The sequence below is a fragment of the Lissotriton helveticus genome, chromosome 1_1 (assembly GCF_964261635.1).
Source record: "Lissotriton helveticus chromosome 1_1, aLisHel1.1, whole genome shotgun sequence".
In the NCBI taxonomy this organism is placed as follows: domain Eukaryota; kingdom Metazoa; phylum Chordata; class Amphibia; order Caudata; family Salamandridae; genus Lissotriton; species Lissotriton helveticus.
The window spans coordinates 791736885-792025242 of NC_136057.1; positions in this window are offsets into that span (position 1 = coordinate 791736885).

The following is a 288358-nucleotide window of genomic DNA, read 5'->3' on the forward strand; positions in this document are numbered from 1 at the left end:
TACAACTGAGATTTTCGAAATGTTCTTTTATTGTAACTGAATTCATTACATTTCTTTGTTGTAGATTCGCAATCTGACTGGCTCTGAGGAATTTAACTATATAACAATGTGGATATTTGAAATATGATTTCCCCTGATGAACGGTTCTGAATGAACCCGAAATGCATTGGGTTGTGGATGAATGCTTTATTTACTAAAAAGTGAAATGTACTTTTCAAAACAGAGTTATTGATTAGTTTTCTGACATGTATTAACATTTGAATTTAATTTCAGTAATCACATTGTGTTGAATTGGATGTTTTTTGAGAACATTTGAGTAAATGAATTTGCTTATCAACTGTGGAAATAATTTTGTTTACAAAAATTAGGCCGTATTGCCTTTTAAGCTGTGCATTGCTTTAGTCTCGGGTTTTCTCTAGACTCATACACAAACATTTTCCCGGGGGATAGGTACCTTCTCCCACAGCACTGCACGCGGACATTTGAGTATAATTGTGTGAATTTACTTTATAAGTTTGACAAAGAGATGTGCAGACCCACCCTAATTAACACATTCTTAACTTTTGGTACCACTTTGTGGTTCGAGCACCCAAAAATGTGGCAAGACATATCGAATTTGACAACCAATCAGGCAGAAACAAAAGCTTACTCTAGTGAAGAAGCGAACACCATATATGCCTTGGGTAAAGAAGATCGAGAGTTCAGTTCAGCGACCGGATCTACTACAAATCAACTGAGACAGTTAGAATACCTCATGAAAAAGGAAATTAATCAGCGGCTACACACTACTACACTTATAGAGTATCATAAGGTCAGGAGAATACCCCGAGGACTGCGGATTGCCCTACGTCCTATGTTATTCAAATTTGACAAGACCTTTATGTCACGATGATACGCCATTTTAAATAAGTGTTCATTGGATTTGATTTTACTATTGGTGGAGGAGATTTCTAATGCGGCGAAGGAACTAGCACAGGACATCAACAAACTTAAGGATGATCTTTCAAGCAAAATGGAAGGGGAGGATTGGACCAAAACCTTGGAGGATATCAACAGGAATTTAGACATTCATGCCCGTGAAGTACATGAAAGCAAGACCCGAAAATTCAGATGGGATACTATTGATTATAAACTTGACGAAGTTTATACATGGGCTGACAACTATGCCCAGAGGAGAGTCTTCAAAAAACCTGGGACGGCCTCATCAGAAGAGAGTGTTGTCACAGACCAAGACTTAACGATGCAAAGACCCAGTGCGGTGTCAGTATCTCAAACCCTAAGAAAAACCAGAGATGACACACCAACCACCTCAACAACCGGGCAGCCTTTTTTAGAGGCAGGCCAAGTGGAAAAAATACCTCCGGACAAAACAACCTCTGGAGACAAAACAAAAAAAGCCACACCAGTGAAAACGGGCAGACCCAGACGAGAACTGAAGTAATAACTACTGATGAATCTTTGGTGATTAATATTTCACGGAAAAAGTTTAGTCAAAAGGAATTGAAAATATTAAACAAAGGATTATCATTTGTACCTTTGTACACTTCAAATGCTCTGGGGACCGAAGTGTCCTTATTTAAATTCATGAGGAAATTGAGACTGAGGTGGTTCTTCTCAAGTGGGATGACTTTGGATACACAAACTACGGAAACTCAGTTCAAACCTAAAAGCAAATTCGTCTAACCTACATCCCATAAAACCTTGGATAATTTTGCAATCTTGGTGAGAAAAGACTTGGAACAAGTCAAATATTCAACATCGTCCTATTCTAACATCACTCCTGAAGACCGGAGGATTTTAAACAACATGCGACAAGATCGCTCAACAACTTTCCTACCAGCGGATAAGGGAGGGGCTCTGGTGGTCCTTGACACTGAATTTTACAAAAGAAATGTAAACACGCATATTTCAAATGAAGACACTTACCTTGAACTAGAACTAGACCCTATCAAGGAATTACAACAGGTTTTGAGTACCATTCTGAACAAAGGAGTGGAGACGGGAGTAATCACAGAGAAAGAAAAACAGTTTCTGTATAATCAATACCCCAGAACTGCGTCAATCTATATGTTACCTAAGGTACATAAGGACAGAAATAATCCCCCCTTCCGCCCCATTGTGGCGGGGTGTGGGTCTATACACGAAGCATTAGGATTCTCTCTGGATTTTTATTTACAACCAATTGTCCAGACTTGGACAACTTATGTGAAAGACACTACAGATTGTTTGTTAAAACTTGATTCCATCAAAGAAATTTTTACTCAGGACATATTGCTTTGTACCATCGATGTAGTGGCACTATATACGTCCATAGCCCACGAAGAAGGACTAGAAGCTACTGAATGGAGACTCCTTAATTCAGATGTGCCTCATGAAAAAAGTGTGTTCCTATTGGAACTATTACACTTCGCTCTGTTCCATAGTTATTTCTGTTGGCAGGATCGATTTTATGCACAAAGGACAGGGACCTCCATGGGTTTTCCGGGGGCACCTGCGTATGCTAAAACGTTCATGGCATACTTCGAAGAGAAATACATACTCCACTATCCTGACTGGCAACAAAATGCTATTATGTTCATCCGATACATCGATGATATTTTAGTTATCTGGAAAGGCCCACACACGACACTGGATAAATGTCTTGAAGAATTGAATTATTTTAACAATCGGATACAGTTCACGCATGATATCAGCGAAAATAAGATACATTTTCTGGACATTGAAATTTTGAAAACCCATACAGGATTGGTGACTAGAGTCTACAAAAAACCCACTGATGTGAACAGTACACTTCATTTTTCAAGTGCCCATCCCTTGTCTCTAAAAAAACACCTACATGTCTCGCAGTTAATTAGAATCAAAAAAATAACATCACAAAAGGAGGAGTGTGAACAATTGATGGACGACCAAGTGAAGAGATACAGGTCTAGAGGTTATCCAGATTCCACTTTGACTGAAGCAAGAAGGACAGTGTCCAACAAAACAAGAGAAGATCTTCTACAGAAACAAAATAAACCTAGCACAAAAAAGGAGGTGTTTGTTTTGAAATATTCCACCCAAGCTTCTAAAATCAAAGCGATCATCTTTAAGAGATGGGAATTGATTGCAAATGAACCTGATTTTTACAGAGTGATTACGGGGACACCCTTATTTGCCCAAACTCTGGCACAGAATCTTCGAGAACTGTTGAAAACTCAGAGGATAAATATATTGAGAGAATTCAAGGGCATGAGGAAGTGCCACAATTGTGGCCAATGTGGGAATGTGATCATTGGGAAGGAATTCCGACATCCCCAAACTGGCAAAACAATTTCCTTAAACATACCTCTGATTGCACGACTGAGAATGTCATATATGCATCAAGTGCCCCTGCGGACTGATTTACGTGGGCAGGACAAGTAGAAAAATAAAAACACGGATAGTGGAGCACAAGAGTCGTATATGCAATAAAAATATTAATTCTGCACTAGCGGCACACTGGATTAATGCAGGACATACCATTCCACAATTGAGATTCACTATTTTGGAGTGTATCACACCACACACAGGCATTGACATTAACACTACACTTGCACAAAAAGAGACACAGTGGATCCTGAAATTAGGGACCGTAATCCCAGGGGGTCTCAATGACCACTACGAACTTTTGTGCTATCGATAAGTGTCATCATCAGTGATCTGAGAATGTGAGGGGTATTTTACATACTTCACAACGATATTGCACCTTGTTCTTTTACTTCTACATTTCACCATTTAACTTTCACATCACTTTTACTTTTATTCTTAATTTATCCATTTTTCCAATCTTTCATTTTACGCTTTTACTTTCCGATTAGTTTATTTGCTTTTAGCATGTTTACTGGCTCATAATACCAAGATTAGACGGGGAGCGCCATCTTAGATAAGGTTAGGTTTTAGTCCTCTGTTGATGTTGTTGGCATGAGGAGGGCGGTGCACCGTCTTTCTAGCTAGATCACGCACTGCAATTGGCGACTCTCATTGTACACACACGAGGAGCAGCTAGACCCTTTCGTACAGCGCATTTGAAACCTGAAGGTAGGGGGATGTGCATTTTTTACTCTAGAATCGCTCTCATATGAACAACAGATACTTGAGCTTACCGACGGGTATCATGTTTGTTTCAGGAAAACGCAGGGGGAGATCACGAGCTTTCCACCAGTTTGGTCAGAGTGACTCACTACACTATCTACGTTTCTGATTACCATTCTGAATTTGAAACTGAGGCATTTTTGTGAGTATTGAGGTCGTTTATACAGTTGGTTAACAGTGAATTTGAACCTAATTAGAAGGGTTCAACAGCAGTACTTTGTTAACTTTAACAGGAAGAAGTGCTGTACGTAGTATTTCATGCAACAGATCATTCTGGTCCTTTCAGGATATTGAAGGTATTTCGAATGCACCAGTCATTGTGGTGCATTACTGGGCAACATGTGGTTTAGATCACTAATTTTACACCGATGTGTGGTATTGATCACGTTTAAATACATGTGGTTACACTTTTTCTTCTTTCTTCTTCATTTTACTGCTTGAGTAGTTCTTCGGTTCTTTTGGTGGAGGCACGTTCGATTTTGACACTCTTTATTCGCACACTTTTCGGCACTTTATCGTTTTGAGGCATGAAAAACCCACAGTAATATTACAGCTGTAGTTCACTGCATTCTATGTTCATTACAACTGAGATTTTCGAAATTTTCTTTTATTGTAACTGAATTTATTACATTTCTTTGTTGTAGATTCGCAATCTGACTGGCTCTGAGGAATTTAACTATATAACAATGTGGATATTTGAAATATGATTTCCCCTGATGAAGGGTTCTGAATGAACCCGAAATGCATTGGGTTGTGGATGAATGCTTTATTTACTAAAAAGTGAAATGTACTTTTCAAAACAGAGTTATTGATTAGTTTTCTGACATGTATTAACATTTGAATTTAATTTCAGTCATCACATTGTGTTGAATTGGATGTTTTTTGAGAACATTTGAGTAAATGAATTTGCTTATCAACTGTGGAAATAATTTTGTTTACAAAAATTAGGCTGTAGTGCCTTTTAAGCTGTGCATTGCTTTAGTCTCGGGTTTTCTCTAGACTCATACACAAACAAAGCTGCCACTATGTCATGTGGTACAGTTTGTTGTCGCTCGGAACTTGTTTGTACAAAGCTCTAAAAATTCTAGAGCAGTGCATAGCTTTCCAATGAACTGCTCGCAATCAAGTTCTCTGATAGACATGATGTATATGTGCTCGTTATAATTCATGATGAGAGCACATCCCTCTCACAATTTGGGATCAGATGGCTGAAGTTCACAATCCTACCTTTATACTTGATTTCAAAAAGTACATGCTTGGAGTGAATATAAATGACCAGGTTTTCCAGCCATACAATAAGAGTCGTAAAACTCACACTTGGTATAAGAATCTGTTCACCCACCTAATCCAGATGGAAATATACAATGCACATATTTTTTATTCCCACACCACCATGGGAAGACTCATGTATTTCCTTAACTTTTAGTTGACCATCAATGAAAGTCTTACTGCTACAAAAGCAGAGAGCGCAATCTATGTTTATTCAGTCGACAGCACAGCAAGCCACTCATGTAAATTTGAGTCTTCCCACATCTATTCAACAGAAGTATTCCAAATTGGAGAAGCTAATCCGGAAGGAAGTTTCTAAATGGTGGGAAGCCATTACACTTTAAAAGTATCAAGAAGAAAAAAGAGTGCCAAGGGGCTTGAGAATCCTAATAGCTCCCTCATATGAGGAACCAGACGTAGAACTGGCTGAGGAATGGGCAGAGAACCTGATGGACTGCTCCAACAGAATGCTGTCAATTCTGATTAAACATGCCTGGAAGGATAGAGTGGCATTACTCAAAGAAATTGCCGAATTAAAAGAGGAAATAGCTAAAGAAGATACACCGGAGAATGTAATTAACAAACTGGAAGAAATAACCAAAAGGATCGCCAAACATTACGATGAGATTGTGGCTAAAAAGGAGAGAAAATTTCTCAGACACAAAATTGATTATCAATCAGGTCGCATTTTCACATTTAGTCGTAAATACGACAATGCTGAAAGAAAAGGAATAGAAGCGACTTTAGACAAGATTCAAACCGAAGGGGCATCCAAAGAAGAAATTGTTGAAAGTGATGTTTCAGAGGATGGCAGCAAGCCTGTAGGAACAAACCGACAAATTGTTGGGAGGAGTTTCGCTTAATGAACCAGTCATTACAACAACAAAACTGGCAAATAGATTGTGGCAGGGAAAAAGGAAGGGGATTTCGAGGACGAGGCAGAGGCAGAGGAAGAGGCAGAGCTGGAGAAGAAACCACTGCATCCAATGCCAAACAAGGAGGGGCGGCAGATGGAAAAGTGAACGCAACCCCAATGGGAGTGGAAACAAGGGGTCAAAAAAAGAGTGGATAATCAACCAGAAAAATGTGGTAAATCTGTCTTCTTGTTTACTTTCGAAAACTGAACATGAGGTTTTACAGTATGGCCTTTCTTTCTGCCCAACTTTGAATTTCACTTACTCCCAAGAGCGCATTGACTTATTTAAATTTACCCGTAAATTACGTCTACACAAGTGGAACAAATTGAAGGTAAAAAATGTTGGCAAGATTACCGACGCTATTCTTCCTGCCTCTGAGTCTATTGGTGAGTTTGAGGCCCTAATTGCTGCTAAAGAACTGGAACAGAATACACCATTGGAGAGACCGATTGATGCTGAATCATTGGGTTTCAGTACTAATTTAAATTGTCCGAACACTTTCATACCCAAATCAAATTTTAACCCCATGTTACCAACTTATGGAATTGACATTTTTGAGACTCTGGTTATCAGTGATTTGAAAAAGTTGGCCAGAAAGAAGGGTTGGTCCAACGACAATTTGAGTAGAAATGACCGTATTGCTATCAAGGCATTAGAAAGTGATCCCTCTATGGTTATCCGTCAGTCGGATAAAGGAGGGAATATCGTTGTAATGGATGTGAGCAATTATATTGATGAGGGGAGGGGATGCGACAGTTGAACTGTGTAGATTGTTATGAGATTTCTTCTAATCATGCTGTTGAAAAAACTAATACTACTTACTATGGGATGTTGAAGGAGTGGCAGCTGAAAGGTTTATTAGAGTGGAATGAGTATTCCTTCTTACTAAATCGCAACCCCAAAATGGCAGTATTATATCTTCTGCCCAAGCTCCACAAAAACACAGACAAACCACCTGGTAGGCCTATTGTCTCCTCCATGGGTTCTCTTTTAGAGAACACGTCCAATACATCGACTTTTTTCTACGTCCTTATGTGGAAGCAATACCCTCCTTTTCAAAGGACAGTAGCGATTTCATTAACAAGATCAAGAACTTTGTGTGGCAGGATAGCTATCTACTTATTTCCCTTGACGTGTGCAGTCTTTACACTTCTATTCGGCACACAGACAGAACAGATGCCTGTCGTCAGTTCCTCAAGAAACGGTCCATCTCATTTCGCGACCATACTGAAATGATTCTAAACATGATGTTGTTTTGTCTTGAAAACAATTTCTTCATCTTCAATGAGGTCTATTATTGACAGCGACAAGAGACTGCGATGGGAACTTGTTTTGCTCCCAGTTTTGCCAACCTGTTCATGGCAGGCTGGGAGCAACAGGTGGCAGAGACTCATGCACTCTACCGCAGCCATGTGAAAACTTGGCTGCGGTATATTGATGACCTATTTATCATCTGGGATGGTCCCCAAGCATTGGCAGAAGGTTTCATCCATGACCTCAACTGCAACGATCTCAATTTATGTCTAGAAGGTAAGATCAGTAATCAATCAATGGAATTTCTGGACTTAAAAGTTGAGGTTGCTGGCAAAAGATTAGAGATTAAATTATTTCGCAAAGCCACTGCAGGTAACACTCTGCTTCACGCAGAAAGTAGCCACCCTGAATCCCTGATACGCAGTATTCCCTTTGGTGAGTTCCTCCGGGCTCGGAGGAACTGTAGTAAAGATGAGGACTTCTTGCTGGAAGGGGAATGTATGAAAGAGCGCTTCAAGGAACGTAGATATCATCCACAAATAGTTGAAGAATCTTTTATGAAGGCAAGTAAAATCAGCCACGAAACCTTATTGGTCCCTGAAGAAAGTAAGAAGAGTGAGGTGCAGGAGATGGTCAGGTTTGTTTCAACATACCATGCGGAATCCTGGTAGGTACAGAGTAGCCTAAAGAAACATTGGAATGTATTGAAAACTGAATCCACATTAATTGATGTGGTGGGCTGCAATCCTAGCATTACATATCGGAAAGCAGACTCTCTACAGGACAGACTGAGCAAGAATGAAATTAATACCAAGCAGAGAAAGACAACTGATGTACAGGGCTTTTTTACATGCATGACATGCAAAGCATGTAAATTTAGCAATAACGTTAAAACAGTCTATTACCCAATAGAAGAGAGAGAAAAAATCATCAAACGACATTTGACCTGTCTTTCCGATTATGTGGTGTATATTCTGGTCTGCCCTTGCTCCAAGAAATATGTAGGGAGTACCATGTTTCCTGCAAAAAAACGTATTCTGGAGCACATGCGGGCAATTGAGAATAAAGACCAACATTCACCAGTAGCCCGACACTTTGAAGAACTACATCGTAGTAACCGCAATCTCTTAAAGTTTTTTGTGATTGACAAGATACCCCCCATGAAAAGAAGGGGAGACAAAATACGAAGGTTGCGGCAATTAGAGAGCAAGTACATTCTTGACTTAGACACCCATATTCCGGGGGGGCTGAATTCTGAGGAGGAATTAAAATGGCATCTGGGAGAGTAAACTACCACTTGGTGTAAATAAGATTTTAAACGTTTCAGGAATGTATAGCTATTTTCTAAGTCTCCTGTTTGTGTTTCTCTTGTTTTTAACATCACATTAGTTATGTAACATCACATTAGTGTTTATCACTTTACAATTTGGGTATTGTCCATGTCATGCACTTTACAGTTCAAATCATTGAGGCCATTTCAGCTGTAGCAAGTACCAAGACTTATTTATTTTTCTATCTTTTCACACAGGCAATATCTGTTAAAGAAGAATCAATGTGCAAGAAAAGTTGTATTCCCACTGGGGACTAAAGAAATGATAACTTACAAGGACATTGTTACTAGTGATTGTGATACATTGCGAAGATTATTCCACTGGGACTTTGCACTATATAATAATTTTGGTTTTGATTGGCTTGGTTACTTATGCCATAATGCACAATGATATAGAATATTCTCAATGTGCTTTTTGCCATTAGTTCATTTTCTATAGCATATTCAACAATGATGTATGACATTTCAAAGACCTTGGTTTGCTATCGGGATATCGTTTCAATATGGCCACTATGTATACGATTTGAACTCTAGTCCTTTGTTTATGTTCACACGAGGAAGTGGTATTCGAAACTTTATTTATTTGTCTGATTTGAGAACACAATTCACCCGTGACCAAGACGAGTAATCGTTGAAACACGTTGGGTTGGTTCCATGCACTGTTTGTCATGCTGGAAATAAATTGAAATATAATGAACTACTATCGAATGGTTTGATGGAGTGGTGATTATTGCTGGATCAGAGTGCATTTACGCTACGTTTGTAGCGTTTGGTGAAATGGACTGCTACAAAAGCAGCAGCCTCCCCTTCATGTGCTCGGGAAGACGTGGCAAGGCTACAGGATCAAAACTTTGCCAACCGTATTCCTGAAACAGCGAAAAAGACTCAACCATGTCATCGTTGTAGAGTATGCTCTAGGCAAGGATAGGGGCAGGAGTGTCGTGTTTACTGTCCCCAGTGCTCATCTCAGGCAGTCCTGTGTTTTCCTACTGACTTTCTGTTGTACCATACAAAACTAAAGTATTTGAAAATTGCCTGAGGTTGAACCGCCGTAAGTTAAACCTTTTAATGGTTGTGTTTGAAAACCTACCTTCCATGGGACACTACTTTACTGGGCAAGCAGCCGTATAATTTGTTTCCTCAACTTGAGGAAATCATGTACTTGCTTTTGGCCTGCTTGACACCTTTATCCGCCAATTGATAAGTGCATTATTGTACCCACACTGCACATAATGGTAGACTGATCATAAATTGTGCTGTCAAGGAGTAACCTGTGTGGCAAAAACATAAACTCTTGGCTACTTTTTTTAGTGCTTTTAAGGGAACTTATATATACGGAACAAGGACTACCCTGATTGCCCACGAGAACCAGAGTAGGTGTCATAAGTCAAACAAATGCCCTGTGAGACTCATTCACCAACACGACTTTTAAACTCAGTAACTTGTATCATAATCAAAGTTATTGAAAAAGGAAACAGCACACATTAGCTTGCATGATGATGATTTTCAAATTTTTAGTATCAGTAAAATATACATTTCAGTTTGTATCAAAACTATTGCAGGATATGCAGTGTTCAGAAAGTGAAATAATATGTATACAGCATAGAACAACACACCGAACAGATTCCAAGGTTGCATATGATTTTATATTAAACAAGCATAAGCAAAGCTTGTGCCTAGGCTCAGCCACACAAGTGAGGCACCGTTTTCATCAGCACAAGTGGAGTAGTGCTGGGTCGTAGGAATTTTGTAGATTCTTGAGAATGCCAGGAGTTTCAATGTTGGAATTTTAATGAAAATGCATAATTTCAGGTAACATTTGGGGTTTTCAGAGCATTGTGGGTAAGAAACCCCATGGGATCAGTAGACACTACCCTGAATTCCCCTGGTTGTCTAGTGTTTAAAAATGTCTACGGGTCATAGGTTCACATGGGTTGCACCTCAACATGACTCCAAATACAGCATATACCCCTGTTGCTTATCTCTCAATGTAGCACTTGAGGGTCTTTTGTGTCATGGTTTCTCAGCCCACCCACACGAGTGGGGTACCGTTCTTATAGGGACACGTGTGGGAAATCAGGGTGGTGGGATATGTGTGGTTCACATAAGATTTAGGAAATTAGTGGAAAATATGTGCTTTTTTCCTAAAGTTTAATGATTGTAAAGTCTTCGGTATGAAATTTCCTTGTGAGATCCCAGTAAGTCACGAACCCCTAGTCTCCTGTGGTTGTCTAGTTTTCAAATATATGCACTTTTGCTATGTTTGCCTAGGTGCTGGCTGAGCTAGGGCCAAAATCCACAGCTACCCACTTTTCAAAAAAGAGGTTGTTTTTAGTGTCCAAATGTGATATGTCTATGATATGTTTTAGACCCTTCCCCGTCACGGACACTAGGCCTACCAAGACAAGTGAGGTAGCCGAGTGGTAGGAAACGTGTGTCTCCCTGCAAATTACAGACGTTTTTCTGGAACTGGAAAATGTTTGTTTTTAGCATAAATTTTAGGTATGCAAAGGATTCTGGGTAAAACAACATGGTAAGAGACATGCAGGGCACACACCTCTGGACTTTCCTGATAACCAATTTATTAAAAAATGTGCAGGTTTGTTAGGTTTTTCGAATTGTCGGCTGAGCTAGGGCCCAAAATAAATCCATTAGATACCTGCATTGTAAAAGGGAAGGGTCCTATCCACAGCTACCCACTTTGCAAAGAAGAAGTCAGTTTTAGGTGGAAAAATGTGTCCCCATGCCATAGGATTCCCTGGAACTTACATGACAACTCATCGGTCCACCACCAGGTATCACCAAGTCTGATTGTCATTCTAACATAGTCGCATGGAGTGGATAGTTGAAGGAAAAGTGTTTTGAAGGAGGAACATTTGAAAGGAGATGTGAAAGGAAAAAGGAAGACCTTTATCCTTGTCTTATTCCCAAACCCTCGAATTAATCAACTCCCACTTAGTTATTTATGTTGTACCTATACCTGTCAACTCTGATGAACCAGTCCTTGCATTAGAACCCAGAAGTCCAAGGAAAATGAACTAATATGCACAAGCGACAAAAAGGGCATCTGGTTAGGCTGTAACCCCTGTAAAACAATTAATAAACAGCTAAACTTGATCAGGGCCGAGGCTGTTCTGAAACCAGGTCGCAACCTTAGACCCCCATAAGTAGTCTGTTCCTTTCTTTGAGGGCCAGATGATGTGGAGATTCCTCACTCCATATAGAATGTGTTAATTCTGCAAGAATCCCTAGTTCTTGTTCAGAGATTACTTCTGGACAGGCCTCCAAAGATAAGCCATAGCTTTCTGTACTTTTTCTCATAAAATAGTCAACAATCACAAAGGTCCGATGATTGGTTTGTTCACATCATAGCTCTAGCAATGTAAATATGCTTAACACAATATTGAAAAGTGGGATGTTTCCCCTATGTAGCAATATCCACAGACTTGGACTCAGTAATTAGGGGCAACTGTGCTCTTACCATGAGAAATCTTTCTGATCCCTCGAGGGCTCAAGAGGCTGCTCTCGTTTTTGCAGATAAAAATCAGCAGCGGAAGAGAAGATCAGTGAATGAGCAGGATGATCCACTCTCCTTGGTAGTTCCTCAGAATAACAGGCATTTGTGAAACCTAGGCACCTTGGGACATGCAGATGACCTAGCTCATCTGGAACCTAGGCAAACATAGCAAACCTATGCCTTTTGGAAAACTAGACAATCGGCAGTCCAGGAATGATTGACTTGCATTGCTCTCACCAGGTAATTTTACCCAGTAGCCTGTGCAAACATCAAACCTTGGTAAAAAACATGTATGTGATAGAAAGTTTGAGAATCTGTGGGGAGCCACAAATTTCCAAACACCCTGAGTTCCCACATTTCCCCCAATAAGAACTGTACCCCACTTATGTGGGTGGGCCATGAGTCCACAACACAAAATGCACTACAGCGCTGCATTGACAGATAAGAAATAGGGGGTAGCTGTGGAATTTGGGTCATGCTGTGGCAACACCCTTACAAACCTACAAACTACAGACATTGGTGAAAACTATACAAATAGGTGATTCCAGGGTGGTGTGTCTTGTGTGGATCCGATGAGGATGTCTTACCCACAATGCTCTGCAAACCTCAAGCGTTGCCCCAAATCACACATTTTCCTAACATTTTTGTGATTGAAACTCTTGGAATCCGCAGGAATCAACAAATGACCTACCACCCAGCATTGCCTCACTTGTGCCCATACAAATGATGTGCCACTTGTGTGGCTGGGCCTAGTGCCAGCGACAAGAAAAGCTCAAACCAACGTCAATGCGAGCCCTTGCGAGGGGACTTGCATATACCCGTCTCCCATCTGAGCAGCCTGATGTAGAAAAATAATAAAGAAATGCCTTTGGGGACTTTAAGTGCCTCCCTAGTGTCAGCCAAAGGCCAACACTCATACTTACGAGGTTGTGCAGCCACCAGTCATTGGTTGATGGACGCACTTAAAAGGGTAATGACCAATGACACCAACGGAGATGCCACCACTTCCCTTTAGAAGGTGATGACCAAAGTATCTTGCCACAGTTCCATCCTCTTAGTGAGCAAAGGCTTTTGCCAGAGGTCTGGAGAGAACATAGAGAGGGGGCCCTAGAGACAAAGGAGGTCACCAGATTGAGAGTCGTGACAAAAAAATGATATATCGATGTTGTATTTTGAGCCATTTTCTTGCAATGAGCACTAGGCATACCCACACAATTGAGGTACCATTTTATTGAGAGACTTATGGGAAAGCTGGGTGAAGGACATTTTGTGACTCTGGGCATGAAATGCTTGTGAGAGTCACACACATCACCGCACCGTGGATTCCCTTATGTCTTTCATTTTCAAAAATGTACAGATTTGCTAGGTTTCCCTAGGTGAGCTGGAGTCCAAAATCCACAGCTACCCACATTGAAAATAAGGGTCAGTTTTCAAGGGAAAAATGTGATGTGTCCATGTTGTGTTCTTCCCTATTTCCTGTTGTGGGCACTAGATATACCCACACAAGTGAAGTACCATTTTCATGGGATGACATGTGTGAGCATAGAGTAATAGAACATTTCTTATTACAATTGAACTTTGCTGAATGTGTGCCTTCTGAGACAGTAAGAAATAAGAATTGATAAAAAATCTCTAAATCATATGTGTTATAAATTGGGTCTCCAATTAGCATAGGTTTGTACCCTGTCCAAGTATGGACCATAATCTTAGTCAGGGTAAGTTAGATACACAACCTAAAATTAACGTGTGCTCACTCTCTGCTAGCTTGGCATTGAGCAGTCAGGCTTAACTATCAAGGATCAGCGTATCTGCGTGGCATCTCATCCATAATGTGTGCAGTGTGGTACGCAAAGTGGATGAGATGCCATACAGATACGCTGATCCTTGACAGTGATACACAGAGTAATTTAAGATGTGTGATGCATTGCGCGGCAGAGAAAATTTACGCAACTCACTGATTGTAGTTACGGCGTTCTATCGGTGACAGCGCACAGAGATACTTAGCACAAGAATCTCTTTACAAGAAAACCAACACGTATTTTGATTTATCTACAAGTCAAAGGGTCTTTATTCTTCATGTGAATTCTATATCCTGAAGATGGTCTTATAGATGGACAACATAAAAGGCCAAAACATTGACACATAAACCCATTTTCCATTTTGCAGTAGAAATATTGTGTGAAAGGAATCTATGTCCTACATATAGGCTATTTCCTTTAGGATTGTTATTTGAAATAGGTTATGGTACATCAGTGCCAAGGTTCATTTGTTTCATGTGATTGTGATTTTCTGTCACCTTTGTATTTGAAATAAGTTTGTACCCTTAAGTTTGTTCTGTTCTTAAATGTATATAAAAGGAATACATCTGTCTCTTTTTTTAGATTTATTCAGTTCAGAATTTTGATTTTTATGTTGAAAATGTATACTTTTGATGTTAGTATTAGGGCATTCACTAGCAATGTTGAAATGAATTAAATTGCTTGTTGAACAAATTCCCCTGTAGGCATTCTTACTCAACAATTTCTATGACCCAAGCCCACATGGGTATACTGGGTTGTGCAATAATTGTTAAAACTTCATAAAAGTAGCATTTTCAGACTTACAATTTAAAATCTGACTTCACTATATGTTGTGATTTTAAATTGTGAGTCCATAGACACTAAACTGCAAAGCTCTGTCTTTTGCTAACTGGAAATTACAGTTAAAAGATGTTTTAAGTTAATCTATGGGAGAGATAGGCCTTGCAATAGTGAAAAACAAATGTAATAGTTTCTCCCTGCCAGGACATGTAAAACTCAAAAGTACATATCCTATGTCTTAAATACACTGCACCCTGTCCATTGGGCTGCCTAGGGACTACTATAGGGGTGATTTATATGTTACAAAAGGGAATGTTTTGGCCTGGTAAATAGGTTAACCTGCCAGGTTGAAATGGCAGTTTAAAACTGCACACACGGGCTCTACAGTGGCAGGCATGAGACTTGTGTAAAGGGCTACTAAAGTGGATGGCACAATCAGTGTTACAGGCCCACTAGAAGCATTTAATGTACAGGTCCTGGGCACATATGGTGCACTTTATTAAGGACTTATAAGTAAATTAAATAGGCCAATCGTGGATAAGCCAATGTTACCATGCTTTGAATGCAAAGCATATACTCTATAAAACTCGTTAGCAGTGCCAAACTGTTCTTGTGCCTATTTCAGAAACATGTAGGCGTTCTAGATACCCATTTTTCACTGTACATATTTTACCATGGGAATTGGTCTATACATACACAACGAGAAACCATTATACAGTGCAGCTCAGTTGTTAGCTCTGGGTACCTTGAGTGCTTGGTGAAGCTACAAAACCCTATATGAACCCACAGCCAGAAGTTTGCAGAGGATGTAATAATATATTACTTTTGAAAATTGGCCATCGTGACAAAAAGATATAGATGGAAAAATTGTCACAAATAGCCATTTTTTCCTACTCATTTCCAATAGTTTATTCATTTCAACAGTTAGTTTCTTTGGGAAAACCTTCTATGACACCTTGCTGATTTGGAATTTTTCAAGACTCTACAGCTTCCCTTGATCACCCATGGGTTTGACACTGGTTATCACCACAAACTGGAAAAAGGTTGAGAGCACAAAACATAGAAAAAATGGGCTACCTCTTAAGAAAATGCAACAATTGTGGTGTAAAAAATCGTTTTTTTATTTAGCTCTGCATGTTTCTGAATTCTGGGAATATAGTAAATTTATCACAGTAAACTGTTTGTTGAATCCATTTTTAGGAGAAAGAGACCAGACACTTTCATCTGGAGTATGTTTTTCAATTTTCCTCCATAAACCCAAAATCTAGCTATATTTCGCCTATTTTCTCAATCCCCTCTGAGGGAATCGACAAACCCTTGATACATTTAGATTCCCCAGGGTTTTGGACAAAAAGGATGTAAATATGCCCTCTATACCTTATGTGGAAAAATGGTATGGAGTCCTAAATATGAACTACCCAAAATAGCCAAAAAAGGGCTTAATGGAGGAGTGGGCGAAGGAGGCTCAGCAGTTAAGGAGTTAATTTATAAATATGCATATCAGGCAGATAGCAAATACCTATGGAGACATTCAGCAATCACATTTGACTACTGATGGGCCATGGCATCAAAAAAACAGATCGCCCGCTTATACAAGACAAAATACCATAATTTAATGGATATCACTTTAAATGCACATGCATATTGGCTTTATCAAGAAGTCACTACAACAACATATTCGGCAAGCCTGTTGGCTTTGTTAAAGGGTCATAACAGCAAACGTATAAGGCAAGCCAACTAGCTTTATCAAGGGCCCCTTGATAAAACCAGTTGGCTTGCCTTATACGTATGAAAAAGACCGATAACTATTTGCTAAAAATCCATTATTATATCACAATAATCAATAACCAGGTTATCCAAATGTCATCATTTATTACTAATAAAACATTACAATGTTTACCAAAAACTACTGTCAGCCATATATTTTTCATAAAGAACTTAAAATCAATGTAACACATTAGGTCACATAAATGTAACTATCAAACCAATACCTAGAGGGCTCTGCACTCCCAGGATAAAGAACAAAAATGCCAGCCCTGGGAATGCGTTGGATATAATGGTGAAAATCCAGGCGGGTCTAACTTCTCCTGAGCCCACAATTTATAGTAATTTTTAGAATTCACTGGGAGGGGTCTGCTGTGCCTCCTCAACCCTCCACAGTATCATTGGTGGAGCCCATGCTTTCCTGGGGCACCACAATGCCAAGAAGAAGCAATAATAATTGTCTGAGGAGCCCCAGCCAGGGAGTGTGAATAACTTATTAGTGGCTCAGAAGCTTTCTGTTACTGGCACATGGCATCGCACCACATGCCTTTTTTTTCTCTTGAAAGAGGGGATGACCTGTCGCACCAGGACGCCACCACTCTTCAAGTCATTGCGGCCATGTGGGGATCCCACTCTCGCATGGCCTGGCTAGCTCCCCAGTTCTTGTCAGCAAATGAGCCGTCAGTTTTCTTCTGCCTACCTGATTTATGAGAGCAGGGTGTGCTTCAATGTTCTCCCATGCACCCCCCCGTCACAGGATGCAGAGATTATTCCATCAACATTGAGGGGAGGTGACAGCACCTCCCTTTCCTGTTAATGTGTGTCAAGGCCTGGAGTAGGGGCCCTGGACCCATTTTCTTATGTAGGTCCCCAGAGAGAAGGAGACCCTCCAGGGCATGTGGACCCTGGGGGAGTGGGCCCCATGAATGCTTGATCCTCCCAAATACATTTTTAATTTATTTATTTTCAAATCTTCATTCAGGAAAAAGGCATGTTACAAAAACAACACATTTGCAGTCAGGGTGGTTCACACAATGGACGGGCTCTACCCCCTCCTTGAGCACCAAGTACAATAACTAGATGGTAACCTTGTCATGCAACAACAAGACCCTCAGTGACGTTTTCTCTGGTCCGTGGCGGTGCACAAATCTCCCCTCTGTAAGTGTTCCACTGACCTCAGACATGTGTCCATTTGTACGGTTATCCCCTGGACCCGTAGTTGGATGTCTTGGTCACCATGCACCAATCCATATCGTTAGACCAGTCCACTAGTTTCGGCGGGTTTGGATCCCTCCAAAGCCGTGGAATATTTCATTTTGCGATCATAAACCCATGCGTCACCCACAGTTGCTCTTTAGAGTTCAGGTCGGTAGGGTCCCAAATATTTAACAGTGCTAACTTTATGTTACAATGAATCTGTTGCCCCAGTGCCTCGTCCATCCGGCCCACCATCCGTTCCCAATACCCCTGGATTACCACAAACTCCCAGATAATATGAATAAACGTGCCTTCCTGCCCACACTGCCTCACACAGCCACCCTCTGGAATGTAACCCATACAAACTAGGAACGGTCCAGACAAATAGAATCTATGAAGCAGCTTAAGCTGAACCAGTCTGAGCCGGCAGGAAATGGCCACTTCACGAGGAGAAGCCACCACCGCCCGCCATTCCTCATCATCCAAACCTGCGACATCGTGATCCCACCTAGCCCGCAAGCTGGTCAGAGGGTCTGCCATAGTATTAATGGGTTTTTTATAAACCAGGGACATGGCCTTTTCCGGTAGAATACCATCAAGTATTCTATCCTCAAGCGGGGAGGAGTTGGGGAGATTGCTACCTCTGGGGAGAACCATGAGCAGGGCATGCCTAATCTGAAGACACCGAAAGTATTCAGATTTAGCTAGATCGTAGTCATGTTGCAGTCGGGTAAAGGGCACCACAATCTCCAGGCTTCCAGAGGTCGCCAACCCTGGAAATGCCAATTAGGTCACACTTGTCAAAGCATTGGACCGAATCAACCTACCAAGTTGTTCACTGTGCCATAGCGACGTGGCTTGCGTGAGTTTGCCCTCCCATCCCAGACTCCTGTTGGCTGCGTTCCATATAGCCACTGCGTGCCCTGTTGGGCCGGTGGGGAATGACCGCAAGGGTCGCGCTTATATCGCACCTCACCTCTAAAGCCACCCCCAAGGAAGTGTAGTGGGGCTGAGCCTTACATTTATATACTGTTAAATTAGCATGAGCTTTTTAGAAGTTTAAACGCCATTTTACCTTTTGCTTTCATTTGCACACGGCACACACGGCACATACGTTAGTTATTGTTTCGCGTTAGGCTGAGAGTTTTGCTTCACGTGAGAGTAACTTGTTTTTCTACATTGCTAGACTTGCTCTGTAAGCTTAGTCTGAACAGTGAGTGCCGAGGCCTTCAAGGTTATATCAACACTGTTGCTTTTGTTCGAACTGATCAGCTCCCGTTCTAGAAATAACATATATGCAGCTGTGGACAGCTCAGATACTGGCGCCTTTAATAAAACACTGTGTAGGCATGATTGAACACACTTGGAGAACATTCGTATACTGAGAGCTTGTTCAGAACTCAATGTGATTCACTCCTGCTAATCTCTTAGGTATAGGGTCGCCTATGCAAGCCTAAGAGACCTTCTTTAGTTATAAACTAACCTACTAGCAAGGGAGGGTGAAATATAGGTATATATTTAACCTGTTTGCATTTAGCATTATAACATACTTTCTCCCTTTGAATTTTATGGAATAGTAACTATGCTGACAATCTTTTTTCTTATTATATGTCTGCTTGTATTAGCTAAGATGCTGCACCTGAGATCATGGCGTTAAAATAAACATTTTAAACGTGCTCGTGTCTCCCTTTACTCACTGTACTGGACTGGTATGAGAGTTTAACAAAAGAGTGTCCATGTTTCCCACCTTACCTGAGGTATCCTAAGTCGCATGTTCTGGGTTGTCTAATCATTGATGACTTTGCTATAGGATGAAGAGCTAATGAGACACTGAGGCTAGTCTGGTAGGGGATTTTGGGTACTAAGGTGAGTTTTTGGTACACCCTAATTCACTGAGGTCCTGAGTCTCTGTGCACAGTTCTGTGACTGAGCAGAATCCCTGCAACAGAGGAGCCATCTATCAATGTGAAACGCTGGGTCGTTATGCGACCGATATATGCACTGGTTAATCGCCGCTAAATGCGCTGCCCAGTAATACCTCTTAATATCCAGGAGCCCTATACCCCCATAGAAATATCCAAGCGTAAGTTTATGAGTGGCGATACGTGGTGGTCTATCTTCCCACAGGACATCTCGAACAGCACCGTCATGGTCTCTAAAGTATGATGCTGGGACTGGAAGTGGAGTGTTTTGTAACGACTATAAGAATCTTGGAAGGGACATCATCTTGAACATGGCAGCGCACCCCAGGAGTGTCAGTGGAAGCGACTTCCAATGGAAAATGACGGCTTTGAAACGCTCCAGTGCGGTCGAAGATTCTTGTCATAGGATCCGGGGAGGTCTTTCAAGACCCAGATTCCCAAATATTTGAAGCTGTCAGCAACTTCCGCTAGCTGGCAGCCCCGGGGGAGCAAGGGCCGTTCACCACAGAGGACGTAGAGCACCGACTTGGACCAGTTGATGGTATACCCTGAAAATCTGCCAAACACTCCAAATGTGTCCAAGACGATGTTAAGGGAGGCCACCAGGGAGGCCAAATAGAGCATGTTGTTGTCCGCTTATAGGGAAATGTGGTCCTCTCACCCCCGTGTCTATCTAAGGCTCCAGATAGCGGGGTCCCGATGGACCCAAGATGCCAAGGGCTCCAGACCCAATGCGAAGAGAAGCAGTGATAGGGGATAACCCTCTTGGGTGCCTCTCCTGAGAGCAAAAACTGGGGATTTCCTGTTATTGACAACCACTTGCGCAATCGGTTGACAATAGAGAAGTCGCACCAGTCAGTGAACTCCGACCCAAACGCCAATTTGTGGAGGACAGCAAACAGATAGGGCCATTTGATAGTGTCAAAAGCGGATGCAGCGTCCAGGGACATCACAACCGCATATTCCCTAATCATGGGTACCCAACCCAAAACCCTGTGAAGCCTGCGCAGATTAAAAGAGGTGTTCCTCGCTGGCATAAATCCTGATTGATCCGGATGGACAAGGCGTGGAAGGACCCTGAGGAAACGAGTGGCAAGGATCTTCACCAGGATTTTCGCTTCACAATTGACCAATGAGATGGGTCTATAAGATGAACATTTGTTAGCAGGTTTACCTGCTTTGAGGATGACAACTATGTTGGCCAGCCACTGATCCTCAGGCAGGATACCCCTCTCCTTACTGTCACGAAACATGGCATCAAGGTTTGGCGCTTTCTTGCTCGCCATGATCTTGAACATTTCTATGGGTATGCCGTTAGGACCCAATGCCTTCCCTCCCCACAGATGTGTGGATGGCCTTTTCTACCTCCTCCACCACGATCTCAAGATCCAAGTCGGAGAGTTCCTCCTCAGTGAGGAGCGGCAGAGAGATATCACGGAGAAGAGAGGTGGCATCTTTCTCAGAGTGCGTTGTGCGGGACATGTAAAGTGCCTGGTAATAGAGACCGAACGTGCCAGCTATGTCTTGGGGCATAGTGAGAAGCGAAGGAGAGTCAGTCTCCAACTCCACCACAACCTGCTGTGCGCTGTCCCTGTGGTCCAACCAGGCCAGACTTTCCCCACCTTGTCTCCCATATCATAGATCTTACTGAGTGTGGCTCAATGGTATGCCTTAGCGGCCTCTGAGACCAAGTCAGAAAACTCCTTGACTTTTATGTGAAGTTTCTGGTGTACTTCTGCCTAGTTGTTGGTTCGAACCGTGCTTTCCAAGTCAAGGATCTCCTCCTCCAAGCACGCCATAGTGGCCCCTCATTCCTTACGTTGTCCTGCAATATTGGACAGGACCACTCCCCGAATTACCACTTTATAGGCCTCCCACAGCATTGTCAGAGAGTCAACCGAACCAAGTTCTCTTGGAAGTAGAGATCCGTCTCGGTCAGAACCTTATCTCTGGCAGAGATATCTGTGAGATACCAGGAGTTGATCGGGGCCACACGACCTACCATTGGCTCCCCTACTTCCAAATGACATAGAATGGGTGAATGATCTGAGATCCCCCTGGCTAGGTGCTGAATGTCTCTAACCATATGGATTTGGTGAGCAAGTGTGAGCACATAGTCTATTCGGAACATGCTACAGTAAGGCCCTGACAAGTGCGTATATTGGAGATCAGTCGGATGCAAGCCCCTCCGTACGTCGATAAGGCCCATGGCGTCAAGAAAGCTATGGATCCGCTTGTGAGAGGGTGGCAGACGTACTATACTCGCCTGCCAAATGGTACCCTTGTGTGGGTATTTTTCATGCCCCATGAGGGACAGAGGAATGTTTGGCCCTGTAGTCAGACCACAATCAAGGGCCTCTAACCATCCATACACCTGCTTGGTTCCGCTCACGCCCGACTTCTGGTGCCCCCCATGGGGCATGAAAAATACTCACACAAGGGTACCATGGACAGGGGAGTCTGGACAGGTAAGTACAAAATTCCCTTTGCATGCCATAATATATGTGCATGTCCCAGTGATAAGCCACTCATCGGACGTCACTAAGGTAGTAATAGCAAAACAAACCCACCCTGACAAATGCCCTGGTCCATTTTTTGGGTGTAAGAGTGGGGCAGAAGCATGTTGGATCTGCAAGGGTCATAGGACCATCATATCCTGCATTACTACTCATATATTAATTCTTTTAGACTGTGTCCTACCTAATAACAAAAGGCTACTTTGGGTGTGGATGAGGCATTTTCATCTACATGTAGTTTCCCCCGGGGCAAAATATTATTCAAAGAGCTCCATGGAATAATGTTGAGCCTATACTGGCTTTTAGGGGCCAGGATGAATCTGATAATGAAGCATGCCACTACTAGAGTGGTTAGGGTAATACATACAAAATTATAATTTTTTCTTTTCCCACCTCGCCCTGAGGTGGTGCCTATCAGTGAAGTGCACCCCAGTTATTTGAGGCAAAAGGATACCACCTTTTGATTGGGTAACTTTAGTTTCAGGATAACATATCCTTTTTTACCTTTGTGTACCATAAACACCTCCCTTCCTTTCTGGTAGTTTGGCCAGCGGACCTCCCTTACCACTGCTTTGAAAGATGAGCTTGCTATCCCAACGCCTATTGTTTTCAGGCGTTGATACTTGGAGGATGTACAGTGAGATTATTCTCCTCCTTCACTAGTTGTGGTAAGGTATGATGCCTGAATCAGTCTACAAGGAAAACATTTTTTAGACAAGTTTGAAAGTTTTCTTCAAAACTGGGCAGGAACTGATTACCTCACATGATTACTTCGAATATCAGGAGGTATGTCTTCTTCGCTTGCTACAGTGAGTGTCTTTGTGGATACACTAACTCTCCTTTTCTCAAATTCTGTTACTAGCTGTTAACATCCACACTTTGGGCCTTATGTACTATGAAGTGGCGGAGCGTGTCGTTAGCCTCCTGGGCTTAACAACATGCTCCGCCACTTCGGAAATACAAGGCTGCACCATATTTACCAGGATGTGGTGCAGCCTTGCGTTTCCCCCTGCGATAATGCTAAGTTTCACAACTTAGCATTGTTTCAGGCACCCTCGCTCCAGAGTGCAAGGGTGTCTGTGTGTAGGAGAGGATTGGTTATGTGTAGGAAGGTGTTCCTTCCTGCATATAACCAATCCTAAAATGCCATTGTGTGACTTTCATGTGTGCTGCTTCATGCAGCACCCATGAAAATTACAAAATGGTATTTTTAAAAAGGTTTTTTTTATATATAGGAAGGGACACCTTCCTGTACATAAACAAACCATGGCATTTTGCTATTTCCATGTGTGCTGCACAAGGCAGCACACATGGAAAAAGCAAAAACGAGGAGAAATAATGCATTTCTCCTCATTTCCCCACCTTAAGACCAGGGTTTTTGGCTCCTATATACGCCACCATTGTACATAGGGAGCAGTGTCAAATACAATGGGTGTTGGGGTGGAACGCCCACCACAACACCCACAGCACCCCCAGCCGTGGTCGGTAGTGGGAGTACCTGCCGGGCGGTGACGTGGAGAGGGGGAGGAGCAGGGTGGGGGGTAGGAATCTATCGAATACGTAGGTTTACAGGTAAATAAACATATAGATAAATAAAATGAATTTTGTGGCGTGCACTGCATCCCCAAATGCGATGCAGTGCGCCCAACAAAATTCATTTTATTTATTTATACTTTACTCACCTGTAAACCTCCATAATCCATAGTTTCCTACCCCCCACCCTGCCCCTTCCCACGTCACCGTCCGGCAGGTACTCCCACTACCGACCGCAGATGAACACGCTACTTTCATGCTACACATAGCGTGAAAGGGTGCCTTAAGTACAAGACAGCGTTAAGCCAGTTTAAGTGGCGTAACGCTGCCTTGTACATAAGGCAAGGCCCCATTGCCACAGGAACGTCACAATATGTGACGTTCCCATGACGATAGGGGCATGTACATATGTCCCTTTGTGTCATTAAAAGCTCGGTCTCTCTTACCTCTAAGACAGACTTCAGCTTCCCCCTGTTTCATAAGGATTTTTATTTGAACTAATCCTGTACAAATTTAAGTCTTCAGATTATTAAGGACTACCTAGCAATGGACTCCAATAATTCCAATGACTGAGCAATGTGAAATCTCTATGCATCAAGCTAGGCTGACCGTAACATTTTGCAAAGTTTGAGAAGTCTCAAAAGAGAAAATCACGAGTTATGCAAATCTGCATATCTACAAATAAATATTTTATTATGTTGAAAACTATATAATTAATGGAACTATGGGGCATATTAGCAAGAACCTCATTACAATTATCGCCATTTTAGCGGCAGGAAACTGCTGCTAAAATGGCCATAATGGGCTTGCCAATATGCATTATAGAATTCCAATGGAAGCCCAGGTTAAATGTCCTAATTGGAATTCTATAACGCATATTAGCATGCCCATTATCGCCGTTTTAGCAGTAGTTTCCTGCCGCTAAAACGGTGATAATTTTAACGAGGTTCTTGCTAATATGCCCTTATGTCTTTTTAATGTTTTTAACACACAAGATCACTATTTATAAACATTGTTTAGGACTGGCATGGCTCGCATTCTCTTGCATTTCCAAAGACGTGGGTAGCTTCATAGACGTTTACTTTTGGTCCTTGCGACAACACTTCCATTCACACTACATTGCACTTATTATTGTACTATTTAATATTATGCCTAGGAGGGGGTTTCTTGCAGCAGTGCTTAAAGTTTCTAATGTTAATCAGAGTAGGCCTACTTTTCGTTTCTGGAAATGTTGACTAGCACTTTAGTGTGTAAACGTCTGTTACCGTTTTCTGTCTACCGCTATTAAGTTAAACAAAATGAATCTGAAATATTCCATTGGATTTTTCTTATATTTTGCTCACTTATATTTTATTACAGGATTTTTATTTTTTTAACTGCACAAGGTAAGATCTTGATTTCATACTAGCAAGCAATCAAAGACCAGATAGGCCTGGTGTTGGGCACCAGACTTTCAGCTTTATCAATTCTTGTTTTGGTTTGTCATATTCTTTGCAAAACGTTATTGATGGAGAAGCTGCTGGACCCTCATCAATCTAAAAACAATTCCTTAAAAGCAAATATATTAGTTTGGACTCACAAAGTGTCATTCTCAAAGTAGTAGTCCTTGAAACTTTAGGAAACTTAATTTGTGTGTAGATGTTTTCCTTGTGAAAGCATAGAAGGCCACCACTCGTTGTATATTAAGTGGGCTGATCCACTGCCCCATTCTGTATGCTGTAGCGGTCAGAAAAAATGTGACTGATTCTGTAACAAACTAACTAATATAAAGTCTAAAAGCTCCTATATTTAGCTATATTATGCATATAATATTAGTAAACTCAAAATGTCTTGACTAACACCAGATTTTAAATGGTATAAGGTTACAATCAAAACAACGTCTGGAACAAGGAAGAAAATCACCTTCTCTGTAAAAGAACCCTGCATTAATACATTTTTACTGGATTGTTTTATTTTGAATGATGCCATCAGTTAAAGAACATCATAGTGTAGCTGTCCAAAAAAAGAAATATTTATGGGATCGTGTGTCAGGAAAAGGCGTTTAAAATACATTCATGTAGATTACTGAAACGTACGAGTTTGAAATACACATTTGCTCGCCATACGTTTCCTATAAACCATTTTCTAAAGCAATAGTGGGCGCTATTAAAAGTGTTAATATTTTAAAAAACTAAGATGTAAGGGTTTCTCATGTGATTATATTTGTCAGATTGGAAAAAAAACATGTTGGAGTCATTATGATTTGAAATGAATACCTACAGAAATATAAAGCACCCTTGTCACAAAATGCAAACATAAATTGAAGAAAAGCCACGGAAAACCCATACGGGTAACAGTTAATCAATTCAAGCTGTATCTTTCAGGTGAGCTAATTATTCAAGATATATATTAGCAACAGAAATATACCCTCATTTCACAAGACCCTTTGCATTTTGCATTTGAAACAAGTGCACCCTGTTTGATTAAGGATCACTGATTGTCACCAATTTACTGTACATTTCTATAATTATGCTCCAAAGATTTGTAATAAAATGGGAAAGGTATCCTCAACAAAGAAGATAACAAGCTCATTCTGCTCAGACCCCGGGGTCATTCTAAAAGCAATTAGAATGTTTCTCCTGGGTGCATTAACAGTAAAGAGGTTTGATGCGTTGGATAGCCAGTCCGTATTCCCCTTGTTTCAGGCCTTCTGAACACTTCGAGTTAAAGAAAGGGATAAAGTAAAGAGTAAGGACAGAACTAAGACAACTTTCACGAAAGCTCGTAATTGGGTAGAATTTATCGCACCCCAAAAATTCTGACTCAGTGGAGTTGGATTGTATCACTCGTAATGAGGACCTAGTCCACCTGTGCGCAGAGCGTTGCAATTGCAAGGTATACAATGTTTATCTCACGCTAATTGCCAGGTGCAAACCTACTGAATTTAAGATGGAAAAAGGCCTTGGGACCTGTGGACATTGGTTCATAAATAACAAAACTCGGAATATGAGATATTTATTGCATCCCATATAGTCCGAACACCTCATTGTCGTGTTTTCGTATTTAATTATCACATACAACAGGCTTACTCGTAATCAGGCCTAAAGGAGTGAATGCATTGCATCAACAGCGACTGTCATGCCTGCCATTCCGCAACAAAACCACTGAAGAGTCCCCAAACGTAATTACTAGTTAAGAAAATGTTGAAATCAACAACTTTGCGTGGCATTCTTAAGCCACGCGTTTATAAGAGAAATGTCTAATGTGTAAAATGAAAACACAAAGAGATGAGGGACAGAGTAATTAAACTTTTCAAACACTCACCTCCAGTCACAGATCTGGGTTGAATCCATCATCTTCTTTAGCTCACTTCACCACCCCAGTTCAGACACAACTATATGCAATCAGTCTTCACCCTGTGCCTCATGGGCTCATAGGAACAGTCCAGGCGGAACTGCCAACCCATGTCTTACCTGGACCGGCAACAAGCATCCTGTGATCGGTTTCAGGGTAACACCCCTCAGCAGCCAGGCTAGCTTGAATCTAGTGGCAAAGTGAGCAAGGGACCCACGTCTAGGCATACCCTGCCAACTTAGGGCGAACAAAGCAAACACAAGGAGATGATGGACGGAGCGCTGAAACTTTTCAAACACTCACCCCCAGTTACAGATCTGGGTTGAATCCATCATCAATCTTTAGCTCAATTCACCACCCTAGCTCAGACACAGCTACATGCAAATCAGAGACAGACGCACACCACACCGGAAAACAAAACGGAGACTGAGCTCCATAGGGAGAGTAAGACATTGTGGCAGTCCTGGAGAGGTGAGCCTCAACAAATCCAGTGGGGCCTTGGGGTGCCTTGGGGGGAGAGGGGGAAGGTGATGGAGCTCCTTAGGGAGAGTGAGACATTGTGAGCCTCAACAAACCAGGGGTGCCTTTGGGGGGATGGGGCTTGTGAATGCCTCTGCTGACTTAAAAATGGACACAGAGACTGAACAACTACGGCAGCTGGCCTTGCCAACACCACCTCCCCTAGCGACTTTAATTTATTTCCCATGTGCGGAGGCCAGCGCTTTAGACGGCTGAGAGCATCCAGACCCCAAGGAGGGGGGGGTTCGGGGAGGGGTGAATGAAGAGGGGGAAAGCGCCCAGGATACAGTAAGAGAGGAAGCTGAAAGGAGGCACACATTCCGTACTCAATAAATGCCCCAGGCTATTAGACTGAACAAGAGAACCCCCTCCTGATGGTGCATCTTGGCGAACCTAGGTCTGCCTGAATTGCCTCCTTGGTTCAACTCCGCCACTTGTTTCAAGCCCCCTACCCCTCCCCGCTCTACTCTTCTCCACTTTTCTGCTACCAACCTTTGCCCTCATCTGTCCTGGCTCTTAGTCCCCACCGTGTTTATCTGTGAATTTTCACACGTCAATTGAGATCTAGCTATTTTGTCTGATGCCCGATGGAGCTACCTGGTTTACCTATAGAGGAGATGGGCCGTGGATTCCCTCCTTGGTCGTCACCTACCCATTCGGTCTTAAGACAGACTTCCTTTCGTCTCTCCTTGTTGTCTCTTCCCTTATCCACCCTTTCTCACCTCCCCTGCCCCATCACTACTTTTCTCTCTCCTTTCTCTCCTCCCCCAATATATTGCCTATTTTTTGATGTATTGTGTAACTGTTGACCTTTTTCTGTAACATTGTTGATTCTCTAGGTAAGCGCTCTGATACCTTCGGGTCTAGCCAGCGCTATATAAAACTCTTTAAATAAATAAATAAATAAATAAATAAAATACCGTGCCTCATGGAAATAGTCCAGCCCGAACTGACAAGCCATGTCAAACCTGCAGCTACTCTTCACCATTGACAACTCCGAAAAATCCATTAGTCACTTCCAGTCAACCATGAGGTTTATTAAATCCTGGATGGATCAAAATCAGTTGAAATTAAATCCAGGTAAAACCGAACTGGTCTTGACTAGGGACAGTGCTAAGCACTGGGGTCTCCATTATTGGCCATCAGATCTGGGTCAAGTTCCGCAACCATCATCATCGGCTAAAACGCTTGGAGTTATTGTGGATAGTGACCTTTCATCAAAAGCACAAGTGGGCCAGGTGATTTCCAAATGCTTCTACCAGCTAAAAAAAATCAGGAAGGTCCGGCGACTACTAACGCCAGAAGCTATCACCCAGGTTGTGATCGCCACTGTTCTGTCCCATCTGGATTACGCGAATGCCATCTACTTGGGTCTTCCAAGCTATCTACTCAAGCATCTCCAGATGGTGCAGAACTATGCTGCTAGGTTGATCCTGAAGCAACCAAGGTGGCAGGCAGCGACTCCCCTTCTCATCAAACTACACTGGCTTCCGGTCACACAACGCTGTACCTTCAAAGCAGGCTGTATGATTTTTAAGTCGCTGCACGGTAAAAGCCCTAAATTCATTAATCAATTAATTACCAGATATGTTCCCTCCCGCAACCTCCGTTCACTCCACCTAGGCCTTCTCCAGACCCCCCCCCCCTTCAAACTTAAACGCTCTGGTGGACGTAGGTTTGCAAAACTTGCCCCTTGCTTATGGAACACCTTTCCCTTGGAAATCCGGTTCTGTCAAGATCTCCTACCTTTCCGGAAAGCGCTGAAGACCTGGCTTTTTAGACAAGCTTTTTAACCTACCTTCTCCTCACCTCCGATTGTGTTATTGTTAATTTTTAGCGCCAAGAAACTAATCAGTGTTAGTGCGCTCAATAAATGATTTAATAACATAACATAACATGTCTTGTTATTAGGCAGTCGGAATTGAAAGTGGTTGAAAAGCCTTCTACCACTTTCCGACCAACATCATAATCAGTCCCTTAGTGATGTGCCCAGAATCACAGTATATTGAGCCAATGCCATGACTCAAACCTGGTTCCCCAGCTTCGAAGTTGGCAGCCCTGTCCATTACACCATATCCTCTTCCTGCTTTCATGGTTAGTAGTTGGTTCTGTTTCATGTGATGCTAACAGGAGAAATATGCTGGTGCAAGCTGCCTCTTGGTGAGAGCCCCAGCACTTATCTATTTACAAATTAAGCACTGCATTAAATGATCCACACATGACATATAGTTGGATTTCAACACAACCACAACAGCTATGTCAACCTAAAAGCAAAACACACAAAACATGTAGTTCAAAATGCATTAGACTTGCTTGCATTAGCCCAAAGTAGCTTTAAAGGCCAGCTGATGGTCATCATGGTTCTCCATTAACTTCACAAACCCAGTTAACACACTCAAATAACAGCATTAAGGCAAAATAAACAAACAAGAGAGCAGCACAATATTATTGGTAACACCTTCGGTACACCCATAGCTCCGTAACCCGTTAATCTATTAACAATACACACCTACTGCAAATAAAAAACAAAAGAAACACAATATAAGGTTCTGACTTTGCTGTTCTTAAAACCAACCTGGCTCTTGCCTGAGTCAGAATCTTCAAAGCCAATGCAAAACAGTACTGGACCCAATAGCACTGCAACCTTGTAGATATGGATAAAGCACAATATAAACATATATCTAATATCAAATCATAGTAAATATGTGTGTCCTTTTTCTTAAAATGAGTCCATTTTAGGTAGAACTAATGAGAAAAGTTATGACCACTTACTGTGGCCATGACTGAGACCCTGGTACTCCACCCCAAGGGTGTAACTGAGCCTAAGGGACTGCCCCATCTATGCCTCAAACAACTTTGAAGAACTGCAAAGTCTGTGTGCTGGGTTTTTCTGGTGAAGATACAAAAATACCACTGCCATGTGAACAGTGGATGCCTTTAATAGGACCAAAGAGGATCCCAATTAGCAAGGAGCCTGTCATGCCCTTGGGATTGCTGGATGGTCTATAATCTTTACTCTCCATGAGATTAAAAGGAGACCTGGTCATTATTTGTTAGAAGGCATGAAAAGGGTCAACCAGTGGTTCTCAGGAATTTGCACTCCTCTGATTTGCAAGTGGACCACACAATGGTAATGAAGAAGTGGCTCTATGCTAGCAGAAAAACCAATGCAGAAAAACTGCATTGGTTTATTAAATGAGTAAAACAATTTCGCAAAACACTCATACATGCAGCAAAATACATGCATATTATATAATAAAAGAATATAGTATAGCCTTATTGCCCGCTGCCGAGGGCTATTCTGGTTGTTTATGGCCCTAAACCAGAGTTAAAGGCCCAAGCCACAAGCGAGGGCCGATAACAGAGGTGAGGGTCATTAACAACAGCTAGAGCCTGAGGCAAAATGGCTATAAGGCTCTTAGATCAGAGTAGAATGTTCTAAATTAAAAAGATATAAACAGAAAGGCACACATTGGAATGCAGGAGCATAAGGCTTATACCGGCCATTATAAGCCAGAAGAGACTCCACTGTCTTCAAAGGTACTGTCAACATCTCCCTAATGTAGCCCTAGAGCCTGCCGTAGCAGGCTCTACTGTCCATTACGGGCCCACTCCAGTGTTAAAGGCCGAAGGCAAGAGCCTTTACCAAGGGAGCAGGCCTTTAGTGGCTGGTAGAGCCTGCTACAGAGGCAATAGGGTTATTAGAACATTCCACCATGAGGGGACAGAATGTTCTAATTTGTAAAGCAAAGTTGAAATCTCCTTGGGCTCTGTGAGGCCTTTGTTCACAGCTGTTGTTGTGAACAAACGTTGGAATGTTGATGCTTCAGGCTTATAGCACCCATTAGAAGCTGGAGCACTCCATTGTCTTCAATGGAGCGCTCAACATTCTAATGTTCTAATAATGAACTAAACTATTTTGCAAAAGGTTTATCAGAACGTCACATAAATCATCTGCAAGCAGATAATCTAAACAATGGCCAACAATATGCTTATAGTTATATAATCCATGAAAATAAAATGTCACAAAAACAAGTTGTAAATATGATTCCATCAATGTTACAATAACAGACACTTTTTTTAACAGCTACAAATAAACACCTTCCTACAGCATAGCAAATTAGTGGGGTTGATAGAAAAATAATACATAGAAGAACTCCGTGAATGTCCCTAATTTGACCCTTTCTTTAAAAGTGATACAATATATTGCCTAGGAGTGTCTTCACATTAACAAAAAAAGCCTAGCTGGTTGTCAAGATATATTATTACATGGACATAGTTTGTGCTTGAATCCTTGGCAAACTGGATCTTACAGGACAACAATAAATGATCTAAATCAATTCATATATTCATATATTTTGTCATCCTGCCTCAAATAATTCTCCATCCCTCTAAGAGTGTTAAATGCCCTGATTGAAACTTTTAATAGTTTAATGTTGTCTGGACTATATGAACTTCAAATTGAGAAAGAATTTATGACCTATTTTTATCGGATTTCACAATCTTTTCAAATTCTTTAAATGGGTGATTTTAGCCCAAATCCAAGCCTATGTTTTTAATGTATTTTAACCGTGGAATTTTACTCAAGTGGTCAAGTGAAGGGCAGTAATATATGATCTCACTGTTTAAGCTGGATGTCTGCTCACGGGCCCATGTTAAGACAGAGTAATTTTTATACTATCCTACACACAATGCAAGCCCACCTCCATGTGTATAATAAATAATGGAACTGATTGAGATAGCAATAGAGATGCCCCAAAAATGTGTTTTCTTATGCCCAGATGCACATGTACATTTGTACATCTCCAAATTTTAGCCCAAAACTGAGGAAATACGTTGGGCTTTGTAAATTGTAATTGTCTGAGCCAGAGGTCTAAGATCAGTTCTTGATTGTAAGCTACAGAACTCGCCCTTGAGTTTGTTGGAAATGGGTCCTTCTACTGCAGAGAAGGTCTGACAAATTCAACTTTGCATCAAATGTAATGCCAAAAATGCCCTTATCAGAAGGCCCTTGCAGGACCTTTTATCATGTTTCCTGTAGATATGATCTTTAAATTTTTGTGTCTAAGACTAAGATTCATACTTTGATATTTTACTCAATTAGATATACATCCTCCGACAGGGGAAAAAAGATGGTGGATTGAAGACGCCACTGTGGTGCAGCGGAGCCTGAAGCTCCCTTACCTCCTCAAAAACACTATTGGTTAACGGGCAGAGCGACTTGGATTTGCCCAGAACAAAGCTGGCGATGTAATATCCCAAAACATGTGAGGTTAAGAAGAAGTTTGCTGCGCACTCGCCACTCACCGGACCTGCCGATGCTACAGCTACTCCTTCTACGTGGCTTGACGGGGCGGGCCGCTCGGTTTCTTGAAACGCCGTACTGGGCTCAGCGGCTATACTTCTCTTGGCTCGGCTACTCTGGTCTTGGAACTAGCTTCGCACTACAGGTCATTGCAGCCAGAACGCCGCCGCGAAATTCAGTTTTTACAGTAACTCTCTTCAGCAATGGCATGGCCCCTAAAACCGTTCCGAGGGCATCTCGTGCCACGAGGGTAACACCAGTACCAGAGGATGGTCCTGATCAGGGGACTACCAGAACTGTGGCACATTCTGAGAACGTGACCGCTCGGGCCATTACTGGGACTGCGATACACCTACCGGCTCTGCAGTAAGACACGTGTAAGAACGACAAGGCGACCCCACTGATCGGTAAGCCGCAAATTATACGACCCTCTTTGTTCCCTGCTTCTGATAAAACATCGGTTGTTAAAACCAAAACTGTTACTGTCACCACCGCTACAGAGGGAAACAGTGTTTCTGGTACTCCGAAAAAAGACACTTTGAAAAAAGACACTTTGGCCAATGGCTCTCTCAGTGGGTCCAAAGGAGGGCCCAAAGGAGGGAAAAGGAGCGGTGTGTTAACAGTCACCGAATCTGCTGCTGCAGATCAGGAGTGGGGGGACATTGGTCCTGAGCCAAACAATTTGGATAGTGGCGATGGATTGGGCCAGAGTAGCCCTGAGGCACTGGTAAATATTCAGTGTGAGCAGACTGGTGAAATACAGGAGGACAGCACGGATGGGGCAACAGGGGCTCTTGGGCATGTTTCTGGGAGCACTGATAAGGCGGATGAGCTTTCTAACGATGAGTATGAAGAAATCTTGGAAGAGGAAGACGAGCTGATAACGGGGTCCCCTGTGGATCCGGCAAAACAGCTATCAAGGAAAAAAGGAAGAGCTAAGGCCAAAGGCAGACAAAGAATAAAAAAACACTAACCCTTCTACTCTTTCAAACTAGATATTGTTTTCAAGCACGTGAGGGAAACCCATCAGGGATGAGAGTCCACTATGCAAGTGGATCCAGGCTAAAGCAGGGGTTAAAAGTATGGTGCTGAGACTATCAGGAAACAGCCTTATGGAGATAGTTCACCCTCTCGTCGAAACAAGTGGCAACACTTCCCTTCCTGATGCCCCTCTTGAGGCTGTAATTCCAGTACAAAATCGATAGAAAGGGGACTCTCACAAGCTGAATTAAATGTTGAGTCAAATGCGGTAACATGTGTGGCAGTAGAGGCGAGCAGTACCGACAGCACTCAAATTATCACCTCAACCCCATCCACTATTGCTACAAGGATTGAAGCAATAGGAGTACGCACAAGGGGAGAACATACTTCTTCAAATGTACTCTTCGATATTCCATCTGGCATCACTAATATGGCAGAGCCCGGACAAACAGAGTTCTTCTTTGGCATTAATACTCCGTACACTGACAGAGCAGCGGCAGGAAGCCCAACAATATTTTTTGCAATTAAAGAAAGACAATAATAAAATCCAAAGCTGCCTATCGGAAGTGACCAGTAAGATGGGAAGCATCACGCAGGAAGTGGAAGAACTGCAACAGAGGGTTGTGGGGGTGGAAGAACTATCAGCACGCACAGAGCCACGACTATCCCACCACAATGCAGAGATCAGAGTGCTACAAAACAAACTCGAGGATATGGAAAATAGACAGAGGAGGCAGAACCTCAGACTTTTCGGTATTCCCGAGGGATCAGAGGGCTCGGACCCTCGGGCTTATATAATCAAACTATTCCAGCGCGCTTTCCCTGATCTGGCCGACTGGGATTGGGACTCACAATTGCAAAGAGTTCACAGACTGCCTTTAGTCAATAGAAACAAAGGAAGTAAATTCCCTCGTCCTTTCCTGATTTTTTTCAGGAATTTTTTACTCAGACAGGCAGGCTCTATGAAAGCAAGATCAAATTGATTACAGAAGATGTAAACATTTTTGTTAGGTCAGATCTTAGTAAATCCACTATGGATAAGCGCTGGAAGCTGAGACAATTAATTGGTCCCTTTAAGGCAGCAGGGGCTCCGGTATTTCTTCAGGAGCCGGCTTGTCTTAAAGTCATCAATGCCGGACACACATATTACCTTACTAAGGTTAAAGAAGCTGAGCTGGTACTTTCGAAAATTAGTAATAAATAATAGCACTCATAGCAGAAACTGTATAAAATGAATTTATGGTGGGGGATATTATAATGGCTTGAATATTGATACTGGTCGGTCCAAGTTTTATTTACAGGAAGAAGGTGGACCTTCAGACAGCTGCACCCTTAGTTGGCTGCCCTTCCAGCGGCAGCGGGTTAGAGGGGGGTTTTCTTTTCCCATTAGGAACCTAGGGGTGGGGATAGGTCTGGGGAAGGTAGGGGGTTTTTGTGTTAGGGTGGGGAGGGAAAAAACAGAAAAACACAAAACAAGCTTCAGGATGATTAATGGTGTAGATTGTGTGGATTGCAGACTGGTTATAAATGTTATAAAAGGTGGAATTACAGAATAGGGCACAATGTCCAGATTTATTAAATATTTGCAATGTTTCAAATTAGGTGTTTAGCCTGGAACGTCGCCGGTCTCAATAATGAAAATAAAAGGCGCTTGGTTTATGAGGAGTTGAAAATGTACAATCCACATCTGGCCTTGTTAACCGAAACACATATTTGCTATAAAGATAAGAAACTATTAGGACAACTTGGCTATGAAGTGGTGGTATGTACTACGCTAAATGCCCCTATACGGGGTGTGGTAATCTTGAAGAGCAGGCAACTATGGGGGGGAAGTAATCAAAACTTTATCAGATAATGGTGGTAGATGGGCTATTGCCCAAATTGAGGTTGAGAAATGTAAATACGTTTTCTGTGCTATCTATGCGCCCAACACTGATGAGCCACGTATTTTTGACTGGCTGAATATCGAACTACTTGCTTGGGAGGGAGAACTGATACTGATGGGCGATTTTAACTGTGTAATGATCTATGATCAGGAAGTAACCAAGAAAGGCTTATTCCGACGTATGCGGAAAACCAGGGCTGCGATTTTGGATTGAGCACGTTTTCATAATATTAAAGATGTATGGAGGAATCTACACCCAGGTATAGCTGGCTCTACGTATTACTCCTCACCTCACAAAGTGTGCTCACGCATTGATCTGGCTTGGGCCTCCAACAAAACTATTGAATCAGGGTACATGGAGATCTGTCCACGAGTAACGTCAGATCACAATCCCATACTTTTTTCGTTTAATATAATTTAAAGGGCACTGGTATATAGACCCTTTTCGTTCCTCAGATATTTATTAACTGATTTAGACTTTTTAGCACGACTTAAAGAGCACATTAAAGAATTTATCGAAATAAATACCAATACAGCCTCACTCCTATCGGTATGGGATGCCTGTAAGGCCTCTGTCAGATGACTTGCCCAACAGTTTATATTCAAACAAAATGCAGATTGCAAGAGAGAGATAAAGGTAGCTACTTTGAACATTATGATACTTGAAAAACAACTTGCTGACGTACTTAGCTCAGTTGGGCAAACCCCGCAATGCATCGCCCAATTAGAAACTAAATTAGTCACACTGCGCACGGCATTAAAAAACTCGTTTAGGGAGAGAAATAGCTTCAAAATACACAAATTTAAATTGTCTCAATATGAGTGCGGAGATAAGGTAGGGAAGGTCCTTGCTTACAAAGTTGCAGATGATCGTGCAGCAACATTAATTAAAGCTATCAAGGGCCCCCAAGACATCTTGTATAGCCAACCAGCACAAATTTTGGATCAGTTTGTTGCATACTACGGAAAACTGTACACCCCCGAGAGCTGCCCCAGTGAAGGCCATAATATAAAATATCTCAATGAGAATTTGCCTATAGGAGATTATTTAGAACAAGAATGTATTGATAGATTGGAGGAAGAGGTTACACTAGAGGAGTTGCGCCTGGCCATCAACTCCCTCCCTTCTAATAAGGCTGCAGGGGAAGATGCACTCCCCATTGAACTGTACAAAATATGTGCGGACGAACTATTACCACTCCTCTGTTTAGTTATCAATCAAATCGGAGACACAGGGGAAGTTCCTGGTTCTTGGAAGACAGCTAAAATTATTTTTTTCTTATAAAAAAGCAAACCACCAATGGACTGTGGGTCTTATAAACCCATTTCCCTGATAAATGCGGACGCAAAAGCATTTTCTAAACTCCTTGCGACTAGGCTGGCTCCATTTATGCCGAGGCTTGTCAACGACCAACAACATGGCTTCGTTGTAGGGAGGGATACAACCACCCATGTTAACATGGCTATAACGGCTTTTGATGTGGCTGCAGCTAATCTCACCCCACTCAGTATGATACTTTTAGACGCGGAAAAGATGTTTGACCGAGTGGGGTGGGATTATTTGGGGGGGGTCCTGAAGCAATTCGGCCTGAAGGGTCGATACTTGAAAAGTATACAGGCTCTGTACAGGGACCCTAATGCTAAAATAAGCTACGCGGGGTTAATGTCCTTAAACTTTCCAATCTTAAGGGGTACACGGCAGGGGTGCCCTTTATCACCCCTGCTTTTTGCTCTCTCAATAGAGCCATTTATTAATGCCCTTCAGCCTCATTCTAAGATCATATCTTTTCAGTATGAAGACCAAATTCTTAAAATCACAGCTTATGCGGACGATTTAGCGGTCTTCACGACTAATGAGGTGGATGCCATTGTAGGGATTACTGAAGAAGATAATAATTTTGGTGTCATATCCGGCTATTAACTAAACCTAAACAAAACTCAAGTTGTAATGAACTACCAATCTCCCTTTCCAGTGCAGGGAATGTATCAAGCCGTAGTATACTTAGGGGTGAAGATATCCTCTAAGATAGGAGATATAAATACACTTAATTATGATACTTGATTAAAATAAGTGGGCATCCTCCTGAAAAAGTGGCATAAGATTCCGCTCAACCTCTTAGGGCAAATTAATTTAATTAAGATGAACATTCTGCTGAAATTCTTATATCTTTTTAGATCTATTCCTCTTTGTGTACATATCTCATTTTTTTAAAAATTAGATGGCATTCTCAGCAGCTTTATATGGGGCTATAAAAAGTCTCGAAGATCGATCTCGGTATTAAAGCTCCCATCTGAAAAGGGTGGCCTTAACTTTCCAGACTTCAGAACCTATTTTTTTGCGACTTTTTTGGGACGACTCCGTAGTCTGTATGCTGTTAATAACCAATTATTTTTTCATTCGTTTATGCTTGGCAGAGTTGTGAAACAATTCTTGGCAAGAGTACAAGACCCGAATTATTTTAAACTCGTAAAATTTAAGACGGCGAAGGATGCAGTATGTATCTGGAATCTGATACTGACGATTTGTAGAACTTCTTTTTTTAATATTTATCTGCTACTGTGGGATAATCCAGGGCTTCCTGGTATCTTTAGGGATAAAGCTGGGCGGGACTGGGCTAATTATGGTATTAAGTCCTTAGGAGACTTGTATGGTACAGCGGGCTTCTTACATTTTGAAACATTGAAACCTTTGTATAAACTGCCCGATACCACGCATTTTAAATATATCCAAATAAGGGACTTTTTTTACGTAAAATGAGTCTAAAGGAATTGAACGACTCGGATATTTGGACCTGCTTATACTCGGAGAACAGGAAATCCTTCATTAGTGTGGGATACAAGTGCCTTAGTCAACATAGAATAGACGATTGCCCGAAAATGGCTTTAAAATGGACTACTAGATTAGGAATTAATGTAACTGCCCAGAAAATCTCTGCTGCATTAGTTAATATCAACAGAGTGGTACAATCTTCTATCTTAAGGCTGCAATCCTATAAAACCACTTGTCATCTTTATCACACTCCACAAAGAATTTCCAAATGGTGGCTAAACAGTATATTTAGCGATCGTACTAAATGCCCGAAATGCGGTCTGGTGGCAGCAGACCTTGTACATATGCTTTACTCATGTCTATCACTAACTAAATACTGGACAGCAATAGAAAATATCTTACTCCAAAAACAACTGATTAACTCTGCATTAACACCTGCTTCAGTTTTATTGGCTTTACATCCTATAAATAGTGTTAATAAAGATCTGCTAAATATACTTTTGTCTTGCGCGAGATTGGTTATAGCTAGAGCCTGGATTTCTGTGAATTCACCTCACACGATGGAGTGGTGGGCTCTTGTCAATGAAATACATATTATGGAAGGCTCACTTGCCAAGATTGGAGGAAAGGGGAAATTTGTAAAGATTTGGGGTAATTTCTTGTAAGTTATGTACTACTACAGACTATGGTGCTAAAGAGACATGCAGACTTTTCTCACACGCAAAAGGTTTATTATTTGTCTTGTGAGGCCGAACTTTGGCTAAATGAAGATTACAGGAAATCTGTAGAGATTTTTTTCTTTTCATATATTATTTATTTATTTATTTATGTATTTATTTTTTATATTCTGTCTGCATTGTGTTTTTTTTTTAAAACTGAGATTGTAAATTGTCCTGGCTTGTTTGTCAATAATTTTTTTTTAAATGATATTTTACTCAATTAGTATAAAAATTCAAATTGTTCATTCAGCCCACACAACAATTGCAATGTGCTACGTATACCTGTAGCATGGACGGCATGATCCCTATAAAGAAGATAAGGAATTACTTTTCTGCCTATTCTAGATATGTCCTGTTTACTCTTTCATAAGACATCTTCTAGATGATTTATGAAGTAAAAATTAAACAACATTCTGAATTAAAGCAAATGGTATTTGAGTATACTTGAATTTTCACCTCTTGAAAGGGAAAATCTTAAAAGGAGCAACTAACAGCATTTCCCCTTCCCCGATCAAGCTCTGAAATCCATCCTTGGAGGTAGGCAATCTGAAAAATGCAATGGTTTAACCCTTTTAAAAAAAAAACTTTGGCTGATATTGAAGTCTCAGTAGCTATTATCCCATTTGCAAACTCCCTTTGTGAATTTAAATTCTCAGAAAAGATGTTAGGGCTCAGATTTCATTTCTCTTGAAAGCAGTGTTTTTGTGACCCCACACAATCAGGCTTTCACTCACATCACAGTATAAGTCTACATTGACATTCATCTTAGATGATATATGTCTTCAAGTAGATCAAGAGCACTCTGTGCCCTTAGTATTGCTTGGCCTTTCAATGGTCTTTGATACAGTCTCTCAGAAAATTATTTGTATTTGCCTCTCCCAGATAAGGACATTAAGCCACCATTTGGCTTTCTTTCTATCTCTCTCAACTTCAACTTATTAACAAATATGGAAGTTCATCTCATCTTTAATCACCCTGTGATTCTCCAATTTTTCCCAACATGGTCACCTTCCACTGGCTTCCTATTTCTAAGAATGTTATCAGCAACTCTCTTTGCATGGGTCATCAAGCCTTCTATAACACTGGTCCTCTATTCCCATGCAGGAATCTGGTACTATATAAGCCCACTATAGCCCGTTGATCAACCTCTCACCATCAAGGTAAGGTTGTGGAATCCAGCTTCAAAGTCTCGATACATGTTTTTTTCAGACATGGCACCAAACATTGGAACACTCCCCCACCTATCTCTGACTGATGTATGTGCATCTAGTCTTTAGTAATGCCCTGAAAACCTCTTTCATGCCTTTGAATGTTAAGCTTCTTGTCTAATCACCATCCTCAGAAATCACCAAAGGCCAAAATACCCTTCGGGGTGACAGCTGCAATAAAAAGAATAGAAAACCAAAATATTTCAATTTTAGTACCCATATGATAATAAAATATTGTGGAAAGTATATACATCTATATGACTTCAATGTAAATTTAAAGATATTCTTTTCAGTATCCATGTTTACCCTCTTGCCTCACTGAGCTTAACTTTGGTCTATCATGCAGAATATTCTAACTCTAATGGCAATCAACATTAGCCAACAGATTTGTTCAGAACCACACATCTAGACAAGGTACAATTCCCTTCAGGACTTAAGTATCTGATCAGTGCTGAGAACTCTTAGTTGCAATCATTTTACATCCACTTAGTTTAGTGCCTCATATAAAATATGTATAAATCCAGGTTTGACACTTAATTTTCCTAAAGTATAAAATGCCTTACCCAACTTTCCAATATCAATTTACAGTTGTCAATGTTATTTTCTGTAAGAGTTAGACTTCAGCAACTTCTTTATCTTGAACCCTTTCTAATAAATATAACCTCACCAGTCTTGTCCTAACATTCCAGTTTTGTCACATGAACATTTGGGTCATAACATAAGAACCAATATACAAATGGCCTAGTTGATGACATGGACAAAATTGGACTCACACTTGTTAAAGTAACACCAACAAAACTAGCAACATCTTCTATTCACAGATTATGAACGCCTGTGTATACATTTTAAATCACCTCCAAAATATGAAATATACCCTTATCAACTTGCCTATTTTGTATGAACTGTTTACATATACTCAGATATATTTTAAAGAATGTAACCAGGGCAGTCATTTTTGGCACATCAGTCACTGTCTAGCGATTTGGCTAAAACTGGACACATCATTTCTGGTTCTTCTCCAGAGGAATTGCTCATTCAAAAGAGTCAACCTCATTGCACTCTTGATTAACTAACCATTTTCCTTGGCATACCACCGACCGCAGAGAGGAAAGTCTTATAAATGGCATCATGTTAGTACTTCTTACATGGGTCAGGCTTCGGGCCTGGACATAGCTCTGAAAAGACATTGGAGTGTTTCTGGGACCACACCATACGGTATGTGGGAATGGGCAACACTGAATTTCTGCTCATGGTGAGCGCAATATACAAGTGACTAGAGAAGCAGTAGTAGTAACCCAGGTAAACCAGATGGCTAAGAACATATTCTCACAGCATACAGTAAACAGATTCCTAATGGAAGTCTGCTAAACTTGACTTTTATTCAACAACCCCCAAGATTCAGACATATTAAAGGCATGGTCATGTGTGTCATCACTTCATAAATTTATTTCCCACCATTTATGTCAGAACCGTACACTGGGAACATTTAAAAGAGCCTTGAAACACACCTAATCCAAAAAGGCTGAAGTTTAGTTGATGTAACCAGATACATTGACAGTGTAATACATTCTGAGAATAAGCATACTTTTACTTTTACTTCTACTTTTCTCTTGCATGTAATTATATATTAGTGTGCATGCTTTACAATGGCAACAGATAAAACACAGGTGCATGAAATGAAAACCTGGCTTTCAAAGTTCGGCAAAGCCCGCAATCTTTGCCCTTAATGAACATGGATGAAATTTCACTATTTCACTAGAACCTTATTCTACTCAACCTAATTCTCCAGCTATGTATGTATGTATGTATGTATGTATGTATTTATTTACTTATTAAGCGCGTCTGCCACCCAAAGGGTATCATGGCGCTGAGACTGCATCCGTGCTACAAACAGGTCTTCCAATTACATTTTCCTTGGGAACAGGAACGTTTTCAGGTCCTTTTTAAAAGAGGGGAGATCCTGTCTGCTCCTCAGTGTCAACGGGAGCGAGTTCCAAAGTGTGGCGGCCGTAAAGCCAAACGCCCGGTTGCCCATCCTCACTCTATTTATCCTTGGAACCGTCACTAAGAACGCAGAGGAGGATCTTAAGGATCTAGTGGCGCAGTACCAGGAGAAAAGGTTTCGGATCGGCGTCGGCCCCAGTCCATGCAGGGCCTTAGAAACAAGACAGGCTGCCTTGAACAATATTCTCTGCTGGACAGGTAGCCAGTGAAGGTCAGCCAATGCTCCAGTGGAGGAAACAGATCGAGGACGCGCTAGGGCCAGCTTAGCTGCCATATTTTGTATCCTCTGCAGTTTTAGGATTAGAGTTTTTGGGGCCCCCAGAAGTAATGCATTGCAGTAATCTAACCTGCTAAGAATAGAGCTGTGCACTACTTCTGTTCTAGCCTCTTCAGGGAGAAGTGGTAAAATCTTGCGTAGGGCCCGGAGTAGGCCCATACAGGTCGCTATGGTTCTGTTCACCGACGCGTCAAGCTGCAGGTTGAATTCAAACAGAACTCCCAGATTACGGACCGACTTTGCGGCCTCTACCGTGCCAGAGATAGATACAGGCCAGAAATCATCCGGAAGCGGGCGCGGTGTGCGGTCTAAAGAGCAGTGGACCACTTCCGTTTTTAGGCTGTTAAATTGTAGCGAGTTCGCACACAGCCACTCGGCTGTAGCCGACATACAGCGGTGAAATGTGTCCATTGACACTGCCTTGGCGCCCTCGAATGAGAAGATCAACTGGGTGTCATCGGCATAATTGATGACCGATATGCCGAATGACTTTATCAAGGCGACCAGAGGTTGAAGATACAAATTGAATAAAATAGGACTGATCGCCGATCCCTGAGGGACGCCTTGTTCCACACGGTGAGTGGCAGATTGATAAGGTGGTAAAGCCACTGCCTGCTGTCTGTCACTAAGATAAGATGTAATCCAGCTCAGAGCCAGGCCAGTAACACCTGCCATCTGTAGACGGCTCAGCAATGGTGAGTGGGTCTTCCAGCTGCAGACAATTTTGTTTCCCTTCTGCTGGTCAGCCCTACCATTAATCTTAAGTGGCAGCAGTACATCACAACAGCTGCCACACTCTCTGATTCCCTGCCACACGAAGTCCAGCCCTTGAATTCTTGCAACAATGCATGATTCAATTTTGTGATTGACACATGTTTATGGAACATAGACACACACATACACCCACAACTCCCCCACACACACATTTAAAAATCTATTTGCATACAGGCAGACCCAGGACGATCCAGGACGATACCATCCGCCCAGATTACAAGTTTTGCCAGGTGTAATAATTTACCCTGTAAAACCTAACGAACAATGTACATGAAAATGGGTTTGTAGAACACATATGAAATTGAACCTTTAATTCCGAATCTCACATATGTTCTCTGTTTTCTATTCCCCACGTATTGTAATCGAGATAATTACAGTCCTAGAATATCCACCTCAAAATGACAAGCGACTCAGAATGGAAGGTTAAGTGTCTACATGTGATGGCAATTCACAAGTGACCATTTTGAAATGTGCAGTTTCATCCAAATATAAACATGTACAGTGAGCCATTCTAAATGTGGTAAACTTCACCCAAAAACTTCCACTCAGGTGCATGCGGACAGAGAAGGGGCCCAAGACCATTGAGGCCTTGACACCCTTATTGGTGAGTAGCAGCACCATATATAAATCCCTGATTGATTGATGGATTGATTGAAATGTAAAATGGCTCCTTCAAAGCCAAGAGGAATGGAAAATGTTAAGAGTTAAGAACAATGAGGGCCTTCAAAATCCCCTTATACACCTACATAAGTGTATGTGAAGCTCAATTCACAAAAATGTAATTGAAAACTGCTCAAGTAGTACTAGAGGTCAACCATGCTCAAACATATACCCACAAAGCACTGACGTAAGTTCCTCATCACAACAGACTGGTCAAAAACTCTCCAATGAATTTACACAAAAACAAGTTAAAAATAAGGTGGCCTCTGGTGCCTCAGTTAACTCACCTTTAATTTGAATCATATCAGTCATACACACATGAGAATTGGAAAAATACAGGTCAAAATGAAATCCCACAATTCGATGACAGTGTCACTGGGAAGATGGGTATCATAATCCTGACATTAACAAACATAGTTAGCTAAAAAAAACAAACAGGCCCGTTGAAACTTCCATGGAACTGCATTCCTTGGTGGTGGTGTGGCGGTCTGGGTCAGCAATATGTGGTGGCAACTGAACCACCATCCAAGCATATTCCAAGTTTCTCCACCACCAGTCTTTTCATGGCTGTGAGCCCACCATGCTAGGCTGCCAGTGGAGAAACAAAGGGGCCCTATACAGTCAACTTTTGCCCCTGTACACTGGGATGCATGCAGGGGGGCACATGGTACGACTCCCTGTGTGCATGCACGCCCAGTTCCTTCATGGCATGGACTAACAGTCCATTCCATGCAGGAACTTTCTTTGCCATTTCCATTGTGGAGCCTTTTTCAAAGGCACAGCTGTAGGAATGCCAAAGACTACCCACCAACCAGGAGAACACTCCTAATCTGGAAGGTGGCCGTCGGTCGGCTTTGGCGGTGCGGGAGCGGGAAACGTTTGTTTATACACACGCCATCGGGCTACTATGGATAAGATTGCACATATATCACATGTTTTATGTGTTGTGTGTGAAATATATGTACATACCCTGAGGGGTCTTGCTACCCCTTAACCACAATGCTGGGTTCTTTCTTACAGGTACCTCGTGATTATTTTCTTACGTAGGTACTGGATGCATGCTTTATTCCCTTGCAGCATTGAATTGATTTATTTTCTATTTTTTCATTATTAGCTAATTTGAGCATTATTAGGAGTGGCGAACACAGGGCTGGTCCCTGTGTAGTCCTGAGGGAGAGCTTGGGGGACGCGCGAAACATGTTGACAGATAGGAACTAATAGGTACACCTAAACTCATTGTTCTTTAGGCACCCTATTTATTCTACCCCGTTTTTTAATTCTACCACCTAGGAGCAAATCACTTATCACACTCCATCACATCACAGTTCTCGCACCACACATAGTCTAATTTCAGTGCTCCTACGTAGTTCGCAAGTCGTAGCACGCCCCAGCCCGTAGAGGACTGGGATGGCCCCCATGATGAAGCGTGTCACCGTGGGTAATCCTGGTGAGTGAGGGGACACTAAGAAAAAGAACAATTTTTCCTTTTCTTCTACTATACACATTATTCCAACACCAATGAGTGTTGTGAATATGATTATAGTAACATAGCTAGGCTCTTGATCTCTGGTTCAGAGGTTTTCATGGCTTGTACAACGCATGCTATAACATTGTGTACTATTACAACGCGGTTGTTACAACAACTGCGTTGTTAGTATGCAATGCATTACATCACAATTCATTACAACGACTTGCACTAGGGTGCGCGCTGGACTTAGGAATAGTATTAATTACTATTTCTAGTCCAGTTTGCACAACAGTATGGAAGGTGTTGGAATTTATTTCCAATACCTGAGCGTCCCCCTAGTGCAAGTCGTTGTAATGACTTACAATGTAATTGCATAGCGTACTAACAACACGGTTGTTGTAACGACCGCGTTGGAATGGTATTGTGATACAATGAAAGCTTTGCAAACACTGTTTCCCCTCTTGGAGTAAAGTGAGTCCTGAGTAGCTTGGATGTGTACCTTCGGCCTTAGTCCTTGCATCAGGTAATCTGAAATCCAAAAGTAAGCTAAAAAAAGGGAGACTAGTAACCTGTAGTGTAGTTGTTGTAGGAAGGTCATGCGGCATAGAGTCAATAATGACCTCATACTTTGTGACGTTGTGTACTACCTTGATACTGCCCAGCACGGGTTTCTCTTCTGGAACTGCATATCAGTCTCTGTTTATGAATGGAGTGCCATTATCTAGCAGTTTTTCTCATGCGCTAAGAATGAGAGAGCTATGTAATAGTCCATGGACTTGTGCCAAAGTTGTGATGTGAAAAAGGCCATACTGCTATTAATGATACAGTGTCACTTGGGTAGTGCACTGGTGACTGTGTCAATGGACAATTTCCAACTAAGGGGCTGATGATGATGTCGGTCCTAAAGCAAACCAACCAACTCCTTCTCCAAATGACCAATAACGATGCTTCTGAACACTGTTCGGAAAGTCTCCTATTGACTTCAACGGGACCCTGTGTTCCGACCGACAACACAGGGTCCCTTTGAAAAAAGGGGTGGTAGTGGAAAATCTTGCACCCTGTGGCAGGCACCCCCTGTCACACTATGTATGGTTCTACAGGGGGGTCCCTTGGGTACCTCCACGGCTCCCGACAGTAGGCCTCAGGATGAAGGGGGCCTTCTAGAGGCCCCAAAGTCTGTTTCTGACAATTTTTTGTGTTAGATTGACCGAGTAGGAAAGGCTGACCGAATCCTTCATCATAATGTCATTCAGAAACACAATCCGTAGAGCTGTACCATTCGGCTTTGACCAACTAAGAGTTTCCGAATGCCGGTCGGAATGATTCGAAGTTTCCAAATGGTCTGGTTTATGAGCGAGAACATCATAATCGGTCAGTCGGAAAAGTTTCCGACCAAGGGCCTAATTATGATGTGGGCTGGAACGTGTGTAACTATTGGTCGGATTCCTTTCTGACTGAGCCATTTCGATGGGCTTGTTCAGAAGGGAATCCGAATAGGTTTTCTGAATGGCTTCTGATGGGTTTGGAGAGCCAGTCAGAAGCCATTACGAAAACCTGCAGCAATCCCTTGGCCGACTCTTTCTGGCCGAGGGATTCAGATGGTAGCTTCCCACTGCCTTTTTGACACAGAACGGTATTGGGAATCTGTCTTTTGGAGCTCCCAGCAGAGCCCCAATGGGTGCAAGGCCGCCAAATGGCAGCCTAGTGGCCACCTATGGGGCCCCCCTGTTGATCCCTGCACCCGTGACAGGCATGTCTGCTCTGTACAATGAGAGCATGCATTCCATTTGCAATGCATGCTCCCATAGTAAAGGATAGGATTGCAACCAAACAGGATTCAGTCACATCCTCTTAATTAATTCCTGGCCTGGAACCAACATCAGGAAGTCGTTCGGTTCCAGTTGCAGACTGATGCCAGACAGACGCCGGTCCATCCGACATCAGAATCTGGGCACAAGTCGGAAACATAGGTTCCAATGCGGTCTAGGGGAATCTGACTGCCGTTCGGAGCCTTTCCGACCGACACCATAATCAGCCCTTAACATGAGATTACAGGCTATGGCTGGTGGCAATTTGCCAAGTAGCTTTAGAGAGCTCTATGTCTTACCTGTCAGTGCCACAACTGTGGTGCATAAAGACAGCGTGTTAATTCAGCTTCAATTCAATGGTGCAGGCAGATTGTTGAGCAGATGTGTACATGGGAGGAAGAGCTATTTCATAAGCAAGGAGAAAGAGATGAGTGAGAAAGCACAGAACAAGAGTTCACATCGACATATTTCCGAAATTGCTGTGAAGACATGGTCCTGACACATGGAGAAAGACATTCCCCAATGCCTGCATAACATCTTCAATCTACATAAATATAATGAATGTTGACATGTCACATCATAATCAGTGAGTCAACACAGTGCTATTAAAGATTCAGGTCATTAAATATAAATGTGATTGACAGATGACAGAAGACTCATGTCCTACTTGGTATTGTCTCCCTGATACCATGTAGATGGTGGTGGGTCATAGTGCCGCGACCAGACAGATATTGAGTATCTACCTCTTCGAATAAACACACATTGGGGCATGTGGTTATTACAGGGAACATCTTGAGGACGGAGTAGCAATATGTTCATGAAGGTAATGCCATGCACCTTTAATATGTAATGTTTTATCTGACTGCTATTGCTCCAGCAGGTATATTTACTTGTTCTATTGAATGTGGCATTTCACAGTGATGAATAACGTTTCATGATACTGCAAAGTGCAGCAGCACCAACCTTAACAAAGCAAGCCATGACAGGTACACAGTTATTGATTATGTTTACTCATCAGATATTCACACTCTGTGATGTGACATTAAGATATTGCTGTCTTTTGAGATATTAGGGTCCAAAGGCACTGCATTTTTTCTAATTCTAAATATCAATGCAACAAATTAGACATTGTAAAATTATTTGACACATGTTTTTATTGATTGCATACATAGAATAAGAGTAGCTGTCATGACAAGAGTGTAAATGGGAACAATGTAGACATAAACTTGTTAGAACACCATATCATAGCTATAGGAGACATGCACTGAATAATGTTACTGAGGAAAATTGAAGTGTATGTATAGGTAACTGTGTACTTCACATTATATGCAGCACAATTTTGATGTATGTGATTCGAAAGCACATCAGAAACACCATGCCTACTTCATCTCTTATATCCAAACCATTCACTCAGGATCTCATAATGTTCAGCTTTTAAATTAAAGCCCTAGCTCTTACAGATCTCAACATCGTTTTTATTACCGTTTATGAAAAATTGGGTGTATTAGATATACCATCAATTCTTTCAATTGAAACTGTAATTTAAAATTACATATTTCTTTTTTAAGGCAAAAATATTTTAAAATGTGTTGAAATTAACATTAATTGATAATCATTTAAATATGTATTTGTATTTGTAGCATATATTTGTTGGTTTAATAAATTTGATATAAAATGTGTTTAATGTTATAAATATGTATATATAAAAATATTTAAAGATTTTAAAAGTATTTTATTTTTACAACAAAGTAAATTTATGAATTTAATTAATTTTTTACAAACTCTCTTATTTTGAGTTTTTCTATTATATTTTGGAAGAAATGTTATATTTATGGCTTAATGTTAAATTGTCATTACTTTAATTATGTGGTAATTTATAGTGCTTAAAATGTTTGTCATTTACAATGTTGTATAAAAATATATGTATTAAAATGTTATTTACAATTATTACGTGTAGATTAATTATACTTTTTTTATTTATTTAATGTAATTTATAAATATTGTAACTGTTTTTAAGTATTCATTAGATTAGTTTTTTATGTTTATATGATTTATAATGTTGTAGGAGAGGGATGTTAGCTTTATAGGGGAAAAGGGTAAGAGATTTTGAAAATATGTATGTGTCAATGTTTATAAAAAATTTGATATATCAGTTATACTATGAATTCTTTAAATTTAAACTGTAAAATTAAATATTTTAACATATTTTGTAAAAAGTATTTTTTTCTATTTTCATAACTATTTCAAAATATATTTTATTGGAGTTATACATTTAATATATAATTTAGCAAATTGTATTTATATATGAAAATATAAAAGCAATTTTAGGTATTTAATTTTTGACAAAATATCTAATTTTTATTTTTATTTATTTTAAAAAACAATTTTTATTAGTTTGACAACAAAGTAATATGCCGTACTGGTAAGTATCATAACAGCTATAGTCATCTGCATTCCACATGGTATGCACTAGTTAAGCAATATTTTTCAGCAGGAAAGTCCATTGTCTCGTCTGCATTCAGTTCGTTCCACCAGTTTCAGTGCAATTCATGTGTGGATGCCGTATAAATGTCCAGTAACAGCTGCCCTCCCCCGACCCCAACCAACCTCGGTCACCCCCAACAATTCCCCCCCCCCTCATCTCCCACCATCCCCCCCAGGCGTGTCATAGTGGGACCTCACTGGAACATTAATGGGCCCAAACCCCTGAACGTGTCAAGCAACGGGATCAATGGAAGCATCGTGGTAGGGAGCGTCTCACATGCGGGTAGGGGCAGCATTTTGTCGACAGCTCACGGTGGAACCCCAGTAAGTGCTGTGACATACTATGGTGGGCGTGCCTCGGGACTATTCAGTGGGGCATCAACATCCTCATCCTCAGGGGGTGTAAGTTTCATGACCAGCCTTACCCAGGCTCTCGCCCTCTACAATGCCTTTTCATTACCCGTTCTGTGTGCAATTTGTAGCCGGACAGCGCCCTCGCAGTCGGCCCACTTTCGAAGTTCAACCCTCCATTTATCCAAACTAGGACCCTTTTTCGCTTTCCACTGGGAGGTTATAGTTCTCTTGGCTAGCAGGAAACCCAGGTCTATGAATTTGCTAGTGATTTTGTTATTTGAGGTGTGGGGAACCAATGGAGGATACAGTGTGCCATGGAGGGTTGTAGGTCTCTTTCCGTTACATCCGTCAACAGGGCCGTCATCCCCCTCCAAAAACAGTCAAGAGACGGACAGTCCCACAACATGTGTTTGAAATTAGCGTCAACCATTGCGCACCTTGGGCAGGACGCTGACTGGGTTGGGAAATATTTATACAATCGGACTGGTGTAAAGTATGCCCTATGTAGTATGTAGGATGTGAAAATGCACTAACTGGAAACACACGTTTCGCGTGCTTTTCCAGGCCCTCTCCACTATCCCATTCCATGCCGTGTCTGGGATGTCCTTCCCTATGTAAGTTTCCCACTTCGTCTTTAGGGCTGTTAATGGGGGTAGGGCTTCTTGTGCCATGCGCCTGTATAAGCATGTTACTGCCTTGATGGTCTATTCAACAAGGGGGAGCAGGGGTGAGGGGCGAATTCCACTCCACTGGTCAACAGTGTTCCAGATTCCAGTCTAATCCTTGAGATCTTTTCTTTGGTCATACTTTTGGTTTAATCGCTTCGGATATCGGAAGAAGTGAGGTGTTACGCAACCGTTTCCCTTAATTTTATATATTGTTTCTACTTCCTGGGCTTCTTTTTGTTCTACTTCACGAGGACTAGAGGATTGGTTGGAAGTTTCAGTTTGAGTACTGATGTTACTTTTGGCAAATTTTTGTTTACAACAGAGGACAGCTGGCTTAGAAAAGATATTATAATATTTGTCATCTCCTTCACTGTTTGTTTCCACTTTTGTATGGTTCATCCCATTGATGTAGCCATCTGTTGTTTTTTTCTTTATATTCTTTCTTTCTATTTCATTTGTGACGGGCAATGAGTCTAGTTTGGTGTCTGTTGTTCTTCCTCTTTCTTTATAAGGTGTAGCTATTTCAATATTAGTGTGCGCAATGCTTTCCTTTTTTGCCTTGTTTCTTGCTTTCCTCAGCTATTTTTCTGTCTTTTTGTTATTTCAAAGGCTACCAAGTCCTCATCTTTTTTTCCTTCTTTGTTCTGTTCATTTGGCGAGTCTGCTGTTGTTTTATTAGCTTTAGTATTATGTGTTTCTTGACTTGTGTTTGCTTGTTTAATCACGTCTGATATATTACCATCATCGATATCCATTTTTGCTGATTGCTCCTGTTTTTTTACCGAAGAAGATTCCCTTGAATTAGGTTGATATCCCTCCTCCTTACAGATATCCATTTTTCTTTTCTTAACAGTTTCTTTGACATCCTCCAAGATTGTTTTCACAACCTCCGGTATAGTTACCAGTTTGTTAATTATTGGAGCACATGTGCACTCTATGTAAGTTGGTGCTGATTCCTTTTGTGCTTTTATTATTAGGTTATTTAGATCGGCTAATTTGTTCTCGGATCCAGCAACTGCATTGGCCATAAGTCCCAGCATATTTATTTGAATGTACATTTTGTTTGACTGGCCTGCTAATGCAACCAGAGTTAGTACTGATGTTTGATCCCTTGTGGGATTCCTCAAGGGTCCTCCTTTATCCCTACCCTATTTAATTCATATGTTGCCCCTCTGGTGAAGCTGGTGCATTCTTTTGGTTTCCATGAATCGTCCTATGCAGATTCACCCAGATCATTGTTTCTATCTCTGATGACTGAAAAGAGGTGACTGATAGCTTTACGGCGTGCATGACAGAGATCAGAGGTGGAAGAGGGAGAACTGGCTCAAAATGAACGGGGAGAAATGTGGGATTTTGGTTTCTGAAACAGATAGCTCAATTAGTGGCCGGAAACCGGTGGTACTTTACCTATTCTGCAGCCACGGCCCGTGGAGTGAGTTCCGGTGGGGCAGAAAGGCGGGGCGGGGGAGGGTCAGGGTGGGGGGGGTGCTAAAAACCGGAAAATGGATAATTGGAGGTAAGTAAATAATTTAATAAATAAAACGAATTTCGTAGCGCTCCCTGTGTCGTAAAATACGATGCAGCGTGTGCTACGAAATTTGTTTTAATAATTAAATTGTTTACTTACCTCCAATTATCCGTATACCGGTGTTTAGCACCCATCACCCTGCCCCTCCCCCGCCCCACCTTTCTGCCCCACCAGAACTACCTGCACGGGCCGAGGCTGCTATTCTGGCAGCTGTAGCCAAAAACTCGGGAGTGATTTTCTAAAGCACCTTGACTTTCAACACCTATTTTGGATAATTAAGATCTTGGAGAAAGAAAATGCTTCTGTTTCTCCTGAAAATGTTTATGGTGTCAGTGTCCATCTCACTTGGACAACTGCAATGCCCTTTCTCTAAATGTCAGCCAGTACTCACTAAATGAGCTCCAAATCAGCAGTATGTTTGGTCCTGGGATTGCCTGAACACTCCTCAGTCATGGAGGAATTGAGATCCCTTCATTGGCTGCCAGTGCAGAAGCGGGTGTTTATTAAAGCCCTTTGCTTGGCTCATAAGGCTCTCCAATTACAGGGGTCAACTTATCTTAGGACGGTTTTCGATAGGTATGTTCCTATGAGTCCTCTGAGATCAGTTGGACAAAGTAAAGTAGTGGTGGCTCCCAGGTGTAGGAAAGCCAGGTGGGTGCAACAGGCTTTCACAGTCGAGGCTGCCAGGTTGTGAAACTCCCTCTCAAAACGCATGAGAAGTTTAAGCTTGCACGTGATCTTTGTAGGCTGATAAAAACGTGGATATTTTTTAATTAGTCAGTTGAGTTGTTTTGTTGTTGCGGTTTTCTCTGCTACAGGTCCTCGCCTTTCACTCAGTTTCCTCCGGTTTAGCGCTTTGATGCCTCCTGGTTTAACCTGCTCCATTACAGATGCTCTAATACCACAACACAGTACAGAAAAGCCTTGCCTATATTCATGAACAAACACCTGGAATTACTTTTGCCGAAGCCCTCGTCCTCCGAGCTACTCCCAATTTAAAGGTGAATTTACAATAATACAATTATTTACCACTTTACAGTGTTAATTGGCATTCACTAACATTCTATAAATGAGGGCACATACGATTCTGCTACTGAAATTCTCCTAAACATAAAACTGTCATGAGCACGTGTTTCTCCTTTGAGGTGACATTGAATTCCCATCCCTCCCACGGGGACATTTCCTTTCTGACAACCTCCTTTGAATTATCAGACACTTCAAAAGCATGAATACCTAATGAACACTTGAAAATTTACGTCAGTGGAGATCGTTTTTAAATGCATGCGTTGTGCCAATAAGAGGTTCGAGTTTGCAAAAAATGCACACAATTTGGCAGATAAAAATGAATCTAGAAATAAAAAATAGTGAATTGGATTAAAGAAGGAATGGCGACAGTAAAACAAATGTGAACGGAGTAAGGGTAAAGGACCCTTCGAACCAATATTTCTGCTTTTAATTGCAACGCTGAGGTGTTTTTTTCCTAGTGTAGTGCTGTCTTATTTTGAATTCATGTCGAGTACCAATTGATGTTTAAGCTTTAGTTTGAAAGAGCCTGCTTGCAGTAACTTCCGGAGGGTATGTTGCTGTGAAACTACAAACACGGCATTCAACCCTAGAGCGCAGCATACATCCGCAAGATGCAGCTTTAGTCACAGACAATGACATTATTCCATTAAAAACTGGCAACCTATTACTTTCAGCCCTCTTTAAAACTGTGACAATTTGCATCAAAGATTGTGTTTAAGAATGTATCAATTATTTTTAACATTGTGAAGCAATAAATAAAAGAGCTTCTTAAGTAGGTCATCATGGTAGGGTCACATGCCAAATGTCATTTTTCTCAATTAAAATGAAAAAATCTTGACTCCCTGTACAATGCAAGTGCCTTATTATTACATATAAAAGCTGCAATTAAGAACGTGCTTTGTTCAAATGCACCTAAAAACGAATTTTCAAATGCATTGAAAATGACTATTAATGTAATCCGTGATTAACACTTAGGGCAATAAAATGTGTTCACTCATTGTGTCTCGGGAAATGAAGGTGAATTATGTGTGAATTCTTTCTGCTATTGTTATTTTCTCCCCGATGGAGTTATTATTGCCTGATGAACAAGTTCGAGAACGAGCCACGTAGGTTTAAAGCGAACAGGAGTTGGACCGCAAGCCAGATAAACATATTTTAGGAGTTTTCCTCACTAAACCAAATTCCTAGGCAGAAAGGCGCAGTGCAGGTTTGTGCGATGCATCAGGGCGTAAAACAGCAGACCCCTGTAGCTACCCTGGGTCAGGGGGTCCCCCCCTCCAACCCTCCTCCCCTTCCTATTCAAAGGACTGCTCCATTATTTTACATAAGGACTCGCTCTGTTTCATGGGTGTATGATTTGTTGTAAGAGGCATACAGGTTTCAGGCCTCTCTCTTCCCACACCTCGCAGAGAAACTAGCAACACTTTTTCTATCTCTGACTATACCCGAGTTTGTTTTTCTCACACGTACTATAAAATTCAGGCCACTCTCATTTATTTCAATTGGCATTGTAGCCGTCAGGAAGGCTTTTCTCTTAAGACTCCCAAGGGCGTCTTCTGGTTTAGGTTCAGGTGGCCCTTGCACATTAGCACAGCTCAACTGGAAAATAAACAGTCTCCAGGAATTGTCCATTTCGGCACCCGATACGACCAAAGCGCTCAGCCTCCCCATAAAGATGATGAAGAGCCTGGCATAAACACGTTTTTTATGTTTCTTCACCACTCAGAAGACAGGCATTCACTTAGATGGAATTGTTTCAGTGCCATGCCTTTTATTTCCAGACTGTTTAAGACAATGCAATGCTTTTATCATTGGTTAAGTGAGAGGAAACACCGACAGCTGTGGGAGTTCAAAGAGCGCGAGTGTTCACCTTTTTAAAAGAAACAAATGGCGGCACCAGCTTTGAAACTGCAGAAATCAATGGCCACATTTAGGGTGGATTCTGTGACACAAAGGTTTTTCCTCTTTTTTATACCTTTTGATTTAGTAAGAGCAAACTTATAGACTTAACATTCTTCAAAAACCTCAACCTAACTATTCTTTCCATAGACAACCATAATGTAATGGGAAGAGTTAAGAATCGTTTGCGGTACCCAGAAGTTCATTTTAATGCAAACGTGGAAACTGCCACTTCTCGATCATTGTAACGTGTAAGATCTGTGTGCCAGTGAGTTTTACCTGTGATAGAAGTGGACACTGTTTGCGTAACTGATGCACACTCACAATTTTTTAAGTCGGATAGGACCTGTGGGTGTAAAAAGAGGAGGGTCAGAGAAGCAGTCAAAGAAAAGAAATGCATGTAAAGCATAAAATAGTATTGTTTCTCATATCATAGATATATATTTATATATATATATATATATATATATATACATATATATGTATGTATGTATGTATGTATGTGTGTTTGTGTGCATGTGTGTGTGTGTATGTATATTTGACACTGTGGTGGGTGCTGCTCTGCAGTTATAGTTAGATCAGACTTTCCATGTGAAGAGCTGTTTTTGTTCCGCTAATAAAGTTGGTGTTTTTCAGAAAATCTCACAAAACTTTCCAAATAAAGTGCATCCCCCTCAGCTAATTTCCTGGAAGGTTTCAGGCTGATCTGTCAAGTGGCAAAGTCAGGAAACAAAGGGTCCTAAACCATAATTTCCCCATGCAATTTCCTTAGGGATTTCAAACAGTGCTACAGCCAAAACAGCTGAGTGAAATTACAGCAAGTTTGAAAGCTAGATCATTACCCAGAAAGTGTGCTTTTTGTGATTTGGTGTGAATCCCATTCAGTAGGTTTTGAGAAAATAAGCTTCACGGTTAATTGATATTTTGACAATTAGGTTTTGAATTGACATTTTCATGCATTCTGATTGGCTTAAGGGCCTTTGTGTAGCAAGCACTCTGATTGGCTGGACACAGCACAAACAGAAAGTTATAGCCTCCATTTCATGTCTTATGGACTTGATCCCTGTGTCCTGAAAATGACTTAAAAAAAGAATATAAGGTTAAAGTGTAGGGGAAACCCTGAACCCCTAGCCACTGTAGCCCCAACATGGAAAAATAAATAAAGTGGGGGTTACGCAATCCAGCTGGACTCCTACAGTAATTGTGGGAACACAAGTTCTAGTTAACGCAGTAAACTACAACTGGTGTTTGCACTTGTCTTTTTTTGATTAAAATCTTACGTAGTCACTACCATTTTCACCTAGCTCGAACATCACTTCATTCTTTGTTTTTTCAGCATATTTTAGAAGTTTTTGGGATGTCAGATATTTAACCATAATGTCACTTTGCTATTTTCAGTATATATATGTGTGTGTGTGTGTGTGTGCTCGTTTGTGTGTGTGTTTGTGTGGGTGTGGAGACACTACTACATACATGTGTCATTTGGAAATGTGCATGTTCAGGAAAAAACCTGTAAACCGCATACACGTACTCATAACTTCTGTTTTAAGTGGATTGTGCAACTATTCACATATCTGTATGAATAGGCCTGTGCATGGTTTCATGCTGTGTCTCTACAAGACAAGGATGCCATGGTAAACATTTAGAGGAAGAATAACAGGCGAATCGTATGGACAACCCTATCTACTCACGAGAAAGTAAACAAAACTGATACTTTACAGTACTTATTTTCACACAACAAAAAAATAATGTAATATAGTCTTCCCTTGTGGATTCCAATGGGGCTATTTCAACAAGGAAAGAAATCATCATTCTGAAATTTAAAAAAAAACAACATTATTGGTTTGTTTTCCATTTCAAGGATGTTTTCCCTATTTTGGCACACGATTAGTGGTAAAAATATTTTTCGACAGTGATTTGCAATATTAAATCTAAAAGAAGCAAACATAGTTAGTGTACAATAACAACAGAGTCACTCCTTACGGATATGTCTGACTCTGCTCTGCATGTATAACAAAATGACAGATTCCTGCCGTCTGAAACCTACTAGGTTGGGTCACCAGGATTGATGCCAACTTTTGTACATGCTTATCAATATGAACATGACAATAGCATTATTGCTATTTACATATTGGTACACACTGGCACACATTTGCATAATGCATTGCTATTCTAGGCTCGAGGGAGAAGCAATGTAACATATTGGTGCTTAATGAACTCTGAAAAAATTGATTTTCCACAGAGTAAATTAAGGCATGCATTATAGCTGTTAAAGCAATCTTGGGGGAAATCTGAGGCTTCCACTGCAGTAGCATGCTTAGTAAGTAATAAATTACATGTTATACTTATTTGCCTTAATTCATGCTAATTTTGTCCAATTAATGTATCACAGTACTTCAGAAGGCTGTCACAGGAGAGCTAATTATTTATTGGATTTTTGTGTTCAGCTCCTTGGGAGTCTACTTGCAAACAAACTTGTGACTATCTTTCCATTATGTCTGTCGTGACATTCAGATGTCTAATTGTGGGTAAGAAAATAATTTAGGTTGTTTCTTGTAAATACTCCAAATTAACTTGTTTTGGTAGCTTTTGTTTACACACAGGAGGCAATTTTGACAGAATGCCAGGCTTCCACACTGATTCTGTCTCCAAACATTTCAATGCAATTCTCAAGCATACCTTAGTTTTCCATGTTTTTTTTTTAGCAGAGGTCACACAATATGTTGTATTCTCGGTAGCTTCTTTTTATTTATCAACTTCCAATATCCAATATTCTTAGCAAAATGTGTTAGTCCGCAGTAAGTGAGTTCAGCATGCCTTAATTATTTATGTTTATTTAAGGAAAACATAATATATAAAAAGCACTGGACTATGAAACCTGGACGATTTTTGGAAGTACATCACGTTCCATGGTTTTTGTAAAAATCGACAATAACCATGCAATTAAATGATTCAAAATATGTGTTCAATCCTAGGAAAGTAGCTAATCTTTTATAGCATGCATGCCTATTTGTTTAGCTGGGGAGTGTTCTGTAGAAAAGGGTTATATATTTGTTCCCAGTATTCTTTTCCACTGGTCATATTTATTTTCTTTGGAATACCCATAAGTGAATTTGTTTAACAACTTCTGATTTGTGACCACCAGATGGTTCCCTTTTTTGCTGCATATTATCCCTTAAATTATATTACTTTGGCCCCGTTAAATAGCCATGCTTGGCCAATGTATCTGTAGCCCCTGCTGCATTTCTTTCCCCTGTGTGCTCATACACCTGGCCCTACTGCCACCTATGACTATATTTTTTTAAGTCATAAACAGCTACAGGGGCAGCCCACCAACCTGAACCAGGGGCAGTATATGTATAATCCTAACAACAGTTCAGGAGACAATTAACAAATAACAATTGTAATCCATTCGCAAATGAGTTACTGAAAACAAATTTCACTTACACAAGAAGTGTAAGTGAAATTTGTTTTCAGTAACTCATTTGCGAATGGATTACAATTGTTATTTATTAATTGTCTCCTGAACTATATTTTTTTAAGTGTCACCTTTGAAAAGCGGAAGGACCACACTGGCAGTCACACATTTACTGTCATTGACAGCAGTGGATGAAGGTTGTGGCAGAGGGGGACGAGTCCACTGATCGTGTACTTCTTCATCCAGATGCTAGGTGTTTGAGGCCTAAGGTTGTACAAATGGATGAGGTCAGTCTTTTATGGGGTAGACCCATGCAAGGCTCAGCTTCCAATCTCTGGTTCAGCTTCTCTGTCTCCTCATTTTATTGTGATGTGTGGTGTTCCATTTTCACTGGCACTTCTCTCTAATGCCGGCATCTGCAAGCCTAATTTTCATGCTGGTCTATGGATAATATGACACGGGAACCTCACCTGCTGGTGTTAATATTGTCAGCTAATTCATTAGAACTCATGTAATCATACTGGAGGGATAAAAGACCGGCACTGTCTCCATTATTTAAGCTTGTGACCCGCAGATTCCATATGCATCCAAAGGCATCATCCCATGGGAACTACTTAAATAATTTTGATGCCAAGGTCATGTCTTCTAAAACACATTTTTCTCTTGGTGGGTTAACGTTGACTGAGGCATGGGTGGTGATGGATAACCTGTATTTTGTTAACAAAGTCCATCGGGATTTGAATATATGTTATGACTTGACTTGATGTGAGGGTTGAAACTCTAACATCAGTGTGGTCCATTCTTGAATACTGAGATCAGAAGAGGCAGTGAGCAGGGGAGGTTGAAGGTTATGGTAACTACTGCTGTATTTCAATACATTCAAGAAAACCTACCTGGAGTACAGAAAGTTTTTCACAGCAAACTCAACACGTGTTGAAGAGTGATCTGCGCTGGATGCAGGCAGACTCACCACAACCCCATAGGACTTGCACACATTGTTACTTAATAATGAAAGAAGCCAGTTAAGTGGAGAACCATTCATTTTCATTGCACACCACGTTGATACGTCATGTGGTAAGCAATTACTTTGTTTTTATGTGGCTAGCTATAGCACTGCAATGGCCTCTGAGTTCATGCTCATGCAGTTGATCTTTGAAATCAGACTGCAAATGGTGTGAACTGTGTCACTGACCCTGATCTACCCAGGAGTCCTTACTAGACATGCATCAATGACAAACCACATGTGATCTCACAACCTTATGCACGTTGCTGAACTATGCAATGCCATTTTCTCCGCATGCTCAATATATGGGCAGTAGCACATTCCCAACCAAAACTGAAATCAAAGCCATATTGACAATTTTATCTTCCGGGAATGTTGAATTAGAATCACCAACTAACAGCAGAAGGTTTTGGCCCTTAATCAGTAAGGCTGATCCCAATACTCATGAACACCACTAGAAAGCCAATACTGATATCTCTCTAATCCATTATTTATGGAGGTGGCACATGGACCAACTCAATGTGACACAAAGATTCGTTTAATTTTCTCATTTCTATTTTCTTTTTAAGTGATTGTTTTTTTCAATTGATGTATCATAAAGGTTTCAACAATTTACAAATATCAAACTATATATAATCCACACCCACCATTTTTCACATGGTAAATGCAAAATTCAATTTCAAACATCAAAATATACATGACCAAAAAACAACATATAACATAAACAATTAGTGACAAACTTTTTAAACAAAGACAAAAGACATAAACACATTTAGATGTGACAAAAAACGTTAGCACTTTTTGAGAGGTGCCTTTCTAAGCCTTATATTCAGGGCAAACAGTGCACTATTCTTAATGGACCCACTGTGCTCCAAGCATAACAATATACTCTCTTAGATTCTTGAAAAATTCTATGCTTGAACATAACCAGAGGTAACTCACTTTTTGTAGCACTTGTTCTGAAAATGTGTGGTCGACACTTTTCGAACCCAACCAACAGCTCATGGGGTTCTCATCAGGACCAATAGCTTTTTGATGAGATAAGCCGATCTCATGTGTTCCACTCATGCGCTCTATTAGAATTTTTTGTTTCAGGCGGTGACCACTTCAGCAGCCATTCCCATAGTGGTTTTGATGTATCTTTTCATTCAGCTAGCATGAGAAAAACACCGTCCCCTCTAAAGGTCTTGCAGCATGAGACACACCCAAGTGACAGGAGGTGGCAGGGAAGGGCCACCCCTTTGATTCTTTTATAAAAAAAAGTGTTCTTTCTGCAGTTCAAACCGTGAGTATTTGCTCTCTTCCTCTAACATAGACAGTCTTTGGCATGGGTAAGAAGAAGAAGCTAGAGAATGCTGCTGGTGGTATTGTAACAAAAAGGGAACCCTCTAGGTAGTTAAGGACCTGGGGTAGCAATTTTTTAAGAAAACATTGGTCCTTAACGTATCAAGTAAAGAACATCAAATGAATTATAGTCAACAAAGTGCACTATAGGCAAAAAAGGTGTCCAGCCGGACACTATATTTAATCAATGTAAGGGCTAAACGATATTGTGAGCACAAATATACAGTGGGATACAATCCTGTATCCAATACAGAAAGACAAGGGAAGAAAGGAAGGAAGGATGGGGGAATATTTTCAGGCAAAGAAGAAAAAGGGCGCACGTATTTCAGGAAAAATTAAACAGAGCTATCCTTATATAGTAAACACACGATTGGCAACACAATGGAAAACATGTGTGTAACTATTTCACATGTCGACGGCGTTTCGATCCTTAACAAACAAATACAAGGATCATCATCAGGACTAGAAAATGAATGCCTAAATATTGATTACAAGCCGCAAGGGCTTATTTTAGAATGGTGTCTGTTGGGAGGGCAATCCCTCTTATGGGGCGGCATGCTTGAATTAAGGGCGGACGGACCTTATGGATCGCAAAAGTACTTTTCAATTGGAGGGAAAATCCGCGTCCCGATGAGCTCAAGGGGTCAAGAGCGTTCGGCGGGTGAATTATAATCGCTCGGCAAATAATGGTGAATGGTGATGCAGGGAACCACTAAAAGGTGGCAAGGGGCGGTAAGCGGGATCGATATCCCGGTTGGTCCACTCAGTGAGGGTTGATGCCTCAATATCCAGTAGGCGAATGCCAGAGAGCTGCCGGGCGTGGTGGCTTTGGCAGGAGCGAAAATGAGAATGCTGCTGGGCACATACTAGCAGGGGTGATTGTCAAAAGGAGGTGGAGGGTATTCTGGGTGAAAAACCAACCTGGCCAGAAGGATGCAGTGCTAAGCAGAAAATCACCTTGTGATGTATTCCTATAGGTTCTGTATAGATCCCCCTATTCCTGACCCTATTCTGGTTAACAAATTAACTAGCAGCCATCCCATGATGCAGAAACCGTTATCTGATTAAGCCAGACCATGGCACAGGAGCGCGTTATCTGATTAGGTCATAACGCTTGCCATCTAATTAGGCAAGCAATATTCCTCCAGCCCCTGATAAGGCATACGAGTTCTCAAAACAAATCAAACCTATGACAACCTGGGAAAATCCCTGCGGCCATTGTTTTGATTTCTCAAAGAACTTCAGTAAAAGAATGTGCTAACGACCAGCTCGTATGACATCCTTATTGACGTATCTATGTCCATCCTTACGTCAATCTCGGCACCTTACAGGTATAAATATTACCGACATTGCCTTAAGCAAACACACGCGGTGGTGACGAGATCGGAGCAGCGAGACTTGCCGAAGCCCAGCAGAGAGCGAAGCCCACTGGCGCTGCCCCGCCTTCCTGACGCGCTGAGAACAAGACGCTGCCTTTCTCCTGCCGAGAAATCCAGCTCCGGCGCTTCCGAGCAGCCCTTGCAGGCAGCTTGGAATATCGAGACCACAGACGAGAGATACCATCCCTCAACCATCCTAGATCTCAGGTACAGCACTGAATAACCCCTTGCAGAGAATTCTTGAGTCAGTCACTTGGCAAAACAAACTTAACTCAAAACTGCTACTTTCTACTCCAGCCCACGTATTAGGTTTAGGTCAGGTACACCGGGGTAGGCGTGGTTAGAAGCACCAGTTGAGTACGATTAGTCGAATGTATATGTGTATGTATATATTTTATCCATTTTAAATAGAATATGGCTTAGAAACCATATCAATGCTTTTACAGTATTATTTCATAATTCTGCTTTTATGGTATGCACTTTACTTAACCATAAGTATTGCGATAATATCGATTCATTTCTCTTGTACGAGAAAAGAGACTGATCAATAAATAACATCTTTTATTGAACACGCCCGTCTCTTCCTTTTCTCTACAAACTGGTGAAACTAAGAATGCACGTACTGACTGAGTAAAATAAGTTGTCTTTTGTTTTCACACGACTCTAGAGATACACTCTTGATTAGGGGAGAGCAAAGTTGTCATGTTCTATGGTTGTCAGAAACTAAATCCCTTCTTGTCTATCCAGGGAGGTTCAACTCCTCCTTGCCTATTCGAGAAAGTTTCTAGTGAACTCTGAGCTAGCTGGCAAACCCAAAACTTTAAGTCTAATATCGACAGTAGACGACCTAGTTAACGTCTGGTCTAGGTCTATACTATTGGAGGTATTATTCCAATGCGCAGAGCCTATTGGGATAATAGGAACTACACTACATGGCGCCCAACGTTTGGAAAGGCGATAAAACTAACGCAAGACTTTAGAGTAACTCAGTCGTGCTCTTTCACTCAGACCCTTTTTTCCCATAATACTCCAAAGACGTCTGGAGTGGGTGAGAGGTAAAATCCGCCAAACCTCGCAGGAGGGAACTCCTATGTATGGTTCTTGGTTCAATCAACGTTGAAGGATACACTGTTCCAAAATATTGTGCATCTAATCTTTGTTTCCATAGAAACCTGATCTGCAAACAAACAGAATAACCTTCCTGACAGTAAAATGTCAGAAAGTGATGATGAAAGAGAGAGAGTTAGATTAGCAGCTGAACTAATAGAAGCTGATAATACTATGCAAGAAGCAGACCCGGATATAATACTCATCCCGGTCAACATAAGAAGATCTATAACGTTAAAACTTATAGAAAATGGACTGACACCAAGAGGTGGTACAGTCATATTCGTAATTGAGGCACACGAATATCGGCAGACAGAGGTATTCTATTCATGGATAAACTTTCCAGCAGCTAATGCTGTAACAAAGGACTTCCACTATTATAAAATAGAGGAACCTCCTAATGAGTACACTCCTTTTGAGGAAGTGGAAGTACCACTCAAATTCCAAGAGCACCTGCTCTTGTTTAATGGCGCCCTAAAACATAATAATCACATCACCAGGCTCGGTCCACTAGGTAGACTAGGAGCAACGTGGACGGTCCTAGCCGGATACACACCACATCCAGACATCGGAAGAATGTCTGCAGCAGATCTTTTAGTACAACTAAAACAATTAATTAAAATATATAGACAATTAGTCCAATATGTAATGCGGACTTCAACTGTCCAACCAGTAATTAAAATTCCACAGCTGACCCCTCATCAGGGGAACACAAATAAAATTACACCACAGAACATACAGTCCTGCCTAGGTAAAGTACCAGCTAAACGGGAACAAATACCATTCTGGTTAGCACAAAAAATCACCCAAATAGAGGCGGTATTTCCAGATACCACCCCGGTAGAAAAACACAGGATTCTGACTATCTGTCTTCCAATGGGAATCGCACCACACGTGGAGGACTGTGACACTTGGGGTACAGTCTTTGCTTCCATTTACACAAAAACACATGGAGTTCCATCCATGTCAGTAATACCAGATGTGCTAAAACAAATTCAAGACGAATACGGTCCAGAACCCGCTTTAACTCTCGGTATGAAATTACTAAAAGACTTCAAGCAGGTCTCGGCAATATTACTAGCCAACATAAAAGGAGAAGCAGCGAATGTGGCGATCCGCCAGAGGTTAAAAGAGACAAATATAGCAGACCAACCAGCTGAAATTGCCAGAATTATAGAAAAATCCTATGAAGAACTAGGTAGAGATAGTTTGGGTGGAATACCAGTGAAGCCCCAACTAATTGAAAGTCCTGAAAAAGTATTTATTAAAAATAATCTAAACAGTCAAAAGAAGAACTGGGATGGAAACAAACAATCCAATCCAAAAGAAAAAAGATTCCAGTCCAGAGGAAGGTCTCCTCGGCGGAGAGAAAGATCTCCGGACCAAGGACCCAAGTCTCCCCAAAGGGAGCCCTCTGTGAAAAGATACAACCTTAGAAATAGGGATAACATAAAGAAACCTGATAGATATCAAGATTTTGATACACGTCCCTCTCAATCTTTTCAGACTTCCTCGCAGAAATCGGAAAGAAGAGGACGATCGGAACCCAGGGAAGGGCACGTCAAGTCCAAAGACAAGGAACCTGCTCATCCAAATAAAAAATTACAGTTTCCAAAGAAGAAGGTAGCCAGTATTAAAGTATTCAACAATGCCGAGAATACTGAGGACACAGCTGAAAAACGGAGAGTGGGCTCAGACAATGCTAGACAGCGCAGCAGAAGTGAGCATAGCGCGCAAAGTCCTTATGAATCATCTGGAGACAGTGGACACGAATGAATACATTCAAGTGGAAACTGCAGACACCAGAGTTAGCAAACCTCACAAAATATATGAAATAACTTTACGTATAGAAGGGGATAAGACTAGAAAAATAAGGGGCCTTTTTTGGGATAATCTCTCCAAGGGCTATGACATCCTTCTAGCTGAAAAAGATTGGCCACCAGAGTTTGTCAGGGAGTGCCCACATGGCGAAGAAATAATTATGCCTGCCTTCTCAAATCATATTCCAATTCATAAAAAATATACACTTGCAAGAAAGTGGGCAGTAGCTCAAGCTCCTGCTTTATATAAAAATCATGTGGGATGGGATGAGGAATCTCCTCCACACAAAATCCAGTTAAAATCACAACCTACTGCACAAAGGCAGTATCCGATCAAGCAAGAAGCTAAAAAACAGGTAAAAGAAATTCTAGATCAACTAGAATACCAGGGGGTGATTGAAACTTGTACCTCACAAATGAACAACCCTTTGTTTCCTGTCTCCAAACCAGACAATTCATATCGTCTAGTTTTGGATTACAGACACCTTAACTCATGTTGCAAAACTTTTGCAGTGCAAAACTCGCATAGTGCTGCACTAATGAATAACATAGTGCGCAAAAAATATAAAACAACATTAGACATCTCTAATGGATTCTTTTGTCAAAATATAGCACCAGAGAGCAGATACTTGTCAGCGTTCTCAATAAATGGCGCTCAAAAAGAATTCTGTCGGTTACCCCAGGGGTACAAGAACAGCCCAGGATTATTCTCAGCGAGAGTAACAGAGTTACTACAAACATATGATGACGAAGCATTATCTTATGTCGATGACATATACCTAACAGATGATGACTTGGATACTCACTTGAAGAGAGTGAACACCATAATACTTGGGTTCGCAGCAGAGGGTTACAAATTCAACTTTAAAAAATCTAGAATTGCCCATCTAACAGTCCTATTCTTAGGATATGAATTATCAAGTGAAGGCAAAAGCCTGGCTGACAATTTCCTAGAGAAATGTGCCGTACTCCAAGCACCTAGAACACTAAAAAACCTACAGTCAATTCTAGGCTTCCTAAATTTCGGAAGAACATACATTGCAAATTACGCAGAAAGGGTCAAACCCCTTTATGATCTAATAAAACCAGATTTTAAAAAAACCAATTGGACTCAAATACACACAGAAATTCTGAGATCCTTACAAACAGATATGTTAATTAAAACAAAATTAGAAACACGTGATAACACACGCAACCTTGTGATTCGAGTCATCCCAGGAAGATGCGGATTCACATACCTGACCTCTAACGAGGGAGAAAAGGTACCAATTGCATTCAAATCACACTTGTACACAGAAGCTGAAAAGAAATTCAGCATTAAAGAAAACATTATTCATGCAGTTCAAACCGCAATAGCTAGAGAAAAAGATAAAACTGACGGTAGACACATCACAGTCAGAACAGCAGAATCAGCCTTTGAGGCATTAACAACCCCATATAATTTACCAACAACAGCATTGAATCCGGAATGGATACAATGGGTGAATTCCATTACAATGGACAAAGTAAAATACTACTTTGATCCAGAACTAAAGGAACTAAAATATCTAGAATATGAAAGAACTTTCCCTCTGCCAATCGACATTCTGCCATTACGACAGTACGCTTGTGTAATCTATACAGACGGACATGCTCAACCCTCTGTTTGGGGAGAACAAGCATACAACCCCACATGTGAGATTACAAAAGAAGTGTGGCGCGGAGGTATACTAAGACCTCTATTAACAAAGACACACTCAGTAGAAACTAATTCAGAACAACAGACTGAAATAATAGCATTGAAAATGGCGCTAGATAATGCAGATCGCGAATTCCCGACACTTATAGTGTCCGATTCATATTACTGCGTTAAATCATATAACAACGATTTGCAGAAATTGATTCAAAAGGGTTACAAAGATGACACAGGTGCAACAATAAAGCAAAAACTGCTTTGGGAACAAATAGTTCTGTTAAAAAGAGAACTACCAAAGACTCACGTGATTCACTCACTGAGTCATCAGCGTGATGGCGTTCACATTGCAGGGAATTCATTGGCTGAGAAAGCCACAACGGTAGCAACTGAATCGGCTTCCGTAGCTAGAAAAAAGCGTGCAGTAAAATACATTGACGGTGAAACAATGCTGGCGGTAAAAACGTCATCAAAAGGCGACTGCTCAGCGTTACCGATCAGTTACCCACTCAAATATACATACATAATCTATGCAAACTCCGTTCCTTTTGCTCGAATCCCTGGAGTGGGGGATAGAGTGATTCCAAACATGGATAGGAGAGGCTTGTTAATAGCAGACGCACATATGGGCGAGGGTCTCAGACACCTCAAACTAAAGGATTCTCTGGAAGAATTACAATCAGTGTACTGGTGGCCAGGCATGGGCCTGCATCATACCATTTTTGTAAAAAGCTGCCCAAACTGTAACAGAGATCGCAGTGGTGAAAGAAACGGTATATTACCTTGGCGTTTCACACCAGAAAGGATCAACAATAAAAAATAATCCCAATATGAAAAATGCGTCGTATTAACATACAGAGACTAGTTTTCACTTATAATGTAGACCCCAACTTTCGGCTGACGCCAGAACTGTTATATCAAGATTTGCAAGTCTATAATGGCATATACGCTAGAAGCATGCTACGTACTGACCAATATCTTTCCATCACCTCTCGGGTTTGTGGGGAGTGCTTGGCCAGAATGAGCATTGCATTTGCGGGAATCTTCTCACTTCCTTCCTGAGGGATACGGGATGGTGTAAAGAAAAAACCAAAGGCAGAGAGCGATCTATAACAGCAAAGGTATTAGGTTCGGGAGCTGGGTGGGTCAAACATCTAATAAGTGTCCAACGTAGTCTAAACAACCTGCCAAGAAATTCTCTGAAGGGATTCAGTCCGTACGAATTATTGTTTGGGACTAGGATGTTAGTCTTAGATCTTGACAGTCAGACTTCAGTGGTGAAAGAAAAAAGCTTTGATATCAAAGATCGTTTGGCTATTTTGCAGGACTTAAACGAAACAAGAAAAGACCTGAGCAACATAAAGTTGAAACAACAGCCAACAACCACTGAAGAAACACCGCCTGTCCCAGCAAGACCTGTCTGGATTCCAAAAATTGGGGATCTAGTCAGAGAAAAGATCGCGGTAAAGAAGGAATTTGGGCCTTCTTACAGAAAAGCAGTTCCTGTCTTGTCCATCAACGGGACAAGATCAGTTGTACTACCGCCGCTTGCTGGTAAAAAGGAGAACCGAGTTGTATCCATCGACCTGGTAAAACCACAATCATGTGGCCGATAACAAACAGTAGGCCAAGTGGACTCCCGATAAGTAGTAGAACACCGAGGTTTGCTACAAGTACAGAGGTGCTAACTAAAAGGCTAATCACATTCGAAACGCCTACAGAACAACAACAAGGACTATGCAACAATGCAATGGAACTCACACCTCTGAAAACCCAAATAAAAACGTTTAGTAGAGACACACCAACCTACAATGAAGTAACAAATGAATATGCAAGAAACAGTAATCCTGAAACAATTGGAACAATTGATAGAACAGCATCCGGCTACTTCATAAACTTCAATGATTCCTCTGAAGACCTCAGTGAATCAAAGACACAGGCATCAACAAAAACCCTTAAAGACAAAGCTAAGGAACTTTTGAAACAGCTGAAAGAAACCTATCTGATTTCTCCATGGATTGAATTTTGGGTGTCCTTTGGTGTATTTATCCTCATACTTTGGCTCATCATGGTACTATGCTTGGGACGCTTCATTGAGGGAAAATATGCAAAAATGGACACAGCAAGCCAGAAAATCAACTTGATCCTCAAGCCACACACGTCTTCACACGTCGAGAAAAGAGAACTTTCTTCAGTCAACTTCACAGCCAATCCAATACCGGGTGGGGTAGCATGGGACAATACTGACTATGAAATTTATGGTCCGGTTGAAATCCTCAAATATCCACACCAAATCAAGATCTCGTTGAGTGACTTTGTAAAACCAAACTCATTTGCTGATGATTGGGACTTTGAAAGTATTAATGACATGATGTCTGACCTAGTGATGTCTGCTAAATTTACCAAACATGATTATTTGCAGGGTTCGTCTAATTATGATAGTATGTACTGCTACAACCACTATGGTAACCATTTTCTACATAAATCTGCACAACCTAGAAATGTTTTAAATTATAATCAATGGGAACATTGTGCAACCCCTCCAAAAGGAAACTCAAGAACCTTTTATGACAAATATTCATATTTTTCAGGGTTCAATACAAGTAAAGCTGAAACATTTTATTTTAAATTGTCAAATAAGACAGGAACAAAAACCATGCTTACAAACACGAAATTGATATATTCAGACTCATTTTTTGAACAAATGAATACATTTGGTTTTGATTATTGGGACAAAAATGTGGAAGTAAAAAGTGTTTGGGGTACAAGAGAATGGCAAGTTCAGGGTGTAGAATCATTGTTTAGAGCCTGCATGATCCCAGAACAAATTATATTCTTGAATGACACTATTCAACAAACTACCTGTCTTGGATTAGCCAAAATCAAAGACTTAAATAAACCGTCTATTCCAAAACCAACAATGAACAGCAATAATTCTGCAGATGAAGAGATAGACGTAAACTATGTATTAAACCAAAACAGAACAAATCCTGAATGGAAACAATGGTTAATCTGGCCCACAGATACTAATAACTGTCAAGACAGATTCCTGAACAAAACACAGGGGTTCACATTGACCAGGCCAGACCCTAGATATTCCCAAAGACAACACCCAGGGATAATCACCACCTACAGTGTGGGCAAACTCTGCCTTCAATGGCTACAAACTTCCACACTGACAGAAATTAAGCAACACCTAACTTTACTTACTGATGGTGCTGACTTGCGTGATTTCATTATGGGACCGCGCAAACAGCGTCAAAAACGCTTCATAGCAGCCTCTATATATGCAGCTTACAACGAGGCCTGGAAGATCACTCAAATTGAGACAGCAGAAAGTATACGGGAAATTGACCGTATTAATTTGGAAAAATCGCTTTCTGTAGTGGACAATGGGTTAATGACTCTGTCCTCCAGAATTTTTTCATTGGACAGCATTGTGTCTTCAGCAATCGACATAATATCGCAAGACTTACTGTTGTTACAACACGGCCAGTCGCAATTGCGTTCTATTATACAGCTTGGATGGACGTTACAAAATCTGCGTTCAGGCTATGTGCCTTGGCGTTTAATCAACACAACGTCACTATTCAATATCTTTAACCTTACTGATAAACAAATCAGTATGGCACAAAAGGGTGCTGATTATACAATCCTGAGCATTGAGAAACTCGAGAGATTACCATTGACAATGTCAGAACGACCTGTCATTGAATGGATAATACATGGGATAATTAATATTCCGATATCTACTTTCAGGTTTCAATACTGCCAAAAATATATACAGGCTGGCATGTACGAAAAATTGGGAAAAGGGTACATTAAGTCAACATGGAACTTGCCCTATTCACATGCATGTGTCAGTAATAAAGGACAGAAAGTGTTCCTTAGTGGCAATACTTGTGCAATGTCACTAAGCGGTACACTTCTGTGTAATGGAATTAGTTTGCATGGAGCCTGTGAAGGGAACTCAAATAACCTTTCATGTCACCAGCTAGGCACACCTGCAACAGAGATAGAACCGTTCTTTAAAAGACTCTATAACGGGAGTTACATCCTAATTGTGGATCGCAGATGTTGTAGTCTACAGCCCGGGGTTCCTTATCTCATAAGTACGACTGCGAAGGTCATGTGCTGTGGACGCTTATTGTTCCCCAGCTCCTTTCCAGACAGGGAGGCAAGGACATGGCCTAACTTAAAAATTACTTTTATTCGAATTGATACTTTAAGCAGAATGAAAACAGTGCTTCTTCAGACGCCGACCAGGCTCACGCCATCAAAAGAAACATATGATCTCCTAGTCGCAAGGACGACTGCAGAGATTCACTCATTGTTATCAACTAATTCCCCCATACATTTCGCAGAAATCCTGAATGAAATCTTAAATATTTCTGATACCAGTGGAGTCTCAAATGTATTTAAGACATTGTTTTCAGGGGCATTAACACCATTCAAAGCCATACTGGGTATTTTTCCAGACCTCGTCCATTCGATTTTTGGAGGAGTTCCCCTCATATTGGGACTAATTGCAGGAATCCTATTCTTGATCCTTATATTTCGTTATGGCAAACCATGTCACAGACAAAACACCTGCGACAAGGGAAGAAACAATCCGAGCCATTGGATACCGGGACCGGATATCAAAAATCCTGGGACTAACCCGGCTTAGAGACCTGAACATGACTTGGTTTCTTTCATTTCGGCCGATATGGCAAAGATGTGTTTTACCTGTATTAAGGTGCATGCTGTGCGGAGAAGAATGCGTGTTGGACACCTGTCTGACGCTACAATCGGATGCGCCAATGGATGCAGAAACATTGTTGGGTCCGGTAACGGCTCATGCATTGTGCTGCCCTCAACGGCTGCCAATCCTAATGACTGCATTCGTGGAAACTTCACCACTACGATTGAGGGGTAGTGAAGATCAAGATGAAAGCAGCATCGATCAGGTACGACCTTCTGTCAGCAATACTACTCAAAACGTCAATGGAGACAATCATGCACATGAATGCATGGTTACATCTTATTCCGAGTTGGTGGAACTCTCACAGGAAGCTGTTGACAGCTTTTTCAGCAGTCTCAATGATATGATGTTCTCACCAGAGCAGAAATAACGACTCTTGAGCAAGCTAGCACACGGCGTTCCCGACACCTTGAATTTGGCCTTCAACTTTAATAATAAAGTAGCAAGAACAATTCTTTCCTCCAGTTCACGGACAGCAATTTTTTTAGCAGCCCCAAAATATTTTTATAATTTTTTCGGGACACTTATCTTCTGCTTAAAGTAAGAACTATTCTTAGAGAACTAATTTCTATTTTTAGAAACTTCATAGACATTAGCTGCCCGCTGCTATGTTCATAAATATTTTTGAACTGTGATGAAGTGGTCTCGAACTTTTCTTCTGTAATAAGAGCCATTTCATGTGTAATTCTCATATTCGATTACTAATAATGTATACATATGCGTGATTAATTTAGCATTATTCTACTGCTTGAGTGTATATAGTACATGTGACTATTTTTTTCCCGTATATTACATAATTTCAAAATGCATTATGTGTATTTTGGGGTGGTAAGGTATACACGATACTCTACAGTATGTTTTACTATGCCTAGATTCGTAAATATGGCCATAGTTAGCGTGGAGTGGGTGTGATGTATTCCTATAGGTTCTGTATAGATCCCCCTATTCCTGACCCTATTCTGGTTAACAAATTAACTAGCAGCCATCCCATGATGCAGAAACCGTTATCTGATTAAGCCAGACCACGGCACAGGAGCGCGTTATCTGATTAGGTCATAACGCTTGCCATCTAATTAGGCAAGCAATATTCCTCCAGCCCCTGATAAGGCATACGGAGTTCTCAAAACAAATCAAACCTATGACAACCTGGGAAAATCCCTGCGGCCATTGTTTTGATTTCTCAAAGAACTTCAGTAAAAGAATGTGCTAACGACCAGCTCGTATGACATCCTTATTGACGTATCTATGTCCATCCTTACGTCAATCTTGGCACCTTACAGGTATAAATATTACCGACATTGCCTTAAGCAAACACACGCGGTGGTGACGAGATCGGAGCAGCGAGACTTGCCGAAGCCCAGCAGAGAGCGAAGCCCACTGGCGCTGCCCCGCCTTCCTGACGCGCTGAGAAGGAGACGCTGCCTTTCTCCTGCCGAGAAATCCAGCTCCGGCGCTTCCGAGCAGCCCTTGCAGGCAGCTTGGAATATCGAGACCACAGACGAGAGATACCATCCCTCAACCATCCTAGATCTCAGGTACAGCACTGAATAACCCCTTGCAGAGAATTCTTGAGTCAGTCACTTGGCAAAACAAACTTAACTCAAAACTGCTACTTTCTACTCCAGCCCACGTATTAGGCTTAGGTCAGGTACACCGGGGTAGGCGTGGTTAGAAGCACCAGTTGAGTACGATTAGTCGAATGTATATGTGTATGTATATATTTTATCCATTTTAAATAGCATATGGCTTAGAAACCATATCAATGCTTTTACAGTATTATTTCATAATTCTGCTTTTATTGTATGCACTTTACTTAACCATAAGTATTGCGATAATATCGATTCATTTCTCTTGTACGAGAAAAGAGACTGATCAATAAATAACATCGTTTATTGAACACGCCCGTCTCTTCCTTTTCTCTACAAACTGGTGAAACTAAGAATGCACGTACTGACTGAGTAAAATAAGTTGTCTTTTGTTTTCACACGACTCTAGAGATACACTCTTGATTAGGCGAGAGCAAAGTTGTCATGTTCTATGGTTGTCAGAAACTAAATCCCTTCTTGTCTATCCAGGGAGGTTCAACTCCTCCTTGCCTATTCGAGAAAGTTTCTAGTGAACTCTGAGCTAGCTGGCAAACCCAAAACTTTAAGTCTAATATCGACAGTAGACGACCTAGTTAACGTCTGGTCTAGGTCTATACTATTGGAGGTATTATTCCAATGCGCAGAGCCTATTGGGATAATAGGAACTACACTACAACCTATTATTTTAAAGGAAATAGATAGAAGGCCACTTTTGGGAAGGAAAGATTGTGCATGGTTGTTGTGCCTGAACCTGACCCGCCCTCTAATTTCACAGATCCTTGCCCTCCTCTTGCCACCCCCTTGCCACTCCCACAGCAATCTTCCATTCTCCAGTTTCCCTGAGTCAAGTGCGAGCAGAAATGCAGCCCCTATCCAATATTACTTCCTCCAACTTGTTTATGCCACCTCATTTATTTGGAGAAGTATATTACTGAATTGAAAGTTCTGAAGGCAGCCAAGAGGAAAGGTATGGAGCATGATTACGCCTTAAAAGGGGTTGAAAATCTTAGAAAAGAACATGGAACTCTGAAAGAGACTGTGCAATTTCTATGTTCTATGGTAATAGAGCTTCAGAAATCCAATTTGGAATTATCAGAGAAGCCAAAGTCTCTCTCAGGTGTACAATGTAGGAGTCAACCAAGCCTAATAAGCTGTCAGCTATGTGAGTGTCCCAGTAAAGGTGAACGATTGGGGGTGGAGGTATCCTCAAGTCCTCCCACCCACCAAAATACTCCATATTCCGCCAAACTTCATACAAACAAGGGCAATCGAAAATCCAGGAGTTCTTATGAAGGATTGGCTGATCGATACTGGCCAATCAGTGGATTCAGTATACCCACGTAACATCCAGTATTTACCCAGAAGCCCCCAATCCCCAGTGTCTGGCATATAGCAGGAATCTCCAGCATCCATCACCTTCATTGACAAGCATTCTATCAAGTGTTAAGCTACATAACCACCAGCAGCATCAATTGCAAAAGGGGAATCCTGATTCTAACGTGAATGCCTTACATTCAACGAGGGACCTCCCAGTACCACCCAAACCCCTTCAAGGTGGATCCATCTAATTATCCTTAGTCAACAAGGTGACACACTGTATACCCTATAAGCACAAATGTCTCTCCCTTATTCATTCAGACATAATCTTTGCCGAACGCTTGTCAGTTAGCTCTTGCTCTTCTGACAATATCAAGCTGGTTATAAAATGTCAAGACATAGAGGACAGACTCCTTGCTCTAGAAGCCCAGCTACTCTCTCCCCAGGATAAACTTGTGCAATTTTAAATGGCCCAGTGTTAATGAGTTGTGATGGTAATCCATGTGGCACTAAAGAACACCCCCCCACTCAAGGTTGTAAAGAATTAGGCTTATCTGCAGATTCTAGGAGTGGTACCCTGAAGGCCATTCGAAGTAGTGCAACATTTATGCACCAAGACCATAGCAGCAGGGCACAGCGTCCATTCTCAGGGCCCATCAGAGAAACAAGATATATTTCCATTACCTCAACCAACAAAACCACCGTAGGTGGTCCCCTTCCATCTCCTCTCAAGGAAATAGACTGACTACTGGACAACTATCAGAGTCCTGGGGTCGCCAACAGTGCAAACGAGGTGGCAGCAGTGCAAAGGCTGTGGAAACTCGGGAAACGTCCTTTACGACGCAACTTTTACCACGCAGTGCCTTTACAACACAGGATTTACAACGCAAGTCATTACAACGAATTGCGCTGGGGGCGCTCTAGGATAGGTAATAATTTAATTTACTATCCAACACCTTCCCTACTATCCACGGGGACTGGAGTTGGAATAGTAAATTAAACTATTCACTATCCAGCACCACCCAACGCAAGTCGTAACGACTTGCATTGTAAATCCTGCGTTGTAAAGGCATGCGTAGTAAAAGCATGCGTTGTAACAACGTACATCCTGGAAACCCATCTCCAAGGACCCCTATTAAAGTTACATGGAGAGTCCCTTCATGAAATTTGGCAGGACTAAAAACTAAACTCATTGACCCCCAGTGTGGATCATTCATTGATAATTATGAAGTGTGTGCCTTTCAGTAAAGTTAGTGTAATGAGCCTTTAGATGTGGATGTTTGCTCTTTTTTTGCTCAAATTTGGGCAAACCAAGAGATCGTCCTGTCGAGGGTCAAATTATCTTGGTAAACAACTTGTTAAAATGTAAAATTAGGAGATTGCCGGATCTTCTCCTGACCTTTGGGGGCAGTCACTGTGTTAAGACAATAGATGTGCCTACCTCTACACCGTTTAAAAGAGGCTCCAGGGTGTGTACAGGGAATCACTTACTCTTGCGCTACTAGATGACCAGTTGAGTGCTCTTCCCTCTGAAGCATTAACTGTAGTAGTTGGTGATTTCAATGTGACGCTCTAACCGTTGGTTAATGGTGATTCAACTTTAACTGATGAGGAATATGTACAATAGCTCATCCCAAAAATTGGCATCTCCAAGGCAACTAGAAGATAAACTTTGTACTCCAATTATTGGACATCACACTAAGGGCAGGTTTAGGAGCCCGAATGGTAGATCTATGTCGGATCAAGATGGTGTCCCCACTTTTACACATTTTAACTGCACCAGCAAAATATATTACATATTTCTATCCCTGTAGTTTGGTCATCTATGAAAGACACAAGGGTCATACAAGGAGGGGGTGCTGACCACGATGCTTTGGACTTAGAAATGATTGGACTTATTTCCCCTTGCCTAGAATTAACAAAACCTAGCCTCCGAGGCAATGTCGTTCTATCAAACAACAAAAAGGCCCTAACGTGGAAGTAAATGAAGGCACACCAGGATCTTTTAAGAAAAGTATAGTCAAATGTGAGTGTTGCCCTGGAAACAATGAGCCATCTATTGGATGTAGGTCAACAATACTTTACTCTTGGATTTTCTCAAATCCAGAGACCAGAGTGGTATCTCTGTGTCTCACAGAAACTATAAAGAAGAGGGTTTGGAATGATCTGATGCAAGCAGCTAACTCCGGAGACGCTAAGGCATTTTGGAGCAATCTAGCACATAGTAGCCATTTTTAAGCAAGCCCTGACGCTTTGCACACACAGCTGCCTATATGGTAACCCACTTTCAGAAACTGTACTCTCTACTCAATGTTGAGGAAGGAAACAGAGGGCTCACTGGCCCTGTTTGCATTCATTCTGCAAACCAAGCAGATTGTCTTGAAATATGTACCTCAGGTTCACTTAGAGCACTCAACTCAACAGTGGCCAAAAAGGCTCCAGATACCGACTGCAACCTAGCTGATTGTTATGCTTCAGAGTATGATATTTGGGCAGTTTATTTAAACATTCTATCAAGGATAATTTTAAGAGGAGGTCCGATACCTGAGTCTTGGTGCGGAGCTGAGATCATCTGAATTTACAGGAAAGGGCAATGGAAAGAGTCAGGGAATTATAGAATAATACATTTAATTGATGGTCTACAGAAGATCTTTTGCAGTAAAGTCCTAAGTAAATTTAGGAATTGGGTCCAAACTAACAATATGCTCTTGGATTTGCATGCTGGATTTAGATGGAAAACCAACACCTGTGACCAGATCCTGAGGTTTAGCATCATATAATGGAAAACAGTGGTACTTAGTAAAGGCCACCTCTACACTGCTGTCATAGATTTAAAATCTGCCTTTGATATGGTTGCTTAAGGCAAGCTGTGGAAAGTCTTGGGAAATATGGAAGTACCAGTAAACACCTTATTAGGCTCCATGAAAACAACCATGCAAGTATCAGATTTGGGAAAAATGGGGAGCAGTGTGACTCATTCAGGATAGAGAGGGGAGTGTGGCAGGGATGCGTTTTAGTCCCAACGCTCTTCTCTCTATATTTTTTCATAATCTGGCTGAAGTCTTAAACTTCTGAATCAATGATGCCCCGAAAATTGGTTTATGAAAATACTGACATTTCTATTTGTGAATGATACTCTTCTCATCTTAAAAACAACTTGTGGCCTCCAAGCAATTTTAGATCATGTTATATTGTTCTGTGTAGACCATGGGTTAGAGCTGAATGTCAACAAAACAATATGCATGGTGCTCAATCCCTATAGGTCTATCCCAACGAGTCTACAGGCCTGCAATACCTCACTTGAATTAGTAAGAAATGTTGTCTCCTGGGTGTGACATTGTCTCACAACTTTAACTGGAAGACTGAGATGAACATAAGGGCGCTCAAGTTGGAACAAGTGAGAGGGGCTATTCTTAAGGTGGCCAATAAACTTGAATCTTATCAGTTAACGCCAGTCCTTGAATCTATAAACTAAAGGCAAATTGTGCCACTCTTTAAGGTGCCGAACTCTGGGTTCACTCAGGTAGTATCGAGTTGAGTTTGGTAGAGAATAGATTTCTCAGGCATCTTACTAACTTCCCACAGAGCACTCGTATCCTCTTCTTGCTTTAATACATGAGCTTGAATATGATCTCTTTTACAAATCAGTTGAGATCTTTAATTTTTTTAGCACAGACCTTGGTCAACCCCGGAACTAGAATCTTACAGGGAGCCAATGAGGGTGCTTTTAAAAATGACAAGACATATAAAAATTTAATGGTTGTCCTACTTAAAGAAAATGTTCCATGTTTTAGCCTTTGAAACTCTCTGGGATAACCCAGAAGAGGCCTCCAGGTTCCCACGACAACTAATTAAAGACCAATGTAAGGATGACTTTTGGAGTGAAACAAAAATGCAAGTCTTGTAGTTTGGCAAACCAGTTTACAATCATAAATTATGAAGACATGCTCGATGCCCTACAAGGTTCTCTCCCAGGGCAGCTTTACCTGAAGTTCAGCTGTGCAACGCTCCCTTTACCACAGTTTACTTTTGAATGGGAAAACATAAATAGATCTGTCAAATCTTGACCAGCATGTAACAATGCTTCCAAATCTATTTCCAATTTTTTTTTCTGTGCTGCTTATCGAGCATTGTACAAGAAATTGATTGTCCCACCGTGCCGAGCATTTTGTGTGTGAGGCTTCCTCTTCCATAAGGATGACCTTCCCTCCCTTTAGCACTCACAGAGGGCTTCTGTGACTGTCCAAATGGGACTTTCTGGTTGTTTTTCTTTAGTCAAGTATATTAATAGTCTATTTTACCTGCTGCTGCCTTACTTTCTGTGGAAATGCACACTCATAAGCATACAAGAGACAGCGAAACACAGTCTGTACACAATGAAGCCATCCAGGCCAGCAAAGACATACACCAGTGTTCATCCAGTTCTTGAAGCAAGGGTGTGCCAAAGAAAAGAATCATGCATTCACAGCACAGCAGGACTTGAGGCAGTGCCAGCCCCAGTTGATATTGAACTAGGACATCCATTGCAGGGCAAAAATAATAAAAGCAGTATCTCTGCAATTAGGATCAAGACCAGCGGAAGACCTTCTAAGATGCTTCAGAGGACAGAGTGAATGAATGATGGAATCATTCCAAACACCTCCTGGAAGGTGCTGATCAACCCAGAGCCAATGATCCTGAAAAGATCTGCAATTCCAGTTGTACTAGACATGTTAAAAATACAATGGACCATCTCCCCAACATATCCTGGGAACTTAGTTCAGAGAAGCGCCTGTATCTCTGAAGAGGAACGCGCCACCTGAAGATCAAACATCTCCTTAGCCGAAACTAAGACCACGTCTTTTTTTGAAATACCCAGGCTTTCAGATTTGCTCAGGACTTCAAAGCACATGTTGGTGAGATTATTTGAAGGCAATAGCCTTCTGGGGAGAGCATGTACCCTTACGGCTAGAGCAGTCGCCCGCAAAGCTGGGGAACCGGGTTCGAGTTACGGCAACGACCCTCAAAATCCTGTGATTCTGGGCAAATCACTTAATCTCCCTGGGCCCAACATAAACGAATGTGTCCCCTTCTGTAACAAAACTGGTGCTATTTAAGCACTCTGATACCCGATGTCTCGGGTCTAGTTCGCGCTACGAAAAAAAACTATGAAAAGAGAAAAAAACAGTGTATCCTCCCTAACTACACGGGCAGGCAACAACAGGACTTGTGTGCAACATGTTACAATGGAAGATGCAGTCTCAAAATAGGCGGCCCCTGGCTTCATCCCACAACAACCTTGACTGCTCATTTGAGCGTAATCTGAAAATTAGAAGTATCATGGTCGCCGGAGACCCTTTCATGTAGCAAGACAGGTTTGCCACAGAAACATTACATGCCCCGTGCAACTAAACATTCTGGCATACTAGGGACCCACTTAAAGAATGTGTGCAGTCTAAGCCTCTGAGAAAGACTTCAGTATCCTTATTACACCACAGGAATGTGAAAAAAGCTCCCATCTTACATGTATGAACCCTTCACCTAACGCTTCATATATGGCGACTTGATGGTGTTGACAGTACTGAAAGTGGAAAGCCAAGATTAGTAGTATTATGTACCCCTATATTCTCCAAACCAAGGATTCTATCTCAGCAAAAATAAAGGTAATTTCTCAAGCCTTTCAACATTATGTATTTCGCATCTTTCCATGCCATAGCTATCTGCTATTCCGAAAGGTGGAATGGCACATGGCCAGAACTTGATGTCTGTAGTTTCCAGCTTAACAATAGAATTGACCTAACATGGGTCAGCCCATGTTGTAATGCATTCAAGTCTTGCTGAAGCACATCTATTGGAGATGAGACAATGTTACCCAAAGAAAACTTTCTAGATGATAATGCATTAATACCATTGTCCAATACTTCAAGAGCCTGTTCTAAGTTGGCCTTGTCAAACTCATGAAGCCTTTTAGCAGCTTCTTGTTGACATATTTTCCATATCTCATTATAGACAGAGTAAAGGAAGTGCTTTTGGTGTGGTTTCCGAAGACCCACTAAAAAATCTTGCAAGTCCATATCAACAGATGGAAAGGACAAGTGTTACCTGAGACAGTGTTGAGGTTTTTAGCTAATCAAGGCACAACTTCCCATCACTGTAAGTAGCTACCACCACTGAATGTTCACTTTGTACATAACGTATGTTAGACCTGTTTGCTGTAAATCCCTTGATGTTACCCTGGAATCTATCCTGACACTTGTTAGCGTCTAGTGGCCACACTAATCAGTCCTTGCAATTAGGTTCTGATGAGTTATTTCTACTCTTATGTAGCATAGTATCACTAGTTCTTCATCATATGCTGTTGTTGGACTTTGGCCTTTTTGGCAGGTTAGCTCCTAGACTTTTTGTCTTTAGCCTCTGACATAGTGGTAGTGAATTTAAGCCTCTGCACACTTTAGCACAGTGGCCCAGTGTATAGTGCGTGCACACTCTGACTGTGTGTGGTGAGAGTGGCCTGCCCTCCATAGGAATTAATGGGGGATATGTGTGTCCATGGTAGTTACTGATATGTGGAGAGTGCAGGGTCCAGTTTAGTATGTGAGAACTTGTGAGAATAAATGCTGCGCAATGGTGTGCACAGATTTATTGTGTCTAGTGGAGAAGTATCACTTTTAGAAGTTTGCATTTCTGTGTCCTGTGAGATGTGAACTGCCTGTCTGGCTTGTGAGTGACCAGTGATCACCGCGCGACTTTGCCCGCTTATTTAATTATTTTTATGCACGAATGCCTTCCCCACGACTTTGCCCACCTATTTAATTCTTTTTATGCACGGATGCCCACCCCACGATTTTGTCAGCATTTTGAATTCGAGGGAGCCTACCTCTCAGCTCCCCCCCCCCCGGGGCTCTACCCAGGCAGAGGGTAGAGCCCCGCGGTGGCGGTCGAGGAGAAGAGGGCCCGGGTCCCAGGAGGGGGCTTGGGTGAAGCGAGGCAGGCGGGCGAGGCTGCCAACGGCAGTGCGGGGCTCCCCGGAGTCTAGGAAAGCCCCGCAAGAGACATCCTGCCCCCGCCCGAAGTAGTGGGCAGCTGCACCGTTTAGGTTTTTCCTTCTTTAGAGGACATGTGTTGAATCCAGGAGTGAGATGCACTTCTTTGCCCCATCTCTGCCTGCACAGCTGCGCAGCACTTAGTGCCAGCTGCTACGTTTAGGCCCTGCATTTAAGATTCTCAGCTGCCCAGCAAGTAGTGGGCAACTGCAACATTTGGGTTTGCGCCAAGTGCGCACCCTTGACATTCGCTGCATTGGCAGCGTGCCCTGACTTTGGACAGAGGGCATTTGAGCCCCTTAGAGTAGGCCAGTTGGCCCAGGGAACTATTAGGTTTATAGGGCGTAAGTACCTAGTGTGATTTTTATAGGTGCTAGGAAATGTTAAGTTTATAGTATGTTTTATGCACCTTGATTTATGCTTACAGATGTGATTTTATCCTTATTAGGTTTTACCTACTGTCTTATGTTTTATTTTGATTCCTTACTGTGGTCTAGGTTTGATTTATTCCCTACAGCAGTTTATGTTAATCAGTTTGTTTCCTAATGCGATCTATGTTTAGGAGGTTATGTTCTACTATAGTTCGGCTTATGAGGTTGGCGCAGAATAGAGTTCTCGCCTTATGTGATACTGTACATGATATGATTTATGTTACAGGTTGACGCTGAGTTGTAGTGTAGTTCCTATTATCCCAATAGGCTCTTCGCATTGGAATAATATCTTCAATAGTATAGACCTAGGGCAGAGGTTAACTAGGTCTTCTACCGACGATATTAGACTTAAAGTTTTGTGTTTGCCAGTTAGCTCAGAGTTCACTAGAAACTTTCTCGAATAGGCAAGGAGGATTTTAACCTCCCTGGATAGACAAGAAGGGATTTAGTTTCTGACAACCATAGAACATGACAACTTTGCTCTCCCCTAATCAAGAGTGTATCTCTAGAGTCGTGTGAAAACAATAGACAACTTATTTTACTCAGTCAGTACGTGCATTCTTAGTTTCACCAGTTTGTAGAGAAATAAGAGATGGGCGTGGTTCAATAAAAGATGTTATTTATTGATCAGTCTCTGATACAAGAGAAATGAATCGCTATTATTGCAATACTTGTAGTTAAGTAAAGTGCATACAGTAGAGACAGAATTATAAAATAATACTGTAAAAGCATTGATATGGTTTCTGAGCCATATGATACTTTAAAATGGATAAAATAGATACATACATATATACATTTGACTAATCGTACTCAACTGGTGCTTCTAACCACGCCTACCCCAGTGTACCTGACCTAAGCCTAATACGTGGGCGGGAGTAGATAAGTAGCAGTTTAAGTTAAGTTAGTTTTGCCAAGGGACTGATTCGAGAATTCTCTGCAAGGGGTTATTCAGTTCTGTACCTGAGATCTAGAATGATGGAGGGCTGGTATCTCTTATCCCAGGTCTTGATATTCCAGCTGCCTGCGAGGGCTGCTTGGAAGCGCCGGAGCTGGATTTCTCGGCAGGAGAAAGGCAGCGTCTCGTTCTCAGCGCGTCAGGAAGGCGGGGCAGCGTCTGTGGGCTTCGCTCTCTGCTGGGCTCCTCAGCACGTCTCGCTACTCCGATCTCGTCACCACCGCATGTGTTTGCTTAAGGCAATGTCGGTAATATTTATACCTGAAAGGTGCCAAGATTGACGTCAGGATGGACATATATACGTCAATAAGGATGTCATATGAACGGGCTAGTTCGCACATTCTTTTGCTGAAGTTCTCGGTGAAATCAAAACAATGGCTATGGGAATTTCCCAGGTCGCTGTAGGTTTGATTTGTTTTGAGAACTCCGTATGCCTTATCAGGGGCTGGAGGAATATCGCTTGTCTAATTAGATGGCATGCGTTATGACCTAATCAGATAACGCGCTTCTGTGCCGTGGTGTGGCTTAATCAGATAACGGTTTTTGCACCGTTAGATGGCTGCTAGTTAATTATTAACCAGACCAGGGTCAGGAATAGGGGAATCGATACAGTACCTATAGGAATACATCACACCCACTCCACGTAGACTATGTCCATATTTACAAATCTAGGCATAGTGAATATCAGTAGCGTTTGTGTATACCGTACCACCCCAAAATACATTTATATGTATCCTGAAAATTTTGAAACCTAATCACATGTACTATCACGTGTACTATATGCACAAGCAGTCTAATAATGCTAAACATATAACGCATATTTCTAAATTCAGCATGAATAAATGCGAAAACCACACATGAAATGGCTCTTAATACAGAAAAAAAAGTGCGAGACCATTTCATCACAATCATAAAGTTATGTATAATAGTGCTAGAGGATAGCTAATGTCTCGTGACTACCTAAAATAGAAATTCAGTTCTCTAAGAATAATGTCTACTTTAAGCAGAAGATAAGTGTCCCAAAAAATCGTAAATATTTTGGAATTTGGGGAAAAGGGTTCTTGCAGTCTGAAAAAAAATTATGAGAACATTTTTTTCATATCGCTTTTCTTCAAAAAGTTGAAGGCCAAATTCAGCATGTAGGGTACTCCAAGTGCTAGTTTGCTCAAAGTTATTCCTGCTGCTCTGGTGAAAACATCATATCATTTAGACTGTTGAAAAAACTGTCAACAGCTTCTTGCGTAAGTTCCACTAATTCGGAAAAGGTTGTTACCATGCATTCATGAGCCTGAGCATGATTGCCTCCATTGATGTTTGGATCAGCGTAGCTGACTGAAGGTCGTACCTGATCGATGCTGCTTTCATCTTGTACTTCACTACCCCTCAATCGTAGTGGTGAAGACTCCACGAATGCCGTCATCAGGATTGGTAGCCGCTGGGGACAGCACAATGCATGAGCCGTTACCGGACCCAACAAGGTATCTGCGTCCATTGGCACATCCAATTGTAGTGCCAGACAGGTGTCCAACACGCATTCTTCGCCGCATAGCAAGCACCTTAATACAGGCATAACACAACTTTGCCACATTGGTCTAAATGAAAGAAACCAAGTCATGTTCAGGTCTCTGAGCCGGGATAGTCCAAGGATTTTAGTTACCCGGTCCCGGTAGCCAATGGCTAGGATCATTTCTTCCCTTGTCGCAGGTGTTTTGTCTGTGACATGGTTTGCCATAGCGAAATAACAGGATCAAAAATAGAATACCCGCTACTAGTCCTAAAAGGAGAGGAAGTCCGCCAAAAATGGAATGGACAAAGTCTGGAAAAATACCCAGGATGGCTTTGAATGGAGTTAAAGCACCCGAAAACACTGCTTTAAATACACTGGAGACACCAGTGGTATCAGAAATATTTAAGATTTCGTTCAGTATTTCTGCGAAATGTATGGGGGAATTAGTTGATAATAATGAATGAATCTCTTCTGTTGTCCTTGCAACTTGGAGATCATACGTTTCTTTTGATGACGTGAGCCTGGTCGGCGTCTGTAGGAGCACAGTCTTCATTCTGCTTAAAGTATCTATTCGAATAGAAGCAATTTTCAAATCGGGCCATAACCTTGCCTCCCTGTCTGCAGACTCGCTGGGGAACAATACATGTTCACAGCACATGACCTTCCTAGTCACAGTTATGAGATAAGGTTTTCCGGGCAGCAAACTACAACATCTGCGATCTACTATTAGAATGTAACTCCCGTTCGAGAGTCTCCTAAAGAATGGTTCTATTCGTTTTGCAGGTGTGCCTAGCTGGTAACATGAAAGGTTATTTGAAGTCCCTTCACAGGCTCCGTGCAAACTAATACCCTGACACAGAAGTGTACCGCTCAGTGATCTTGCACAATTATCGCCACTGAGAAACACTTTCTGGCCTTTATTGCTGACACATTCGTGTGTATAGGGCAAGTTCCATATTGACTTAATGTATCCTTTACCCAACCTTTCATACTGGCCTGCCTGTATATATTTTTGGCAGAATTGAAACTGGAAAGTAGTTATCGGAATATTTATTATTCCATGTATTATCCATTCAATGACAGGTCGTTCTGACATTGTCAATGGTAATCTCTCAAGTTTTTCAATGCTCAGAATTGTATAGTCAGCACCCTTCTGTGCCAAACTGATTTGTTTATCAGTGAGGTTAAAGATATTAAATAATGACGTTGTGTTGATTAAACGCCAAGGCACATAGCCAGAACGCAAATTTTGTAACGTCCAGCCAAGCTGTACAATAGAACGCAATTGGGACCGACCGTGTTGTAACATCAGTAAGTCTTGCGATATTATATCGATTGCTGAAGACACAATGCTGTCCAGAGAATATATTCTGGAGGACAGAGTCATTAACCCATTGTCCACCACAGAAAGTGATTTCCCGTATTTTTTCTGCTGTCTCAATTTGAGTTACTTTCCAGACTTCGTTATAAGCTGCATATATAGAGGCCGCTATGAAACGTTTTTGACGCTGTTTGCGTGGTCCCAATATGAAATCACGCAAGTCAGCACCTTCTGTAAGTAAAGTTAGGTGTTGCTTAATTTCAGCCGGTGTGGACGTTTGTAGCCATTGAAGGCAGAGCTTGCCCACGCTGTAGGTGGTTACTATCCCTGGATGTTGTCTTTGGGAATATCTAGGGTCTGGCCTAGTCAATGTGAACCCCTGTTCTTTGTTCATGAATCTGTCTTGACAGTTATTTGTATCTGTGGGCCAGATCAACCATTTTTTCCATTCAGGATGTGTTCTGTTTTGGTTTAATATATGGTTTACGTCTATCTCAACATCTATAGAGCTATTACTGTTCACTGTTGGCTTTGGAATAGATGGTTTGTTCAAATCTTTGATTTTGGCTAAGCCAAGACAGGTAGTTTGTTGAATAGTGTCGTTCAAAAATATAATTTGTTCTGGGATCATGCAGGCTCTAAACAATGATTCTATACCTTGCACTTGCCAATCTCTTGTACCCCAAACAGTTTTTGTTTCAATATTATTGTTCCAGAAATCAAACCCAAATGTATTCATTTGTTCAAAGAATGAATCGGAATATATCAATTTTGTGTTTGTAAGCATGGTCTTCATACCTGTCTTATTTGACAATTTGAAATAAAATGTTTCTGCATTACTTGTGTTAAACCCTGAAAAGTATGAATATTTATTATAAAATGTTTTCGAGCTATCTTTTGGAGGAGTAGTACAATGTTCCCATTGGTTATAATTTAAAACATTTCTAGGTTGAGCAGATTTATGTAGATAATGGTTACCATAATGGTTGTAGCAGAACATCTGATCATAATTAGACGAACCCTGCAAATAATCATGTTCTGTAAATTTAGCAGACATCACAAGATCAGACATCATATCATTAATACTTTCAAAGTCCCAATCATCTGCAAATGAGCTTGGTTTTACAAAGTCACTCAATGAGATCTTGAATTGGTGTGGATACTTCAGGATTTCAACCGGACCATAGATTTCATAATCAGTTTTGTCCCATGCTACACCGCCTGGTATAGGATTGGCTGTGAAGTTTACTGAAGAAAGTTCTCTTTTCTCGATGTGTGAAGATGTGTGTGGTTTAAGGACCAAGTTGATTTTCTGGCTTGCTGTGTCCATTTTAGCATATTTCCCTTCAATGAAATGTCCCAAACATAGTACTAAGATGAGCCAAAGAATGAGGATAAATGCACCGAAGGCCACCCAAAATTCAATCCATGGAGAGATCAGATAGGTTTCTTTCAGCTGTTGAAAAAGTTCCTTAGCTTTGTCTTTAAAAGTTTTTGTTGATGGCTGTTTCTTTGCTTCACTCAGGTCTTCAGATGAATCATCGAAGTTGATGAAGTAGCCGGATGCTGTTCAGTCAATTGTTCCAATTGTTTTTGGATTTTGCTTTGTTTCATTAGCAAAGTCTGCAGTTACATCATCATAGGTTGTTGTTTCTTGATGAAAAGTTTTAATTTGGGTTTTAAGAGGTTCAAGTTCCATTGCTTTGTTGCATAGTCCTTGTTGATTCACTGTAGATTTTCCAAATGTGATCAGTCTTCCAGTTTGAGCCTCTGTATTCGTAGCAAACATTGGTGTTCTGCTACTTCTTGGGAGTCCACTTGGCCTACTGTTTGTTATCGGCCACATGATTGTGGTTTAACCAGGTCGATGGATACAACTCGGTTCTCCTTTTTACCAGCAAGGGGCGGTAGTACTACTGATCTTGTCCCGTTGACAGACAAGACAGGAACTGCTTTTCTGTAAGAAGGCCCAAATTCCTTCTTTACCGCGATCTTCTCTCTGACTAGATCCCCGACTTTTGGAATCCAGACAGGCCTTGCTGGGACAGGTGGTTTCTCTTCAGTGGTTGTTGGCTGTTGTTTCAGTTTTATGTTGCTCAGGTCTTTTCTTGTTTCATTTAAGTCCTGTAAAATAGCCAAACGATCTTTGATATCAAAGCTTTTGTCTTTAACCACTGAAGTCTGACTATCAAGATCTCGGATCATCATTCTAGTCCCGAACAATAGTTCGTACGGACTGAACCCTTTCAGAGAATTCCTTGGCAGGTTATTTAGACTACGTTGGACACTTATTAGATGTTTGACCGACCCAGCACCCGAACCTAATACCTTTTCCGTTATAGATTGCTTTATGTCTTGGTTTTTTCTTTACACCATCCCGTATCCCTCAGGAAGGAAGTGAGAAGAGTCCCGCTATGCTATGCTCATTTGGCCATGCTTCCCCATAAGCTTGAAGGCTAAAAGGAATACATTAGTCAAAACGTAGCATGCTCCTAGCGTATATGCCATTATAGACTCGCAAATCCTTTTATAACAGTTCGGGCGTCAGCCGATCGCTGGGGCCACATCCATATGAATCTCGTGCATGAATCCACTGCGACCAAGATATATTTATAGTTACCATCCCTTTGTAAGGGACCACAGTGGTCCAGGTAAACACAGGCTAATGGTTTACCTGAGATTAGAAGGGGCGTCTGTGCTGGTCGTTTCACTGTTGATACTTTTATTTTTTGACATGTTTCACATTCTAGAACATAGTTCCTTGTTTGTCTTCTCATTTGTGGCCACCAGTATCTCTGTTTTAATAATGATACTGTGGCTGAAACGCCAGCATGTACAGAAGCAAGCCCTTCGTGTGCCGCTATGATGAGTCCTAACCTATGTTCCATGTTTGGAATTGCCCTATCCCCCACTCCAGGGATTCGAGCAAACGGAACATTATTTGCATCAGTTATGTATGAGTAGTTTACTGGAAAGCCTTTCGGGAGTGTTTCTATCGCATCTTTTACTGTAGCGCTGACAGCCTGTAATATTTCGCTGTCTATTTTTGTAGCTACGGAAGCCGGTTTAGTTGCTACCGCTGTGGCTGTCTCAGCCAATGAATTCCCTGCAACGTGAACGCCATCACGCTGATGACTCAGTGAATGTATCACGTGAGTTTTTGGTAGTTCTTTCTGTAAAAGAACTACTTGTTCCCAAAGTGCTTTCTGCTTTATTGTGGCACCTGTGTCATCTTTGTAACCGTTTTGAATCCATTTCTGTAAATCGTTATTGTATGATTTGACGCAGTAATACGAATCGCACACAATAAGTGTCGGGAATTCGCGATCGGCATTATCTAGCGCCATTTTTAACGCTATTATTTCAGTTTGTTGTTCTGAATTATTTTCCACTGAGTGTGTTTTTTGTAAGTAGAGGTCTTAATTTACCTCCGCGCCACACTTCTTTTACAATTTCGCATGTGGCCTTGTAAGCCAGCTCTCCCCAAACTGAGGGTTGAGCATGCCCGTCTGTATGTATTAAACAGGCGTACTGTCGTAAAGGCAGAATGTCGATTGGCAGAGGGTATTCTTTCTCATATTCTAGATATTTTAATTCTTTCATTTCCGGGTCAAAATAGTATTTTACTTTGTCTGTAGCAACAGAATTTACCCATTGTATCCATTCTGGATTTAGTGCAGTTGTCGGTAAATTACATGGTGTTGTTAATGCCTCAAAAGCTGATTCTGCTGTTCTGACTGTAACCTGTCTACCGTCTGCTTGGTATTTTTCTTTTTCTACAGCTGTTTGAACCGCATGAACAATGTTTTCCTTAATGCTGAACCTTTTTTCAGCTTCTATGTACAAATGTGATTTGTATGCTATTGGTATCTTCTCTCCCTCATTAGAGGTCAGGTTTGTGAATCCGCATTTTCCTGGGATGACTCGAATCACAAGGTTGCGTGTGTTGTCACGTGTTTGTAATTTTGTTTTAATTAACATGTCTGTTTGTAAAGTTCTCAAAATTTCTGTGTGTTTTTGAGTCCAATTGATTCTTTTAAAATCTGGTTTTATTAGATCATAAAGGGGTTTGACCCTTTCTGCATAATTTATAATATAAGTTCTTCCGAAATTCAGGAAGCCTAGAATTGATTGTAGGTTTTTTAGTGTTCTGGGTGCTTGGATTACAGCACATTTCTCTAGGAAATTGTCAGCCAGGCTTTTGCCTTCACTCGATAGTTCATATCCTAAAAACAGGACTGTTAGATGGGCAATTCTTGACTTTTTAAAGTTGAATTTGTAACCCTCTGCTGCGAACCCAAGTATTATGGTGTTCACTCTCTTCAAGTGAGTATCCAAGTCATCGTCTGTTAGATAGATGTCGTCGACATAAGATAATGCCTCGTCATCATAGGTTTGTAGTAACTCTGTTACCCTCGCTGAGAATAACCCTAGGCTGTTCTTGAACCCCTGGGGCAAACGACAGAAATTCTTTTGCGTGCCATTTATTGAGAACGCCGTCAAATATCTGCTCTCTGGTGCTATATTTTGAGAAACCATTAGAAATGTCTAAGGTTGTTTTGTATTTTTTGCGCACTATGTTATTCATTAGTGCAGCACTGTGCGAGTTTTTGTACTGCAAATGTTTTGCAACATGAGTTAAGGTGTCTGTAGTCCAAAACAAGACAATATGAATTGTCTGGCTTGGAGACAGGAAACAAAGGGTTGTTCATTTGTGAGGTGCATGTTTCAATTACCCCCTGGTATTCAAGTTGATCTAGGATTTCTTTTACCTGTTTTTTAGCTTCTTGCTTAATCGGGTACTGCCTCTGTGCAGTAGGTTGTGATTTTAACTGGATTTTGTGAGGAGAGTCCTCATCCCATCCCACATGATTTTTATATAAGGCAGGGGCTTGAGCTACTGCCCACTTTCTTGCAAGTGTATATTTTTTATGAATTGGAATATGGTTTGAGAAGGCAGGCATAATTATTTCTTCTTGTTTTGTTTAGATATATGTCTATCATATGACAAGCCAGACACAAGACACATTGGTTGGACTTCCTATTTCTAGGTTAGAGGCTTCATTTGAATGTATATATTATTTTGCACTGTTATTGTAAAGAGTGATAATTATGTTCTCTGTACATTTAAATTATTAAGACTGTGGTCGTAATAACCTCTTATGTTTTATATGTGATTACAGAATGTAACTTGCGGCTCCTGAAGAAGGCGTTTTCGCCGAAACGCGCGTCGAGTAATTTTGCTGTATTTTTTTACTGTAGACACTGTTTAGCTATGTTGGTGTCTTTTTATCTTATAAAGAGTGTACATTGTGTCATTTTATGTAATTGTTTGTCATATAATTTGAACACCCTGTTCTTTATATGATTTTTAATATGTTAATTAAAATCATGATTAATTTTTAATGTTCTCTTTTGATTGTTTGCCTACTCCTAGTCTTACTTGGTCCAATTATCTGTGGTCTGCCACTCAGATTGCCTAGGAAGTTTTTGTACGCACACCACATAATTATTTCTTCGCCATGTGGGCACTCCCTGACAAACTCTGGAGGCCAGTCTTGTTCAGCTAGAAGGATGTCATAGCCCTTGGACAGATTATCCCAAAATAGTCCCCTTATTTTTCTAGTCTTATCCCCCTCTATACGCAATGTTATTTCATATATTTTATGAGGTTTGCTAACTCTGGTATCTGCAGTTTCCACCTGAATGTATTCATTCGTGTCCACTGTCTCCAGATGATTCATAAGGACTTTGCGAGCTATGCTCACTTCTGCTGCGCTGTCTAGCATTGTCTGAGCCCATTCTCCGTTTTTCAGCTGTGTCCTCAGTATTCTCGGCATTGTTAATTACTTTAATACTGGCTACCTTCTTTTTTGGAAATTGTAATGTTTTATTCAGATGAGCAGGTTCTTTGTCTTTGGACTTGACGTGCTCTTCCCTTTGTTCTGATCGTCCTCTTCTTTCCGATTTCTGCGAGGAAGTCTGAAAAGATTGAGAGGGACGTGTATCAATATCTTGATATCTATCAGGTTTCTTTATATTATCCCTATTTCTAAGGTTGTATTTTTTCACAGAGGGCTCCCGTTGGGGAGACTTGCGTCCTTGGTCGGGAGATCTTTCTCTCCGCCAAGGAGACCTTCCTCTGGACTGGAATCTTTTTTCTTTAGGATTGGATTGCTTATTTCCATCCCAGCTCTTTTTTTGAGTGTTTAAATTATTTTTTATAAATACTTTTTCAGGACTTTCAACTAGTTGGGGTTTCACTGGTATTCCACCCAAACTATCTCTTCCTAGTTCTTCCTAGGATTTTTCTATGATTCTGGCAATTTCCGATGGTTGGTCTGCTATATTTGTCTCTTTTAACCTCTGGCGAATCGCCACATTTGCTGCTTCTCCCTTTATGTTGGCTAATAATATTGCAGAGACCTGCTTGAAGTCTTTCAGTAGTTTCATACCGAGAGTTAAAGCGGGTTCTGGACCGTATTCATCTTGAATCTGTTTTAGCACATCTGGTATTACTGACATGGATGGTACACCATGTGTTTTTGTGTAAATGGAAGCAAAGACTGTTCCCCAAGTGTCACAATCCTCCACATGTGGTGCGATTCCCATTGGAAGACAGATAGTCAGAATCCTATGTTTCTCAACAGGGGTGGTATCTGGAAACACCGCCTCTATTTGAGTTATTTTTTGTGCTAGCCAGAATGGAATTTGTTCCCGTTTTGCGGGTACCTTACCTAGACAGGACTGTATGTTCTGTGGTGTAATTTTATTTGTGTTCCCCTGATGACTGGTCAGCTGTGGAATTTTAATTGCTGGTTGGATTGTTGAAGTCCGCATTACATATAGCTGTGCTAAAAGTTCTGGTGCAGGCATTTCTTCAATGTCCGGATGTGGTGTGTATCCGGCTAGGACCGGCCACGTTGCTCCTGGTCTACCTAGTGGACCGAGCCTGGTGATGTGATTATTATGTTTTAGGACGCCATTAAACAAGAGCAGATGCTCTTGGAATTTGAGTGGTATTTCCACCTCCTCGAAAGGAGTGTACTCACTAGGAGGTTCCTCTATTTTGTAATAGTGGAAGTCCTTTGTTACAGCGTTTGCTGCTGGAAAGTTTATCCATGAATAGAATACCTCTGTCTGCCGATATTCGTGTGCCTCAATTACGAATATGACTGTACCACCTCTTGGTGTCAGTCCATTTTCTATAAGTTTTAAAGTTATAGATTTCCTTATGTTGACCGGGATGAGTATTGCATTTGGGTCATTTTCCAGCAGAGTATTATCTGCTTCTAGGAGTTCAGCTGCTAGTCTAACTGTCTCCCTTTCTTCTTCAGCTTCTGACATACTATTGTCAAGAAGGTTATTCTGTTTGTTTGCAGATCAGGTTTCTATGGAATATAAAGATTAGATGCACAATATTTTGGAACAGTGTATCCTTCAACGTTGAATAAACCAAGAACCATACATAGGAGTCTCCTCCTGCGAGGTTTGGCGGATATGACCTTTCACCCACTCCAGACGTCTTTGGAGTATTATGGGAAGAAAGGGGTCTGTGTGAAAAAGCACGACTGAGTTACTCTAATGTCTTGCGTTAGTTTTATTGCCTATCCAAACGTTGGGCGCCATGTAGTGTAGTTCCTATTATCCCAATAGGCTCTGCGCATTGGAATAATATCTTCAATAGTCTAGACCTAGGGCAGAGGTTAACTAGGTCTTCTACCGACGATATTAGACTTAAAGTTTTGTGTTTGCCAGCTAGCTCAGAGTTCACTAGAAACTTTCTCGAATAGGCAAGGAGGATTTTAACCTCCCTGGATAGACAAGAAGGGATTTAGTTTCTGACAACCATAGAACATGACAACTTTGCTCTCCCCTAATCAAGAGTGTATCTCTAGAGTCGTGTGAAAACAATAGACAACTTATTTTACTCAGTCAGTACGTGCATTCTTAGTTTCACCAGTTTGTAGAGAAATAAGAGATGGGCGTGGTTCAATTAAAGATGTTATTTATTGATCAGTCTCTTTTCTCATACAAGAGAAATGAATCGCTATTATTGCAATACTTGTAGTTAAGTAAAGTGCATACAGTAGAGACAGAATTTTAAAATAATACTGTAAAAGCATTGATATGGTTTCTGAGCCATATGAAAATGGATAAAATAGATACATACATATATACATTTGACTAATCGTACTCAACTGGTGCTTCTAACCACGCCTACCCCAGTGTACCTGACCTAAGCCTAATACGTGGGCGGGAGTAGATAAGTAGCAGTTTAAGTTAAGTTAGTTTTGCCAAGGGACTGATTCGAGAATTCTCTGCAAGGGGTTATTCAGTTCTGTACCTGAGATCTAGAATGATGGAGGGCTGGTATCTCTTATCCCAGGTCTTGATATTCCAGCTGCCTGCGAGGGCTGCTTGGAAGCGCCGGAGCTGGATTTCTCGGCAGGAGAAAGGCAGCGTCTCGTTCTCAGCGCGTCAGGAAGGCGGGGCAGCGTCTGTGGGCTTCGCTCTCTGCTGGGCTCCTCAGCACGTCTCGCTGCTCCGATCTCGTCACCACCGCATGTGTTTGCTTAAGGCAATGTCGGTAATATTTATACCTGAAAGGTGCCGAGATTGACGTAAGGATGGACATATATACGTCAATAAGGATGTCATATGAACGGGCTCGTTCGCACATTCTTTTGCTGAAGTTCTCGGTGAAATCAAAACAATGGCTATGGGAATTTCCCAGGTCGCTGTAGGTTTGATTTGTTTTGAGAACTCCGTATGCCTTATCAGGGGCTGGAGGAATATCGCTTGTCTAATTAGATGGCATGCGTTATGACCTAATCAGATAACGCGCTTCTGTGCCGTGGTGTTGCTTAATCAGATAACGGTTTTTGCACCGTTAGATGGCTGCTAGTTAATTATTAACCAGACCAGGGTCAGGAATAGGGGAATCGATACAGTACCTATAGGAATACATCACAGAGTATAGTGTCTGCTAGGGATTACTGGCTGTGTTCTAAATTCCTGATATATTCTTACTTTTACTATATTTACCAAGTGATGATTCTGACAGTGGCCCATGTGGCCCTGTCATGTGTAAATAATCCCCTATAAATATTGCCTGTGCCAGTTGGCACAGTGTATATTGTGTGATTACCATCTAATGTGTTTTATGATAATACAAAGGCTATTTCGATATATAACCTTGTGTGGAGTACCTTTTGTGGTGTGTCTAGTATGTTGTTACTGTGTGCGTTGTGCAAATGCTTTACACATCGCCATCGGGATAAGCCTAACTGCTCGTGCCAAGCTACCGAGGGGGTGAGCAGGGGTTATCTTTGGCCTTTAACTCCCTTTACCTGACTAAAGTGGTGGTCTCTGCCTGGCTTTGGCGCAAGCCTCAGCCAACCAGAAGTCCCCATTTCTAACAGCTGTTAACCAGTGGCAGTTGTTAAATCATGTAGAGGTGGGAACCCTCGGTGTGTTTCAAATTTTTTATCTTGGCTAAACCAAGACATGTTGTCTGTTGCACTGATTTGTTCGGGAAAATCATCTGTTGGGGTAGTAAAAAGGCTCTGAATAAAACCACAGGTGCTGAACATGTCAATTTTTAGTCCACCAGAAAAAGCCTGGCGTGCTACGCAGAACTCCACAAGCAGAAAAAAAACTCTGCAAGGGCTCGCTCTACCCGTTCATGACTCATCGCGAGACGTTTCTGATGTTCAGCAATACAGATTGCATGGTTCGGGGAAATATCATGGGAACCTCACCACGTGCTCGCTAATGGGCATGGTCATCTAATTTTTCTACACTTTGTTATGGATCTGGGGCCTGTTTTGAATCCTCCCTATATCTTTTCAATGCTTTGTAGCTAAAATCTTTTTTCTGATCTTTTTTATTTATCATCAATCTCTCTCTCTTCCTAAGTGTATATTTTGCTTTTTTTCTACTTTTACTGCAATTTTGCACTTTCTTTTTATTTGTTTTACTTCCCTACTTCTTCTCCTGACTTTATATTTTACTTCTACATTTTCTTTTCTGTCCCCCGCCCCCCAGAAACATGGTTAAGAGTAAGAAGACGATGCAGAGTGTGACCAGGAGCCGCCTTCCTTGTGGAAGGCAATGCCTAGTACGGGGTGGAGCCACAGGCTTTATTTTCTCAGGTGAAGGTGGCTGCACTGGTTTGTTTTGTGCAGCACCACCTCCCCTTAATCCTGGCAGCAGGCGGCAGGCCTGGGTCAAGGTACGGGATCCTGGAGAGTCACTGGTGGTGGGCGAGGGTGCGCCAGGCAGTGTTTCACTGCTCTGAGTTCCGGCGCACCCATAATCAACTTACCCACAAGTGGTATAAACATCCTGGACTGAGAGCAGAACCTGCCGGACCTGCTAGGTGTTGAGGTCGTGGGGCTTGGTGAGTAGCCAGTTATTTATTACTGTTGTGTGTTCTTTGTTATTGCGAATATTATTTTTTACCCAAATAGCAAATGTTGCTGCTTACATGCAGGTAAGTTACGTTTAACAATCTTATATTATGTGATTGTTATTCCTCTATACAGGTGCTTGATGCTACTAACCTTACTTGTTTGCAACTTTGTGCTCGCTTGCGCTTATTATGTAAGAAAGGTTAGAGAACTAAAGTTAGGTAATGCAGACTAGTAGAGAGACTCCTTTTGTTTGTCCTGACACTAAGATAGTGGTAGTTAGTTACTTAGTATTAGTTAGTAACTTAGCGGCCAGTGTGACACATCCTCCTCTCTCACGTGCTGGCTCCCTAGTCCTTAGTAGACCTTGAATATAGCAAGCAACCAACGAATTTGGTGTATGGAATATGCATGCATGCATCTACGCATTTAAGAAGACTAAATGCAGACTTAGAGAATTGCCCCGTCAAAGGGGGATGAGATTATTGCGAATGAGATCGCAAATTAGAGAAGCAAATATATTTTTTTTGCAATTCATTCCAAAGTCTTTAGAACAGGCGGGCAAGGTAGGTGTAGGTCCAGGATTCAGGAATCGGAATGGAACTGTGGAATAATAAAGATAGGACGGTCAGCGACCTCAATACTAGTCTACTACTAGTCGATCTTATTAGATAGTTCAGTGTTATTGCAAGTACTGTTTTCTGTCCAAAAATATTTTTGGAGCAATTTTTTTATATTTATTTAACACCAATCAATTTTTGTCAATTTAATGATGTCTTACATGATCAGCATCCAGAGGCAAGAAGAAGACGGAGTCTGCCGAGGTAGTTGCGGGACCTGGAGGTGCCTCCTAGCAGAACGCTCGTCTGTAGATGGCTCTGCTGGCCCCAGTTAGTCCTCCTGTTGTTAATTATAATATATATTTCCCTACCTTTTACCGCACCTTATTTAGAAATAATATTTCCGTTACCTAATTTTATTTCTTACCAAATCCTCTTCAATCTATCTGTTTCTAAATTCTTGTTATCCCTGCATTTCCTTTGAACTTAGTTATTTATATTTCTAGTGTTTTTTTTTACATAAAAACAAACTGCCTCTGACTCTGTATAAGTCTGTTGGTAGCTTGCTTTCTTCTGGATTTTCAGTCAGCTTTCCCTCTCCCCTTATATATTTTGTGGACTGCATAGGGGTGGTACTGTCAGACTCAGAAAACCCATTGGTCCTTCCTACTACTAGTACTACTACTCTGCAGATTGCATGCCCAAGTAATGTATTCTACGCATGTTTATTGAGATGAGAGAAGGCTTGCTTTTACTTGCTCATGCTCAATCAGTAGATAAAATGATGGTCATCTTGGACACCCCAAAGTGGTGTATTTTTCTTTTTCTAGTCTAGGTTGAGTACTATTTTTATTAACAGCAGTTGATGGTGAACAACTAATTACCGTGCATCATGACTGGCAGGAAGTATGAGGAGGAGGAGGAGGAGCATGGCACCATTATATTTTCCAACCAAGAGAGACCTCATGTCCAATTGTCCAACCAGTTGGCCACTCTTTTTCTTTTCAAAAATTCAGATTCACCAATAGCTTTAGCCACTGAGTCCAGTCCTTTGGGTTGTCCTCTTCATGAGAGGCTTTTCAAAAGTTGCCACCAATAAAATGCCCATCCTGATCTTTTATTATTTTTTATGGGACATACTGTCTACTCTACTACTTTAGTAGTACCTGAATTGTAGTAAGGTGTGTGGTGTATGTATTGTATTTTCAATCTTGCTAGTGAAAAAAAATAAATAGGGTTAGGCGTATATGCCATCTAAACAATTTGAAATGTTTTTTCTAGGTGTACTGACCACCAGGTCTGGGGCCAGTGGCAAAGGCAATGCCAGTCAGGAGGGAGTTAATTCGGCAGCTGCAGGTTGTGAGCCAGCAGCAGAGGCGGGCAGTGGTAAGTCATTTACCTTATTTATTGACAATACACTCACTGCAAGGATGTACACGCTGTACTGTAAATACTATGTTGTTGTGATCAACTGAACAAGACACCCTTTACTTAGCATTAGCATTAGCTGGAGTTGAGTAATGGCCTCTTCTATCTTCAACTCAGCAGCGGAGAAAGTTTTATGAAGAAGACTAAGAGTCAGACGACCTTGATGGGTTGATGGAAAAGGGAAATAAGGATGAAAGGAGGAAGGATGGGTGATATGTAATATATTACTGGCAGAGAAGTATGCGTGGGCGAAGGAAAGGGGCCCAGGATGCATATAGGTGACTGATAGTGTGCATAGGTGGTTGAAGGATGGGTGAAAGGTGAAAGAAAGGATGCCTGCCAGTGCCAGGGTGGGTGAAACTGTATGGGTGAAAGGAATCATCCGGGGGTTTGATGGGTCAAACTCAAAGGCAAGTAAGGAAACATGGGTGGTGGTTAAAATGACAAATGCATGGTGTTAGTGAAAGAGTTGTTGAGATTGAGAATGACAGCCTTGTTTGAATGGACACATGCCTGGATGATATTCAATCATAGCATAGGTGGAGACCGGATGAAGAGAATGTAAAAGAAAATTAACCTGTGCCAGAGTAGCAAAGCCAAGGGTGAAGAGTAAAAAAAAAAATCATAGAAGAGCAATGCAATGATAAAAGTAAAAATCACTGGGAAGAAGATTGAACAAGGACTGTTTTTTTCAAGTTTTTGATTCAAGGCTGTATTTCAGAATACTCCCTTGACTCACAGTAGTTTGCAAGCATAACATATATATTGTGTATGTACCCCTCCCTCCGAGGCCCACTCCTTCTCTCTATCAATGTCATTTCAAACGCATCACCCATGGGTGGTCTATTGGCTGCATGGTTACAATCAAACAATAGTAGTAACTCACGTTGTGCCGTATATCATAATTAATATTAATTACCACCATATCATCTGCCTTGTTGTAGTAGTCAGGGTGAAAGTGAAATTGAGCATTTGCCATTGATTTAACAGAGTATGGCCATAATAGAAAGACAGATACTTGTGTAGTACACCTACCCCACCTGCAGACAGTAGTAAAGTGACATGAGTCTGCAACACAAGTATGTCTGTCTAGGGTGCAAGCTGACGGAGCTGGCATGCCTACAGGGTTAATTTAGTAAAAAAAGAGAGAAAGAAGAATAAGAATACTTGTGTACTCCATAATGCCTGATGCCTGAAACTCTAATCACATCCAAATCTTAGGGGCAGAGGAAGTGGGAGGATACCACAAATGTTATGTACTGTCCTTGAGAGTGCTACTGTGCCACTCTAGTTGTATGTGTATAATTTTGTGTTACTATTTTGGTAAGAGTATTGGTTACAATTGTCTTTTTTCTTTCTTGATGTAGCTACTCCTTCTCAACCCAACAGGCAGAAGTTAGCAACCAGGGCCTGGCAACTGAAGTTGTAGGTCATCAGGGATGAATATCAGTGGCTGGCGGTTCTGGCAGAGGAGGAGGCAGCAGCAGCTGCAGCCTCCACTGCCCAAGCCCCAGCCAGGCACCCTACAGTGCCTCTGGTGGTACAGTGCCATGGTCTGGCAGTCGTCTGCCGCAATTCAAGCACTGCTGCCCATCCCTGTTGTTCCTGCAAAACATTTCAGTGCTGCATGCTCCTCTGGATGGCGTGTCTAGAGGGCAGGATTGAGGAGAGGTTCCACGCCCTAGACCGCAACATTCGGCAAGCCTGCCAATAGAGTTCATTTTGATCCTTGCCCCTTTTTTAATCTTTTTGTTGGTGGGTGAGACTTGTTAGGGAGAGGGTGGGAATGTGGGAGTTGGGGAAAACTTGTGTGTTCTTTTTTATGGACATTTATGGACAATTGGACTTTTTACTGGACATTGGTTGGTGTTAGGGAGAGGGGTGGTTCAGTTGTTGGGGGTTTCTATCTTTCATTCTAGTTTATTTGTTAGGGGAATACATTATTTATGGTATTTTAGATATGATGTAAATAGTAATTGGGGGTTACTCTTTTACTTCGCACTGTTTCCTTTGCTGCAGGGCTGCAGCAAGTGTTTGAAATCTGACGATAGTGTAACACTGCAACAGATAGATCCGGTCCCCTCACTTGTCCCACTACTGTCAGTCTCTCCTCCTAGTCAATGCAGTCTGCAACTAAAACCCCTATGGACTCAGAAGGGTATGTGAATTAATTAATTTCCATAGTATATTGTTATAATCTATTCCACTTGGTACGTTCCGTCGCCCCCTCCCCTGTACCTCCTCCACAGTGCCCTGCAGCTGCCTGGAACCTGTGGTAGTGAGAAGACAAATAAAGAAGAGTTCTTCTCTTATCTCATCTTTTGTCTTCATTATAACACTGGCGACAAGGGGATCCCCACCTCGTCGCCAGTGTTATAATGAAGTCTTCAATCAAATCCAATAATATATTATGCAGCACACACAAAGAGTGATACTTTCAGTTCCAAAACCAAATGAAAGTGACCAGGAGATGGGAACTTGAAAGCACTGTGAGAAGCCTGCTGAACAGCAATAGGAAGTTGGAGACTCTGGGCCACTTTCTTCCTCTTAAAAAAAAGCACAAAAAAGAAAAAGGACTCCTTGCACAAAAAAGTACAGCCAAATGTCAATTTGAGGAGTTTTTTTAAATCCGAGTAGTCATTTTGAGAAGATTTCAATGCTGCTCAGTGAGAGACCTTCTCCAGATTGCAGTCGCTGTAGATTCAGTGTGTTCGGGATCGTGTTCTTCCCAAAAAGTCCTCAGGAAGTCCGATGGCTCGCCCGAATGATGTGTTCACAATCACAAACTCTCGCTGGACCAAGTGGCTACCCAGCAAATCTCAAGGTGCTCTCGAACGGCTCAGGAAATCTAATCACTGCTTGCAGGCACCCATGAAGTCACTCCCGCGCACGCAAAAACATATTTTGGGCGCACTAACAAAAATGAATTCCGCCCTTTTGAGGAGTCCGGCAACTCCGCATTCTATGCAGAACGTGGAGTTACCATAACTCTGCAAACTCCATGAACAAAGCTGAGTTTTACGCCCAAGTCTGCTCCAGATAGATTTTACATCTTCTGTAGTCTTCCAAACATCGAAACCTTGTACAGATTGTTAGGAAAGAAAAGAAGCATAGTAAATCAGATTAGTGTTGGGTACCTTATTGTACTTTGCAGGGGATGGTGCAAGCCTATAATAAGATGAGGCTGGGTCTGATTTGTCACAGCCAAAAAAATAGTCAAACATCTGTGGAAATACTTTTGAACTACACCTTTGTGGTGTAGACAATGTCCCCATTGTGTAAAGTTGAATCCTTCAAGAGGTGTACTAGCCTTGTGTTGGAAATGATGACCATGATGTTGAAAACAGAACTAAATTGATAGTGTGTACTGCAGAACGTTCTATTACAAAATGTCCTTCCAGGAGAAGGACGAACAAAGACACAAAACCAATCTAAAGGACAAGGAAAAGTAATGTAATTGCAATCCAAAGGTGTATCCATGGAGAAACAAAGTATGTTCTTTTCAGCCAACGATAGAAGACATGCACCTTTAGTTCAAAAGGCATGAGTGGTGGGGGTGGTGGAAGCTTTGATGCATTGGAGGAGAAGTCTTCAGTATCCAGACATCGCTGGTCTATCTTGGGCAGTTCAGCAGGCTGGTTTGAATTAAATGAAGACTCAATCTGTGGTACATTGATGTAGACCATGTTCTCCTCAGGATTCCGAATTGAAATCTGTGTTTCTGTACTTGTAGATTGCACAGCTGTTGTTTATAAAGTAGGTAGAAGGCATACTTCGTTGTTGCTTGTCATTGTCTCTTGTTGAAGAGAGCACACTTCATTTGTAATTGAAGATCCTATTTGAACTACCTGTATGGCAGCGAGAGGAGATTGGTAGCTACCCACGAATCCACGCGGCATACTGTTGTAAATCTGCCACATAATGTGGTTTGATCAAATCAATAGAGACACATCTTTTGTCTCGGCATCCGGCAAGGGTCCGGAGAAGTACAGTTTATGTAGCTTCAACAGCCAGGACAGACACAAGGGCTCTGTAAGATGACCCAAGCACTTTCTTGTCCACAATCTTTTCTTTGATCAGATCTCCGATTTTTGGCATCCAGCCTCGGATCCAGCCTGTTCTTGCCAAAACAATCTTCACCTCTCCAGTGGTGGTGCAGTTTACTTGGACATTGCTTTGTTTATTCCAGAAATTGTTAAATTCCTGTAAAACAACAAAACATTCATTGGTTTTCAAAGAGTGTTTCTGCCGCCACTGTGCTGGCATTATCAAGATCAGAGACCCACATCTTAACCCCAAATAGGATGTCATAAGGAGTCCCAACAGCCAGGGATTTTCTTGGCATATTTTTGAAAGCGCTCTGGAGCCCATGTTGATGATGGATCCAACTGCAACAAAGCGTAATACCCTTGCTGTTAAAGACTGTTTTAAGTCCTGGTTTTTCCCTTCTACAACCGCAAATCCCTGGGGATGGTATGGAGATGAGAAATGCGGGGTCACAGCCAAATTTCCCATGGTCTCTTTGTAAGCCTGAGATTTAAACACCGGACCCTAATCAGAATGTAGTGAGCAAATGTGTATGTCCCGATAAAGACCTGCAGACCCTCTATAACAGTTCAGGCATCAGCTGATCGCTGTGGCCATACCCACATGAATTGAGAGCAGTAATCCAGTGCCACCAAGGGGTACTTGTAAGCTCCGTCAAATGATGAGGGGGCTGCAGTGGCCATAATAAACACAGGCCAGAGGATTGTTTGAAATCAAAAGAAGTGTCTGGTCTGATTGTAAAGACCCAGCCACCAATAGTTTTACTGCAAAAGAGAAATCTTAGCAGCCACCGATGCGTGCGGACAACCCAGACTCTTATGTGCAGCCATAATTAATCTCAGTCTGTGATCACTGTTTGGTCTTTCTCTGTCTCCCACTCCTGGAATCTGAGCATACATTGAGTGTTGTGTATCTAGCTTGAAGGAGTACTTGAGTGGAAAGACTTTTGGCAGGTGTGTATCATTGCGTACAGCATTGACGGCCACCATGATGTCTCTGGCTATTCTCATACTTGAATGAGTTAATGCATCAACTGCGGCAGTGTGATCTGTCACCTTTGCGGCTTCATCAGCCAGTGAATACCCTGCAATGTGAACATCAACACATTGATGACTCAATGTATGAATGAAATGAGCCCCTGGCAAGCATTCTTTTAGCTTTAACACCTGTTCTCAAAACAAATTATGCTTCACTGTGGAGTCTTTCAAGTCCATGAAACCATTCTGGCTCCAAAAATGAAGATACTTGTGATATGACTGTACAGAATTATGCGAATTGCACAATACAAGTGTGGGAAATCCATCATCCATATTCCGTAGTGCCAGTACTAGATCCTTAAGTTGTGCCAGCCAGCTGTGGTATGCAGTCACCTAGTGACTGCCTGTAAGTTTTTCTCAGGTTGGAAGGGTCCATCGTGCATACAGCCTTTTACAACTGCACATGTGGCTGAATGTTGGTGTTTGGGCCCCTACAGCATTCTGAACAGAACCATCAGTGTAAATTATATAGTCTTAGTGATCTAGAGGCATAATTTCATTACGCAGAGAATATTCTTGCTCATAGTGTAGAAATGCCTATGTTTGTAATGTTGAATCAAATCGAGTTTGACCATTGTATCCATCATAGATGTAGAGCTTTAGCGTTTGGAACACTTGCTATGGTAACCGCCACTAAGGTTGGCACGGAGGTAACAACAAAGATTTATTTTTCTTGAGTCAGGGCACGTTGGCTCACAATGACAGTCTGTACTGCAGTCAGCATTTTTTCAGGAGTTGCAAAATGCATTTCTGCATTGGACATTGGACTAGAGATGCAATTTATATGCAATCTGTTCTGTGTCACCTTCATTGAACAGGACATATATGTACCCTGATGTACCCGTGATTACATGGATCATCAGGTTTGTAGTGCTGCCTCATGTGTGTCAGTGTTTGAAAGAGATCATGTCAGCTTGAATAGAACATAACATTTCTGTGTGTTCTTGTGTCCAATGTGCGTTGAAAAGTCTGGACGAAAAAGGTCTTAGAATGATTTTACCCGTTCTGCGTAATCAGGAATGCATGTTCTGCCAAAATGTAGACACCCTAATATGTAATCTTTTCAGAGCCATCAGAGGTTGTAGCACCACACATTTTTCTCAAAATTCCATTGCCAGAAACAGAACGATAAGGTGGGCAATTTTTTGTTTTTTTAACTTGAATCTATAGCCATATCGACAGGCCCCAAGATTATGTCTATTGTTTGGCCCACTTCTCTAGTTTGTGGGCTCATTATTGAGACCATTATACTGAGAAAACACACCATGAAACTCATGGACCCCTGTTGGGTCCCAATACATAGTCTACAGTTTCAGTAATTAGACAACAGACTATGAAATGTGAAGACCCACAATGAACCCCTATCTACAGTCCATAGTATGTGTACAATGATTAAGGACTAAGGAATATGGGAGCCATTTAGGGATGTTTAGTCGCAGTCACCAAAAATAGTATGCTGACTATCAACAGCTTTGGGTTGCATCTCAAATTAAAAACTAATATTACATGTGTACACTTTAGTGTGTACTGGTATCAAATTCAATTTTAGGTAGGGAATTCATTATTATGTAAACTTTTAAAAATAAATATGCTAAGCTGTGATCTCTAACAAACACAAGGCTGTGGACCTAGCATGCAGAGCAAAGATGGAAGGACTTCCTAAAGAGCACACGCAGAAAATGGTTGAATTTCTAAAATATATTTGATATTTCAGCAATAATATGTGTGCTGTTGCTGAGAATTATTACTAATACAATGTTAGTGCCACGAGCATTGCAACTATTGCTCTTATGTGTTAACTACATAGAAAATGGCAAATTAACAATGCTTTTGTTCACAATACTCTGGTAACCATGCATGGAAATTGAAATGATCAATACTGGTAACGTTACATAACTACTCACTAATACAATCCTGTCTGATTTGGCGATATGCCAACTGTTACAACTCTAACAATGATAGTACTTTGGGATGATTTTCATTGAACGTAAGTAACGTTTATTACAGAAATGTTTGGAGACTCTAATTTCCAAGGACTTCAAGTGGGGATGTATTTATCAAGTAATAGAAGTTTCATTGGTTTTTATTGGATACAAGTTCAGAGAACCTTTGACCAAATCAAAGTGGCATTTTCCATTGCAAAAAGAGGCATGTTTATCATTTAATGACAAGCAAGGTATGTGGAAACTGGTGTGACTGTTGTTTATCAACTTTGCATTATGATGGAGTAAGCACTGCAAGAGATTATAGGCTCATCTGCATTTTGCTGAGGAAGATGTGATCCACACAGGAAGATATTGGTTATGGTGAACTATTATGACTTCTGCTGCATTGTCCAGCATCATTAATGCCCATTCACTGTTCAGAAGCAGAGTCCTCAAAATCTGTGGCATGTTTTGACCTTTAGTTTGGCTATCTTCTTTTTAAATTGAGGTTTTGATATTTTAGGTTTTCCTGTTTTAATATGTATTCTGATGAGGGTTGTGAACCGGGCATTTGCTGATGACAAAAACCTAGGACCCCCACAGGATATGTTGTCCTTTAAACAAGGTATCTCACAGTGCCACCATTAGCCCCCCTAAACTTAAGCAGGGAGCGAACAGTTGTGGCAACTTCTGAACATGACAACCCTGTTCGCTCACGATCCTTGGTGACAAATCTAGAACTTTCCACTCAGTCACTTGTGCTTTCTTCAGCTTAGAGAAATATACAAAGAATACACAAAGGGAAGTTTTTCAATATTTATTGAACCTTAGTGATTCTGGTATAAAAAATATGTGCTGCAATGATTCATAGGCCGAAGCAGAAAAAGGTTATAATGAGTGTCAAAACAGTGAATAAAATGAAGAGTTCCACTGTCTTGTTGAGACTACTTCTGAGTTATAAAAATCTAGTGTACTCCTACCATGCAAAGCAAACCAACATGTCTAGGGTGTGAATGTATGATCTGCCAAGAAACCCCCTTTGGGATGATCTAACCCCTTTACATGGTGGAGTGTAGGAGCCCATCATGGTCACAAACTGGACACTCCTCATGGATTTTTCAGACAACTTCTAGGTGAAAGTTTCAGCATGAAGGGACCCCTTAAAGTCAGCAGAAGCATCTCCTCTCATTGTATTTGGAAACCAAAAGATATATATAGAAAAGGGCATCCTTGCCTTGGGCTAGCATAGTGATCAAGCTGTCATTGTTTGTTTTTCACAGACAGCTGTACCAAATGATTGTATTTTTTATTAAATTCGATTTGACATTGTCTCACTTTTGCAATTATAGAGTGATATCACATTGGGTTTCATGGTCTTGTGAGTGAAACCAAAGAAAATCCCCCATCGAAAGGCTCACTGTCCTATAGGAGGCTGGATCAATATTTCAGCTAGATGAAATATTCCCTTCCGCCTACGAAATTGGCAACGTTTTGACGAGTAACACAGAGTTCCAGGAAACCTCTGACAATCACCACATTGTGGGCTTTTTTTCTCACACGTAGCTTCAGAACACTAAGTTGGCAAGAGCGAGTGAGATGTGTTGTGCCCTAGCATGATTTCCAGTCGCGAGGAGGACATCCGGCACAATTTTTCCAGCGCAGTCTTTCGCGGTCAGTCAGAAGGCTGCCGTTCGAGTAGAAAATCTACTTGTTCAGCAAAAAATAAACTTGAGCATCTGTGTCCTATGGCATGTTGTGTGGTGCCGTTTGGGCTGATTTTTCAGCAGGGAACACGTTCCAGGTGTTAAATCACTTTGGAAGCAGCGCAACGTGCCTATTTCTGCCCATTGGTAGGGCTTAGTGGATTTCCACAGAGGCAAAATCTGCAAGCTCTCCCCACCCCTAATCAAAATAAAATACACCCCTGCTTGGTGTTGAAGAGGGATGTTGACCCCTGATTGTGATGAAAAAAAAGTGTACTGCCTTTACATAATCAATATTAAAAACACGCTCTTGGTATGCGAGACATGCTGTTGAGCAGGCCCTCTTACATAAAATATATTTGGGAAAGACAATGTGAGGCAAAACATGTATGAGATGACAATGTGAGGCAAAACATGTATGAGATGGCAGGGTGGGATTAGTGTCACAGAGACCCATTAGTTAGGGGAAGAGATGCAGTGCAAAGATAGGTTTTTGGATGAACACCAAGAATGTCAAGCCTAGCCTGTATGTAGGCTGAAGAAGCTGTTCAAAAAATGGAGCTATTTGTCTTGATAAAGCAGAAGCTATTTAGTGTGGTTTCAATTTATCATGTGCAATGAAGTAAACACAATGGTGAACCAGGGAGAGAGCATTGAGCTGACCTGTAACCGTAACCAAGACTAAGAAAATAATGATGCTCCTCCTACTTAAGTTCAATAAAAGTGTAAATGTTCCATTGAAACATACATTGCAACATGAACTTCACTGATCCTCTACAGTCAAAACCATAGGCTTTAAGTCATCTGCATTAAACTATTACTTTAAATATTTTACGTGGTCACAGTGGGTGATTTGCAAATGTGATGCAGTTAAAATATATAAAATGTTAATTTGATGTTTCTTTCATCCTCCATGTGATTCCATCCTCTACCTTACAAGACATTTTAAAGATCACCCTCGTAAGCTGGGAGGGTTTTCTGAGCTAGATTTAGCAAATATTAAACATGTATATTATATTAAACTCTTCCATTCATGGTTCTTATAATTCAGGGTACTAATTTTCATCTTCAGAATAACATTTGTTTAAATGTATTGCTTGCACAGTCACTCATTTCCTTTATATTTTACATCTATCTATCCACGGACAATAGAAACATGATTTCTCTATTTATATCATCAATTCCTCTCAAGATTTCCTTCCCTTCCCAAAGTTAATGCTACTCTGTTTGGACCTCAAAATGTGGTAGACCATCTCTGCATTTTCACTCAATGAATTGCAGAAGATATGGAGATCATGGTATGTATGCTGATTCCTGACAGAACATGTACATCATCAAATTGGACACCAAAGATGAAAATGGCCTCTTCACTATGCCTATTTAAAATTGAATCATCTTCAAAGTTTCCCAAGACCAATCAGTCAACTGCATGCACCCCTGGCAAGATCATTGCAACTATTAAGGTGGTAACCACCTCAAACACTTATGAGCTCTGCTGTCTGCAATGACACATTATTTACGGAGATTCTGGAAGATGTGGCAATCTAACAAGGACTGTTGGGCATACTTAAGCCATAATTGCAAATAGAGACACACCAGAAGATCAAACAATTATTTTTCCAATCATGTCTTGCTGATGAAAAACTAGACTGGGATTTAACCCCTTTGCTGCTAGGCCTTTTCCCCCTTGTACTAAGCCTTTTTTGGCTATTTGGGGTAGTCCGTGCTTAGGCCCATGTACATTTTGACCACATAAGGTATCCACGCCAAATTTGTGTCCTTTTCTTCCAACATCATCAGGATTTTAAAGCTACCCAGGGTTTATTGATTTCCCCAGAGAGGATCCAGAAATTAGCAAAATACAACTCAAATTTCGATTTTTTGGGGAAAAACAATGGGGTTCTAGTGCTGAAATCACCATCTTGCATGGTTTCAGGGCCAGGCAGACGTTTGTCAGAAAACTAAAATCTTTTACACATTTTTGGCATTTTACTGGGACATAGCCTATTTTTACTTTTTTTTGTGCTTTCAACCTCCTTCCAGTTAATTGTAGAAATGGGTATAAAAGCAATAATGGAACCTGGAAAGCTATACATTTCAGAAAAGTAGATGAAATTCTGAATTCTGCAAGGGGTCATTTGTGTCGGTCCTTCAAAAATTTGTATTGAAACTAATAATTGAAATTCGGAAAAATTTAAAATTAAAAACAAAAAAAACAGCTATTTGTGCCAACGTTTTTACATGTAACTTCTTCTAAGTGTGACAGACTTTGTAAAGTGATATACCTTTACATTTGCTGGACCCTTCTGGTTGTGTGAATACATAGGACTTGTAGGTTCACCAAGAACCCAAAGAACTCAGAGCCAATAATTGAGCACGTCTTGTAATGGTTTTCCATTGTGTACCTGGTATATAACAATTCATTTCGTAAAATATGAAGTGTGAAAAATAGATATCAAAGTCACCAATAAATTTCCAAAATGAGAACAAAATATTTAGTCTAGAAACAGTAGCTATTTGCACATCTACAAAATTGTGGATACCCAAACTAGCATGTGACTTATAGGACATTTTTCAAAGTGACTTCTTTTTTCACACATTGTCTTACATTTGGAAGGCAGGAATGCATCGAAAGTCAATATGTAATAACAGTTGCTCTACAATTTTGTGGTCCCCTAATTCTCCCAATAAAATGGTACCTCACTTGTGTGAATAGGCCTAGTGCCCACGACAGGTAACAGCCCAAAGCACAACATGAACACTACACATTTGTACCGTGAAAACAGACAATTTTTTTGCAAAAATCCTAGCTGTGGATTTTGAACCCTAGCTCTGCCGGCACCTAGGGAACTCTAGCATACCTAAAAAAAAAAATTCATTTAGACACCCAGGGGAATCCAGGAATGAGTGGACTTGTGTGGCTCTCACCAGGTTCTGTTACCCAGAATCCCTTGCAAACCTCAAACTTTGTAAAACAAAAACAATTTCATCACAGTTCTGTGATGGAAAGTTTTGGTACCTGCAAGGATCCACAAATTACCACCCACTCTGCATTTCTCAAAGTCTTCCGATAAAAATGGGACCTCACTTGCGTGGGTAGATCTAGTGCCCGCGACAGGAAGCACCCAAATTGCAACGTGGACACACCACATTTTTACAGTGAAAACTGACCTTTTTTTTGCAAAATTACTGTGAGACCTGGCATCATTGGCGTGAGTCTCCTTTCCATTTTGACGGATTGCCTCCTCTGTTTTGATATGTTTTTGCTGGTTATATGCTTTGGGCACTGTGCCACTGCTAATCAGTGCTACAGTGCAAGTGCTCCCTATGTTAAATTGATGAACTAATCGGTGATTCCATGATTGGGTTATTTGATTTACCTGTTAGCCCCTAGTACAGTGCACCATGTGTGCCCAGGGCTTGTAAAAGAAATGCTGTGGGTGGGCTTGCAGAACTGGTTGTGCCACCCACAGAAGCAACTTGTAAAGTGTGTCTCAGGCTTGCCATTGCAACCTTCCCTATGCTTCATATTAGACACCCCGATGGTAGGCGGAATGGTGCATTGTAAGTATAAGGTAGGACATGCTCTGGTGTGTAGTATGTCCTAATAGTGAACTACAGCCCTTTTAGTTTTTCACTATTGATAGCTAACTGTTCTCCATAGGCTAGAATGGGCAGTTAGATTATTACATTCTTATAATCCTAACTGACCCAGGGAACATGGTCGAAATTTGAATTTAATATGCATAAACTCAGAATAATAAAATACATATTTTAGTAAAGTTGGTTTTAATATTCTGTGTTTGAAAATACCACTTTTAGAAAGTAGGTATTTTCTTGCATAACTGTACAGGCCTGCCTGCCTCTACTAGGTTGGGTATTCCTTGTCTGGATTTGTGAGTGATAGGGCTCGGGGATTCCAGGAGACAGGCTGGGGCAGCCCGGTGGTGAATAGAGAGATCTGCATCTAGATGGGAGGGAGGAGTTGTACCTGGGACCTGAATAGGGCTGGGCCTTTCCTCTACAATGCTGGCTCCCCCTCCTGTGGCTTGTCTGATGTCTCTGCCCTGCACTGTGAAAGGAGAGGAGGAATCATGTCAACAAAGTGCTCCAGAGCTGTGCTTCCCTCCTCTGTACTGGCTCCACCTTCTGTGGGGCGGCTGATATCTCTGCCCTGCACATTGAAAGGAAGAAGAGAGTCATGTAAACAAAGTGCTCAGGAACTGGTTTGGACTAGGCAGAGACCTCTGTGCCTTCAGAGAACAAAGGATTTTGGGGTGTACATATTGGGACCCTGATGCCAAGAAATTAGATCACTTCTGGAACAATAAGCCTTTTGCCAAGGAGAAGAGCCAAGGAAGCTGCAGGAGTTTGACTGTCCCTCTGCCAGTGTGCTGTTTGCTGGGTTGGCCTGCAGTGGTTGCTTCATTGCCAAGGAAAGGAGAAGGAACTTTTTAAGGACTTTCATCATCTTCAGAATATTCTCCAAGGGCTTGAACTGTGCTTGCCTCCTGCTGAAGTCTCAGGCACAAAAGACCTCATCTCCAGCTCCCACTGTGAATTTCCTTGCTGGGAATTCTATCTACAGACATTTGCGTGTCGCTGGGAGCTGGAAGCGCGATGCATCGAGAGGAAGCGTGTCACCACCGCAGCTGAAATCGTCGCATCACCGGAGAAGCGAGCCTTTGCCGCATCTCCCTGGAAGCGTATGTTCATCGAAGCTGCCTGCTGTCGCATCACCGGAGAAGTGTGACGCCATCGAGAGAGTCGTTGTCGCATCGCCGGATAAAAGTGTTACAGGGCCTGTCATGGCTCCAAAGTACAGAGTCGTCGCAAGGCTGCCAAGGCGTCTATGCACCGTCTTCGCATCGCGGCATCAAGGGCGTCATCTTCTAGCATCGCAACCGGATCATCGCATTGCGTCAAGGCGCCATCTTGCGCACCACAACAGGCCCGCAGACTGAGAATCTACGCATCACCTCCGCACCGGTAAGGATTACGACGCATCTCCTACTCTGCGTAAACATTGAGTCACAACGTATCATCTCCCCCGGATCACAGAACCGACTTATCTCCCCTTTTGCGAGCCTTTTGTTTACTTTGTGTTACGCATCCAGGTACTTTGTTGAGAACTTTGTCGCATTTATCATCAACTTGAACCAAGTAACTTTGATCACCTTTTAAGTAATCTTAAGTGTAGCATTGTGGATTTTTGTCATTTGTAGTCTGCTGTTTAAGTCAATATAAAAAATATTGATTTTTATAAAACCTGTGTTGTGTCCATCTGTAGTTCTTTCACTGTATTGCTGTGTATATTCACAACTGCATAACACACTGCCTCTGAGATAAGCCTGTCTGCTCATGCCAAGCTACCAAGGGGGTGAGCAGGGGTTATTAAGGAGTGTAATCCCCTTATCCTGACTTAGAAGTAAGGGTCCCTATTTGGACAAAGGTGAATACCATTGCCAACCAAAGACCCCCAGATCTAACAATGACTAGCTGTAGATTTTGAACCCTAGCTCTGCCGGCACCTAGGGAAACCTAGCAAACCTATATATTTTTAAAAACTAGACTACAAGGGGAATCTAGAAGAGGGTGACTTTTGTGGCTTTCACCAGATTCCCTTGCAAACCTCAAACTTTGTCAAATGAAACTCATTTTCCATACATTTCTGTGATGGAAAGTACTGGAATCTGTGTGGATCCACAAAATTCAACTCACCCCGCATTCCCCAAAGTCTTTAAATAAAAATGGTACCTCACTTGTGTGGGTAGGCTTAGTGCCTGCGACAGGAAGCAGCTCGAAATGCAACATGGACACACCTCATTTTTACAGTGAAAACTGATCCTTTTTTGCTAAGTGCCTAGCTGTGGATTTTGAACCCTAGCTCTGCTCGCACCTGGTAAACCTAGCAAACCTATGCATTTTAGGAAACTAGACAAACAGAGGAATCCAGGATTGGGTGACTTGTCTGGCTCTCATCAGGTTCTGTTACACAGGATCCCTTGCAAGCCTCAAACTTTATGAAAAAACACATTTTGCTCACATTTCTGTGATGTAAAATTCTGGAATCTGACTGGATCCACAAAACTTCACCCTCTCTGCATTTCAAAAAGTCTTCTGATAAAAATGGTACCTTACTTGTGTAGATAGGCCTAGTGCTGCGGCAGGAAATGGCCCACAACGCATCCTGGACACACCAAATCTTTATTGAAAACTGACTCTTTTTTTTGCAAAGTGCCTAGCTCTGGAATTTGTACCCTTGCTCTGCCTGCACCTAGGGAAACCTAACAAACCTATAAATGTTTGAAAACTAGACACCCAGGGGAATCCAGGAGGGGGTGACTTGTCTGGGTCGCACCAGGTTCTGTTACCCAGAATCCCTTGCCAACCTCAAACTTTTTCACAAAAGCACATTTTCCCCACATTTCTGTGATGGAAAGTTCTGGATTCAAACTTCCACGCACCCCGCATTCTCCAAAGTCTCCTGATAAAAATGGTACCTTACATGTGGGTAGGCCAAGTACCCACGACAGTCAAGTGCCCAGAACATGTTGTGGAGACATCAAATTAACCTATCACAAATTGACCTGTTTTTGCACGGCGGGGTCACCTGGGGTTTTGGCCTCAACTCGGGCCCACCTATGGAAACCTAAAAACCCCACACATTTCTGAAAACAAGAGACGCTGGGAAGTCCAGGGAGGTATGGCTTGCCTGGAACCCCCAGGGCTAAACTACCCAGAATCCCACTGCAAACCACAAATTTTGCTGAAAAGAATCATATTTTTCTCAAATTTCTGTGTAGGAAAATGTTGGGATCACCAGGCTGACACAAATTTCCTACCACCCAGCAATCCCCCAGGGCTCCCGATAAAAATGGTACCTCATTTGTGTGGGTAGGCATAGTGGCCGCAACAGGAAATTGTCCAAATAGTATTGTGGAGACATCAAAATGACCTATCACAAAACAACCTGACTCATGATGAGCTGAGCTCGTCATGAGCATGGAAGGAGTTAAAAAGACGGTCACAATCAGGGTGATCTTGTGGCAACGCTAAACCATTTTCGTCAAAATGCAGCATCCGAAGCAGAAGCAAATACCGATCATGACTCATGATTGCTGGAAATATAGCCGCTGCCATCAAGGGACTAGTAGACCACTATGAAGACATCAGAGGCTTCCTTCGAAAGTCCATCAAAAAAGTTAAACCCAAGATCTTCTTCATCTCTTCCAGATTTGTGGGAGTCCATCGGATAGCTCTAGAGTGGGGCCCAAGGCTGGCACTGTTGTCCCTCAAATTCTGTTCAGCATACAAATTAGTCTGCTCAACAATCTCTACCAAAATATATCATCCATAAACAACTGAAAAAAATAATTTGCAAAAAGTGTTCAGAATCCACTCTACTCCCTGGAACACCAGTAAAGTTTTGAAATGCCGGCTGCACCAAGCCTGGGGCATCCCAGAGGTCAACCCTTCCAACGGAGAGCCTTGCAGGCCCATCAATGTCCTCTTCTATGACAGGTACTTCATCTGCACTAAGAGTGGCTTCATCATCTGATGATTCCTCCTGAGCCAAATACTCACTGCCAGAATCTTCCACTGACTCCTCTACAACAGATGCAGAGTCAGTCTCTGAACCATGTTAAGAGGAAGACTCAAAATGCATACCAACAACCTGCTGAGCACTAATCCTGTGGCTAGCCATAATGCTTACAAATAAAGGAGACTTCACAAACAAATCAACAACAACCAACACTGTGCAAAATAAGTAACAAACAAAGTGTGTCTTTATCAAAAAGATCTATGTACTCAAAAACAATATGACTCACTTGCCAAATATAGCTACACTCACCAGCACCTGTCTCTGCAGAGATATAGCAACAAGCAACAATATCCTACTAGAAAGAAAAAAACAAAACCAATTACTCACAAGACAACAAAATACACATCTAGCACAAATGTAAAAAGATTTTGACACTCAAAAAACAGAAGCAAATATACTGCTATTAATACACCATTTTCAAAAAACACATTCAGGCAGGAAAATTAAACACATTTAGAGTTAATAGTACACAAGAATTTACCTTACCAAACACTTGCAACTACACAAACTACAGAAGCACCAGTAATGAAACGACAACCTGGAACCGTCTAAAGAGCAAAAGCTTTGAACTAGAATAAAAAGGAGAAATAAAAGATTACAATTGCAATTCACAAGAAATAAAAACAATTAACATTATAACACAATAAGTCACTATCGAAATCGTCAATCTGCCAGATGGGCCTTCAAATAGGGCAGAGAAAAATGGGGGTGATCTTGCTCAAGGAATCTGGTGGGCTTTTCTGCCAGGACGATCTATCCCCAGGTGGGGCAGAAAACAGCAGACAGAAATGTTCTGCCTTGAAAAAGAAATAGATCCCTGGTGCCTAGTAGGGTTTTCTGCCTCCCCCCCCCCCCTTCGGGGGCAGAAAGGCCAAAAACAAGCCAATCTACCTCCGGGGGGCAGAAAAAACAGAAACTTAATTTGACTCTCTTGTAAGCGACCCTGCCCAAGGGGTTGCTTCCATCTTTATTTAAAAAAATCCTTTGTGTCTTGTGGGGTTTTCTGCCTCCCCTAGGGGCAAAGAATCCAAACAATTGGGCCGATCTGCTGGGGCAAAAAAAACATCCAGTGTACTTCACCCCCTTGGAAGCAACCCTTGCCCAAGGGGTTGCTTCCATAAAACAAAAAACATATTCCCTGGTGCCTAGTGGAGTTGGGGGCAGAAAGGCCCTAAAAATGGGCTGATCTGCCCCCAGGGAGGGCAGAAAAAACATCCAGTTAATTTGCCTCCTTGGAAGCCACCCTTATACAAGGGGTCGCTTCCATACAACAAAAAACAAAATCCCTGGTGCCTATTGGGGTTTTGTGCCCCCTGGAAGCAGAAAGGCCAAAGAAATAGGCCGAGCTGCACATGGGGGTGGGGTGGCACAAAAAAATCCAGGCAATTTTCTCCCTTGGAAGCGACATGAAAAAAACACAATCCCTGGTTCCTAGTGGGGTTTTGGCCCAAAAATTAGCTGAAAAAACATCCTTTCACTTTGTGCCCCTATGGAAGCGACCCTTTCCCAAGTGGTCGCTTCCATTTAAAAAAGACATCCTTGGTGCCTAGCGGGAGCATTTCTGCTATACAATCGCGAAGCTGTGGGTGATCATGCAGCAGAAATGTCCTGCAAAGAGACATCAGGGGAGAGGAGAAAGACTTTACTCTGCCCCGATGCCTCAAAGCACACAAACCCCCACCCCCGGAAGCAGGAACACCTACCTCCTCCTGTGGACTCCTGGAAGCAAATGTCTTCCAGTCTGTCAGGGTCTTCCTGATGACATTGGCATGCGCTCTGCACACTGACGTCATGGGCTTGCCAGGGGGGCTTAGGGTGGCAGCGGAAACTCTTCCACTGCCATCCCTGTTGGAGGGAAGTTGATGGGCTGACCATGAGAGGAGCTCCAGTGCTACGCCCATGGGTGGGTGCCATGACAAAGCTGTTCCATCATGAGCACACACCCACCGTGACTCATGACGGAACCGTTCCGTCATTAATTTACTTAAGTGTAGAGGCTTTTTGTACTAGTTCTTGATCAATTAGGCCAAATTCCAATTGGATCTGAGATGGAAATGTATTTTAAGGGAGGTGAAATAGAAGACAGACTACCTTCCCTTGTGTGGAGTTCAGAAAGGACCCAAAATTGTCCTGAAATGCTTCTGTTCCAAAACTGACTGTTGGAATGAACTTGGAGTTTATGACTGTAAGAAGAGTAGACAAAGTTGGACTATGCAGTTTGCATGACAAGGATTAATGCTGAATTCAAAGAAGCAAATCTTGGATTTGTTAAATTGTGATGTAGCTGGTGAGACAGACGGTCTTGAAGCAAGGTATTTATAGTTGGTACTTCTGGAAATGGGATTTCTACCTAGAGTCCAGCTCAGTTTCTTTTTGATTTTTCTTCCAAACACCAGAACCTGAGTTTTTCCTTGACTGACAGTCATTTTGTTTTCAACGCTACAATTCGTTCAACAGCCTCTGCAGGTCCTATTCCATTTAGATTCATGAGAACTACATCATCTGCATATTACAATGAAGACACCTGACATTGGCCCAGGCTTGGAGGTGGGATTTGGTTGCATCTATTTGTGTGCCTAGATAAGAAGTCAGAAGATTGAAAAGCATTGGAGTGAGAATAAGCCCTTGCTCAGGACCCTTTTGATTAATATTTTGCCCAACAGACCTTGGCTCAGGACAAGTTTGACCTGTGCCCAAATATTAGAGTATAATAGTTAAATGGTGCATAGCAGCTTTGCGGGGGTATTCCAGCCTGTCAACTTTCTCCAGAGATGGTTTCTGTTTACGTGGTCTAAAGCCCTTGTAAAATCTATGAAACAGGTGTACAACAGTTGTTTTTTAAGAGAGCATTTCTCATCGATGATGGACAACACAACTAAGTTATCTGAGGTGCTGGACATGGTTCTAAATCCTGTTTGCTTAAATAGGATTTGATTTTCTCTTGCAGCCCAGTCCTCCAATTTAGTGAGTAGCAGACTGGAGAAAGATTCTCCAGGCGGGCAATAATATGATAACTATCTGGGGATGCATAAGGGCCTTTCTTGTACATCGGTTGCACAATGCCCCCACTGCATGATTCTGGTATGACCTCCACAGATAGGCAAAAATTAAACAGTATATGGATTCGAGCACTCCAAAAATCACAGTATTGGTTGTATATGGCTGCTAGGAGCAGGTTCGGGCCTTTGGTTCCAACACCTCTACATTTCTTGTTCATATCTGTGATTTATCTCCAAGAAAGAGATAAGGGAGTGACACTTTGACCTGCATATACAAGGGAGGGATTTTGAACCTGGCTGTGATATAGCAAGCCTATGTGGTCCAGCCACACTGCTTGAGTGACATTATTGACTATCATTCCCGTAGGGTCTCTATCTAGCCAATTTATTAGGGTCCAGTGAGATGTTTTATTATTGTTGTTACAGGCTTGCACAATATCTGTCCAATCCTGATCGTTCTGAGCCCTTTTTGCCTCCCACACAGTTTTTTTAGGTCGAGCTAGACAATGCATGCACTGTCTCTTTGAGACCTGCTGTAATCAGTATATGTGCATCAAGTTCCCCCCCTTTTTTGCCAGTGCTTTTCATTAGTATATGTCAGTGTCCTTTAAAACTCCTTGCTTGCTAGTGGTCCGTCTTGTCCCTTTGTCCCTCCTTTCTCAGAGCAGATGCTTAGTACTGTCTCATTCCACAATGGGTCTTTATCTGTTCTCGGGGGTCTCTTTTCTTGGCTTCCTTCTCTGTTACAGTTTGTCTGTGTTCATCTTCAGTGCTCTAGATGCTTACATTAAGGTATAGCATTCTTCCTCCCATCGCCTCTTAATGCCACAGTTGTGTTACTGCTGCCTCCGTTCCATTGCTTGTTTCCTCTGCTCCTGCAGCATGTCATGGGAAAGTTCTCTTAATGCGCATCTGCTCCCCTGCCTTTTCCTTTCCAGCACAAGTGAAAACAGGCCTGTCAATCTAGTCACTGTGCGTTCATGTTTTACAATAGTGCCTTTTATTTGATCAGCAGGCTGCCTTACAGCTGTTCCAAATCGTAGGATTCAGTGCTCGTTTCACTTTCTTTACGCTGTATTGCACGGCTCCTCTGTCCCACCTTTTCTGCTGTCCCTCCAGACAAAGAAGGCGGGTTATGCTGTAGCCTGCCTCAAAGCAGGGGGCGCCGCTTTGTGCCTGCTCCTCACAGCTGCCCGACCGTGGACTGCCTCTTGTCTCCAGGTAGAAATGCAGTTCTGAGCTCTTTCTTTCAGCTGGGCACTGTTGATCAATGTGGCATCTTTTCGTGAGCACTGCGCTGGTTTTGCTTTCACTGTCCTGTCTTTTACCCTCGCTCCTCCACCCCACTATCTCTGCTCTCCTTCCCTCTACCCCTCCCTTCCAATCACTCATAGGGCTCCAGCCTGCTCCTGTCTGACTCCTACTCCTTGCTCATTGCAGCTTGAATTTAGGAGTGTCCATTTATTTTCCTCAATAAAAGTCACTGACCCACCTTTAAAACACCATATGAAAAACAATGTTTGTTGCAAGACTGGTGTTCTGCTTTTATTTTTGGGTGTTAAACATACTTAGAAGAATAGTGTGTGCACACCTTCCCTTTTTTTAATATATTTTTCAATTCAACTTATTTCCACTTGAATGGTTGCGTGCAAAACAGAACTGTGTTTGTCCCAACACAGTGGTCTAAAGATAGAGAAGGAGGGGGTTCGCAGTTTACGTCCCCGTCTGCTGCACTGCTTGGTTCAGAAGACATTTCTCGTGCGTGAAGTCATTTAATCTCAAGTTCAACATTATGCTCAATAGTACTCCGTTATCTTTTCACTGTTCTCATGCTTCTCTTGTACTACAAAAGTGAATCACTCCGGAGACAGCCAGATGGAACGTGAATGTTTTAATTTGCATATTGAAATGTCTAATGTTGCCGAAGCTTTTACACAGACATGTGCTTCCAACATTCTTACGAACAAACCAGTATTATAACCCAATGCATTTCGAACTCATAGTTAGTTCTTCTTCAGGGGTATTGGAAAAAATAGATAAAGGGCCACATCAACAAATATAAAAAACAAATTCATTACCATACCAAATACAATAAGTTAATCACCGTTACATCCTCTCTAGTCTTTAATATACCCAAGTGTGTGAACATTCTTTCTTGTCTCACGGTAGCCGTTACCCGGTCTGTATATAAATCACACGGTGTCCAATAACAGCCCCTTACACCTTAAGCTCACCCTCGCATGTACTCATTGCTAAATTCAAAGACTTGATCCGAATAATATACTCTCCCCACACCCCTAACTGGTCTTAAATTAATGCCACTGGACAAAGATGTAAAATGTACCTGGTTGTATACAAAAAGCCAGCGGCTTGTAACGAGTCTTTTCGCTTATGTGCCATGAGCCTAGCCAAAGATATCATCAGCCTAAGTTTCCCCTCCTAGCTCCTCCTTAAATAGTCAACACACATATTTTCCGAATCAAATTCCTGATTACCAACACGTGATTTTTTAGCAGTCTTCGTGTGTTCTTTAAGCAGAAAAACTACCTTTCCCACCATGCACCAGTAATTCCCAACAAAGCCACATACTCAAAAATATCGTGAACATATAATGAAAAATGTGAACGAACATAATTAACATTTGTGGGATCCTGAATATAAATGATAGCTAAATACTAAGCAGTGTGTTTTAGAGCAGACAAGTGTGTAATAATGAAATGCGACATAAACTTAAAACGTGAAATGAATGAAATACAACATCAATTCAACATAAGGTAAACGTGGTCCACATTAGTTGTTATCATCTGTGTTATATTCGAACGTGTAGCTGCCTCCATAGTGTAAGTCCTTTCAAAGATCGATTTTTCAAAATGAGTTCAGAGTGTGGGGTGCACATCGCTTGTGGGACAAGATTGTTTGTTAAACATACTTAGAAGAATAGCGTGTGCACACCTTCCCTTTTTTTAATATATTTTTCAATTCAACTTATTTCCGATTGAATGGTTGCGTGCAAAACAGAACTGTGTTTGTCCCAACACAGTGGTCTAAAGATAGAGAAGGAGGGGAGAGTATATTATTCGGATCAAGTCTTTGAATTTAGCAATGAGTACATGCGAGGGTGAGCTTAAGGTGTAAGGGGCTGTTATTGGACACTGTGTGATTTATATACAGACCGGGGAACGGCTACCGTGAGACAAGAAAGAATGTTCACTCACTTGGGTATATTAAAGACTAGAGAGGATGTAATGGTGATTAACTTATTGTATTTGGTATGGTAATGAATTTGTTTTTTATATTTGTTGATGTGGCCCTTTATCTATTTTATCCAGTACCCCTGAAGAAGAACTAACTATGAGTTCGAAATGCATTGGGTTATAATACTGGTTTGTTCGTAAGAATGTTGGAAGCACATGTCTGTGTAAAAGCTTCGGCAACATTAGACATTTGAATATGCAAATTAAAACATTCACTTTCCATCTGGCTGTCTCCGGAGTGATTCACTTTTGAAGTACAAGAGAAGCATGAGAACAGTGAAAAGATAACGGAGTACTATTGAGCATAGTGTTGAACTTGAGATTAAATGACTTCACGCACGAGAAATGTCTTCTGAACCAAGCAGTGCAGCAGACGGGGACGTAAACTGCAAACCCCCTCCTTCTCTATCTTTAGACCACTGTGTTGGGACAAACACGGTTCTGTTTTGCACGCAACCATTCAAGCGGAAATAAGTTGAATTGAAAAATATATTAAAAAAAGGGAAGGTGTGCACACGCTATTCTTCTAAGTATGTTTAACAAACAGTCTTGTCCCACAAGCGATGTGCACCCCACACTCTGAACTCATTTTGAAAAATCGATCTTTGAAAGGACTTACACTATGGAGGCAGCTACACGTTCGAATATAACACAGATGATAACAACTAATGTGGACCACGTTTATCTTATGTTGAATTGATGTTGTATTTCATTCATTTCACGTTTTAAGTTTATGTTGCATTTCATTATTACACACTTGTCTGCTCTAAAACACACTGCTTAGTATTTAGCGATCATTTATATTCAGGATCCCACAAATGTTAATTATGTTCATTCACATTTTTCATTATATGTTCACGATATTTTTGAGTATGTGGCTTTGTTGGGAATTACTGGTGCATGGTGGGAAAGGTAGTTTTTCTGCTTAAAGAACACACGAAGACTGCTAAAAAATCACGTGTTGGTAATCAGGAATTTGATTCGGAAAATATGTGTGTTGACGATTTAAGGAGGAGCTAGGAGGGAAAACTTAGGCTGATGATATCTTTGGCTAGGCTCATGGCACATAAGCGAAAAGACTTGTTACAAGCCGCTGGCTTTTTGTATACAACCAGGTACATTTTACATCTTTGTCCAGTGGCATTAATTTAAGACCAGTTAGGGGTGTGGGGAGAGTATATTATTCGGATCAAGTCTTTGAATTTAGCAATGAGTACATGCGAGGGTGAGCTTAAGGTGTAAGGGGCTGTTATTGGACACCGTGTGATTTATATACAGACCGGGTAACGGCTACCGTGAGACAAGAAAGAATGTTCACACACTTGGGTATATTAAAGACTAGAGAGGATGTAACGGTGATTAACTTATTGTATTTGGTATGGTAATGAATTTGTTTTTTAATTTTTGTTGATGTGGCCCTTTATCTATTTTTTCCAGTACCCCTGAAGAAGAACTAACTATGAGTTCGAAATGCATTGGGTTATAGTACTGGTTTGTTCGTAAGAATGTTGGAAGCACATGTCTGTGTAAAATCTTCGGCAACATTAGACATTTGAATATGCAAATTAAAACATTCACGTTCCATCTGGCTGTCTCCGGAGTGATTCACTTTTGAAGTACAAGAGAAGCATTAGAACAGTGAAAAGATAACAGAGTACTATTGAGTATAGTGTTGAACTTGAGATTAAATGACTTCACGCACGAGAAATGTCTTCTGAACCAAGCAGTGCAGCAGACGGGGACGTAAACAGCGAACCCCCTCCATTCTCTATCTTTATTTTTGGGTGTGGCATGCAAATCAGATTTGACACGAGGTCCAATAGATGTCCCAGCTGTGTTTCTGCACCTCACCCCCTGACGGCCCATGGCCTCCCTACCTCTGAAAGCGTATGGGAGGGTTACAGTCAGCTAAGGAAACTGGTTATGTGCTCGTTGTTGCTTTCAACGAAAGTGGTAACCTTGATCTAACGCCTTAATACATACAATGGAACACCCCTTCAAATTTGTTACAACATGTATGCGCACTATTAAAACCTTATTTTATTTGGACGAAGAAAACCTTCTTTAAGGGCCGATGAGGCACAGCGGACCGTGTTTTGCCCACTCTGGATGCTGTCAGTCACTCATATTTGGTTGGGGGGAGAAATTTAATGCCAGTTTTTTCCTGAGACTCAGCTATGCCCAGCTCAGCCTACAGGGACAACTTTACTCCTAAACGAAGGAGCACTTGGGACTTCTCCAGTCCATATTATTAGAGATATGGGTCTCAGTGCATGTCTGGTTTTTTGCCTTCATTCAGTGGAGTATGAGGGGTTTCACCAGTCAAAGTTCTTTATACCTATTAGCTAGCTATGACTCAAGACCCATGTAAATAAGTACCAATTAGCTTGTGCTTTCCCTCTAACCTCACGTCCCTCTCTACCCTGAGCTGCCACCTTCAAACCCCCCCCAACCAAGCGAGAGCCCAAGGAACGGGAGTGAGGCCAACTGCAGAAAAGGAAGGGTCGTGAAAGGTCCAGACACAATGCAGGACCTGGCAGTTTCGCCCAGAACTGCTCCCATCCTTGCAAAACTGCAGATTTGTAGGGTGTGAGTATGTGGAAGTAGGGTGTTGTGGGATACTAGGAATCTCCAATGCTGGGGGCGCCCAGCCAGGTGATGCGAGGTGGGTGCAGGCATGGTGTATGCAATGGGGAATGACAGGAGGTAGTCCTTGTGCTTGCCTGCAGGGATCAGTGCAGAGAAGGGTTCTCACCCAACCTGGAAGACACAGCCGATCCTACCCAGGATCAACTTTGGTGCAGCGGAACCTTAACCTGCTGCTCTCCTAACTCACCATAATCTCCCTGCGGTGGTGAGGAGGGTTCAGCGCTGAGGGGTATTTGCTTTACTGGGCCAGACTGACTGCACCTTACTTCACTGCACAGCACATCCCCCTCACCAGCCAGGCGCTGATCCGGGCTCTCATGGGCTCTGTCTAGGCTGGACCAGAGTTTTGAAGTGTGAGGAGTGTAGCAGCTTGCAGTGTTCCTGGCATGGCCCCACCCTACTGTGCTCCAGAGTAGTCAGGAATTTACAGGTACTTCAAACAAACTTGTCAGAAGCTTTGCCAAGCTTCCAGAAGAATGGCATCAGGGTATAAAAATATAACCTTCAGACCCATTCTTCAGTTCTCTACTGGACCTGTGGAAGAACACTCAGAGGCCTTCCAGCTGCTATGACCTACTGTACATGCTGCCAGACCGTTGCTGTATCTGGAAGGACTGCTTTGCTGACTGGAGCCTGACATGAATCCTCAGAGGTCTGCCCTGCTGTTGAGCCCTGCCCCTAGGACTACCAAAAGTGAGCCCAAGGGCTAGTTTGCTGGCCTCTTGTTCAGAGCCAGAGGGGCAAAAAAGGCTCTCCCCATCTTGAACTCACACCTGAAAACAGCTGGGATGAGGCCTGAACACCAAAAGGTGTTTCCCGCCAGTCCTGGACCCTCGGTTGTAGTTCTAAAGGTGCCTAGAGAGCCAAACTCCAAACATGAGGACAGACACAATTTGGCCCGAAAGTGTTCTGAGAACCAGGAGGAGACTGGGGGCAACCTGATTGCCTATCCGTCCAAGGTGCATCTCCAGTTGGATAGACTTCTAGGCTTCTCCCATTATGTTATTCTCCACAGCAGCAAATCTATTTCAACTGTCCATCCCCAAAGGGGTATACAACCTTGTGGAACTTTGTTCGGCTACAGCCCTCTACTTTATACAGCTGGAGTTTTTTTACTTCCAGTTCGCTGACTACTTCAGATCATAGAAATCTTCACTGAGGCTTTGACCCAAGGCCCTCCGATGACAACGCTCCCTCCTCTTACCCCTTCTGAAGCCATGCCTCGCTGAACTGTACCTTCCTAGACATTTCTCTTCAAGAATTTTCCCAAATCTGAAGGTAAACACTGTCCGGGCCCAATCCACTATTGGTTGGCCTTTGCTTTTGGCTTTGCCTCGGTCTTGCATAACTAGATGTCAGCTGTTGGTGCTGGGAACTGTTAGGTGCTAGATTCACTTAAAACTTTAAAAAATCATAACTCTGGTTCTACTGATTGCAGTTTTGTTGTTTTGGTGGCAAAGTATTTATTGAAATGTTCTCTATGTTTCTAAATTGCTTAGTTATTTTTCTTTTGTTGTGTTGTCAATTTGTTACTGTGTGTGTGCTGTATAAATCATGCAGTTCAGGCTGGACTGTTCCCATTGGGCACAGGCTCAAGGCTGATTTGCATATGACTGGGTTCAAACTGGAATGGCATGGGGGCAAAACAGCACTGGATTTAGGCTCAGATCTCTGTACTGGGGTGAATGTATGACATTGTTCTACATTCTGTCCATCAATTGTTCTTTTTGCATTTGTCACCTACCAGTGTGATGGGTATGCCTAGACGTGGGTCCCGTGCTCTCCATGCCACTGGATTCAAGCTAACCTGGCTGATGAGGGGTGAAACCGCGAAACCGGTCCTAGGATGCATGTTTCCAGTTCAGGGAGGACCTAGACTGGAAGTTCGGGGTGAACTGTTCCATTGGGCACAGGGTCAAGACTGATTTGCATATGGCTGGGTTCAAACTGGAATGGCAAGGGGAGCAAAAATGGATTTAGGCTCAGATCTCTGTACTGGGGTGAATGTATGACATTGTTCTGCATTCTGTCCATCAATTGTTCTTTTTGCATTTGTCACCCACCAGTGTGATGGGTATGCCCAGACATGGGTCCAATGCTCTCCATGCCTCTGGAGTCAAGCTATCCTGGCTAATGAGGGGTGAAACCCCCCAAAACTAGTCCTAGGATGCTTGCTTCCAGTTCAGGGAGGACCTGGCCTGGCAGTTCGGGTTGGACTGTTCCCAGTGGGCACAGGGTCAAGACTGATTTGTATATGGCTGGGTTCAAACTAGAATGGCACGGGGAGCAAAAAAATTATGGATTTAGGCCCAGATCTCTGACTGGGATGAATGTGTGACATTGTGCTGCCTTCGGTCTATCAAGTGTTCTTTTTGTATAAATACTTTACACATTGCTTCTAAGTTAAACCTGACTACTTTTTGTGCCAAGCTACCCAGGTTTGAGCAAGAGTTAATTTAGCCTTTTTTTGTTGTTCACCCTGCAAGGCATTGTGGCTGTTGCTTGGCCAGGGCTCATACCCCAGGCAACTAACAACCCAATTCTTCACAAATTCACAATATAGCAGACGTGAATTCAATATTGCATACTCATGGGTACCCAAGCTGTTACTCACTTGCAGAGTCTGAGAATATACATGCGGTGACAAATGAAAATAGAATGATGAACAATGAGTATAAATTCTAGGTGACAAAAGGAAAGAAAGCTTCCAGGTGCACCACGCATGCTGTGTATGGGGTTTAAAGCTACAAAAGTGGAAGCACCTATATTGGACCTCTCTGCAAGGTCACCCCAAATGTTTTGCCTTCACCCCTTCTGTTTTCATGAATTTGATTTGTTGGCAGTTTCCTCTGTGGAATTTACCACGGCTAACCAGTGCTAGAGTGCTGGTGGTCTCTCCCTAATACATGGTAAAATTTGCCTACACCTGATTGGCACATTTAATTTATTTAGAAGCCCCTAGTATATTTTGCGTTTGCTTAGGGCTTGTAAATTAAATTCTTCTAGTGGCCTGCATTGTGCCTCTCACTGAAGTAGCACTCCCATTGCAGTCTGTTGTGGGATTTTAAACTGCCATGCCATTCTGGGAAAATAAACCTTTTGCAGGCCTAAACCTTCCTTTGTAACACCTATAAGTTAACACCTATAAGTCATCATATTGTAGGCCTGAAAGGCACATAGGACAGGATATATTTTATTGAAAAAGTATGACATGTAGGTTTAAGTTTTAAATGTACTGGTAGAGAAAAACTCTAAATTCGTTTTTCACCACTGTGAGGCCTTTCATTTCCCACTGGATAACATTGAATTACCTTATTACACCTAATACATGCTAACCTTTGATTGGGAGTAGTAAGTAATGACTTGTTTACACTCAAATGAACTGTCTTTTTAAATCATCTTTAGTAGTAAAGGTGGGGTTTAAGTCACAATACTGAAAATTATACTTTTAGAAACTTGGCATTTTCTTGTCCTAATCAGTTGTGACTTCTGCTTCTGCCAGTGTCCTGGTTTAGATGGCGGTGAATAGCTCTGCTAATGGGCTTTGTGTATTGCTTTAAGACAGTGACACAAAAGGATTACGTGTGAACAGGATGGGCATCCTGCCAGGATGGCGGGGTGAAGATGTTCCCTGCTCCACTTGCACTTCAAAGGGGCTTGCCTCCAGCACACACTAGTCTTTTGTTACACACAATGTCTTGGAGCCTTGACAGGGAAAGGGGCTTACTTTCCAGAACCACACGTAGGGGTTGCATAGGAAATCCTCCCACTTCAAAGCCTGCACCAGGTATAAAATGTGGACTCTCATAGCAAGTACACTGATGGACCTTTGGAATTTACAGAAAAAGTACTGACTTGCTCCGCAGAGAATAGGCCTCCTATTATAGGCCTGCTTTCCTCCCAGGAGGACTGCCTTGCTGCTGAAAGACTGCTGACCCCCAGAGGGTAACTACCTGCTTGAGGACTGCCCTATTCTCTGAGAAACAGACTGAACCACCTTCCTTTATCCCAGGCTAACCTCAATGACTCCAAGGGTTAGCTAGCTGACCTGCTGTCTTGGCTACAGTGAAACAATACACTCTTGAGAACTCCCTGCAACTGCCCAGCTAGTGGGGTGGCTACTCCTCACTGTGTATGGACAATCGCTTTTTTTGATATTGTGACATTGTGTAAAAGTGTCAAAATTGAGGACAGAAGACACCGATGTGCGCTGATCATTGTAGATGGGCTCAGACTTCTTCTCAGTAGGGCATAATGAATGGGGATGCCTTTAGGCTACAGTATAAGTTGCAATTATATACCATACATTTCCAACCCCGTTCCTAATCTACACATTTTTCAGGCTTCAGTTGCTGGTCAGGGAACAGTACCAGTCACTTAAAGTACATGTACAATAATTTTAACTTGGCTTCTCGAAGCATCTTATCATGATCATGTGTCAGAGTTGCTTAGTCATTCAAAATGTATTCCTGTCCTAGAAACGCTTGCCATGAAAGTCTTGCCACGTAAAAGCTGAGACCCAAATGGAGGGACTTAAATATAGCCCCATGCAGGCCAGAGACCACTATGCTAAAAAGACTTCATAGCTGCAAATATTTATCCCTGGCGAAACAAGCATTTCAATCGGCTGGTCCCTAAGGCACAGTGTAAACCATGTACAAGTTGGCAACATTTTTACTGGTCGGTGGCATATAGAGCTAATTCTGTTTGTAAAGTGTGGAAAGGCGTAACCCTTCCCTCCACGAACATTTGATTGATGTGGGATAAGACGCCACTGTACCAAGATGGTTAATAAATCAGTTTACCTGCAATCCGAAATGCAGTATTATGTCATTGCAGAATGCATGTTTGTAAAGAAAAGCAGAAACTCCCAATACTTTGTGTGCTAAATTCCCTGCAAAGCCAATCGCATGCAGGATTGAATTCAGACCACTGCATGGTTGACCGTACCCAAGTAAACCAGTAGCAACAGATTCTCACATTCCAGTAAATGGCGTTCCAGGGCAACCCACACTGGGGCCCCTTGCTGGTCATGCAGGTAATACAATGGTTATGATAGATGAAAGGCTAGGTGATTTGGAAGGCATGTGAAAGGCAACGTCCCCTTGCTGTAGATTCAGCCCACAATTTAACTGCTCTCAACCACGACCACTTCAGATAAAGGAACAAATGTTCGCCATTGTTAAAATTGATACCAAGGTATAGAAGCCATTCAGGGACCCATCTCATATCATATCTGTGAATACTATCATAGGTTAATGGTTGAGGAGGGCCTCACAATTGCTCCTGTTAATCTTATAGCTGGACAAAAGTAAAAAATGGTCAATGATTCACATGGATGTGGGTATGGGTGTTCTAGAGTTAAGTAGTGGTAGGAGTATGTCATTTGTATGTAGGAGTGACTTATTGGGTCTCACCCCAGAAGAAATTACCTGCACATGAACAGAGTGATAAATAGCTGAGAGGGGCTTCACAGCCATTAAAAAGAGGAGTGAAGATAATGTGCATCCTTGTCAGATGCCACGACGCAGTCTGAACGTGCTTGACGAAAACCCTTCTCAACTGACATCCACTATACAGGAATTGTGTAGGTAAACATTGCCTATAAAATCCTCTGCCAGTGCCATTTTGGTCAGAGTGTGAAAGGATACTGCCAATATACCCAGTCAAATAGTTTTCCTTCATCTAGCCAGCCGCGGCCTGTGGAGGGAGTTGTGGTGGGGCAGAAAGGCGGGACGCGGGAGGGGCGAGTATGGGGGGTGCTAAAAACTGGAATATGGATAATTGGAGGTAAGTAAACAACTTAGTTAATAACACAAATTTAGTAGCACCCTGAGCCCTGCTCGCCTCCTGGAGTGAGTTCCTGATCCCCAAGTGGTGCCTCCCCAGGTCCTGGTCCCTTGACTGGCATCAGCGAGAGCTCCTTCTGGCCTAACTGAAAGTTTCACCAAATTCAGCGTGAAGCAATGCAAAGCCTTGCAAAGCTTCACTACACAGTTGCAAGCTTCATCAGAACCGACGCTAAGCCTTACCAAGCTGTGCCAAACAGCTACCAGCCTCATCAGAATTGAGACAGAGTCCCGCAAAGCACCGCAATGCCTCACCCCAAAGTTGCCAGCTTCATTGGCATTGACACTGAGCAAAACGAAGCCCCACAAAACTCGCTGAACAGCTCTTTGGAAGCGATGCAGAGCGACCCAAAGCCTCCCTGTGAAGACCTCAAACCAAGGACATAAAGTACAATCCGCAATGAACCATACTTGGTCCTTTGCCCTGCCTGCACTCCCGCGTGGTTGGCCTGAACTTGTGACTTTTTCCCGGGATAGCAGAACCAGATAACCATAATTGGCGATTTGTGCTTTTGAGCACAATTTTAACCTTACATTTTAAAACTGCATATCTCCGGTTCTACCAATTAGATTTTTGTTGTTTTGGTGTCAAATTATTTATTGACAGTTACTCTATTGTTCTAAATTAGTGTGGGATTTTTCTTGTGTTGTGTACTCACTTTATTACCGTTTGAGTGCAGCATAAATACTTTACGCATTGCTTCTAAATGAAGCCTGACTATGTTTGTGCCAAGCTACCAATCGACTAAGCACTATGTTTTTCTAGTTTACCCTGACAAGGATTGTGGCTCTTACTTGAGTAGGGTATCACCCCCCTCCAGGGCCGGACTGGCTACCGGGTGTTTTTGTGTGCTGCCAAGCGGGGGATGATTTCATTGATGGGAACCTGTGTGTGCTTAATACCATTCATTTTGCTTTGTTTATTTAGAAGCACACGCAGGTCCCCATCAATGAAATCAGCCCCCACAGCAGTGACATCAGCCCCCAGCTTGGCAGCACTCAAAAACACCCGGTAGCAGTCCGGCCCGCTCCCCTCAACCAACAACTCAATTTCTAACAGTTTTCTAGACCCAGACAGCACAACATGTCTGCTGCCGACCAGAGACAAAACTCTGCCCTCCTGCTGCTGAGCCAAGCCCGAGCAGGGGAAGGCAAAACAATAGGGAGTTGTGACCACCTCTCAGACAGGGTTTAATGTATGCCTGGTGGGAGTGCTTGTCAGTGCCACATAGTCTGCATGCTGGACACATTTGGTACCATCCATGCATAGTTCAGTTCAAACAAGTTCAGGCAGCCATTGGCTCCCTCTCTGATGTGAAACTGGACGAATGACAGGGGAGTATCCTCCCCTTTGGCCAGCCCCTCCATAGGGAGGGACCCCTGAATCATCCCAACCCTTTCCTTAGGGTACTTAAGGGCTTACCTCAGGGTGGGTCCCTAGATTCTTTGTGGGACATGATTCAATACAGACACCACTGCAACTTTGACAATCTGGGAACTCTGGAGTTCGATGGACTTCAATCTGGGCATCAAGGATGCAACCAGGAAGACTCCTGCTGCTCCTGATCTCTTCGCTCGTCTGCTGCAACGTCCATGCCTGTGCTCCATATAGTAACCCTTCCAAGGCCTGTGGGCATCCACACATCTGAAGGATTGTCCCTTGAAGTGAACGAGTTAATTCCCTTCATCTGCAGGCACCGCAACTAAGTTGACCGGTCTGCTGATCCTGGGCTCCCATGACCTCCGAAAGGCTCAGCAACACAGGTGGTGGTTCTTCACATCCCTCAAGGCTTGTCCTGTCCTCTACCAAGTTTGAGGTCAGCATCCCTCTTTGGAGCCACAGGAACCAAATCCCTGTGCAAAGCATCGACTTGCAGTTGCTAAGGCTTGATGGCTTCCGTCCACCAAGATCTTCATGCTCCAAGTATTCCCAACCTCACACATCTCCTGTGACCAAGATCTTCATCCTCACCACATCACTTGCACCATGGGCCTGCAGCTTTTGGTGAGCTGCTCAAGGTCTTCTGCAAATCCAGTGCCTCCGGGCCTGTGGGTCCACCTGAGGGTCACCTTTGAATTCTTTACAGCTCCCCTGCTTGTGGTGAGTCTCCTGGACATTGCACCTTCTTCAACTTCCTCATTGGTTGCCTTGGCTTGTTCGTGCTCCTGCCAGACTCCGACCCCTCAAGTCTCGACATCTGACATGAGACAGCTCGTGTACAGCTCCTGGTCTTCCACAGCATCACCTGGGCCACACATCTGCAGTTTCAAGGTAATCGTCAGCTCTCCTGCAATACCCGAGATAGGTAGGCAGTCGTCTCCAGTGCCTCCTGTTCACTCCTGAGTGGCTTAGACTTGTCCCCTCTGCTTGTAGGTTCTTCACAGCTTGAATCCACCTTTGGGTTCCACCGGACACTCTCACCTTCCCCAGCAGCGGCATCTTCCTGATGTCCTCCATTGGATTCGACTGTGGTTTCCGACACCACTTCACACCTATGCACCCAGCTTCCCTGGTGCAGGTAACCTGGTTCCTAGGGTATGTCCAGGTGGGGCAGCTCACCAACCTCTTGCCCTCCACAGAGTTTTTTCAGGGTCCACTGGGAAGGGTCCTCTTTCTTTAAAATTGCAACTGTGACTTACATGTTGATTTGTACGGAGAACGCAGTTGTGTTCCTACACGGCACACAACCTCTGTGGGACTCCTAGATACTCACCTTGGGTGGTTCCTTGGGTCCCATGCACTTCTATGTCCTATGAGTATAGTCTTGACTTGAGTCATGGTTCTCATACCACTATTTTAGTATATGGATTGGTTCCCCTCCTGGTGGCCACTGTGTATTCTGTGCTAATTACCTTTTTCTATTGCAAAGTATTGTGCGTATTGTGTATATCTCCGGGCTAGGAGATATTGGAATGTGTTAGTTAGTGTCTTATAATAAATACATATTTTCAAAAATACACTGTGTGGTTCTTTTTCACTTAATTAATACCTATAAGATTATGCTCTTGTAAACAAGCTGCTTTACACTCCTTCTGGACTAAGCCTGAGTGCTGCTCTCCACAGCTATCACTTAGAGAGCTTTCTAAGGTTGTCTAAGACCCCTAAAATCACCATATGTGACTGGTGCAGGGTGCCCACTTACATAAGTGTGCATCATATACCAGGCCAGCCTCTCACACTTGGCAATTTAGAAAGTAAGTTTTATAGGTACCATAGTTAAGTGCATCTTCTGGGGGATATTTACTAGGGCATTCTGAAATGTCAGACATAACTGTCTGAGAGTGACACCATAAAGAGATAGAAGGAGCAGGATGGAACCATGCTACAAACGGTCATTGACACAACACTTTGTTCCCAATGGAAGGTCAGATTGGAGCACTTGCAGTAACTCTAAAAACTGAAAGTATTGTTTTTATGAATGGTTAGTAGTATATCCAATACTAAAAACAGGACAGTAAAAAGAATAGCGTGAGATTACTGAACGCTGCCCAATCTTACATTTCCTCAATGCCGGAACTGGACATGGTGTTGTCGGCGATGCTGATTACAGCTTTTAAACTTCAACTCGTGTGCGAAGAACCTGAGTCGCACAGCTTTTCATTGCAGCCTTCCATCGTTCGCATTTTTTGGCACTTTCTGGTACAAGGGGAAATCTAGCGGCATAGCTTCCAAGTCTTTAAAAAGATATCACACTGGGAATAACCATGAGACCGAAGAGCTTGTCTTCTTGGATGCCCTGAAGAAGCCCACATATGGGTGAAACCCGTTGGCTGTAGTCCTTATTTTCCAAAGACTAAGGTATAGATGCATCAAGCTAAACACGGGTCGCAAAGGGGCAGATTCTGAGAATCTGCCCCTTTGCGACCGGTAATTTTGCATTTGGGATGCATCATCCCAAATGCAAAAATAGCAATTTAATTAATTGCGATTACTTAAATTGCAATTGCATTTAAGGAATCTCAAATTGAGATTTCTTAAATGCAATGCATTAAAGTTAAAAAATTAGCGATTTTGCTAATAGGGGGAGCCAATTACCATGAAGTTGAACTTCATGGTAATTTGCAAAAACTTTGAAAAATGAACTAAAGTGCATTTTTCAAAGTTCCATTTTACACACAAACATGCCCTTAGGGCATGTGTGTGTGCAAGATGTACCCATATGCAGATTACAGGGGTGCAAAAGGGTGTCCTTTTGACACCCTGGAAATCTTGAAATTGCTATCTCAATTTGCGATTCTCTAATTGAGAATCGCAAATTGAGATTGTCTTCCCATTCATTCCTATGGGCCTCTAGGCCTCTAGGCCCATAGGAATGAATGGGGAGGTATTCGATAACTGCGACTCGCAATTTGCAAGTCGCAATTAAGGAATTTTAAGAAATCGCTATTTTTGAAGCGAGTTCTTCATGCATAGCATTTTGCTACTCCTTATTAGCGAATCCTTATTTTTCGCTAATAAGGAATCGCAAAATGGATGCTTGATGAATCTATGGGTAAGAAATAAAGGATCAAATTTATAAAGACATTCTTTTGTCTCATCTATTTATGCTTGCCAATTTTGACGATAGTACGTCATATGTTGTTGTGGTTGCCTCCCAGATCCTTGTGTTTTTGTTGAATTATTTGAGGTTCTAATTGGTGGGGAACCATTTCTTGAGGTGGGTAACTTTATATCTAAATACTTCCTCTAATATCATTAGCTACCCGTGATTGTGCAATAAACGGGTTCCCTGGCCACCATTGTTTGCTTGATCTACTGAATAAAGGCACCAGATATTATTTGAAGATTCCACACCTGAAAAGACAAACTATCAATTAAACTCGGATTTATAGAGCACTGCTAATCAGGCGCAAGGTTATCCAGGCACTAGGTTCTTGCTGGGATCTGTTGAAAAGCCAAGTCTTGAGGCCATTTCTGAATTCCAGTAAAGAGAGGATGATATTCAAAAGTGAAGGGGAAGGGTGTTCTTAGACTTGGCAGGGAGGTAGGAGAAGGATCATCCCCCACTGTGCTTCTGCAGATGTGGGGAGTGTGTGTGAGGGTGACGGAGGCAGAAAGCTTGTTTTCTTGAGAGTTGACACTAGTTCGGGCGGCTTTTGATGTATCAGATACAGCAGTATAGATTTATGTGACGTTTATTGGCTTAAAACCAAATGGTAATACCCAAGGCTTGGCACCAGCTGCTCAGGTGAAGGATAAGGCAAACTAACCCTCACCTAGGAACTATAAGGACATTTTCAAAGAAGCAGAACCTACAATGACACATGCACATTCTAATGATTCCTTAAGGAAACACAGAGACATAAAACATACCTGGATACTACAGGGAGCCAGTGGAGGTTCCTGAGGTGGGGGTGATGTGGGTTCATTTAAGGCGGTCAAGAATGAGTCTGGCAGCTGAGTTCTGTATCAGCTGGAGCCTCTTCAGGAGCTGGGTGGTGATTCCTGTGTGGAATGCATTGCCGTAGTCCAGCCAGCTGGTGACTAGGGCTTGAGTGACGGTTTAGCTGGTACTGATGGAGAGTTATCTGAAGATCTTTCGGAGCATGCGGAGGGTGTGGAAGCAGGCAGAGGAGACTGCATTGATCTGGCATTTCAGGTTGAGTTTGCTGTCCTGGATGAGGCCAAGGTTGCAGGCGAGTTCTGTCTGTGTGAGTGTGGGTCAGGCCTGGGCAGAGCAAGAACTGGAGTGCACTTGGTGTAAATACACCATCCGCACTGCAGTTCTTGATGTCTGAGTTAGGGATAGGTTAGCCTAGGTGCTGCAACAAGGTGGCTGAGGCTCCTGCCTTAATTGAATTTCATCCGAGCTGGAGCAGCGGAGGCTCAGGCTTCTTCTAACTTCTAAGTGGAGTCACTAATGCAGCTAGCCCAGCAGCAAGAGCAGGAAGGCAGTGGCGGATAGAAGACTGTCAGCCAGCCACCATTTGGTAGGTAAGTCGTCTAGACTCACTCCTCCCTGGCACCAGTAAACTCTGCTCCACTTCGAGTGTTGAGTTTTTGAAAACTTCTCACTTCAAATGGAGTGCAGAGTTCTAAAACTCCACAATGTTCGATGGCAGAGTGGAATTAATCACCCACCTTTAGTGTGGGTCAGAGTTCGGAGGGCCGCCAGGTGTCATTCTGCAGGGTGGTGTTGTTCACAAAAATCAGAACTTCCATATTGTCTGTGTTGAGCTTCAGGCAGTTGGTGGCACTTGTCATTCAATTGTGGAAGTTGGTCAGGGTAGTGCTGACGGCTGAACCTTGAAGGACGCTGCATATGGTGCTCATGGGTTCTGAAGTGAAGGGTGGTAGGGGAATTCTCTGGGTTCAGCCTGTGAGGCAGGATGCAATCCATTTGAGGGCATCCCTCTGTATCCTGTTGAGCTGGAGTCTCTTAATGAGTGTCTGGTGGAATACGTTATTAAGTGCTGTTGAGAGGTCGAGGAGTATCAGGGCAGCTTCCTTCCTAGGTCGAGGAGGGTTCTGATGTCATCAGTGGCAGCAATCAGGGAGGTCGCAGTTCTGTGGTTGGTACAAAACTGGATATGGAGGTGTCCATTAGGTTGTTTCTCTCCATGTATTTGGTGAGTTAGTGGTCGATGGCCTTCTCAAGGACTTATTCAGGGAAGGGGAGCAGGGCAATGGGGCGGTAGTTCTTGTGTTCACTAGTGTCAGCAGAAGGTTTGTTGAGGAGGGGAATGACCTCTGTGTGTCAGTCGGTGAAGGCGATGGATGCGTTGAGAATGGAGGTGAGTTTGCTGCTGATTTCCATGCTCTTGAGGTTAAAGAAGTGGGTGTGAGCAGTAATCAATGAGTGATACATGTGGTGCTCTGTGTGCTGAGCTGTTCCCATGCAGTGAGCGGGTGGTTGTGGGTGGTGTCAGTTGGTGTGAGGAGGTTCTAGAGGTCGGAGGGTTGGGTTCAAAGTTACTGTAGAGTACATATGTTGTGGAAACAGTCTGCCAAGGTGTCATAGAGTTACTCAGAAGGGGATATCATGCTCTCGGTAGCTGAAGGGCAGGAGAACTCTCTGACAATGCTGAAGAGTTCCTTGCTGTAGTTGGAGCTTGCTTCAATGAGGTCTGCCAGGGTGCCTATTTTCGTGTCGTTTAGGGCTGACTTTAAGATGGCTTGATCTATGGGATCTTTGCTGGTGTGCAATCTTCTTTCTAGTCAATTGCAGTTACGTTTCACTGTCCTTACTTCTGGTGTGCACCACCTGGCTTTTGGTAGGCTTGATAGGGGCAACTCAGTAGGCACAGTTGGTGATCAAGGCAGACAAATTCGGAATGGCCTGTTCAAGGTTGGTTGAGCAGTTGGACTGGGTGGTGTTGAGGGCATCGGTCCTTTGTGTCTCTATTATTCTGTTCCAGCTGCGGTGGGAGAAGCTGAGGGCTTGGTGGTGGTGCATGGGGATCCTCTGATGGTGGATGATAGCGTGGTTGGTCCAAACAAGTTTGGTGACATGACTGTACTTTACTCTGCTTGCTGGCAGTGAAGATGGGGTTAAGCATTTGTCTTGCGCAGTGTGAGGGGCTGGTGATCAGTTGGGTGAGGTTGATGTTGTTTATTCTTTCCAGGAGGTTCACAGTGTTTGCGTGTTTGCGTGTTTGGCGTCATTGAGGTGGAAGTTGAGGTCACCGAGAAAGATGTAGTGCTTGGAGTCGATGGCTATTGGGGCGATTAATTTGGAGATGGCGTTGCAGAAGCCAGGGCATGGTACTAGGGGTCTGTAGGCTATGGGTGCCTCCGATTACAGTTTTACCATCGGTTTGTAGTTGGAAGTTGAGATGTTTCATGATTGGTGTGGTGTCATCTTCAGTGGTGGTGCAGCAATTGTTTTTTTGAGGATGATGGCAATGCCACCTCTGTGTTTATTGGTGCAGTCTCAATGTATCTGTAGCTGTTGGGCTTCACAGTTGCAATTTTGGGGTTGGAGGAGGTGTTGATCCAGGTCTCTTTGATGAAGGTAACATTGAGGGTGAGGGTGGTGATGATGTCCCAGATTTCGGCAGATTTTTTCGGGCGTTGAGCAGGAGTTTCACCCAAGAGTGAAACATAGATCCCAGCATACAAAAAGATGCCATCTTTTTGGATCTCCATACATGACTGATTGTTATATGCATGGAAAAAGTGATATCCATTAGAAATGTGTTGCATCATCTGCTAGAATAGAATTAACAGATCGTGAAGGAGACATTGTGTTTACATGAGCCTGATTCAACAATGAAGGAAGTCTCTGACAATTGAGAATTTAAGAAAGCCAATAAGCAGCAAGGAGGAAAAAATAGAGATTGAACTTCTCAATGAGAAACTATTTGAGTACAGTTTTAAACAGTAACAGCATGTACTATGCCAGAGAGACTGTTTTACATCGATGTAGAGATCAACAGTTTCAAAAAGAGCAAGAACAGTATAAACAATGCAAAGTAAACAAGCATTTGCAATGCAATAGGTCTCACATTTACGAGAGTTTAAGCTCAAACTTTCCTGAATGAGAGACTTATTTCATTGCAAAGAATCGGCCGCCATTGTTCCGGCTGCTTAGAAAGTGAAAGGGCGCATGGTGCTGATTGTGAGGAAAGCACGTCGTTCCTGCAGTAGGGCAAAACCCATTAAAGAAAATAGTGCTTACAGACTAAATAAAACATACTGTGTCACAAAAGAAGTAAATGGGCCAGTCGCCATGGGAAGTTTCAAATGAAGACACAGCAGTACTAAGGAGGGACTAACAAGGCCATTAGGGAATCAGAAGCCAGCATTTACGAAGGGCAATGACACAAACGAATGAAAAATATGGGTGGAGAGTGGGAGTAGCTTCAACTCACTAACTCAATACAACATGCCTCGCATAGCAGTACATGTCCAACGCCTCTAGGCTTGACCTAATGATATTGTAAAGCAGGAAAACCGATTCCTGTACAGACGAGAGCCTAGGAAAGTGTATCAAAGATAAAAAACTGGAACTTTGCAACACTTCAGAGGGCACAAAAAATATTTTCACAGTCCCACAGAAGTACTCTACTTACTCAAAGCTCTGCCCTGTGAAACTTCCTTCTGCCTATTCATTGTCTCTAGCCTGATCAGCTGAAGATCAAAAGGCTGAACATTCCTCTTAAACTGCTCCACCTAAAGACGCCAATCACATGACCAGGGTCTCCAGTGCTGGAAATGGAAAAAATACTCTGGGAGTCTATAAACTGGAGCTCAAGGTGTAACTGCAGAAAGAAGCGGAGTTAGGGGGGCAGAGTCACGAGTTGCAGAGTCAGCTTGTACATTATTTATCTTAATAGTTTGGCCCAAAGAGTAGACAACCAGAACAAATGTGATATATAATGTATTCTCATTTACATAATTGGCCATAAACAGACTGCATTTTAATATTGTGGGTCAATGAACCTGCTGCAGAGATATCTGACTACTTTGCAAATTCCTGGATATAATAACAGAGCGGTAGCTCTGGTGGTAAGTGCACTTGGTAGAGACACATGGTTGCACTCTAGTCACAGATCTGACTTATAAAATAGCAAGGGTTAATGTGCTTGCAGCAAATATGAGGTTCATAAATGTGTAGTTTATGCAAACAGCTCAGTGGAGTACCGCTTATGCAAAAGAGATCATAGTGTTACCTGCAGATCAAAGTTATAAACCTTAATAAAACTAAATGAGTTCTGAACTGGCATCAAGGAGCTGCCTGCATACGTGTGGAACCTTGTTTTTTCTTCTCGACATTTGGTTATTCTAAGGTTGCCAGTAAGTATTTCTTTGAGTAGTAATAAAGATGTATCAGTGACCGCCGTCTAAATACTTATTACTCTAATTACTACTATAGAAAGCGATATCTGATCTTCTTACAGATTATGTATGGATCGTACACGTTGAGAATGAAATACTCGAACAACTGCATCCAAAGTGCAAAGCAAAGTTTTGCTCAAGTGACAAGCTTCATGTCTTTGTTTCTCAATGGTATTGCCGTTCAGGTGTTAAGATTCAGCTAATGCCTAGCCAGTGGAGATGACAAAATAGGAGTTCGGATGGCCCTCTAAGGGAGGCATTTGTGTTAGGCCCAGCTCAAAGTAAAAAGAAGAAACCTCTTGCGGCTTGTGACGGGAACACAAAGCAACAAAGGTATTCGAAAAGTATTTGATAGAAACTTCAGATGAAGTTATGACCACTTCTGCACATCTCCTTTTTGGCTTATTTAGTTTGTCCAGATACAATCTGCCTGACCTTTTCCCTATAATTTAAACTTCTGGTTCCATGAGCCTTCTTTTTTTTCTTTTCAGTTTTTTTGGGTTGATAGTTATCCATATGCTTTTTATTGTTCTCTTGTAAAGCGTTCCGATGCCATTGCCATACATTTGCGCTACATAAAAGAACACAGATAAACTAAGTAATTACAGATATTTGCATTTTCAATGGTAAACAAACTACCAGATCGCTCTATAAGTTAACACTCGTGGCAGCCACCCGAAGTGATCTGTTAAGTTAAAGTTTTGATGCGAACAAGGTGAACTCAGTACTCCATCCTTCCGAGGTTAGTAAATTGAGCACTTTTAAATATGGGTTTAGTGCCAACTATAGCATTTATAAACATCTGAAGAGCCCTCTAATAGGAACTGTGCAGAATTTGCAGCTAAGAGTGTGCAGTGCCGCAGGACTGACTCAGGGTCTAATCCTTTGAAGGTCGATGAAAACCAACGCGCAGAGTTGAGTTGGGTAATAATCTGCACTGTCAGTAAGGACCAAAAGTACGTACATTGTGTTGTGTTAACAATTTGAATTTATTCACCCATAACCATACGGACCTTTATGACCCGGTCTGCCTCAGTGCCCCTCCCCACTCTAAACACTGAGACCTGATGTCCAAGGCTCTGCTCCATGGAGACTGGGACGGGCTATGCTGGGGTACCCAAGCTGCAAACTTTGATTCCATGACCGAGCTCTTGTTTTAAGCATTTCCTCAGAGCTTGTGCCTGACACGAATCTTCCAAGGACTCCACCCATCACCTTGCCCACCCTAAGGTCTGTCACTGGAGGGAGCACCATGGAAACTTGTGGATAGTGGCAGCAGACGGAATACGGTCATCACACCCACCTAAAAGTTTTACACTTCATAATAAAAAAGCATTTGCAATGCAATAGGTCTCTCTTATTGCATTGCAGATGTTTTTTTTGTTTACTAGCGCCCATGCAGCGCTTTCACATTTATGGATAGACAAACCGCAACTAAAAAAGGGACGCAGCCACTACTAAAGTGAAACCATTGCATGCGGCGCTTTGATTAAAAAAAGCGTCTGTTTGTCAATTTGACATACAGATGTTTTTTTTGGTAAAAGGCAGGGCATCCATAGATGTTAAAGCGCCGCATGGGCACTAGTGAACAAAAAATTAAACAAGCATTTACAATGCAATGGTCTCGGCATTATTAAAGGTAGAGCTATTGGCATTGCTCATGACATTTTCTTTTTTTTTTTTTTTAAATCATAAATAAATGGCATTGTCATTTACATTGCCAAAAGCTTAATTGTTAAATAAATGGCATTGTCATTTACAATGCCAATAGCTTAATCGCTTGCAAATGCATGACCTATTGCATTTACGCCCACACAGAGCCACACACACAAAGCCACCCACACACTCATACAGAGCCACCCACACAGAGCCACACACACAGTCATTCACATAGAGCCACCTGCACAGAGCCACCCTCACACTCATACAGAGCCACCCACACAGAGCCACACACACAGTCATTCACATAGAGCCACCTGCACAGAGCCACCCTCACACAGACAGAGCCACCCACACATAGAGCCACCTACAAAAAAAGCTATCCACACATAGAGCCAGCTACAAAAAAAGCTATCCATACTAAGGGACACATGCATCATTGTAGGATATTGCACTTCCTAAATTGCGAAAATTAAGGAATCGCAATTTAGGAATTGCAAAATCCTATGCATCAAGAAATCCTAAAAGTTTTTAGGATTTCTCAATTTTCGGAAATTGCGATTCCTTAATTGCGAATCGCAATTAAGGAATGGCATTACATTGATTCCTATGGGCCTAGAGGTCCATAGGAATCAAAGCCGTTTTGCATTTTTTTTTTACTCGCAATTTGTTGATGCATTGCAAGGGTGCAGTGGGGGGTCCAAAGGACCCCCCCCTGCACCCCTGAAATGCATTTTAAAGTGCATGTTTCACACACACATGTCCTAAGGACATGTGTGTCTGTAACATGAAAGTTTAAAAAATTCATTTTTTTGCTTTTTTAAAGATTTTCGCAAATTAACACGAGGGTCAACCTCGTGTTAATTTGCACTTCCTATTTCAAAATTTGCATTTTTAAAAAAATTGATGCATTGCATTTAAGGAATCGCACAAATGCGATTCCTTAAATGCATTCGCATTTTTAGGAAATGCAAAAATAGCGAATTTTGAAACATTGTTTCATGCATCCCAAAAACGTATTTAGGAAGCGCAAACGGCCGAATTTACCGATTCGCACCATTTGCACTTCCTAAATAGGTTGATGCATGTGCCCAATAGAGCAACCTATAAAAAAAGCTATCCACACAGAGCAGCACACACACACACACACAGACACTCACACTGTATACTGCCATGCTGTCAGGGATTCTGCAGCTTTACCTGCTGTGTACTGTCACATGCTATCAGGGGTTCTGCAAATGTACCTACAGGGTGCTACCACATGCTGTCAGGGATTCTGCAGCTTTACATTTTGTGTACTGTCACATGCAATCAGCGATTCTGCAGTTTTATCTACAGTGTGCTGTCACATGCTATCAGGGACTCTGCGGATTTACCTGCAATGTATTGCCACATGCGGTCTGAAATTCTGCTGCTTCACCTGCCGTATAATGCCGCATGCATGCTGCCTGGGCCTCTGCAGCTTTACCTGTTGTGTACTGTCATATGCTGTCAGTGATTATGCGACTTTGACTGCTATGCACAGTAAAACACTGTCAGAAATTCTGCAGCTTTCTTTACATGTTAAGCATTACCCAACACAGTCTTCACATGCCAGTCTGCCGTTCTAGCTGATTGTTTTTACGGCTTTATGCGGCCACACGCTTACAGATACATGGACCTATATATATGGCATAAAGTACCTCAACATAACACAGACTTATGCTGCCATACAACAAGCTCACCCGCTGAGTTTAAAAGGTCTTTCACATACCGCCTGCAGGTGAGCCTCATCTCATGATTCATAAAGAGCCCCCCGACATAAACAGGAGAAGTCTCATATGGGTTCTCTTAAGCAGAACCATATGTCCCACCCTCCCCCTGAATAAACGGATCAAGCTGTGCTGAGACGCACCTGCAATAACCGACAGGGTGTACCCACCTCCCCCCACACTACACCGGTTCTCTGCCAGAGGCACCTCACTGCAGTGCTCGTCGAGCTCCGTGACGTCATGAATATGCGACGCCAGCCAGGGACAGATATTTCCAGGTCTGGGTGGCCCAAGGCATGCCGGGAGCGGTAGTCCAGTTTTCCCTGAGCGTGACGGGTGTTGAAGTTACAACATCACTGGCTTAACGCCGGCGCAGTTGTCATGGCAATCCTGTGCCGCTGTCATGCAAAGCGGTGCGTTCACGCTCACATTCCTGCAAGGGACGAAAGCCAAGAAATTATAAGTCCCCATGTGACTCTCCCCGGGAGCCAGCCACATCACGCGGACAACAACGGCCCTGTTCAGAGACGCCCGACCTTAATCTCCCACACAACTCCCGAAATACACACCAGCGTTTCCAAAATCAGCGTTAGTCCCCATATGATTCTACCCGGGAGCCAGCCACACCACGCGCACAACAACGGCCCTGTTGAGAGACGCCCGGCCTTAATCTCCCACACAACTCCCGAAATACACACCAGCGTTTCCAAAATCAGCGATATTCGTGGAAAACCAAAACAAACTTACCTCTCCTTCTCAGAGTCCACAGCGTCGGCTCGGGTGTCCCCGTTCCGCGGGGCCGGATGCGAGTGGATGGATGCAAGGGCCGGACGTGGTCAGGCAGAAATAGCTGCCACAAAGCTCAGGAATTTTCAGAATCGGGGGCGTGTTTTTTGGTGAGAGACGGATGACGTCACAGGTAGAAAGAACGCAAATACACGCCCCCGAATCCGAAAAAGACGGGGCTTGAACCGAGTGACGCCCCTCTCCTCCAATGGCTGGCCAGCATTTACTAGGCCAGCCAATGGAGAAGAGGGGCGAGCTCCAAGAATCATTAAATCTCGGGCTCCACCCACTGCTACGCAGTGCGATGGTCTCTCGACCTAAAAATGACTAAATGCGGCTGCTATGCTTAACGCGTACCGACATTAGTAGGTTAAATAAATCAAGAAATAAACACGGCTGCTATAGTTAAAGCGGACCGTGATTATTAAGTAAAATAAAGCGGGCCGCATGCTTTGACCAATTGGCCAGAATAGGGGCATAACATTAAACAAAATAGTGCTCACATCCAATATGATTCAGACCGTGTAATGCCACAAGTAAAAGATCCAGTCCTTATGGGCGGTCACAAAAGGAGACAGGGCGGTAATAAGGAGGGACTAAGAAGCCTCAGATTGAATCGGAAGACAGCCTTAACCAAAGACAATGCCACCAGCCCATGAAAAATATGGGCAGGGCTTTCACAGCACTTCCACATCTAACCCTCCTACAGCATGCCTCGCAGAGCGAGAGACGCATGCACTGCAACGCTAGGCTCGTCCTAAAAATTATGGATGCTCATTGTACAAAAGAAGGCTGTGTACATACATCCCACAGCAGTAACAAGTACATGAAGGTGAGCAGTTTCAAGAGGTAATTAGAGCTGAGTGATGGGGGATTAAGACGAGCTAGTAAAACAGTACCAACAGACAAAAAGGTGAAGGAAAAGGTGGTGATGCCCTTGAAATAGGAAGCACTGCTTCTCATTTATATTAGCTTCAGCATGGAATTATTCAATTACTAACTGGTAATCTTAATTTAACCAGTCCTAACAGATTGAAGCAATCCCCACCTCTGAAATGAAGTTTCAGATGTTATCATCTGAAAGGTACCTTTAAATTATTATTATTATTATTATTTATCATTTGTAAGGCGCAGCGAATCATCCCCAGGGGGATCTCTCGGCGCCCAGAACTACAGCGAAAACAGGCCCATTGGCCAGCCTAGGCTCCTAAAACAGGCAGGTCATTAGGCTCTTTTTGAAGTAAACCAGGGATGTACAACCCCGTAATGCTTCCAGTAGCCTGTTCCAATGGAAGGGGGCCAGATTTGAGAAACCCCGCCCTCCCATTCTCACTTTGTTAATTTAAGAGATTTTGGTTACTGGATCTTAATTGAGGTCCCGGCTTATATGCTCTTACCTTCTTTTTTAGGTATGCCAGACACAGGTCTTGCCTTGCCTTGAACACCAGGATCAAAAGTTTAATTGACTGATCTCTTCTTAACAGGCAGCCAATGTAGGGACTGCAGCAGGGGGCAGGATGGGGTGCATCTAGTTTTGTTCAAAGCCATTCTAGCTGCGGTGTTCTGCAGTACCTGGAGCCTAGAGAACAGTTCTTCTCTGGCCCTGACCAGTAGGGAATTCCCATAGTCCAGCCTACTCGCAATCAACGCCTGAATGAAAGTCTTTCTTGCATCCAGAGGGATCCAAGGAAAAACTTTCCTTAGAATTTTCAAGATCCCAAAACAGGAGCTAGACAGTGACTTTACATGATCTTCAGAAGATAACTTGCTGTCCAGAAGGACTCCTAGATTCCTGGCCTGCTTTGTGGGGGAGGGAGAATCCCCCAGTTCCGAAGGCCACCACTCTGGAGTCCATAGTTCTTCCACCTTTTCAAAGAGGAGAATCTCCGTCTTGTTGGAGTTCAGCTGGAGGAAATTGTCCCTCATCCAAGCCGCAATGTTCAACATACAGGTCTTGAACTTTGTTCTAGTGACCACAGGATTCGATTCAAATGGAATAATTAATTTCCTGTGTGTCGTCTGCATATGAGATTGTCTCAAATACAGACAACCTTATAATAGCAGACAACGGGGCCACGTATATGTTGAACAAACTTGGGCTTAGGATGGAGCCCTGCGGCACCTCCTTGTCCACCAGGGTTGTTGCTGACAGAAATGACTCTAGTTTGACCTGCTGAGATCTCCTTAACAGATGCTTTCCAACCATGCCAGAGCTTGACCCTCGACACCAATCTCCTGTTCTCTGCAAAGCAGGATGGAATGGGAGATGGTGTCGAAGGCCGCCAATAGATCTAACAATACCAGCATAGTAGGAGTCCCTTTATCTGACATGTCAGTCACGTCCATCAGGGCTTCTTCCGTGCTGTGTCCAGCTTGGAAGCCCGATTGAGGGGGATCTAATAGTTGGTACTGCTCCAGATAGCTTGTCAATTGTTGGTTAATCAACTTCTCCATAACCTTTGCACAGCAAGGCAGAAGTGATATTGGCATATAGTTCTTCATTTCTAAAGGGTCGGCTGATGTTTTTTTAGGAGTGGTCTGATCAGAGCTTTCTTCCACTTTTCTGGGAAGGAGGCCGTGTCTAGGGAGATGTTACATACGTCCCTCAGTGAAGGAGGTAAGGTAGTGGCCAAAGCTGCTATGACAAAAGGAGGGGTACAATCCGATTCTGCTCCTGACTTGGTTGCTGCCAGAGCCACTCCTATTTGCTTTGTTGTGATGGTGGAAAAGGAGTCCAACTTGGGTAGAGAAGGGATCCTCAACCTCGGGTTGGGTAGCTTTTGTACTCTCTCCTCCCCCCAGAGAATTATAGATATCTATCTTTTCTCTGAAATGGGTGTCCACCTTATCACATAGATCTTGCATTTGCGGGACCATTGAACTACTTACAGAGGGATTCGTAAATTCTTTTAATATTGCAAACAATTCCTTGGAGGAATTATTTGCTTCCCTAATCCTCCTGCTCAGATGTTCTCTTTTGGCGGTTTTACAATGGCCTAAATAGGCTCTGTGTACCTCGTTATAAGCCTGCTTCTCCTCAGCATATTTAGTTCTTCTCCATTTTCTTTACTGGCCCCTACACCAACCTTTCTCCTCCTTCAATTCTAAAGAGTACCATGGAGCAGGTACTCGCTTCTCCTCTATTTTCACTATTTTAAGTGGGGCGATACTGTCCAGGGCCTTCTCCACCACCCCTTCCCACCTGTCCAATGCTTTATTACTGTCCATACCCTCTGATGGCGGTGCTAGGAAGGCCCCCCTAAATGCCTCAGGTGTGACTTTCCTCCAGGCCCTACACACGCCCTTCCTTCCAAGGGTCTTTATTGCCCTTTCTGGTTGAGTGAAGGAGAACCTTAAGGCCCGTGGTCGGTCCATATTAACTCCTGAGGCATTTCTACAGACAGACCAGGGACATTGGTAAAAATAGAGTCCAGGGTGTGCCCTGCCCGGTGCGTCAGGTCCTGTACTCTAGATAGAAGCCTCAGTGATTCCATCGCTGAGAGGAGGGCCCTTGCTTCTATGTTTGAGGGATCTTCCAGATGATGATTAAAGTCCCCCACTAACACAAAACATTCTGATTGTAAGAAATAGGGGGCATGTGTTTCAAGGAGGGAGGTGCAAAACAATTGCTTGCTTTCCCCCGGGGGATGGTATACTACCGCACCCATCCATTTGGTGTCTTTCAGAGAGTATAACCGAAACACTAGTAGCTCCATGAAAGTTGTAAGCACTGAGTCTATCACCTTGATATGATGGGGCGCCCTCATTGCTACTGCTACCCCCATCCCCGTTTACCCTCTCTGTCAAGTCTAGTCACCTTGTATTCTTCAGGGAATGCCACTGCTAACACTGGGGTTGAGTGTTCTTGAAGCCAGGTCTCGGTCAGAAGACATAAGTCGGGCTGCCCTTTTTCCAGAAGGTCCCATAGTTCTCCCGCATATTTGGAAACTGACCTAGCTTTCACGTATAGCCCCTGAAACAGTCCTCTGCATAGGTAATTATCTGGCAAGGGGGAGACCCTCGCACTAAGTGGCTGGAAGGGTTGAAGGCCTTCCCAGATTTCCCGGCCCATCCAGATCCATCTCGCAAGCCCCCAAACCTCTACTTTCAGTGGACTCCTAACCCCACATCCTTGCCTTATTCCCAAGACTTGTTCTCTTGTGTAGGTGACTGGAGTCATCCTGTCTTTAAACACACTCAGCAGTTCCTGGCAGCCGGCAGCATCCAGACGCGTCCGCTGCGCTTGCGCATTCTGTGCCTGCTTTTGCAGCCCAGAGACTAGAATGCTAACAGCTCAAATATGACCGCCGCCGATGGAATGTACCTCGGCTCGCCCGCAACCTCTCTCCACAACAAACTGCCCTTCTACAGCAGCCGTGGTGAACGAGAGTTTGCCAACACAAAAGACACAAGGTACAAGTAAAAACATTCCCCCCGATTCCCCGTTTGAAATCACAATGTTGTCTCTGAGATTTACACTCGTAGCCTTTCATGCCTGTCCAAATAGCTGCTCTCTGTTGCCAAATACCATCTTTGTTCTATTATGTGTGCTCTATACCCCTACCCCATTGTGGTAGGATGATCCAGCACAACCTGAATGACTGTACAATTATTTTATTGGCATACAGAGAGCTCAAGACTCAAAAGCGACCTGCTCTCCTAAGATCCTGACAGCAACTGATATACTGGTCACTGTCAGTACCCTAGTACACCCATATTCCAAACAGAATCAATTTAACTCATAATGCAAACAATATTTAAATCCTACACAATGCTACAATATCTTACCCTATACACAAATGGAACAACCACAATGAAGAGGTGAAAGAGAAAAAAGAAGAAAAAATAAAATAAAATCAAGAAATAATAAATGCCTAACATAAGCTTACATAGAGCAGGAATTAACTGAATTTAATACATCAAATAATTTCTCAATTTGCATGGTTTTCTTACCGCATATGACCCAACTTTACTTGACAAACCTGGAAATTCACTTCTAGTCTCTTAGAGCATTATTGGAAATTGAGCAACAGAATCTTCCTCTACTGCCTGAGCATAGCCTATATTTTCTTGTTGCAACAAAGTACACCAATTAGATACCAAGTCTACACCTCTCCTTTCTTTGATAATGCTTGCCTGTTCTGGTGAAACCTTGACTAGTTGTCTTCTATTCCACCAACCTTTACCTTCTATTAAGGACAAATCAAAATCTCTTTTCCTAATTTTTCTTGGATTTTGGATCATGACCCAATCTCCATTGCTGAGGTCATGAGAATTGTCCGTCTCATAAAAATATTTCTTCATGTCAGCTTGTTTCAATGTCACAGTACGAGACACACTTGCACTAAAATGTTTCGAACCTTCCTTCTCTGTTTTATCCTACAACCAGTCAGGGTAAAAACTGGTGTGCACCCTCTGTCCCCTTAACAATGTAAACAAGGCTTCCTTTCTGGTTCCATGTGCAGTGATATTGTAGTTCCAAATCTTAGCTCTTAAAAACTTGGATGCATTCTGACCAGAGGTCACCGATGTTTGGATCCCTTCTCTTACAACCCTTTTCCACTACACTATTGGAACTATAAAGCAACTTCAGGAGTTTCATGTCATGTTGTTAAAAATGTTTTCATTCAGACACAAGAAGAGTACCATTATCTGTGATAATTACTTTAGAAAAATCCTCCTAGTTAAAGACCTTTTCTATGAATGTTATGACTACATCAGTACTAGGTGACTCAGTAAATGAAAAGTAAATCCACTTGGAATAGTAGTTAATCAATACATTTAAATTCCTAATTTTGTCCAGAAGTAAAGAAAATAGACAAGAACAATCCAAGGAAGCACTCAGGAATAGTAGAGGGTTTAAAGGAGTTTCTCTAGTCTTTTAGTGCTTGTCTGATAGAAGACATTCAGGGCATTTATCAATAGCATGTTTCACATAAGCATCTAGGGCCCGATTCACAGAATGAACTTAAGACTCAATCCTAAACTTACTACTATTTTGGTATTCACAGAATGCACTTACTACTTTTGGTATTCACAGACGTTAGGATTTTGTCTTAAGTCTGTCTTAAGTCTGTCTTAAGACAAACTTAAGACAAAATCCTAACTTCTGTGAATACCAAAAGTAGTAAGTTCATTCTGTGAATACCAAAATAGTAGTAAGTTTAGGATTGAGTCTTAAGTTCATTCTGTGAATTCGGCCCTACATCATGGCCATCAGTAAAATTGTTTCACTTTTTTGCAAGTTTTAGAAACCCCCTAATTCCCTTGATGAATTAACTTTATCAGTTCATGTCTTATATTTTGAGGTGGTACAAACAATTCACCTCGCATGACAAACCCATTGACAATTTTAGAAAACAAATTTAACTCACCAGTTAATCTTCTACTTTCTGGACACCCATTCATCACAAAATGCATTACTTTCTTTAAATTGTCATCACTCTGACATGCTTCTCACCATCTTTCCTCTGATAATTTGTTACCATATTCATTGATGGCATCCAAAACAGCCACCACACACTTGGTGTCATCCAAGATATCTTTATCTTCACTATCCAACCACATTCAAGATAAGCAGTCAGGTTGAAAAAGAAATTACACAAAGTAGATGTTTAATCTCAAAGTTGTACTCCTGTAGCTTGGAGCTCAAGCTTATTAACTTTGCAGGCGTATTCCTGGAAACCCTGTTTATAATATGTGCAAGTGGTTTATGATCAGTATACAAATCATATGACATCTCCAAAAATACATTTTAAATTTCTGCACTGCCCATATGCATGCCAATGCCTCCATATTCCATGGTACTGTAGAGCCTTTCAGGTAGTTTAAGAAATCTTGAAGCAAAACCAACCATTTGCACTTTACCATTCAACCATTGACTGCGAACTATCCCCAATCCAGTTAAACTAGCATCATCTGTGATCATACCCTCGCTTCCTGCCTTGTAAGGATATAAGGCTTGTGCCTCAACAATGAACTTCTTCACTTAATAAAAAACGTCTTCCAGTTCTTTGGACCAGATAATGTTATTCCTTTTCTAAGTAAAACTCTTAACAGTTCTACAATGTGAGCATATCCATGTCTAAAATGTGTGTAATACTCAGCTAGTGAAAGAAAAGATCTCAAGCTGTCTCTATCCCTAGGTGCTTTTGCCTCTTCAATGATCTTTATGAGGGTAAATGGGGCTTTATGTCAGCAGAAGAAGTACTGTGGCCTAAATACTCTAACTCCTGTACTCCAAATCAACACTTATTTGCATCTAATAGTCATCCCATTTAGTGTCAATTCTCTCAGTAAATTCATATAAATGCAGTCATGAATTTGCATTCCCTTGAAGGAAGTGGCCCTTAGGGCCCCCGGGTTACTTACAATCACCTGCTATGCCTTCCCAAGTATGAAGAGTCAGTCATACAGTAGAGAATACAAATGTACTTTTATTAGCAATACTCTGCAGAGGAGTCCATCTTGACCAGCACCCTAAGATGTCTGCCGGGGGGTTGACTCCCCAACAGACTACAACACATAATGAATCTTCCCAATAGCCTCCAACCACGCCCACAGTGGAAAGTTACCAGCCTGTGCCGAACATGAACAAAGAGGGTACAAAGGAATGAGCTACCACCTCCCAGATGGGTACACATTATCGGCAATTCAAGGTTAATGTGCTCAGCCTCAGCCTCTCCTAACGTGGGAGCAGAAACTACACATTCAGATATGTATGTGAGGATAGAATGGCCTTTTCATTAGTAAGTTGAGAAACAGCCTTGAACAGAAGAAAAAATAATAAAGAAATGCAGTGTTCTGCTGAGGCAAGCAATACGAGTAATGAGGCCTAGTTCAGGCACAGTCTAAGCAGCCTAAGAGGGATTACGAAATGTAAAATTGAGTCACACTCGCTAATTGAATCTTGCACATTACGGGGATAACTCAGTAGGTTGCATTATGTGAATACAAATGGCATCTATTTAGCCACACACTGCTAACCTAATATAGCATGAAACGCGTTCATTGCAGGAATGGGAATTTCAAACCTAACACCCTTTGCAAAAATGTGGATATCGTCCTGATATGCTTGTAAGCCCTGCATATCACCAAATAGTTTGTCCATCAATTTTTGGAAGATGCTAGCCACTGACGCCAAACCGAATGGCAGCCTGAGATATTTGTGAGCTCCAAACAACATCACAAAAGGAGTTAAATTCTGCGATTGTAGCGCCAATGTGATTTGGTGATGTGCAAAATGTAAATCGATCATGAAAAAAATAATTAGCATCACCCAAGTTAGCTAATAACTCCTGAATTTTTGGAATGGGATGACAATAAGATGACAATCAACCAATATGTGTTTGTTTAATGCATACAAGTCAGCGCACAACCTTATCCCCCCAGGATTGTATTCTAGCCACAACAAATGTGGAAACCCACTGAGAAGATTTAGTTGATTCAATAATGCTTTGGGAACACATCAGTTTTAGAACTTTCTTCAAGTCCTCCGTAACACTAGGAGGGATTTTCCTCACCACATGGATCAGGGGCTGAGCACTAGGTTTAAGCTTGATGAGGGGCTCAAATCCTTTATCTACACCCACTTTGTCTCTAAAAACTTCTCCAAATTAGTGCAAAATGTGTTCAATATTCGTAATATACTCATCCTTACAAGCTATTGGTACTTGCTCTTCGATATGCTCTTCGACATAGTTTTTTGGTAAATCACCAACAACAACAGGGTTCTCAGAATCAAGTATCAAATATAAGCCTATCTTGGCTAAGTTTTGCCACCTAATAATAACCTTCCCTCTCAAAGCTACATAAACCTTGGTAGTGCTGCTCCTTCCTAAAGACTTTACTCCAGTTGTGAAATACTCAATCATATCAATATCTTTCTTCCCTAAAGCTTTAGGATTAACATCCGATGGCATTAAATATTGCTTAATATCCCAGTATTCATAAAATGTACAATCCTTCAAAATTGTTATGGGTGACCCTGAGTTGGCCATAACTTGAAAAGGCACACTCCCAATGGTGGTGTTAACAAGTGGACCCTTCACTGAACTGGAGCATGTAACTGAATGACACTTGATGGTTAAAACCACATTATTAAGAATTTCCACAAATACGTCCTCTAAAGCATCCACACTAATGATTTTTACAGAGTACTTGTTACTTCTATGCACTGCCTGGAACTGAACAGTTTTTTGTCCATCATGCAAAAATTTTCGATAGCCGGTAAAACTGGATTATTTCCAAGAAGACTTTTAGAGGTACATCTATAATATAGCAAATTTGGTCATCTTATTGGATTCCTTCTTTTCCCTCTACATGTTAACCAAACACACAGGCATCAGTATCTGCCTTAGTAGTTGTCAACATTCTGATGGGAATCTCAACATTTAATGGCTTTGACGAAATCATGGAGTGTTCGATGCCCTTCGCCATATCAATGACTTCCATTAGTGTTGGATTCCTACATCCCAACAATCTTTACTGTATTTTCCCCGAATAACAGTTCAACATGAACTGGTCACAAATATACATGTTGATGTTAGATCCACATTTACAAGTAGGCACAAAAAATCTCAACGCTGAGATATGCGCCTCCACACTTTTTTCGGCCTGTTGTTGTCGCTTAAACAAATTACGTCTCTCTAACATGATACTCAAACTCATCTGAGTAATGTTTGCATCACATCTCCACAGCTTCTTTGTATAAATTCTAGTCGCCATCCCCAGATTGACCTTGAGGTGGTGATAATGCTGGCAGGCTATCAAAACTTCTTGTGCAAGTTGCCCCAAACTACTAAATAGCAATGCTATTTTCTGTGTTGAAGAATAACCAGAAACATTAATTGCAACCAGGTAATTATCAAATAATCTGAGCCACTGATGAGTGGATTCACAGGATCGTGGTTGCAGAAAGTAGAGCATGACTGATGCTATAATATACTTTGATTGTTAAAAATACCATTGTTAATAATACTACCCTATATGGTCACAAAATTTTATTTATTTTTTTAAAACAATCATAATACAAAACTCTAGGCAGTATAGAACTTTTGAAGAACAGTTTATCTTGGTTAATGAAGCATGTGCACAAAGTAGAGCTGAAGTAAATGTTTCTCACTTAGCGCATGCATGAAAGATTTCTCAAGTCTTTTGTTGCCACAAACTGTGTTATATATATGACGCAGCTTCGTCAGTTGATTTGGACGCATGTGATCGCACCACAAATTTAGTGAAAATGAGGCCTGGAAATCAGGAAGTAGCCTTTGAAAAAGGCTGCACTGTAATGTGCTGGAAACAAGACTTAGGAACGCAGGGAACAGCTTCTGAAAATGACTGTGCATGCCTCAGTGTACTCACACATTCCAGAGTGAAGCTTGATACTGTTCACTGCATGCTGAGACCATGCTTGTGTCATGTGCAACAGGCCAGTGTCAGTGCACCAATCACTCTGCACCTCTCTAAGCCCATGAAAGCCACAATGTGGTCTGTAATAATGTAATAATCTTCATGGAGTCAGGGTGTAGTTCCAAGTTATTATTTATTGTAGCTGAAGTTACAGATGGTACAGATGAACCAAGATGGTAGTTAAATGGTTAAATAAGTAATTAAGTTAGCCCCACCAGGAGCTGTCCTCCTGGATGCTCAGCCTTCCATCACCAAGTGAAGACACATTTCATAGCAAGCATTCTATGACATATGTAACATTCTAAATACAGGCAAGCTGGAAAGCATGAGAAGATAGATGACAGATAAGTAGATTAAAATACACTTTACAACATGGTCCAACAAAGAAACCACTGATATCTGTCCATCAGCCGTCTGTCACAACAATGCCCCATGACAGTTTGTCCAAGATACTGCACACTCACCACCATTTCTGTGCTTCTGTGATAAACCACAGTTATTGCCTGGTCTGTGGGAACCTGAATTATGATATGTGTTGTAAGTACAAACGAGGTCTGGAAACAGTGTACTTATTGAAGTCAGCTTTATTGCAGCACGGAGTAGGTAGGACCATCCCTTATCTGACCAGAGCTCCAACTGCCAACCAGGCAGATGAGAACTCCAGAATCAGGAACCCCACAGGAATCTAGAGTGCTAGTCCAAGAGAGAAGGAAAAGCACTGTACAACATATCTACCCCCCTTAACAAAGAAAAGAAAACAGAAACAATAATAAACAACAGAATCAATGTAAGTAGTCATCCAGATAAGTGGGTGGACGCCGAAGGCGCGTACTTCTAAACCTAGCTTCCTCAGAGGAGGACGGAGAAGAAGAAGTAGGAACCGAATCAATCTGGACACCATCATGCACACACATAGGAGTAGGAGCATCACCACTACCCACCTCCCCCCGTCCAATAGATTGGGAGGTGGAAGGAGAACCAACATCAGAAGCTAACAAATATCCGTTACTGCCCCCAGAGTGACTATCCATTGATAGACCAGAAGAGGCATCTTTCTTCTTTTGATACAGAGCCACCCTCCTATATCTATGTTGTAAGTACAAACGAGGTCTGGAAACAGTGTACTTATTGAAGTCAGCTTTATTGCAGCACAGAGTAGGTAGGACCATCCCTTATCTGACCAGAGCTCCAACTGCCAACCAGGCAGATGAGAACTCCAGAATCAGGAACCCCACAAGAATCTAGAGTGCTAGTCCAAGAGAGAAGGAAAAGCACTGTACAACAATATGCTTATCACAAAATATGTGGTAAGAAGTTGACACATAACCGGAATGATTTTACAATTATTTTATTGGCATAAAGAGTACCCACAAACGTGACCTGCCCCCTCCCAAGATGCTGGCAGCAACTGACATACCAGTCACTGCCAGAACCCTAGTACACCCACATTCGACACAGAATTAGTTTATCTCACAATGCAACAAATATTTCTATCCTACACAATACTACACCCACCCCCTTCACTTCCTATTTGTCAAACGTACACAGTTGGAGGTGCTAGGGAGGGAGGGAAGATTGTGGACTGGTACAAGAAGGACTATGATAAGAGGTAATGAAGATTACCAGTAAGTAAATAAATCATCACCCCATCATTTGGTCATCCTCATCCCAGTCTTAACAGATTGAGGATGTACCAAGTGAAAGTACAGCACACAAAGCTGAAAATATCTTTAAAGTGAATATGAGCAATTACATCATTGCTGACTTCAAAACAACAGAACCTAAGTTGTGATCTGACAAGTCCAATTTCTGATGTTTTACAAACATAAGATGAGAGGTTGAGGTTGCTGTTTGGCATATCACATGGAGATAGGCACCACCTACCTCCGCCCCAAAAAAGAAGTCGACACTGCCCTGGTAGAGAAACCCTAAATAAGTGAAGGTGTAAGAAATTCAGTTGTTGTTGAAGAACCCCCCCCCACCATTTTGCCTGGTAATTGGTGCCACTTTGATTGAGTTGTACTGGGTCTCTGCTAACCAGGTTCCCTGTACCAGTGTTCTTACCCTAAAACTGTACAACAATTTGCATAGCTTCAGGAACCCCTAAAATTCCCTAGTAAACCTAGGGTATTTGGACTCAGGAGGATCTGCTAAGGCTTTAGAACGACTTGTGCCACCCTAGGGACGACTCACCAAGGCCACGCAAACTGCCATTGCAGGCTGCGTATCTTGATACAGAGAAAACTGAAGAGTCAACATGGTCCCAGTCGTCTATGTCATGCCCACATGCACTGCATGAGGTATAGGTAAGTCACCCCTACTGCAGGACTAACAGCACTAAGGCAGGGTGCACTATAACCCACGTGTGAACATATCAACAAGAGCAGATATGATCCTGAAATATCTAAGTCCATTCTTAGATATTCTAAGAGCACAAGGAAGCCAAAGAGAAGGCATGGGCTGGATACTTCTCATCACATGTTTCTTATCTCTATGATGGCTTCACTGTACCAAACATCATGTCTTAATACATCCTCACTGATGCCAGTGTTGAATGTATTAATATATACACACAGGTTACTACTTATAGGGTCCCCTGAAAACCTCCCAAGCACTGGTGTTGTCTCTGACTAGTTTTAACCAGCCTGCCACCATCAGACATGTTTCAGACCTCATGGGATGAGAGCTATTGCTCTCAGAGTCCAAGTACAAAGCCTGCTCTGAGCAGAGGGACTTCACACCTGCCCGAGGCCTGGATGGCCTTTCAAAGGGGGAAGCTTCAAAGGCGATGTTGCCTTTAGAATGTGACCCATGCAGCTCCAGCTAGTGGACAGTGCCAACCCCCCTGTCCTGCTCCACATTTGGCAGGAGGAGAGGCAGGAAAATTAGGTAATATAGGGGGTGTGCCCACTGTCAGCCAGCACTACCCCTAAGGTGGGCAAGGTGATGTGGACACGATTTTTCCAATTCCTTCATCTTGGGATGGCAGGTATTAATCTATTAGGGATAGGGTAGTGCCCCTTCCCATGGGATGTGGTCACTTAGAGGGTGTAGACACCCTAACAGTAGGTTGCCAATGGTCTATTACCTTTCTCCTCCTATAAGGCCCCTACATTTAGTATTTAAGTGGCAGCCCTGGATCTTGCAACATAGTTTTAATAGACCTAAGAAGAGCAACAGACAAAAAAGAGCTGTTGACTCGAGAACCGGTGACCTGCTGCAGACAATTGCCAACAAACCCTACCAGCAACTTCTAATTCTCAATCATTGTGGCCTGCTCTCTTGTCCTATAACTGTGAGGCCTCCAAGAACTGCAGAGTACTTCCAGCCTTCAACAAATTGCTGAGAACCTCCCTTGGACCTACCGGCACTGAACCGCAAAGTTGGTTTTACCTATCTCCTGCTTCCCGGCAACTACAACACAGCATCCAAGAAGAAGAGGTAAATTACCTCCAAAGGGTCAGATATTTCCCCCACCAAGTGAGAGGTCACCAGGACCTACCTACCGGAGGCGTGCCATGCCAATGCCTGGGTACGAAACCCTGTACACCGAAGACAAAGAAGAAAGAGTTCAATTTGAACTCCAACAGCACAGGAGGTAGACACCTGTTAAGGGAATTCGAGAACCTGAGACCCACTCCGTGAGTGGCTCTACTGTCCCAGAATTGCCAGTACAACCTGACTACCCCTGGCCCCGAGGACCATCTCAACGCACAACACTTGGCTGCTCTCTCCTCTGCACCCAACACACATGGCCTGGGTACCGACAAGCTAGTTGCTCACATGGGCCTGAGTCCCTTGTGACCTGCTCCCTTGAGTGATACCCCCAGACTTACCTTTAAGTCCAGCTGTGAGTGTGTTTTAAGGTGGCCCCCTACTTCATAGCGTGCCTGCTACCAAGACCTCTGCATCCTGCTCCCAGCCAAATACGTGACACTACCAAACTTCTGCTGCTGGAAAATTGGAACTTACCTCACTAAGGGCCCGATGTAGGTAATCCCAGATTACCGATTCTTATATACCGAATCATACCGATTCGGTATTTAAGAACTGGCAATCGGGATATAGGTAATTTTACCGAATTAATTACCGAATCGGTATGATTCAGTAATTAATGAATCGGTATTTACCGAATCTGTAATTGCCATTGATTCCTATGGGCCTTGTGGCCCATAGGAATCAACGTCAATTACCGAATCGGTAAATACCGATTCGGTAAAATTACCGAATTTGCAAGGGGGACAGGGTGTCACTCTGACACCCTGTTGCACCCCTGATTCTGGCTTGTGTGCCATGTGGCACATATACATGCCCCTAGGGCATGTATGTGTGCCACATGGCACACGTTTACATGCACAGATGAGCATGTACACAGGAATCCGTTATTTACCATGACATAGTATGTCATGGTAAATAACAAATTCTTAAGGGCCGGTGGCACTGTTTTCAGTGCCACCTACATCACAAATTTGAGAATCTGTAAATTTACCGATTCGGTAATTTACAGAATCTGTAAATTTACCGATTATGTAAAGATACCGAATCGGTAAATTTAAGGCCCCCCTACATCTCAATCACCAAATACCGGTCGGTAACGGCCGAAATCAGCCGCTACCGACCGGTATTTGGTGACCTACATCTGGCTCCAAATACCTGAATACAGAAAGTGAACTTCAAGAACCAACTTTGTGATTTCGTATGATTATTCCTATTTTCGCCCACTGACTTATATTCGGCGTAATTGCGCACAACAATGATTTCTTTTGCAAACTTTAAAAATTCATAACCTAAAAAGTACTTACTTTAGAACAAAGTTCTTGGTCTGAAAAATGACATTAAAATGGATGTTATTTTCACAAACAGTTCTCTGATTTATTTTTTAGTGTGTGTTTCATTTATTGCTTCTGTTAATACAACAACTGCTCAGTATTACCCTCTATAAGCCTAACTGCTCACCCTCACTACCACACATAGAGAAGTAGTATTATCTACTTTTACCTCTGTATACCAAACGGGATCCACTGAGCTCTCTGCATAGTGTACTTTTAGTGCACTGTATAGCGAGCCAACTTCCAACTGAAGGTATATGTTCATCCACTGAAGTATATGCCTGTGTAATGGCCTGCTTGATTCATCTACATAATTGTTTGCCATGTAGCCTTTTCTCTTTATTGGCAGAACCACAAGAAATGAAGTGAGAGGGGAATTAAATAAAGACCTTCACACCAGAAAGATAAATGGTCAAGGCCAGTTTTACATCTAAAGATGATGTAATTTCAGATGGAGAATCGTCATAGACGGTGAGAACTAGCTCCTGTGTCAAATTAAACTGTGACTAGATTTTGTATATAAACTCCAGATCGAGCTGCAAAAAAATTGATCAAGAAATAAATATATAGGAAAACGTATCAGGCGACACACACTCATATCCCCAACCTTTTGGCTGATGTAATCACCACCATAATCGTTGTTTTCATAGAATGCCACAAAATGCCTGCCTGTTCCAAGGGTTCAAATGGTGAAAACGAAAGACCCTTTGACCCCAGAGAGAGGTTCCAAGTAGGAAGAGTATTGTGAAGCACTAGGAATTTAAAACAAAAATTACAGAGTAAGAGAATCAACAAAAGTGTGACCTTAGCACAATCATCTCGCATTCTGAGAGCCTTGATTGCAGCCCACTGAGCAGCAAGAGTAAAAGGGGCTAAACCCTTGTCAACACCATCACTCAAAAATTCAGAAATCTAGGAAGGATCAAGAGAAGATGCCTTTAGACCTTCATCATTGCACCAGGAAGACAACAAGTGCCAGTGCTTTTATAAGAATGTAAAGTTGATAATTTCCGAGAGGATTGAATGTGTAAAGCAAACCTCCTACAACAACATATTTGTTCTAAACCTAGGCATTCAAGAACTAAGCCATCAGCTGGCGATACTGAATATGTGAAACTGGCAAGAGCGGAAACTGAAGAGGAGAAGGCTGAACCAAATGTTGCAGCAGATGTCTCCTGGACAAGCTCATCAGGAGAGAGAACCAAAGCCAGCATGGCCAGGATGGGGCCATCAGTACACACCTTGCTAGTCTCCTCCTGAATCCCCCAGAGCCACCTAGGGAGTTCATCCATAGTGACTGAAGTTATACGATATCCAGGTGAATTCTCAAGCTGACAGATGGTCATTCACTGAAGACAAAAGTTTCCGACTCAGGCTGTCCGCTTGAAAATTCAAATATCTCTGGATATAGATCCCATTCAATGCCAGAAGATGATGTTCTGCCCAGGGAAAAATCAGATTAGCTAAATGATTGAGATCTCTGCTTCTTGTACCCCCTTAGCGATTTAGATAACACCGAGCAACCTGGTTGTTGGTCCTTTCCCAAATGTTTAGCCTTTCCAACTTAGGAGTAAATGCTTGGAGAGCTTACTGTGCCACTGACAGCTTCCTCCAATTCGAAGACTGTCAACTCCCCGTCTCTGTCCATGGACCTTTCAACATCAGGTCCATCTTGTGTGGCTTGCCAATACCACATGCTTGGGTCGGGGGTCAGCAGAACTGGTGTTGGATACTTCAATGGCACTATAATTGACATGATTGTTTTCCTCCATACACCAGTTCAACTGTATTGATATTTTGGAAGATGCAGGGAACAGAACATTATAGTTACTTGTGTGTGTATCCCACCCTGATAAAATGTGATTTACTACAGGTTTGAGTTGATGCTGAGCTCATGGGATCACTTTCATAGTGGCTGCAACAGGCTGAACCTGTAACCAAATTCATGCAATTGCTGATGAGTGACTGAAGAAGTTAAGAAACACTGTCCTGAACTGCTGCTATTCTCCATTGAGGCAAGAACACCCTTCTCATGTGAGTGTAGATGTCGTGTCAAATGAACATCTTCTCCTTAGTTGGGTGAAAGCTGGACATCTGATAGCTGATGATACAGCCCAGCTGGAGCAATACTCTGATGACCATTTCTACATTCTCTTGAGCCTTAGCGAAAGAAGAAAAATAAATCAACCAATCATTAACGTAGGAAAAAACAGCGATGCCACAAATTTGAGGATATGCGACAAAAAGAGACAGAACCTTTGTGAAGACTTGAGGTGAAGTGGTGAGACCAAATAGCAGGACATGGAATGGAAAATGCTGATTCTTCACCACAAATCGCTTGAACCACTGGCTCGATGAATGAATGGGAACGTAAAAGTATGCCTCCTGGAGATGCAGGGTGACCGATTCCCACTTCTATGATTTCAGCCCCAATAGTCTGCTTTTAGCTATTGTGGCTACAGAAGATGCTGCAGCTGCCCATAATCCATCCAACTTTACATCAGAAAGAAACTTAGAGATCAATTCCATGCTGCCTATATTCATAGAGGGATCACTATATTCCTGAACACAATCATACAGTGCTTTGAAGTCCTTAAGCAGCACTTGAGTTGCATATGCCGCCTATGTTTGAAACCGCAGAGAAAAATGAGAAGCAGCAAAGGACCTTTTTAAAGCAGCTTCTACCTTTCTATATATACCTTCTGGAATATTCAAGTACTCTGATGAAAGGTTTGTATTAGAGGCCATGGAGTCTAAGAAAGTGTTCACCTTGGGCGTTTGCAGAAAATCCTTCTCAAAATCATGCATTAGGTAACGTTTATTCAAGAAACAGAGTATAGAAGCTTTATCCAGACCTCTCCATTCCTTCAATAAAACATATTTTATAACGTCATGACAAGGCAAATCATCAGTGTCCATAGATGTGTTATGAGCATAAAAGCCTGATTCCTAAGAAGGCTTTAGCTCAAAACCCAGTGTCTCCCTGCAACGGATCAATAGGTCTTTAAGTTGTGGTCCCCTCAATTTGTTTCCTCTTGGATCCTTCTGCAAATCCTCATCAGCTTCTTTGGAGCGTTTGAGGCCTGATTCAGGAACTGAGGAGTCGACAGCCTCTTTAATCACGGATTGGAGGTCCTAGCAAGACATTTGTAGTGATGGAGCTTAAAAGTAAAATGACGTTTGGCTCTATAAATTCTTGCTATCAAAATAGATTTATGATAATTATTTCTTGATGACAACATGTAAACTGATTAAGTTGAAAAATGTGAGGTTCCATACTGCATCGTAAAAGCATGCAGAAGTGTTTGAAACATGAAAACGTGAAAATGAAAGAGAGAGAAACAATGATTTTTACCTGGGCTTGTAAACACGTGTTTTGAGAAACAAACCTGAGTTAACTTCTAATATGTATTGAAATCAGCCAAGGGAAACCATATGAGCTGACACAAAGGATATTTCTGTGTGTGTAAAGCATGAACTTTTGGAAGTATTATTGCCCCCTGGAGGAGGAGTTGGGGCTGGCTCTCTTTTCTATTTCCCCTGCCTGCCAAGCTGTCGGACTTTCTTTTGACTTCTTCAATGCCAAACTAATGAACTAAACTTTCCTGACTGATGTTGAACCTATCCTTTCCCAGCTGGTAAAGTTGAGCAGGAAATAACCTTTTGACTGAAGATTTTAGCTGACTCATTTGGTGGCAAGTTGTGTTGCAGTTCTGACTTGATCAGATGCCTATCAAAAATGGACTATATGACAAATTTATCTAGTTTGTATGATGTAAAGCGGAATCACCAATTCCCTGTGTTTTTCTCTCTCTTTCTCACTCGGCATCCAGCAAACACTCATTTAATGAATTTGCATTATAAATTATAATGTGTGTTTATTTGCACTAATTATCTGCTATTAAATCTGATTATGAAATGTGGTTTCATGTGCTATTACATTCCAATTGAGGCTAGTTATAAATGTTTTCATCAGTAATTCTGTATTGTATGTGTCTAATTTCTTTGGTCAACATTCCCTTGTATCTAGGTTGGTGACTCAGCGAAAGAGTAAGCTGATGAAATAGACATGAATTTGCCATTTCTTTATTCCAGGTCCTCTTAAGGAAATTGCCTCACGTTCTCCAAATATTCAAGTCCCTGTTAGCTCAACAAAAAGATGCATTGGAGAACCAAGTTTGGATGATTAGGACGGTTTATGATGTTTGTTGTTATATTTGGGGCCCAGTTAGTAGTGATAAAAATAAGCGTTTCTGGTGTCTTGAAAATTTGTAAACTTTACACAGTATCATTTCGTCTGCAGGATCATCCCACTCATGTTGAGGCTCGATGTGATGCTGCTTTTCAATAGACTCCGTAACTACCAAACAAGGAAGTAAAGTGTCTGTTATATAGATGCATATCAACCGAAATCATGCAAAAAACAAGAGTTAGACAGGAGAGCTGCCTCGCTGAGGCACTAACTATGAGCTGAGATACTGCATTGCTTTTCTCAACTGGCCCAGATGATGATGCCACCATGGTGAGCCCCAGCCTGGCACATGAGCAGGTCACACATCACAGACTGCTGCACTAATATTTCTACTGCACTGAGGCACCATCAAGAACACAGTAAAGGTAAAAATACAAACGTGGCTTACCTCCTGACGGAGGGACAGATAAAACTAACAGGAAGTGAGGGGTGTGCAGGAGCGGGATACCACACTTAATAGAACAAAGATGATATTTAAAGAGACCTTTCAGTAGGTAATGTGAGGAACTTCCTGTCGGAGGTGGAGATTGTCTCAATCATCTGTTAGGAGAGAGACAAGGATGCAGGTGAGGGGGTAATCAGTAATGACTGTGCTGTCTGGTTGATGGAGTGCCATATATTGAAAGTGCTCATTGGAAACGCTTTAAAAAGGTTTTTATTCTTAGAAGCTGGGTTCCACAAGGAGTGGGTTAGTGGGCCAGGTATTGCGGGCCATGGAATAAACAGCTAGGCAGTAGGTAGACTTGTTTAAATATGAATCTGTTTACAATAGATAGTTACTTGAGGGAAATCCTAACTGACATGATGTGATCAGAGACCTTGTTTTTTAAACAGAGTTAATATGATTCACATATTATTCGGCTTGGTAAGAATGGCTTCTCAAGTTTCCATTAACCTTGTTGAATAAAATCTTGCAAGAATATTTTTATGATTAAGATGTAACTGCACGCTTACTAAAAGTAATTCAGCTAAAAAGGATTGATAAAAGAAAGGCCCTGCAAACTTAGGGGTTCATTACGATGGCGGGCAGACATCATTCCGCCCGCCATTGTTGCAGTGCTGGGACTGCCTGCCAGACGTGTGCCGGTCCCACTCCACATATTAGGATGCGCCCGCCATACTGGCGGGTGCATCCTGGGCTTTTAACATTTTGGACGGTGCTGCTGGCTGCAGCACCGTAAGTAATGTTAAAACTGCTTGCACTGCATTTCCCTGCACTACGTGGCAGGCACCACGCGGTGCCTGCCACTTGGTGCATGGAAATGCAAGGGAGTACCATGGGTACCCCCCAGTGCAGCAACACCCACCTATTAATATTATTATTAGATGAAATTTGTAGAGCGCACTGACACCATGGGTTTCCTGGCGCTATAGAACAGAGGTGATACACAAGCTGGGGGTTTGCAGGGTTTAGCAGGGTGACGGAAAGAGGAAGGTTTTGAGCTGCCTCCTAAAGTGGATGAGAGAACTGCTGGTTTTAATTGTCAAGGGAATAGAGTTCCAGAACTTCGGAGCCACGAGAGCGAACCTTCGTCCGCCGAGTTTGTTGGTTCTGGTTTTGGGTACAACAAGCGAATGAAGATGGGCAGAGCGAAGATTGCGATTTGGGTGGTAGGGATTGATGAGTGAAGTAAGGAAGGAAAAGCTGGTGCAGTGGAGAGCCTTGGACGTGAGGCAGCCTACTTAGAAGGCCACCCTCTGTTCTATAGGCAGCCAGTGCAGTTTGTGCAGAAGGGGTTTGGCGGATTGCCATTTGGGAGATTTAAAAATGAGGCGAACTGCCTGATTCTGGACTACCTGGAGGCGGTAAAGAAGAGATTTAGGAAGTCCGTGATAGACAGAGTTGGAGAAATCCACTTAAACAAGGGGGGCCCTCAACGGGCCCCCAAACCCAATCCTCGCCAGCCTTTTCATGGATGCCGCCATGGAAAGGCCTTCCTAAACCCACAGACGTTGCCTGCTTGGCACTGCCACCTTTCAGGGGCCGAACCGTCCTCCAGGCAATCAGTGCGATTGCCTTTGGTGGTGAAGTGGCAGACGGACTTTGCGTCTGCTGCGGTACCCACTGCCATCCTAATTTAGCAGTGGGTAATAGGCTTAGGGATGGTGTAAGGACCGCTACCGCCATGCCAGCGGTGATGGTCCTTCCGCCATCATAATGACCCCCTAAATTACTGAATGCTGCCTCGTTTTTGTTCCCTCGAATCCCCATGGTGTGCATTCAAGACCTAATGAATGCACAGCATAATTAACCTTGGAGTTTTATGTACGGGGTTAAGGCAGTATGCTTCTACAATCAGGGCCAATTAGTGAGCCCGTTTTCATCATGTTTGCAACAGTAAAGTGGTACATGCATGGCACAAACCTTAAGTGAGACTTATGAAGCAAAGCTGGGCCAATTTTCGTGGCCCTGAGTGGCTCCATATATCTCGAGTAAAGCAAATCGCTGCATTGTCTTACACTGCGCAAGGGAGGTGTTCCGTGGTGCAAGGGTGCCTGTGTTGTAAGCAGGATTGTTTTTGTGCAGGAAGGGGCACTTTCCTGCACAAAAACAATCCTGAGAGGTTTTGTCCTCTTTCTATGTGCGCTTCAGAATACAGCCCACATAGAATGAGGGAAAATGAGGAGAATTAAGAATATTTCTCCTCGTACGCCTCCCCTGGGCAGGCGTATCTTTTTGGCGCATTCCCATGACATACGGTTTGCATCGGTGCAAGAGCTACGCAAACCGTGTCATAAATATGGCCCTTTGTCACTTCTATAAATACGTTTTGTAGTGGAACATTTGGGTCGATGAATTCAGCATTACCTCGTACAAAAAGAAAAGCATTTATTTGCTGCATTCCCCAGTACAAAAACGTCACCCTTCCAGGCCACTTAAGGTCAATTAGTTTTTTGATAAAGTACTCCTCTAGCAAGGAAGAAGTTGCTCAATGGAGAATTTGACCCTGCAAATGTAATATACGACAGTGCCATACACAAACCACAAATATTGCGTCCCTTAGATACATAATATTCCACGTTGCAGTGATTAATACACTTAAATTCTTCGAAGTCTTCAAAGTTCTGGCGTTCTGCCAAATATATATTAAATATAGGCAAGGGGTAGAGGCCGTAGTGAATTTGTGGAGAGCGTAACGGGAAATAAAGTTTGCTTTGCAGATGAGCAATAATGTTTGTATAATTATGTAATACATGTGATCTATGACAACAGGACTAATGGTAGATAACATCGATAAATAATAAAGATTTCTGAAGCTGCTCATTTCAACACGATACCACACACCACTTTGCCTTACTATATAATTCTACGGCATTTTGTCAATTCGTTTTGCATATGCAAAGAGTGAATTGTATACTCGTGAGACAACACTCTACAAGGAAAACAGTCAGGGCAATTTCAGCCCCAAGCACTCCCCAGCTGTTTATGTACCCCTTCCTGGATTGACAAAAACCACATGCTGTGTGCCTTTGCAGTCCGAAATAGCTATACCCTTGTATGGTGAGAGGAGGTAAAAGTACTTGTAAACATTACTACAAAAATAAACTGTGGTGTTCTTCTGGTTTTACAACACCCTGTAATTGAGTGCTCGAGCATTTAAGGTTGGCATCTGTTGTTTCTCATATTCATCCATACGTCACGCCTGTTTTTCTCTTTTCAGGCCGAGAAAACAAATACGTTTATTACAGTGCCAACGAATTCAGTGGAATTTCCTTAATGTGCCTGTTGCCTCTTAAAATGACAGCGCACACCCCCTTGCATACCGAGTTTGGAATTTAGCAAAATAAGGACGCCATTTCAGTGAAATTGTGTTTTAACTTGGAGCATTACATCAACGGGGTTCAAAACAGGCCCGTTCACATTTGGTGTACATTTTTGGAAGATGGAACACGTCATCTTTGGATTGGAAAACATGAAGTAGGAGCACTAGAAATATATTTACTTCACAGATTTTGAATGAAATCCAAATTTCCCTTAAAGTTAATGGGAGACAGGTTGGCTGGTTATTTCTTTCCAGTGCTTGATATATTTCGATGAAAAAAGAGACGTTATATGTGACGCCATGCTTAATGAATATGTGATGTGCTGTGCTAAAATTTGTCTTGAGAGTTGTTTTTTTCATCCTATTTTTTATAAGCGTTAAATAGCTTATGAGTTAGAGAGAGACAAGCATTTTCAGTCCCTGGAGAATTTACCTCTGAAAATGCCATCATCACCTTCATTTTGTGACACCTATGTGATGCTTTAAATGGGTCGGTACTCACTGGTACTGGGTGCTGACACTTTTTCCGTGGCCTAGAGGAGCCCCAATGCTCATTGGAGAATGTTGGATTCTTAGGCAAACGGTCATGTGAGCATGCACAGGAAGTGTGGGTACGCTGCACATACATTTCATTAAGGCATCAGCTTAGAGAAGGGTCACTTTGTGAGTATAACACACGACTTAACCCCTCACGTTCGTTGTGTGACAGGAAGGAAGGAAGGAAGGGAAATCTCTTTAAATGGAACAGTTAGCAATGGAATTATCAGCCTTTTTCCAAGGAATCAGCAAATTATTTAGTGCAACCCCCCCCCACACACACACACAGCCAGGAGTACCAAGAAACAGAATGATTCAGCCTTGAGGCATTGTGACGGTGTGTCCCGCCAACTGGGACCATGTTCCTCAAACACTACAGCATATGGCCCTCTACTGTGAGCCAGGAGCCAGAGAGTCAAGCCCAGGGGTGGCTCCTCCACTAAGGCAGAGGAGCGTTGTCACACTGAGCAGCTCAAAATCGAAGAAATAAAATGGTAATAACTCAGTGTTGTTATAATTTTATTTGTAGGTTGATGTACACATGGGTAGGAGCGGGGCGGGGCTGGGCTCTTACACAGGAGCTGGAGGAGGAGTGCTTTGCGCTCTCTTAAGGGCGCATTACGGTTTGGCTGGCTGTCTCAGGCCTGCCAAACTGTCTTGTGCACTTTGCATGTTCTCCACCCAGGGTGCATTACAGCCTGGGTGGAGAACATAACATAACATAAGTATTTGTAAAGCCCACGTTCACCACTACAGGTATCTTGGCACCGAATAACAGATGTTTGTTGTTACCCAACTAAATGGTACTCATTTTATCGACCTCAGATGGATGAAAGGCTGAGTGGACAAGCGGGGATTTGAACCTGTGACCATGAGGTCGAACACTGGTCCCTGCAGTAGACGCATTAGTCCACTGAGCCACCAGACCCAGCTACTTGCCCAGGCTCCCTGTCCCCGTCTGAGCAATGAACCTCTGCACTTACACCAGTGATGAAGCATTGTGATTGGCTTAGGGGACCCTGGAAGCCTGGGTGCTTCCAGTTCCTGCTTCCTGCCCTGGAGTCCCAGAAGCGGGTGAAGAGGACCAAGAGATGGCGGCACACAGGTGAGTGACTGTTATATATTTTTTTTCATTTCCTCAACCCACGACCCAACCCCTACTGCTGTTAAATAGCAGCTGCCACTGGGCAAGCCATGACTGAATTGTGCTCTCCAGCTTGGACTCAGGATACTAAGGACAGATGTTTCAAGGAGCACTACACTCCAGCTATCCAGAACCAGCCATAGACCCCAGGAGCTAGGATTGGATACCACAGCAATGTGACCCTCCACACATCAACAGCCAGAGCCCATAGAGTCAAAGAAGGTAAAACCTTAGTTTTTGAACTCACTTGCCTGAGCATTCTCCATACCAACTTTCCTCTCCTGTCTCTCAAAAAAAGATTACCTCTCTTCATGTACACGTTCACTTCATGAATTGGACAGTGGACCACGTTTTGATAAAAAGTGCTTTGCTGGTGGTGACACAGAGCTGATTCTCAAAGGTAAATGTTAGACCTGGCACCATTGGCGTGGGTCTCCCCTTCCATTTTTGCTGTTGCCTCATGTATTTTTGCTGGTATTAGATGCTTTGGGCACTGTGCCACTGCTATTCAGTGCCACAGTGCAAGTGCTCCCTATTGTAAATTGATGTATTAATCAGTGGTTGCATGTTTGGCTATTTGGTTTACTTGTCACACCCTAGTCTAGTGCACTGAGTGTGCCCAGGGCGTGTAAATCCAAATGCTGCTGGTGGGCCTGCAGCACTGATTGTGCCAACCACAGAAGCAGCCTTGTAAAGTGTGTCTAAGGTCTGCCATTGCAGAGCCTGGGTGCAGTCTGGTACTGTCACATTGACTGGGCAAGTGCACCCACTTGCCAGTCTCTAAACCTTCCCTTTTCTTCATATCAGACACCCCTATGGTAGGCCCAATGGCAGGGTGCATTGTAAGTAGAAGGTAGGACAAGCCCTGATGTGTGTGCCATGTCCTAATAGTGAATTACAGCCATTTTTGTTTTTCACTATTGCAAGGCTACCTGTTCTCCATAGGCCAGAATGGGCTGTTAGAGTTATTACATTTTATAATCCTAACTGACTCAGAGAACATGGTAGATATTCGAGTTTAGTATGCCTGAACTCAGAATGATAAAATACATATTTTAGTGAAGTTGGTTTTAACATTCTGTGTTTGCAAATACCACTTTTAGAAAGTAGGTATTTGCTTGTCTAACTATTCGAACCTGCCTATGCTATGTTGTGTATTCCTTTGTCTGGTTTTGTGAGTGACAGGGCTGGGGGATTTCAAGAGACAGGCTCAGTCACCCAGTGGTGAATAGAGAGATCTGCATCTAGATGGGAGGGAGGAGTTGCACTTGAACCTTGAATAGGGCTGTGCCTGCCTTCCACAATGCTGGCTCCACCCCCTGGGGAGCGGCTGATGTCTCTGCCCTGCACACTGACAGAAGAGAAGGAGTCCTATAAACAAAGTGCTCCAGGACAGTACTCGCCTTCCACAATGCTGGCTCCACCTCCTGTGGGGTGACTCAAGTGCCTGCCCTGCACTGTGAAAGGAAAGGAGAAGTCTGGTAAATAGAGTGCTTCAGAACTGGTTTGGACTAGGCAAAGGCCCCTCTCCCCTCGGAGAACAAAGGATTTTGGGGTATAAATATTGGAACCCTGATCCCATGAAATTAGATCACTTCTGGACTACAAGAAGAAACCTTTACCGAGGAGAGGAACCTGAAGAAACTAAGGAGAGACTATTCCCAAGCTGAAGTGCTGCTTGGGGGATTGGCCTGCAGTGGTTGCCTTACTGCCAAAGGAAGGAGAAAGGAACTTTGTGTACTGTGCTTTCAACTTGTGAAGGATCTCCAAGGGCTTGGAAAAGAGCTTGCCTCCTGCTGAAGTCTCAGGGACAACAGACCTCAACCCCCAGCTCCACAGAGTTCTTTGGGAAGTGCCTGCTGCTGTTTTGGGCCTTCTGAGGAACTGCGTGTCGCAAGGAGCTGGAAGCTTAACTCAACGAGAAGCGTGTCGCCGTCGCTGTGCCTGCGGTCGCAACTCCGTAGGGGGGTGTCGCCGCTGGAACTGTCGCACTGCCCCGCATCGAAGAAGAGCACCTCGCATCCGTGAGAAGCGCACAACCGTCGGAGCTGCTGCCGTCGCATCGTGGATGTCGCCGCTGTAGTTGTCGCATCGAGCAGAAGCTTCACGCATCAGAGGAGAAGCGTGTCGCCTCTGGAGCTGCTGCCGTCGCATCGTCAGCGTGTCGCCGCTGCAGTCCACGCATCAAACTGAGAACTTCTCGCATCCCCGAGAAGCGTGCCGCATCTGGAAGATCTTCACGTCTTTAATTCTTTGCTCCTGAACTTTGTGGCAATTCCCTCGCTGCGACATTGCTTGTCATGGAAGTGCAACGCAATCTAAGGTACATTGACGCAAAGTGTCGCATCTAAGAACTGAACTGAACTAAGCTTATTCTACCATCTTAAAGTAATAGTATTGTGTATTTTTGTCGTTTATGGCCTTGTGGTAACTCTATATAAAGTGTACTTATTTTTTATATAAAACCTTGTGTGGTGTCCATTTTTAGTGTTGTCACTGGGTTTCTGTATGTGGTCACAAATGCTTAACACGACACCTCTGAGATAAAGCCTGTCTGCTCCTGCCAAGCTACCAAGGGAGTGAGCAGGGGTTATTTTAGGAGTGTAGTCCCCTTATCCAGACTAGAGGCGAGGGTCCCTATTTGTCACAAGTACCTACCTGTGCCAACTAAAGACTCCCAGATCTAACAGTAAACTTACACGTTTGTAAGTTCTGGTAGTCTCAAGCCGCAAGTTTAATGTTGGTAACAGTCATTACTAATAGCAATTTTATAACTGAGGAGGCAGACCTATCTTTTTATGTGTGGTGCTTCCTCCATGAGGTCAGTGTCTCAACAGTTGTAAAATTACTATTAGCAAAACGAAACTCATAATTTGTGAATACTAAAAAAAATGGTAAACTTACACAAGAGTTTAAGTTTAACTTTGTGTATCAGGCCTGGTGTTCGTAAACGTCTGGTAATTTGTGCAGCTTTCTTCTGATTCAACTAATGTTTTGTGCTGATGCACCAGTGTTTAACCCAACAACGTTATGCAGAACATTTGGGTTGCTGATCAAAGTTGACACTTCTATTTATATTCATGTGAGAAAATGATCCTTTTTGCATGGTCACCCCCATTTCATTTCCGATTTATATTCCTGGTTTTTAAATTCTGCACACTGGAGCACTGCTGTCCTCTACCCAATGAATGTGCTAGGACTCCTAAAGCAAGTAAAATTGGCTGTACCCTGATTTGCTTTTAACTTTTAAGGCCATAGTATATAGTGCTTAAATAGGCCTATAGAAAGTTGAATATCACCTGTGGACAACAGAATGTATGGTACAATCATTAGTGTCACAAGGAACCCTTGACTTAAGGTCTACCCTGCGTAACCTGACAGCAGCAGCTTGAAGCCTGCTGCACAGACCTGCCAATATCACTCATTTGACATGTAGCAATGGCTGATTTCTAAATATTAAATAAGTCATCCGTAAACCCACCTTGCTGCTAATGAGGTAGGGTGCATATTATTTAACAGTGAAACAAATGTGACATTAGAAATGGCATGTTCTCCCAGTGACAAGGCTCAAACGATATGGTCACTGGTCAATAGCATGTAGGGAACATCAAAGAGTAGATTTTATACTGTAACCTATACCATTTGACTCGTATCAGCTACAGACTCCATTCAAAGACATTTTTATATTGAACAAACATCAAATATAATGTTTTTTTAAACATATTGAACATGTACCTTTTATAAAGTTACCTTTACCCTGCCTAAAGCTGCTGGATGCTAACTTAATTACCTCTTCAGCCACTCCCCAACCTGTATCTGGTCTTAATGGGGTGTGAAAGAGGAATAAAAACTGCTCCAACAGCAGAGGCAATGCCCAGAGAGTTGGAAGGTGTTGTTCATCCCCTGGCAGGAAAACTAGTTGGGTGGGTCCAGGAACCTAATTAACTTCAAAGGGGCATGCCCTGTCACAAGATAATATAAAGTAATAATCTAAAGTGACACCCAGAAAGGAGGTACTAGTGACCACACAGTACTGCAGGACTGCCCAATAGTCTGGCCACACATCTTGGGGGGAACACAGGCTCTGTATAGGGGAGAACGGATTCTCCGTCATGACTTTTGAGGGTAAGGGGCACTGTATAATACATTAAAGAAGGGCAAACAGGAGCAGCTGAAAAAGTGGAAAGGGGTTGTCCATGGGAACTTTTAACCCATTGGTTAGAGAGGAGGCAGGAGTCACCTCACCCATTCCGGTTTAGAGTGAATTTAACGAGACAGGCTCTTTTTATTTCCAATGTCTGGCCGTCGTTGGTTTGCCGTTTTTATATTAATTTATTTTTTATTTTTGCTTTATTACTAAAACATAGGAGACATAGTTAATATACTCTACTTTTCTTTTATGATCGGATTCATTTTCAAGAGGATGCAATAGAACGGACTTGTTAGATTGCTAGTTCTTGCCGTTTTACTAGTGATGCTCCAGCATGTCCGCCCCTCGATCTCCAGATCTCACGTCAATCTTTGCAAACACCAAGGAGAGACTTATTTATTTCCTTGCTTTTGATTAGCTGCAGACTTCATGAATACAGGGTGTGACTGCCGTCTAGCGATCGGAATCCCACTGAGGGCGATCACAATATTATTGGTAAGTAGATTGTATTGCTCAAATGTTGCCCATTACAAGTTTTGCAATTAAAGCTGCCTGCTTGGGGACCTTTATTGTTGTATTAGCTCGTCCGCGTTCTGCTCATTTTGAATTGCTAACGCCATGTGCTCATTGGGTCTCATACTCGACTTGCAATTTTCTTTTTTTTAGTCTTGTCTTACTCCATGCTTTGTTGTTTCCTCATTATTCACACGGTCAATTAGCGGACCTGGGCAGAGTTTGCAGAGTTTTGCTACGCGGAACTTCACAAAGTGACAAAAAAACACTGCGACGTCCGCAAGTGCTAACTGCCATTCACGCTGATCTTTCTGAAGCTCGAGTAGAAATTCTAACCGAGCAGTAGCTCACATTTGCAAACTTACTGTTCGTGAGAGCTCAGCTGCGTTGCGCAGAGCAGAGTTTTTTGCACTCCGTGAGCTCCGCGGAGTGCGCAGTGCAGAAAACTCTGCAAACTATGTGAATGGAGCGAAGTTCACCAACCAGGCCTATCAATTAGGAATCATTGTTCTTGGTTACGTTTTTTTAATGAATTTGGTGTTTTTAAAAAAAAGTATATATGTGACATGTAATTTGCGCATACATTTTTGCTTGATTACACTTATCGCGTCTCTACCTTTCTCCTTTGTCCTGCCTCCTCTCAGAATGGGTTCTGCTTTTCGGAATACACATCGGGGTCACTGTTAAAAAATACCTGGTGTCGCATAGATTCTACCTGGTGTCGCATAGATTCTACGTGTGAAGGACATACTTACCCGCATTTTGAATTGCTAACGCCAGGTGCACATTGGGTCTCGTACTCGACTTGCAATTATTTTTTTTTTAGTCTTGTCTTACTCCATGCTTCGTTATTTCCTCATTATTCACACGGTCAATTAGCAGGCCTGGGCAGAGTTTGCAGAGTTTTGCTACGCGGAACTTCACAAAGTAACTAAAAAACTCTGCGACCTCCGCAAGTGGCAGAGTGCAGTGCTAACTGCCATTCACGCTGATCTTTCTGAAGCTCGGGTAGAAATTCTACCCGAGCAGCAGCTCCCGTTTGCAAACTTACTGTTCGCGAGCGGGAAAAAACTCCACTGCTTTGCGGAGAGCGGAGTTTTTTGCACTCCGTGAGCTCCACGGAGTGCGTAGTGCAGAAAACTATGCAAACTATGCGGAGTTCACCACCCAGGCCTATCAATTAGGAATCATTGTTCTTGGTTACGTTTTTTTAATGAATTTGGTGTTTTTAAAAAAAAGTATATATGTGACATGTAATTTGCGCATACATTTTTGCTTGATTACACTTATCGCGTCTCTACCTTATCCTTTGTCCTGCCTGCTCTCAGAATGGGTCCTGCTTTTCGGAATACACGGCTGGGTCACTGTTAAAAAATACCTGGTGTCGCATAGATTCTGGGGGGCTGGTTTGGGGCCCCTGGGGGCCGTTTTTTGTTACAGGGCCGTTTTGCAGCATAGCTTCAAAATCGGGCCTGTAACAAAATCTGCTGAAAACCGGCCCTGGCAGAGAGCTCGGCGGCACCCACCGTGGGGGGTGAGGGGGGACCGGCCGAGCACTTTGCCAGGGCCGGTTTTGGTTCCCAGTCCGGCCCTGATTTCAAAGCAGTGTCTTATAAACACTATGAACTTTGGCATATGTTGCGCCTTTCGGTTATTTCTTTGGAGCGAATACCATCATGTACTTCAATATTTGTTGTAGAAGATACTGATGTTTTTTTATACTTGAACAACCACGTCTGTGAATTATTGATATTCTCATGGGAACTATTAATTTCCTATTCGATTTAAAATCACATTGGGGTATCTTCAATATAGTTGCATACTCGATTACCTCTTTTAGCTGTCCCTTACTATCACTCATCTCTCCTCATCCGCCTTGTTATGCTTTTTTCGATGTTCTTGAGTTTGTGTATAGTGCCTATTTCTATATATATTATTAATAGGCAGACTTGATGGAAGCACATTCCCCATGGACCATATACATATTCGAAATTCAACCGAATTACAAGTTTATTACTGATACCAAGGTATTAACAAGGTGTGTTTGAATTCCCAAAATGGGAGAAGGCTTGCAAACAGATAGCATTCACTATTCAATTATGAAAATTAGACCCAAACATTTAGTTTCTGACACAAGACAAAGGTTTAAATGTATTGAGCTATGTGATTTTGGCACCCTCGATAAATAATAAAAAATAAAACATAAGTAACATTATGTGTATATTAAGTAAGCTCCATACCCCAAATAGCCATAATACCTTTTCAACATATTGTTAAAGTGGGGGTGTGGAATGAACTTTGGAATAATGGGGCTTTCACCATGTACGATGAGACGTGGATTGGTTATTTACGCACTGTCCATGGGCATTTTTGCTTTGTTTCTTGTTTTTTGATTAGTGATCTTGTCTCGTATTTAGTAATTGATGTCCAATGTTTAAATTGTGTTTATATATATGTCTTTTGTCCTTGAAGCCTTAGTTATTGGTTTGCACTCATTTTTATAATGCACATGTTTATTGTGCTAGTCTCGTGTTTTTCTATGCTACATGTGCTTTTCCTTTTTTTGTATTCCTCTTCTTCTTAATGTGTATTCATTTGGTATTTAGTTGTGTATTGTGTATTTGTGTTCATATGTGTTTTTTTATATGTTGTCTACAGTCTTGAAGAAGTTCGGAAAAGGTATTTTTCCTGAACAAAACGGGTTGACTGGATGTTTTTTTCATGTGTAACTATATGTTTCAAGAGAGAAAATCAAGGATTGAAATGGTTTCCATAAGGATACTTTGTCCTGGATCGTATTGGACAGAAATATATACATATCTTCCTGGTGCACAATTCCATCCAAAGTATCAGTTTCTTTCTGCAGTGAAATGCAGTGGCTCGTAATAATGGAAAATGTGATAATCCTTCAGCTATGTGCAGTTGTATAAAAGTGTTTCCCTGTGTGTCCTAAAAGGATAAAGGGGACCCAATGAATAATGGTGGATGGGTTGCCGAATGTGGAAAGAGACAATCCGGGGGAACAAGAGTGATAGTGGTTTAATGATGAGGAACAGAGTTTGAGGGATTTGTGGGGCAGAATTTCAAGGATTTGCAGAGCGGATCTGAACTCTGGCATATTGTGATGGGGAGGGTAGCCGGGGATCAGAGGCCTTTACATTTGGGATGGTGATGGAGGGGGGTCCTCTCCTGTTCAGCCGATTCCACTTATACTTCATGGGCATGGTATCCGAGGCTGTGGCTATAGGGTGCAGGTGTGTACTACGGGCTTCCTCCCAATGCAGTGCAGAGCTTTCTCTCACTGCTTCTTGACATATGTTGGGAAGATTCCGCTTTCCTTCCTTTAAAGTTTGGAATTAATTAAGTCCTCCTAAATCTCTTAAAATTACCTCTTGCTATGTGTAATTGTGTGAAACTGAAGAAGCATGCATAAACAAGTATTAACTGCCATGAGGCTCAGTAATAAAGCAAGATGTGCATATAGGACTTTGAATTGATGTTTATGTATAGGCCAACACTGGATGAGCCTGCAGCATTGGAAATGTACAGTGAAAGCACATCAGTGAGTCGTCCATGTGAGGAACATAGCTGCTAAATGTCCCATGTCATGAGGGACAGCAGCAAGACATTGAATTCTGGGGCTTGTGGTTTTACCTTCAATCAACTAACTATGGACTCATGTTCAAAGTATTATTGGCAAAAATCCGAACATTTAATATGCCTTCCAAACATGTATCAGCTGGGGAGATGTAGGGAGAAGATGGCGGCCCGCTAGACTGACCGGTCGGGAGCTCAATGCTCGCCAGGTGGAAAAAACGGACTGAAACGGACTGACAGTGCTCAATCTTCTCGCAAAAACAAACAAGCATTTACAATGCAATGGTCTCGGCATTATTAAAGGTAGAGCTATTGGCATTGCTCCTGACATTTTTTTTTAAAAATCATAAATAAATGGCATTGTCATTTACATTGCCAATAGCTTAATCGTTTGCATATGCGAGACCTATTGCATTAGCACCCACACACAGGGGGTAGGGGCAGGAGAGCAAGCACAACGAACAAGGGGGCAGGGGCAGGAGAGCAAGCACAAGCAACGAGGGGCAGGGGCTGGAGAGCAAGCACAAGCAACTAGGGGGCAGGAGAGCAAGCACAAACAACAAGGGGGCAGGAGAGCAAGGACAACGAACAAGGGGGCAGGAGAGCAAGCACAGCCAGGGGGCAGGAGAGCAAGCACATCCAGGGGGCAGGGGAGCAAGCACAGCGAGGGGGCAGGGGAGCAAGCACAGCCAGGGGCAGGAGAGCAAGCACAGCCAGGGGGCAGGAGAGCAAGCACAGCCAGGGGGCAGGGGAGCAAGCACAGCCAGGGGGCAGGGGAGCAAGCACAGCCAGGGGGCAGGAGAGCAAGCCCTGCCAGGGGGCAGGAGAGCAAGCACAGCCAGGGGGCAGGAGAGCAAGCACAGCCAGGGGGCAGAGGAGCAAGCACAGCCAGGGGGCAGGGGAGCAAGCACAGCCAGGGGGCAGGGGAGCAAGCACAGCCAGGGGGCAGGGGAGCAAGCACAGCCAGTCAAGAGATCTGGGTTTAACCCACTGTTCTTTTGCTCACTATGCCACATTAGTTTGGACCTAGTCATCCCTACCTAATCCCATCTTGTTAACATTGTTGCATGCAATGTGCTGCTGCCTATGGGTATGCCCTTCAGGGGGAGTGCTGGTGCATACAGAGGCAACTGGTGGGTGTACCAGAGGCAGCACAGGAGAACCAGCCCTCCGGAGTGCAGGAAAGTACTGCCTGGAAAAGGTATGCCATGGAGTTCAACTCTCTTAAAAACGCCCCTCTAATCAGCTAAATGATGCCATTCCAACAAATGTGTTGCCCATTGCAGTTCAGCCACAAAGTAGTATCCGGAGAAGTTTGGGGCACCCAGACCTCCCTTTGTGGAGGGAATGTCAACTTTGCTAGACTAATTCTACGGTGCACGTCCCCACATATTAGATAGGGAGTACATTTGGTGAAACATTGCCGCTGGCGAGAGCACTGGCAGATTTACAGAGTGGTAGAGGAGGCAAGGTAGCACCACCATCTTAGACATCGCTACCTACCGCGAGACAGCTAATGGGAGAACAGTCCAGAAAGCCTCTTGGGATGTCAAGGCCCTCGTCATTGGGCCCAGGTTTCCCTCTAACAGATCCTTGTAAGTTTGGTAAATGTGCATACCTAGATATCAAAAAGTGTGCCATGCGCATGGGATAATGGCATACTTGAATGCTACTTGAAAGTTATATCAATATTATCTTCTCGTTTAGCACTCTCCAAAGTATGGTTCCAAACTCACAGCTCCCTTGAAAATGCACTTGCATGGTAGGCACTTTATTGAGCATAAAGTAGAGGCGGAGTTGGAGACTAACAGCGGGGTGCAGCTATAGAGGGGAGTTCAGATTAGCGGCAGGTGAAGAGGTACTGGCAGATGCATTAGAATGAAACAAGAATTGAAGTAATTAACTGTGTGCTGGAAGGGTGGTCATAACTGAAAGGCTATAAAGTAGAGTAGAATGAGGGAAGTAGAAATAAGTGGGAGGTGATACAATAAAAGGGGAGGCAGTGGCTTTTCCTATGGCCCTTAGACTTAGGATCTTTAAATTGGCACACATAGGATGAAATATTAACAAGCAGTGACAAGTTAGGAGTAACTTGTTAAAGGGAATCGTGCATTTCGTAATAAAGACTGTAATTGTGGGGACAGTCCTAATACTCCACGTACTCCCCTCTTCCCAAAGTACAAAAATTTGCATATGCAGCGATCAATTAAACAAAAGTGAATGTCACAATGTCGACACCTATCCTACTAGTAACTTTTTTTAAGGTGAGACAGGCGTTAACATTTGAAAATTCCCCACAAATTGTCCACTGCAAAGGCTAAAGAGATGTTGTTGACATAAGAAAAGTATCAGAGTCCCAGAAGTTACTTTTCCAACTGACGTTGGTATTGGTTCTCTGCCATGGACAGAGCAAAAAGAGATGGCCTAGTGCCTTTTAATTACTAGGGTTATTGTTTCCAATTTTCTGTCTAGAAGGTAGTCAATAATACTCAGTATCCAGTATGGTCTATGAGAAACAGCTATCACTCACACCCTTTTTGGACATTTCACGCATGGCAAACACCATCATTTTGGTGAAGGAACACTTGGACCAGGGTAACAAGGTGCTAAGGAGAACGGTGGTCAATAAAAGGCGGTGACCATTTAGGTTGCTGAACCATTTCACTACGAAGTGATGGTTTGTCTTGATAGAAATAAAATAATAGGAAATAAAGTTCAGTCAAACTGGACGATGCCTCAAGAGGGAATGGCAACTATGTAAAGTGGGTAGATACGACAGCTCATGGATAGCAGGATGGTAAAGAAATCCTCAAAATTGCCTCAAACCAATAGTGGGTGATGTAATGCGGGTGTAAGTGGGGAAGGAATGTGAAGCTGGAAAGAGATCTAAGAGCACAAACTATTTGTCTTGGTATCTTGAAGATATTAAAGACTGAACTCTTGCTCATATTTTAAAATTATGTATGTTCAATTTGTAAGGGAAGGAGACGAGTTCCAACAAAAGACAGGAGTCAGTAAAAGTGTTTTTGCAGACTGTACGCATAAGCTTTCAAAGTGCGGTAGTGTGGGTGCGATGGTGGTGCTAGCAATTAAGGATGGGGTTAATTCTGGAAGAATAAAGCATTTTTTCCTTTGAACATTCTTCAGCCACCATTTGCAACCTATTACTTCTAGCGCATGGATGAAATACCTGTAGTTAGGGTGGCCTCTAAGAAAGGAACCTCAGAGGACCCCATGGCTGATGCCTTTCAGGCAGCATCAACAGAATACATCTGTTTTTGGTGACAGGATTGTCATCACATCCCTTGCTTTTGGTAGGCTGGCTGGCTGGCAGTGGATATAGGGGAGAACGGGCGAGTGAAGGGCACGGGGCAGGAGGGTAGAGGCTGGTAGTGCAGAGAGTGAGGCGTAAGGGGAGGGGGGGTCGCCATCTGGAGATCAGCTTGGGTCCTCCTGCTCGGCAATGGGTCAGAGGAAAAGGAGAGGGAAGGGACGCGCATAGAGGGGCAATGCGAGTAAAGGTTAAGAGTTGGTGGGATAGCTAAAGGATATGGTGAAAGGGGAAAGGAAAGTTGTTGGTAACGGCCCGCAATATCAGCCGACCATTGACGTTGCAGGGGGCTGCTGGGGTCCTTGATTTGCTGGCTTTAATGGCAGGGGGGGTGGTCGGGTGTGGGTGCTGTCTGAGGGGCAAGAGATCTCTTGTCGCAGGCACGCAAGGACATCGCGGAATTTACAAGTAAGTGTGACAAAGAGATCAGATACAAGGAAGGACGAGGCGGCGTCTTTTAGGACAGTGGCACGCATCGTAATGAGGCAGGGTTGCCATGTGGTCAGGCAGCATTAATGGCAGCATAGGAGATGAGGCCACAGGGAGGGGAGAGGCGAAGTCTGGGTTAAACGGGCACTCGGGTTGTGGATGCATAGTTGGGACGGGAGCACAAGGGTGGCTTGGCAGGACAGTGGGGGGAGTTATTCTGTTGCCCTCAACAACAATGGGAAGAAAATGATTACCGGCACAGAGATTTCGAGGTCAGGGGAACAAAGAGTAGGAGTATGGTCTGCCACGGGGCGGGCTGTGTTGGGATTGCGCTGGGGGGGGGTCATGGACAATAAGGAGGTGGAGGGGGTGCGGACCAGGTGGGGAGCTTACATTCAGGTTGGGCGGCATGCTGGACACAGAGGGAGTCAGGCTCGCTGGAGATTCGTGGAGAAGTTTGCGTTGGTCGGCCGGGGGCGACTTTCGCATAGTTGGGGGCTCTGTTTTTGGAGGGAGGGCTCGGGGGAGACGGGGGGTGGTTGGGGCGGAGGTCTGTGCTGGGGAAACGGGAGGGAGAGGAGGTGTTGCATGCATGGTAACAGCGTTTCGTGTGGATGGCACTTGTGGGTGGAAGGGCACTTGGGGCATGGTGCAGGAATTGGGCATAGAGTTTGAGTGCAGAGCTTGCTGGCCATGAAAGGGCTCCCAGCCGACCGCAGGAGAGAGAGTTTCACTTTGCCGAGAATGTAGGACAGGAATTGGGCTGTGGATGCGTGGAGGCATGGAATGTCGTTGGGCGCTGTACCGGTGAAATGGTACTCGGTTTGGGCTGGGGGGGGAGGATAGGGTGAAAAAAGGACAAAGGGCTGGGGGGAAGGAAAGGGCGCAAAAGGGAATGGGAGGAGGAGTCCCAACATAAGCTGTCAAAGAAGACACAGCGTAATGGGTTAGTGGCGGGGATAAGGGCAGTGCTTTAAATGGGCCGGTACTCATCGGTACTGAGTACCGGCACTTCTCCGTATTCTCCCACTGAGTACCGGGACTTCTCCTGGTGTTAAGAGAGTACCGGTACTCCCAGTGGCTGGCATGCGGTGGTCAGTCTCTGTGTTAATGGCGAGTGTATTCAGGGCTAGGTGCGGCTGCACCCTACACTCAGAGCCGGCATTTGGAAAGATAGCGCCTTAGGCATTTGGCGCCCTTGCTAATTGTGTCTGAAATGAGACAGCAGGGGGTCCTTGTTAAGTCGCCTGGTCAGTCCCCGGATGAGCAGTGACTGCCCCATCAACCCAAACACCTCAGGCCGCCCCAGCTCACCTAAATCGCCAATAGCTTAGCTGCTAAGGGTGATGGGTCTGTGGCTGTGCATCAGGGGGGGTGAGACAGCGAAAGAGGGTGAAGAAAGGGACACTGAGGTGTTAAAACATGGCACTAAAGCCTAATCAATGAATTCAATCAACTCTAATCTGGCAAGTCAGACAGAGGCGCAGGGACATGAACAAGGCGGGGGTCTGTAGTGCCTTAATGCGCAGAGCTCCGTGCGCCCCTCGGAATACTGGCGCCCTGGGCCACTCTACAGGCCGGCCCTACTCACACCCCTACAGCGCGACAGGCCAGAAGGACACGTGTGGGTTGACAGCTAGAGCTCTCCACATTGGAACTGCAGCTCCAGTGTCTGTCAGAGGCCTCACGCCCTTCGGGGCTCGTGTGTGCAGGGCACATTGGTCTATTTTTCGCTTATATATAGTGCAAACTTGGCAGGAGGGCATTAAAGTGCTTTACATGAGAAGCACAAGTTCTACTTGAACGCATACTTTTTGTTTTTATGGCACAGGTGAAATCCCAGCGTGGGTTCAACATCCTGTGATCCGGGGCAACCTACTCAAATCTCCTTTTGCCAATAAAAAAAAAAAGTCTGCTTTCGCCTATAACTTCTGCTCCTCACGTTAATGCCCTTGGGCTAAATTCATGCTTTATATAATTACAACAAACACCAATTACACCCTGCAGCTATGAGCAGAACTTGGCCAAGGGCACAGGGGCACTTTACATTAGAAAATGCTGATAGTGTACAAGGCTGCCTCAAAGCCACGCCCCCAGACACCCCCTCCCAGGCCCACCTCAATCCATTTGATGTGTACCGGCACTTCTCTTTCACCATTTAAAGCACTGAATAAGGGGGCAGCAGAGGAAAAGAATGTGTTAGATCAGGAGAACAGGGACAGCCGCCAAGGGTATGGGCTGGCGAATAGGGGTTGGCGGGGGGGGCAGAGGATGGCCTACCAGGCATAGCAGGGAGTGGCAGATGAGGGGGGTCGGTTGGCGGGGGATGCGGGGCGAAGGGAAGAGTGAGCATGGAGAAGGGCCGGCAGGGAGTGGCGGGGGGCTGCAGGCCGAGGCGCCGGGCATCTACGGAGGTTACATGGAATCATTGCAGTTGCTTTTATTGTCTTCAGGCCTTGAGTTGTAGTCGAGAGATCAAATATTGCCAGACAGTATTAACTGTGTTAAAATTGCATAAAGCAACAGCATTATGACATAAAGTTCCCCTATTCTTGTCCTATAATGCAGGTCGTCCAAGCTACATAATGTAAGTTTAGTTTAGCATAATACATGTGGCTCCTCTACAACGAGGGAATAAGATTTTTCTCGTATGTATCGTAGGTGTTTGCTGTGACCTAAGCCTGTAGTACGTTGTTCTTGATACAAGGAAATGACGGATGACTGTGGGCATGGGGGCGTCTGGTGTCTCAGCAGGGACGGGCCAGGCAGAGCTAGAAGAGGAGGATGCTAAATGAGGTCTTAGAAGAATAGGACGTCGGGCGAGACGGATCAGGGTGCCTAGCAGAATTTAAATAAGGGCAGGAGTGGGGGGGTGCGGGGGGGTCTAAGCGTGGAGCTGCCAACACGGGCGAAGGCTACTTTGCGCAGGCTCAGTGGCTGAGGAGGGGACTGGTGCGTGGTTGAAGGGGCGGCATGCAGGGGCCTTCATCCTCCTAGGGCCGGTACATGGGGTTTCAGTGCTGCGGGCGCTGGGAGGACAATGCGGGGGGCGGGTGCTGTCGGGAAAGCTGATTGCAGTGGAGGAGGTGGGGATGGCCGAGGGCGTTGGGGGCAAGCGGCTGCACATAAGAGTGCCCTCGGGTAAGGGACTGGTGGGAGCGTGGCGAGGTCTAGAGGGGAGGTTAGATCCTATCATTTAAGGCGACAGAGTCGTTGGGGTGGCATGGGCGGTGGAAGTGGAGGTGAAAGAGGGCATGGGTGCCACCGGACAGACATTTGGCAGCGCCGCGAGCGGGGGGAGGAAGGGGTCAAGGCAAAAAGGTGGAAGTTTATTTATTTATTTAATGTGTCATTGGGGAAACGCAGAAAGTATTCCAATGTTCCGGGATAGTCAAACCCGGATCTAAAAGAGGAACGCAGAACTCAGTGACTCTTTGACATTGTGGCTATGCTCACTGTTTTCTGATAAACGTAAAATCAGGGCAGAAGTCCTAAACAAGTCCTAAACGAGAGCAGGACGGAGGAGGGCTGAGGGCAGAGGGAAGGGGGGGCGAGAGCGGGACGGAGGAGGGCTGCGGGCCGAGGGAAGGGGGGGACGCCAGAGGAGCCGAGCAGCTCTGGAAACCACCACCATGTTTCTCCGAGGCAAAGCAGAAATGCCTCGGAGAAAGCACGGTCTTTTTCGCATTCGGGGGCGTTTTTTTAGGTTTGAGTGACAGATGACGTCACAGGTAGAAAGAACCTTAAAAAACACGCCCCCGAATCCGAAAAAGACGGGGCTTAAGGGGAGTGACGACCCTCTCCTCCAATGGCTGGCCAGTATTTACTAGGCCAGCCAATGGAGAAGAAGGGCGGGTTCCAAGCCCCTCTAAGAATCATTAAATCTCGGGCTCCGCCCACTGCTACGCAATGCGACGGTCCCGAGACCAAAAAAGGTGTCTAAAGGAATCACCAAGACATGTTGCCGTCGGGAATAATCTTTTTCAAGCCGGAGGTAAGCACGATCCTACCGCATTGCGAGGGAGCAGTGAGGGGGCGAAATCAGCCGTCTGCAGTGCACAGCGCATATTCATCGGAGTGTGGTCTGAAGCCTCAGTAGCACAGGGGAGCAACCGCAGGGTGGCCACCAGAGTCTCCTTCCGGGGTAATCTGGCACCAAACAAACCTCTTCCATTTCCCCCAACGAGAACGAACAGGACGCTGGAAGGGGTAAGCAAAGTGCTGCTCAACGGACCACTCGAGGCTCGTATAGCTGCTGGAAAGGAGTTCGAAGCAAAGCCCATGAAAGGGGTAAGCGATTTAAACAACCTAGTGGGGGTGAGATTTCAAGGGTAACAGCTCTGGTACAGGTTGAAAGGGAAAGCGGTACTGTGATATCAGGAAAGGAGTGGGGGGAAATATCAAGCACTTCCTGCTCCCCAGAGTTAGGCACAACGGCACACAGTGAGCAAAATAGAGCACAAGCTACTGCATAAGAAACAGGCATTTTCTTGAGAGCACCCCGATTGCTGCACCAAAGCACAACATAGCTCCCCTAAGCACTAAAAAGAAGGGTATGAAACAGGCTACAACCACAGCACCTCACCCCAGAGCCAAAGGGAAACAAATAAAAGGGAAAGGAACAGGAGGAGTAGGGGGGACTCTAGTACCTAAGGTCAAAGTTACCCCTTCTTTGAGATCATTTTTTAAAGTGCAAGTGCAAGAACAGCTCGCCGAAACCCTACATCCCAATAAAAAACACTTGGTTGACAATCTTCCTGACAACAAGAGGGAGATTATGGAGGAAGGAATGGTGAAAGAGTCATTACAGATACATGAAACAGAGGGTAAGACAGTAAAAGAGACCATGACTACAAGCACAGATAGCGCGGTACGTAGCAAGCAGTGTCCCAAATCCTCTGAGCTCCCCCAGAATTCTACAGAACAAACACTGGAGAGAATGTTAGAAGAAATGAGGGCTAAATTTGCAATCTCCGAAGAGAGTCAAACTAAGGTACAAGAGGCTTGTGAGATGTTGGACACTAAGTTGTATGCACTAGGGAGAGAGTAACAACAGTAGAGGCAGCAGTAGAAGTCCTGAGTAAAAAAGTGGAGTCGCACCAAAAGGAAATGAACGCTTTGAAGTCTAATGAAGGAAGCCTCGAAGATAAGTTAGAATCCTTGAAAAATCAAGCAAGGAGGAATAACTTAAGAATTTTGAATGTGCCAGAAGGGCAAGAAGGTGACAACATTAAAAAATACATAGTAGTAGCACTAGAAGAGAACTTCCCCTGGGGAAAAGCAGCAGTTTTAGCGGAAGATATACAGAGGGTGCATCGAGATCCCTTCGTAAAAAATTAAGACGAGGAACACCCAGAGGAAAATCCTGATAAATTGAAAAAACTTTCACCCTCAAGAAAAAAATTCTGAGTGAGGCCTTAAAAAAGGGCTCCTATAGCAAAGATGAGTGGTCTTTCAGAATTCGATCAGATATTTCCAAGGCAACCTAGGACAGACAATGGGAGCTCGGACAGCAGATGCAATAGTTAAGATCTTTAGGAGCAACAGTCCAGATGAAGTTTCCTACCGCCCTAAGAATTATGTGGAGGAACAAAATGCACAACATCGGGGAGCCAAAAGATGTTGAGCGGTTCTTGGAACAAATGCGAGAACAAATGCGAAAGCAACAAAAAAAAATAATTATAATTGTTAGAGCTGGGTACCACTGTCCAAATAGGGACCCTTGCTTCTAGTCAGGGTAAGGAGGAAACATTTCCCCTGGGCAAAAGCAGCAGTTTTAGCGGAAGATATACAGAGGGTGCATCGAGATCCCTTCGTAAAAAATAAGACGAGGAACACCCAGAGGAAAATCCTGATAAATTGAAAAAACTTTCACCCTCAAGAAAAAAATTCTGAGTGAGGCCTTAAAAAAGGGCTCCTATAGCAAAGATGAGTGGTCTTTCAGAATTCGATCAGATATTTCCAAGGCAACCCAGGTCAGACAATGGGAGCTCGGACAGCAGATGCAATAGTTAAGATCTTTAGGAGCAACAGTCCAGATGAAGTTCCCTACCGCCCTAAGAATTATGTGGAGGGACAAAATGCACAACATTGGGGAGCCAAAAGATGTTGAGCGGTTCTTGGAACAAATGCGAGAACAAATGCGAAAGCAACAAAAAAAAATAATAATAATTGTTAGAGCTGGGTACCACTGTCCAAATAGGGACCCTTGCTTCTAGTCAGGGTAAGGAGGAAACACTCTTTAGATAACCTCTGCTCATCCCCATTGGTAGTTTGGCACAAGCAGTCAGGCTTATCAAAGGCAATGTGTAAAGTATTTGTACCAACTCTCACAGTAACACAGTGTAAACACCACAAACTGACTCCACAACATTTCAGAAAAATAAAGGTATGTAATCTGAACTACACAAGACCAAAACGAAAATAATCCAACATACACAGTTCAAGAATATGGTTGCAAAAAGAGTTCTTAAGGTTGCGATAAAATAAGCCACAGTTGCGTGAAAAGTTCACAGTTGCGTCACGTTTTGCCAACAGTACCTTTTAAAAGTGACAAAGTTCCAAAGCAGAAGCTGGTGCAGGGAAAAAAAGCGATGCATTGCTCCTGAGACCCTGGGGTGGCGATGCGACAACCCCGCTGCAGAAGCGGGGGTGTTGCGACGAATCCGGTCTGTATGGGGAGGAAGGGGGACTTGTATGGATTCCAGTGCGTACGTTATGTAGGAAGTTTGTTCTCGCAAATGCACGATGCGATGATCTTTGGAGTTGCGATGATCTCCGGGGCGACAATGCGCGGACTAGCGGTGATATCTCTTTTGCAGCTCCTCGATGCGATGGCTTCTGCGACGACACTCAAAGCGACGTGATGCGGTCCGCAAGCAAGCGGTGTAGCGATCTCACCCAGCGACGACAGGCTCTGCGACGATACCCGCAGTGATGGTAATCCTCCAGCACCGGTCTGGTGCGTCAAGCAAACGAAGGAAGCGATGTCTCTGACAGCGGCAACAGGCGCTGCGACGATCTCGATCTTCGTAGCGATGGGAATTTTCTCACACTGTCAGGGATGCGCTCTGCAAGCGAGCAATGCGACAAAACTTGCAGAAAGTCTCTAAAAGCTTGGTTACCAGCTTCCCAACACAGGTACAACTTCCAGAGGCACCACAACTGGCCCAAGCACTCTAGGAAGGACATAACTCGGTAAACAACCTTTACAACGCAACTTTTACCATGCAGTGCCTTTACAACGCAACTTTTACAATGCAAACAATTACAATGCATTGCGCTGGGGGGCGCTCTAGGATAGGGAATAGGTTTAATGTACTATCCAACACCTTCCCTACTATCCACGGGGACTGGAGTTGGAATAGTAAATTAAACAATTCACTATCCAGCGCCTAAAAGCACTATGCGTTGTAATGGTATGCGTTGTAAAAACCGCATTGTAAAAGCATGCGATGTAAAAGCATGCGATGTAAAAGCATGCGTTGTAATGTCATACATCCCATAACTCTCTCAGCAGAGTTCAGGAAAGCTGGGGGTGAAGTTCTTTTGTTCCTGGGACTTCAAAAACAGGGAGCCAGCTCTTCTCAGGCCCTTGGAGATTCCTTCAAGACAGGGGACACAGCACCAAGCAAAGTCCTTCCCCTCTCCTTGGCAGAAAAGCAACAGCAGGTCAGTCCAGCAGAGCAACAGCAAGACAGTCTTCCTTCTACAGTTTCAGCTTTCTCCTTGGCAGAGGTTCCTTCTTGATTCCAGGATGATCTAATTTTCTGTAGTCTGGGGTCCTGTACTGATACCCCTAAAAGTATTTGTTCCCTTTGTGCAAGAGGGCTCTGAGCCCGGTCTGAACCAGTTCTGGGTGTTCCTTGAGCACTTTGTTTTCCTGGCCTCTCCTTTCCATTCAGAGAGAGGGGCAGGGTCGTCAGCCGCCCAGCAGGAGGTGGAACCAGCATTGTGGAGGGAAAGCACAGCCCTGCAGCACTTTGTTGACATGATTCCTTCTCTCCTTTCACAGTGCAGGGCAGAGACACCAGACGCACCACAGTGGGTGGAGCCAACACTGTGGGGGGGCAGGCACAGTCCTATTCAGGTCCCAGGTGCTATCCCTCCGACCACTCACGATGGAGATGCAGTCATTAAGCCTAGGGCTGACTCATCCAGCCTCCTGGGGGCTCCCCAGCGCCCGTCACTCTCAAACCAGACAGTCAATTCACAAACAGGCCAAGCACACAGAAAGGTCAGACAAGAGAACAGCCACTTTCTAAAAGTGCTGTTTTCAAACACAGGATTTAAAAACAACCTTTCCTAAAAGATGTGTTATTAAATTCTGAGTTCAGGGATACTAGACTTTTATGCCAGTCAGTAACCACAAATAATATTGTAATTGAAAGTATGGTCTATAAATGTCCAAAGTCCAATGATTATGCGATGGCAAAAAGTAAACATGCAGAATGCCTGTTTGAGTAGCCAGGATTGCTGGCTCCCCTCCCTCGGAAACATTTATTGGTAATGGTAATGGAAATAAAGGGACCCCTACCAAAAAACAACTGTAAACTCCCCTGAATGGTCACAGAATTATGGGGTAGTGAAGGGTCGGAAACAGATAGGTTTGGTTGCCGACAACTCCTTACACAAACTATTGCAGAATGAAGACAACAACAAAAACACATGTATCAGCTGTGTAGAATGCTCCAGTACCACAGAAGTGAATTTAAAGTATGACCAGCAAGAATCAATTTTTTGCAAACTGACACGCCTGTACTCTGTCTAGTATATTTGCTGCAAAATTATAATCTGCCTCCATCACCTTTCTTTATCACTCTTGGCATTAAGTGATTGCTGCTTTCAATGTACCTTGGAAGTGTGTAGCAAGTTACACATTTATCACACAATGTATTTTTGCACAACCGCATCTCTCACTTACTCCCATGTTCAGAGTGATGCCTGAAGGAGGGTAGCCTGGGAGTAGGCTCAATTTATTCAACCACCAAGACACTCCATACATTGGCCACCACCCAGAAATTGGTGACAATTAAGGATGCACCACTGTTATGCAAAGCATACCAGAACTTCGGAGGAATTACGCAGACTTGGAGGCTGAAAGGCTTGAGCTTGAGTGCTGCATTGGGGGTTTGGTTGACAGGTCCTATTTCTGATGCTAGATGCCAAAGTGAGTGCCAACTAAAAACTAAAGCAAGTTGGCAAAAGAAGAGGTAGACACAGGGGAGAAGAGATGTAGAGCAGAGTGATATCCAAGGAGGAAAGGTAGAAAAGTGGCAGATATCAGACAAAATGGAGGTATAGTGAAGCAGGTAGCCAAGTGAGAAAGAGAAGTAACCATGAGGAGTATAATGTCCCTACTCTCATTTCATTTCAATTAAGCTTTATTTCGATGTTAAGTTGCAAAATCATAAAAGCATACAATAAGGCAATTTTATACAGTGAGAAAGCATACTTTAAGATAAAAAATACAATATTTACAATTTAAAAAATGAGACCAATCTGAGAGGTGTCATTCCATAGAAGTACGTTTTATATAACCTCAAATCGTTTGTGAAAAAACTGGAATTATGTAAATGTACCTTCGAGGTTTAAAAACACCATTATACAATTAAAAACATTGTTTTAGGAGCTTTCTGTTTTTAGAAGATAAAAATAAAAGCTTTTTCCTTTGCAACTTACAGTCGCTTAATTAAGACACTAGCGACATCCAGAAAAAATAAATTAAAACTTACAAATTTATAACATTGTAGAGCGGAAAACCGCCTTTTATATTAATAATTACAATGACCCCAAAGTGGGCAAGTTCAGTCTAAGTTCATTCGATGACGAACAAAGCACTTCAAAAGTTAACTATTGTTAGGACCAGCCGTTCGCCCTCCAAGAGCTGTAAGAAAAGAAATGCCGGACGACATTTTCTGTGACCTGTTTGGTGTAACAGTGGAATAAGCCATTTTTTCCTAAAATCATTGTGAAACTTGCAGAAGAGAATGGTATGCAGAGTGGACTGTGTAGAGGCGTCGTCACAAGGACAAGGGGGAAGATCTTTAGCCGAGTTGTTACAAGTTGGGAATGCAACCAGTAGGTGGAAAAGGTTCATCCTGAACCTAACCAGAAGAAAGCGATCATAGCTCGTAATGTTATAAGAGAGGTAAGGCTGAATGGCGGCTGTCGTTTGGATCATCAGGCTGTGTACAACTGATGGTTTCGTAACCTCACTCATTAGTCGCTGTTCTTCAAGGTGTGCGAGACATTTCGCCTGTAGAACCTTCCTTGGAACCTCACAAATTGAGGGGGGGTCGTAATAATATTTTTCCCAGCCTAGATCGTGAAAGAACCTTTTTACGTACGACAACCACTTGGATTTATGCACGTTCTCCATGGCTATGCAATCGGAAATTATTAACTGTGTGAAGGTTGCTATTTCCGATGTCCAAATTCGACACCACAATAAAAGAGGTTCGGCCTTTGCTAAGTCCGTCATGTGGCAAAGTCCCAACTCCGTGTGGCAGGAAAAAGTGCTCGTGCTCTTAGGGACCGAGAGAAGGTACCTCACAAAGGTGTTTTCCACCCTCTGTATGCTATCCGTGACCGCAATACCCCAGAGATCCGCCCCGTATAATGCCACAGAAAGGCATTTAGCTTTATAAATCTTGATAATTTCGGGGGGGGCTCTCTTGCCCAGCTTCCTAGAAAAATTAACAAGGGCTGTAGTGGTTCTTATAAAAAGGAGTTTCCTAGTTTCTATAGCCGGTTTCCAGGATAGTTTGTGATCTATCATTATGCCCAGGTACGGGTATTTATGTGTGGACGCTAATTTTTCCTGCTTCAAAAAAATGTCCCTCATTTTACTTTTATGACCAGTGCCTGCCCTCATAACAAAGGTTTTACTAATATTGATGTTGACGTCAAGGCCTGTCATAAATGTTGAATATCTATTCAAACCCTGTTGGAGTTCAAGGGGGGTACGGGCTAGTATAACAGTGTCGTCTGCGTAGAGTAACACAGGAATTGGGCAGTTATTCACTGCTGGAAGGTCCTGGCACCCCTTGATCATCTCTCTTTCCAATCCGTTGGTATATAATGTAAAGAGGAAGGGGGCCAGGACACAGCCTTGCCTAACCCCTTTCTCCACTGCAAACTCCGCTGTTAGCTCTCCTCCCAGCCCGAAGCGCACCCTTGCTGTCGCGTTTGAATAGAGTTCCCTCACAAACTTGACCAGGTTCGATGGTACCCCCATATCCAACAGAAGAGACCAGAGTTTTGGAACGGGAGACACAATCGAACGCGGACGATAATATATATTATATACAGGTCTCCTTTTTTAATGTGGACATACTTGTCTATCAAGAGAGACAGATTTAATGCTTGGACAATCGTCCCCAGTCCCTGCCGGAACCCGTACTTGAGATCTGAGATAATCCTACCATCGTCCGCCCAGTCCTGCAGATGCTCGAGAATGACTTGACCCGCCACCTTACCAAGCGAGTCCAAAAGGGAGATTGGACGATAGTAGGTTACCGACCCCCGATCCCCTTTTTTAAAGATAGGAATTAGTACGGATTTGGACCATGATTCCATTAGGCCTGTTGCACATGATGCATTCAGGACTCTGGTTAGGAGGGGTGTCCAGAGGTCCATCTGAGCTTTGAAAAGATCAATGGGTACACCGTCCGGGCCCGGCGCCTTCCCGTTTTTACTTGCTCTCAAAGCGAGAGCAACCTGGTCCATTGAGAACTCTAGGTCAATGGGATAGGGGGTGTCTATGTAGACTCCAGGGTCGGGATTCTGTAAGTTAACAGCCTCTGTGTCAGTTGCAGAGATCCTAGAGAAGTGGTGAACCCAATCCTTTTCATCTATTGCCACCTCTAATTTTGGGTAGTTGGTATTATCAGCTAAAAAAAGGGGACTTGACCACTAGCCAGAATGCTGCACTGTTTTTATAGGTGCAGCTTTCATGGAGTTGGTCCCACAGGTGTTGCTTTTCCTGCTCTTTAATGCAGTATTATATATTTTCCTTAGACTTATTATCTCATGAGGGATCCTGACTGGTTTCCTTAAAGCAGTTTTTAGATTTGAGTAGGCGGCCGTACACTCATGGTTGAACCATCCCTTCCTCTTCTTTGATTTATGTTTAACTTCCATCCAGAGGGCTTCATTTATAGCGTTTATGCTCATACCAAAATTAGAAATAACTTCTGCTTCTGGTGTGTCTAGTGCAAGACAGTTCATAATGAAGGGGAAGGCCTTTAATATCACTGACTTGGTGATTGCTATAGGATCTACTTTACCCCACTTTAACGCGTATTCATTTAACCTATTAAGTGACATGTTGTCTTGTGCCAAGATAGTGCCAAGACTGCTTTTAGGATTGTGGAACAGGAGCAAAGAAATGCTGAGTGGATAGTGGTCACTCAATGCAATTGTGTATGTGGTAAATAGTGTATCTATAGTCCTCACTCCATTGGAAACCAGGATGTAATCTATGGTAGTTTGATATCCTCTCCTTTCACCCTCAAGAAAAAAATTCTTAGTGAGGCCTTAAAAAAGGGCTCCTATAGCAAAGATGAGTGGTCTTTCAGAATTCGATCAGATATTTCCAAGGCAACCTAGGACAGACAATGGGAGCTCGGACAGCAGATGCAATAGTTAAGATCTTTAGGAGCAACAGTCCAGATGAAGTTTCCTACTGCCCTAAGAATTATGTGGAGGAACAAAATGCACAACATCGGGGAGCCAAAAGATGTTGAGCGGTTCTTGGAACAAATGCGAGAACAAATGCGAAAGCAACAAAAAAAAATAATTATAATTGTTAGAGCTGGGTACCACTGTCCAAATAGGGACCCTTGCTTCTAGTCAGGGTAAGGAGGAAACACTCTTTAGATAACCTCTGCTCATCCCCATTGGTAGTTTGGCACAAGCAGTCAGGCTTATCAAAGGCAATGTGTAAAGTATTTGTACCAACTCTCACAGTAACACAGTGTAAACACCACAAACTGACTCCACAACATTTCAGAAAAATAAAGGTATGTAATCTGAACTACACAAGACCAAAACGAAAATAATCCAACATACACAGTTCAAGAATATGGTTGCAAAAAGAGTTCTTAAGGTTGCGATAAAATAAGCCACAGTTGCGTGAAAAGTTCACAGTTGCGTCACGTTTTGCCAACAGTACCTTTTAAAAGTGACAAAGTTCCAAAGCAGAAGCTGGTGCAGGGAAAAAAAGCGATGCATTGCTCCTGAGACCCTGGGGTGGCGATGCGACAACCCCGCTGCAGAAGCGGGGGTGTTGCGACGAATCCGGTCTGTATGGGGAGGAAGGGGGACTTGTATGGATTCCAGTGCGTACGTTATGTAGGAAGTTTGTTCTCGCAAATGCACGATGCGATGATCTTTGGAGTTGCGATGATCTCCGGGGCGACAATGCGCGGACTAGCGGTGATATCTCTTTTGCAGCTCCTCGATGCGATGGCTTCTGCGACGACACTCAAAGCGACGTGATGCGGTCTGCAAGCAAGCGGTGTAGCGATCTCACCCAGCGACGACAGGCTCTGCGACGATACCCGCAGTGATGGTAATCCTCCAGCACCGGTCTGGTGCGTCAAGCAAACGAAGGAAGCGATGTCTCTGACAGCGGCAACAGGCGCTGCGACGATCTCGATCTTCGTAGCGATGGGAATTTTCTCACACTGTCAGGGATGCGCTCTGCAAGCGAGCAATGCGACAAAACTTGCAGAAAGTCTCTAAAAGCTTGGTTACCAGCTTCCCAACACAGGTACAACTTCCAGAGGCACCACAACTGGCCCAAGCACTCTAGGAAGGACATAACTCGGCAAACAACCTTTACAACGCAACTTTTACCATGCAGTGCCTTTACAACGCAACTTTTACAACGCAAACAATTACAATGCATTGCGCTGGGGGGCGCTCTAGGATAGGGAATAGGTTTAATGTACTATCCAACACCTTCCCTACTATCCACGGGGACTGGAGTTGGAATAGTAAATTAAACAATTCACTATCCAGCGCCTAAAAGCACTATGCGTTGTAATGGTATGCGTTGTAAAAACCGCATTGTAAAAGCATGCGATGTAAAAGCATGCGATGTAAAAGCATGCGTTGTAATGTCATACATCCCATAACTCTCTCAGCAGAGTTCAGGAAAGCTGGGGGTGAAGTTCTTTTGCTCCTGGGACTTCAAAAACAGGGAGCCAGCTCTTCTCAGGCCCTTGGAGATTCCTTCAAGACAGGGGACACAGCACCAAGCAAAGTCCTTCCCCTCTCCTTGGCAGAAAAGCAACAGCAGGTCAGTCCAGCAGAGCAACAGCAAGACAGTCTTCCTTCTACAGTTTCAGCTTTCTCCTTGGCAGAGGTTCCTTCTTGATTCCAGGATGATCTAATTTTCTGTAGTCTGGGGTCCTGTACTGATACCCCTAAAAGTATTTGTTCCCTTTGTGCAAGAGGGCTCTGAGCCCGGTCTGAACCAGTTCTGGGTGTTCCTTGAGCACTTTGTTTTCCTGGCCTCTCCTTTCCATTCAGAGAGAGGGGCAGGGTCGTCAGCCGCCCAGCAGGAGGTGGAACCAGCATTGTGGAGGGAAAGCACAGCCCTGCAGCACTTTGTTGACATGATTCCTTCTCTCCTTTCACAGTGCAGGGCAGAGACACCAGACGCACCACAGTGGGTGGAGCCAACACTGTGGGGGGGCAGGCACAGTCCTATTCAGGTCCCAGGTGCTATCCCTCCGACCACTCACGATGGAGATGCAGTCATTAAGCCTAGGGCTGACTCATCCAGCCTCCTGGGGGCTCCCCAGCGCCCGTCACTCTCAAACCAGACAGTCAATTCACAAACAGGCCAAGCACACAGAAAGGTCAGACAAGAGAACAGCCACTTTCTAAAAGTGCTGTTTTCAAACACAGGATTTAAAAACAACCTTTCCTAAAAGATGTGTTATTAAATTCTGAGTTCAGGGATACTAGACTTTTATGCCAGTCAGTAACCACAAATAATATTGTAATTGAAAGTATGGTCTATAAATGTCCAAAGTCCAATGATTATGCGATGGCAAAAAGTAAACATGCAGAATGCCTGTTTGAGTAGCCAGGATTGCTGGCTCCCCTCCCTCGGAAACATTTATTGGTAATGGTAATGGAAATAAAGGGACCCCTACCAAAAAACAACTGTAAACTCCCCTGAATGGTCACAGAATTATGGGGTAGTGAAGGGTCGGAAACAGATAGGTTTGGTTGCCGACAACTCCTTACACAAACTATTGCAGAATGAAGACAACAACAAAAACACATGTATCAGCTGTGTAGAATGCTCCAGTACCACAGAAGTGAATTTAAAGTATGACCAGCAAGAATCAATTTTTTGCAAACTGACACGCCTGTACTCTGTCTAGTATATATGCTGCAAAATTATAATCTGCCTCCATCACCTTTCTTTATCACTCTTGGCATTAAGTGATTGCTGCTTTCAATGTACCTTGGAAGTGTGTAGCAAGTTACACATTTATCACACAATGTATTTTTGCACAACCGCATCTCTCACTTACTCCCATGTTCAAAGTGATGCCTGAAGGAGGGTAGCCTGGGAGTAGGCTCAATTTATTCAACCACCAAGACACTCCATACATTGGCCACCACCCAGAAATTGGTGACAATTAAGGATGCACCACTGTTATGCAAAGCATACCAGAACTTCGGAGGAATTACGCAGACTTGGAGGCTGAAAGGCTTGAGCTTGAGTGCTGCATTGGGGGTTTGGTTGACAGGTCCTATTTCTGATGCTAGATGCCAAAGTGAGTGGCAGCTAAAAACTAAAGCAAGTTGGCAAAAGAAGAGGTAGACACAGGGGAGAAGAGATGTAGAGCAGAGTGATATCCAAGGAGGAAAGGTAGAAAAGTGGCAGATATCAGACAAAATGGAGGTATAGTGAAGCAGGTAGCCAAGTGAGAAAGAGAAGTAACCATGAGGAGTATAATGTCCCTACTCTCATTTCATTTCAATTAAGCTTTATTTCGATTTTAAGTTGCAAAATCATAAAAGCATACAATAAGGCAATTTTATACAGTGAGAAAGCATACTTTAAGATAAAAAATACAATATTTACAATTTAAAAAATGAGACCAATCTGAGAGGTGTCATTCCATAGAAGTACGTTTTATATAACCTCAAATCGTTTGTGAAAAAACTGGAATTATGTAAATGTACCTTCGAGGTTTAAAAACACCATTATACAATTAAAAACATTGTTTTAGGAGCTTTCTGTTTTTAGAAGATAAAAATAAAAGCTTTTTCCTTTGCAACTTACAGTCGCTTAATTAAGACACTAGCGACATCCAGAAAAAATAAATTAAAACTTACAAATTTATAACATTGTAGAGCGGAAAACCGCCTTTTATATTAATAATTACAATGACCCCAAAGTGGGCAAGTTCAGTCTAAGTTCATTCGATGACGAACAAAGCACTTCAAAAGTTAACTATTGTGAGGACCAGCCGTTCGCCCTCCAAGAGCTGTAAGAAAAGAAATGCCAGACGACATTTTCTGTGACCTGTTTGGTGTAACAGTGGAATAAGCCATTTTTTCCTAAAATCATTGTGAAACTTGCAGAAGAGAATGGTATGCAGAGTGGACTGTGTAGAGGCGTCGTCACAAGGACAAGGGGGAAGATCTTTAGCCGAGTTGTTACAAGTTGGGAATGCAACCAGTCGGTGGAAAAGGTTCATCCTGAACCTAACCAGAAGAAAGCGATCATAGCTCGTAATGTTATAAGAGAGGTAAGGCTGAATGGCGGCTGTCGTTTGGATCATCAGGCTGTGTACAACTGATGGTTTCGTAACCTCACTCATTAGTCGCTGTTCTTCAAGGTGTGCGAGACATTTCGCCTGTAGAACCTTCCTTGGAACCTCACAAATTGAGGGGGGGTCGTAATAATATTTTTCCCAGCCTAGATCGTGAAAGAACCTTTTTACGTACGACAACCACTTGGATTTATGCACGTTCTCCATGGCTATGCAATCGGAAATTATTAACTGTGTGAAGGTTGCTATTTCCGATGTCCAAATTCGACACCACAATAAAAGAGGTTCGGCCTTTGCTAAGTCCGTCATGTGGCAAAGTCCCAACTCCGTGTGGCAGGAAAAAGTGCTCGTGCTCTTAGGGACCGAGAGAAGGTACCTCACAAATGTGTTTTCCACCCTCTGTATGCTATCCGTGACCGCAATACCCCAGAGATCCGCCCCGTATAATGCCACAGAAAGGCATTTAGCTTTATAAATCTTGATAATTTCGGGGGGGGCTCTCTTGCCCAGCTTCCTAGAAAAATTAACAAGGGCTGTAGTGGTTCTTATAAAAAGGAGTTTCCTAGTTTCTATAGCCGGTTTCCAGGATAGTTTGTGATCTATCATTATGCCCAGGTACGGGTATTTATGTGTGGACGCTAATTTTTCCTGCTTCAAAAAAATGTCCCTCATTTTACTTTTATGACCAGTGCCTGCCCTCATAACAAAGGTTTTACTAATATTGATGTTGACGTCAAGGCCTGTCATAAATGTTGAATATCTATTCAAACCCTGTTGGAGTTCAAGGGGGGTACGGGCTAGTATAACAGTGTCGTCTGCGTAGAGTAACACAGGAATTGGGCAGTTATTCACTGCTGGAAGGTCCTGGCACCCCTTGATCATCTCTCTTTCCAATCCGTTGGTATATAATGTAAAGAGGAAGGGGGCCAGGACACAGCCTTGCCTAACCCCTTTCTCCACTGCAAACTCCGCTGTTAGCTCTCCTCCCAGCCCGAAGCGCACCCTTGCTGTCGCGTTTGAATAGAGTTCCCTCACAAACTTGACCAGGTTCGATGGTACCCCCATATCCAACAGAAGAGACCAGAGTTTTGGAACGGGAGACACAATCGAACGCGGACGATAATATATATTATATACAGGTCTCCTTTTTTAATGTGGACATACTTGTCTATCAAGAGAGACAGATTTAATGCTTGGACAATCGTCCCCAGTCCCTGCCGGAACCCGTACTTGAGATCTGAGATAATCCTACCATCGTCCGCCCAGTCCTGCAGATGCTCGAGAATGACTTGACCCGCCACCTTACCAAGCGAGTCCAAAAGGGAGATTGGACGATAGTAGGTTACCGACCCCCGATCCCCTTTTTTAAAGATAGGAATTAGTACGGATTTGGACCATGATTCCATTAGGCCTGTTGCACATGATGCATTCAGGACTCTGGTTAGGAGGGGTGTCCAGAGGTCCATCTGAGCTTTGAAAAGATCAATGGGTACACCGTCCGGGCCCGGCGCCTTCCCGTTTTTACTTGCTCTCAAAGCGAGAGCAACCTGGTCCATTGAGAACTCTAGGTCAATGGGATAGGGGGTGTCTATGTAGACTCCAGGGTCGGGATTCTGTAAGTTAACAGCCTCTGTGTCAGTTGCAGAGATCCTAGAGAAGTGGTGAACCCAATCCTTTTCATCTATTGCCACCTCTAATTTTGGGTAGTTGGTATTATCAGCTAAAAAAAGGGGACTTGACCACTAGCCAGAATGCTTCACTGTTTTTATAGGTGCAGCTTTCATGGAGTTGGTCCCACAGGTGTTGCTTTTCCTGCTCTTTAATGCAGTATTATATATTTTCCTTAGACTTATTATCTCATGAGGGATCCTGACTGGTTTCCTTAAAGCAGTTTTTAGATTTGAGTAGGCGGCCGTACACTCATGGTTGAACCATCCCTTCCTCTTCTTTGATTTATGTTTAACTTCCATCCAGAGGGCTTCATTTATAGCGTTTATGCTCATACCAAAATTAGAAATAACTTCTGCTTCTGGTGTGTCTAGTGCAAGACAGTTCATAATGAAGGGGAAGGCCTTTAATATCACTGACTTGGTGATTGCTATAGGATCTACTTTACCCCACTTTAACGCGTATTCATTTAACCTATTAAGTGACATGTTGTCTTGTGCCAAGATAGTGCCAAGACTGCTTTTAGGATTGTGGAACAGGAGCAAAGAAATGCTGAGTGGATAGTGGTCACTCAATGCAATTGTGTATGTGGTAAATAGTGTATCTATAGTCCTCACTCCATTGGAAACCAGGATGTAATCTATGGTAGTTTGATATCCTCTCCCATGAAATGTAGGAGCCATTGGTATATCTGCATTGTCCGATTTGTTTGCTTGTACCAGAGCTAGTTCAAACATGATTTCATTTAGGGAGCTAACTAAGGTTGAATGTCTAAAGTGTGGGATAGGGTTATCTCTCTCGTCGAGGATACCACAGATGTTACGATTACTAACTGGGCATGGTCCAATCCCCCCCCCCCCCATATTTGTCACCTCTTTAGCTGTCTTGCTGTCTTCCTTGTTTTAGATATAAGTAAGGAGTGGATCAGGCATACCGGGGTCACTGCGTCTCCATCAGGGAGATTATTTTAGAAGTTTACTATAAGGAAATTATCCCTTTTATTTAGAATTAAACTAAGAATCTGAAAATGTACCTCCAGTTTAATAGGGATTATTTCAATTATGATAAGTAGATTTGAGATGTAAATAGTTAATCCCCCCTTTGCTCGGCCCGATGTCGAAGGTTGGGCAGGTGAAAAATAGGTTTTGAAGCCTTCTATGTGGATCACATCAAGTGACCAGGTCTCCTGAAGACATATGATTTCGAACTTGTGAATAAAACCATTCCATACATCATTTATTAGCTTTGAGCGTAGACCTGCTATATTCCAGACTAAAGCAGAGATACAGGATTTATTTCCATTCCCAGTACATCCCACAGTGCCTGTTGTAGATTTGACAGTTAATTTAGGATTTAGGTCCGGTAGTGGCCCAGAGAGAGGGTGGACCTGGTTTATCCCGATGGCGTTAACCAGCGAGTCTATATTTATGATCGGGACCTGCGAAGCGTTGGAGTGGGAATCAGGACAGTTATGACATGGATTTGGGTCACCACTCGTGAATAGATCTCTTTGTGTTCTGTCCACGATCCCCTTCACTGCGCTCCGGAAATGAAGTCAGTCCACTCCCTCCATACCCGCGAGAGCCGCAAAGCGGTTGTAAACAGGAATAGGGAAATTAAATCGTTCATCCTGGTATCGGGGTGGAGCCCTAGAATTCATTATGTTTGTCGGTAGGGGTCGGGGATAGAAGTAGGTCAGATCGCGTGGAATTATACCATTACTTTCATTTTCTGAGAACCATTCTGTGATGTATCTAACTGCTCTGTGATCTCTAAAATTGATGATAATGATATCACCCAGAGTATCTTTTGTTCTATGACCCACCCAGGGGAGTCGCCGTACATGTAGAATTTCCCCGTTTATGTTTGGAGGAAGCGGTCGGTTCTGTCGTAGCCAGTATATGACTTTGTTTTTTAAGTGGTAATAAACTTCTCTTTTCCCATCCTCTAATACAGGGACTCCCGTGAATACCACCACAAACGGGACCGCTTCCGGTAGTAAATCTACTTGTAGCCTCTTAGGCTTTTTTACCCCATCTAGATTTTCACGGGAAGGAAAATTCAGGGGATTTCCTGGAGCATGGAATTGCCCTCCCACCTGAGCCTCCTTAGACCTTGTTTCAATTTTTTTTATTCTGCCGTAATATTTTGGGAGATGGTGGTCTATTCGGTTGTGGGTTAGTTGGCTTATTTATTTTTAAATCCTTTTGTACGATCGATTTTAAGAGTGGTGCAGTGAGTAAAGGTACTGAACTAGTCTTTGATAAGTCCTTAATTAACCCTGTATTTTTTTCAATTGCTAGTTCCAAGGACCCCAATTGCTGCGCTATGCTCTTCATTCTCTCTATGGGAGGCAATAAGAGGGATCTAAGTAATTGTTCGATGTTTCCCATTTGATCATTACTAGATGTTTCTTTTATTAGGTGTTGTTGAGGTGTAACTGAAATAGGTGTCATAATTGGATTATTTAAAGGACCTTTAGCAGATTTGCCATGATTGGTTTGGTTATTATAGTTGTTTTGAGGTCCGCTGCCCCCCTTTCTTCTTCTCTTCAATGGTGGTCCTTGTACGCGTGTGTGATTCTTGGGGAGTTTAGTCTCTTTTTGAGAGATCTCTACTATGGCTGGGAGCTTCTCTGCTATCACTTCCACCTCTAATAGAGAGTTAGAAAGAGAGGCTGAAGCGTTTGTATTCAGTTCACTGTTTATGTCAGTTGGAGGAGTTCTGTCTTGCAGAAGTAGAGGAATACTATCATTGCTAGATAAATCGTGCCCCTCGTTTTCTATTTGTTTGCTGGTATGTGGTGAGATGGCTAATTGTATTGGGCCCAGAGACGAACGCTTGTGTTTGAGAAGCTCAACAGACAAGCGTCGCTCAGCCAATACGATTTCTTTTTCTATTTCTGAGTTGGCCCTGATGATGTAACTGTCTAGTGTTCCTCTACTTAACCCTCCTATTGAGGAGGATTTACCTTTAGACACACGCGAGGTCATGGTGCGTGATATGTACAAAAAATACAAATCTAGTTAAACCAATTAAAGCAGCTAAATAAGTCTCAAACAGTGAGGCGTCTCGTACAATGATTACAGGGGAAACCAAAGTCAATAGTAGAAGAATGACAGCTTACTGGGTTAATGTTCGACCTGTCCCGACCAACAGAGATTGGAGAATAGGCCCAGCCCGGCCTCGTTTGGCCCCGGACGGCCACAGACGGCCCGCCCTTTGCCCGGGCTTAGCCCGGCGTCGCCCTGCGCACGTCCCGCGACGCGGATGGAGCTCTGTTCTTTTCTGCGCCTTCCGGGGGCGTCAGTAGGTGGAAGAGGGCGTAGTCAGGCCGCAAAGGATTGTGGGGGCTGTAGTCCCCCCGCTCGGCGGCAGCGTGGTGTTCCTTGTCGCGGGGGCGGCCAACAGCCGGTGGTGAAACAAGGGCTGTTAGCGCTGTGGCCGCTGATGCCTCCAAACACAGGGATTCTGCTGCCCACGGTAAATATCTGCTCAAGAGAAAAGTCGCCCGCTCCCCAGATGGAGCTCTGTTCTTTTCTGCGCCCTCCGGGCACCTCAGTAGGCGGAAGAGGGCGGAGTCAGGCCACAAAAGATTGTGGGGGCTGTAGTCCCCCCGCTCGGCGGCCGCGTGGTGTTTCTTGTCACGGCAGCGGGGGGGAACAACAGCCGGTGGTGAAACAAGCGCTGTTAGCGCTGTGGCTGGTGATGCCTCCAAAAAACAGGGATTCTGCTGCCCACGGTAAGTATCTGCTCAAGAGAAAAGTCGGCCGCTCCCCAGATGGAGCTCTGTTCTTTTCTGCGCCATTCGGGCGCGTTAGTAGGCGGAAGAGGGCGGAGTCAGGCCGCAAAGGTTTGTGGGGGCTGTAGTCCCCCCGCTCGGCGGCTGCGTGGTGTTTCTTGTCGCGGCGGCTGGGGGGACCAACAGTCGGTGGTGAAACAAGCGCTGTTAGCGCTGTGGCCGGTGATGCCTCCAAACACAGGGATTCTGCTGCCCACGGTAAGTATCTGCTCAAGAGAAAAGTCGCCTACTCTATAAAGTCTGCCCATGGACCTTTAGAGGCAATGGGGTGGAGAGGTAGAATGTCTGTGGCCCCTCAGTGACATGTCAGCTCAGGACAGAGTCATCATGCTTTATCTGGAGGTTGTGGGTTACCACAACTGTGTCTTGGATAAACTGCTGTGATTATTGCAGGATGCAAGTGAAGACTTGTCCCCCTTGGATGTGATATCTACACAGGCTGACTTACCCTTAGACCTGGCACCAGGAAAGACCTACTGGCTCCTGTACCTGATACAGTGAGAGACTGGTACCCTCAACTACCGGCAACAAGAGAGCACTAATGTCCTATGAGACTGACATTGATGATACACAGAAAGCTTTCAGGGAGAATTGTTATAAGCTCATTCAAGCCAGCTTTTATCTGTACATTATGGTAGTGTTGAATCTAGGATGGGATAAACATGACTATAAGTACCAAAATACAGGTCAAAGATGGGCCGGATGAGCTAATCAAGCATGGAGTGCCAACCCCGGCCAGCTGAAGGACAGAACCACGTGTAAGCAATGCCACAGGAGAAATTGGTAGGTGATCCTTTTTTCACCTGGAATCTACTTACATATCACTCCAGAAATATATTTTTCATCCACTTTTTGGTTTTCATACTGCCTATTCCTTTTAAGACTATCCACTGTAATTCAACCTTTGTTCATGCCACTCACCACAAGAGGCTGCATTTCATAATCACATACTATCATAAGTGGAAGAAGGAAGAAAGAGATTTTACCTTACTGACTTTCTCTAGGATTCCTTTTGTGGATTGCAACAGTGATTAGGAGAGACTTGTGGGGACTACGACATGGGGTTCCGAAGGATATGTGAGAAACATACCACACATATTGTGCCCTGAAGAAGACATTCAAGGTGGGTTTAGTGTAGTAATTATTGCGACCAAGTAAAGTTCCACTCCAAGCACTAGCAGTGATGAGAGCATGATCCAGGGTCCAGTCCGTTTGGCCTATTAGGCATGTGTATACAGATGTCATGTGCACATGTAACTAGAATTGAAGCATAATTCAGATTTCTTAGTCAAATGCTCACAGTATCTGATATTGTCCATAAAGAGAGATTCAGGCACCTTTCTAATGCAAGATGTTTAGAGGCATTTTGAACATATGTCAAATTTGAAAAACAAAATGTACATGTATTATGAGGTACATACAAGGTTCAGAAATCCTACATAGCAAACATAGCAGGAAAATGCTGATCCCTTTATTCATCAGCTCTCTGGGCCAACTACAAGCCCGGTCCCCTGGATCCACTTGTTGACACATCCCTACCTCACAGCTCAATTTGGTATGTACCTGGACTGAGTTAGTTTCCACTTAACGCACTATCTAAGAGAAGAAACAGGTAAAATATGAAGCATATTTGTTAAGTAAGAGGATGAAGACGCCAAGATCTGGTAGGTGAAACACTTTATTGAGACCTCCACAGATCCACGATAGACAGCTTTGGAAAAACAGCACAACATACACTAGTCAGCTCTCAAACCATCCTCAACATTCTAATCCAGTCTCACAGGCAGTGGAAAGGTAATACCAAATGGGAAACGAGTAGGGTTGAGAGGGGGAAGAAAACAAGGAGGCAATCCATCCATCTGATCACTAAAATGGTAATCAATAAATAAAATAACGTTGCATAAGAGAATATAACACATCTTCCTCCCATAAAATTGAGGAAGTTATAAAGCTAATGTAATTTAATGACAAAATCTTCATGCCATCTGGGTGTAACAACGAGTCTTTTTGTTGACCCACAGCAGTGGAGCATGCTACCTGGTGGATGACTCATCGAAGAAGAGGTTTGTACTAGTGTTTTGTTCGAGCAGAAGTTCTGGTTTGCCTGTCCATGCATGGTATGGTATGCCCATAACATATCTTGAAGTACTCATTCCACTGGTAAGTGGTTGATGCAAGCAAGTGGATGTATTCTTTAATCATTCTGTTAACTCTCTCAACCAGACCGTTCGCACAAGGGCAGTAAAGGGCAGTTTTGAAATGTGTGATGGCTAGGTTGGATGAGAAAGGGGTCATCACAGTGGAGGTGAATAGCACACCATTGTCAGTAACATTGCTTGAAGGGATGCCTTCTGAGGTGAAAGAATCTCATAGGAAATTGATAAATATTTACGTACTGGTTAGGTTCACCATCTTAATGACCACCCAGTGAGAGTGATAGTCTGTTAGAATAAAGGCACATTTTTTTGTAACCCATCTTTTATAAATAAGGCCTATACTGTCTAAGGCTAACTTATCCCAAGGTTTTCAGGGATGCAAACAGGGGATAACGGGGCTTTTTGTGTAATCTTAGATGTGTTGATATTGGCGCACACCTAGCAGTTCTTCACTTTGGCTTCCACTAATGCATCCATGTTCAGAAACCAATAACGTTCTCAGAGTCTGGATTTACTTAGACTTCTTCCTAAAGACCCTCATGAACAAGATCAATGATTTTGTCCCTTAACCCTTAAGGAGGTATTAACTTGTAATTCCTCCAAATGCGGTCTTGGTGTAGGTTTATCTTATGTCTAACTTCCCAAAATTTACTTAACTCATGGTCAACTTCATTTTGAGTGCTTGTATGACCTTGTAAGATGTAGTCTTTGAGGCGATGAAGGATAGTATCTTCTCTCATATTTTCCAATCATTCTGTAGTGCTAATGGTAGAAGAGTGGATTTCTAAGACGGGGTACTCTGTGGTTTCATATTGTTCTTCAACATCATGGGGTGCCCCAGAAAGGAAGTCTGCTGCTGAGTTAAGATCACCAGCGACGTACTCTAGTCTAAAGCAAAAATCTCCCAATCCTAAAACCTATTTGGCCACCCTGGGTGTGCTATTGAGCGTGCCCTTGGGATTGAACATAAAAACAAGAGGGTTGTGTTCAGTGCGCACTATGAACTTGATTCCCCACAGATAGAATGTAAAGTGTTTGATACCCCAGAAGCACGAAAGTGCTTCTTTCTTCACTGCGGAATAATTTTTCTCTGAGTTGCGTAGGGTGCTTGAGCAAAAGGCTACAATATGTTCTTTATCCTTGATGAACTGGGATAGTGTAGCAACAAGACCTTTGTTGCTTGCGCCTGTGGTGAGTATGGTTTTTCTGCACGGATCAAAGTTACATCGGTAAGGTGCAGAGTGAATGGCACACTCAACTTTTTCGAAAGATAATTGGTTCTCTTCTTGCCAATTGTACAGTGTATGGTTTTTTGTAAGATCTCTAAGGTTGTGAGTTAAGTTGGCAAAGTTCTTGACATATTTTGCCATGTACTCCACAAGGCCTAAGAATGATAGGAGTTCTTCTTTAGAGGTAGGCAGAGGAGCTTTTTTTATCGCTTCGATAAGGCACATCTTGGGTTTGAATCTGTATTTAGAAATAGTGTGTCCTAGGTAATCCACCACTCCCACCCCATTTGTCATTTTTCATCCTTGAGAGTTAATCATCTTTGAATTTTGAGAGAACCTGTTTAAGGGTGACATTATGTTCTTCAGTGGAGGCACCGTAAATTAAGACATCCTCTTGGAAGCATAATGCTCTGAGTATGCCCTACAAAATGGATTGCATAATTTGTTTTAAAACTGCAGCCACCGAGGCTGGTCCAAATGGCATCCTGCAGAACATGAATGATCCCAGGTGAGTGGTGAAGGTAGTAAAGGAGTGTAATTCCTCCTGGTGGTATGCCATTGAAAGCTCGAGGACACTGAAGCAGGACGCTTCCCCCATGATGCTCAGGATTTCGTGGATGCGAGGCAGAGGATATCTCTCAATGAATATATTATCATTAAGATCCCTAAGATCAAGGCAAAGTCTGATGTCTAAGAACAATGAAGGGCTGAGCAGGGGGGCTCACGGCGGAGTAACCATCTGGTAGGTGAGTCTGGTGCCAGGTAACCAAAGGGGAAAGAACGAAGGGGTGGCAGAGTGGCGTGTCAATCAAGGGAGTCCAGAGTAGCAATCACAGGCAAGCCAGAGGGGGGAACGGAAAAACCCCAAACGCTCATCCGATGGTGTTGTCAGTCTTCCAATGCTTACCCTCCTAATTTCCACTGTAAACATCCACGTTGGTGTATGTCAAAACAATGTTGCAAATATTTGTAAGATGGAGGAAAGTTCTCATGAAAACCTTTTACCTAAGCTCAAAGATCTATGTCCACTCTGAATATAAAATGAGTCAAACATGATGAGAAAAACTAGAAGTTATGTTCTGGTGAGGCAAACATAAAATACATCTAAATCATTATTTATTCCAACAGTCAAAGCATAGTTCATTATTTAGTTTAAATGAACCAATGTCGCATGAGAAGGCTAAAGAAACATACACTTGAAGTAAGGACATTCTTAAGATGTTGGTGCTAGGCAAAATGCTCTAAATAAACATTTATCAAGCTTGTGGCAAGAGTCGAAAGAAAATTATTTTGGGCCTACTAAAGGGGTACATTTAAGAATGACAGCCTGGGACAAAAACATTTCTTTACATTATTTCATATATATATCATATACAAATAAGCAAGCACATTTTTCCTATGTGTTAGTTATTTATGAATTATTTTGTGACATTAATAATGCATTTAAAAAGGATTATTCCACATTTTAAAGAAAGCACTTTTTTTGTGTCATTTTCTATGTGAACATATTTCGGCAGCAGTTTCAAAACATTCTAAGGTCTAATATTGTTTTGAAAGTCAAAATATGATTTTTAAAGTAATTTCCCACAATTCCCTCCCTTTTGATATGTTTAAATCATCACATAATTTGGTTTGGTTCCCATGCAAGTTCAAGTCAGGAAAGCACTTTCTTTTTCTGATGTGTCTCGTCTGTTTCTTTTGATTCCCCTTGTATGTTTAATAGACTTCATGTAGTCATTGTTCATTACTCCACATAATTGGGTGTCTTAAGAAAATGTTTCTGTTTCTTGAGCACAAAGTATTTACAGCTCAGAAATAGGATGTAAAAAATATTAAGCAAAGTCCTATTAGTGGCATTAGTATCGTTTTCAGCATAGCCTTCCCAGCTGTCAAAAACCAATGTCCGATGGTGCTCAATCCTTACCAAAATTGTCATACAAACTTTATGTTTCCAATTTGTGTAATTCAGGTTCTGCTTACTCTCGTCTGGTATGAATGCACAGCAAGGAGTTATTTTCAACATGTGATGGACTCCTCCTTTTTCAGTGAGTAATATGTCTAAAGCAAGACAACCCTGCAAAACCACCGACCTTATAGCAATTCATTCAGTATTAATAAAGAGGAATGCTCCAGAAGTGCTTGTTGCCATTTTCCTTACTTCAGTATCTAGCTCTCTAATCTTCTTATCATTCAAGATTATTCCTATTAGTGATATCACTGCTCCAAATATGTCTCTTACTAAACGGGAACCTTTGCATTTGCTACATTTCTGTCTGTGTCCTGGTGCTAATCTTAGTGCTTTCTAAACTGGTTACATGATACACCTTTGGGATTAGTATGCCTAAATACCAGATTCCTTCCCAATCAGCAGGTAATAAGAAATAAGCATTCTGTCCAGAAATAAAATAAACTACTGGAGCTTTGTTTTGTCTCCCTTTAATATCTGTCAATCTGAATGTGTGTTCACAACTACTGATCCCACCATGTCTAGTCCTTTTTAGTGTACGTCTTTTGCAAAATTAAATAATCCTGTATGTCTGCTGTCTAGTCTGAGTTTAGGACAAAATATTATCTTTCAAAATTTTTTTTATTCGTTAGTCAAAAACGCCCCCCTTCATTTTTGTTGCTATTGTCAATCTCATGTATCTTTCCTCTGAAGCCATAATGTAAGCCTTCTCTGTGGGTCACATTAAGCATGTTAGATTGTTTTTGTAAGCCTTCATGCTATCCACAGGTATGTGTGGAAAAAAGTAATACCAAGCAATATCCATCATTTGTGCTTTGTGGGTGTAAACTCACGCTTTCTATCAAAGGCACGATTATACTAAATCATAGTTTGAGTACACATTTTGAAAATGTCCTTGCCTATAAACTAGTGAAAGCAGAATTCTAAAGGGGAATACATAGGACAAAAGTATGTGTTAGTGTGTAACCGCTTAAAAAATAGAGGTCTGTAAATGTGCACATACACATTAGTGTATTCTTGTACTAATCTAGAATAAATATTAGTAATTATCTTTCTTGTAGCTTAGAAAAGCTTTTGTAAAAATGCTATGCCTAACATTTTGTGTATGTATATTTGTGACATTGGTACTAGAGGGCTCTGTATCAGGGGTTAGGTAAAATACTACTAGTGCTATTGTGAATATTATAACTGTTTATATGAAAATCCCTCCCATGATACATTTACAACTTATTTCTAATGCAACACATCATTCTGAGTCAGTAATAGAATAGCTTGCTGCAGAGGATTAGCAGATGATCTTTGTTTCAAAGCTGTTAAGTTGTATTTTGTTTCTTAGTTCTTATTATTAGTGCAGTTTACTAATAGACAATCCTTTACCCTACTCTGTGTACTACTAAAATGTTTATCCCTATTGCTCTGCAACTTTCTTCTCAGACCAAAGTTAGTCTTCTGTAAAAACAAATAACTAAATCAATAAAGATCTAATAGGCACCATTCAGTTTTTCTTCTTTTTGCATTAAGTTCATTTGGACTTTTCAATTGACTTTTCCCATTAGGAATGTCTCAGCAGTTCAAGGGGGTTTTAGCAGTTCAGGGTTCACATTGCACAAATCTTCTGAAGTGATATTCAGTGCAGCATTCACGTAATACGACCATTCAGTTGCAAGGTACTCAAGTTCTTTTGGATCTCCTTTGAACTTGATGATTTGGATCAATATCACCTTAGTCTTCTGACTCACTCTCTTCATGCACTCGTTCTGCAATCCGTGCTATTCTTTGCCACTCTGCTTGGTGAGGGACTCTTTTTGTCCCAGAGTTTGTTCTTTGTCCAGGATCTTGTCCTTCACCTTGTTCAGTTTCACAAATGCTTTCAGCATGCGGTTCAGTCTCTTCTCCATCTTTTGTCTGAGACCTTAATTCCACTTTGCGTCAACTCAGACACTTGTAATTGTATTTCAGCTTGTTGATTTTCACCTCTTTTCTTTGTAATGTCAATGTCAGTGTGTCAATGTCAAATAACCTTTATTCGGATATTGCATTATTCATAAAAGTGCACACATAATTACGTACATGGTCAAGATAAAATCACATTAAAATACGGTAACAATACTGCGTTTTTCCGTGATAAAAACAGTGACGGCAAAAAAGTGCAAGGTATCATTATTGTCCGAGTCCACAAATTCATGTCTATTTCTATATCATTATCAGGTAAAATATACGTATACAGCCATCACCCTTAGACTAGCAGCAATGTATACATAGAACACATGTTTAGCAGCATTATTTTGGGCACAGATATTGTAAAGTGCATAAAGTATAAATCCTAGTTAATAGGCCATCTAGGTAAAGTGCAGAATGCAATGTCAGCCAAAGATCAAAGGTGGGCCGTTATCTATGCCTCTGTATTTACAAATGGAAATGCGGGGAAAAAGTGCAACTGTGCCAAGTGCTGATATGTAAGATCTCTAAAAACATGTTGGCCAGATAGGCGTTAATTGTCAAATTATTGTAATTCACATATTTACAAATATCAGCATGGGTTAAAGTGCAGCTGTGCAAAGTGCAAGGTGCAAAAAGGCCTCCTCCCGGTCTGTAAAGATCACATTAGTCCATGTGGATAGATATTATTCATAGAAATACGAGATCGAATGGCCATTTTTTTAAAAGTACACACACGGTATATTAATCCATCATCTTTAAGCTGCAGAACAGTCTTAAATTCCACATTAAAATCCTTTATACCTTTAGCTCTAAAGAATGGTATCAAGAGGAACTTGCTGTATTTTTGATAATAAGAGCAGAATAACAAAAAGTGCATTAGTGTTTGTTTTCCTGGGTTCTGGCACGGGCAAACCATATTCTCAATGTTAGAGTGGTAGCCCATGGGGAAACACAATAGGTACTTTATAGATCCTGCTCTTAAGCAAAACAGGAGACTACGCTCCCAACATGTAATCTCTTTACGGAGGTAACCGGCTGGTATAAGCTAAGTGGATTCAATATCGCCTTCTATTTGAATATACCGTTTCACAGATGATTTGGCTAGTTCTACATTGTGTCAGGTCTCCCCGTAGTGCCTGTAGAGAATGTTACGGAATATCTTCCCATTAATCCCCTCTAGTCCATTTGGATTATCAAACATGTGTTAAAGATTGACTGCTGCCAGGCTCGCCTGAACTTGGGCCAGCCATGGGATTTTAATACCCTGATCACATTTTAGACAGTCAGCCAGAATTTCTCTTGTCAATGAGGCTTCGGGCTTTTTCCAAACCTTAATCCAGAACAACACAGGACGTGACTTATTGTAGTCCTCCAAATAAGACAATTTCAATTCATTGTGGCTTATAAAAGTGGATGATGAAATTGGTATACCCAAAAGCCTTCTGCAGAATCTGTTCTCCTCAGCCTGGGCATTTTTTGAGTTTGAGTATCCCCAAATTTTGGCCCCATACGTCATAATTGGAACGCATTGTGTCCTGTAGATTTTTAATAAAGACTGTACCACCTCAAATCTCTGAGGCTTGGGAAGGGTCAGTACAGAGTTTATGGCTTTAATAAACTTAGACCGACCATAGGTCAAGTGTGGGGTCCATGAGCCGTTGTCAGAGAATTGTAAGCTCAGGTAGGGAAAAGTGCGGGTGCATAGCAGTGACTCCTGTACTTCTCTCTGTATTTCAAGAGGCACTGCTGGTACAGGTCTAGGAGGTCTCTCGAGTAGTGTTGCAACCACCAATAGTCTTCTCTCTGGATCACAGACCAATGACGTTTCGTCTGGATTTCTCACTCTCCTGGTATGTGAGGCATGTATTCATTTCGGCACTCCGGCACATTCACAGAAGAATTTGAAGTCAGTATGACTTGGTAGGTGTCTTTCCATCTTGGCTCAAGACAAGTCTTCCAAACGTGCTTCTTGATCATGTCCCAATCACCGGGATTGAGGTTGTGACACTGTTCTTGGTGAGGGTAGTGAGTAGCCGCTAATAACTGATGAGAGACAGAATGAACCACATCAGCAGGTGTCTTACAGTAGTCCAAAACCATATCAAGAGCATTCGTGGGCACAGCTGATAGTCTCATAGCCATCCCCATCAGTATTTCATACCGGGATAATCCTGTCTCCCTATCGGGGATAGTGTGAACCCTCATCAATACTATTGGTAATGCATCGGGTCATTTCAGTGAAGTTGAAGCACAAAGGTTTGTCAATCTGGATTTTATTGTTCCATTCATTTGCTCAAATATGCAATGTAGCTCCTGTTAAAACTGTAATGCAACACATAGCATGATCATCAGTTCATTGTTGAAGTGTGTTCTTCTACTGACTCAAGAAGGAATGGCATCCCAAATCTTGGAATGATTCTGCGTGGTAACATGTTTAACTACAGTCATTTATCCTCATTGGTTAGGCTTTCACCCTTCTCAAGAAAACCCAGCTGATCACTAGGATATATCTTAAGCCGTTGTGCACAGGCATCTCAATAAAGTCCATCTGTAGTCTGTTAAAAGGGCCAATCGATCTCCCTATGTGTGTGCTTTTAACGTGTGTTTTCATTCTTACATATAGCTGTTGACATGTGACACATCTTTTGCAATTCTCATTAGCAAGTATTCAAAATCTGGGGTTGTACCAACTTTGTCGGCGCGCCTGGTGTTCAAACTCCCGAAGTCCCACCACACCACTCCCCTCCTAAAGTCTCTCCATTGGCTCACTGTTCGTGCCCGTGTCCAGTTTAAGCTGGCCTCCATTGTCTTCCAAGCTCGACTGGGCACGGCACCGGCTTTCATCTCATCTGAGATCACCCCTTACGTTCCCACCAGGGAACTACCTTCATCCACCTTGTCCCTTCTTACAGTTCCTCGGTTCCAGAGAAAGAAATGGGGAGGTTCGAAATTTGCGACCCTTGCCCCCCTCCTCTGGAACTCCCTGCCTCTTGAGCTTAGAGCCTTAAACCTATACCCACAATTCCGAAAGCAGCTCAAGGCTCATCTTTTCACGAAGTCCTTCAACTGATCCACTAGTAGTTTGTCTCTCCTTCCCCCAGTTCCGGTCCTTTTTTTTTTTCTTCTCCCAGATCTTCTGTTACTTGTAGCGCCATGAAACCGCTGGTGTACGTGCGCTTTATAAATAATTTTAAATTCAAATTTGTCGAAAGAGTCTCAGCATGGAACATCTGGGAGGACCTGGCCTGGCAGTTCGGGCTGGACTGTTCCCATTGGGCGCAGGGTCAAGACTGATTTGCATATGGCTGGTTCCAAACTGGAAAGGCATGGTGAGCAAAACAACGATGGATTTAGGCGTAGATCTCTGTACTGGGGTGAATGTATAAGATTGTTCTGCATTCTGTCCATCAATAGTTTTTTTTGCATTTGTCACCCCGAATGGGACAGGTATTCCCAGACGAGGGGCCCGTCTTCTCCATGTCACTGGAGTCAAGCTATCCTGGCTGATGAGGGCTGAAAGCCTGAAACCGGTCCTAGGATGCTTGTTTCCAGTCCAGGGAGGACCTGGCCTGGCAGTTCGGGCTGGACTGTTCCCATTGGGCGCAGGGTCAAGATTGATTTGCATATGGCTGGGTCCAAACTGGAAACTCATGGTGAGCAAAAAAACAATGGATTTCGGCCCAGATGTCTGTACTGGGGTGAATGTATGACATTGTTCTTCATTCTTCAATTTTTCTTTTTGCATTCATTTCCTCTTAAGCATGAACCATCACCAAATAGGATATGATTGGGCTCATTTAGTGGTTCAGCCATAATGTAAGGTCTCATATTTGTGCATAGTTTGGTGACACTTAGGCAATCATGATCGATCTCTTCATATTTTTCACTTTGTTCAGTTGCATGCATAAAAGTAGAAACATTTAAAACATTACAACGTTTGATCACAGCATTCTCAGATGCAAGAAGAAATTTCTGCTCATAATTGGTTAACCTACTGTGAGTCAAATGCTGGGTCTTAGTATTTGTCAACAGTAATTCCATGGAGTGTGGGCCCATGACAATTAGAGGTTGTTCCATCACTATATTTTCACTCCTGTCCAAACGAGCACTCACGGGGCAACTGCCTCCAAACTGCTGGTGAGACTTACTGCTACAGGATCAAGTGTAGTAGAAAAGTAGGCCACAGGTCTTAGGGCCCCTCTATGTGTCTATGTCAAAACTAATAATGCACACCCATCTCTTTCACTGCAAAACGGTAAAATCTTTTGTATAATAAATCATTACCAGAGCCATGGAGCGAAAAAAATCTGCTTTTAGATCTGGGAACGCTTTTGTGCATTCGTTGTCCCATGGAAGCGGATCAGACACATCTTGATGTGTCAGCCTCAGTACGTGCTTTGCCATCAAGGAAAAGATTGTTACCCATTGTCTACAGTAGCCACTCATTCCCCCAAAAACGCCTGATTTCTTCCTGTGTTCAAGGAGGATTCATCTGCAAGATGTCTTCCACTCTTTCTAGTGACACATTTCTGACTCTATTCATGATGATGTGTCCCGGATATTGAACTCTTTTCTGTCAGTTCTGCAGTTTACCTTGAGACACTTTGGAGCCTTTTACGATCTCGTTGAGACAGCCTCCAACCTTAGGTCGGATGATTTTTTTATTGAAACTGGCCGGTCATCCACATGGACAGTGTTTTAGGCTGTCCAGATTACGATGCACAGTTTCCAGCAGACTTTTGATGACGGGCTTTCCGAGATGAAAGCGTGTTTAAGGGCCCCTAACAGGGCTCCCTTCTGTTTTTGGCATCCAGTTGGGGGGCAGGGCGCACCTATGATGGCCCCTTGGTGGTCTCTGCACCTTGTGGCAGGCACCTTGAGGTACCTTACCTACCATGGGGCGCAGGGATTTAATACAGTCTCCCATTTCTCTATGAAACCTTGTGTATACGGAATGCGACCTCATCATGTGCCGTCGCATCATAAATAGGCCGTCATGACCGCCGACTGCATATCGGTCGGTGCTGTTTCCACCACGGTGTCAGTCAGAGGAAACTCTGACCAACACTGTAATAAGCCCCTTTGTGTCCGTACTCTGCCAGGCGATTCTAAAGTTCAATGGTGTTGTACTTTTTTTCCTGAGTGCTCTAGTGGCATTGCTCCATACCCCATATTTACAAGGTGATGTTAAGACAGTTAACGTGGCTTAACACCACCTTGTAAATAAGTCCCTTTCCACAGAAGTCCAATGTGACAAAGGGGTGGGCAATGGGTGTTGCAGTGGGCTTCCCACTGCAACACCCATTGCTTTTTGACGCAGCCCCAGAACAATGGGGCAGCGGCAACAACTAAGGTCAGGTAAAACCTGGACTTAGAATGGCGATACGATGACAAATTATTAATTTCTCCTCATATTTTGCTCTTACTATGTGTGCTGAATTATGCAGCACACATAGAAACAGCAAATCGTATTTAAATATCATTTATGTGCAGGAAGGTGTCATTTCCTGCACATAAACAATTGCCCCTGCAGTGCAGGTGCCCTTTCAACATGCCTCAAGGTTGTCTGCGTTAGCGCTAGGCAGCTTTTTTCTGTCACCAGCACAAGAGGAAATACAAGGGGTGCGCCATACTTTTGTAAATATGGTCTACCCCTGCATATTGAAAATGTCAGAGTGTGGCGTTGCAAAATTTGCCGTTATACCATGCTCTGTACATATCCCCCACGATTTATTTTTAGGATCTGGTTAAAGCTAGAGAGAATCTCCGTGTACCCTTGAGGAACATGACACCACGTTACTGTCTTCAGCTGGAAGAGAAATGAGATTGCGTATTGGCTATCTTCATGCAAGGGCACCAAGAAGAAGGCCTGACACAAATCAATGACTTTTAGTCATTCTGCAGTACAGGGAACTTGTAAAAATACAGTGGCAGGATTCGGTACCAAGGGACAACAAGCCACTACTATGTAATTAAGTCGCCTTAAATCTTGAACAATCCTATTCTTTCCATTTGGCTTTTGTAAACTCATAATCGGTGAATTACACATGCTTCCTGTCAACTCTCCCAGTATCAATATACAAAGAAGTCCTAAAGTCTTTAGGACCTCTTTGTATATTGATTAATTGAAATAGGGGATTGAGTCCGCAAGTCTTCAAATACATTTTCCCTCCAGGCCCTCTTTTTGTGGGTTTTTTTTTTTTTACTCTCCCAGTATACCTTTCTGAAGCATGTCTTCTATTACTGGCTGTATTCCTGCAATAGTTTCTGGAGACAAATGATCGGATGGTGTTCTGGGATACACAGCATTTGGCTTTATTCTTATTTGGACTGGATCTACATCTTTTATTGGTCCAATGTATTTCCCTGTGAGATCAAAAGCTTCTACACTTATAGTTTCTCAGAGATCTTCTGGTAATTCAGAAATTGTCAATAAAGGGAACATTCCAGCTTTCGCATTCTGTTCAATCATTTTTACGTCGACATATTCATCATGTGCTTGTGTCATGTGTTTGGAAAGCACCACCATCCGGTGTGCAGTATATTGTGCAACTTAACTTACCCAATATATCTCTTCTAAGCAAGGTTACTGGGCTTATGTCACAGACCACAAATTGGTGCTTCTCTTCAAAAGTTCCTATTTTTATTGGAACATCTTTTGAAATAGGATTTTGTATTTGTTGAGTTGTAACCCCCAACTACTTGGACCATTTTCCCTGAAGGAGGCAAGTCTGGTACATCCAGTGTTCTAACAGTAGAATTGTTAGCTATTGTGTCAATCAGGAAGGACACATCGTGACCATAAACATTTGCGTCAACATATGGGGCACTTTGATCCACCTCTAAGAATGCGCCAAGCACCCAATCTTCTTCCTCTTTCAGGTACCATCAATGGGAATTATCGGAAGCAAATTCATTAGTCTCAAATAAAGCATGTTGACCTACAACATTTTGAGTCTGGTTTTGAAATTGTGCCATTGCATTTTTTATTGATTTGCATTAAATGTTGACATTTGATTTATATTCAATTTAGGGTTCTCCATTTGCAGAGGAGCATAAGACGTCATCTGGAATTGATTTTGCATGGGAGTCTGCATTTGCTGTATAGTAATTCTTTATACTTGTGTACCTTGTGAATTTTGCATTGATCTCCAGAATTTTTAGGATTAAATCAACATTCTTGTTTCCAATGACTGACCCTATGAAAAACATAACAGGCAGCAATGTTTTTCATTGCAGCAATGTCAGTTCCAGATCTCATACCAGTGGGAACACATCTGCCTCTGTCATAGGGCATATTCATTCTACTGTGATTTACTGAAAATCCAGCCTGAAGATCTACAACTCCCTGCATCATTCCCTGATTTCCTACAAACGACATGTTCTTTTAACTTTTATGAGTTAACATAAATTTCTCCTTTATTTACCTCTACTTTCTGTCCAATTTATCACTGCAATATTTTGCGTGGCGCAGGATTTTATCTAATGTCTTGGTCTGCAAACAAATCGCACTTTGTGTAATGTGGGCACTAATTTCAAGTTTCCTCCGTAGAACAAACTAGGACACAAAAATCCCCATATCCGTTTTTCTTCAGGATACTCACATTCACTACGGTATATTCCATATAGGTACTATAATATAGGCCTCGGTAAACTCATTACCCTTCACCTATATTCTCTCCCTACATTAAACTTGTCACGGTTTACAGGGACTGACCTTTTACCTAGAGATTTTACTGCATTCAGAACGCAGGTTTTTCCTAGTTCGAAATCTCATACATTATGCATGAGAATTCTTGGAAGCACAGCAGGACTACCATCTCCTGAATAGAAAATATGAATAAAGTTCATACCCGACGTCATCCTTGGGCCGACACAGTAATACAGCAAGGTAGGACCCCTGGGGAGACCTATGGATATATATATATATATATATACATCACATCTTGTTAAGATAGACAGAGGAGACCGAGACTTCCCGGCCGACACACTGACCAGGGACGCGGAGGTTCCTGAATGCAGACACTCAAGCTCGCAGTGATCTAACATCCCTCGTGGGGTGTTCAGCTCGAGACCAGGACGGGGTCCACAGTCTCACACTTCAGGTAATGGGGTTGACTAATTCCTAGAAGGATTCTTGGCCTAACACCTACACCCATGCTAGGTACAATTAGGTACATCTAGTTAGGAAAGGCATCGTAGGAGAACGCATCTTTTATCATGTGTTTTATATGCTTGAATGTATTCACGATTTCAGTAAGATCGTAGAACTATACTACACTGATTCAATGGATATGCCGCTGCCTTATGCAACTCATCATGTTTGCCCTCTGTTTCTATCTTTTTCTTTTTGTGTTTCTTTACCCATCTAAGTTCCAAATTCTTCACATCCTTCCATCTGCATATACATTTAACCAGCTCTGTAATGTGCAAATGCATCCATGTCCTCCCTTATGTTTTCAATTGCCTTTTCATTCAATTCAACCCTATAACTACGATGTATATTTCTGTTGTTTGTAAGATGCACATCATACCTTTTCCTATCCCTGCCAATTTGTCATATGTCATAGCACCTCTTCAAGTAATCTCCTCCACAAGTAGGCTGACTCATTTCTCCGGAATTATTCTAAGTGATCAAAGTCCTGGCAACTCTTGACTAGTTCTTCCAAGTCTATTTTTAATTCAGGACTATCCAATGATTTGACTTTTCTTGTCTCTAATTCTTTTGGGGGCTCTGTAACTGTGACTGTCTTTTCTGCAGTAATCTCTTCAATTCATGCTGGTAAAATCCATCTCCGTTGCCAATTAAATAACTTTGTCAACTGAAGGTCGGCACGGACCGGGATATGCTGCTTTGGCCTTGACTTGCCTTGCGACAGATGCCACAAGAGATGCAAAGGTAGACTAAATCAAAGCCGAGCAATGCTGACACAAACCCATACATCACTGGAAGGCCGCATAGACAACATCACATCTGACTTCACACTCCTGCATGTGGACCAACAGAGGTTAGCTGGAAAAGTCAATGTGCTAGCGGCAGAAACCGAGGAAGATGCCCCAGTCGCCAAGGCAATGTCCACAGAAATAAGGAAGCTTATGACACGTCTGAGTTCATTGGAGCGTAGGGTGGATGATGCTGAAGGCAGCTCCCGCAGAAAACAACGTCCAAGTGGTCGGTCTAACAGAAGGTACAGAGGGTAGCGATGCAGTGTCATACACTGAGGTCTGGCTGAAGTCCCCTATGCCAACGGGTACACTCTCCTCTTTCTTGGCAGTGGAAAGTGCACATAGAGTGCTTAAGGGGCACCCATTGCCGGGCGCCAGCCCTTCCTATTCTGACTTCTGTACTATAAAGATAGAGATGCGATACTCAGAGAAGTTAGAAAAATGGAAACGGTCAAGGTGGACAACTCCCAGGTCCTCTTTTTCTCAGACTATGCCTTGGGTGTACAAAGACAGCGGAGTACATTCCTATCGGTCAAGAGTCAAATGCGAGACCTGAACATAAAATACTCCCTCATATTACCAGCCTGACTTGGTGGTCGCGGATGGGTCCAATTACTTTTTCAATAAAGCGGGGGAAGCATGGGACTGGATCCAAAATATAGGCCATCACTCCCCACCAAGCCAGAGCCACAACAGGAATGAGGTGAACTCAGTAGTCCTAAAAAACGTCTCAGGAGAAAGAGATTGTGAACTGAAGAGACACGAGGCGCCTTAAGACTGTACCAAATCTGGAACAAGTGCTGCAGGAGAGACAAGATGCCCTACAAGTGGCAGTGGACTTGATGAGGCGGCAGGCCAGCAGAGACACTGGCGCCTCTTTGGAATGATCTCTGAGCGAAGACAGCTTATTGGCTATGTGGCCCGCCGATGAGGAGTTGTGAAAACTCCCAACAGTAACACCCCAAACCGCAGATGATTTAATGTAACAGCCACCTTAACCCCTATGACATGCAAGAAACACTCATGCATGTGGACAGCTGGTGATCCACATAATCTGCCCACAATACTCAAAGTTATAGCGTGTAGAGCCACAGGCAAGGTCAGGTCGCCTTCTTCCTTCCCCGAAGGCAGGGGAACTGCACAGTGCATAGACGATGGCGCAGAATGTGCATATATGTGTACATTACGGGCTGAACAGCCAACACACCTTTTGCAATCTCTACCCTGCCCCCCACCATTACAGCCAGCACAGCACATGAAGCCGAATGTTGCCACATGGCATTGTTTGCTGTTTGGGCCGACACATGTTGTCCCTCTGCTCTACCCCAGTTAAACCCCACATGGTTCCCTTCCTTAGGAGCTGCCCGAGGTGACACGACCGTAAACCTACAAGTACCGCAGATGCAATCCATACTTGCCACAGGCTACTCATCTTATGCCAGGCAGGCCTTAATTTGGATTACACCAGGGACCCTATTTGCACCCGAGGAGAGTGAAGTAGATATCTATGGTTGATTCATACTGACAAAATGTCACCTTAATGGGAAACTAATAGTGCTGGGTTTCGTATACGCCCCAACCACAGATCAAAACGCATTCTGGCATACACTGACAGAGCTGCATTTATGCTGGTGCGATGTCCCTTGGTTGCTAGGAGGTGACTTTAATGCTGTGCTCGACACCAGCCTTGACAGGTCCTTCCCTCCACTGACACAAACAGCTGCAACATCCAGTGCCCGGGGCCTGGGGAAGTGGCTACGTCATTGGGACCCTAACAGATGCATGGAGGTCTCTCAGCTTGTGGGTCGCCTACATTCCCACTATTCCCACTGCACAGATTATATGTTCACATTGATCATTTTGTAGTAAGCCCAACAATACTGACACAAAGCTCCTGCACGGACTACCTCAGCAGAATGCACTCTGATCACAACCACCACATACTACAATTAAGGGGGGATGATGCGGAACGTACCAATTATCTATGGAGATTACAGCCCTTGGCACTGGAGGATCCCCCATTCAGAGAGACATTAACCACAGCAATAGACACGTTCTTTGAAAAAAACACAGGTTCGGTCTCTGACCTTGGTGTACTATGGCATGCAGGCAAGCCCGTGATTAGAGGACAATGCTTGGGGCTGAGTTGGAATATCAGATGTCAGCTTGATCGCAAAGTAAAGGGCATTGAAGATACCCTGACCAAACTAGAAACTGACCTAGCACATAACAATGCCACACAACAGCCCATGGACATATAGAATAAGACTACGCTGTTTGAAGTATGCATCACATGCAGCGCACACCTATGAGGCAGATAGGGGGGAGGCTGCTAGCGAGAATGATCAGACAAGAGAGCACACAACTACCTACATTGTGGCTACAATCCATTACAGGACAGTTACTTACCAGACAGTACGATATTCACTGCACACTAGATCAGAGTGTACAAATCAATGATCTGCGCTGCACCAACAGAGCTGAAATCCTTTCTCTCTCCCCTTGCCTTGCATCAGGTAGCAGAGGAGCAGAGAGATGATTCAGACAAACCGATAACGCTTCTGGAAGTACAAGATGCAATACGAGCATTAGCCATGAGTAAAGCGCCACGACCTGGTGGGTTGCTGGCCAAATACTACAAAGTATATCAACAGGCCCTAGCCTCGCAACTCCTTTCAGTATACTAGAGCACGCAGAAGTCAGGGATACTACCAGGCACACTTCGGGAGTCCTTACTAGTATCTCTACCTAAACCAAACAGAAACGTAGAGATGATAGTCTTGTATCACCCGTTAGCGCTATTAAACACAGACTACAAAGTACTAGCCATAATATTGGCATGTAGGCTGGCCCCATTCATACGGCAACTGATACATGCAGACAAAAATGGGTTCATGCCCACTCGCTGCATGTCATTAAATCTGTGGTGCGTTTTCAGGGTAGCGCACTACTCAAGAGAGAATGGGGGATGCTTCGGGTGCTTAGCACTGGATGTAGAAAAAGCGTTCAATACCCTAGATTGGGGATTTTTATGTGCCTCACTCCGCAAGTGTGAATTGGGACACAACTTTCTAGGGCTCGTTAAATGACTTTATACGCAACCCATGGTGAGGATCAAAACAGGCCCGTACTTGTCGAAACAGATCCAAATTGTGGGAGGCACATGACAGGGCTGTCCTCTCTCCCCACTTTTGTTCACGTTAGCCATCGAGCCACTAGCCGAGTCACTACACAGGATGCAGGAGAAATGGGGTATTCCCTTGGGAGACAGCACACATGCGGTCTCATTATAAGCAGACAACCTGCTAATATATCTCAGAGACATCAGGCTGCCATGCGCAACAATAGAAAAAGTATTGCTTGATTTTGCATCTGTCCCAGGTCTGTGTGAATTGGGAGAAATTGTGCCTCTACCCTTTCTTGGAAGCCACTTCAGACCCACAATTGTTCATTCTCTGCACGCCAGTGGCAAACAGCATTCCGTTACCTTGGGATTCTTATATACAAGGCCCCAGCCGACCTGCTTGAGGGTAATCTTATGTGAGCTGTCACAGCAGTAAGGTTGCAGATGGCATTTTGGGGCACTCTACCTCTGTCAGTTATGGGGTGTATTGCGCTTCTGAAAATGGAGCAATACTACCTGGCTGCGCAGCTCCAATGGGTGGCCAGGGGGCTAAGTGCACGATAGATACATAGAGGACACTGCCATGCAAGCGCCAGGGTTCACCCATCCCTAGGTAGTAACGCTATTCCATCCAGGCAGAACGGGCAAATGCCCTACCAAATTACTAGTAAGGGTGGCTTACAATTGTTTCCGCCGTAGTTTGCGAATCACACAACCGGTCACCCCATATGTGCCGTCTCTCCCTGAACTCGGCAAGCCTAGATGGCGCCAGGCAATTATTGGTGCTGAGCTTTCCCAATGGAAGGAGGCGGGAATGCAAACTCTGGGTGACTCATACAGTGATGGTCAACTGTCACCATTTGAAGTGCTCATTGAAGAATCAAGTTTACCACAGGGCCAGTTCTTGCTACATGCTGCAATGATACACACGCTACGCACATTACGGGGAAACATAATGCAAGAACCCACCACACACTTAACAATACAGTATCTACATGATTTGGGCACAGGCCGACATCTTACCAGATTGTTGGCGGACTCCCTAAGAGTGCACACAACACCTCCACTGTTATCCCTTTGCGCCCACTGGGACACCGACCTACAGTGACCTAGCACTGGACGGGAATGGGAGGATATTCTAAGGAGTCCCACACACATCCCCCGAAATGTCAGATTCCGATTCATTCACTAGTACATAATACACAGAGCCTATTTGACGCCAGCCAGATTAATCATTATTTCAATTGAAACGATGCCAAATTCCCAAGATGTGACATGATAGGTGAAGACCTACTGCACATGATGTGGGCCTGCACATCTATCCAATCATACTGGGAAGCGGTCACCGAACACTTAGTCTAATGCACAGAATGCACATTATATTGATAATTGGGAGCATGTATAATAGGACTATATCAAAGTCCCAAGAAGTATAAAGTGACGACCCGCTACATAGACTTGGGACTAATAGTTGCCAAATGGCTACACACACGATGCTGGAAATCCCCTGAACCCCCAGCAGTGAAGGCCTGGTTTTAATCATTATTCTGTTGGACGCAGCCAGAAAGTGTAGCGCTCCGTCGTGAAGACACGGTGGGGTTACGGAAGCAACCGTTCACGGTAGAGTGGGATGCGATATTGTCAGAATTCCACGCACCTTGACAGAGCTACACTGAAACACTAGATAATGCATCTGAACAAGAAGAAGTGTGAAAACTGCTAAATATTATAATGCAGGGGAGCATTGAACCACAAGTAGTCGCCAGCAGGAACTATGCATAGGGCTTTAGGTGGGGTACGCCCCTCACACCTGTCCACGCTACATATGGACTATCTAAGAATCATGAGTGGTGAAATGAGTGTGCAAAAATAATAAGTAATAAAAATGTGTAAGTGAAGACGGGCTAGGAGAAATACAATGGTGATACACAATTGTCGATATGATGAGTGATTCTAATTACTCAAGAACGGGAGGAAGGGTAAATGTACTGTTTTCTTGTTTTACCAATGTTATGTTGCATAATTCGATAGGCATCACAACTACTGTACTCACTCTAGCCATGGCTCTGAGATAAATGTACAGGGTATGTCGCACTGTGAACTAGCCTAGGAAAGTCTACATATGTAAATCATAACATGTTGTTTGATGTACAACCTGACATGTGAAAAACCCGAAACTCAATAAAAAAATGTAAACAAAAAAAAGAGCCTAATCCACCCTTTATAGAACACATGAGCTTTGCTCCTTTTCAGAAAAGAGCAAAGCAGAACTTCCCATAAAGACTAGTTCTGGAAACTCAACCAAGTTCCATACAGTTGAAGTAGCAACCGATCAGAAAAGGTTTAGATAAGATAAACAATAGAGTCCCTTATAGCAGTAGCTGTCGGTATTGAAGGGCTAGAATAAAAAGTGACTCTTGCAGAGTCATAAGGGATCTCCTCCAAGCGATTCTCAGAAAAACAATCTCTCTCCAAAGAAGAAGGATGTGTGAATTAATCTACACATTAGGTAGAAACACTCATTAATATAAAATCACGCAATAATTTATCGAAACTTAGTAATTGTTAATAGTTCTCCTCCAAACCGCTCATCCAATGGTGTTATCAATCTTCCGATGCTTCTCCTTCTGTTTCCCATGGAAAACATCCACATCGTAACATGAAGGAAAGTTCTCATGAGAACCTTCTCACCTAAGCTAAAAGATGTGCTCTATGTCCATTGTTAAAACAAAGGGGCAGATTTATGATGACTGGCGCATCCCCAGGGATGCGCCAGTCATCCTGCGCCGCGGCTCCGCCACCCATGGTGCGCCGCATTTACAATGCGGCGCACTATGGGGCAAAAACGGCACAGATGCGTGACGCATCTGTGCCGTAAATGTGGCGCATTGCTGGAGCTGCGTCGCAAGCGCGACGCAGCTCCAGCAAGGCTCGGGGGTGCCCCATCTCCACAATGCTGCGTCAAGACCTACGCCTGCTTCAAGCAGGCGCAGGGTTTTGACGCAGCATTGTCCTGAAAGTGACTGAGTGAAATCTTATAGATTTCACTCAGCCACTTTTAGGAGGCGTTCCTGCGCAGGAACGCCTCCTTATGGCGCAGGGCTCGTCACGTTGTAAATAGGGCGCAGTGTTTGCGCCGCCGTTGCGTCAAATAAAGTGACGCACCGGCGGCGCAAGGCCTTCATAAATCTGCCCCAAAGTGAGTAGAATATGCTGCGACAAAACTAGCAATAATGTTCTGGTGAGTCACACATGAAATATATCTAATCATTATTAATTCTAACTGTCACAGCATATTTCATTATTTAGTTTAAATGAGCTGTTATGGTATGATGAGTCTAAAGAAGCATAAGAGTGAAGTAAGCACATTCTTAAGAAAGATGCTGGAATTAAGCAAAAGGCTCTAAATAAACGTTTATTAAGCTAAGGGCAAAAGTCGAAACAAACGGCTTTTGGGCCTACTAGAGGAGAGCATTTAAGAATGATAGCCTAGTACAAAAAAACGCTACTTTACATTATTTCATGTAATTATAAGCAAGCACATTTTCCCTAAGTGTTATTTATTCATGAATTATTTTGAAACATTAATAATGCATTTAAACAAGATTCACTGTATGAAGCAAGCACATTTTCCTACGTCATTTTCTATGTGAAAACATTTCTGCAGCAGTTGAAACTCATTCTAAAGTGCAAAGCTAATATTGTTTTCCAATTGAAATATGATTTTTAAAGTCATTTTCCTCAATGTCACTCTAAAAGAGTCTCTTACATAGAAAATAAGAACGTTTTTAAGGACCCTGGATGGGATTCTTGTGAGGTCACAAAATTCAGAAGTTCTTAATACGTAAATTGAGAGAAGAGTATGGCTTACACCACTGTTTTATCTCCTTTAAAATACTTTTATTTATTTATTTATTTATTTATAAGCTTATATAGCGCTGGACTCGACCCATGTAGGGGAATCTCCGCACTTGGTTCGCCATATGTGCATTAAACAGAGCTTTTAGAGATGTGCAAGAGATTATGCTGTCGAAAACCGGTGTGTCTTTAGTATTTTCCTAAAGATAAGGTAGTTGGCGTTTTGTCTCAGGCTGAGGGCAAGTTTGTTCCAGAGTGTGGGGCCCATGTACGAGAGTGCTCGACCACCTTGCCTTGCCCTTCTAATTGGCGGAACATTTAGCAGTAGTTGGTTGCTGGAGCGCAGGAGGCGTATGGGGTTATAAATCTTGAGTTTTTCAGCCAAGTATTTGGGGCCTGATCCAAAGAGGCTTTTATGTATAACGCAACAGATTTTGAGCTTAACCCGTTGGCGAATGGGCAACCAGTGGAGTTTTTCTAGAAGGGGGTGAGAAGGTGTTCTGGGCGGGACATTTAGGACCAATCTTGCCGTGGTGTTTTGAGCCACTTGCAGTCTGCTAAGCACATCTTCATTGGCAAATAGAAAAAGGCCGTTGCAATAATCCAGCCGGCTGACTACAAGGGCCTGGACAAGGGTCTTTCTGAAGGCGTCAGACAAAAACGTCTCAGAAGTCCGATTATCCGAAAGCAGGATCCAATCACCAGGTTTGCATGTTCTTTTAGCAATAATCCCTGGTCCAGTCGCACGCCCAGATTCTTCACTGTCTGTTTGGGACAGGGAACAGGTCCTAGGTCCAGTGGCCACCAATCCGGTGACCATAGGAGGGGTGCCTCCCCAAAAAGCATGACCTCGGTCTTGCCTACATTGCATTGTAGGCAGTTGGAGGCCATCCAGTCGGACACCGCTCTCATACCTTCGGCAAAGGAATGTTTGATCGCAGGAGTAAGGGTCTGGAATGGAAACAGAAGCTGAGTGTCGTCGGCGTACGACACTGGAATAAATCCATGTGCTCTCACAATGTCAGCTAGGGGGGCCACATACACATTAAATAATGTGGGGCTTAGGCATGAGCCTTGTGGGACCCCCTTAGTGAGCTCTCTGACTGACACTTTGTGAGCGGCCTGAGAGAAAACTCTCAAGCCAGGACAGAGCCAAACCTCCTATCCCCACCTTCTGCAGACGACCGAGAAGGATGTCATGTGACACCGTGTCGAAGGCTGCGGACAGATCCAACAGCACCAGAATCATAGAGCCCCCTCTATCCTGTGCCATCCTGATGGTATCTGTCACAGAGAGGAGCGCTGATTCGGTGCTGTAGTTGGGTCGGAACCTGAATTGGATATGGTCAAGACCTCCCAATGCCTCGATGAAATTAGACAGGTGGGTGTTCACATGCTTCTCGGTCATCTTGCTCAAATATGGCAGAAGGGAAAATGGGGCGGAGGTTGGATAGATCTGTCCATGGCATGGCCGAGTTCTTACAAATGGGATTTACTACAGCTCTTTTCCATTCTTGGGGTACCTGTCCTTCCTTAATGGAAAGATTCATGACTGTTTGAATCATACGGCAAAGTAAGTTGCCTAAGGGGGCAGCCATTTTGTCCGGAAGAAAATCCAGAGGGGATCCTGTTTTAATATGACTTATCAGGGAATAAATATCACATTGATTGACCTCCATAAAGACAGTCAGTGTGCCTCTATTATGTGTGGGTGATTGTGAAGGAGTACTGGTGACACTGCCCTTAAGGTTAGTAGCTTTTGTGATTTTTTCATAGGTTGCCTCTATTTTGTTTTAAAAAAATAGAGAGATGTCATCGCACAGAGATTGGGATAAATCATCCGGACTCTCACAGGCAATGGGTTTCACAAAAGTCTGTAGAATCTTGTAGAGTTCCTTGGAGGAATTGCCCACTTCTGCCAACTGCGAAGCAAGACATTTCCTCCTAGCCAGCCTAATATTCTTGTGGTAAGAGGACAAGGCATCAGAGTATTCTTTCCTACTTTCCTCAGTATGGGTTTTCCTCCAAGTTTTTTCCAATTTCCTACATCCCTGTTTCTCCAGCCTAAGTTGTTCGGTATACCAGATCTCCTGCTGAGATATGGGGTGCTGTTTAAGCAGTTTCATAGGGGCCAACAAGTCATCCGCCTATAAAAGGGCAGTGTTGAACTTGGATAGGGCGGACTCCACATTGTCCGCAGCTAAAATGGGAGGTTCTATCCATACTTTCTGGTGTTCATCCAATGTCACCCTGTGCCATTGTCTGCGCCACCGGGAGGGAAGGAAAGGCCGTTTGGTAGGTTTATCCAGGCCAAAAAGGAAAAATTCAACCATAAAATTGTCTGACCAACTTACTTCGGTCGAAGGTCGACACCGTATTTTGTGGCAATTAGAGAAGATTAAATCCAGAGTGTGGCCTCCTATATATGTAGGGCCACTATTCTGTATATCAAGCCCTAATAAGGAGAGGTCAGAGAGCAAGGACAGCGTCTCAGGATGATTAGGGATGTCTATGTGAAAATTAAAATCTCCTAAGAGAAGGAAGTCTTCTTTAGCTTTAAAATGTTGGGCTAATAACTCAGTTAGATACAGTGTAAAGCCCGTGCTTGGCCCTCGTGGATGATAGACTAGTGCTCCCTTCCAGTGGTCTTTGGAAGCCGAGCTAATCTTGAAAATCATAACTTCCATCAGGGAGCAACTTCTCTGTTCAATTATGGAAACCTTCAGTCCTTCTTTATAAATGATTGCAATGCCGCCTCCAGTTTTAACCACATCGATGCTATGCATTTTCCCGCTGTGTGCTGGAAACAACAAAAACACATGTTACATGACGAGCTGGGCTCGTCATCAGCGTAGCAGGAGGCTACCTCATGACGAGCCCAGCTCGTCATGAGTGTGGAAGGGGTTAATCGGACGGTCGAGCCTTAGGATTTTAAATCCTGCAGGGACCCCTAAAGTGAACACAGGGACCCTATGTCGTTTTAACCAAGTTTCAGTTAAGAAACAGATTTTAGGTTTGACAGTATTAATAAGGTCCCAGAGTTCAAAGTAGTGCTTCGGCAGGGAGCGGATGTTGAGGAGAAAACTTTTCAGACCTTTAGGTGTTAAGGTCCCCCCTGTATTGTACCTAATTGATGTAGCAATGTGAGATGCCTGGAATCTACAATGAATACATGCAAAAAGGCCTTCTGGACATGGCCAGGACTCACTGGCACAACCCACTAGAGGCACTGGTTGCAGATCTATTAAGGCTTGGGCTGTGTACCTGATACGACAGTCCCCAGTGGGCCCCATGTCAGTTTGAACAGAGTCCATAGCCCCTAGCCCCGTCCTGTCGCGGACGGGCGCAGACAGACAACTCTTTGGCTACTCTTCGGCGTGTCTTCGGCTCCCCTGCGTGCAAACGCTGCGTGCTCGGGAAGGGGCGAGGGCTAAATAGCCCTGGAAATGCAACCACTAGAGCGCTAACTGCTCCAGTGATCAACAGGAAGTGCCTGGCTCTCCCTGACCCATCCTTCACTCAGCGGTACTAGCTACCGCGTCGGACCAGGGCGGGCATGAGTGGTGATCGAGCCCAGGCTTCCCCAGCTGCCCAGAAGATACCGTCCCCCCCTTTCAATTCAGGTTTGGGGAAAAGCAGCGCAACTTAAATGTAGGCTAGCACAGATAAGCTTGTAATTTAAATCTTTCAAGTTTCGATTCCAGTTTTAAAATCAGCAACAAAATATTAAAAAGCTTTTAAAATATCTGAGCACAGCGTAAAGCACAGCGTAAAGCACAATTCAGGCACCTCAGGCGAGCAAGCGGGTCGGGGAAGGCTCTGCCACAGTCACCCTATCGCAGCTCGCGGATGTTCAGGTTCAGCCTAAATAGACCTGGAAATGCAACCACTAGAGCGCTAACCGCTCCAGTGATCGACAGGAAGTGCCTGGCTCTCCCTGACCCGCCCTCTGCACAACGGTACTAGCTACCGCGTCGGACCGGGCGGGCAGGAGTGGTGATCGAGCCCAGGCTTCCCCAGCTGCCCAGAAGATACCGCCCCCCCCCCTTTAAATTCAGGTTTGGGGAAAAGCAGCGCAACTTAAATGTAGGCTAGCACAGATAAGCTTGTAATTTAAATCTTTCAAGTTTCGATTCCAGTTTTATAATCAGCAACAAAATATTAAAAGGCGTTTAAAATATCTGAGCACAGCGTAAAGCACAATTCAGGCACTTCAGGTGAGCAAGCGGGTCGGGGAAGACTTTGCCACAGTCACCCTACCGCCCTTTTGGTGAGAAGCACCAATGGATTTTCTACAGGATTCAATCACAATTACTACTTTCAAACGAGTACTCTAAAATTCCTAAGATAGTGTAGAGAGATCTCATGGAAATACGCTGTATGGAGTCACTCTCTCTCTCTCTCTCTCTCTCTCTCGTTTAACCAGTCGCTACTGCTCCAGCGAATTGGTAGTGGGGTGGGGAGAGGGGGGGTGGGGCAGAGGGAGAAGGAGGGAGAAAATACAACAACAAAAGAAACACTTACCTGCCGGCCATCCGCCTGGCTGGACACTGCCTCTCTTCCATCCTCTTTCTAGGTTCTGTTGGATCAGGAAGCAAGATAGGCTCCCCTAGGAAAATCACAACTCTACAATGCAGCGTTCTGATTGGTAAGCACCCTGGCTCCCCTGAGCCAAGCACAACTCTGCAATGCAGCATTGCAATTTAGCTGAGCGCCGTGGTTTGGCGCTCAGATTGGGAAAGGAAACCTGGGTATGTTCTCCACCTCGGCTGTAATGCATCCTGGGTGGAGAACATGCGAAGTGACTGCGAATGTCTGGCCGGCCACAGAAGGCCGCCCAAACATTCATGCGCACTTAGGAGGATGCTGCTACACCCTGCGCAGCCTAGCCGCATCCCACAAAACTGCCCCAGCACACAAAAATAAAATGATAATAACATCTCGTTATTTTCATTTTTTGTTTTTTATGCTGTGCTTTAAGGCAGTGGAGCGACGCTTCTCCGCCTTAGCGGAGGAGCTGCCCATGCACTTAACTTGTTGCCACTCTTAGCTGTATAGCAGTTTTAAATGCTACTATTACATCACATTTATTTTTCCACATTATAAACACACTTACATATTTGAGCTTCATGCGACACCAGAGAAAATGAACAATGTAACTATATAGCCATGTAGAGAGACCACTGGGGCAATCTTGTAGATGGCTTTCATTGTGTAGCATGTGAATATTCTTTTGTACTGCAAATCTACATTGCATTAGTTGAATCTTCTTGATCCTTTTGGGACATTCGCATCCCATCGTCTTAGAAAAAGAAAAAAAAGGAAACGTGAAGGTTGAGCAAAACCACTTAGCCCGTCAGTGTTTTTCTTTAAGTAGCACAGCCATAGCCTCGGGTAAATAAGCTTCTAGGATGTCTCCAATGTATCAGCCCTGCAAGCGTACTCTATTACAAAATCATTCACGCTGTACAATTCTCAGGGTAAAACTGTGGCACAAACAACTTACTCTACCCATGCTTAAGCGAATGATATATTCAAACTTAACCTTCACTTTCAATTAAAGCCAAGTTTTACATTTTTCTAAGACATACATCCTTTTTCGATGACCCCAGTAAAAGAAGTGTTCTGATTATATCGTTATGCGATTTAACAATGTGAGTCTCAAAAATGGCTTTGAGTAGCCTGTATTAGAAAGAAAAAACTGTCTGTAGAAATACTCCTGGGATTCCATCCGAACTGTAGTGTGGTATCTGTGACTACATCAAAAGCAGATATTGTATGTGATCACTAGACTGTGCGTAATTTGCCTTTAAAATGTAAGCAGAATTAAACCATTCTCATTCTAATCAGTTATACATCTTATGGCCAAGGTTAAGTTGGTCAGTTGCTTATACTGTCCGAGGAGCTACTAAATCCATCACAAATACAAACACCAAGGTGCCTGGGCAGTTTCCAGGTGGAAATACAGCAGAGAATGAGAAACTATTGATGGAATTTAAATGAGTAAATCTGATTCACTGGTAATTCCCCATTTTTTACTGGCTCCTCAAGGTCCAAGTCGTGATATAAATGTTTTCTGACCTACTAGGGTAATGTCATCTGACTCACAGAGTTATGGTACTGGCCATACAGGTAATTCTGGGCTTCAGAATTATCGGCCCCAAAAAGTGTATCAAAGTTCGATTTAGGTATGCTAGAAACAAAAAATTGCAATCACGAATGTTTGTGAAGTGGACGTCGCTGTGTTATTTGTAAAATGAGTTAAAAAATGTAAGAACAAGTTGTGACAAATAGCTTCTTATTTCGTTCTTTGAAAGTGTATGAATGTATAAAGTGTAAACCTAACTGCAAAGTAGTGAAGTGCAGTAGATTAGTGGTGAATGCAATATGTCTTTGGAGATGGAATGGGCAGCACTGGAAGACTGCCAGAAGAAGGAAAGAGAAAATGTAGTGGGAGGACCAGCTGGGACCAAGTGGATAGAGGGTGAAAGGTAGGCTTTTCGAAAATGGGTCGGAGGTCATAGGGTGCAGAGACGATTTCAAGAGGGAGCCTTTTCATATGCCTTTGGTAAGTGGGAGGTTGCATAGTGGCAAGACATTGCTTGAAGATCCTTTCTGAAGCAAAAGACATGAAACGAGTTCCACAACCTTGGAGTATAGCGAGAGAATACTTGTGGGCATATGTACAAGCCCCTATCAACACCACAACGTCACTTTTTCCGACGTTGTGGTGGCGATAGGGGCCTAGCCTTATTTACAAGGCAGTGTTAAGCCACTTAACGTGGCTTAACGCTGCCTTGAAGATAAGGCCCTGTTGGAACCAAACTTTGTCAGGTCACCTAGGGTAGCCTGGCCTAGGGTAAGACACAATCATTAGAGGCACATGTGTAAAGGTTGCAAACCACCCAGCAATAAATTAACGCAATTTCACTCAAAAAGGACGCTACACCAATGTTGGAAAAATACGAGCTTGTTTATAAAAATAGTATTTGCTCTTTTATCTTTTAGAAATCACAGTTTAGTACATTACAGTTTGTCTTGAAAATAATAATAATACTTTTAAAGCTGCTAAATCATATCATCACCCAGCATCAACAGTACATTACATTACATTAGACTCCAAACTTTAGTGACTTTGACTTCTCTGAAGTGCTTATACCTTTACCCCCCCCTCTGTACCTTTAACCACAAAGAGGGTGCACACCCAGTGAGAAGTGTAGGAAATACACAAGTTCTATGTTTTCACCAGTAACTTCTATGAGGATCTTATAATTTTCCTTAGACCAAAGGTACTCTCAACACCACATTGGCAGTCGCTTTTACTCCCAGGTTCTGATTAAGTGGCTTCTTTTCCCTTGACTGGAAATTGTTTAGGTTTGCGCCATCAAGCTACTCCCCACCTCATGGAACACAGTGGAAGGAAAAACGAACAGTGAGCCAGGGCACTTTTCATATGCACTAGAACTAATTTTCCCCAGAAGGGGAAGACCTTTTCTTAAAAACCCCACTCCTCTAACTAACAAGGTAATTAATCCCTGGGAGTGCTCAGTTTTCCCCTTCACCCACTCACTCCTTACTGTCTTGTGGGGGCTGTACTGCCCGAGTCTTCAGGTATCTGGGCTGACAGACGGCTCTTTAGAGGTCCCAGCCGGCAGCTGTCGAGTCCGCTACTTCCCGCCCAGCCAGCTGCTCAACTCGAAGCTGGCGCGGGGAGAAGCGGTAATGCCAATTCCCCTCTTCCCAGGGACGATTGAAGTCTTTCCGCCTCCTCAACCACTCGCTCTCTGGGCTGGCGCAGGCAGGGCGCGCCTCCGCTGACAGGAGCCGCTCTATACCGTGCCCTCGTTTCTGGCCGACTCCTCCTCTCAGAGCCCGTCGGCTCCACCGGTCATGCGCAGGGGTGCAGTGTCTCCTCAGCGGAGATCGCGCTCTACTGACGGCGCCTCCCCTTCCGCTCCTCTCACTCCGGGACCGGGGAAAAACACACAGGGCTGCTCCTGCAATAAGCGACTTCCTCGCTTCACCTCTCCCCTCTCCACGGTACCGGTAGCCACAGCTCCGCTCCTGCGCTGCTCACCACGCGCTGGTTCGGGGGTAGACCGGTTCAGCCTCACCTCGCTTCCGCTCCCTCAGCGCTGGCTCCTCTCCACAGCCAGAAATCGGCCACAGCAAGTAAGAGATGACACTCTGTGGGATTTTGTTACTAGGGGGAAGCCACGGCAACCGGAGACATAATTCGATTGACGAGCTGAACAAGGGGGGGGGGCACCAAGATTAACCCCTCCTCTACTGGACAACTCTCGGCATTAGTCTCTCTAAAGTCCCTCTACTGGGCAGAGGACTGCGCTCCGCAGCGCTGCAGTCTCCTTCTCCTTTTCACACCCCTGTATTTCTAGACTAGGGGTTGGTCAGGCGCCCAGGGTCTCCAGCCATCCAAAGCAGCAGGGTCAGGACAAATAACCCAAGGGAGGAAGGGTGGTGAATCAATAGGTCAACCCTTTGACTATCCTACCCCCACCTTCAGCTACAGCCTGTCCTCCAGCTGACTCTCTCTAGTAAGACAAAATGGCTGACCAGCATTCCGCCTTTTATAGGCTGACCCTCAGAGGTCCAGAAGGGACCAGAAGGTTCTGGAATGCCCTACTCTATCCTATGGGACAGATTCTAGGTTTGTCAGTTGGGACAGTTGGTAGCCACCATTTTGTGACTTCAACTATTTTCCTATCAGGAAAGGCCTCTAGGCCTGAGGTAAAAAACTATGAGGGTAAAAGAACACCTATCCCCTTGACCAACACCTTGAAAAAGCTAGTGGACACAAAAATTAATAAAGGCATGAGGGGCAAAAAGGGGACAAAATAAATAATAAATTGGAGGGACTACGCAAAAAAATCAGACAGGTCTAACACTCGTCCCCCCCAGCTGAAAGTGGGGAGAACTACCCAACCCCTTGAGAGTCCTCATCACTAAGGCGTGGTCAACTCCAGGTCGATGTTCCACCCAGAAGTCCATTCCCTGTAGGGAGATGGACCACCTCAACAGCTTGGGATTCTCCCCCTTCATCTGCATTAGCCAACGAAGGGGTCGGTGGTCAGTCTGAACCAGGAAGTGCGAGCCAAACAGGTATGGCCGCAGCTTCTTCAGAGCCCACACCACCGCAAAAGCTTCCCTCTCAATTGCACTCCACTGCTGTTCCCGGGGAAGCAGTCTCCTGGATAGGAAGACCACAGGCTGATCCAGGCCCTCTTCATTTAGTTGCGATAACACTGCCCCAATGCCATGTTCTGATGCATCTGACTGGACAATGAACTCCTTGGAGAAGTCTGGAGCCCTCAGGACTGGTGCTGCACACATTGCCTGCTTCAGTTTCTCAAAAGCTTGCTGACAAGCGTTCGTCCAAACTACCCGTCGAGGTTGTTTCTTGGAGGTGAGCTCTGTGAGGGGCGCTACAATAGTGCCATACCCCTTCACAAAGCGACGGTAGTAGCCTGTGAGGCCCAGGAAAGCTCGGACCTCAGTCTGTGTCTTGGGGGGTTCCCAGGCCATGATTGCCTCAATCTTTGCCTGCAGGGGCTGCACAGTCCCCCTACCCACGAAGTGTCCAAGGTACACAACCGATCCCTCCCCAATCTGGCATTTGCTGGCCTTGATTGTCAGTCCAGCTTGTTTCAGGGCCTGGAGAACTGCTTGCAAATGTTGCAAATGGTCCTCCCAACTGCTACTGAAGACAGCAATGTCATCCAGGTAAGCAGCAGAGAAACTCTCCATTCCAGAGAGGACCTGGTTCACCAGCCGCTGAAATGTGGCTGGGGCATTTTTGAGCCCAAAGGGCATTACACAAAATTGGAAGTGTCCCTCAGGCGTGGAGAAGGCTGACCTTTCCTTTGCTCCATCTGTCAAGGAGATCTGCCAGTACCCTGAAGTGAGGTCAAAGGTACTTAGGTATTGGGCAGCTCCTAGCCAGTCGATTAATTCATCCGCCCTAGGGATCGGATGCGCATCAGTCTTTGTAACTGAGTTCAGTCCCCGGTAATCCACACAGAACCTCAGTTCTGGCGTGGTGCCTGGTGGAGCGGCTTTTGGCACTAGCACCACCGGACTGGCCCAAGGGCTGTTGGAAGGTTCTATAACTCCCAGCTCTAGCATCTTGGCAACCTCTCCATGGATGCTAGCCTTCACCTTGTCGGACAGCCGGTAGGTCTTTGACTTCACTGGTGGGCTGCCCCCTGTGTCCACATCATGGGTACACAGGTGAGTCCTTCCCGGGACAAGGGAGAACATCGTAGAGTACTGCTCCAGTATCTGGCGGCAGTCCTCCCGCTGCTCAGGAGCTAGAGTGGGAGAGAGAATCACTCCCTCCACTGACCCATCCTTCTCTTGAGACGAGAACAAGTCCGGGAGAGGTTCGCTTTCCGCTTCCTCTTCCCCATCAGTCACCATCATCAAAATGACCTCGGGCCTCTCATGGTGGGATTTGAGTCGGTTGGCATGCAGCACCCGTAGGGGCTGTCGAGGGGTCTTAAGGTCTACCAGGTATGTGGCCTTACCCTTCTTTTCCAACACTTCAAATGGACCTGTCCAACGATCCTGGAGGGCACTAAGCTCCCCAGGTTCCATCACCCACACTTTCTGGCCAGGCTCCAATTCCACCTGGTGAGCATTGTGGTCATACCACTCTTTCATGACTGCCTGGCTGGCCTCCAAGTTATCAGAAGCTTGCTTCCACAATTTCGCCATTTGGCTCCTGAAGGCCAGCATGTAGCTCACCACATCCTGGGGGGGTTTCCTGGGAGATTTCTCCCAACCATCCTTCACCAGGCTGAGAGGACCGCGTACAGGGTGCCCATACAGAAGTTCAAAGGGGCTGAAGCCCACTCCCTTCTGTGGCACTTCCCTGTAAGAGAATAGCAAACAGGGTAGGAGGATGTCCCATTTCCTCCGCAGGCTTTCGGGCAGACTTCTGATCATGCCCTTCAAGGTTTTGTTGAACCTCTCAACCAGTCCATTTGACTGGGGGTGATAAGGAGTGGTGAACCGGTAGGTCACTCCACACTCCTTCCACATTGCCCGCATATAAGCTGACATAAAGTTGGTCCCCCTGTCAGACACAACTTCTTTGGGGAAACCCACTCGGGTAAAGATCCCCATTAGGGCTCTAGCCACTACAGGTGCAGTGACTGTCCTCAGAGGAATTGCCTCTGGGTACTGTGTGGCATGATCCACCAGGACCAGGATGAACCTGTGACCAGCTGTTGTTGGTGGATCTAATGGCCCTACAATGTTGATGCCCACCCTTTCAAAGGGGGTGCTAACGACTGGGAGTGGTTCCAGGGGAGCCTTCAGCTTCACCCCTGTTTTCCCACTGGCCTGGCAGGATAGACATGTCCGACAGTAGGTGTTGGACGCCACTTTCATCTGAGGCCAGTAAAAGTGGAGGACAAGCCGAGCAAAGGTCTTGTCCTGACCTAAGTGTCCTGCCAAGGGTATAGCATGAGCCAATTCCAGCAGAAAGGCTCGGTATTGTTGCGGGACTACCAAGGCCCTTGATGAACCAGGTAAGGGTACCTTGGGTTCACTGTAGAGGAGTTCATCCTCCCAGTAAATATGGTAGTGTCCCGTAACATCACCTGTTGGCTGGGCTTCAGCCTGTCGCCTCAGTCCCTCAAGGGTAGGGCACTCCCTCGGCCCCTTACAGAATTCCTCTCTGGTAGGTCCTCCCTCCACATGCCACTCAGCAGGGATGGGTAAATCCTCCAGAGAGTCTACTTCCCCCTCCACGGACTCCTGGTCCACCACCGCCGGTGGCCGATCTGTCACATGGGGGGTGGAAGCCGAAGCAGGCTCTTCCTGTCTTCGGGTCTGTCCCTTTTTGGCAGCGGGTTGGGCCATTGTTCCAGGCTCCAACCCAGGCGAACTCCCTCTCCGGGCAGTCGCAGACCGTGTGCTCACACAGGCCCAGTCAGGTGTACCCAGCATCGCAGAGTGCGTCCGGTATTCCACCTCTCTCCAAGTGTTGTGCTCCATATCATTTCCCAGCAGACAATCAACTTGCACGGCAAGGCTTACGGCAACTCGAAGTGAACCTGCAACCCCTTCCCACTCAAAGGGAACCTCAGCCACTGGATAGTGGCCCATTCTGCCGTCAGCCATCGAGGCGGGGTGGAGTACATTGGGAATCACCTGCTCTGGAGACACCAGTCGACTTCTCACCATAGTCATACTGGCTCCTGTATCTCTCAGAGCCTCCCCTCTCTGGCCATTGATGGTGACCCATTGCCCATACTTAACAGTATTTGGGGGCACCTGGATCTTTGGAACCATCTCCCGTTCTCCCAGGGACACTAAGGTGACACCCGCCCACTCACCCCCCTTATCTAAGGGCAACTCCTCCCCGAGTGCTACACTAGCTACTCCCGGTGGTTTTCCTCCGGTGGGAGGGGGTGGTCTCTTTGGGCATCTGACATCTCCCTTATAATGTCCAACACCACCACACTCAAAACAGTGGAGAACACTTGGCTGCTGGCTTTGGCCAGGATTAGGGTTTCTGGGCGGGTTTGCCTTAGGGGTGGAACCTGTTCCCTTTCCTTGGAAATTGTTTTGGGGACCTTTAGAGAACTCCCTCTTTTTGTCTCCCCCCTCCTTCTTCTGGGGGGCGCCCTGTCCGGCCTTTTGGGAATCCCCTCCAGTCCCCTTTGAGGACACCCGGGTACTTGCCCAGATGTCCGCCTCCTCTGCAAGCTTCCGGGGATTGGTCAGCTTGCTGTCCACCAGGTGTTGGCGCAGCTCGGGAAAACATTTCTCGAGGAGGTGCTCTTTCAAAAATAGATCATACAACCCCTCATAATCCTTCACCTCACTGCCCTTGACCCAGCCCTCTAACGCCTTTCTTGCGTAATCAAGGAAGTCCACCCAGTTCTGGGTGCTCAACTTGTGGCTCCCCCTGAACTTCTGACGGTACCTTTCTGGGGTAAGCCCAAACTTCCTTACCAATGCTAGCTTCATGGTGGGGTAGTTGGTTTGCTCCTCTGGTTCCAGGGCCAGCAAGGTGTCCCGACCAGCGGGAGGCATGTACCTATACAAACCACCCCCCCAGTGCTTCTCCTGCACCCCATGGGCTCTTAAGGAGACCTCATAGGCAGCCAACCACTTGGCTATGTCATCTCCCTGACTAAAGCTGGCAATGAGATCTTTTGGTAAATAGGGTCTGGACTCCCTGGCTGTTTCTTTGGATTCGCTGCCACCATTTATTACAGGAGAGGGCCCCCGTTGCAGGGCCTGGAGTTCCAACTCTTTCAACCTGAACTCATGAACCATCCTCTTTTCTTCCTTCTCCTGCTCCAACTTAGCCAACTCCCATTTTAATTTCCTCTTTTCCCTCCTGTCAGCGAGCTCTGCTTCGGTTAAGCCTCCCCCGGAGACACTACTGCTTTTCCTGGAGTAGGACACTGGTCCTGGGAGTAGGTTTTCCCCCTCTGAGTGGAATAATCCTTCTATCTCCACAACCGTGTCCCGGTCTGTCCCTTCATCCTCCTCCTTTCCTTCTTTGTGTGCCTCCACCCAAGCCCTTAGACTGGTCTGGAGTTCCCCCTTCCTGGCACCATGCTTAAAAAATACACCCATTTTCTGGCAGAAATCTTTCAGCTGAGCCACAGAATAGGTGTCTAGGTTTTCTAGTGCAAACTCCATTTTACAATAGGCAATACCAAGTTATACACACCAGGAAATTTGAGTTGCAAGGGCAACCTGAAGCTACCTCCACCCCACCACCAGGAACAAATTTTGAAAAACAAAAGGACAAATTAGGAGGGCCGCTAGGAGAGAACTCCTGGTGTAGGCTAGTGAATTACGTTCAATTACTACTGAGTAGCTGCAACCACAGTCAGGATCCCACCGCTAGACACCAACTTGTTGGAACCAAACTTTGTCAGGTCACCTAGGGTAGCCTGGCCTAGGGTAAGACACAATCATTAGAGGCACATGTGTAAAGGTTGCAAACCACCCAGCAATAAATTAACGCAATTTCACTCAAAAAGGACGCTACACCAATGTTGGAAAAATACGAGCTTGTTTATAAAAATAGTATTTGCTCTTTTATCTTTTAGAAATCACAGTTTAGTACATTACAGTTTGTCTTGAAAATAATAATAATACTTTTAAAGCTGCTAAATCATATCATCACCCAGCATCAACAGTACATTACATTACATTAGACTCCAAACTTTACTGACTTTGACTTCTCTGAAGTGCTTATACCTTTACCCCCCCCTCTGTACCTTTAACCACAAAGAGGGTGCACACCCAGTGAGAAGTGTAGGAAATACACAAGTTCTATGTTTTCACCAGTAACTTTTATGAGGATCTTATAATTTTCCTTAGACCAAAGGTACTCTCAACACCACATTGGCAGTTGCTTTTACTCCCAGGTTCTGATTAAGTGGCTTCTTTTCCCTTGACTGGAAATTGTTTAGGTTTGCGCCATCAAGCTACTCCCCACCTCATGGAACACAGTGGAAGGAAAAACGAACAGTGAGCCAGGGCACTTTTCATATGCACTAGAACTAATTTTCCCCAGAAGGGGAAGACCTTTTCTTGAACCCCACTCCTCTAACTCACAAGATGATTATTCCCTGGGAGTGCTCAGTTTTCCCCTTCACCCACTCACTCCTTACTGTCTTGTGGGGGCTGTACTGCCCGAGTCTTCAGGTATCTGGGCTGACAGACGGCTCTTTAGAGGTCCCAGCCGGCAGCTTTCGAGTCCGCTACTTCCCGCCCAGCCAGCTGCTCAACTCGGTACTGGCACGGGGAGAAGCGGTAATGCCAATTCCCCTCTTCCCAGGGACGATTGAAGTCTTTCCGCCTCCTCAGCCACTCGCTCTCTGGGCTGGCGCAGGCAGGGCGCGCCTCCGCTGACAGGAGCCGCTCTATACCGTGCCCTCGTTTCCGGCCGACTCCTCCTCTCAGAGCCCGTCGGCTCCACCGGTCATGCGCAGGGGTGCAGTGTCTCCTCAGCGGAGATCGCGCTCTACTGACGGCGCCTCCCCTTCCGCTCCTCTCACTCCGGGACCGGGGAAAAACACACAGGGCTGCTCCTGCAATAAGCGACTTCCTCGCTTCACCTCTCCCCTCTCCACGGTACCGGTAGCCACAGCTCCGCTCCTGCGCTGCTCACCACGCGCTGGTTCGGGGGTAGACCGGTTCAGCCTCACCTCGCTTCCGCTCCCTCAGCGCTGGCTCCTCTCCACAGCCAGAAATCGGCCACAGCAAGTAAGAGATGACACTCTGTGGGATTTTGTTACTAGGGGGAAGCCACGGCAACCGGAGACATAATTCGATTGACGAGCTGAACAAGGGGGGGGGGGGCCACCAAGATTAACCCCTCCTCTACTGGACAACTCTCAGCATTAGTCTCTCTAAAGTCCCTCTACTGGGCAGAGGACTGCGCTCCGCAGCGCTGCAGTCTCCTTCTCCTTTTCACACCCCTGTATTTCTAGACTAGGGGTTGGTCAGGCGCCCAGGGTCTCCAGCCATCCAAAGCAGCAGGGTCAGGACAAATAACCCAAGGGAGGAAGGGTGGTGAATCAATAGGTCAACCCTTTGACTATCCTACCCCCACCTTCAGCTACAGCCTGTCCTCCAGCTGACTCTCTCTAGTAAGACAAAATGGCTGACCAGCATTCCGCCTTTTATAGGCTGACCCTCAGAGGTCCAGAAGGGACCAGAAGGTTCTGGAATGCCCTACTCTATCCTATGGGACTGATTCTAGGTTTGTCAGTTGGGACAGTTGGTAGCCACCATTTTGTGACTCCAACTATTTTCCTATCAGTGCATGGATTTTAGTCAGCCTATGGCTGTTAAGGGAGTCGTGAAGTGGTGCAGCCCTGACTAGTCCCCTAGGCGGGGATTCAGCTGTGTCAAGAGCCTTCAAATTAAAGTCCCCAGTTAGTATAACCTGGTGAGTGTTATATTTATTTAAGAGGTCATCTAATTTCCGTGAGAAGGGCTCCAGCTGACCTTTTATGGTAGTCTGCACTGGGTTCATGGAACAATTTATTATCAAGAGGCGAATTGGGTGTAAATTGAGGTTCAGTCCTCTAATCTGCAGAGCTTGCAATCCAGGTGAGCACTTATTGATATCTGTGACGTTGACAGCCCACTCATGTTTTATGAAAACTGATAGACCGCCTGCTGGGCGGCCGACGAGATGCCATTTTGTAGCTGGGACAAAGTGTTCATGGTACACTGCCAAAGGAGTGCTGGACAAGGCATTGTCTCTTGGAAACAGAGTATATCTCCAGTTTCCAGGAATTGCTTCAGATTTTAATTTTCACTGATTTTAGTCATCCCTGCTATGTTCCAAGAGATTATAGTTACATACTGTTAAGGAGGTGCTCCTCGCCTGGTCTCTTCCCTCCCGGGCTGGGTTTCACCACCATTGGGGATGCTGCTGCCATCTTTTTAAAGATCCGGTTTCCTCTGGTACAGGAGGGGCTGCACACATTTCCCGATTGTTGTTTTGGCATGAGATCCTAATGCCCGTTAGGACCCTGGGTCCTGTCCGCATTCTGCTCAGGGATCCTAGGCTATTTGTCCCATGCAGGACTGACCAAGGGGCCTTGCCACAATATCAGGTACTAGGACGTGTGGATATTTTGGGTTTGGCATCAGCTGGACATCAATGCCCCACTCAGCAAGTTGGGTGTAGTTGTTCACGATTTCTTTGTGCTTCAGGCCCACCACTGTGGAGTTGCCTTGTGTGTCCCCCTTCATGCTCAGAAATGTCACCCAGTTTAAGTCCTCTGTTTGTATCTGGTCTAACGTGGCAAGATGCTTGACTAGAAATAAGATGTTACTCTGGTTCAGAATGTCATGCTGACCCGTGCTAAGAAAACTCGGAGTAAGGACCACCTCGTGGACAGGTGTTTTGATGGGCCCAGAGGTTGCGCCACTTTTCCCCTTCCTGGGGCTAGCTCTACCAGGGTTGATCCTGAGCTCTCGCTTCCTTGTCCAATAGAAGCGGATCCTGTTTGGGACTACTTGCTATGACCTGGATTACTCCTAGTGCCGCATTGAAGTCCAGGTCTTAACTGTAGAGGATTTAGACCACCCAGCTGTGTTGGCATTATGGCCATTACTGACTGTGATATTGTTTCAGCAGGTGCAGAGCTTATTCCAGCTACTGAGTCATTACCTGTGTGCTGGTCTGAGCTTACTTGTGACTTTTGGGGCTCCGCAGTAGAAATTCTCAGTACTGTTGTATGCGTTTGCTTATCTTCCAGAGATGGTGATGCCGGAGAGTCCTTTTTGCTCCAGTTTTTAACATTAAAGATTGGATAGAGCTGAGTGGCTTTGGTGTCCCCTGTGGAGGTGGATGGCCGATCTTCCGTGGCTGCTGTCTCCCTCTTGCATTTGCTTTTTTCCATATTTCTTCAGCTCCTTTTTAGCTCTCCTTGATAGGATGGGTTTGTGTGTAACCATTGTACTGGAGGTATGTTCCTGCAAGACTTTTGCTAGGGCGCTACTGCCCTCACTGTCCCCATTGTTTAGGCTTTGTGTCCCTTGGGCTATTTTGGATCTACGGGCAGAGTTCTCGAATAAGTGTGCCACACCATTGCCCTGAGCAGCTGTTTTCTTCTGTCCTGGTGGGGACCCTGCTCTCTGCCTCCCCTCTTGGGGACAGCCATTGGCCGACTCCCTGTTGTCTATGTTGCATGGAATAACCACCTCGCTGTGACCTTTGACTATCTTTACTATGCTTGCTAGGACCTCGGGAAGGGAGGCCCATTTCTCCATGAGGATTGAACAGCAACAGGAACAGTCCCCCAGCTTGGGAACCAGGTACTGGGAAATCCTGTTGTCTAATTCCTCCAGTCTGGAGCTTATGTTGACTAGACGGCCTGCGATTACTTGTAAGAGATCTATTTGAAGTTCCATCTTAGTTGATTGCCACAAAAGGGTTTTGTTGGTGGCACTGTTTATCTCAGTCATAGAAGTTTTCTCCAGATCCACGTCTGCACTCTCGTTGCCAATGTTGTGGGCAGCTTTTAAATTAGAGTTGTTGGGGTGCTGATGACAACAACAGATTTGGAGTTAATTCTAGGGTCCTTTCAATCTTTTGGCCTAGATTATGAAGAAACGAAGCTGTGAGCTCCCCTGCCACAGGAGACTTTAGGTCCAAAGTAGCTGGATAGGACTGAGGACTCGTTGATTTTTGTAGAAGCTCAGTACTCTCAGCGGTCTGAGGGTCTGAGCCGTAGATTTTTGGCTGATGGATTTGCACCGTTGTCACTCCTGTGGAGACATCTTTGGTCATTGGTCTTACTTGTTATGGCATTGTGCCCTTTGGCTGTAAAAGGAGAAGGGGTTTGGCCCCTGGATAGGCCACTAATCTGCATTAAATTGGGGTGCCCACAAGCTAAGCCCGCCATTTCCTGCACGATCCTGTGCTCTTCGCAGTAGGGAGAGCCGTCCTTGAGTATGCAAGAGTGGTCGAGTTTCCGTCCATTCCGCTCTTTTGGGCTGTCATCTTGAACCAAGCCCTGGGCAAAGGATGATGCGCTCTGGGTTGTGCATTTTGCCAGCTCTTGGTAGTGTCCTTGCTGGTGCCATAATCAGTGCTGAGGGATTTATTTTTCTTTAAAAATTGTCTGTTCAAACCCCTCTGTTCGGCATCCTGCAGCAGTTCATTTAGCCTGTCTGTTAATGATTTGCTCCTTGTAATACTTTTGTTGGAGGAATGGCTGTTGGGGCTTTCCTCTAGGGTCCTATGCAGTCTGCCTTCCTTTTGGGGCCCATTTGCCCAGTAAGGTTAGGTGAAACTTTGGAGGTGTTGAGTATACTTCTCCGGCTATCCAGCTGCCAAGTGCCCAGCTACACCAGGACCCTGGTATCGCTTGTGGGTCTTTCCATTCTTGTGCTGCTAATGGTACTGCAGGTGTAAATTCCCTTTCGTTGATACTGGATTGTTCTCAGAATGGAGCCTTTAGAAATGCCTTGGTGCAGGCGTGATTGTGCGCAAGATCCGCTGTGTTAGAGTATCTCCCTTCTGGGAGGGAAAGCAAGAAACAGAGAAGCAGGGGGCTAGGGAGACTGCTGAAGCAGTGAGCTGGGGCTGTGGGGCAGTGAAGGGGGGCAGACATCAGTTGGAGTAAGCAGGGCTCCCAGGGCAGATCACAGGCTGACCTAGACCTAGTCTGGCCACCTCCGTGAAAACCGCCGAGGGCACACACACACTGCAGCCACCACCTATTGGCAGCCGCGCTTGCCACTGCTATCTGCCAATCTGCCTGTTGCCACTGTTTCCAAGGCGCAAATGTGCTGCAACATGCAGTCCTGTGCTCCCCAGGCACTGCCGCTGGTGTAATTTGAAGTTGAGTGGCATGGCTCACTGCGGTGAAAGGGAGGCACACACTGGCATGCTCCGCCCGGGCCCGTAGCAATGCCAATGTTGTTGTATGGTTCCTACTATGAGGAGGCCCACCAGGGTCCACCAGGGACTGCCAAGGCAGGAGTCAAGGTGTCGGACCGGGAGCCAAGGGCCGGGAACCCTGTGCCGGTTCAGTGGTCCGGGGGGTCAGCGTCTTCTTTCGCTTGTTCGTTTGCTGTCGGCTGCAAGGCCGTGATCAGCCTGAGGGCAGTGTGAAGCTACGGCCTGAGCTCTTCTGGGTAGCTAGAGGAATCTGCGTTATTCAGAGATGAAGACTTGGTGAAATATCATACAGCAGCCAGAGACCTAGGGATGCACCTGCCCAGTTTTATACTTGAATGATCTGTATTTTAATGTCCCTCTTTTTAACGCAGACTGTCTTTTATCCACTCCAAAACAAATTCACGTAGGCACTGCCTCCCGGCTGATACAACAATGGTGTACCATGATTTTGCTGCTTTATTGGCGATAAGGGTGCCACTTCACTTGATGTAGGGCAAAGCCAATGTGCGCATATCGCTGTTGAGCGGTTGACATAATCGCTGATGTGAGTGGAGGTGCCTTCATATTGAGTGCATAATCTCACTCATCTCGTTTAGTCCATTTTCAGTGGTTCCCAGTTGTAATATAATTTTTGCTTTGAACCTGGAAAGAATAGTATCAGAACTTCTGCATGTGACGTGTTTCAGGCCTGTCCATTTTATATCCTGTAGGCCATGACCTTTTTCCACGCAATATTGGACCATGGGGGCATTTGGCACTTAGCACTTTATTCTTGATCTGTGCTGGGTGATCCTATTTTAATGGCTTGGGTGGTTTTCCTAACATACTCCAGTGTGCACGGACACACAACACAGTATATTATGTTTCTTGTGTTACAGTTAGTGAATTCCTCATGCAAGATGCTTTTGCTTCCAGAGTCAAATTTTACACCTTTGATGGTACTCGCGCACGAAGTGCAGTTTCTGCACCGTTGGAACCACCGAAAATGGACTAAACGAGATGAGTGAGATTATGCACTGCATATGAAGGCACCTCCATTCACATCAGAGATTATTTCCATGGGTCGATCAAGTAGGATTAAAAGTGTTGTCAACTGCTCAACAGCAATATGTGCGCATTGGCTTTACCCTACATCAAGTGAAGTGGCACCCTTACCGCCAATAAAGCATCAAAATCATGGTGCACCTAAAAGTTGGATATTATGGTCCTCTCTATAAAAGTGGTAACTAAACCTTTCCATCACATGTGGATTTTTCACGCACAATTTCAATAATCTAGTGAGTCCCCAGTCTCCATGACCCCTGAAAAATGCTCACTTAAAGGAAGTCAGGCAACATGCGTCGACGTACTGATCACGTCAACACGTTCATCTAGAATGAGGAAATTAATTGAGTACGGGCACTCAATGCAAAGAAAGCTGCTACAGCGAGCACCAGAGCAGCCGGACAAGCTCCTTCACCCGAGACTCCCTGAGAAACTACCAGGGCTGAAATCTTAAGGTAACTGAGACTTTTCCCTCCGCCACCCCCCCCCATATCGCACATGGAAGGACACAAGATTATTTAAGTAACTGGCCACACAGGCAGTCAATCGTGCTCGTCGACACTGAGTGAACCACTTAAGACCACAGTATTGCACTGGGAACGTACAAGAGGACCTAAGTGAAAGCGCGCCATAGTCACCCAAACATGCTTTTTCACACGGAGTAAACCCATACCACTCTTGTCGCTCCTATGTCACAAAGTGCATAGTTTTGAAGCACTGGCAAAATAGTACAGAATCACCCTGCCTGGAAGACACTATCATCCACACGTAGATAAGTTCTGTAGAGCCTTTCTGCCGAATGAAGGTCTTTATTTTATCCTCCACATTTATCCCCTAGAAAAAAAAGGAAAAAATAAATAAAGAATAAAAGACAAGAAAAAGGTGAAGACACCAAATCCACAACCTCCTTCACGGATGTATCCCCATCCAAGTTAGGTTCCAAACATATGCTTAGGAACAATTAAGGTACATTTCAGGTATGTGTAACTCAACAGGAACATTAACATTATTTAACACAGCAGTCTAGCTAAATAATATTCCCATGTCCCTTATCATGTACTTACAGTGTCCTACAAAAGTACCCCCAGCCCTGAGGAAGACCTTCAATCAAAACTATTTTGGGTGCAACCATGAAGGTCGGAACGCATCGGCATACTTTTTACTAAGGCCAAGAGTTACCCTGTACAACTATTATGAAGAAGTATCAAATGCCTAAGCATAATTAAGATGGCTTAGCCAAGAATCATCATATTTATACTCTGACCTCTTCTGGACCCCCAACTATAAAGGGTCTAGGACCTAAAGATAATAGGTCCCGATGTTAGAATTTAGTAGGGCATATAAGTTCCAACACATGGAATAATTGGGACTGTCCAACAAGACATTTGTAATGTCAAGTGTTAGACCTGGCATCTTTGGCGTGGTTTCCCCTATCTTTTTGCCTCTACCTCCTGTATTTTTGATGCTGCGCTGGATTTCGTTTTTGCTGGTTTAGATGCTTTGGACACTCTGCCACTGCTGATCAGTGCCAGAGTGTAAGTGCTCCCTGTGTAAATTGGTATTCTGATTGAATATACATGTTTGGCATATTTGTATCACCTTGAAGTCCCTAGTAAAGTGCACTGGGTGTGCCAGGGCTGGTGATGACAAATGCTACTAGTGGGCCTGCAGCACTGATTGTGCCACCCACAGGAGTAGCCCTAAAATGATGTCTCAGGCCTGACACTGCAGTGCCTGTGTGCAGTTTAGAACTGCCATGTCCTCCTGGTCAGTGTCCCCACTGACCAGGAGGTCCCTTTTTGTACACATCAGTCACCCCTATGGAAGGCCCAAGGTACCCCCCTGGGCAGGGTGCAGTGTATGTAAAAGGTAGATCATCTACTGGTGTAGGTGACATGCTCTGGTAGTGAATGGCAGCCATTTTAGTTTTTCACTACTGTAAGGCTATCTTGCTCCATAGGTTAACATGGGGGATGCTGGCTACAGTGGTTAACAGCATTTCTTTCCATAGGAACAAGATAGGACATAAGTATCTAGTATCCCTGAACTCAGAATTTAATAACACATCTTTTAAGAAAGGTTGTTTTTAAATCCTGTGTTTGAGAACAGCACTTTTAGAAAGTTGCTGTTCTCTTGTCTGACCCTTCTGTGTGCCTGGGCCTGTTTGTGTATTGACTGTCTGGTTTGAGAGTGACAGGGGCTGGGGGATTCCCCAGGAGGCTGGATGAGTCAGCACTAGGCTGAATGACTGCATTTGCAACTGGAGTGGTGGGAGGAGTTAGCACCTGGGCTGAATAGGGCTGTGCCTGCCTTCCACAATGCTGGCTCCATCCCCCTGCTGGGCGGCTGAGAACCCTGTCCCTCACTCTGAAAGGAAAGATGCAGCCAGCAAAACAAAGTGCTCAGGATCCACCCAGAACTGGTTCAGACCGGGCTCAGGGCCCACATGCACCAAGAGAACAAAGACTTTAGGGGTATAAGTACAGGACCCCTGACAACAGAAAATTAGATCATCCTGGAATCAAGAAGGAACCTCTGCCAAGGAGAAAGCTGAAACTGAAGAAGGAAGACTGTCCTGCTGTTGCTCTGCTGGACTGACCTGTTGCTTTGCTGCCAATGAGAGGGGAAGGGCTTTGCTGCTGAGCAGTGTCCCCTGTCTTGAAGGAATCTCCAAGGGCCTGAGTAGAGCTGGCTCCCTGTTTTGAAGTCCCAGGAACAAAGGACTTCACACCCAGCTTCCCTGAACTCTGCTGAGAGAGTTCTGTCCTTCCTAGAGAGCTTGATCCAGTTGTGGGGCCTCTGGAAGTTGTACCTGTGCTGGGAAGCTTGAAACTAAGCTTGAGTGACTTTTGAAACTGAAAAGTGTCGCATCGCTCGCTTGCGGAGAGCATCCCCGACAGTGCGAGAAGTTTCCCGCCGCTACGGAGGTCGAGATCGTCGCAGCGCCTGACGCCGCTGCCAGAGACGTCGCATCCTTCGTTTGCGGGACACACCAGACCGGTGCGGGAGAATCGAACATCGCTGCGAGAGTCGTCGCAGAGCCTGTTGTCGCTGGGTGAAAACGCCGCACCGCTTGCTTGCGGACCGCATCACGTCGCTGCGAGCATCGTCGCAGAACCATCGCATCGAGGAGCTGCGAGAGAGAGGATCACCGCTGGACCGCGCATCGTCGCCCCGGAGATCGTCGCAGCCCCTACGAGATCGTCGCATCGTGCCTTTGCGAGAACAGACTTCCTACGGAACCTACGCACCGGAATGCATACAAGTGGCCTTCCTCCCCATACAGACCGGATTCATCGCAACACGGCCGCTGCTGCAGCGGGGCTGTCGCAAACGCCTCCCCAGGGTCTCAGGAGCAACGCATCGCTTGTTTTCCACCGCACCAGCTTCTGCTTTTGGAACTTTGTTGCACCTCAAAGGTACTGTGAGGAAACGTGACGCAACTGTGAGCTTTTCACGCATCTGTAGAGAATTCTATCGCAACGTAGAGAATTCTATCGCAACCTTAACAACTCTTTTGAAGCCATATTCTTGAACTGTGTATGTTGGATTTTTGTCGTTTTGGTCTTGTGTAGTTTAGATTAAAATACCTTTATTTTTCTAAACTGTTGTGGAGTCAGTTTGTGGTGTTTTCACTGTGTTACTGTGAGCGTTGGTACAAATACTTTACGCATTGCCTCTGGTTAGCCTAGACTGCTCGTGCCAAGCTACCTAGAGGGTGAGCAGGGGTTATCTCAGAGGGTTATCTCCTTGCCCTGACTAGAAGCAAGGGTCCCTATTTGGACAGTGGTACCTACCTCTGCCAACTAGAGACCCCAGTTCTAACATCAAGTATGTCCATTTTGTTAAATGTATCGAATGTCTAGTATGTCTGTTGTGTAGAATGTATTAATTTCTTCTGTGTGACTTACATATGTGTACGGTCTCTATCAACATTTTATTACTGTCTAAAATGTAAATATGCATCTTCTTATTCCTTTTTCATTGTTACCCTCAAAGATAAATATTTGATATAGGTAACTTACCTGGCACATAAGTAATCATTTCGTATAATCTCTCGAGTTGTATATATGAACCCCAAAAAGGAAAAACGCTTGCAATTTTCTAGAAAGATTAAACAAGGAAGAAGGTTTCAATAACTGAACACAAATGGAGATTTTTTTTTAACTCTGCATTGATGAAATAACCATTGTTCGATGGTCTGGGAGGCAATATTTTGTTGCATCTTATCTTTGAATCCAGCCTCCTTAGTCCAATACTGAATGACTCCACTATAGGAGACCCTGTAGTGACGCTGTAAGGCCTCACTCCGCCACTTCCTTGAACATATGCCCCTTGGTGTCTGGTCTTTTCTTTCTTGTTTTTTAAATTTTAATCTGATGATGCTTCAGCTGAGTGTGTCTTGTATAGCTGTCCAGAAACACTCACCGTGGTTGGCAGGTACTGTGTGGTACAAGTGTTAATAGTTTTTTTTTTTGTTTTTTTAAAGGAAAGAATACAATCACAAGCGTTGTAACAAGGTTAGCCTAGATGAGTAGTAGTCGTTTATACATTGGTGTTCACATGTAGCAGGTACTAAAAGTGTTTGTTGATGGAAGGGAGAGATAATGGCACTCCCCAACAAATTTCCAATGACCTTGGTGAGGTGGACTGCTTCAAGCAGACTACTTTTGTGGGGACTCAGATGTGTTCTGTGGACTGCAGTCAACAGAGTGTTTCCGCAATCAAGGTGTGATAGGACCTATTCCGACAAAGATGTTATGAATTTATTTCCTGGAAGGAATAGCTTTGCCTTGCAAATCAGAATCAGCTCTTGCCAGGTGGCCCTCGTCCTCTGTGCAATTTTTATCTTGGAGCTGAAGATGGTGTCAATGGAGAAGCCGAGAAACCTATCAAGAACTGTGATGCAACAATGATGCATGTGTCATAACATTGAAGGCTTTACATAAATGTAAATATTATGTTATGTGGAAAAGGTCTTGCAGGATGTTAACATGGCTATTGTTTGTTTATAGAATATACTAGACTGTACAGAAATAATTTAGGGCTCAGAAGACAGGCCCGTTTAATACCACCTTGGGCCTTGTAGAACACAGGCCTCTCACTTGATAATTATGCATGCTCAATTTTCTCATGATTTCTATATTTTGTCTGTAGCTTGTTGTTAGAACTGGGGGTCTCCAGTTGTCAATGGCTTGCACCTTTGTCCAAATAGGGACCCTTGCTTCTAGTCAGAGTAAGTGGCTACACTCCTAAAATAACCCCTGCTTAACCCTTTGGTAGCTTGGCACAAGCAAGAAGGCTTATCTCAGAGGCAGTGGGTAAAGCATTTGTGAACACATACAGTAATTCGGTGAAAACAATTCAGATGGACACAACACAGGTTTTTATAAAAATATGTATTCTATTATATAGACTTAACACAAATCCCAAACGACAAAAATACACAATACAGTATTACGAAAATGACGTTAAGATGGTAGAAATAACTCAGTTCAATATAGATAGTAAATGCGACACATTTCTCACAAAGGGCCTTTGGATGTGTCACGCAAGAGAAGCAAAAGGTTCACAGGGAGAACGATGCGTGGGTTCCTTGATTCGCTTCGGGGGAGGCGATGCGTATGTTCCTCAGTGCTTGCACAAAGTAGGCAATGCGTCTGTTTCTTACCAGAGAGGAGGTGATGCAACAATCTTGTGGTGCGTTCCGGTTGGGATGGGACACGATGGCGCCTCGATGCGATGCGGCAATCCGGTGCGATATGAGAAGATGGCGCCCTTGATGCGATGCAACGACGTGAAGACGATGCACGCATGCCCAGCGGGTGTGTGGCGACCCTGCAACTTTGGAGCCGCGTCAGGCCCTGCAACCCGCTTCTCCAGTAATGCGACATCGACCCTTGCAGTGGTGACACGCTTCTCCGGGAGTGCGACGACCAACAGCTCTGATGGAGACATGCTTCTCTGATGATGTGACGGTGACCCTTGCGGTGGAGACACGCTTCTCCGATAATGCAACGGCAACGGCTGCAGATGTGACACGCTTCCTCTCTTTGAGGTGCGCTTCCAGCTCCCAGCAACACGCAGGCTTCTGCAGACAGAATTCTCAGCAAGGAAATTCAGGGGGGAGCTGGAGGTGAAGTCTTGTATCACCGAGACTTCGGCAGGAGGCAAGCACAGTTCAATCCCTTGGAGATTCTTCTTCAAGATGATGAAAGTTGCAAATAAAATGTATTTCTCCTTTCCTTGGCAATAAAGAAAACACTGCAGGCCAACCCCAGCAATTTCACACTGGCACAGGGGTAGTTAAAAACTCCTGCAGATTCTCTGGTTCTTCTCCTTGGCAAAAGGTCCATCTTGATGTACAGAAGTGATCTAAAGTTCTGGGGTCTGGGTACCCCTTTTTATACACACAAATCCTTTGTCTCTGAAGGCAGAAAGTGTCTGTACCTAGTCCAAACCTGTTCTGGGTGCATTCTGCCAGTACACAACTTCTTCCTTTGTCAGTGTGGGCCCGTGTCATCAGACGCACCACAGGAGGTGGAGCCAGCATTGTGGAAGGCAGGCACAGTCCTATTCAGGCTCAGGTGCTTCTCCTTCCACCACTTCCAATGCAGATAGGTCGATTCAGCCGAGTGCTGACTCACCCTGCCTCCTGGAGCCCCCTCAGCACCTGTCACTCAAAAACCAGACATGCAATACATAACCTAGCAGAGGCAGGCTGGATGGTTTAGGCAAGAAAATACCTACTTTCTAAAAGTGGTATTTTCAAACACAGAATGGTAAAACCAACTTTACTGAAATATGTATTTTATCATTCTGAGTTCAGGCATACTACTTTTTTTTTTACCATGTTCTCTGGGTCAGTTAGGATTATAAGATACTAGCTTACCCATCGCACGTTGCTGCGATCTCCGAAGAAAGGAAGTTCAAGGAAACTCGTTATGATAACATTCAATTTACATTGTGTCATTTTTATTGAAACGTATTCATGTTAATATGGAAAACATTTCAAAGTGTTGTTTTAATTCTATTCATTTATTCGAGTGCTTGTGGATACATGATTTTATGTTTTTCCGTCTGGTGCGTACATCAGTATTCGAAAGATTATGAGGACCCTGGGGGGCCGATATTTAAAACATTTTTATGCCAGAAACCTTTGCGGGAGTGTACTCAAAAACTTCCCAAAGTTTCATGGCGATCGGATTAATGGTGTTTTAATTCTATCTATTTATTCGAGTGCTTGTGGATACACGATTTTTGGTTTTTACTCTGGTGCGTAAATCAGTATTCGAAAGATTATGAGGGCCCTGGGGGGGCGATATTTTTAAAAAAATGTTATGCCAGAAACCTTCGCTGGAGTGTACTCAACAACTTCCCAAAGTTTCATGGCGATCGGATGAATGGTGTAGTAATGCGTAAAGGACAAACAGACAGACAGACAGACAGACAGACAGACATACTTTCATTTTCATATATATAGATTATAATTAAACTGCTCATTCAGGCCTATGGGGACAGATAGCCTTGCAATAGTGAAAAACGAAAGTAGCTGTAATTCACTATCAGGACATGCTACACACATCAGGGCATGTCCTACTTTTCACATACAGTGTACCCTGCCCTAGGGCCTACTTTAGGGGTGGCTAACATGTAGAGAAGGGAAGGTTTAGGAACTAGTAAGTGGGTGCACTTACCAAGTTGCATGGCAGAGGTAGACTGCACACAGGCTCTGCTTCTGTGGGTGGCACAATCAGTGCTGCAAGCCCACTAGCAGCATTTGATCTACTGGCCCTGGGCACACATTGTGCACTGTGCTAGGGTCTGACAAGTACATCAAATAAGCCAATGATTAAGTCACTAATCCATTACAATACTTTACAATAGGGAGCACTTGCACTATGGCACTGAATAGCAGTGGAACAGTGCCCGAAACATCTAACCAGCAAAAACATATCAAAAACATAGAAGACATCAACAAAAAATGGAAGGGAGACTCATGCCAATGGTACCAGGTCTAACACATGTCCCCTCCAGCCGAAATGTGGAGAGAACTATTTAACCTCTTGGGAGTCCTCCTCACTAAGGTGGAAAAATCTGGACAGACCATCAGCATTGGTGTGTTCTGTACCAGGGCGGTGTTCCACTGTGAAGTCCATCCCCTCTAGGAAAATGCACCACCTCAACAACTTTGGATTCTCACCCCTCATCTGCATCAACCATCTGAGGGGTCTGTGGACTGTCTGAACCTGGAAGAGATTCCCAAACAAGTATGGTCTCAACTTCCTCAGTGCAAAGACCACAGCAAATGCCTCAAACTTAATTGCACTCCACGTCTGTTCCTATGGAAGTAACCTCCTACTGATGAAGACTACAGAAATGAAATGGAAAATGGCAAGGCTTTTCTGTGCACAAGATACTTCACATACTCCCCAAATTAAATACAGATGTTAATCACAGTGTGCTTCCAAGGACCGGGACAGCCACTTATATCCCCAGATATGGACAAGAAAACCAGTCCAAAATAGATAAAATGTAAACAATGTCTTTTCTCATGGCGATTTTATTCTTGAGGTCTGGTAAAATCTTCTGTCAATCAAAAATTACCCTCTTCACATCATCCAAAGCCAACACGTGTTTCGTCAGTTGTGATGCCTCCGCATCTCTGACTTCTTCAGGGCTATTCGGATATCCATCCAATTGTAAATCTACCAAAAACACCGTATTCCAGAAAGTAGATTTCTCAGCATAATATATAATGTTATAACGTTCGCTTTCAAATGACCCTTCAAGTAAAATGGGAGGTTAACAGAATCGGTAGTCTGTGTCCTGAAAGGCAGAGAGTACTCCACACCACAGTGAACCGGCATTCGAATCAAGCCTATACTATATGTGAAGTTGTGCTCAGGACATTGATGAAGACTACAGGTTGGTCTAGGCCCTCCTCAATGATCAGTGAAAGAACAGCCCCCACACCATGCTCTGAAGTATCTGTTTGGACAATGAATTCCTTTGAGAAGTTGGGTGCCTGAAGCACGGGAGTTGTGCACATGGCAGTCTTCAGGGCATCAAAAGCTTTCTGACAGGTGTCAGTCCAGTTCACTTTCTTGGGCTGCTTCCTGGAAGTCAGCTCAGTTAAGGGTGCAACAATGTTGCCATGCCCCTTGACAAAACTCCTGTAGTACACCATGAGTCCTAAAAAGGCTCTCACCTGTGTCTGGGTTGTGGGGCATTCCCATGCCAGGATGGTATCAATCTTGGGTTGTAGGGACGCCACCTGGCCTCTTCCTACCTGGTGCCCCAAGTACACCACGGAACCCTGCCCAATCTGGCACTTACTTACCTTGATCGTAAGGCCTGCTCTGTGCAGCTCAATCAACACTTCCCAGAGGTGGTGCAGATGTTCTTTTCCCAAATGGCGCTGAACACTACAATGTCATCCAGTGTAGTGTAGTTCCTATATTCCCAAAAGACTCTGCGAATTGGAATAATATTTCCTATAGATTTGATGTAGGACTTATGTCTACTAGTTCTCTATCAAATATATTAGTCTTAATTGCGAGTGCTAGCTAGTTCAGAGGTCACTAGAAGCGTTCTAGAATAAACAAGAAGGGATTTGTTTCTGATAACCGTATAAACATGACAACTTTGTTTCCCCAACAATAAACGTATCTTCAGAGTCGTGGAAACAATAGATAGATATTTTACTCAGTCAATCATGCATGCTTCGTTTCATCAGAGGTGCAGAGAAATAGAGAGACAGGTGTTTTCACTAAAAGGGATTTATTGAACAGCCTTCTTTCTCATGCAAGAAAAGTGAACTGCTACAATCGTAATGTAGACTGCAAAGCATAATGCATACAGCGAGAAGAGTATTATAAAATAATACTGTAAAAGAATGGTATGGTTTTTAAACCATAGATAAATACATGCATAAACAACAAAGGCTAAAAGTACTCAACTGAGGCTTCTAAAATACACCAACCCCAGTACCTAACCTAAGTCTAGTACGAGGGAAGAAGTAAGTGTGGTGTAGCATAGGGTTAGTTTCTTTGCCAAGAATCTATCCAAGATTTCTCTTTAGGGTCTAATCAGCTCCGTACCTTGGTTTTAGAATGAAGGAGGTCTGGTATCTCTGTCTCGGGGGTCGTTTCCCAACACCCCGCAAGAGGAGCTTGGAAACACTGGAGCTGGATTCTCAGTAAGAGAAAGGACAGCTTCTCGATCAGTGCGTCAGCTGGAGGGTCGGCTTCCGTCGGCACTTGCTGTAGCGAGCCACGTCGGGCAAGTAGATAGTCCAGCTGCTCCGAACCACCGTGTGTTTGCTAGGGCAAGTGTAGGCATATTTATACCTCGAAGGTGCCTAGTTTGACGTAAAGTCGGGCATAATAATGTCATCAAAGAACCCCTAGGGAATGGTAGTTATTTGAAAAGTCCATGAGTTCTGGGGCATATCAATATTCAAGCAAGGGGATGGCCCTGACTGCTTAAGCCAATTTTTCCAAGAAATCGTTGTGGCTTTTTGGAACAGGTGGAAGTAGTCATGCCTGTATTTGGACTGCATGGACTATGTCTAAATAAGGTTATAATTTCGATGCCTATATTAGGGCAATGTGAATTGTACCTAAATAAGGGCATGAATCTGTAAATTTCGCTCGGATCCTAAAACGCCATACAACACCAGGTAGGCGGCCCTGAAATCTTCCAGTCCAGCCAACACCTGGTTGACCAACCTCTGAAAGGTGGCAGGGGCATTCTTCATCCCAAAGGGCATAACCCGGAATTGGTAGTGCCCATCTGGTGTGGAGAATGCTGACCTCTCTTTGGCCCCATCAGTCAAGGTGATCTGCCAGTAACCAGACGTCAAATCAAATGTGCTGAGGTACCGTGCACCCCCTAGCGGATCAATGAGCTCATCAGCGCTGGAGATGGGGTGCGCTTCAGTCCTGGTGACTGAATTGATTCCTTGGTAGTCCACACAGAACCGGAGTTCGGGTGTGGCACCAGGCGCGGCAACCTTTGGGACAAAGACCACTGGGCTGGCCCAAGGGTTGTTAGAGGACTCAATCACCCCTAAGGCAATCATCTTGGAGACCTCCTCCTTGATGTTAGCTCTGGCCCTGTCAGTCACTCTGTAAGCCTTGTGCTTAACGAGAGGACAGTCTCCAATGTCTACATCATGGATGCACCACTCAGTGACACCAGGAACCAGGGAGAACAAATCAGAGAATTGACCCAACAGTTGGTGACAATAGTTCTGCTGCTCTGGGTTCAGGGTGGAAGAGAGGTTTACACCATCCACTGACCCATCTTGCTCTGTTGCAGACAGGAGGTCAGGAAGAAGCTCAGTCTCCTCCTCCATTCCAGCATATCTCACTAGGAGCATGCCCACTTAATTCCTTTCCAAGTGGTGCTTCAGGCGGTTGACATGTAGGACCCGCAAAGGGTCCTACATGCACTTTTGCACTCTACCACCTCAAATGATCCGTTCCTCTTATCCTAGAGCACACAGGGCTCCACTGGGGCCATGACCCAAACTTTCTAACAAGGTTGAAGCTCAATCAGAGTGGCATTCTGATCGTACCACCACTTCATCTCTTCCTGGCTGGCTTCCAGATTCGCCTGAGCGAGTTGTCTGAACCGCCTAGTCTGATTCCTAAAGGCCAGCATGTAGCTATATACATTGTGGGGAGGTTTCCTGGGAGCTTTCTCCCAGCCTTCCTTAACCAGACTCAGAGGTCCTTTTACCGGGTGTCCATACAGAAATTCAAAGGGACTGAACCCTAAGGACGTCTGTGGCATCACACAGTAAGCAAAGAGAAGGCATGGCAAGAGGATATCCCACTTATGCCTCATAGGTTCCTCAAGACCCATAATCATGCTTTTGAGGGTCCGGTTGAATCTCTCAACCAGCCCATTACCTAGGGGGTAGTAAGGAGTGGTGAACTTATAAGTAACTCCACACTCCTGCCACAGCGACTTGATATACATAGAAATTAAATTTGTACCACGGTCTGACATCACCTCTCTGGGTAACACCACACAGGAGAAAATTCCCACCTGGGCACGTTCCACCACGGGGGCCGTCACTGTTCTGAGCAGGATGGCTTCCGGGCACCGGGTAGCATGGTCCACCAAGACCAGGATAAACCTGTTGCCCATGGCTGTCTTGGGGTCCAGAGGCCCCAACATGTCAATGCCCACCCTTTCAAAGGGGTTTTGACCACAGGGAAGGGCTGTAGAGGAGCCTTGTGCTTCCTCCCACTCGCCTGACTAGGTTGACAAGTCCTACAATGAGTAGCCTAACTCTTACCCATCTGGGGACAATAAAAGTGGGCGACAAGTCTTTCAAAGGTCTTGTCCTGCCACAGATGTCCAGCTAAAGGTATATAATGAGCCAAATCCAGTAGGAAGGCTCTGAAGCACTGGGGTACCACCAGCACACAGGCAGACCCAGGCTCAGCAGCCTTTGGCTTGCTATACAGGAGGTCGTTCTCCCAGTAGATCCAATGTGATCCAGACTGATAACCTGCGGCCTGGTTTGTGGGCTGGTGCTGCAAACCCACAAGAGAAGGGCACATCTTCTGCTCTGCACAAACGTCCTCCCTAGAGGGTCCTCCTTCTTGCTGCCAATAGGTCAGCTTAGGCAGGTCACCAAGTTCAGCAACTTACTCCCCTGTAGGGTCCAGGGCATTCCCCTCAAGGTCTGCCTCCTCCTAGACCATGGGAACTATGTAAGCTGGTTTCCTGCGACCCCTACCTCTTCTCTTTAAGGCAGGCACCATGGCCATACTTTCAGCTCCAGGACCTCTTGAACACCCTTACTGGCTGCCATATACCGAGCAGGCACACACGTCCACTCAGGAAGACCCAACATCTCTAAATGAGACTTCTTCTCTACTTTAGCCCAAGGGGAGCTCTCTAAATCCTTGCCCAACAGACAATCCACTGGCATGGCTGGCCTCACAGCTACTTGGAGAGAACCTGAGACCCCCACCACTCAAAGGGAACCTGGGCCACCCCACAGTGGCTCTCTGAGTTGTCTGCGGCAACTACAGGATAGAATGCATGGGGGATCATCTGCTCGTGACACACCAGCCGACAACTGACAACTGTTACACTGGCCCCGGTGCCTCTCAGAGCCACCACCCTATGGCCATTGATGGTCACCCACTGCCTGTATTCTTTAGTGTTATCAGGTAGATGGGTCCTGGAGACCACCTCACAATCTCCTAAAGAAACAAGGGGCATTTCTGCTGGACCCGACCTACCTTGGGCTCCCATCTCCTCCCCTCCCAGGGCTACACTTGCAATCTGAAGGGGTGGTGCACGGGGTGGTGCATTGCGGTTCTTCTGGGGACACTGTGGATCATACCAACAGTGTCCCACTTGCTTACACTGAAAGCATGTAGGAGGCCCCCTGTGAACAGGTTTACCTGTTGGGGGCTCTGACTTCTTCTCAGGGGATGCTGGGAACAATTACCTTGGTACCCTTGGGAATTACTTTGGGGCCCTTTCTGGAACTCCCTCTGTTTACCCTTGTCCCCCCCACTCTTCTGCTAGGGACCCTGCTCACCCATGGCAGAGTCTCCCACATGACCCTTGTGGACCGGGGTACTCACCCAGTGGTCCCCCTCCTCAGCAAGCTTCCTAGGGTCAGTTAGCTTGCTATCAATAAGGCGCTGGTGTAACTCTGGAAAACAATTATCAGACAAGTGCTCCCATGCAAACAAATCATAGAGCGCTTCAAAAGTACTCACTTTGCTACCCTTCACCCAGCCATCCATAGCTCTGCAAAAGAAAGGCACAGGTGGTTGCCTCCAGCTTTTTACAATTCCTGAGCCTCTTTCTATAGAGTGTTGGGGTCAATCCATACCTGTCCATCAGGCCTTCCTTCATGTGGGCATAAAGCATCCTACTCTCACTGGGCAGGTCTATTAATGTATCCCTCCCATCACTAACAAGGCGGCCCCACAACCCCACTCCCCAATGCTTCTCAGGGAACAGGTGGGCCAACATTGCCATTTCATAGGTTGCAAACCTCTGCCCAATATCTTGATGCTTATGGAAATCTTTGAGGAAATCCTTGGGGAAATATACCCTGCCTTATGCAGTGACAGATGGTGTGCTGCCACCAGAAGGACTCATTTCTAAACTTTTAGCCTTAAGCTCCAATCCCCCCAAAAATCTCTCATGTGCTAATTTCTCCTTTTCCCTTTCAAAAGTTTTTCTGTTATTCTCAAGCTCCAGCTTCTTACTCTCTAGGTCCTTTTGACCCTCCAACTTGAGCTTGGCCATCTCCATTCTATGCAACCTATTTCTCGCCCTGTCCTCCAGCTCTCCTGGGGACAGGCCCTTGGAAGAAACACTGCTGCCTATGGGAAAAAAACACTCTCTCCCTGGCTGGACCCTATGGCCCACCTAGCTGCCCTTCTGCATTCTCAGCCTCAGAAGAATTTTTTTACTTCCAAACAGGCCCTCCGCACCTTTTGGTACTCGTCCTTCTTGGTGAGGCTTGGAGTAGCAACTTAACATTTTCTACAGAAGGCTTTCAGCTGTTTCACATTGCAGGCTTCTAACCTTTCTTCCTCAAAGTCTAGATCCATAGATGCACTGGATGCTGCTTTACTCACGGCAATAAGAACTGGCAGTCTTTAGCAAAAATAACAGTTCCAAGGAAAAACATTCTACCAAAAAATGTATGTGGTGGCGTTTGGTCTGCACTCACTAGAAGTGTACACCAATCACTGTACATGAGTCACAAATGTAAATCCAAATCCTCACCGCTGACCACAAATGTTAGAACTGGGGGTCTCTAGTTGGAAATGGCTTGAACCTTTGTCTAAATAGGGACCCTTGCTTCTAGTCAGTTTAAGGGGGCTACACTCCTAAAATAACCCCTGCTCAACCCTGTGGTAGCTTGGCACGGGCAGGAAGCCTTATCTTAGAGGCAGTGTGTAAAGTATTTGTGAAAATATACAGTAATACAGTGAAAACACTACAGATGGACACAACACAGGTTTTATAAAAATAAATATTCTTTACATTGACTTAACACAAGACCCACATGATAAAAATCCACAATACAGATGGTAGAAATAACTCAGTTCACTGTAGATGGTAAAAGCGACATGTTTCTCACAAAGTACCTTTGGATGTGTTACGCAAGATAAGCAAAGGTACGCTGGGAGAACGGTGAGTCGGTTCCTTGCTTTGGGGGAGGTGATGCGTCTGTTCCTCAGTGCTTGCACAAAGTAGGCAATGCGTCTGTTCCTTACCGAAGAGGAGGTGATGCGACGATCTCATGGTGCGACCCTGTTGCGATGCAACAAGATACTGCTGGGATGTAACAATAAGGTGCAATGAGAGAAGATGGCGCCCTTGATGCGATGCAACGACGCGAAAACCTGGCGGGTGTGCGGTGACTCTGTAACTTTGGAGCAGCGACAAGCCCTGCAACACGCTTCTCCGGTGATGCGGCGGTGACCCTTGCGGTGGCGACAAGCTTCTCCAGGGATGCAACGACCAACAGCTGCAACGGAGACACGCTTCTCCAGTGATGCGCCGGCGACCCTTGCAGTCGGGACACGCTTCTCTGATGATGGGACAGCAACAGCTGCGGATGCGACATGCTTCCTCTTGTTGAGTCGCGCTTCCAGCACCCAACAACACACAGGCTTTTGCAGACAGCATTCCCAGCAAGGAAATTCAGGGGAAGTTGGTGGTGAAGTCTTGTGTCCCTGAGACTTCAGCAGGAGGCAAGCACAGTTCAAGCCCTTGGAGATTCTTCTTCAAGATGACGAAAGTTGCAAATAAAAAGTCTTCCTCCTTTTCTTGGCAATAAAAAAAAACTTTCCAGCCAACCCCCGCGATTACACACTGGCACAGGGGTAGTCAAAAACTCCTGCAGATTCTCTGGTTCTTCTCCTTGGCAAAAGATCTGTCTTGATGTCCAGAAGTGATCTAAAGTTCTGGGGTCTGGGTCCCCCTTTTTGCACACACAAATCCTTTTTCTCTGAATGGCGAGAGTGTCTGTACATAGTCCAAACCAGTAATGGGTGCATTCTGTCAAGGAAGCCACAAGCCTGTTATCTCCTGGTTCTACTTCAACGATGACCGAACCCCAGTCTCCACAGAAACTCCTCCAATGGCAGAGTGTAGTATACTCTGAAGTTAAGGTAGTTCCCTAATGGAAAGGGGAATGGGAATCAAAGAGACAGGAAAGAGACACTTGTTCCGCTGCTGCGCTGAAGGGAACCTGGTCGTTCACAGTTGCGTCTTGAAACTGGGTAAATGGTTATGGTCTTTGAATTGGCAAGCTTCAATTACCTAAATGGGCCACAATAACTAACATTATCCACAATATCAATCATAGAATCTCTAATACATTTCGCTCAATATATATATATACTAACACCAAAATGTTACCTAAAATTGTACTGTATTTTGACATTCGCATGCACCTTCTTTTATTTGTTGCCTTATTTTTCTTATCCTGTAGAAAAAAAAATTATTGCAGTTTAAATAAACCCCAACAATCTTAGAAGTGATTAAATAATGCCCTGTGTCTTTTCAAATATAACTCATTACCTTTGATTTGTGGTAATTATTCTTACCACACAGTAATAACCAAGTCCTTTAAAACAAATGCGCAGTCTTTGTAATTTGCGAAATAATGTTCCTTTTAAAATATCTCCAGCCTCTTGTGGAAATTCAAGCTTTCTAATACAAAGTCAAGTTCAAAGCATAATGTCTTTCTTTGCCTTGCTAAAAACCTTTTATAAGTTTCACAATATGTTTTCAGAAGGTTAATTGTCAAAATAACTCACCAATCTTAGTTTTATTAAGTTTCGTAATAGGAGCTTCTAACGAAGCTTCACTTATCTGTTTATCACTTTTTTTTTACAGGAACCGGAAATGGGGAGCCAGGCAGACAATCCGGAAGAGGAAGACCGATGTCAGGAGTCGGGAGAAGAAACAAGACGAATCGCCCGAAGGATAATGGAGGAACATCCAAAGGAGGAGCCGCTGGCAGATTCGGGAAACAACAGGTCTGGCTGCTACGACGAGACCAAGCACGGGGCGATATACACAAGCGGTTTAAAACTTTCCAGCTGCTAGCGTATGCCATGTGAAGCCCTGCAGCAATCTTTCATGTGAATGCACATTTTATCCATTGCAACACTAGAGCCGGCAGAGGTCTTTACACGTGAATTTTAAAACCAGTTTGCAAGCCTTTGTTCAAGCAACGAGCAGAGTGTTACTTTTTACCAAAGATTTTACACGTGAATATGCATTACAAACAGCCCTTAAACATGTTACTAATGATAAGCATTATTCCAACAATCTCATGCAGCTCTTGATGTTTTGCGATATTTCTTAATGGCTTAATCACATATTTGATAACATTTTGAAATTAAAAGTTATACATATGCCAAGAGAAATAGGAATATTGCACAGCTAGGTGAATGAACACGAGTGGGCATTACAAGGGAATCAAAAGGGGTGAGCAGGTTCAACATGAGAGGGAGTTTTGATTATCATGACACATTCTGCCAGTGTACAACTTCTTCCTTTGTCAGTGTGGGCCAGGGTCATCAGACGCACCACAGGAGGTGGAGCCAGCATTGTGGAAGGCAGATACAGCCCTATTCAGGTCCAGGTACTACTCCTTCCACCACTTCCAATGCAGATAGGTCTATTCATCCTAGTGCTGACTCATCCTGCCCCTGTCACTCACAAACCAGACATGCCATACACAACCTAGCAGAGGCAGCCTGGATGGTTTAGGAAAGAAAATACCTACTTTCTAAAAGTGGTATTTTCAAACACAGAATGTTAAAACCAACTTTACTAAAATATGTATTTTATCATTCTGAGTTCAGGCATACTAAATTCGTTTTTTGGTCAGTTAGGATTATAAGAAGTTATATTCAAACTGCCCATTTCTAGCCTATGGGGAAAGGTAGCCTTGCAATAGTGAAAAACCTAATAGGCTGTAATTCACTATCAGGACATGCTTCACACATCAGGGCATGTCCTACCTTTCACATACAATACACCCTGTCCTAGGGCCTACTTTAGGGGTGGCTGACGTAGAAAAGGGAAGGTTTAGGGACTGGTAAGTGGGTGCACTTACCAAGTAGCATGGCAGTACTAAATGCACACAGGCTCTGCAATGGCAGGCCTGAGACACACTTTACAAGCTGCTTCTGTGGGTGGCACAATCAGTACTGTAAGACCACTAGCAGCATTGGATCTACCGGCCCTGGGCACACATGGTGCACTGTACTAGGGTCTGACAAGTAAATCAAAAGAGCCAATTAGGGAGTCACTAATCCATTACAATACTTTACAATAGGGAGCACTTGCACCGTGGCACTAAATAGCAGTGGCACAGTACCCAAAGCATCTAACCAGCAACAACATTTAAAAAACAGAGGAGACAACAGCAAAAAATGGATAGGAGACTCACACCAATGTTACCATGTCTAACACTTGTGTTAACAAGCTCAGGAGGGTTTATTTAACTTTTGGTCATGGCTAACAATTGTAGATGTTTAGTAGATATCACTGGAATGTTTAAGATACAAGAGCATTCAGTATGTGTCAGTGCTTCATATGATATAATCTTCATGACTGAAGAAAACATGTTCCTATCCTGGCATGATTTTGTCTTAATAGAAATTGGAAAATTGGACACTGGTGATGCCTCTCTAGACTTTTCACATTTTTATTTTCCATATGCTATTTATTTTACATGTCCATATTCCTACCGAATTTGTCTGCAGTTTCTCTAATCCTATTATCCACGATTCATATGTATTTGAGTTGAAACTCTGAAAGGTGCTCTGAGATAAACTATGCCTAAGGATCGAATAATTACTTTTACACCATTTTGTGGGTTTTTAAGCATGCTTTAAGAATAATTTATCTCCATCAGTCACTAATCTCGATTATCTTCTTAGATTATTGCGTCTGATCCTCTAAATCAACATGGTTGCAAATCACATTCACTGTCTTACCCTTAACCTCTTGCACATGTGTCTATTTTACATGTGCATTTGTCTACTATACTATATAAGAATCAGTGAAAAGATATTCTAGATTCAAGGGTGCTGCACATGTTCTCCGAGTCTAAGATATTCAAACATAAACCCATTGTTCAAGATTACCTAGCAACATTGTCTACATCCCAGTCTACATATGGTGGTATAGCCAACATACCATCTATTAAGTTGTTTTGGTTGATGGATGCTAGAAAATCAACGCCATTACACATGAAAACATAATATTAATGGGAACAATTGAAGGGTTGGCATCATCTGATTTACTTCATTTAGGCAGACATAATTTGTCCAATGGCATTGTGTGTACCCAGGAGTGTATTCTCATTCGAGACAATTTTGTACTTGCGTTCATTGTATCTATTTAGATTTTTACTGAGGCTTATTCACATATCTTGACAGTCCTAAACCACAAAACAACAAGCACTTCAAGATCCAAGATGGCCATGAGAAAATTAGGTAATAGCTGTGTCTAGTCCTGCTTTGATTACATAACTGCGTTTATCAGAGATCTCTGAAAATGGCTCAGCAAAAAAGGCCCAGGGTACTTCAAACCTGGAGAAGGTGGAAAATGGGGCAATGGACACTACACTTATGCATGACAGATACGTTTAGAAATTTGCTAAGTGCGCACTGACTCAGTAAACCATTGTGGTACTTCAAGGTCGCTAAAGGAAGAACATTGCGAAGACGCTTGAGACCATAAAGGAAATCTGTGGACACACTGTTTTTATGACTCTCTGTAGCTTTTGTACCTGTTCACGTCCACTCTGTTTCCCTCACTTTTATTTTTTTCTCATTTTTGGTTCCCCTCTGTTGCTCTCATTAAGTTTCCCCCATTGACTCTAATGTTACTTTCATCCAGTCCTGCTTTGATATGGGTCCTAATATGAATTCTCTCCTGCAGTCCTGTTTAATATATCAGCACCACATAGAATTTTCCAAAACTTGTAGAGTATGATCATCTTCAGGTCTCCAGCAAGTTTCCAGGTTTCCCTGGATCTAAGTTACTTCGAATCTCCTGCACTCACGTTGTAAACATCTATGTCCTGTCTAACTTGTGTTTATGTATACTGATTTTACAGCAGGTGCTATACTTACCTTATTCCTGTCTTTCTGTGTTCCTACAGCTATGGTTCTGTGATGTGTCACCTGTAATCTGAGAGTTCAGTCCAGGTTTTCTACCAACCAGCTTGCTGGCTTGAATGCTATTTACTCTTCCACACACCTTGTCCCCTTTAGCTCTGGGTTTCCGTCATTGCGTAAGGGGTTGTAAATATGCCTCTCTTTTTTGTATATTCTATCTCAATTTATGCCATTAGTAAAATGCTTTACGCATTTCTCAAGGCATTTCATATTCTTGTCTGTGTGCCAATTTTATCACTCTGCATGCATTTTCTGCTTGCACCCATGTCAAACATTGCGCAAGGGGCTTGTAAATATGCCTCTCTTTTTTGTATATTCTAGCTCAATTTATGCCATTAGTAAAATCCTTTACGCATCTCTCAAGGCATTTCTTATTCTTGTCTCTGTGCTAATTTTATCACTCTGCATGCTCTTTATCTTATATTCCATCTTAATTGATGCCATTAGTGAAATGCTTTATGCATCTTCCACACCATTTCATATTGTTTTCTATCTGCTATTCCCATCCCTCTCCCTATATTCACTGCTTGCACCCATGTTAAAGGTTGCGCAAGGCGCTTGTAAAAAAGGAGCATATTTACAAGCCAAATTAAACTATTAGCACTATCTCTGTACCAGCATTGAATTCAAGCATGAGAATCACTTTAAAAAGAAGTCTACCCTGTAAGCTAAAAGATACAAATTGTGTGCACACACAGCTAACATTATGGAAAAATATGAAAATATGAATCCTTAATTCACATACACACTCAGTGTGTTACTTGTCAAAAAACTTAAAGCCAGACATTTCAACAAAAAACATTTAGTATGGTAAATTGTTTTAGACACAGAAAGTGAGATGAGACACACACACAAACAGACAGATGGTGTAGGCAGAGATTGAGATGACACACACATACAAACAGAGAGATGGTGGAAGGAGAGAGTGAGATGAGGCATGCAAAGAGGGAGATGGTGCAGGGAGAGAGTGATATGAGACACACAAAGAGAGATGTGAACTAGTGTTTATATTGTTTAGTTATTGTAATTGCTATGTGCTATGTTGGTAGTGGTCTATAATATGTCAAATTTGTCTTTTCAACAGATTGTAAATATCTACAGAGTCATAATAGATTATGCCTACCAAGAACTGCAAACAAAGACTCTAAAAGCAAGCTTTATCAATCAAGAGGACTCAATTAGAAGATTCATCCAGAAGACAATCTTCAGAGAAAAGAAAAAATGCTCCTGGTAATGCACCTGTGCTTCCTGTTTTTTTGCAGGATAACTTGAATGGACTTGTGTGCAAAGGTTATTAGTTTCTGGCAACGAATGCATTGCATCATCAAATTCTTAAGTTCAGGTTGGATATTTGCAACCATTGATGCTTGCATTGCTGGTGCTCTTGCTTCAGAAGTAGTGCTGGGAGTCGAGCCCTGCTCCTCTGATGATCTTTTTAATTACAGCTTTACTCCAATTGTTTGGGTGTATATTCTGGACATGGCATTCCATGCTATAAATTCCAAATCTGTACTGTTTCTGTGGATTCCCTCTTGAAAGTACTGTGTGACAGATGTTACATTTGACAAAAGGCGCATTTACCTTTTTCTCTCTTTCTGTTTTTCTTTAAAATTTCCGTACTATGGACTCTCTCTGTGTTCTAGGGGTTTTAGGAACAAGCTCTTCTGAAGATGAAGTAGAAGAATCCTCAAGTTCCTTGTGTTCAGAATGCTCTTTTCCAAAGGATATTAGTTTCTGGCAACGAATACATTGCATCATCAAATTCTTAAGTTCAGGTTGGATATTTGCAACCATTGATGCTTACGTTGCGTTTACGTTTTATTTACGGAGCGCTTACGTCATCTTATGATGTGCTTATGTGGTACGCACCCTCGTGAGATTTATAATTGTTTAAATAAAGTTATATATGTTGTTTAAAAGTTTAAAATAAACATGTTCTTTATTATCCCAGTTAATATGTTCCTTTAAATTGTACAATGAATATGTAAATATAATGATTTAGCACCCTCGTGAGATTTATAATTGTTTAAATAAAGTTATATATGTTGTTTAAAAGTTTAAAATAAACATGTTCTTTATTATCCCAGGTAATGTGTTCCTTATAGGTTTATGCTGTACCACATCCTTATAGTTTTGCACTTTGACATTCACTATGACAAACTTTTACATACAAACATAGAAATGTAGTTCTTTTTTTAACCAGTAGAGGTAGTTGTAAAAAGAACTGTTTGGTACGCACCCTTACGAGATTTGTAATTGCTTAAATAAAGTTATATATGTTGTTTAAAAGTTGCTTAAATAAAGTTATATATGTTGTTTAAAAGTTACTTAAATAAAGTTATATATGTTGTTTAAAAATTAAAAAAAAACATGTTCTTTATTATCCCAGATAATGTGTAATTTTATATTGTACAATGAATATGTAGATATAACTATAAAACTTTCGGGGGTAAATAATGAATTCCTGTGTACATGCACATCTGTGCATGTACATTTGTGCCATGTGGCACACATTCATGTCGTAAGACCATGTATGTGTGTGACATGACACACAAGTCAAAATCAGGGATGCAACAGTCTGTCAAAGTGACAACCTGTCCCCCTTCACAATTCGGTAATTTTACCGAATCGGTATTTACTGATTCGGTAATTGCCATTGATTCCTATTGGCCTCAAGGCCCATAGAAATCAATGGCAATTACCGAATCGGTAAATACTGATTTGGTAAAATGACTGAATTATACAGATTCGGTAATTTCAAAAGAGAAATTACCTACATCCCATTTACCTACTCTTAAATATTGAAGTGGTATGATTTGGGGCCCGATGTAGGTAGGCATTTATCGGTCTGTAATGGCTGAATTTGGCCGTTACGGACCGGTCAATGCCTTTTCCTATGTAGAAGGCATTTATTTACAGATTTGGTATTTTTACTGATTCTGTATTTACTGAATCTGTAAAATTATCGAATCTGTAAATACAGACTTGGTAAAAATACCAAATCTGTAAATTCTAATGTAGGTAGCACTGTTGATATTCGTTATTTACCACTCAATACAATTGGGTGGTAAATAAGGAATTCCTGTGTACATGCACATCTGTGCATGTACACCTGTGCCATGTGGCACACATACATTCCCTAAGGGCATGTATGTGTGTCACATTGCACACAAGCCAAAAACAGGGGTGCTACAGGGTGTTAAAGTGACAACCTGTTCCCCCTGGCAGTATTCGGTATTTACCGATTCAGTAATTACCGAATCCGTATTTGCCATTGATTCCTATGGGCTTCAAAGCCCATAGGAATCAATGGAAATTCCAGATTCAGTAATTATCGAATCGGTAATTACCGAATTTTACCAAATCGATAATTAAGTCGGTAAAAATACCTACATCCCCATTTCCAGTTCTTAAATACTGAATTGGAATGATTCAGTATTTAAGAAGTGGTAATCTGGGATTACCTACAACGGGCCCTCGGTATTTATGAGTAGGTAAATCGAGATTACGTACATCTGGCCCATTGAGTTGTAACATATTTATATACATATGTTATATTTCAGTGCTTTGGAAGTAGTACAGTATACTATAGGTAAACACCTTATAGGATTATGCTGTACCACATTCGTATAGTTTTGCACTTTGACATTCACTATGACAAACTTTTACATACAAACATAGAAATGTACTTCTTTCTTTAACCAGTAGAGGTAGTTCTAAAAATAACTGTTTTTTTGTTTTGTTTTTGTTTTGTTCGAAAAACGATGTAAAAAAATTAATTTTTTAAGGCAGATAATTGTTCAACCGGAACAAACTATGAAAAATAAAGAAAAAAATTATGGGGTGCACCTGTGCTTCCTGTTTTTTTGCAGGATAACTTGAATGGACTCTTGTAAAAAGGCTATTAGTTTCTGGCAACGAATGCATTGCATCATCAAATTCTTAAGTTCTGGTTGGATAATTGCAATCGTTGATGCTTGCATTGGTGGTGCTGTTGATTGAGAAGAAGTGCTGGGAGCAGAGCCCTGCTCATCTGATGATCTTTTCATTACAGCTTTACTCCAATTGTTTGGGTGTATATTCTTGACATGGCGTTCCATGCTAAAAGTTCCAAAGCTGTACTTCTTCAGTGGATCCCCTCTGGAAAGTACCGTGTCACAGATTTTGCATTGACCTTTTTCTGTCCTTCTGGGAATTAAAAAAATTTCCAAACTATGGACTCTTTCGGTGATCTAGGGGTTTCAGAAACAAACCCTTCTGAAGATGAACTAGAAGAATCCTCAAGTTCCTGGTGTTCAGAATGCTCAGGTTCCTCATGTTCTGAATGCTCAGGTTGCTGCTGTACAGACATTTCAATAGATTTTTCAGGAGCAAAGTGCTGATGAAATAAGGTGTTTCTTCCTCGAAAACCAAAGAAGAATGATGAAGATGGGAGGGTCTTTCATGAAGTGGAGTAGGAAGTATTATAAACCAATAAAATCTTTTATTATGAGGTCACATGGTTGGACGTAAGCTTACGGAGCGTTTACGGAGCGTTTACGGAGCGCTTACATAAGCTTACGGTGCATCTACGTATTATATACGGAGCTCTTACGTCGTCTTACGATGCGCTTACGTAGTACGCACCCTCACGAGATTTATAATTGCTTTAATAAAGTTATATATGGTCTTTAAAAGTTTAAATTAACTTGTTCTTTATTATCCCAGATAATGTGTACCTTTACATTGTGCAATGAATACGTAGATATAACGATTTAAAGTTTATAAAACTTTCAGGGGTAAGAGCTCGAAGCTTTTACGGTGCACAGACGGAGATCTTACGTTGCGTGCACGTGCGACGTACCCTCTCGAGATTTGTTACTACTTCAAAAAGTAATATACTGTTATTAAAAGTTAAAAAAAAACATTTTCTACATTAAAGCAGATATTGTCTACCTTTAAAATCTACGTTAAAAACTTAGATATTATGTTTTAGAAATTTAAAAAATTTGTCGGGGTAAGAGCTCAGAGCGTTTACGGTGCGCGGACCCTGTAATCATATTTTAAAAAAACTTGAAAATAAAAATTATATATATATTATATTACATATATATATTCACTGAAAAAAACATAGGTTTCAAGCCTTACATAGTTAGGTATTAGCAATTAAAAAACCTTGCAAATTCGCTGAAAAAACCATAGGTTTCAGGTCATATATAGTTAGGTATTAGCATTTAAAAAACCTTGCAAATTCACTTAAAACACCATAGGTTTCAGGTCATATATAGTTAGGAATTAGCATTTAAAAAACTTTGCAAATTCAGTGAAAAAAACATAGGTTTCAGGTCATATATAGTTAGGTATTAGCATTTAAAAAGCCGTGCAAATTCACTGAAAAAACCATAGGTTTCAGGTCATATATAGTTAGGAATTAGCATTTAAAAAACCATTGAAATTGATGCTATATAGTTAGTTGTACTAACTATATTTCGCGCACCCGCAATCCACTGCTGATGATGTCACATATTACATCATTCATGACATGGTCAGTGACATCACTGATGACATCACTGATAACATCTCAAATGACATCACTGATGACATCATCCGGTGACTGTGTGTTTCTGTAAAGTTTAAATATGTTTTACATATTGAAGAATGAGTGGATGTATAAGTGTCTGGATGAAAGATTTAGTAGGTATATGACTGAATGTATGAGTGAGTGATTAAATGTGTCATACTGAATGCATGGGTTAGTGACTAAACTGTCTGAATGTGTGCATCTGTATGTCTGTTGTTGTGTAAGCAACTGCATGTGTTGATCAGTAGCTATATGAGTGGCTATATGTGTTATTGATTGGTTGCCCGAGTATTTGTATGGGAGACTGAGTGTGTGTGTGGGTAGCTGGCATATATAAATGACTGTACATAAGAGCCACTGATTGTGCGAGTGGCTGTATGGATCATTGTGTACTTGTATCAGTAATTGTATAACAAAGTAAGTATGTGTTAGTATATGTTTGAATAAGTAAGATGTTGTGTGTATAACTGTATAGTTGAGGAAATGAAAGTGTGATTGATTCTTTGCATGACTGATTAGAAGTGTGAGTAACTCCATCTATGAGTGGCAGAGTGTGAGTGTCTGTATAGGTGTATGAGTGCAGATGATAGTGTTGTTTTGATGAGTGACTGTATGTATGAGTGATTCTATGGGTAAATGATTGGATGTGTGTATAGACCTAGCAATCAGTGTGTGCGTATGTAGTAACTGGTATTGGTGTATCAATGGTTTCAAGAATGGTAGTCTGTGTTTAACACTGGGTGTATCAAAGGTTATATTAGAGTGTGAAGAGGTGCATCGTATTATCACATGAATGATATCATCAGTGATGTGATCAGTGATGTCAATTGAGATGTCATCAGTGATGTCATCAGTGATGTCATTTGAAATGTCATCAGTGATGTCATCAGTGATGTCACTGACCATGTCATGAATGATGTAATATGTGACATCATCAGCAGTGGATTGCGGGTGCGCGAAATATAGTTAGTACAACTAACTATATAGGAGCAATTTCGATGGTTTTTTAAATGCTAATTCCTAACTATATATGACCTGAAACCTATGGTTTTTTTCAGTGAATTTGCACGGTTTTTTAAATGCTAATACCTAACTATATATGACCTGAAACCTATGTTTTTTTCACTGTATTATATATATATATATATGGACGAATCTTCGCAAATTTCTCAAAGAAGATGGCCCCCTCCGCTCTGCTCCTTCCCTGAAAGTTTGGGGGGGATTTGTCAAGCAGGGGCCGAGATAAAATGGGGGTCCCAAAACATGTTTTCCCCATGTTAATTTCCATCAGGCGGTTGGACTCACTTTTAGCCCGAACGGCTGAATGGATTTCCACAAAACTTGGCAAAATTGTAGGGACTGGTAGCCCGATGTGCCTTTGCTATGTCTCAAGATATGTGCTCCAGTGGATTTTGAGTAATTTAGGTTAAAAATATATATATATCTGGGCGGAGCCTAACCACACATCTGATCTGATTGGCTGTCAGCACTTCATCCAAGAAGTTTTGGCAGCCATCTTGGGACCAATATACATGATAGCACCTCATTAAAAAGCATTGTAGTTAATAGAGGGTTTTAGGACTTTAGTTACATTATAAATCATTTGTTGATGGTACCATACTCATTTTAGGAATTGTGGTGTGTTCTAAGGTAATTTTACCATGTGAAAAATCCTTCTGCTGTGATATCATGAATCATGTTTGAAAGAAAACTAATATCTCATGATTTTCCCACAGTGGTTTGGAAGGGGATCTATAAGCTAAACTGAAAGCATATTTTCTGTAAATTCACATTATCTTTCTCAGTCATGTGAGAATGAAGTCTGACATTCTCAGTAAAACATGTACATACAACAAGGACAGAGACTGTCAGTTGATTCCTTTGGTTCTACTGCATCCTCCTAGAGTGTTCTAAAGAACAACTAGAGCGCTAACAGTCCTACTTATTACAAAGGTATAGCACACCTGAAGCCATCGTGATGGGAATAAAGTGGTAACTCTTAAAACATTTAATTTAAAAAGGAACAAAATGAGGGGGTACATTATGCCATAGAAAGTATTATTAGTGCTGCAAAAAGAAAAATTAGGGCACATTTGAGTGACTTCTCAAATCCTCTTCTATTTCATTAAAAGAATTCTGACATGCAGTCTCCCAAGATGGCCACCAGAGACAAAAGAGCCCAAATGTAGCCCAAATATCACCCAGATGTAGCCCAAGTATAGCCCAATGACAGAATGTCCCAGAGTGTTCTAAAGAACAACTAGAGCGCTAACAGTCCTACTTATTACAAAGGTATGGCACACCTGAAGCCATCTTGATTGGAATAAAGTGGTAACTCTTAAAACATTTAATTTAAAAAGGAACAAAATGAGGGGGTATATTTTGCCATAGAAAGTATGATTAGTGCTGCAGAAAGAAAAATTAGGGCACATTTTGAGTGACTTCTCAAATCCTCTTCAATTTCATTAAAAAATTCTGACATACAGTCTCCCAAGATGGCCACCAGAGACAAAAGAGCCTAAATGTAGCCCAAATATCACCCAGATGTAGCCCAAGTATAGCCCAATGACAGAATGTCCCAGAGTGTTCTAAAGAACAACTAGAGCGCTAACAGTCTTACTTATGACAAAAGTATGGCACACCAGAAGCCATCTTGATTGGAATGAAGTGGTAAGTCTGAAAACATTTAATTTAAAAAGGAACAAAATGAGGGGGTTCATTTTGCCATAGAAAGTATGATTAGTGCTTCAGAAAGAAAAATTAGGGATCATTTTGAGTGACTTCTCAAATCCTCTTCTATTTCATTAAAGAAATTCTGACATGCAGACTGAAACATGCACTTTGAATACCAGCAGCAGACTTCCCTGGTGAGCAGTAGCTTTACTACAGTGATCTAATGAGCAACTAGAGTGCTAACATTCAGAATTCATGGCAAATGTGTGACACATCTGAATGCCTTCTTGATGGAACCAAAGTAAACAAGGATTGAAAATGCAATAGATCTCGCCCTCGTTTAAGTTAAAGCCATTCTGTTTGTAATGAGGTGGCTTTTTAGCTTTGCTTTTATTAGTGTTTTTTAAACTTTTATGTAAATAACATGCATCTGTATGCATATATGTATATGTATGCATGCATTTATATTTGTATTTATATAGATATACAGATTATATTTGTTTATATATGTATGTATATATTACCTACTGGCGGTCGCCAGTAGGTATATATAGTTAGGATTTTTTCTCTATGGGTTTTTTGAAAATTCTATGTCTAATAACTTTGCCGTTTGTGGACGGAATTGGCTGAAATTTTCAGGAAAATGGCACATTTTGTTTCTGAGCAGCCTTTGAAAATTTGGGGGGGGTTCGTCAAGGGGGGGCCGAGAAAAAAGGGGGGTCCCAAAACGCGTTTTTCCCATGTTAATTTCCATAGGGCGGTTGGCCTCACTTTTAGCCCGAACGGCTGAATGGATTTGCACGAAACTTGGCAAAATTGTAGGGACTGGTAGCCCGATGTGCCTTTTGTAGGTCTCAATATATGTGCTCCAGTGGATTTTGAGAAATTAACGTTTAAAAAAAGATATATATCTGTAAGCGCGGACCAGGCAGCGGTCTGGTTCGCGGACTTTTCGCGCAACGGAGCTTTGTGAAGCGAAGCTGATTGGTTCTCCGGCGTCTGTCAACATTCCAAACAGTCCGTAGCGGCCGCCATCTTGTCTCTCGGTAGGATCGAGAGACAAGAGGAGGCGAAAGCGAAGGGGCAAATGACCATAAGGGGGAATAGTAGATCCTCGCTGACCCCCTAGGTTTGATGTGGAGGTTTTAAAAGGGCCCCGCGGGGCAAAAAAAAAATAATAATAATAATCGAACGGCTGAATGGATTTGCACGAAACTTGGCAAAATTGTAGGGACTGGTAGCCCGATGTGCCTTTGCTAGGTCTCAATATATGTGCTCCAGTGGATTTTGAGAAATTAACGTTCAAAAAAAGATATATATCTGTAACAGCGCTCCGCTTCGCGTACTTTTCGCGTTACGGAGGTTTGCGAAGCTGATTGGTTTTTCGGCGTCTGTAAACATTCCAAACAGTCCGTAGCGGCCGCCATCTTGTCTCTCGGTAGGATCGAGAGACAAGAGGAGGCCAAAGCGAAGGGGCAAATGACCATAAGGGGGCATAGTAGATCGTCCCTGACCCCCTAGGTTTGATGTGGAGGCTTTGAAAGGTTCTCGCAGGGCAAAAAAATATATACCGTTTTTTTAGTTTTTTTGCGTGGAGTGCGCTCGGTTCGCGAACCGGGAAGCGTTCTGGGGAGCGTACTTTCTTGAAAATTAGTGAAAAAAGTTAGAGTACAATAATAATTGTGAGTGATCAGATGTAGGGTAGCTCTGAGAAGAGCTTTTGGGTTTATGGTACATTTAGGTACTTATAAGTAGGTACCAATGCACATTCTTAAATTCAGAGTGAAAACTCTGTTGCCCTCATCTGAGAAGTGAACTCCATCTCCTCTGTAGATATCTTGCATGTAGTAACGCAAGTTATTGTTGTACAGGGAGCCCATTCCATGGTCTCTCATGTAAGCTGAAACAGATTTGTTTACATGCTTCCTCGATTTCTCAATTTGTGGACAAAATTGGTTCGACCACCTCCATTTCTGTCTTTGGCATATATTTGAATATACCAAGGCAGTCTGAGGAAAAAGTGCCATCAATTGCTCAAAGGTGTCCTTTAAAAGCATTTCCAGACCTACCCCAGTCAAAGTGCCCAAATCATTACCTCCACAGTGCACAATTAACAGGTCAGGTTTTGGCAAATGCATAAAGGTTTTCACCAATGGTATCAATTGGTGACATTTTAATCCTCTGTGGCCAAACCACTTAATTTCCACATCTTGTAAATTGAGGTTAGGTAAATTCCTGTTTTCAGCGTACCTTTGACCCCAATAGATGTAGCTATGTCCAACAATCCAGACAGAAAACATGGCGAGAGAAGGTTCTCCTGCAGTCAGATGAAGTGTGGCAATGAAATGGCAGTTGAAAAAATGAGAGTGTAAAATGAAAAAAACTGAGGAGTTTCTGTGTTAATGAAGCAGTAAGAGTGATTGGTGGATTTTGATTGCTGAAAACAGAAAGTTAGTGTGCATGGATGAGTTCGTTGAAAGATGTATTTTGAGTGGCGAAGAAAAAATCATTAAATGAAAGAATGCTTTGGATATGTAGGTGCACTGAGAGTTCAGAGTTCAATTGCAACATTGTTGTGTGAGAGGTCTTGCAAGAGGTGGTTGCTATGCAGAAAAAGCAGAGAGGGGGCAGAGGGTGGAAGGGTTTTGCTTTGAAAAAAAGTGAGGGAAGAGTTTTGATTGGGTGACATGAGAGATCTGTGTGAGGAATTACAGCATTTCTGTGCTTTTGATAGCTGCAGACTCTGGAGTGCATACCTTTTGCTCTGCTGAAGACAAATTGGTGTGTTTCTGAGACTGTTTTGAAACTCAAAGTATTTGCTAAGGTGAGAAAAAATTTCTTTAATTTAGATAGAAAATAGTGTGCTTTAAGGAGAAAATTATGAAGAAAGTTGTGTTTTTCAAATGTTGCTTTGTCTCAAGTGTTTCACAAATAGATTTTGTTTGTTTGAGAAATTGTAATTGGAGAAAATGTGAAGTATTAGTACTGACAGGGCTTTTATGTGCATAGGAGCTGTGGAGTGTTTTCAAATTATGACTTGTAAATCGTTTTTGAGAAAAAGCAATGGTTTTAATATTGATGAGAAGGACATAATGGTGTCTGCTTCTTTATAAGGTAATTGAGAGTCTTTCCCATTTCAATGTAAGAAGTTTGTCTGTGGAGCAAATTGCTTGTAAATATGCTCCCACCTGTGCATGGCAAATTTAGATTTTGAATGTTTCCGTTACATAGGCATGTTAAAGGTGACTGAAACATGCTGCAAAGGCAATCAAAAAATGCTTTTATGTGTCTTAAGGACATTTTAAGTCATTTCCCCATGTGCAGTGTTTTCAAATTATGAGTTGAAAATCGTTTTTGAGGTAAAGGAATGTTTTCAAAATTTATGTGCGCCATATGACCCCAATTTTTTTTTCAGGGGTGCAGCAGGGTGTTCTTGAGATACCCCTGCACCGTCGGAAAAATTCGTAATTTGCGATGAGGTAATTGCTAATCGCAAATTGCACCTTCATTCCTATGGGCCTCCTGCTGCATGGAAATGAATGGGTAATCTTGCTGAAATGCAAAGTCGAATCTGTATTTAAAAGGGTCTGCACCTCTGTACGGGTGTTCGCTATGTGAAGCACGAAAGTTTCACGGGCCGAACTCAAGGCCACCTCTCTCTGAGACAAAAGAGCTCTTATTCTTGCCATGCTGTTGAAATGTGCTCCCAAGGTTGGTATTTGTGGCCAGATTGAAAACTCCCTATGTTCATGTGTGGGAGGAAATAGAACATTTCTGCAGCAAATAACCCGTTCATTTACTGTTACGATAAAATGAATACTTTTAATTAACCCAGAACAATCTTCATTATTGAGCATCAAATAACTACCATTTTCCAAGAACTTGAACGTGGGGATGATAGCAGGAACTGGCGTGCCTTGCAACACGCAAGCCATATTTGGTCGGTGTTTGTTGCATGAACCGTGTAACTGTCTGTGCCTACACATTAGTGAATGATCTGGCGTCTCAGTGCATTCCTCTCCATTCAGATAAAGTTCTTGATCATCTTTGAAAATCTGTATGTGTATGGAAGCGACCAGACTTGATGAAGAAAACCACTACCTAAAGGTTAATAACGACCTATTGGTATATATTTCATACAATTTGAAAACTTATATAAAGCAAAAGGCAGCGTTATTAAACCGTGGATAAGGCACGTTGCCAAAGCAGTCAACCTTTTGGATTTATACTGGAAATGTTAAAGGAAGAATTACGGAGTAGGGCCTGTAAATCTTTAATAGACAACGAGTAAAATTACTCCAACCATCGTATTCCTCTAACTCCGGGATAGTAGGGGTGTTTAATTTTTTAGAAGTAGCCAATCCAAAGCATTTGGTCTGGGAAATTGTTTCATTCACAAACAACATATGTTTTGGGATGAGACATGCACGGTGGAAAGCCTCAGTGCCTTGTACCTGCCAGGTTCGTGAACCCCAAACTGATGTAGATCCTGGATATTTTTACTCTGTATTACGTTAGCATGGTCTCATTACTGGTTTAAACGCCATTTTTCCTTTTTTGTAACTTCTGCACACGACACTTAGTTGTTGCTTTAGCTTTCAGCCTACCTGCGTCAAGATCTATGCCTGCTTCAAGCAGGCGCAGGGTTTTGATGTAGCTTTGTCCTATCTGATTGTAAATGCGGCACACCGTGGGTGGCAGAGCAGCGGTGCACGTTAACTGGTGCATCCCTGGGGATGTGCTAGTTAATATAAATCTGCCCCTTTACATTTAATTATGTGCAGGGGACACAGAGTAGGTGAGGTTTATCCAAGGTTAAGAAGAGATGAGTCCTGTTCAGTGAAAAATTGGAGATAGGCTTCAGTATATTATATACTTAAGTAGTGTGTTAAGTTTTTGATGACTGTTATTAATTTACTGTTGGGTAATAGTGGTTAATAACATTTTTTATTATATTTTACCACAGATTCAACTGCACATTATTTCAAGATTTTAGGATGCCTAGCAAAGAAAGAGTAAGAAAGGCTGGAAAACGTCAAAGACAGCAGGAGCATGGAATATTGCAGCAGTCCTCTAACAAAAAGATTTGTCAAGTCACCAAGAAAGCACCGGGTAAGAGTCGAAAAACAGTCATAAGAAATATGTGTAGTAAAAAAAATATTACTACAGAAAATGTTTCACTCCAGAAAAGGAGACCGAATTCAAATGGTAAGGAAAGGCCAATGAGAAATGTTACTGCTAGAGTAAGAGATAACTCTATGCATGAAAGTAGAAGGAAACAACAGTTTAGGGATATTCGTAAACGAATGTTCCGCAACAGGATAATTGGGAATTTGTTAAAAAATATTAAGAAAGGTCAGCAGAAAGTGGTTTTTTATAAGAGAAAAAAAATAGTTGAGAAAGTTATTGATCAGGCATTTGAAATTAAACGTAAGTTATTTATTTTGACAATCAATAGAATTAGGAAGCTAAACAAGGTAATTTATGATTTCAAAAGAAATAGTAGATGGAAGAGAATAGTTAATCGTAGTAATTTTTGTGAAGTTTTTTCTGGAGAATGGATGCATAGTTCAAGCTCTGAGGCATTTTTTAATGAGGAGAGTTATTTCCAGGATAATGATTTGGTGCATGCAGTTGACACCAGTGGTCGAGCTTATGAAGTGAAAGATGGTTGTCCAGTTGAAAAAGAAAAACTTGTGAGAACAGAGATAGAAGAGGTGTTAGGTAATGAGGTTTTAGGGAGACGTCCTAAGGGTCCTGTGTACACCTGGAAGTGTAGTAGTATTTGCAGTGTACGACAGGATTCCATCAATTTGCTTTGTGATTTTATACGGTCATTTAGTAAGAAAAGTTTGAAGCAGAAAATGAAGTTGTTGCAAGAATTAGATCCTTGCAGAGTGAGAGAAGTGATAGGTTTGCATGGTCATTCACTGGCTTGTCTTTCCAGGAGAGTATGCCAGAGTGTTTTTCATCATTTCAGGATGCTAGCAGTGCATCATAATAAAGTGAGGAAATTAGTTAGAATGTTGTATTATGCTAAGAGTCCAGCAATTATGCTAAAACAAATATGCGCTGCTCTTTTCCATGGTTCTGAAATAGATGTGAAGAATATATGTGAAGAAATTGAGTTTTGTTACTTTGGAAGTAAAGAGGAGAATGTTGAAATTGACCAAGAAGAAGAGAGTAATGTGGAAGATAGTGTACAGGTTTCCAGTACAGATAATTTCCAGAGGGAAATTGCGACGTTTGAGGTGAAATCAAGTGAGAGGCCAAATTTCACTTGTGTGTGTTGTCGACGCACTTATTATAAGAATCAGACTAAGTTAGTGGATTTATATGGAAAAAGTGAAAGGGAAAATAATAGTGAATGGAAGGATTTTACAACATACTTGATGGTAGAAAATTGTTTTGATTTGGGATTGGATCAACGTGTGTGTACTTATTGTTGTAACAAATTGAATCAAAACCAGATGCCTGCTAGAGCAGTTCATAATAATCTGGAATTGGTTGAAATTCCTTCTGAATTGAAGGATTTAAATACTTATGAATCTATTTTGATTCAAAGTATCCATCCCTTTCAGGCTATTGTAAGAATGGAGCCAAAGACAGGGAAATTGCCTCCATCAGATTTACAGAGAGGATTAAAGGGAAGAGTTGTTTATTTGCCTCTAGATTTGAAGAAAAACATTAACACAATTGGAGTAGAAAAAGTGGAAGAGGAACCTCTGGTTATCTTAGTTAATGGGGTTCCGACAAAGAATAAGAAAATATGGCAAGATTTAGTAGATGTTAGGAAAGTCAAAAGGGCAACATTGTATTTGAAAAAATATAATAAATACTATAAAAATGTATATGTTGCAGAAGAGGAAGTAAGTGAGGAAGAGGATAGCGATTTGTGTGCTGGTCAAATTGAGAAAGTAGAACCCTGTACTAGTGAAGAAATATATGAACATTATAGTGTTCATCCTTTGCATTCCAAGGAAGTCATGGGGAATGCTATTGAGTTGTTTCAAATGAAACAAGCGAAAGGGAGTCCCATTAGTGTTTGGGAGGAAAGTTTGGAAGCTCGGTGTTTCCCACAGCTTTTTCCAACAGGTCAGGGAGGAAGATATGATGAGCGACCTCATCAAATTCCTGCTTCTGAATACCGGACTTTGCGATTGTATGCAGGAGATCCTAGGTTTCGACAATGCATTCCTTATTTGTTTCATCTCCTGTTTGAAAGCGATCTGTCTGGACTGTCATATGCAGTGAACCACATCTTGAAAAGTGGTATACACATGCAAAACATCTCGGCAAGTGACTTTATGGATAAAGTCAATGTCCAAGACAGTATTTTGGATTCTCACCTGATTAATCTCATGGCGTGTCAGCGTGGTACTAATGAGTACTGGTACCGTCGTCATGGTGATTTAAAATGTATGCTGAGGAACTTAGGAACTCCCACATGGTTCCTCACTTTGAGCTGTGCTGAGTATGGCTGGGAAGACTTACTTGAATTTCTACGAGAGGCAAATGCTAACGTAGAAAACATCGAATTCAAGACACCCGGAGAACTGTGCTCTTTGGATCCAGTCAATGTATGTAGGTACTTCAATCATAGATTTGAAGGTATGATGTCTTTCATCATGAATAAGAAGAATCCACCTCTTGGAGAGGTGTTGGATTTCTTCTGGAGGAAGGAGTACCAAGCAAGAGGTGCTCCTCATATACATATGTTGCTGTGGATCAAGGATGCACCTAAATTTGGAACGGATGCAGACGACTCAGTGATGAGTTTCATAGAACAGTATTCTACGTGTGCTGTTCCAAACGCAAAGGAGAAAAAAAGCCTAAGAGAAAAAGTTCTACGTTTCCAAAGCCATCGATGTGGAAAGTACTGTCGTCGTAAATTCCGGAACAAAGACAAGTTCTACACCAAATGTCGTTTCGGCTTTCCACGATCGGTGATTTCTAAAGGAAGAGTGAACAGTTTGATGTCTTCGCTGCGACATAATGTGATGAAGAAATCACCTAAAAACACATACAATTTGAAGAGGAACGAAGAGTCTAAGTACATCAACGACTACAACCCGGTGATTTTGTCTATGTGGAATGCTAACATGGATATACAGTTTGTGGCTGATAACTGTATGGCTGTGGCTAGGTATGTGACATCTTACATCACCAAAAAAGAGAAGACAGAATTGAAGGATATGTGGGAGGACATTTCCCATGAAAAGAGCCTCAGCAAGAAGTTGTACAGTTTCAGTCTGAAGATGTTGTCGCATCGAGAAATCGGAGCTTACGAATGTTCTGACCGGTTGTCTTCAGCAAGTCTCTATGCCAAGTCCAGGAGTATCGTTTGGGCGAGTGTTGGTCTTGCTGCAACGCGTAATCGAGTTCTGAAACCTGTGCGGGAAATTGAGTATTTGGCGGAAAAGGAGCCAAACAGTACCGACATTTTGAAGAGCAACATGTTGGATACATATTATCCAAATCGAAGCAGTCACCTCGAGAATGTTTGTCTGTATGAGGTTCTGCAAAATTACATATTCAAGAGGAACATCAAAGAAGATACTGAGAAAGGAGTGTATGCTGTAATAGGAAGTGAGGGATGTCTGGTCAAGCAAAGAAAATGCCACTTGATAAACCATCGAAAATTGAGTGGCGAATCTCCTGAAAAAAAGGAGTTTTTCTATTTAGCACTTTTGCAACTTTTTAAGCCTTGGCGTGCAGAAGAGGAACTGCTTGGAGATTTCCTCTGTTACGAAGACTCTTTCAATGCTGCCAAGGAGACCATAGAATGTCCTGCTTTTCCCAAATATGTAGAAATGTTGAATGTGGAAATTGAGCAGGAAGCAACGATTGCAGCCGAGATTGCCAGAGACAGTTCTCAGGACAGTCAGAGTTCTGCTTCATTGAGTCAGGATCCACTAGGAGGACCTCTTATCGAAAATGAAGCTGCCACTGCTATGAATGAAGTGGAAAGAGCCATGGCACATGCTCAGGAGGATGCGGTTAACTTAGAAGAGTTGGAAAGACAACTCAACGTTGAGCAGAGGAAAATATATGACGAACTTACCATGCAAATTGATCATGGATTAAGTCATGATAAGAAAGAGTGCTCATGTACGTCGTTGAAGCCTGTCCGACTGTACGTGAGTGGAGAAGCGGGAACTGGAAAAAGTTTCCTTATTAAAGCAATTTCATGTTATTTGCAGGAAAGGACAGAGTCATCGCTGTCTTGTGTTGTCACCGCTCCAACTGGACTGGCAGCACATAACATTAAAGGGATTACTTTACATCGTTTACTGATGCTGCCAGTGGAGCATGACAACAAATTAGAATATCACAAGCTATCTGGAGATGCTTGTTTTGAAGTTTCAAGAGTCTTGAGGAAAATGAAACTTCTTATCATTGACGAAGTAAGCATGGTTTCCAATGTTATGCTTGCCTTTGTGCATTTGAGAATGCAAGAAGTTCTCAAAACAGAGTATGATGTGTTATTTGGTGGCAAACACATCATTGTTTTTGGAGATCTTCTGCAGCTGACACCAGTGAAAGGGCAACCTGTGTTCAAAATGCTCACGCATGAAGATACCAGGAAGTGCTTAGGGAGTATTGGCAACGTCAATATATGGTTAAACTTCAATTATGCTGAACTGCATGAAAATATGCGTCAGGCAAAGGATGAAGTTTACAAGACTATTCTACAAGATGTTAGAATTGGAAAAGTGACCGAGCATGGGAAAGAAGCTTTACATGCACGATTACTGACAAATTTATATCCAGACGAAGATGTTGTGCCTGAGAATATTTTTCAGAAAGTTACTGAGAAAAAATCTGGAATATGTTTGATGCCAACTCTTGCAGAATGTGCCAAATTCAACAACAAAATGTTGCATTTAGAAAAGCAAGAGATTGTGAAATTGGAAGCTATTGACAGAGTAGAGCATATGGGATCAACAATTATTTTGTCTGAGAATCTGAAAACAAAATTGGATTCATTAGAGAAGAGTATATCTAAAACTGCGGGTTTTGAAAAGACTCTGAATGTGTGCTTGAACTGCCGTATAATTTTAAGAAGGAATTTACATGTTGAAAGAGGTCTGGTAAATGGATCAATGGGTAATGTTGTTGATTTTGTGAAATACAGAAATAGAGATGGAATTGAATTTTTAAAAATTAAATTTGATGGCATTGAGGAAGTACAGCTAATTGCTCGTTGTTCTGCTAGATTTTTGCTTGTAAAAGACTTATATGTTCGTCGTAAGCAGTTTCCTGTTTGCTTGGCATATGCGGTGACAATCCATAAATCGCAAGGTTTAAGTGTAGACTGTGCATTGGTGAATATTGGCAGTTCTGTGTTCAAGGAGGGTATGGCATATGTGGCATTGTCACGAGTTAGGACTTTATCGGGATTGTACTTGATTGAGTGTGATGTCACAAACATTTGTGCGGATCTAGATTGTGTTAAGGAATACAATAGGTTGAGAAGAGAGTATGCGCCACATTTGCCTCAGTATCCTTTGTTTGAGAAACGTGTGGTAGGCCGGAAACGAAGAAATGTGACCAATACTGGGGAGGTTGTAGCAAAAAGACGAAAAGTTGATGAACCTGAAATTATAAGCAGAAACAAAAAGGATTCTGTTGAAGATGTTGTTGGTTTTCAATTTGAAAACAGTTCTGGTGTCAACTGCTATGCTAATGTAGTGGTTAATGTTGTCTTTTCTCTAGAAACTTTAAAAGAACAGATTGTGGTCAATTCGGATCAAAGATTTTGCAGTTTGTTAAATTCTGTGTTAGAGAAATGTAGCACTGATAGAACAAACATAGAAAGTGTGTCTGAAATTCGAAATCTGTTAGACAGATGTTCAGGCCAAACACAATTCTCTCAAAATAGTCAGCAAGATTGTCAGGAGTTTTTAATGTATATGCTTGATGTATTGCATGATGAAGGTGTAGATGTAGATCACCTGTTTGGGCTTTCTTATCAATGGCAGCATGACTGCGAGAACTGTAGGGTATCAGCTACTACTAGTGTAGACTCAGAAAGATTTATATATTTAACTTTGCCAGACAGTAAATCAGTCTCTTTTAATAAGCTAGTAAAAGCAGCTGATCACAACATGGAGTGTAGCCAATGTAAATCTGAAATGATGTCCACTTTATTTATACGAACATATGGCCAGTATGTCATTTTAATGTTCCAACGATGTAGGCCTGATGGAACAAAATTGACAACTTTAATTAAAAATGTTGTGGCTTCACAGTTGTCAATATCAGGAAGGACTTTTGTAACTGTAGCAATTATATATCATGATGGTCCTTCAATAACATCAGGACATTATACAGCTTATTTAAAGTGTAGAAATGGCTGGTCATTCTGCAATGATTCTGTTTTAATTTTCAAAAAAAAATTGCCATATGACCTTAAAAACTCTTACCTGGTGTTTTTAAAACCAAAATTTTAGGGAAAGAATCTCGGGATGTGCTCTGAGGAATTTCAAGAAGTTCTCATGGCTCCTACACTATTTGGCCTTGAGGATAAGTGTAGTACAGAGACATAACTTTTTACCATAACACTGGACGTTATTGAGAAATACGTGCACTTTGAATGAGTTCAGAAAAACTATTTCTTTTTATAAGCTAATTGAAGCAGCGAATCAAAACATGGAGTAGAGGGAATGTAAGTCTGCAATGCTGTCTACTGTTTTACATTGCTTTGTGATTAAAAGTGATGTAGAGAATTAAATAATTGTACTAGTCATAAAGGTAGTGTAAGTCTGCTTCATAGTAAGCAGTATCAGTGTGATAGGAAATGTAGAACATGATTGAGCAAGAAGGGGAAGATATTACTAGTCCAGGATTGTGTAAATGATCTTCAACATTTTAATTCTGAAAGTTGCGGAAATGCGAAAAGACGGGATTGGCTTACAAGAAATCCAAGAGTTATACATGGCTCTGACACGATTTGGCCTTGTGGAATCGTGTGGTAGAGAGCGAGAAGTCATTTATTGTATGTAACATGTTTTTGAAAACGATGGAGGTTTTCTTTCAGAAAGTGGCGGGTTGAAAGTAATAACAGCACAACAGAGTGTAAGCTGTTCATAGGACATCCTTGGCCGTCATGGAAAGGAAGTTAACTTTAAGGAGTTCTGAATTCTGATTTGTAATGTATGGGTTTTTTAAACACAATCATTTTGATTGTGTTTTTTTTTCCCCGCTGTTATATGATGAATACCTTCAAGTCACTGTTTTAGTGAAATTTGATACATTCTGAGAACAGCAAAAATAAACCATTTAACATGTATAACTAATTCTGTTCTGTTTGCATTTATGATGTACATGTAGAACTGTGTAGGAGGCATGGAGAAGGTGAGGCTTCTGTCAGTGTCAAAGTTGTTGCATACAGTGCTCATATTCTACGTAGTCTTTTATATTTCATTACTTTCACTGTTTCTGACAGATCTAAAACATTTTTTTTTAAAAGAACAGTAAGTATAAGGGAAGGAAACAGACAGTTATGTTAAAAGAAACACAGCTATAGGGAATAAACTAGGGATACTGTTACCCGCAATCCTCTGCTGATGATGTCACTGAGCATGTCATGAATGATGTAATATGTGACATCATCAGCAGTGGATTACGGGTAATAGTATCTCTAGTTTACTCCCCTATAGCTGTCTTTCTTTTAACATAACTGTCTGTTTCCTTCCCTTATACTTACTGTTCTTTTTTAAAAAAAAAAAATTTTGGTTCGCTTCCGGTTCGCGTACCGGGGAGCGAACTGGGAAGCGAACTAAGAGAAATAGAGGTTGGCACAGTTGCAAATATTGTACCAATTTTTTTATAACGGGGAGGTAGTTCTGAAAAGAACTTTTTTTTAAATTGTTTTTGTTGTTTTATATTTTTTTTATTATTTTTCTGAACATTTTTTTACTTTTTTTGAATTTTTCTGAACAGTTTTATATTTTTTTTGTTTTTTTTTCGGAGGGGGCAACGAAAACGATTCATTGTAAAGGGCTCAACAGGAGGAAGAAAACAAAAAAAGAATTTATTGTTTGGGGAGTTTCGGACAAACATGAGCATGATTGTTAATAGCTCTGTTGATCAGAGTGATGCTACTTTCTGCGTAGCAAATGATTCCACTGCAATGTACGCAGACTTGTTTTACTTCACGAAATCTCGTTTGTATATTTGGCACCATCTCCCTGCCCTCTGGTCCCGTTACTTCCGGTACAACAGATCTTCTGGCCATAATAGGGAGATTATCTAGGTCGTCCTGTTCCTCTTCTTCCTCTTCTTGCTGAATTATAACTTTAGCAGGTGGTCCACTCTTCCTTGGATGTG